At 40.9% G+C, this 271662-nt stretch overlaps 9 protein-coding genes and 1 non-coding gene across 23 annotated transcripts; 7 read left to right on the top strand and 3 right to left on the bottom strand.

Annotated features, from left to right (window-relative positions):
* Positions 1 to 3803: 3803 nt before the first annotated feature.
* Positions 3804 to 24296, bottom strand: LOC119731146 (protein lin-54 homolog). The gene is made up of 11 exons (XM_038204178.1): positions 24191 to 24296; positions 18675 to 19549; positions 17599 to 17848; positions 16372 to 16496; positions 14409 to 14621; positions 12856 to 12980; positions 11529 to 11606; positions 10584 to 10824; positions 8241 to 8434; positions 5494 to 5669; positions 3804 to 4453 (listed from the first exon to the last, which is right to left on the bottom strand). The coding sequence occupies exons 2-11, from the start codon at positions 19464 to 19466 to the stop codon at positions 4440 to 4442; spliced, it is 2208 nt and encodes a 735-aa protein (XP_038060106.1). The 5' UTR covers positions 19467 to 19549; positions 24191 to 24296; the 3' UTR covers positions 3804 to 4439.
* Positions 24297 to 24477: 181 nt separating this feature from the next.
* On the top strand, positions 24478 to 36186 carry LOC119731147 (COP9 signalosome complex subunit 4-like). Its single transcript, XM_038204180.1, has 10 exons — positions 24478 to 24584; positions 26231 to 26310; positions 27699 to 27850; positions 28596 to 28699; positions 29386 to 29539; positions 30626 to 30776; positions 32604 to 32774; positions 33358 to 33473; positions 34359 to 34443; positions 35079 to 36186. Exons 1-10 carry the CDS (start codon positions 24511 to 24513, stop codon positions 35207 to 35209), a joined length of 1218 nt encoding a protein of 405 aa, XP_038060108.1. The 5' UTR covers positions 24478 to 24510; the 3' UTR covers positions 35210 to 36186.
* On the bottom strand, positions 29139 to 29211 carry Trnaa-agc. The gene has a single exon. It is a non-coding gene; the product is annotated as a tRNA-Ala (tRNA).
* Positions 36187 to 39989: 3803 nt separating the features above from the next.
* Positions 39990 to 151819, top strand: LOC119731463. 9 transcript variants are annotated; one of them, XM_038204631.1, is made up of 65 exons: positions 39990 to 40201; positions 41619 to 41758; positions 41945 to 42019; positions 43303 to 43422; positions 50033 to 50110; positions 52173 to 52259; positions 53695 to 53814; positions 54815 to 54883; positions 55492 to 55581; positions 57003 to 57122; positions 58873 to 58968; positions 60156 to 60242; positions 61497 to 61613; positions 63502 to 63591; positions 65368 to 65448; positions 66792 to 66911; positions 69018 to 69062; positions 70321 to 70404; positions 73264 to 73383; positions 76216 to 76311; positions 79018 to 79104; positions 82173 to 82292; positions 83660 to 83746; positions 84914 to 85000; positions 86265 to 86384; positions 87861 to 87944; positions 89339 to 89425; positions 90122 to 90241; positions 94551 to 94637; positions 96161 to 96250; positions 98656 to 98775; positions 99557 to 99628; positions 100391 to 100430; positions 101567 to 101655; positions 102530 to 102698; positions 106290 to 106393; positions 107587 to 107755; positions 109748 to 109845; positions 110526 to 110688; positions 112136 to 112245; positions 113796 to 113964; positions 114865 to 114974; positions 115636 to 115804; positions 117831 to 117940; positions 119677 to 119845; positions 120596 to 120705; positions 120998 to 121166; positions 121983 to 122092; positions 122399 to 122573; positions 123796 to 123905; positions 124213 to 124381; positions 125678 to 125787; positions 128260 to 128428; positions 130159 to 130250; positions 130570 to 130738; positions 131462 to 131565; positions 132279 to 132444; positions 132606 to 132718; positions 133900 to 134077; positions 135321 to 135418; positions 136544 to 136727; positions 143270 to 143421; positions 145291 to 145374; positions 147793 to 147900; positions 149295 to 151819. In XM_038204631.1, the coding sequence occupies exons 1-65, from the start codon at positions 40165 to 40167 to the stop codon at positions 149328 to 149330; spliced, it is 7308 nt and encodes a 2435-aa protein (XP_038060559.1). In that variant the 5' UTR covers positions 39990 to 40164; the 3' UTR covers positions 149331 to 151819. The 9 variants fall into 9 exon arrangements, with proteins under 9 accessions (XP_038060559.1, XP_038060560.1, XP_038060565.1 ...); XM_038204632.1 differs by having other exon boundaries at positions 131465 to 131565; XM_038204634.1 differs by lacking the exon at positions 94551 to 94637 and having other exon boundaries at positions 39991 to 40201.
* Positions 151820 to 152668: 849 nt separating this feature from the next.
* Positions 152669 to 157176, top strand: LOC119731430 (prosaposin-like). Its single transcript, XM_038204600.1, has 6 exons — positions 152669 to 152754; positions 153318 to 153495; positions 154421 to 154584; positions 155430 to 155522; positions 156437 to 156544; positions 157141 to 157176. Exons 1-6 carry the CDS (start codon positions 152719 to 152721, stop codon positions 157174 to 157176), a joined length of 615 nt encoding a protein of 204 aa, XP_038060528.1. The 5' UTR covers positions 152669 to 152718.
* Positions 157177 to 166401: 9225 nt separating this feature from the next.
* Positions 166402 to 192077, top strand: LOC119731465 (sodium- and chloride-dependent glycine transporter 1-like). 4 transcript variants are annotated; one of them, XM_038204642.1, is made up of 16 exons: positions 166402 to 166798; positions 176874 to 176978; positions 177998 to 178072; positions 180086 to 180284; positions 182444 to 182575; positions 182691 to 182919; positions 183520 to 183652; positions 183789 to 183923; positions 184046 to 184149; positions 184304 to 184428; positions 185059 to 185171; positions 186097 to 186237; positions 186732 to 186831; positions 187484 to 187584; positions 187696 to 187869; positions 188619 to 192077. In XM_038204642.1, the coding sequence occupies exons 3-16, from the start codon at positions 178016 to 178018 to the stop codon at positions 188811 to 188813; spliced, it is 1938 nt and encodes a 645-aa protein (XP_038060570.1). In that variant the 5' UTR covers positions 166402 to 166798; positions 176874 to 176978; positions 177998 to 178015; the 3' UTR covers positions 188814 to 192077. The 4 variants fall into 4 exon arrangements, with proteins under 4 accessions (XP_038060570.1, XP_038060571.1, XP_038060572.1 ...); XM_038204643.1 differs by lacking the exon at positions 166402 to 166798 and adding an exon at positions 176015 to 176095; XM_038204644.1 differs by lacking the exons at positions 166402 to 166798; positions 176874 to 176978 and adding an exon at positions 177013 to 177050.
* A 2783-nt stretch (positions 192078 to 194860) lies between these two features.
* Positions 194861 to 207807, bottom strand: LOC119731467. Of its 2 annotated transcripts, none has more exons than XM_038204649.1 (15): positions 207642 to 207807; positions 206175 to 206245; positions 205586 to 205669; positions 204529 to 204651; positions 203618 to 203689; positions 203039 to 203122; positions 202009 to 202128; positions 201257 to 201355; positions 200700 to 200798; positions 199661 to 199780; positions 198458 to 198511; positions 197938 to 198036; positions 196753 to 196872; positions 195874 to 195975; positions 194861 to 195186 (listed from the first exon to the last, which is right to left on the bottom strand). In XM_038204649.1, the coding sequence occupies exons 1-15, from the start codon at positions 207676 to 207678 to the stop codon at positions 195139 to 195141; spliced, it is 1332 nt and encodes a 443-aa protein (XP_038060577.1). In that variant the 5' UTR covers positions 207679 to 207807; the 3' UTR covers positions 194861 to 195138. The 2 variants fall into 2 exon arrangements, with proteins under 2 accessions (XP_038060577.1, XP_038060574.1); XM_038204646.1 differs by having other exon boundaries at positions 203039 to 203128.
* Positions 207808 to 207895: 88 nt separating this feature from the next.
* On the top strand, positions 207896 to 215979 carry LOC119731468 (prosaposin-like). Of its 2 annotated transcripts, none has more exons than XM_038204650.1 (10): positions 207896 to 208054; positions 208473 to 208564; positions 210075 to 210109; positions 211323 to 211403; positions 211561 to 211674; positions 212231 to 212314; positions 212958 to 213047; positions 214068 to 214166; positions 215191 to 215277; positions 215767 to 215979. In XM_038204650.1, exons 2-10 carry the CDS (start codon positions 208528 to 208530, stop codon positions 215782 to 215784), a joined length of 645 nt encoding a protein of 214 aa, XP_038060578.1. In that variant the 5' UTR covers positions 207896 to 208054; positions 208473 to 208527; the 3' UTR covers positions 215785 to 215979. The 2 variants fall into 2 exon arrangements, with proteins under 2 accessions (XP_038060578.1, XP_038060579.1); XM_038204651.1 differs by lacking the exon at positions 207896 to 208054 and adding an exon at positions 208088 to 208307.
* A 522-nt stretch (positions 215980 to 216501) lies between these two features.
* On the top strand, positions 216502 to 220401 carry LOC119731469 (beta-1,3-galactosyltransferase 1-like). Its single transcript, XM_038204652.1, has one exon. The coding sequence runs from the start codon at positions 218032 to 218034 to the stop codon at positions 219526 to 219528; it is 1497 nt and encodes a 498-aa protein (XP_038060580.1). The 5' UTR covers positions 216502 to 218031; the 3' UTR covers positions 219529 to 220401.
* Positions 220402 to 232698: 12297 nt separating this feature from the next.
* LOC119731470 (lactadherin-like) lies at positions 232699 to 236634 on the top strand. Its single transcript, XM_038204653.1, has 4 exons — positions 232699 to 233041; positions 233551 to 233658; positions 235567 to 235793; positions 236264 to 236634. Exons 1-4 carry the CDS (start codon positions 232792 to 232794, stop codon positions 236405 to 236407), a joined length of 729 nt encoding a protein of 242 aa, XP_038060581.1. The 5' UTR covers positions 232699 to 232791; the 3' UTR covers positions 236408 to 236634.
* The last annotated feature ends 35028 nt before the right edge of the window (positions 236635 to 271662 follow it).

A 271662-nucleotide genomic window follows, 5' to 3' on the forward strand; every position in this document is an offset into this window, starting at 1 on the left:
TTTAAAGAACGGTTGTCGTCGAGTTACCGCACATAGTAGTCTAGTGGATAGCGAGATGAGATATGGATACTATTCCTAGTTCGAATCCTCGTCGTCGCTGTTCTTTTTCATCGACTATTTTTCTTCTCCAAACCTTATCGTAGAGATTATTTTAATTTAAGGGAAAAGAGAATGAGAACCTATGTCTTGCAATGATTCAAAGGAAAACTAATTACTCGTGACATTGCCCTTATTCATGACATTGACCTTGGTCAGAATCGAGGTCACGACGCAGTCTTGTTTTGCATAAATAATCGTCCAAGTCTGCTGGCATATCATAGACCCTTGCTGTGCATGGGGATATTTCATAGACTAGGGGTATTCAACCTTTAAAAGGAAAAGTATTGACCACCATGTTGTATTGTTGACAGCAAACTACTATTCCACACCTAGCTTAAAATCCAAGATGTCAGATATCCAGTATACTGCCAGGGTAGGGGGTGATGGTTCCAGCGATAGCGCACGCGTATATTTGCGCAACGACATGGGGACAAGGTTGATGGATTGGATCAGGGACAGAGATCAGTCACACAGTAAACAGTCGTCAAATGACGATGTATTATTTTATTTTTTTCAATCAGTTACTGTACCATCGCCTCCCACTTACAGTCTGGCAAACGTCTATTTCATGTACATACAACTAAAATGTTATTAACATACAATGCCCATTTACAGACAACAAAACACCATCATGGCTTAAATGTAAAACACGGATTTTCCCCAATTTGTTTGTCTAAATCCCAAAAGGGGTTAAGTTGCTTGGGTTGTTGATATTGGTTTTCGTCTTAAAGAAATGTGGTAACTTTATTTCTCCATGCTTTATGTATTTTGAATAGGGCTGGAATTTGTTTGTGGTTGAAAACAAACAATTAGTACAGAAAATCCTTCACCTATACTACGTGTCAAAACAAAATGTCCTACTTTTGATCTTAAATAACTCAGATGTTCACCAATGGAATTAAACCAACATTTCAGATCATGTAAACAAGGCATGACAAATGTTATGGAGCGACTTTCATCAGCTTTGTGCAAGAGGGCTAGATTTAAACGCCATACAAAAAAAAATACTTTCAGAATGTCGATACAGCGCTGGAGACGGTGGCGGAAGGCGCGTGCTGCGGACGAAAGCTTCTGAAGGAATGCAGTATCACCCCTGATGTCTTTGCACACCTCCTCGATCGTGTGTTGCGCCAAACGATCGAGGAGGTGTGCAATAACATCAGGGGTGATCCTGCATTCCTTTAGAAGCTTTCTGCCGCAGCACACGCCTTGCGCCATCGTCTCCAGCGCTGTATCGCCAAATACTAGTCGAAAGTGGCAGATTCTAAAAGTAGTACATGTACACAACCATGCACCAGTAACGATATTTTTGAACAATGGAACAAGTCCTAGGAAATCGGTCGATATAGGTATATGTTTTAGAGATATCTTTTTTTCAAATTGTAATATACCATCCTAAAGTCATATAGGATGATCAGGATCATTTGCTTTGCATGCATTTTGTTCGTTTGCAACAATAACACCACTCAAAATCCAAAGAAGAATGTTCAAAACCTAACCTGTTGAAGTTTCAGCTCAGTGGATATTACACTTTCCTTTTCGAGAAAACAGTGAAAAACCATGCACAACTTTTTGATCACGAAACACGATTTCGTCCATAGCACTCTTTCACTTCTAAATATCAGTTAATAAACTGAGCGTTGGAAATCACAGGCATTTCTTGATTTCTTCTAAATAACAGAAAGCTAGATGGAATAATTTCACAGGATGTTTAGTGCCAGTATGATTTTGAATAATCCAAGTAAGCTTTGTAATAGTATAGGTTTTCCCGGCCAATTTACTAACATGTTCATTCACTTCTGAAAATCGGTCATTCATTTGCGTCTGAATTTGGGATCGCTGTGAACACGCGTTTCATTTTCGCTACCAGAGCATTCAATTCCATTTCAGTTCAATCAATTAAGTGACTGAGCAGCACCTTTCGTCTCTATGTTCATTCAGATTCGTTTACACGACTTCTTTTTCGCTTTTAGAGGGCGATTTCAAACATTCACAATTCTATTTCACTTTTAGTTTAATGCCATCGGCACCAGATACAATTAGGGGTTTCTTTTTCATTAACCGTCAATCAAATTAGCTAAACCTGAAATCAATTTAGAAAAGGCACGCTTGCGTAAATGCATGCACAGGTAACGTAATTGGCCGTCTGTTTCTCAAAACCGAACGCACGGACAATAAAAACGATTGAACTTTCGTTGAATTGAAATGGGATTAAAGACGTGCATTCAAGTTAAGACGGAAACGAATGACCGATTTTCAGAGGTGAATGAACATTTTAGGAGATTTGCCGGGAAAACCTATATTAGGTAGGCTACTTTTGGAATAAATGCAAATAATCCTACATCATATATGCCTTTCATCATATTTTGAGGGTTGTTTCTTAACATGTTTTCTTAGGGCGAGGTGTTTACGATTTCAGGCCGATTACATTACTACAACATAAACAACATTACAAATGGTGTACCTAAACAAATTGTTCTCTTTAGTCACAATGCTAAACATGCGTCCTGATCTTATTTCATTGTCTATGACACCGTTCACATAACACTAACCAAATAACTTATTCTTTAACACTTCAGGGATTATGATTGAAAACAATTTGTAATGGAAAGAGGAAAAAAGATGAAGAAAAAACCTGAAACCACAGACAAACAAACAAACAAACAAAAACAACAACAAACAGAAAAGAAAACTGCCGAAACAATCAAGCAAAAGTAAGCATAAACAATTAACAACAGATGAATAAATGAAAAACAAGTGATAGTGACAGAAAAGAAACTAATCGTATATTAAAAATTTGAAATTAGATTTCAATAATGATCCCACAGTTAAACAAAGAAAAACAGTTAAATAAAGAAAAACCCTAACAACATTTTACATACATTCAATACATGCACAGTAGGTGCATACATCAAATGCCTTTACATTAAAGAAAAAGTCATTTTCTATTTACAAGTATCAAAAGAGTCTGGGAAAAAAGCCTCCTCTCAATTATTAAAAAAAAATTGACCATATCTTTGATAATACTTAATGATTAGTCAATGAATAATTTTACTAGGGAATATATTTCATGCTTTTAATGGGTCCGTATTTTTCTGATTTTGAATGTTGCGATAATGTTGCGATAAAAAGAAAAATACATTTCTACAGTGATGCAATTAGACTCTTTACTGTTTGCATGTAGCAGGCTTATATGTCGGCTCAAATGTTACTGGGCATTGCTCTAATGGACTTGATGAAGTAGTTAATCTTTGGCGTTCTATCGTGCGTTCTATTAGCTCACTTGGGTTGATTCGGGTTAGCCCCGTGTCGTTCGATTAGCTGACGTCATTCTCGGGGCTCACCCGGGTCAGCCACCACAGACCCTGCTCGTGGAGCAGAGTCAGGGGTGGACAGATGTTACACGCATGCATTGTTCATTCCAAGAAACTGACAAAATATTTTATTGAGCTCATTGCGACTTTAGCGAACTTTAATAAGGCAACTGGGCCCAATTTCATGGCGCTGCTCAGCACAAAAATTTGCTTAGCACCAAAAAAGTCTGGCTTATAAAAGCAGGTTATCAGCCAAAACTCCATGTGTTTTTTCATGCTAAGCAAACAAGAGCTGAATACTAATCACGAGCAATATACTTCACGTGGAGTTTTGGCTGGTAACCTGCTTTTATAAGCCAGACTTTTTTTGTGCAAAGCAAATTTTTGTGCTTAGCAGCGCCGTGAAATTGGCCCCAGTCACAACATTTACTAAAACTACATCGTCCTTTTTTTGTAAAAAAAAACCCAACACATTTCCCGTATCCTCCAAAATCCTCCTCTTTACTGTTCTGCAAACCCCCCCCCCTTTCACTGACATACTTCTGCAGTACGTCTACAGGCTGTTGCCCCCCTTAACAAATACCAGGCCCGCCCCTGGAGAGGTTAAAAATACAAAACAAGTGACAGCTCTATACATGTACTTTCATAACACTTACATAACTCTGTACAGATTATTCACAATGAATTCATGGTACATACATTGGTTAATATCGACTATTGCTTATGGGTAGTTAATTGTGTGTTTTTTTTGTTTTATTAAACATGTTATTTACAATGATTTGAAATTGAAAAGCATGATTATTACATTGAACAAAGTCAGTGTATACATGTTTTGTTTATGGAAGATTCTAATGCTAGACTGTCATTATAGGCTTCTGATGTTATTTGTCAATGTTACATAAAATACTCCGATACATACAAAGCTATGCTCCGTCCCTGCTGTAATCTTAAGTTTCCCTCGAAAACAACGATCACAAGGATGCGCAATGGGAAGAGAACAGCGCCCTCACAGGTCCATCACATCGCTCAGGAAGCAACGCCTGTAAAGGGGGGGGGGGGGCAAATCAAAAGTTAAATGGTGGTGTTTCTAGAAGGCAATAAACTTGCGATCGATTTCTCAAAACTTGGCGTAGCTGGCAACGTTTTAAATAATCTCAACATCTTGGACAAGGATAATAACAGCATTAACGACGGCTGTTTGTGTATGATTTTGTTCATTCATGAAACAGTCGTTGAGTCACCTCCGCCCGACATTTTGAAAATATTTTAGTCGGTTTTTCTTCGGAATCGTGCGGAAACTCTTAAAACTCTGTCACGAGAAAAAATAGCAATTCTTTTACTTCCAACACAAAGCTGTGAGTGTCTTGTATCAACTTTGATAAGTTGTTCAATAACAGGCTCCATGACAATCACGATTTGCTGTTAAAATTAGTCATTTTCAGTTGCTATGCCACAACTAAGGCTACCTCAAATGATTGCGCAAGTTACGCCATAATTTGTAACGCAAGTCGCAGACTTACGCACTATGAAACTTTTGTGAAATTGTCATAACTGATATGTTGAACAGCGTGAAATAGTGCGTAACTTGCGCAATAAATTGTGTCGCGAGTAGACCTATACCATTGCATAAAGTTTCGTGAAATCGGCTGCAGGGTCATAATGATCGGCCTTGAGTATCAATTTTGGTGGATATGTGCGCGTTATAAAAATGCATTAACCCTAACCACCCCAACTCCATCAAAATCCATCCCCCCATTTTGGTGGATTTTGGGGGACCTGGTCCAGAAGGCCTGGCATGACTAAATATTGATGGAGTATGATGGACTTGGGCCTAATGGCCTGAAGCAGTACTAGGGGTATCCAATTGATTTTGCCTAGCTTCCTGTACTGCTATTGCGATAAAAGCCATGTGTAGCAAGTCCATGAATGTCAACCAGTGTGTCAGTGGTGGATTCCATTATGTCATGTACAGTTTTGAATTGGACGCACAGTGACTGATGGATTTTGATGGACATGGTCCAGTTCCTAGTAAAAGACGCTAGGGAGCTAGGGTCAATATGATGTTATATTTTTACTCTACCTTTGGTTTTGCCAGCTGAATGGATGACCTGTCGCAGACACTGCCCAAACTCCTCAAGGATGAGTTTCTCTGCCTTGGCCTGACTCGTCCTCTTCTGCTCCGTCTGCTCGGCCTGCGCTAGAAGGCACTGGCAGGTTGCCTCGGCGACGTCGTTGGTGATGAAGGAAAATGGTAACCTGCAGAGTGGATACCAGCCAAACGTATAAAATCAAGATGTCAAAAACTGCACACAGTAAAAGTTTGCCATAACAAATACAATGGGCTCCACAAATGACCGTTTTGATCCATAAAATTCTTGAGCCAAAAGGGATGTTCATTTAATGGTCAAATATTTGGTATAGTGGTGTTCGTTACAGTAGTGTTCTATTCTACAGCTTTCAAGGCAATTTTTTTTTTATATACTTCTAAAACTGCAAACTCAGGCATTCGTACAATATACAAATGCAACCTAGTTGAACCTACATGTATACAATAAGCCAGCTTGGTATTTTGATGAAGTTGTTTAGGTCAAAGGTCATTTGGGATAAAATCAATGACGCGATGTTAAGCTCATCGTGGAACCGTCTCCTTGCGCGTTCATGTGGGGTTTGTTACAGTGGAGTTCGTTTTTACTACTTTTAAGGCAAATCTCTTTTTTTATATACTTCTAAAACTGTCAACTCAGGCAATCATACAATACACAAATGTAACATACATGTACACAATAAGCCACTTGATGAAGTCGTTCAGGTTAAAGGTCATTTGGGGTAAAATCAATGACACGATGTTATGCTCATCGTTGAACCATCTCCTTGCGCGTTCATGTGCCTTTGATGATTGTTAGATTATCCTGAATGACCCGTGTCCCATATCATTGTGCGCATGTGCAGTTGAAATACCCAACTGGCTTATTAGAAGCCATTACCACAGTGGCACCGCACTCATATGGTTGTCGCACAGACTAAAGAGCATTAGCTCTTTGCCTATCCGCTCCGTTCACAAGTACCCCCTCACCAGCAAAGAAGGAACAGATGGGGTGACCGACCGTCACCATCTTGCCTGACTGCAATTTTGCCGCGACGCGCGGCCGTACCACTGCGTGTTCATGTACATAGTACAAATCCCCTGGTGCACGTGAGTCACACACAAGGAATGGTGCGTGTCAACCAGCTAAATGTCCCGCCCATGGGACGTTGTTGCAAGGTAAAAGGGCGCCCTCTTTTGTTTGCGCACGGAGCCCATGGCAAGCCAACAGATTGCCTCAAAATGGTGTCTGCTAGATATCCGCTCCGGTCACAAGTACCCCCTCACCGGCAAAGAAAGTACAGTTGGAGGTGACCGAACGCCTGACTGCAATATTTTGCCGCGACGCGACGCGGCCACTGCGTGTACATAGCACAAATCCCCTGGTGTATGTGCGTCACACACACATGACACAAGGAGCGGTGCGCGCGTCAACCAGCGAAATGTATGTGTCCCGCCCATGGGACGCTGTTGCTAGGTAAAAGGGTGCCCTCCTTTGTTGGCGCACGGAGCCCATTATACAAATATTGAGTGGCTCAGAGTGAAATGGGAGGAATATTATCGCAAGGTAAAATCTGGACTTTTCCATTTCACGAGGTGAGGCCGAGTGAACTGGAAAAGTCCAGATTTTACCGAGCGATAATATTCCTCCCATTTCACAATTCAAAGCCACTCAATATTTGTTTTATATAACTGACATATAGATCCTTGTCATTTGATATATTTGAACTTTTATTTCAATACAAAAATTGGTGGAAAATGTACTTCTCTCTTCCAAACCACCCCTTCACGAAAACGTTTGAACCCAACTCTGTAGCGCTGGCTCTTTGGAACAATACGCGCTACGCGCAACGCTGAACGCGCACACCAGCATGCATTTGCACACAAATACCGCGTCATGGAACAAGAATGATCCTAACTGTTGAATAGTTATTCCCATTCCCCATGGGCGAATGGGACTATTTGCGCCCCGGCGTTAATGGGAGCAAAACGAATGTCACGTGATGTGAGTTCCACCAATCAAATGACAAGGATCTGTATGTCAGTTATATAATAAATTCTAGCTGACAAATTGAGGAATTTCAACTGTAAAAATCAATCCAGTGACTTTTTTTATACCTACATGAAGCAGGAATTGACTGGCTGTGACTGTTTACGTAACTGGAGACCGCTTTGCCTTGAATGTAGGAGATTGATAAGCCAGCTGTATTAACCAGCTGCCTGCTTTTGTCTGTTGATGGAAGTTGGCTAGGCACATTGCTTACACGAAATGTGATCTTACTTCAGTGAAAAGCCTGTTTGTATTGGCATAGCAGAGGAATGGGATTGGATTTTTAACTGTATGGGACTCTTCAGACAGAAGAAGGGTTGAGGAAACTTCTACTTATTCTAGACCTGGACAAGTTCTTTTAAAACTCAAAGCAGGACTGTTCTTATCAGAACAAAAACTACTTAGCGAAAGTTGATAATAAGCAGGACAAGTTCTTTTCAGAACTAAATATCTTCTAAGCAGTAGTTATTACCACATCGTGTTACAGCAAACCGAAACGATACCGATACTCCACCAAACAAAGCCTCAAATCTTATATTCTAGACCTAGTTTCTTGAAACTGAATTGTTCCAAGAATATGGGGTACTGCCAACACGCAGCAAGCACCAAATATTTTCATGTGTATATGTAGATGTGTTCATCAGCGAAACCCTGTCTGTATTGAACCACATCAACCAAAGTCAGGGAATCTGACCTTTTTCCGGAATCGTTGACTATCGCGGGCCGGGACGGGAAGTCTTGGAACTGTAGCTTGGTGTTGGCGTCAGTCTGTTGCTGAACGCGGACCTCCGCCGCGTCAGCAAGGTGCATCAGGGTCTTACGCTCTGGACTCTCCTCAAAGTTCTTGCAGCCCACACACTTGCAGTTGTTGGAGCACAGGATCTTAGCCTGAATGGGAAAGGTCAAGGTTGAAAGGTCAAATAGCCATTGTGCCAAAAAAAAAATGGCCACATTGTAAACAAAAAGCTCCTGTGCGATTCTTCTTAAAAGAACTCAGACTTGATGACAAGTCATTAGATAGTCGTATTTTGTCCATGAACTTCAGTTGAACTCCATCGGCGCGGCTGGTATAAGACTAGTACGTAATCGGCCGGGTTGCGACAAATCTAACGACTTGACGATTACATTCTCGCACCATTATTCATATATGCAAGCAGCGCAATACATCTGCAGTACACTTTTGCAGTGAGATCCAATCGCGCACCGCTATGCAAATGAGAACTCATTCATTCCGTTACATGGGGAGTTCTTCTCAATACATCAGGGACATGTTTGCAAATCTTGCGACGTTTTAACGACCAATACACTCAGCTTGGTCAATCGTGTATAGAATGTAAAGAAATAGAATGTATCATTGCGATATTCTTGATTTATTTGAGTCGTGTATGCCCTATAATGAATTTTGTAATGTTACACAACACAAACCCTCGAAGTAATGAGAACGATCTTCCGTGGCGGCCTAGAATACACTCTGGAATCTGAATCAGAGTGCTCGCATAGAATTCGCTAGCGATTCAAAATACTCCCATATGTTGTGTACAAAACTGAAAACGTATTCGCCAAGTTGGTAATGTTATCAGAAATAGTCAGCATCATTTGGTCTGGGAACCGGACTACACGCATTGCAACCACAGCGACATTTTGCGTGCGTGGAGCCAGTAACCGGTTACCATACGCAAAACAATTACCGACTTGGCACCAAGTCTACATAGGACTCAGACTTGATGGTTGTTTTGCTGATGTATTCTCTGTGAAAAACCGAACATACACTTTTCAGTTGATGTCCGACTGAAAAAGAAATATTTGAGTTTGCAAGACACATGGCAATTGAGTCCACCGCAAGTCATCCAGTCCTAAATCACAAGTTATTTCAAGGTAGAGTAGGTCATTTGCAGCTATCCAAAAGGTAAGTGACCAAATTATTTTTAAAAAGCTTACTTGGTTTAATGATAGTAATGACACTAAACTCCCTGTGAAACTATTCTTTCTGGCATGCTGTCATTTTGAAGAAAATAATATAAGGAGGACATTTCCAAAGATGAATCAAGTGACGCATTTTTGGAAATTTGCGTTGGTGTGAAATTTTGCGAATCTATGAATGGGAGTGTGACAGCGTTGACATGACGCACATACCCACGCTGTTGCTGTTATTTGTCGGTTCAGTGCGTGACATCACATAGCTGCAATTGGCCAAATGAGAACCGGTCCCTGATGCTGAGTTTGGCCGCAATTCAAAATATGACTCGGCAACTTTTGAATTGAAATTGAGAATCTAGAATATTACTTTCTCGGAATATACAGCATTCACTGAGCTGAACCGCCATCAGGTTAGTTGTTAAGCACCGGTCTTTAGATTTTGAGCACTTTTGTTGCTTCAAACGAAATAATTGCACAAATGACAAATGATTTACTCTAATTTTAACTTTGACAAATTTCTCTTGTTATTGCTCATCCCCTGTGACCGGACATGTGAATTGATCTTGTGACCCAATTTGTGGTGGACTTGTGACTGGACTTGTGAACTGATGTTTGACTTGACTTGTGATGGACTTATCAACTGACTTTTGACTGGACTGGCGATGAACTTGTGAATTGACTTGTGATTGGACTTTTCAAAAGACTTGTGACTGAACATGTAAATTGACTTGTGATGGAATTGTGATGGACTTGTGATGGACTTGACTTGTGACTGGGCTTGTAAATTGACTTGTGATTGACTTAATAATATTAATTTGGTGCTTATAATAGCACTTTATACCAAAGGTCTTTGGAGTTTTTGCACCAGCTCGGCATCAGTGCATTCTGGCCTCTATTGTAGTAAAGTGTCTTGCCTAAGAACACAAGCACCATGTTCCCCGTCAGGGTTCAAACCTATGTGCCACGGCACATGAGTCGAACAGCGTAACCACTGGACCACAGCGCTCAACTAATGACAAAGACTGGATTTGTGACTGGACTTATGATTGGACCAGTGATGGATTCATAAACTGACTTTCTTGGACTTGCAATGGATTCGACTACAACATTGCTACCTCACCTCGTAACACTCGCAGTAGTTCTTGAGACACCCCGAGCGCTTGCAGTTACACCCCTTGTTATGCCTACGGTCCAGTTCTCCGTTACGCCCTTTGCCAATCTTGGGCTTGAAGGCGTTAGGGTTACGATCAAGGCACGCCTTGATGGCTCGGGCCCGGTCGTCCTCGTGGTCGAGGTTGTTGTAGCAGTTGTTACAGTTGCAGCTGTTGCAGAACTCGCCGTTGGCAAAGCAGTCGCAGTACCTAGGAGCAAAGGGGAAGGAGGAAGGATTAGAGGGAGTGTACTTGCGCTCATACTCAAATATCAAAATACTCAGACTAAAACTCACAATACTCATAGTTGAGAAGCAAGTACAGGGTGAGTCGAAAAAAGCAGAACCCAAACCCCAAAAATATATTTCATATTTAAAAAAATATGTAGCACCAAAATAATGACTGGAAAGCCAATTTCATAAACTAGTTTTAGATGAAAAAATTACTGAAATTGCTCAATCCGTTCAAAGAATATCACCATTTAAACGCAATGACCCTAAAACCTGTTTCGTCCAAAAAATGCAATTTATTGTGTGTTTTGACTGCTTGGAACAACAATAATATCCTTATTTTAACAACCCTGCTAAGGCAAACAATATGATTTATAAAATCTACTTTTTTTTAAAGACAGGCCTTCAAAAGGACTTAGTTAAATCTTTTAAACCAAGGTTTTATCGCTGGTGATGTTTGAAGACATAAAATATTTTTAAGTAAGCCCACATCACATTTGGTTTTATGTTAACACTTCTTGATAAATTAGCCGATTTTTCGTTAATGTGTCTTTTATTTGTCCTAATTCATGGACAACAACATGTGTTGCTCAAAGATATGGATTTCTAGTTCCTGAAATCATCTGTCTGCAAAAGGATTCAAATTTCTGAGTGACTGAAATTTTTCAGTGGTTGCATACTTACAATTTCAGACATTGTGATTTTGTGCAGTTGCAGGGTTTGCGCGGTCGATGTTCAGAATCCACTGGAGCGGAGCGCCTCCTAGAAAGACAATGAGATAAGGTTGTTGGTAAAGTTTCATTCAGTTAAAAGGTAATACATCAAAAACAAAACTACCAAATTATTATGAAATACCTTACTGGACTGTCAGTGAATGACGATCTTAAAGCATCCTGTGAAATCACGGCACCTGGTGTGCTGTCACTTTCAACAAAAGTGGAATTTAATATCAATTTCAAACGATGGTAAGCCAACCATTGCTGGGAAAAAATCTGTCCTTTTCCAAATAGTGCCCCCAAATTACCAAATTTAGTTAGTCCACATTTTGTTTGCAATCAGTTACACATCCATGAACAGGTGCAAGCCAGCTAGTCTGGTTCCCTGACCTGACAATTCCCTGATGTCTATAAATTGCTCTGTTTCGTCTGAAGTACGGTCAAGGAACCAGACTACAAGAACAGCATATTTTTTTTTGTTTTTCCAGCATCTATGACCACAACACTTTAAAGGGAATGTACATCATTGGCTTCTGCTGTAATTTTCAGAAATGAACTATTTTGAGGGGTTAGTATAACAGATCAAATATTGTTACACTGATATGTTTGTAGTTTTGTGTTCGACAATGCTGGAAAACCAAGAAAAAACAAAAATGTTCAAGTAGTCTGGCTCCCTGACTCCACTAAAGATGATATGGCTCAATTTATAGATGCCGGAAAATTGCAAGGTAAGGAAACCAGTCTAGCTGGCCTGCACCCGTTCATGAGCATGTAACCAATAGCAAACAAAATTTGGACTGAAAAAAGGTAAATTTGGAGCAGTAGTTAAAAAATAGTTAGGTTTTTCCAACGGTGATCGGCCGACCACCATTGGAACTTGATACAAAAATACCACTTTTCTCGAAAATGACTTCACACCAGGTGCTATAATTTTGCATGATGCTTTAGACTGTTATTTACCAACATCCTAGTAAGGTATTCGAAAAAATTTGGTAGTTTTGTTTGTCAATGTTTGCAAATGTTGTATATTCCCTTTAAACAGGTCTGCGTAACAATATTTGCTATAAAATACTAACCCTCAAATCTGTCCATTTCTTAACATTACAGCAAAAGCAAATGTTCATTGCATGTAAAAGTGGCTTGATTCTGTTTTGCATATTATTCTACACTTAGTGTCTCTGAGATAAGCCGCGAAGTGATCTAATTTTGTCACAAATTGCTTTGACAGTCAACCAAGGAAACAGCACTCAAATGTTCACACTCTTTTTGGAATGACCTATTGGCAATTTTCTTACCCATTGACAACACGACTTGGAGGGGGCGGAGACCGTGGTCGTGGGGGTGCGGCTTGAGGAACCCCCCCTGATGGTGCCAAGGAGACGTAGTTAGGCGTTGAGGCAGGTTTGGCTTGGGACATCACCTGAGAAGAATGCAATACAATAATGAATATTCTTGTTATGGGAGGGGACTGTGGTTGTGGGGGTGTGGCCTGGGGGACCCCCCCCCCCCCCCCCCAGATGGTGCCAAGGAGATGTAGTTAGGCATTGAGGCAGGTTTGGCTTGGGACATCAACTGTGAAAAATACAATACAATAATGAATATTCATGTTATGGGAGGGGACTGTGGTTGTGGCTTGGGGGATCCCCCAGATGATGCCAGGGAGACGTAGTTAGGCGTTGAGGCAGGTTTGACTTGGGACATCACCTGTGAAAAATACAATACAATAATGAATATTCATGTTATGGGAGGGGACTGTGGTTGTGGCTTGGGGGATCCCCCAGATGACGCCTGGGAGACGTAGTTAGGCGTTGAGGCAGGTTTGGCTTGGGACATCTCACCTGTGAAGAATGCAATACAATAATGAATATTCATGTTATGGGAGGGGTTCTGTGGTTGTGGGGGCGTGGCTTGGGGATCCCCTAGATGATGCCAGGGAGACGTAGTTAGGCATTGAGGCAGGTTTGGCTTGGGACATCAACTGTGAAAAATACAATACAATAATGAATATTCATGTTATGGGAGGGGACTGTAGCCATGGGGGTGAGACTTGAGAGATCCTCCTGATTGTGCCAAGGAGACGTACATGTAGTTAGGCGTTGAGGCAGGTTTGGCCTAGGACATCACCTGTGAAGAATACAATACAATAATGAATATTCATGTTATGGGAGGGGACTGTAGTCATAGGGGTGAGACTTGAGGGATCCCCCAGATGGTACCAGTGAGATGTAGTTAGGCATTGAGGCAGGTTTGACTTGGGGTATCACGTGTGAAACAAGACACCGATGAATATTCATGTTATGGGAGGGGACTGTGGTCTTGGGGGTGTGGCTTGATCCCAAGAGGGACCCAATTACCACAGTTTTGGGCCTCATGAAGTAGGACCTTCTTACTGTCTCTAACAGTCCCTCAGGTGCAAAGACATGCTCTATTGACCTCATTGCCAGTCAATATGTGCATTTTTCATCCCCACCTAAATTATGGGCAAATTACATCTGTAACAATGGCAAATCTGGCACCATGGCGAATGTTTACACGAAGTTACCGCTGGGCACCAGGAACATAGTACCGGGCAGGAAGGACACAAACTTGGTCAGGCACAATAGTGCAATAGTGACCTCAATGCCAGTCAATATGTGTATATTGAATACCCATGTATGTTACATCAGTAACAAACCTGAGGCACCATGAATACTGTAGCAAAGTTCTGCATGATGTTTCTTCTGGGCACCAGGAGCATAGTACCGGGCAGGAAGGATGCAAACTTGGTCAGGCACTAGTACACTAGTGACCTCAATGCCAGTCAATATGTGTGTATTTTATACCCATTTATAGTAAACTGGTAACCAACCTGTGGCACCATGGGCACCATGGCAAAGTTCTGCAGGATGTTACCGCTGGGCGCCAGGAGCGTAGTACCGGGCGGAAACGAGGCGAACTTGGTCTCGCCCGTGAGAGGATTGATGATCTTGAGCTGGGTGTTGGCCGGCATGATCATGCGGTTCTGGGAAGTACCGGCCACTGAAACGGGCTGCACGGTGCTACTCCTATTCGCCTGGATTTTCTGCAAGAACCAATTTTTAAAACCGTCAAAGCAGGGACCAAGAACGAAGAAGGAAAAGATACATGCTACAAAAATAAGACACTTTTAACTGTAATTAGAAAACACCAAAAACAAGTAAATATTGTTGATTCTTGTGGAGGCTGGATACAGAGATAAAACTGGCCTATGGGGGAAATTCGGAAAATAGGCCAAACAAAAATCTGTGTCTGAAAATCCTCGCCTCCCTCAAGATCATCATCACAATTTTTAAAGCACTGCATTTTGTACAACTAAATCTGAAACGTCCGAAAATCGTGCAACATGTGGATTTTACTGTCAGATTGTTGGCATGGTAGATGATACCCACGTGCGACATTCAGGCTCGAAGGTCTAGCTAGTTGTACGTAGTTTCAATCGATGTCAAAGGGTAATGCTTAAACTCATTTCCCTCCGTGGCATGAAATACTCCAACCCAGGCTTTACGTATGTGCGTCTATCATACAATCTGTGCACTGACGACTGGTAGAACAGATTAAAATTGCGCTTGCAATACAGATGTCGCAGTGCCGTTTTCATCAAACTCATTTACGACTTAGCGGGGAAAAGATCGTCAGAAAAATCAGAGTTTGAGAAAGTCGGATTTCCGATTAAACTTGGAAAAGTTTCATCACTGTGGATAGCGCAACTGTTTTGTTTACAAAAAAAACGTCTTTCTGCCAATCATATTATCTACATTTTGAAACTGTAACAGTGAGACCACCTTATCGGTCTCGTTCAAATGACGTCATTTCCTACAGACCTGCCACGTGCATCGGCTTTTGAACGTCAACTTGCATATCGTGCATCGGCTGCGTCGTATTTCGAACAAATTTCAAAGCACCAAGCGTGCGTTTGGAACATTTTCAACACAGTGCAATGCGAGCTTGATTGCGTAAAATACGCAGTTGCAGTTCTCCTACAGATATGGCTGTCTTTGAGAGAGACCTATTGTTTGGTCAGTCACAGACAGTTCAAACTTTCTTCCACTTCCTCTGCTGTGCATTTGTTTACAGACTAGAAAACAACAGTCACATCACATACGTGTTAACACTGTGACTAGTCAAATTCCGTCAACAGACATGTAGGTACATGTAGGTACAGCTGGCATATCAATCACCTCCAGTCAACGCATGGCTATATCAAATTAACAAAAGGAACTCGTAACCATTAAAAACAGTCACCTGACTGACTTTGGATGCAGCAACGGAACACTTAACTATGGCATTTTACTGCGAACTTGCTTGACCCTAACCCTAACCCTTCAGGGTATTTTGGCTAAAAAACCTTCTACACGCAGCAACATGCAACACTTGACAAAATAATAACCCTACCTAATGTAACAAGACCCATCAACTTAAAATTTCCAGGGCAAAACAGCCTAAGAGTCTGTGGTATGCAGGCATGCAACCGGGAAGTCACCAAAAAAGAGGAAATTCAACTCTTTCTAAGACTTTGTACAGTGTTTTTCTATTTTTAATGGCACACATGCGAAGTAAAAAAAGAGGAAATCAGCTGATCCGAGGAAAAGTTGCATGCCTGGGTATGTAGTAAAAAACTGTGGCACTGTTCAATGGGACTAGGTGTCATTGTTTCAGAATTGCCCGGTTATGCACTGGTGTTGACGGCCCTATGCAGAAAAGTTCCACAGACGTTTAAACATGGTTCACTTTGTGTCGGGCAGGGTAAAGCTAGTGAGGAAATACATCTTCAATAAAAATCTCCCAAACTTTACCTGTGCTGGCGCGATGGGTACATTGACCTTGACAGGGTTTGGTGTGGGTATCGTCCGCACGACGCTGTGGACTGAGCTGGTCGTGGCTGGGGCGATAGGTTTAGCTGTCGTGACCACTGGCTTAGCTTCAAAATTACAAATAGATCAAGTTTTTAACCGCGTCAGGTTTTTTATTTTTACTTTATGTGATTTCACAAAATCAGGACATATGTGACCTGTTCTGTCAAAACCAGACTTTTCTGGGCATAAAGTCAAAAATGAGATTTTTGCATATTGTTAAAATATGTTCCGTTTCCTTTTAATAGGTGGTTTAATTTTTGAAACCGGTCATTCCTGGGCAGAGTTATGCTATTTTGAAGTTCATTGTGTCGAAAAGCAGAAAACAGAGAAATTGGCCACGAACGTCACAAACCAGTAATTTCTTTAACCGATATACCTTAACAAATCATCAAAAATACTATAATTAGAGATCAAATTAGGGTTTCAAACTTTTATAGTATATTTTAGACATGCTCAGGATTACAAATATGCAAACATTAGGAAATGGAAAAAAATCACCCCCACAGCGTTTTTTGGCCCTATCTCAATTTCAACCTCTGCCCAGAAGCGTCTGCTTTTGACAGAACAGGTCACATATACTGTGTCCTCAAACATGGAGATTGTAATGCTTGTGTCCCTGAGCAGCTTGCACAACCACAATTGTTTTTCTCAACAAATTATCACTGAGAAATTTGCAAGAGCTAAGTACAGGGTTCCTGAAATATGACAATTTCCATGACATTTAACCCTAACCCTCCTCAATCCTCCAAAATCCTCCTGCCGGTTTTGGATGATTTTAAAGGATTGAGGATTGGCAAAGATGTATCGCTTTTTTTTGTGGAGGATGCGTTACGTCAAGCCAGTAGGCCATATCCTGCATTGGTTATGTCCAGCCATGCATAAATCAGCCCTGTGTTTGTCTCGTATTTCATCCGCACTGCTTCTAAGCGCCATTCGCACTGCCTCAAACCATAGCAGTAACTGGCAGAGGATTTTGGAGGATTGGCGTAGTGGTCATCCTCAACAGACTAAATTCAAGAAATAACGGATGATTTTGGAGGATTGAGGCTGAATCCATTTTTTTCTTGGTGGCAACTGGAGGATTTTGCAGGATTGAGGTTGCATCCTAGCCAGAGGGCCTAGGGGGTTAGGGTTAAGACAACTTCCTAAACTCGTGAAACTACTTACCCTGAGTGTTGGACGCACTTGACGCCGTCACTGTCACAAGCCTCACGTAAGAGAACTTGGATCCCGGGACTTGCACGGACTGCACGGTGGTTGCCGCTGCACTTGCTGTGGTCACTGTGGCGGCTGCTGTTGCAGCCGGGGTCACAACTGCTGTGCTTGTGGTTACAATGCTGGACGTGCTGACCTTTGGCTGAGCCTGTACCGCTGGCTTGATCTGGATTGTCTTGGGCTGCTGAGGTGGGTTTGTTGACTTGGGTTGGAAAAAGAAAGATGTACACATTTTACAGAATTCTTCGGCGACCTCAATTAACCCCAATCCTCCAAAATCCTCCTGGTGGTTTTGGAGCATTTTGGAGGATTGAGGATGAATGGTGTTTGAGAAACATGAGGATTTTATAGGATTGAGGATGAATGGTGTTTAAAAAGGAGGAAGATTTTGGAGGACTGAGGATGAATGCATTTTGAGAGGCAGGACTGTCTGACGATTTTGAAGGGTTGAGGCACTGGGTATCCTTTATTTGAACATGCAAAATTTTGTAATAGATTTTGCAGGATTCAGGATGGTTCCTGGCAAAAATGGCCTAGGGAGTTGGGGTTAAGCGACATTACTGATAGGGTTGTACCGAATATTCGATCATCCACCAAATATTGGAATAGCTTTTCCGGTTTGAAAATTCGAAAAGAAAAAAACAAAACCAAAAAAAAAAAAAACTACGAACATGCACACACGACTGCGATGTTATTTTAATCCTAAAGTTACGGCACTTTATTGTCAGACGCCTCTTTTTTCGTCGAAGGTGGTTCATTGTTCCCATCCTTTTAGAACGTTAAAACCCTCAAGTGACACTAATAAAATACCTACTGTAAAGCACTCCAGCGGTTCACAATATCAAATCGCTGCACGCCAATTTTAACCGGCGCGCTTTGAATGCAACTTTTGAAAGAGTTTTATTGCCCTACGGTGGTCCAAAAGTCACGGTCTCACTGGTCAATGTGTACAGTTTGATTGACACGCACATGTACATGTAGGAAGGGTCCATTGTGATCCCAGATGCTCCAGGACTCGTTATACTTACAGGGTTAGCAACCATTGCCACAGTTTTGACTCCTGAGACGGACGTCAGAGAGACCTGTTGTGGTGTCGGTCCCGCAGACGATTTGACGATGATGGTTTGGGGAGCCGGGGCAATTTTCTTCGGCGTCGTACTCCCGCTAACCTTCGTCGGGCTCTTCAAAGCCGGGATCGCGACTTTCGCCGCGTTCTGTTTTGCGGGTGACGTGGTGGTGATCACCACCCCTTTTGGAATGACCACACCCTGTTGCGTCACGGGCTGGGTGATCGGGATGAATTTGATCGGGGACCCCGGCTGGATCAGCTGCCGCGCTCCGGACGTTTTGGCCGTTCCCGGGGACATCATGGTCACCGTCGCAGTGGTCAGCCCTGCTGTAGTGGACACGGGCTGTTTCGTGACAGGATTCCGCGTAATTATGACCTTCGTCACGACTTGACTGGTAGTCGTGGACGGCATGCTGCGCTTGACGATACTCTGTATTGTCTTGCCTACCGGGGACCCGGGAGGCAGCGTGATGACTTGTGTTGGGTTTCCTGCCGAGGAGACCCTGACTTCTGTTGGTGTCGTCGTGCTAGGTACCGTGCTCTCGCTGGTCGCAGTGATTACGGTGGTGCTGGCGCCGGATTTAGTGGCTTTGGAGGGGGACGTGGTGCTGGAGGACTCACTGCTGGACTTGGCCATGAGGTTGTCCAGCTCGGCTTGGATGACTGCGACCGGGTCGGTCTTGCCGCTTTTGGCGGCTTCAAGCCGGGCTTTGGCCGTGCTGCTTCTGGTTTGGGAGCCTGGGGATGACATGGCTTAAACTTGCTGTTGCAACTACCAGTACGGTGCAAGAGTTATGAAGTACAGTGGCACTGTTCAAAATGATCACAAAATGCCTACGGACAAAAAAAAAAAAAAAAAAAAATGAAATATAGGCATTTCGGCAAGTGACAAATGTACAAATTCGAGGACGTGATTCACTATGGCCAGTGACAAACAGTGAAGTCAAAATATTAATGCATTGGCAATTTTTTGCAACTTTTTTCCAGAAGCAGTAACAGGTTTTGGAATGAATGTTGCATCCTGAAACCCCTCTTTTTCATCATATATTATCTCAACGAAGGTCAGTCATTACAGAAACGTTGAAAAGACATGAATCTGGAAATGAAAAACATTTCCAATTTTCTTAGAAAATAATTTGAAAATGCACTTGACTCTCCATAGACTTTGTAGGCCTACATAGCCAAAGAAGAGCGGTCTTGATACATTCTTTCCCAGGTTTTTCAACGCCCTTTTTTTAGCGCCCTCATAGTCATACATGCGCATGCATGAGGGCGCTATAATATGATCTGCCGCCTTAACCATAAAAGAAGGACCCGATTCACAGCTAGGCAGGCCAAGTTTATATTTAAACACTTCTTTGGAAAGAATTCCATACTGGGCCACCACTCATATTCCTTAATATGACCTCCGACCTGAAAAGTACCAAAAGTGGTAAATCTGATGAAGAAACACTAGGCCGGCCTATTTATTAAAGGGAATGTACATCATTGGCTTTTGCTATAATTTTCAGAAATGAACTATTTGAGGGGTTAGCATAACAGATCAAACATTGTTACACTGACATGTTTGAAGTTTTGTGTTCGAAAATGCTGAAAAAAAACCCAAGAAAAACAAAACTGTTCAAGTAGTCTAGTTCCCTGACTCCACTAAAGATGAAATGGATCAAATTATAGATGCTGGAAAATTGTAAGGTACGGGAACCAGTCCAGCTGGCCTGCACCCGTTCATAAACAAGTAACCAATAGAAAACAAAATGTGGACTGAAAAAAATTGGTAAATTTGGAGCAATAGTTGAAAAAAAGTTAGGTTTTTCCAAAGGTGGTCGGCCGACCACTGTTGGAAATTATACAAAAATGCCACTTTGCTTGAAAATGACTTCACACTAAATGTAGGTGCCATAATTTTACAGGATGCTTTTGACTGTCATTTACCAACATCCAATGAGAAATTTCGTAAAAATTTGGTACTTTTGCTTTCGATTTTTGCAAATGTTGTATATTCCCTTTAAGGAGTGCAAACATTCTTTTAAATACTTAAAGTTTAACTTTTTCTGCCATGGCGCATAGACTTTGTGCAGGAGGTCTAAGTTGGTGGCCCAGTTCTTTTTTCTAAAGTCCGATTCAGTTGATAACTGACGCATAACAAAGTCATGCAATGTTTTGGTTGACTTCCGTCATGTGTCCGTAAAAACAAACGGCCACACTAGCAAAAGCGAAACATTAAAAAAAAGGCAGTGGATATTTAGCCGGAGACGGCAACCTTGGCTTTAGTAAACGTAGCTTGCAGGATATGCACTGAACATGCGCAGTTACTGGGTTTTTTTTTAATAGACATTTTCCGGTGACAAATCTTAGTCTGGCTCCATGCCAACATTATCGTTGTAACTTCGTATTCACAAGATGGGAATCAGGCCATTTTACAATTTTGGACTTTATTTCCCTTTAAAAAACAAAAATCCTCCAGAGCCACAGATCTGAAAAAGAAAATGTAATACTCTGCAATAAAATGTTTGAGACATGTTAAAATAGTAAAAGAAGAATGTTCTTATTTTTGGGGGATGGGGGAAAAAAACAAAATCGAAAATTTCGCCAGCGAGGATCGAACCCACAGCTTCCCGCTCATGAGATCCGTTGCTTATCCACTAGGCCACAGGTGCTACACAACCGTTGGTGGTAATTTAATATATCTTAAAATTCTTATAATTCAGCCCTATCTTAGAGAGTACAGCGCCCTCTGTTGATAAGGTTTATCGCAAATAGCTTGCTACCAACAGAGGGCGCCCTGTTGCAAAGCATCATGGGATGCAAAACGGAGCATAACTATTTTGCAGTCCCGGATGTTGAAGCGCGCATCGCGCAACCAACACAAAATGATGGCTGCGATCACGCACAAAAACTTTCAGCGATCGTGTAGTGTAGGGCCCGTTTGGTTTCGATAAAATTAGAGTCAAGAGTGTTTTTTACTACTCAAAATGACCTTGTCAACCTAGAGCAGACTTCTCTCAATATAATGACCTTTTTGTGTAATTTTTGATCAGTTTCTCGGAGTTGAAATGATGATTTTCCTGCGCGGTTTACAGTGGTGCAGTGCGATTCAGCGCGCCTTGCCATTCACGGTACATCCCGCAGTGATCGCCATCTTTATTTTCGTGTTGCCTTTTGTCGTTATCATCTTCATTTTCCCTCCCCCCAGAAAAAAAATTCCCTAAAACATTAAAAACCCTGCCCTTTATCTATGACATACCTATACCTGTATGTTCTTAATATCGCAAACTTGTTTGGTAGGTCAAATAATTTAAAAGTGGATTTTGTTCCCTTACAGGTCACGGGCCCGTAGATACACGATCGCCAAAATTTCTAAGCCAACATGCCTACCTAGTTACATGTGTACATGTATGTAAATAACTGTTGTGTATTTTATAAATTGTTTTTTTTTTATGTTAAACAGGTTTTCTTGTATTCGTCCGAGTAAATTTGTGCCAATATTGGGGCTACCGGTTATTTAAGAAACACAGGTCATATTTGCCAAGTTTTAAAACTTTATCCAACTCTTTTTACGAGAATCTGCTCAAATATTGCCAGCTTTTAATTAAGAAACACAGCTCATATTTGCCAATTACTTTCACCTATTTATTCCAACTGTTGTTTTGACACTCGAGTAGGCTTGCATTTGCCAGTTTTATTTTCAATTTTCCAGGTTATTTTTTAACAATAAATTCAACTCTCGTCAAGAGACGCAGGTCATAATTGCATTTGTAAACAATGTTCATGTACTTTTATAAAACATGACTTGATCATTTCAATTTGCATTTTCTACATCCTTATTGTGTGCAACTTTGTTCCAAATTTTATTTACATTATTTTTAATTAAACATGTCTCTTATTTTTATGAACCTGCAAAACCTTTTACAATTGATATAATTTCTATTATCATTATCATAAGTGAAGACCGTTCATGTACATGTAGGTTCATGCCATTTATAATTTGGTTTATTTTGCATACAAACCTTGAGTAAGAATGAACAAAATAAATAAAAACTTAAGAAAAGGTACAGCACAGTTTTGATTTTCTCAGATGGCCGGCAGTGGTGTAGTGAGATCCAATGCTCGCCTCTTCACCGGTGCTCTTTTCAGTGTCTCAGGAAGGTCGTATCCTCTCAAAAATAAAGATGGGTGAAGTTCATCAGGATATGGCTGGCCGTATTTGAAGTGGTTGCTTCAGACTGTAGTTGATGATTTTACTTTGAAATCCTGCCGTTGGGTCAGTTGGGTCCAGAGAGGGAAGTGTTTCTTATCCCTGTATGAGTGGAATCCGAGTGTGTTTACATGCTCTTTCATGACATCTATCAAGAGAAGGGGAAACGTAAGATAGAGATATTTATTGTTTGATGACGGAGAAAAAATAAACCACATAAGACTTCACAATTATTTTTATGAGTAAAAAAATGGAGTAGGCTAGCTAGCTAGGCCTACTACAGTACTGCTTTTTTTTTACATTTTCGTGAACAGAATATTATAAATAAAAAATCATGAAATTGTCTGTAAAAGTCACACATCGTTCGCTGACAGAAGTAACAATTAAACCATTATAAAAGCCACATATTTTTCCGATAAGAAAAGAGTCATAAAAGGGAGCTTTTGAGGGGCACAGAAACTCTAAATGCATTTGCCGACACAGTCATTACAGTGCAGAGTGTCCCGTGTTTCCCCGGTCGCGTGCCGGTCGTCGGCACATCGCTATCGCATCGGGTCAGAACTGCACGCTATACTACTATTTGTCGTGAGAACATTTTTTTTCCTGTACACCAAACAACTTTAATTTATGTATAACAAAGATCATACCTTTGTTGTGGATAACAACAGTCATTATTGCAACCCAGAACAGCACAATAATCACCTCCCATCATGTCCATCGAACACAAAACGTCTGAAAAATGGACAGCCAAGAAATATCCACACACCGCACCGTGCATGCCGTGTGTACGTTTTCCCACCGCCGTGTGATGGCGCTGTTGCTCCGATTGCAGCCCCATGATCCTTTGCGGTTTGTATTTGCGATAAACCTTATAGGGATTGCCGCTGGCACTATCTTAAGAAAAAGTGGCAAAAATAGGAACCTAATTAACGTAAAACAGTTTACCAATAGGGCCTACCATATCTTCATTTGAGAATTTATTATAACACAAAAGAATGATTCTGTACACAAATTCAAAGCGGAGTTAAAGCAATCCTTCCCTGTCCGTAAACTGGGCAGCCCTTTTCCTTTAGTTTAGCTAGCCACGCATTTCGAACCGAGGCCCCAGCGTGACAGCATGCGCAGTGCGGCGCCGGATGCGGGGAAAATCGAGGTCGAAATATTCAACTCAATATCAACCAATTCACACGATTTTCCGTAAATAACATAGTCACAACATCAAGAATACAGATCCTTTCTCTGATCGTTAAAATAAACACTGAATATAAAGAAATTCTCACCGAAACTGATGTTTGCCATCACGTTATTTGTTCAAAATCACGCGCCCGACCATTACACGTAAATTTGGCATCCCATAATAATCACTCATTACAGAAATCAATGTCAAGGGTCAACCTCTTTCCAGAATCTTGTAAATTAAATTAACAAAAATAACAAAATTAACCAATATTAACATGTTTCCAACTAATAAGGAAAAAAAATAAAGAAGAAGATACATGGCAATTTCAGTTTTTGCGGAATATGAATATTTGGCAATAATTCGTTTTTCGGTAATTAACTTCTTCAAAGTTCGCGGATGCAAAATAAAACGTAAACCAAAATGGCGGCGTCCATCAAAAGGCAACTTTCCGCTCTTGTCAACACGGGAAGTGCACCAAAAGACCTCACGGAGAAGTAACTTTCTGTTGGAAATTTTAATATACAGATTTTTACTATTTGTCATTTGTATTAGCACATTTTTACCAAAAGGACAATTGTGCAAGATACACTGGACGATTTCTTTCTAGTATGATTTGGTGCGTTTTTTTTGCGCAATGCAGTTATGCACAAATCCATGGCATGTGCCCGGCTTGGGGGAGGGGGGCGGGGGGGGGGGGTGTCAGGGAGCCAGTCAAACTTAAGTTAGTTTTTGTTTATTAAGTATTTTTCCAAAATTAATTATTTACCATATTAATGCATATAGCATAGGTAGCGGCTAGGTATGATTACTAATTTTATTATACTCAGAATTCAGTTTTTAAAATGTTACAACTTTTTGTAAAACTGATAATCCTTACTTTTAGGACACCTCTATTTTTTACGAGTTCTGTTCAAAACTGACTTTTGCAGATGACTGTCCCGTACCAAAGTGACTTTTGCAGGCTAAAGCAGTCTGTTTTCTTCAGATAAACTCATGTTACATTGTTAGTTGTAATTTTGAAAGCACTTTCAAAGAAAATATGACTTTCCTACCCTTTTTTGGCAGTTCGCCATCTTGCTTTTTTAATATATTTTCTGTTTGTCATCGTCGTCATTAGCCCCTCATAAATCAATGCCCTGCCCTCTTTCTACAAAATAAAACCTGCTGATATTCAAGAAGGTGTCATTGCCAAATGTTCAAATGTGCCAAGAAATATCAGAATGTCACTTTTGATTGTTACTTAGTCAGCTGTTTTGGTGAGTCTTTTAACCTTATATAGGAAAGGGGTCCTAAAGGCATGAAAGGTAAGGACTACCGTAAAACTTATCCTCGAGTCACCATAATTGACGCAGGTAACACTTGCAACGTGCGTGCGTTGTCCAACGCAAATTGAATGCGAGTGCGTCAAAACATATCCTCGTCATAGGGGGTCTGACGATACATCATTAAGCTTTTGATGTAATTTCAGATATAATAATGGATGTTATGTCTAGGTTTTATTTGTAGATATCCATGTCGTCACAAGACCCGACATAGAAAGTGCCCGCTGAATTGTCAGAATGTCAAGGTCAAGACGCAGTCTTTTTTGCATAATTAAGCCAAAAAAATAGTTCTGGTAGGGAATTCTTTTTTTTGGCCAATTTTTTGTGTGTACGATCATGGAGGTGTCTGCTTATGTGTAGTCAATGGTAAAAGGTGGAATTTGATGGGTTTGGGTGTTTTTTTCTCATTTTTCCAATAAACAAAAATAGGATAGGGGCTGTCAGAATAGGGTAGGTAGTAGAACTAGGTAGGGAAACCGGAAGCAGAACTATTTTTTGTTGGGCCTAATCAGAAAATTGGCTCACATATAATCCCATGCTTTGCAAGGGTCAATAACACAGACTATAGCAGCCCCATACAATGCGCCTGAAATACTGGACGTCCTCACTATTGTGAGCCACACATCAATGCATGCTAAAGTTCCTGCCAAGTTGTGTTTGCTGAATCTGAAATTTAGGCTGTTATGAGAGCTAAATGCTAGAATAATAAATTGGGGCCAGGTACTCAACTGTCTCTGGGTATGACCAGGTGGTTGCTTATTTATTATGGGAAAAGGCAATTTGAATTAATTTTGTTTTCATTTAATTTTTATCGCAAGGTATCGGAAAATTCTGACAGATATTATGAAGCTGAAAGACACTGCTCTTGTTGAAGGACTGCAGGCATTAATTGAAGCTTGTAAGTAGAAAGTCTGTGAGAAAAAAATTATTATTAATGGTAAAAGGGGGGAATGCGACCATATAAGGAAACCAGCAATGCCTAGTGTAAATGAGAGAGTGGGGATCTTGACCATAGTCACGTATAACATGACCATGTACTTGCTTTGTAGCGTAGAATTGACCCAAGTTGGACTCCAGGTTTGTGCTTGGTAACAAGTGGTTGAATTCTCCCTCCAGTCGAATATACCGTCTTTTACCCCTACCCCAGTCCGAAAATTTGGGACTCTCAATACTGTGTAAGAGAGTCCCAAAACCTGAGGTATTGAAAACATGCAGTACAAGAAAATAGACTGGCACCTGAAACAAGCAGTCCAACACTGCTTCAGTACTGAATCAATCAGCTGTGCCAAAAGAAACATGTGGCATGTCATAAACTAGTCTCTATTTACTACACATTTCTCCGTAGTCAGCCACCAGACTAATGACAATGAACGAAGAGGTCAGTCTTCTCAAATAGTTGGACCATGGTTGGACATGTACTACCAGTCTAGTCTTTAGCCTCATTTTGAAAATCACTCGACTTCCCTCTCATGTGCAAAATATTGAATAAAAGTCTCCTTTAAAAATTGAAATGAGTCTGCAAAGTTGGTTGGTGAAACACTGAGGACCTTTTCTTTGCCCAATGAAAGTTTTTGGAGAATTTTGCTGGCTAAAGGGTGAGTAGAGTTGGCCTGATTTCGCTTTGCATGTTTCTGAGCACTTAACCCCAACCCCCTAGGCCCTCTGGCTAGGATGCAACCTCAATCCTGCAAAATCCTCCAGTTGCCACCGAGAAAAAAAATGGATTCAGCCTCAATCCTCCAAAATCATCCGTTATTTCTTGAATGTAGTCTGTGGACGGTGACCACTGCCTCAATCCTCCAAAATCCTCTGTCAATTACTGCTATGGTTTGAGGCAGTTCGAATGGAGCTTAGAAGCAGTGCGGATGAAATACGAGAAAAACGCAGGGCTGATTTATGCATGGCTGAACGTAACCAATGCTGGATATGGCCTACTGGCTTGGCGTAATGCATCCTCCACAAAAAAGTGATACATCTTTGCCATTCATCCTCAATCCTCTAAAATCATCCAAAACCGGCAGCAGGATTTTGGAGGATTGAGGAGGGTTAGTGTATCAGGCCCCTGTCTGCCCTTACACCTACCGATACTCATTGGGCCAATAAAACATTCCTTTTACCATGGCATCTCCCTGGGGAGTATACAGCTTAATGTCGCCTTTTGTTTCAGGCACTAACAGCTAATTCAAACACAGTTACGATGTCTGCCGTCACAGGTACCCAATTCACTCCTGGATGGGATCAAAGTTTGATGTGAATGTTGAAATGGCCTGACCATTTCTTTTCCAGTGGTATATGAGAGCGTTAGCCTGGTCATCTCCAGACAGCTCCTGACGGAAGTCTCCAACCAGCTCGGGACTCTGTCCGATGTCCTCTCCAAGAAAGTCTCGCATTTCATGATCGAGAAGGTGCAGCCGAGGGTGGTTTCCTTTGAGGAACAGGTGAGAGAGAAAGTCGAACAGAAAAGTGTTGCGAAAAATACTGGTTACGACTATCTGGCTGATCCTTTTATTAGTTGAAATAAGGCTGATTGACATACTAAAGTGACATATTGAGTCGTACATGTAGTCAAATGTTCATCAAGCATGATTTTTAGCCGAGATTTCTAAAGCATGATTTCTAGGGTATTTGTTACCAACCTTTTCTTAACTTTGAGCAAAGTTTTCTCAGTAATTTGGTTGATATGTTTTTGGGTAGTTACCAACATTCCTGTGTGCCTTTAAACTTTGAGAAATTCCTTGGTACAAGACTCAAGATTCAAGATTTGTTTTATTAGTCAAGTAAAAAATTACATGAGATATGATCTCCTAATCCTATGTGCAATCAGTAAAAAGTTACATATAGTATCCATAAAAATATATATTCAAACAGTAAAACATGAGAGACCTAAACTCTTGAAATTAAATAAAACATACAATATATAAAAAGCAACAAACAAAAACGAACATACACAGAAATACATGACAGTCACCACTTGATTATGGACATGATATGCTCTCCTATACATGCAATTAAAAAAAAAAAATTACACAGTGTCCATAAAGATTTGATGTGATATTCAGATCAATAAAACATGAGCCCTAAAATCAAAAACACACAATTAAATTAAAACAAACAAACAAGCAAAAGACAAAGAAGAAAAAACACACCTGAAATAGTTGCGTGACTTTAACCGCTCATGTACAGGTAGCCACTGTCAGACAGCATCTGGCCGGCATCTTTGAGAGGGAGCAGAGCTGGAGGGATGCGGCCAATATACTCGTTGGTATACCACTGGAATCTGGACAAAAGTGAGTAGAAATCGGTTGTAGATATCACTAGATAAGGCTGTTGCTTAGGCTACATCATTATTACCCTGCTCATTGGGCCCATGAAACATTCAAAAGGCAATCTCAGCTCCCTGGGGAGTGTACAGCTCGATGCTGCCATTTCAGCACAAAGCAGATACAATCAATCACATTAACCATCGCTGCCCTCACAGGTACTCATTTACTCCTGGGTGGTGAGAAGCAATGAGTGACAAAGTGTCTTGGCCAACGACACACGCGCCACAACTCCAGGCTGGACTCTGAATTACCCGCAGATCTTGAATTTGATGCTCTAGACTATGAAACCACGGCACTCCACACAATTTTTGTGGAATTTTGATTGGCTTTGAAAGAACTTTGTCAAAAAAGCTGAAGGGTTAACATTTTCAGATAAAATAATTGTTACAGTTTAAAAAGAAATTGACTGGAGCAGGGTTTGAACCTGCGACCTCCGGATTGCTGTACCGGTGATCTACCAACTAAGCTATCCAGCCCTATGTTCAAGGGGCATAGTCAGAAGCCATTAACCCATACATGCCATGCAGCCAGGGATCACGCCCAAAGTCACGATACTAACAACACTAGCAAGGTTGCAAACCCGGAAAAAAAGCAAACGGGGATCACTCAGAGAGGATTATAGTTATAGTCTTTTCTCACTTCTGTCTCAGGCAGTACTCGGTTGACTATAAATTAGAGACGTACCTGAAGATTGCTCGTCTGTATCTTGAAGACGACGACCCTGTCAATGCTGAGGCTTACATCAAGCGAGCATCGCTGCTTCAAGCTGAGTCCACCAATGAACAGCTACACATACATTACAAGGTGAGACTATTGAGTCATTATGAAACCAGCACCCGATTTCGTGAAACTCATCGTAACTTGCGATGCATCACCGCGCTGCGACGCGTCGTATCCCTACGATGCATGCGTCGCAGCTGCGACGCTTCCTGCAATCCATTTCACAAAACACGTCGTGAGCGCTGCGTCGTAGGAGTATTTATAGCACAACTTGGTGACTATTTTATGTATTTATTCAGCGTACAGTAAATAGTCGTCTGATATTCAACAAAGAGTCGTCGGATCTCCTCTCGAAAAGCTTTAAAACGTAAAACAAAATAGTGGACGTGTGATGCAAAACCCTGTAGGAAAACAGCTCTCAGTGAACTGTATAGCTTCTTTGAAATTTCAACTGCAATATTCCACGCTTAATCATAATTATTCAATGCATTTTCTATTTACAACCTAACACACATTGTCTCGGAGATATAGGTTTATGTATTTTTATGGTATAAAAGTGGCTAAGAAAAGAACGCTTCTTATTTTGCGATGACCACTAGATACATCGTAACTTGCAACGTGTTTTAAGCCGTTGTCAAGGAACTTACGACGCGTTCAACACGTCGCAAGTTTCGTGAAATGGATCATACGACGCGTCCCGAGTTGCGCCATGTTACACGTCGTAACTCAGGTTGCGATGCATCGCAGCGCTTTGTTAAATTGGGTGCTACTCCACAAAACGCGGACAAAGTTGAGAAATATTGTGTTTTAGGTTTTGACATTTTCAAATTCCTGAGGTCTTCAGCTTCAAAATGATAAATGATTTCATAGGTACTGATACCCTATCACATCTAGGAGAAAGAAGTAAGTGATAAAACCTTGGCAACTCAATTAGGAGATGAACAGATGTATTAAAATGCTTTTTGTATAAATTTCTATGCAAATCTTGCGTTCCCCCCATGGCTACGAAGGCCTCATCAACTTCGACCACGACTCCGTCAACTGACTTGAGACAACTGAGGTAGCTTCTGAGGGTGGACGCAAATGAACAAACGAAATGGAAAGTTTTACGAAATTGCCGAGCAGGGGTTCAATCAAAAGATGTGAATTGTTCTTAATCCCTGATCAAAGGTTTGCTATGCCAGAGTGTTGGACTACCGGCGGAAGTTCATTGAGGCAGCTCAGCGATACAATGAGCTTTCCTTCAAGACCATCATAGCCGAGGAGGAGAGAATGCAGGCCCTGAAGCATGCACTGCACTGCACGATACTAGCGTCAGCAGGTAAGGGCCAGGCTAAGAGCTACAGTGAAATTGCGATAAGTCAAATTCGAGAACTCAACTCCATATATCTCGAAGTGATACTTCATTCCCGTCAAGAGAATACGATGTTATGTAACGTTGTGCACTTCGACGTTTACCTCGACTTTCCTCATGCAGCGCTGCCAAACTTCTTTGTTGACAAACTTCAAAATCATTTAGTAAAATACTGGTACTTGTATCTTATTAATGCTTGCTATTTAACCTCTGTGAACAAATTCGGTGACATGAAATTCAATCTGAATTAAAAAATGGTGGCGTCCAGAAAATAAGCACAAAATCGGCTGAGTGTTCCCCAACCTGGCGCACTTGAACAAATCTCGGAAAACTCCAAATTAACATTGAAGAATTTCTGTAAAGTTGATAAATTCTGATAAACCATTATTATCTCTACTTTACATGCCCAACTAGAAGTTTGTCAGAAAATTGTTTTCTTATTTTTGGAGGACATTTTCAAAGGGTTCACTATGCTGTGCACTTTATAACAAAATCGGAAAATCACGCCAAAATGTTTAGAACTTGATGTAATTTCGTTTTCTGTGAAATTTCAGTTAAAACTTTTGCTCTAGCTAGGCGCTACAGGCGAAAAATCAAAGTGCGCCACTTAGGGGCTGTGCCATGTTAGGGTACATCAACATTACATGAATACCCCTGTAACTCGAAATGCCCGCACCGGTACCTCTGTTTAACTCAAATTTTTGTTTGGCCAGTCCAAAAGAAACCGCCGCCTAAACAGTCACAAAGAAGCATGAAAAGATCGCAAAACTTTTTTTCATGAGGCCTTATTGCAGAACGCACTTTGTCTTTTTACGCGGGGATGCAGCGTACACGATGCCATTGTGATTGTACTGCAGCCTGTAGCCGCAACAAATCCTGGTTTTCCAGTTAGCCTGATTGCTACCACTGGCCCAGTTGCAGCCTGCATGTTGTTTGACCAATTGCTGGCTCTTTGCTGTGGCCACGTGACGGCATTGAAATGCGCGCCTGGCTTTCGAGTTAGCCGATTGCTACCGCTGGCCCAACTAGCTACAGCTTGCATGATAGCGCGCCCTCTATCAATCAAATAGGACCGGTCATGTGACCGCGCATATTGGCTTGATGATCGAATATTTGGATATTTTCGGTATTTTAGACACACCCCCAATATTGCTTGATGCAAACGATGCACACGAATCTTCTGATGATTTTTTTCCACACGGAAACAGATGGAAACTGAAAACCAAATCCACATGTCGGCCAGGGCGCGCATTTTTTTCTCCCAAACGACATTTGCATATGGATGTACGCTATGGCATTTTGGACTTAATTTTTCTAAAAACATGAGAAGAAATATAAAAACAAATACAAATAAAATATATATACAAAAATAAATAATTGGAACTCATTGAAATTCCGACTTTATTTCCCTTTGAAAAAAAATCCTCCGAAGCCTCGGGTTGAAAAAAAAAAAAAATTCGGGTGCAAAATCGTGTTTCGAACCCGCAACCTTGTGGTGCAAAATCACGACCCTGTATCTACTGAGCTAAAACGTGGGGGAAAAATAATTGTAAACATTGTACCTGCATACGTATCATAAAAGTATCGTAGAGGGTGCTAAATAACCATGTATGCGGATGTCGTTTTGGAAAAGAAAATTCGCGGCCAGGGCGGGTCACAGAGGTTTAAGGAGAGAAAAGAACTGCTACACCAACCTGACTCCTAAGATTACTCATAACTCCAATCTGTCATCCTATAGCCGTAATTCATCATGTCTGAAAAATTATTTTCTTTGCATTCCACCACCCCTCCCAGGCCAGCAGAGGTCCCGTATGCTGGCCACTCTCTTCAAGGACGAACGATGCCAACAGTTGCCGTCCTACGGCATCTTAGAGAAGATGTACTTGGACCGTATCATCCGAGGCAACCAGCTCCAAGAGTTCGCTGCCCTCCTTCAACCCCATCAGAAAGCCACAACCGCGGACGGTAATTTTTGTGATCAGAAAAAACATGTCTCTGTATGTAATTTATTGTCAAAAAAAAGATTCTTCTGGGTAGCTGAGAAATTGCAAATGTAGTAAAGTATCTTGCAAAAGAACACAAACACTCTGATCCCCATCACAGGCTCAAACCCATAAACCACCGAGCATCAGACGAGTACGCAAGCCTATTAATTGGGCTTTTACATCCTATCCTAGATCCGATAAGTGCTACATGCAACACTTCTTCATAAAATAGGGGGTGCCATTTGGGTTTCCTTTATTTTCTCACCCAGTGTATTAACCCTAACTCCCTGGGGTGATTTTATACTAGGAACCTTTCTCGTCCTTGCAAATCCCAACACCGTATGGTAAACTGTGCACAAAAACATTTGGACTCTGTTCATTTGTGGTATGCTTAATCCCACCCAAAGCACAGTCAGTTTACTAGTGCAGTACTCATCCTAACAGATCCCAACAATTCCTGGTGTTAGAGTTTGGCTGGTTGGGGATCGTTAGGGTTAGTGAAATTATTCATGAGCTACTTTTTAGTATTGTAATTTGGGATTTTTTGGGGGTTAAATCTGCAGGTTCAAGTATTTTGGACAGGGCCGTCATTGAGCACAATCTTCTGTCTGCCAGTAAGCTGTACAACAACATCACATTTGAAGAACTCGGGTCGCTCCTAGAAATACCACCGGCAAAGGTTGGTGACAGTTATTGTCCACGTCATGAAAATTTGGTCTATTATATTGATGTTATGCGATGTTGCAGGACTTGAAACCAGGACTTGGACACCAGGACTTGGACTCAAGTCTGTCTCGAGTCTTATGAGTGCCATGATGAGAATATTTTCATGAGTTGAAAGATTGAATGTGCTTTCAATGATGGAAAATATTCTCACCATTGCACGAATGCAAAACATTCATTATTTGTTTTATATGACATCCAAGTAGATGTTTGTCATTCGATTGGAGGATAAAACTTTAAGAACAAACAAAACTCACAAAATTGTATCATATCCACTACTTTTTTTCCAGCTTGTTCAAGGCTAACAAAGGTTTAAAAGTCAAATCATTGACGGAAAAGAAATTTAATATCATAAGTTCTTAAAATAATGTTTAAACATCAACTAGGCAACTGCATTAACTTCAAAGGCAAGTTTTGCACTGCTATAACGCATGGTATTCTTTACGCGGAAACGTTGTATAGCTCCGGGCTGCTGCGCGTCTTAGCATGCACGCAGCGTGCAATAGATAAAAAGGGATGGGCCAAAAATGCATGGTGACTGACGATAACCAGAGCAGGTCTCAGAACAGTCTCTTGATGATGACTAGAGCAGGCTAGTCAAAACGTTGAGACCAAAGACAAGTTCTTTTAAAACTAAGCAGGACTGTTCTTACCAGAACTAAAAACTACTCAGCGAAAGTTGATAATAAGCCGGACAACTTCTTATCAAACTTAAACAGCTACTGAGCGACAGTAGTTATTACCACATGGTGTTGCCGCAAACTGAAATAATACTGATACTCCACCATGCAAAGCCTCAAATCTTATATGTAAATGTACTATAAAATCTTCTTTGTTATAGGCGGAGAAGATTGCATCTCAGATGATCTCGGAGGGTCGCATGAATGGCAGTATCGACCAGATTGACAGTATCGTACATTTTGAATGTAAGTGTTCCTTCATCATCCCTTAACCTCTTCTGAACTTCTCTGTATTGACTGGCCTTTTAAAAAAAGATTTTGCTGGAATTGAAAAATTACCCCCCAACACATTTACGAAATACAAATTACAGGGTGAGTAAAAACAAAAGGAAACCCGAATAGCAGGCACATTTTCTTAATTAAGTTCCTGCATGTAGCACTTTCAAAATCTAGGATATGAAAGCCCAATTCATAAGCTTTCTTTATATTACAAGAATCATTCAAATCACTCATGCACTTTTCAAGTTACGGAATTTTGAACACAAACACTGTTTCAAAGTTCTGTCCACGGACCACAAAAAAGGTATTGAAGTGTTCTTTCAGCAAAGCGAAAACAATTCATGTAAATGTGAAATGTTTTGGTTTTGCTGAAAGAACACGTTATATGCATGTCTATGCGCGAGGGGGCACATCTATGTCCCCTCGGGCTTGTGAGTAACCAAAAGAGGGTTCTATTTCCCTCGGCCTTCAGCCTCGGGTAGGACCCTCTTCTGGTCACTCACAGTTGCTCAGGGCGAATAGACATGCACTAGTGACCTCATTGCCAGTCCATATGTCTATAATTATGAGTATTGACGTCCATAATTTTTCTTTCTTTCCAGCTCGTGAAACTCTACCGCAGTGGGACAAACAGATCCAGAACCTCTGTCTCCAAGTCAATACGATCATCGAGAAGATTAACCAGCATGCACCGGACTGGATTGCCAGCGTCTCCGAAACACAGATGTCCTGATGACTCCAAATCGAGGAAATGTCACGTCATCCGTGACTGAATAAACTGTAGCATACATGGACTCTTACTCAATGCTCAAGTCCATCACAAGTCCTCACACTTACACCGGGGTGTACATAGGTTGCCTGTAGATTTTGTCCTCACACTTACACCGGGGTGTACACAGGTCGCCTGTAGATTTTGTCCTCACACTTACACCGGGGTGTACATAGGTTGCCTGTAGATTTTGTCCTCACACTTACACCGGGGTGTACATAGGTTGCCTGTAGATTTTGTCCTCACACTTACACCGGGGTGTACATAGGTTGCCTGTAGATTTTGTCCTCACACTTACACCGGGGTGTACATAGGTTGCCTGTAGATTTTGTCCTCACACTTACACCGGGGTGTACATAGGTTGCCTGTAGATTTTGTCCTCACACTTACACCGGGGTGTACATAGGTTGCCTGTAGATTTTGTCCTCACACTTACACCGGGGTGTACATAGGTCGCCTGTAGATTTTGTCCTCACACTTACACCAGGGCGTACATAGGTCGCCTGTAGATTTTGTCCTCACACTTACACCAGGGTGTACACAGGTCGGCTGTAGATTTTGGATTTTCTACCCGGGGTAGAGCCTTTTAATCCTGGTCCTGACCAGGGTAGGATTTTACCCAGGTAGAGCGCTGGACCCGTGTAGAAGCCGTGTTGGATTCTTGCTATTATAAGATGGAATTTTGCGTCGGGGTGATATAAATCAAATTAGGTTTTGCCCTTCACCGACGTTTGAACACTGTATACTCTTGCTAGTGTGTATATACACTGTATACTCTTGCTAGTGTGAAACAAGTTCCTGAAATCTCTGTGTTGGACTCAGGTCCAACGCAGAGATTTTTCGATAGTGTGAAAGGCCTTTTTGTAATACCACCATAGAGCTATATTAAATTACTAGAGCGCTAACTCCTCATTCTTGCGCGCGGAGACGCTCTGAAGCCGTCCTGGGCGCAGACTTTTTGAATTCATGTGCGTGTTTGTAGAACATAATGAAATTAGATGGATTGAATTTTGAAAGTGTACTCTAAATGCAATGCGCAAGTAGAACGTACGCAAACAACTTAAGCGCGTCATGATGGTAAACAGCTTAAGCGCGTCATGATGGTAAACAACTTAAGCGCGTCATGATGGTTTAAAAAAACATCGGTTAATCATCTGCTGCGGATATGCGCATGCATTGCACTGTTTGCGTAGAGCAAAATGAAATGCTCATTTGCTGATCGTGCGTTTTCGGTTTTGGGCCAATCCTCTTCGGTATTAAACGCTCCTGTATAGAATACAAACGCAGATATGCAAATAGCCGTACACAAGCCGTACAAAATTTCAAGTTTTTTATAGGTTTGTGCACAAACATGGATGCGCCCAGCAGGCATCACTTTGTACGTGAGTCAGCGCTCTAGTAATTTAATATAGCTCTATGGTCACCACCAATCTTTAACCCAAACTCCCTAGGCATTTTTGCTAGGATCTAACCTCATTCCTCCAAAATCCTCCAGCTGCCTCCATGTAAAAAATTGCATACAGCCTCAATCCTCCAAAATCCTCCGTTATTTCTTGAATGTGGTCCTTGGAAGGGTGACCACTGCCTCAATCCTGCAGAATCCTCCGGCAATCACTGTCAATATGTTGAGGCAGAGCCATTGACATCCTAGAGCAGTGGATTTCAAGTATAATCTAGGCCTATATTTATGTGCGGCTGAACATAAACAACACAAGGTCCGGCCTAAGACCTTGACACAGTGCATCCTCTTAAAAATCAGCCACACACTTTCGCCATGTAGCCTCGGTCCAGCAAAATCCTCAGTCCTGCAAAATCCTCAATTTTGCAAAGAGGATTTCGGAGGGTTTAGGAAGGTTAGGAATAGTGCAAACCTGAGGTCGCCCTCAGGTTGACTTTGCGACGACAAAGAACAGTTGGAAACATATCAGTCACATTTTTTTTGCGACCTGAGTGTAATATTAAGATGATAGCTTCAGTCGGTGCTCAAAAAAATGAAACAGTCACAAGATTAGGAAAATTCAACTTCTGCGCTGCAACAGACTGGAATGAATCGCAGTCAACCTTTGTGCACACATTCGGATCATCTTATTTCATTATGTAACCAATCAGCGTGTGGCCAAAATGGTCGAATGAACACACGTGGTCATGGAAGATCGTTTGATTATCAGCATGCGCACCACCATTTTGCAGACGGCACATGATCATGTCTGTGCTGAGGAATGGTCGTTGCGTAGTGGGTGACGTGAGTACATGTATGGCTGCGATTATTTTTGTGTCGAGATGCCATGTGACTTTTCTGCTTGATGCCGACGGTTCTGTCGTCGTGCAAGCAAATCACAGGTTGACCAGAGGCGGCCCAAAGGCTGCCCGAAGGCCGCCCGAAGGCTGCCCAAAGGCCGCCCGAAGGCTGCCCGAAGGCCGCCCGAAGGCCGCCCGAAGGCCGCCCGAAGGCCGCCCGAAGGCCGCCCGAAGGCCGCCCGAAGGCGCATAATTTCAACAGCATTTCCACATTTTCAAGTTGTAAAAATATAACTGGTTGTTAGAGAATTGCTTGGAAACAGTGCTTGACAATGAATATGACAAGGCAACCCTTGTTGGTTGGAGTTGAGTATTCATTGGATATGTTTACTTTATTAGTAGCTGAATAAAAGATGTTGTTTCAGAAACTCCTGTGTGTCTGTTATACCACTGTACAACAGTATCGCAAACAATTGCCTATATGTTTGTTTTGGAATGTGCATGCATGATTTGTTTATAAGTTAGCTGACGATTTCATGCACTTGTTCTGGCAAGCTAAAAAAAATAAAAAAATTTAAAAGTCAAGAGTTTGATAAAGTTGCGAGTGTAAAGAATCTGTCTTGTTTGTTTTCTAGTTTGCCGATAAAAGTGTAACATTCAGAAAAATAATTAAAACTGTTTAATATTTTTTTCTTCAATGAAATTATGTATTACATTAAAACCTGACCATTTCTCAATCCACTCCTTTTTACTCCATTCCATTTGGGTCCCTAGATCCAGAAATACAATCAATTAAGTGAAAGGGTGATTGTACTTGGGCCAGTCTCACCTGGACATGCTGAATCTGGGTTAAGCATTGAATGGGTATTGAATAGGCATTGAAGTTGGTGACATCACAGGTGAGAGTGGCCCAAGTAAAATGTACACCCTTTCACTTAATTGATTGCACTTCTGGATCTAGGGACCCAAATGGAATGGGGTAAAAAGGAGTGGAGGGAGAAATAGTCGGGCTTTAATGTAATTTATAATTTCATTGAAGAAAAAAACATTAAACAGTTTTAATTATTTGTTTTCTGAATGTTGCACTTTTTGGGGCGCACGATCTGTATAAACGTCTATTTTCAATGTGATACCGAATATTTAAGTTCCTGAATTGTTGAAAAGCAGATCATAAAATGTGGTACATTTTGAATTCCATCAAATTTGTTGTCTGTTTCTTTAAAGTGCTTCGAAAGTACTGGTTCTAAAAAAGCTTGGAGTACTCGAAGACCTACCATTTTCTTTGTGATGTTTGAAGTTTTAATTTTGAAAGTTTAATTTGGGGTTTAATTAGGGGAAGAATAAATGTTTGCACCAGAATTTTGTGTGTGTGAGCAAGGATAAAATATTGGTGCTAAATTTAGTTTCCTGTGCCTGCATTAAAGGGAATATACAACATTTGCAAACATCGAAAAATAAAACTACCAAGTTTTTGCGAAATACCTTAATAGGATGTTGGTAAATGACAGTCTAAAGCATCCTGTAAAATTATGGCACCTGGTATACTGTCATTTTCAAGAAAAGTGGTATTTTTGTATCAATTTCCAACGCTGATCGGCCGATCAGCGTTGGAAACAACTGGCTTTTTTTTCAAATACTGGCCCCAATTGACCATTGCACTTGTTTGCAATCGATTACAAACCTATGAACGGGTACGAGCCAGCTAGACTGGTTCCCTGACCTTACAATTCCCCAATGTATGTAAACTGCTCTGTTTCTTCTTATATGGAGTCAGGGGACCAGACTACAGGAAAATGATCGTTTTTCTTGGTTTTTATAGCACTTTCGAACCCAAAACCTCCAAAAAGTCAGTGTAACTATATTTGCTTTATATTTCCAACCCCCCAATTCCATCCATTTCTGAAAATTACAGCAAAAGCAAATGATGTATATTCCCTTTAACAAAGAAAAGTGAAGAGAAAAGGTATACAAATTCCACAATCACTTTCACGTGATCGGTAGAAATGATTAAAAAGTTGTTTGTCCAATTTAAACTCCGCCTATTTCGAAACGTTGGGGGCGTTGATTGGTCACAAGTACTGAGCTGATCGCGATAAAATATGAATATGTATACATGTAGGTGGGAGGTCATTGACTATACAATGAAGTTTATTTCTTCTTACAAGGAATTCTATTAATCTATTTACAAACAGGAGTTTTGTCGAACCAGGGGTTTAAAAAAAAACTAGATCATGTTTATTTGTATGGTTCAATGTAGTTTACGTTTATGTTACTAATAATAGTTCTACTGAACAATGCAGCAAAAAATGAACTCGTAATGATGAATTTAAGAAGTTATTTTCTGAAACAAAGCATCCAATCAGAAACGTCCTTACAAGCATACAGAATTGTGACCTCTGAACATCAAAACTGGGACGCACGTGATGCTGACTGGACTGTTTGTTTCGAAATCCACATACACTCCGGCCCGGTAATCCGCACTTAAAATCGTTTCCCACGAATGCACGTTACGTTGAGCCAAAGTTCATCATACCAGTGTAAACAATAAGTGGGACTTTGAGACAGGACGACCCTTTACATTTTGTTCCGCCAGCGACATTACAGGCCATGAACTGATGGTCGTATTATGATTCAAGAATAAATCCTTGGAGCTGGGTTTGCAGATTTACAACTCATCGGAAATGAAACTCGTACTACTTTTGTCGTTTTTGGCAGCAGGTAAGTTGAAACGTTTCTTGCGTACGTTAAACGCTATGGCCATGATGAAGTGGTCAGAATAAAGTATAGGCCTAGTAGTACGGCTAGGCATGACCACTGGCGTGTGCATGCATTGGGGGAGATGGGGGGGGGGGGGGGGGGGGGGGGGGGGGGGGGTGTGATATTACGGGGGAGGGAAATGAAACTTGAAAAGTTCATTATAAAACAGGACAAAGCAGTAAACATTCCCCATGGCCATAGTTTCTTTGTGGCCTTTTTTTTTTTATAGAATTGACATTGATGAGAGATCATGAGTGAGACACTGACAGTGACAGTGAGTGACACTGTTTATAGCTCCATGGTGACACAAAAAAAAAAAGGCATGGCGCGGTGGGACCGGTAGACTTGAAACAAAACCCGACAGATGAGAATTATTTAAAAGGAAGAAAGACATTTTCTTTTTGCCAAATTCTTGAATTATAACATTATTCTCTGTAGGCCAAGGGGCCAAATTGACCCTAAACATTATAGATATAAACCCAATCAGCACCGAAACTGATTTTAACTCCCTGAAACTGACCCAACCCTACAAAATTCAAGGAAAACTGACCGAACCGAAAAACCGACCCAAAAACCCCCAAGACCCCCGAATTATGGCTTGGTCAACTATATGTCGGCTTTTTGTGCCTGAACTTACCCGCGTCGCATGAAAATCGTCGTCTCTCAGTAACTGAATCATACTAGGTGTGACCTTCTGGTGGGCCTGTATGTTGTATTATAGACTGTGCGTGATAGACCACAATTCATTTGGTTGATGGGCACAGTGACTCTGCAATAAACATTGCACTGTGTGAATCTCCGCACTGTTTTGGTTTTTTTGGGTTTATTTCAGGCTTTTCCAAAATGGCCTAACCGACCCGACCCGAAAATCGCAAACGCTAAACCGAAACCGACCCGACCTGTCTGAAATGAAGGACAAACCAACCCAAAGTCTGTTTCGGGTCAGGTCGGTTTCGTGTCGGGTCGGGTCGGTTTCGGGTCGGGTTGGATTCGGGTCGGGTCGGTTTCGGGTCAGGTCGGTTTCGGGTCAGGTCGGTTTCGTGTCGGGTCGGTTTCGTGTCGGGTCGGTTTCGGGTCGGGTCGGTTTCGGGTCAGGTCGGTTTCGGGTCAGGTCGGTTTCGGGTCAGGTCGGTTTCGTGTCGGGTCGGTTTCGTGTCGGGTCGGTTTCGGGTCGGGTCGGTTTCGGGTCAGGTCGGTTTCGGGTCAGGTCGGTTTCGGGTCAGGTCGGTTTTGGGTTGGGTCGGGTTCGCACAACACTACCCCCAAGTTGTCCCAGTACTCTATGGTCTTGTGGATTCATCAGCAGATATACAATATAATAAATACAATGTTTGTTTCAGTGTATACAGCTGCTAATGACATAAAATGTTTCTTTTAGCCTCTGCTGCTTCCATCGGATCCGAGAAATGCACGTGGGGTCCTGCTTATTGGTGTGATCATCCCCTGAAGGCGAAGGAATGCGGTGAAGGGGCCACTAGCTACTGCATCGCCAACGACTGGGCACAGCTGAAGGTTGATGTAAGTAGCAGTTCTCTGGAGCTGCAGTAGTCTTGATCCAAGTCTGGATTTTGGATTTTCTTTCTTCTGATGCAGCTAATTCTGATCCCTGATAAGCAGGGTCAAGCCACTACGGCTGTAGAGGAGGCTATCAATAAGATGAGTCAAAATCAAGCAAGTTTTGTTTTTTAATTTCTTGTGATACAGGATGATTCCGCTTGTGATGACTGTAAGATGTTCATCGCAGCAGTCAAAGATGTTCTCAACAACAGTACAGTGCAGGTAAGTTTGGGTGGGGTTCACTTTTTTGAAGTCAAAACGTGACCCAAAGCTGCTGAAAGTATTCCAAAATCTGTTTTAGCTTTACAATGTCAACATGAAATATTGTCTTTTTTGTTTAATTTAACCGAATAGGAAATGTTTTAAAGTGGATGATACTTTATGTGTAACAAGTTGCATTGATAAAACCCACAAAGTTGTTATCTTGATCCCAAATTTAGTTCCTGTTCTGGTTAAAAATAAGTTGAAAATTCTCATGTCTTTGGCTAAAAAGTGGGACAAAAAAGCACAGTCTCCAAAATTAAATGGAACAAAAAATGGAGATAAAAATACAGGGTTCAATTGACTTTTCAATACAGTGGAAACGTTATAAGAGCAACAGTATTATTCGAAACAAAATAATGAAATAAATTGTCCTTCTAATCTCAAAAACCGTTTGCTTATAAAAAGTCATATGAAAGTGGCTAGGAATTGCCTCGGATTGCACCACAGAGCATCCAGAATCCAAAATCTTTAGGGGCCCATAAGCTACGCCGTAAGGGCTTTGCGCTCCACGTTCGTACTAATTTTGTCCGTCCTTTATAAATTCCAGCACCCCCTGGCAAAAGTTTGTTACAACGGGCTTGGTTTCTATGCTGCTTATTTGCAGCACATGTGACAGATGTGTGCATGGCATGGTTCATAAATTGCATTCAGCTAATGTGATAAAAGTACTGTTTCCAGAAAGATTTATATGACTAGAATCAAGAATAGCGCTTGAATGGCTCGACTTTTGAAAATCAAAATGCGGTATCCCAAAATTTCTTCCTAAAACAATTCAGGCGATTCACAATGCAGTGCGCCACCAAGATTTTGCCACAGAGAGTTCATTTTTTCTAATGCATTGTGGGAGATGGTCGACAAATTCGCAGCGCAGAACATTTGAAATTGTTAGTTTTTCCAGTCAGTAGTTTCGTAAACTATGATTTGAGTATCTGTTTGCCCTTTTGTCTTCTTTTTATCAATATGGTGTTTTTTTGTACTTGCAGAACGCTTTGCCCAAATCTATAACAAATTAGCTCAAGTTGTCTACTGACACTCATTCAAATTGTTCATGTTTTTTCGATTGTAAACTTGAAAAATAGACTCTCCATGGCAAACCCTTGGTGGCGCACTGCATTGTGAATTGCCCGAATTACATTAAAACCGCAGATTTTTTGAATATTATTATCTTTCCAACAATTATAATTTCAAAGGCTCCTTTAATTTTTTTTTTTTAAAGTGCCTTGATCTCTTTCTCCTTGCAGACAGAGATCCTCTCTGTCGTCAAAGAACTATGCAACAAGCTTGGGTCGGAGGCCACGACCTGTCAGCTGATAGTCGACCTTTACGGCATGAAATTCCTGGAGGCACTCATTACGGACTTGGTAAGTTCCTACTATCAATTTTACTCCCAAATTGTTCTCTTTTCAGGATTCGAACCAGTCACTTTTTGCTTGCAGTGTTTGCGGCCTAATAGTCATGCCACTGCATTGTTAACAGCAGTCGATCTATAGGGTGAAGATGAAATAGGCAAAACATTTTTACATTCGTAGGGCGTCCTTTTCATCTCCCTGGCTTATTCCCCTGGCTTCCTCCATGAGCCAAGAAAGGGGGATCTTGCGATAGTGTATTCCTTCTGTTTGCAAAAAAGTTAGGAGTAAAGACAAAGAAAAAAGGAAGAGGAACAAAAGAAAATCCTTTATTTACATCGTCAACAAACCTGCGTTTGTTTATGGTGTAAGTCGAGGACACACGTGCAACATCATCGGTGAATCGAGGACAGGAACCAAATCGAGGATGACCTCGATTAGAAAACGTGTACAAAACCAATGAGGTCTGTTGTGAAAAAGTTAGTACAAACAAAGGAAAAGGGAAGAGGAACAAAAGAAAATCCTTAATTTACACCATAAATATGTGTGCTAGCTTGTGTGTATGTGTGTTCAGGCCTGCACCGCGTTGTGGGGAAGTTTTTCATTGTTAAGCAACATTTAGACCAAGTTATGGGACTGTCTGCTGTGCTGGTGTATTGTGAATTTAGGACTATGAAATACTGACTCAATGGTATTATTGAGCATGCCTACATAAGGGTTCTGAATGTTCAATCAATAAAACGGTAAAAGGCATCGGATTTCATAGGAGTCCAAATTTCATGTGCCACTGGAAATGTGTTCAAGACCAGCCAGCCGGACTTTGTCAACTGTTTAAAACCGGCCACGTGAGGGGCTCTCGACCAATAGGAATGGGTATACTGTTTTTATGACATGTATGAGAATAACAGCACAGAGTTGACCCAAGACCCCTGTTAAATGTAACAAGAGTTACCATGGAATTGCCCTTTGCAGCACTTAAAAGATTTGTGATAAGGGGTTGATTAGTAAAACAAACTGTTGTGAAATCTTCCTCATTTGTAAGCTTTTGAAAAGAAACCATACAGACATTAGTTAAGGGAATTTATGTTGTCTAAATAAATCTCAATTAGCACGATTAAGGGTAGTTCTACTCTAAATTCATGAACATTTGCCCTTAAATTTCTGTTACAAGTTTGAAGCATGTATTTAATCATCCAACCAGCATGCAAGTGGGCAAATTTAAGCCACAATTTTTTAAGCTCTAGCAATAGAGCTACAAGTCACTCGGGTGTCAGTCGGTCGGGCGGTTGGTCGGTCGGTCCCCCCCCCAAAAAAAAATTGACCAAAAACGAACCCCTAACTCACCCATAAAACTGTAAGTACCACCAAAGTGTAACTGTCCAAAAAAAAAGAGCGAACAACGAAACTTGACAAAAGTTGTTTGTAACAATTCGTGACATTGTTTATGTAATTTTTTGAATAGAGGCAAGAAAATGGGTGGTAATTTTATAGTCACGTTGTATTTTTGTGTGCTACGAACTTAGGAAGCTACCGTAGGGTCTTCTATACGTGTACATCACCCCTGCCTCTGGCCCTGTGTCAGTTTTATGAGTCTCCAGGGTGTAAGAGGCAGGATACAGACTTTGCATTATGAAGGTCACTATTATTTAGCATTGTGACTTTCAACAAAATGGGAAATTCTTATTTCAATTGAGAATCGCCACCAAGTTAGTAATTGTATCATTTCATGCAAGACTTTCATGCAAGATGGCCAGAGGTTATTAAGTAGTCGCACTTGTTTGTGCTCAAATGGTACCGTATTTTGCACCTTCTCAAAACAGGATCTGCGTGCTTGCCAGAGAATAGTTTACCGTAGTTTCACTGCATTGACACCGTTTCCTCTTGACAAATTCTTGTTCATTTGTTTTTTTTTTGCTTTGTATTTGTTTGCCTGCATGACAATGACGAGTCACTGCGGCACATGACAGAAGGTGTATTTCATGGCAATGAAACCAACCATCCCTTTGACAAATAAACCTGAACGTTTTACTTCCTGAAATAAGTGACATCGATACTCAGGAAAACAGATTAATGTGTTTTCCATCCATTGTTACGTTGTCCATGATGCAGCTTTATTCCTGGTGATTGATTGTCCACAGTTGATGAAACACAACCACCGTTTTTTAATGCGATCACAAATTTTTAAGTTTTATAACAGCAAGGTTGATTTGATGTAGGTGATAAAAGAGTATGATGAATGATGATAATAAATATCCTAGGAAAGGGGCCGGGGGTGGGTGTTGTGAAGTGTTTTTTTTGGGGGGGGGGGTGACTGCAGATGCACATCTCCATAAATTTCAAACAGTTGTCCAACTCCCCGCCCCTCCCCCCCTCCCCCCCTCCCCCCCTCCCCCCCTCCCCCCCTCCCCCCCTCCCCCCCTCCCCCCCTCCCCCTCCCCCCCTCCCCGCCCTCCTCCCCCCTCCCCGCCCTCCTCCCCCCTCCCCGCCCTCCTCCCCCCTCCCCGCCCTCCTCCCAAAATATATAAAGTACAAGCATGGAGCTGTTTTATAGCTCCATGGTACTATGTACATTGTATGTCCTTGTATGCATACACTATGCATAACTGATGTACTTACATGTAGGCCCCTACCATATGTACCTGTACATATTGTTTTTATTAAAATAAAGGCTTTAAATTTACCGTACATCATGCAACATGTACCGGTACATCTCCATAACAGAAAATCTTGTTGGGATGATCAATTTACAGTTATGATTTATCACCAGAAACCTTATTGAAAGCCAATTTTGTAACACATCCAGCCCCATGGTTCATACAGGATTAATGAGATTATCAAATTATCTCTCATAATCTGTATTGTGGTTCTCGTATTGACTTTGTGTAGGCGCTATATGTACACATCCAATTGGTAGAATTGTCGTTAGAATGGCGTCAACACAGCTTGTGAAATTTTGTTCAAATGGACAAAATTTAGCATACAAAAACTCCATAGGGTTGTCTCCAAAGGGTGTGGCTAACTCGCAAACGGCGATAGGTCAACTGAATGCGGGTGCCATCAGAAAAGTGTTCCGCTTTCAAAAGACTACAGTAGTTTCCTCTGGATAAAAAAAGACTTGCTAAAAATGCTTGACCTTTAAATTGTATTCCGTGTGTGCATACTGTACATTGTACGTGTGCCAAGAATCTACCCTGAACACTTCCTCATCATGTGACGGGCATGAAAAGTTTGAACAGTTGCATGACACCAAGAAGTATCTCAGAGTTCATACATGTAGCAAATAGTCGGTGAAACTTCTACAAAAAATTACTTTTAACAAGATTGCGGTGTGTGTTCAAACTTTTTGCACCAATGTCTCCAACATTATCGTCTTCTGATGTACATATTGTAAATAATTATTGGCAAATTAAAAAAAAGAGCTACAGTGTATAAATATATAATTGTGATGGATATGTACAATGTACGATACATATACAGGTTGAGGTAGAATGATTTGGACCCCAGTTTACCATTTTGTTCGGTGCAAATAGAGTAAATTGAGGAAAAACTGAGTGTTTCATATGAGGTTATTACCTTGTCTTCCACAGGAATTTAGAATTTTTCAAATTAGTGGCTGTGGTGAGGAGTTTTGCCATTTTCATTGAAGTGGCTCAGTTATAGCCTGCACATAGAACTGGTTTTGCCTTTTTTAAATGTGTCAATAACTTCAAGTGAGTCAGTCACCATCACTAGGTTTCTATTTGTTATAACACTGCTTCACATCAGTACGCGATTTCAATAAATTTGTTTAACCATGGAACTGTGGTCAGAGTATTAGCGTATGTTCTTTGCTAGCGCTTTTCTTCAAAATGGTACAATGGATGAAACTTTTACCAAACTTGTACATGTACATGCACTGTACAATGTATGTCCATCATAGCCTATGGGCTCCGTGCGCCTACAAAAGAGGGCGCCCTTTTACCTAGCAACGACGTCCCTTGGGCGGGACATTTCGCTGGTTGACGCGCACCGTTCCTTGTGTGTGACGCACGTACACCAGGGGATTTGTACTATGTACAGTGTGCAGCTTGTGGCCGCGCGCTTAGTGCACGCGTGGCAAATGAATTGCAGTCAGGCAAGATGGCGTCGGTCGGTCACCCCCCAACCGATGATTAGCCTCCAAAAATATTATAAATTATTGATTTAGCAGAACTACACATAGCCCACTTATCGATATGATTATTTTTTATTATATTATTATTTATTTCTGGTAATGAAACCAAGGATTCCTCAAAAGCGCCCTATAGGCACCGTAGCTCAGATCACAAGCCTGAAGAAACCTTTAGAGAGGAGACAATGAAAAGCAATTATAGTTTTTTCGACATGGGAGGAAAACCCCAGAAGAATATTCTGGGGAGGGGGGGGGGGGGGGACCCCACAGAATCAGGCAGGGACTGAAAACCCAATCCGCATGTTGGCCCAGGTGGGATTCAAACCCGGGTGACAGCTGTGGAAGGCGAGGAAAGTATCGCTAGGCGAACCTGGGAAACAAGCTAGGGTGCCCTGTAACTAGTTCAAGGAGATCTGAGAGCACTGGGAAGTTTATAACACGCACACTAACATGTAGTTGACCTACTTTGTACATGTACATGGGTCTCGTGATTAGAAGCACGTGCTAGATACGGTAATAATACTGCAGTAAATATTTGTACACGTATACATGTAAACTGTACACGTACCGTATACACATACGATTGTAATACATTGCTATTCTAAACTTGTTATAAATTTGGCCTGTGAAATTCACAGGTTCAAAGGCTGTTGTCTGAAGTGCCTCTTGACAGATATTTTTGGTTTTTGAAGTTTGTACTTTCGGGTGTCTTATCATTTGGATAACTTAGTGAACCCTGGCTGTTTTGCTGGTTGGTGATAAAATGAAATATGACTATTTTTAAATTGACCCACCTACTGTTTGAAAAGTCATAGACACTCAACAATTCCATCCACTTCCTTGCCATGCCTTTTACACAGGCTATTTACCAACAGTCAGATCATATTTCAGGCAAGCACTCTGACTAGTCAAATTCAGACAAAAGAGACAAAAGCAGACAAGTGGTAGGCACAGGTGGGCCCAATTTCACGGCGCTGCCTAACAGTAACAGTTAGCAGAAAAGTTGTGCTTAGTAAAGCAGAAAAATGTGCTAACCTTAGGCACTATTTCACGACGTGGACGTGCTGACGGTCGCACGTGCATGGAGATTTCTATTGTTACATCACTAAGTTAAGCAAATTTTCCCTCCGAAGTAAGCGTGCCTTTTGCTGTGCTTATGCTTACGGTCTCCATGAAATAGACGGAGGCTCTTTTCACCAGAAAATTGTGTGCTTAGCAGCGCCGTGAAATTGGGCCCTGGCTTATCATTATCAATCACCTACAGTCAAAGCACAGCTGTATCAAGTTACATAAACAGTTACATCCAGTCAATCCTGCTTTATGTGGCGTACGTGGGCTGGGAGCTCTTAACTGTTAAGAGCTTTTTGACTGTGAAAGGACTACATTGCACAGAATGCATGTTTGCATAGGAGAGTTAATTAAAGTTAGCTATGGATGAGGTCCCTGGGTAGTCATATTAAAGTACAGTGTAAACATCATTGAAAACTAATTGTGATCCCCAGATATGATAAAAACCAAATGATGCAATTATATTCTGGACACTTGGGCAAAAGTTGAAATGTACATGCAACATATTTGAGATCCTTAATCTTATTCAATTAAAGGAGTCTTCACTCTTAAATGTGCCGATTATGGCAAATAAAATACTAAGAAATGATAATGCATAAATAGAACATTATCATTGAAATGTAGAATACATCAACCTACATCATTGTATGCCTTAAAAAATGTGCAGTTTCCCCTGTATTATATACCATACTTTTTAAAGACTGTCTTTTAGGGTTAAACTGGTTTTGAACTTTTAAAATATGTTTTCAGTGACTGTTTGCAGCATAGTGTAGGAACTAAAATTAGAGAAATACAAATCACATAAAATTTGCTGGCACTGAAGGAAAGGAATACACATTTCAAAAGACAGTTCGTTTTTTTGCTATCGGGAGGCCCTACCTTCGTCAGTAAACCCTAATCCTCCTAGATTCTTCAAAAATCAGTTTCGGGGAGATTAAAGCTAATCAAATATAGGCCTATAGGCCTATACATGTACAACATTGGCTTTTGCTGTAATTTTCAGGAATGAATGGATTTTGGTGTTACATGTAGGATTTTATAGCAAATACTGTTAAACTGACCTGTTGAAAGAAAAACCAAGAAAAAAATGTTGTTCTTGTAGTCTGGTTCCCTGACCCTACATGTACTTCAGACGAAACGAAGCAATTTACAAGATGTATAGACGTCAGGGAATTGTCAGGTCAGGAAACCAGACTAGCTGGCTTGCACCCGTTCACGGATGTGTAACCAATTGCAAACAAACTGTAGACTAACTAAATTTGGTAAATTGGGGGCAGTATTTTAAGAAAGTTATTGTTTTTTTAACGATGGTCAGCTGACCATCGTTGGAAATTGATACAAAAATACGACTTTTCTACATGCAGTTTTAATTGATGTATTTTTTTTGGCGCTCTCTATCTTTGACAGGATGCATCACAAGTCTGTATGCTGCTCGAGCTTTGCAAGAGTGCCACGCCCAATGATGTCATCCAGGGTCCACTACTGGTAGGTCAGAGTTCAAAGGGCAACTAGCCACACAACATGACCCCAAAGTATTTCCGTGGGTATCGCTGGGGGTGGGTGGGGGGAGGAGGGGGGGGGGGGGTTAGGGAATAGGAGATGGGGGGGAAGGATAAGAAAAGGAAGGGGGGGGGGATAGGGGATGGGGGGGTTTTAAAAAAAAACCTTCCCACCCCAACCCCCAATTAATCATATTTGTTGGCAAAATCGTTGTCCTTTTGGCAAAATTGTTTGTCCAAGATATCCCACCCCAACACCCAATTAATATATAGGCCTATTTGTTGGCAAAAGCGTCCTTTTGACAAAATCGTTTGTCTGTCGGAAAATTTGCCCGAATTAAGAGCGCCACCAATTGTTTGATAGTGTCCATGATACCCCAACCCCAATTAATCATATTTGTTGGCAAAATCGTTGTCCTTTTGGCAAAATTGTCTGTCGGCAAACTTGCCGGAATGAAGAGCGCCACCAATTGTTTGATAGTGTCCATGATTGTTACTTTGAACAGCGCCCCCTACAGGAAGATGTGTCCAGCCCCCCCCCCCCCCCCCCCCCCAACGTGGATTCAAATTGGTAGACCTGGCAACGTGCCTGAGTCTCCTTGACTGGCATAACATGCAATAATTTTATACCAGTTTCTTTTTTTAAGACAAGGCAGCAAGATGAACAATAATTTGTTGCCCCACTTTTCTCAAAAAAAAAGTAATTTCCAACTTGTCTGATCAAAGTTAAATTTCAACTCACATGCAGCCTCACACATCAAAGAAACCAAAAGTGTTTTGCATACCGATAACTTTGATGATTGGATTTGTTCCAACAAAGGTTTTGCTTGCTACTCAAACAGATATATTCTTCCATTCTACTATATTTTTTAGCCCCCTTTAGTGTTTACTATTTAAAGCCATTGTTTTAAATAAAACACATTGCAACTACTTTCACTTTGCATTTTTGAAACCAGATGTGACACTAAGTAAAACCGTAACAAAGATTTCAACACAAACAGTTTGACATTTGTTATTATTTTAAACTTTGTACACTTACATTTTATAAGGAAATGTTTTTCAAACACGTCAATACTGAAAGTGAATTGACATTCATGTTGGGTTTCTTTATTGTAGGTTGTGTTTAGAATCGGAATCAATATTAAAAGCTGCACTGTTGAGAGATGCATTCTCTTTGCTACATGAACAAATGATGAATATCGAGTTTCAACTCGAAAAATAGATTTGTTTGTTTTTTCAGTTGCTGTTTTCCTAGCAGTGTTTAAGTTATTTCCTTTTGGATGAGACATTGAACGAAAAAATTCAGTCATTGAATGATTTCTTTACAAAATTCCAGTTATTTGAATTACCGGTAGGACGGTCTCTTTTTCAGAGGGATGCAGACGTCCAAAATCGGGGGGAAAATGTGGAGTGTTTTTTGGGGGGTTAAAACAAAACATACAAATTGATAATTTGTGAGGAGAAAAAAGTCGAGGAGAAAAAAGTTTTTGCCTTTGCTTCCCATTAAAAAAAGGATTGAACTCTTCTCGCCCCTTTAGAAAATGTCATTTTGAAGTGTAAAGAGATGTATTAGCCCTCAACAATGAGATTTAGTCATGCATAAATTAAATTTTGCGATTTAAATATCTTTCATGCTCATAATGGGTGCGTTTGATTAGCTCACCCAGGTCTACTTGGGTTCAAATCCCCATGCCGTTCCATTAGCTCTGACCTCATTCTCGGGGCTCGCCTGGTTTCAGCCACGGCAGACCCTGCTGGTGGAGCAGAGTCAGTGGTGGAAATGCATCACACGCATGCATATTTCATTCTACGAAACGGACAAATACGGTGGCCCGTGGCCGGACAGGGTAAAAGATTGAATGGACTCAAAAATCGACTTACTTTGAAGTTGTAAACATAATTATTTATTGAGCTCATTGCGACTTTAGAGGCTATAGTCCAGCCCAACAATGTTACTTTTGCAATTGACAGAATTTTTTTTTAGGATAATGTACCCTATAGTTGCACTTGACATATTAACGGTGGCATTGTTTGTTTTTTTTATTTAGGTAACCGTACTTGACCCTGACGTATGCGCCGAATGCAAGCAGATTTTCTCGGACCTCGATGATCTTCTCAGTAACAAATCAGTGCAGGTACATGTCCATGAACAATATGACAAGATTAATGAATATTCATCACTTAATATTTCGTGATAATAAGATAAACGAATATTCATTAACCAGTTTGCGTCAGAGGATGCACTAGCTGTTTTTATACACAGGCACGGATATGGCCGACAGGTTAAAACATCAAGCGTGCCTCGCCTCGCCTCTGGGTGACGTCTAAGCACGCTAATCCCTCGTGCCTTTTGTACTCGCACACAAAGTCTGTGGAGGTGGGCCGTGTGTTGATCTTGAATTGCCCGTTGTGCACGGCCTATTGTTGTACAATTTACGCTCCAGTGCACACCCCGAAGTATTGAAACAAGAAATATCGTACAAATACTGTTGAAATGACTCTTGCGAATCAGCATTTGTGACGTTAGGCTGTATATCAGAAGTTGGCTGGAAAATTTTGCCTTATGCGAATATTGAAAGTTTCTGCAAAAATTATCCCGGCACAAAGTGGTTAAGAGGAAAAATGAATATTACATGAACTGATTGAAGCAGATTTCTCAGACCTGTGTGACCTCGTAACAGTTTTGTGCAGGAACAGATCCATGACCTATAGCTATGTGACTAAGGTAATGAATATTCATGACCTATTGGTCATTTATGATGGTTAATGAATATTCAGTAAGAGCAAAAATGAATAAACATGCCCTGATTGAAGCAGATTTTCTGAGATATTGATGACCTACAATATGTAAGTAACAGCTCTGTGCAGGTATATCCATGATTTATCTGTATTTGACCAGAGCAATGAATATTCATGTCTTAGTTGTCATTGATAGTGAGATTAAAGAATAATCATAAGGAGGAAAAGTGAATACAAACGTGTACATGCACAGATTGAAGCAGATTTCTCAGACCTTGATGACCTTTTTAACTGTTTTGTGCTGGTACAGATCCATGACCTATACCTACTTGACAAGAGTAATGAATATTCATGACTATTTGTCATTTTACAGTGTTACTGAATATTTCATTAAGAGATGTATGCACTGATTGAAGCAGATTTTGTCAGTTATTGATGAGCTTAGTATTAACAGTTCTCTGCAGGCACAGATCCATGACATAACTTGTTGACAAGAGTAATGAATATTCATGATCTATTTGTCATTTGCAATGTTAATACATATTCATTAAGAGATTAAAAAAAATGAATGACAGTCTGGATTTCTTACCACTACAATAATTCCATTCTTGCGGGATAGGCTGGTTCCAGCCTCACGATCAGTTTTGATAACATACAGACCAGGAGCCAGTCTGTTCGCAAGGCAGATCTGTCCATTTGGTCCTGAATAAAAAAACTTTTTTTTTCAGAGGGTTGCAAATTTTTGGGGGTTGAAATAAAAAATACAAGTTAAAAAAAAAACCCAAATTGAATTGATTAATTAATTATGATGGTTTTGTTTTTGTTTTGCAGCAATATGTCTTCAAGGAGGTGATTGAAGTTTGTGAGCAGGCTGGGGCGCCGGCGGACCTCTGTAAGATGTATGTGAATCAGTATGGCCCGGAGGTCTTCCAGTACATCATTGGACTCCTGGTGAGTTTATGCCTTTCTGTCTGCTCGGCCGGGCGTTACACAGTCGCTTCCAAGCCAATGATTCCCAAGATTAATTATCATTGATGTCCCCTAACAAGGTGCAGCCCCTAACATGGCGCAGTTTGATTTTTGGCCTCTTTTGAGTCTTGCCAGTGCAAAAGTTTTAGCTGAAATTGCATACAGGGTGAGTCAAAAAAAACGGAACCCAAAACCCCAAAAATGATATTGCATATATTTTTTAAAAATGTAGCACCAAAAATAAAAATGACTGGAAAGCCAATGTCATAAGCTACTTTTAGATGGAAACATTACTGAAATTGCTCAATCCGTTCAAAGAATCTATGGGGTCAAATTCGCCACGTCAGGGGGTAAGCAAGTTTTACTTTGTGTATTTTTGGGGGCATACTGTAGTGTTGCAATACTCGTACTCGAGTAGTTTCTAGAATACTCATACTCGCATTCTTACTGAAATATCAAAAAGAGCAGAAGAGGGTTAAGAACAAGGAGAAAAAAAACATTTATTTTGAGGCCCATGATTTTGGTTATGATACTTTTCAGAGATGAAACTTTTCAGATTTTAATCTGAAATCAGATTTTTTTTTTTACTTTTCCACTGAAATTTCAGATTTTTTAACAATCCCACAAAAATGATTATTTAACAATTTTTTCACAATTTTTTTTTCATTATAATTTTCCCCCAAAAGTCCATGGTAAGTCAATGAAAACAGTTCGTAACATTTTCACGAATGTAGCAGTTTTAATCTATTTTACCACCTGTGAAAAGAGTGATTCTGTGTCAGAAACACACCTGATCAGATCTTTTTCCAGCTGGAGAAAAGGTTAAATACTGACCTATGACATGGAAAAATTCACTGGGTCCCACGTTGATGTGCTGCACTGCTCTGCACTGCATGACGCTTTGGCAGCTCAGATCCAAGGTCCAATTTCAGATTTTTTTTGCCTTGGCCAGTTTAATCTCTGACTTTTCTTTCCTTTTCAGAATGGCGACATGCTCTGCAGTGAACTGGGTGTCTGCTCAAGCATCACCCGCTTCAATTTCCTGAAGAAAGTGAGTAAAAGTTTTGCGACTGATAAGCCAGTTGTGCCTACCAATCATTCGCTTTTGTCTGTTGATGGAATTTGATTGTCACAGTGCCTACAGGAAATGTATGATCTGACTGTAGGTGACTAGCCTGTGTACAAGACATGGCAGGGGAACAGGATTGACTTTTTGGTCAAAGGAGGGTTAATGAAAATGTCAAATGTAGAATTAAGCATTCTACCATGTGTTTTCCCTTCACAAATTAACCCTAACTCCCTAGGCATTTTTGCCAGGATGCAACCCAATCCTGCAAAATCCTCTAAATGCCCCATGTAAAAATTGCATACGGCCGCAATTGTGCAAAATGCTCCAGCAATCACTGTCAATATGTTGAGGCAGAGCCAGTGACATCCTGGTGCAGTGCGGAGGATTTCACCTAAATCTAGGCCTAAATTTCTGCACAGCTGAGCATAAAGAACACAAGATCTGGCCCAAGACCTTGACACAGTACATCCTCCAAAAACAACACAAGGTCCAGCCCCAAGATCTTGACACAGTGCATCCTCCAAAATCAGCCACAGAGGATTTGGGAAGGTTAGGGTTAAAGATTTGCATATTTTTTTATGTACATGTAGGTATCCAACCTCCAAGCTGCCCCGTGCACCGACTGCAAGCAGATATTCTCGGACATTGATGATCTTCTGAGTAACAGTGCGGAAGTGTCTGTACGTACACGTATCATATATACAGGGTGTCTAAAAAAACAACAACTGGAGCTTATGGAAACTTTCATACGCTTAAAAAAAAGCAAAGTTTTAGCTCAGTTTAACAAAATGTTTTATAACGTTTTTTATTTAACGTTTTTAATGTTTTTAATTATAAGAATAATTAATGTTCCACGATTCAATCTGAGAGGGAGTTCATTTTGTATTATATAACCCACATACAGATCCTTGTCATTTGTTTGGTGGAGCTCGCATCACGTGACATTCATTATTGCTCCCATTCACGCCGGGGCTCAAAAAGTCCCATTCACCCATGGGGAATGGGAAATACTATGCAACAGTTAGGATCATCCTTGTTCAATGACGCGGTATTTGTGTGCAAATGCATGCTGGTGTGCGCGTATCGTTCCAAAGAGCCAGCGCTACAGAGTTGGGTTCATAAAATTTCGTGAAGGGGTGGTTTGGAAGAGAGAAATACATTTTCCACCAATTTTGTATTGAAATAAAAGTTCAAATATATCAAATGACAAGGATCTCTATGTCAGCTATATAAAACAAATATTGAGTGGCTTTAAATTGTGAAATGAGAGGAATATTATCGCTCGGTAAAATCTGGACTTTTCCAATTCACTCAGCTTCGCCTCGTGAATTGGAAAAGTCCAGATTTTACCTTGCGATAATATTCCTCCCATTCCACTCTGAGCTACTCAATATATGTTTTACTGTACGCCATTTAGTTTTTTGCACCCCACATCAAAAGGTTCCATTTTGTGCAAATGCTACATCGGAGTTTTATGGAATGGGTGTGTCTGACAATCTACGAAGTCAAAATGTGTGGCGTGGAAATTAAAAAAAAAAGAAATACATGCTGCGGTGTTATTAAAAAAGGTATTAGGGGATTGAATATGCAGAGGAAAATGTGACCTACTGAGACAAAATGAGGAATATCCCCCAAAACCTTTTTTGAGTTATCAACGCCTGAAGTCAGATATACTAGAAAAAAATCAATGTCAAAATTGATATTGGTTGTTTTGTATTTTTGAGTAGTAAAGGTATCCAAGATTCACACTATGCATTTTTGTTGGGGGAAAAATACCCCAAAAAGTGGAAAAATTAATAACGTGTATCGCTTCCGTTGCCGGCACAATGTGTAGCGGTATCTTTTTTTTTCCATAGCCATTTTTCTTAAAATGAGGTTGGCAAAGATTGGCGGGACAATGTTGAAGTTCCTGAGGCATATCTTTGGAATAAATTCAGCTGCAGAAATAGATTTGGTACCATGATGTACGTGTATATAGCTTGAAAAGTCAAAGATGGGAATTATTCCTCATTATGCTATGGCAGGTCACAAATGTTTGTTGTTGAAATCCCATGTTTTTCTTCAAATTTTTTTTATAAATATATTTTTGTTCTTTTCACAGTCATTTATGCAACAGGAAGTCTTACAGTATTGTTTAAAGTTGGGACTGTTCCCTAATGATGTCTGCCAAGAACTGGACAAATACACACCAGTGTTCATGAAGTACATTGCGACCCTTCTCGTAAGTAGAGTCATCAGCATATATCCTGACTTGTTTGTCAATGAAATTAAACTTTTTAGTCTGAAACACATTAGACCAGTGTTGTAGTGTAATACATCACAAGTCCATCACAAGTCCACCACCAGTCCATCACAAGTTCACCACAAGTCCACCACAAGCCCACCACAAGTCCACCACAAGTCCAGCACAAGTCCACCACAAGTCCACCACAAATCCACCACAAGTCCACCACAAGTCCACCACAAATCCACCACAAGTCCACCACAAGTCCACCACAAATCCACCACAAATCCACCACAAGTCCACCACAAGTCCACCACAAGTCCACCACAAGTCTACCACAAGTCCACCACAAGTCAACCACAAGTCCATCACAAGTCCACCTCAAGTCCATCACAAGTCCACCACAAGTCCACCTCAAGTCTATCACAAGTCCACCACAAGTCCACCACAAGTCCACCACAAGTCCACCACAAGTACACCACAAGTCCACCACAAGTCCGCCACAAGTCCGCCACAAGTCCGCCACAAGTCCACCACCAGTCCACCACAAGTCCACCACAAGTCCATCACAAGTCCACCTCAAGTCCACCACAAGTCCACCACAATCCCATCACAAGTCCATCACAAGTCTACCACAAGTCCACCACAAGTCCACCACAAGTCCACCACAAGTCCACCACAAGTCCATCACAAGTCCACCACAAGTCCATCACAAGTCCACCTCAAGTCCACCACAAGTCCATCACAAGTCCACCTCAAGTCCATCACAAGTCCACCACAAGTCCACCTCAAGTCCATCACAAGTCCACAACATGTCCACCACAAGTCCACCACAAGTCCACCACAAGTCCACCACATGTCCACCACAAGTCCACCACAAGTCCATCACAAGTCCACCACAAGTCCACTACAAGTCCACCACAAGGACACCACAAGGACACCTCAAGTCCAACACAAGTCCACCACAAGTCCATCACAAGTCCACTACAAGTCCACTACAAGTCCACCACAAGGACACCACAAGGACACCTCAAGTCCAACACAAGTCCACCACAAGTCCATCACACGTCCACTACAAGTCCAACACAAGTCCACCACAAGTCCACCACAAGTCCACCACAAGTCCATCACAAGTCCACCACAAGTCCATCACAAGTCCACTACAAGTCCATCACAAGTCCACCACATGTCCACCACAAGTCCACCACAAGTCCATCACAAGTCCACCACAAGTCCACTACAAGTCCACCACAAGGACACCACAAGGACACCTCAAGTCCAACACAAGTCCACTACAAGTCCATCACAAGTCCACTACAAGTCCACCACAAGGACACCACAAGGACACCTCAAGTCCAACACAAGTCCACCACAAGTCCATCACAAGTCCACTACAAGTCTACCACAAGTCCAACACAAGTCCACCACAAGTCCACCACAAGTCCACCACAAGTCCATCACAAGTCCACCACAAGTCCATCACAAGTCCACTACAAGTCCATCACAAGTCCACCACAAGTCCACCACAAGTCCACCACAAGGACACCACAAGGACACCACAAGTCCAGTAAATGTAGAACGGTTAACAGAAAAATGAAGTTCATTTAGAATTATAGAAACTGGTTGCAACTGTCTTTTAACAATTTTGAGCCGGATTTTTGTTGGATGATGAATCCGTCTGATATTTTCAATGGTTTTAGAAACTCACGACACATTATTTTGAAAGAAAATGTTTGTGTTTTTACAGGATGGTGATATGCTTTGCAGTGAGCTGGGTGTCTGCTCTTCAACTGGACATGCTGGAACTTTCAATCCTAAGCAACTGTTTATGAAACTCATAAAGGTATTGCTTTGTAGAAATAAACCAACATTTTGATGAACAAAATTGAGACACACATACATGTATATGTTCATATGGGCAAATTCCAGCACTATGAAAGGAAGTGTACAGGGTGAGTTAAAAAAACCCAAATGTCAGGATTATTTTTTTTTAGTGAAGTTCTGCATGTAGCACTTTGAAAATCTAGGATATGAAAGCCCGATTCATAAGCTTTCTTTTAGTACAAGAATCATTCAAATCACTTGTGTACTTTTCAAGTTACGGAATTATAAACACAACCACCATTTTATACTTCTGTCCAAGGAGCACAACAAAAAAGTAAAAGGTCTTTCAGCAAAATGAGAACAATTCACAACCATCCCTATGTGGATTGTTTTCGTTTTGCTGAAAGAACACTTACCTTTTAACCTTACCTGGATTCAGGAGGGAATATTGACTCTACACATTTTTATGTTTTATATTGTCCTGGCCACGTGGTAAACACACCCGGGGCCATCTATCACCAGATCGTAGTATGGACCATACTACATCCTTCAGAGGGGGTGTCAGTCTTGTGATCATACTGGAGGGGTTGAAAATTGGCGGGAAAACCCTGTGTGCTTGTGCACATTTACATAGGCTTGTGTACAAATGCACTATATACATTGGGATTATTTCGATCACCCCTGTGACCAAAATGGAATGTCAAATGGGGTTATGTCTGTGGTTTTAACGGCTGTTTGGGGCCTGAGAGATACTCCAGACATGCCAGAGGTTAATCAGGGGTGAATGGGCTGGTTGTGAGGGTCGGGTGGCTCAAATTACATTTTGTAGAAACCACATTCCATACAGTCATTGGATAGTAAACATTAAAGGTGCTCGATCCAGCAAGTGTTAAACACAGACAGTGTTTTAAAATTTCGTAACTTGAAAAGTACATGAGTGAGTTGAATAATTCTTATACTTAAAGAAAGCTTATGAATTGAGCTTTCATATCCTAGATTTTGAAAGTACTACATGCAGAACGTCACTAAAAAAATGGTCCCGATATTTCATTGTTTTTTTTGCTCCCCCTGTATAGCCTGTGACAGATCCAATTGGATTATTGACGGTCTGTGACTGATCAAACAAAAAGAGGCTTAATGAAAATGACAAATATATATCCCACGTGTTTTCTCTTCACCAATTCAGGATTGTTTTTTTTTCTGTAGGTGTCCAAACTCACCGCTGACCCGTGTACCGACTGCAAACAGATATTCTCAGACCTTGACGCGCTTCTCAGTAACAGTTCAGTGCAGGTATGTATCATTCATGTATAGGACATAAGGCCAAAAAAAAGGTTCCAGTTTTTGGTATGCGCGCGCATCGCCGTAGCCATGTGCGTCGGCAAAATTAAAAAGTTTTTTTTTTAATGTAAGATGATGTCTCAAAACCGCCAAACTCACTGGTTCGACTGGAATCCTGCTGCTGCACAATTTTAACGGTTTTTAGATGGGTTATGACCGAGTATATGCTTTATGTGGCCTTTCTGGGCTCCCATATATTTTGCGCAGAATAGTCGGGTACCATTTGCAGACAGTGTTGTATTTTTGTGATTGTGTGTGTGGAAGCCAGACGTGTGTGTGGAAGCGATGGTTGTGTACCTGGAACCTGTAAACGCTTTTTAATTAGCGCAATATGTAAGGGAGCAGACTAATGACCAGCCTTGGCAGCACAGGCACGATGTTGATGTCGCTGTATGGTCTGACGTTATCGTTTTCTCTGATTTTTGTCTTGACTATCCAAATTTCTCGAAGAATGTTCGTGTCGGTCGAGATCGTAAGTGGGTGCAGAATTATCAAGCCTTAATGGCCTTACTAGCTGCGGTCACCTCAAGCTCCACCCTGAAGGATATTTTTGAGAGTTTTAAGGGGATCGAAGCGTCATCATCTGCAACATCAGCCGACATTTGAAGAAGGAAAAAAGTGGAGGGGGGGGGGGGGGGGGAAAGGCCGCGTCGCCGCACCACTTTTGGGGCAAGCTCCATACCAGAAACCGAAGGCTTTTTTTTGGGCCTAAACCAGAGGTCCGAAATTGACACCAAAAGAGCTGATTTTTGTTTGCATCTTAAACCAGCAAATTCCACCTCGCCCCAGCAGCACACCATATGCCATGAGTTTTCACAGGATGCTTGAGACTATTATTCACTTACAGTCAAGTGAGGTATTTCATACTAATTTGGTTGTTTTTTTTCTTATGTTTGCAAATGTTGTATATTACCTTTAAACAAAACATTTTATTAGAATAATCCATTTATATTCCACGATTTCATCTGAGAGTGAGTTTTTTTCCGAATGTTTTTATAAAACACCATCTATATTTTTGTACCCCACATCAAAAAGTTTCCATTTTGTGCATCGATTATTACGGAATGGATGTTATGAATGGAACATTATGAAAACACCCTACAAAGTCAAAATGCGTGGCACGGAAAAAATCTGTGAAGCCCCAGGCACATTTGTTTTCTTTTTCTTCAAATAATTTATTGAAACATATTTTTGTCCTTTTTACAGCAATATGTGCAAAAGGAAGTCTTGCAGGTCTGTAATGACGTTGGATTGCCTGGTGACATATGCCAAGACATTGCTCAATATGTACCACAGGTCCTGAATTATCTTGTTGGCTTTCTGGTGAGTAGTCAGGGTGTCATCTAGAGAGATGTTTAGAATTATTTATAAGAAAAAAAGTGCGCTTTTATAAAAGATGTCCTGTTTTTGATGTAAATGTTGAAATTGCTTTTGTTTTCGCTAGCAATCCAAAAGTTATTCATTTTAAAAGGAGTTATCAAATTAAAAGGCCTGTGTTATTATAATAGTAATAATGGGTATTAATAAAGCGCACATATCCAACATTATTATTTGTATCAGGCTTTCAGTGGTAAAAATAAATCAGCGTATTGTATGCTTTCGTTAAAAGTACTCTGCAATATTATGTCGGTAAAGTACCCGGATGACTGCAATCATATAGATATTGCAGTCATCCGGGCATTTTCACTGGTTCCCGCACAATCTAGAGTATAGAAAGTCACGGTCAACCAGTCAACAGAGCGTAGCACGCGGCACGCGGACGCAGCACGCATCTCTAGCAGGGTATACGCGCACTGTTGTCAACAGCCACAATGGCAGCTTCGAGCTGTGCGATAATTGGACAAAATTTGAGAAATAAAGGCTGTGCCCTGAAACTTATTTCTGGCAGATCAAGCTAGTCAGCCTAATATAAATAATAGTAATAATATTGCATGGCTTTTTTCAGGGATACTATACAAATAATGAATGTTTGTGAGTGCAATGGTAAGAATAATTTCATGAGGTGACATGAAATGAGTGGAATGGAACATTTCATCTGTCACCGAATGAAATTATTCTTTCAATTGCACGAACGTGAAACATTCATTATTTGTTTTATATAATACCTGAATAAAGCCTTGTCATCTGATTGGCTGACTTTTAATAGCCAATTTATTCAGGTTAAAAACTGTTTAAAAGTTCGACAAGTTCATCATATTTAATAATATTAATGCAAACTGTTCAACAGGTTGAGAACAATCATTATTCAATTTATCTCGATTTAAAACAGCGCCACCACCAGCAGCAGTGACACAGTGCAATGGAAGTACTATTCACAGTGCAATAGTACTTCCATTGCACTGTGCGCTGCGCGCCACGCGCGCGCCGTGCGTTGGTACGAATAATTCAATGACATGTGATCAACGATCCACCAATCAGATGACGGGGATTTATTCAGGTGTTGTATAAAAGAATATATTCCACTTGCTGTAACAATATTGCACTAGTCTTCGACTCGTGCATTATTGTTATAGCTCGTGCAATATATTCTTGTATCCCCCACAAAACCATCCAAAATATAATTACTGGTGCTCAAGGTGCTACATCATTATTACTTAATGCAATGGCGTAACCCCACTTGTGCAACAATTTATTGCGAAAGTTGCACAACATTTCACGCTGTGCAACATTTCAGTTATAAAAGATTTCATTTTAGTTTTAAATTGCAGAAGTTCGCGACTTGTGCAACAAATTATGGTGTAACTTGCGCGCAATAATTTTAGGTGGCTTAGGTTGTGGCGTAGCGCCGGAAAATGACCTATTTTACTAGCAAATCGTGATCGTCGTGGAGCCTGTTATTTCACAACTTATCAACTCGTGTTCAGTAACAACTTGTGATCAATGCGTTGTGTTTCAGGTAATTTGCATTTGCATTTTACTTGTGGCAGAAGTTTTAGAGTTGCCGCACGTTTCCGAAGAAAGTCTGACAAAATTGTTTTCAAATTCTCGGGTGGCGGTGATTCAACGACTATTTCAAGACTGACCAAAATGAAACACAAACAGCCATTGAAGATGCTGTTATTATCCTTGCTAATATGTTTAGATTATTTAAAATGTTGCTACTCTAAGTTTCGTGAAGTCGGTCGTAAGTTGCAGTACTTTCTTGCCACATTTCAGCCTGATGTTTGTCAGACGTGGAAGTTGTGACGATTAAACACATATTTATTTTCAGGATGGAGGTATGATTTGCAGTGAGCTGGGTGTCTGCACTTCTACTCCGACTCTCAATCTTCAGCAGAGTTTGTTTCTTAAACTCATAAAGGTAAGTTGCTTTGCAGAAATAGTAAAATTTTTAACCAGCTCTTGTCGGAGGACGTGGTCATGATAACACGCACTGGCTGTTTTTATACACAGGCACAGCTGACGGTACGGTTACGACCTCAAGATTGCCTCGACTCGCCTCCGGGTGACGTCTAAACACACTCATCCCTTGTGCCTTTTGTACACACACACAAAGTCCGTGGAGGCGGACCGTGTGTTGATCTGGAATTGGCCACTATGCACGGCCTATTGTTGTACAATTTACGCTCCAGTGCACACCCCGGAGTATTGAAACATGTGAGGTTTCGGCAAGAAATATGGTACAAATAATGTTGAAATGACTCTTGCGAATCAGTATTTGTTGGAGTTTGACTGTATATCAGAAGTTGGCTGGAAAATTTTGCCTATTGCGAAAATCAAAATTTTGCGGCAAAAATAATCCCAACGCGAAGTGGTTAAACTCAAGTTCAAAGTGCACAGTGAAGGCAGGCGTTATATGTAAGGTGTATGTGTCTGGTACACTTTTTATTTCTCTAATGCTTTGTACAGGGTGTGAAGATTATTTTGTAGAATATTGACATCACAGAAACAATCTTGATAATTGTTTTGATTTAAAATTGCTGGTTTATAAATTGAAATATTTGAAAGATTTGAGGGTAATCATCCGGCATTTTGGAGATGTGACATGCATACATTAAACTATCAAATTTTATCGTGCGCTTGCTCTATTTTTTACGTTTGACTCATAAAAAAAAAAAAATTATTTAAAGGTTTAACAAAGAAATTGACTGAAGCGGGTTTGAACCTGCGACCTCCGGATTGCCGTCCGGTGCTCTACCAACTATCCAGCCCTATGTTGGCGGTTCCCCATTTTGCAAATGTCTCTGTTCCAGGGCCGCTAGTCAGAAGCCATAAACCTGTATATGTGACCGGCTCCACAAAAAAGGGTATTATGTCGCAAAAAGGTGAGATGGAGTTATATCCGCTCTGCTCACAAGCACCCCCTCACCGGCAAAGGAAGTACAGTTGGGGGTGACCGACCGACGCCATCTTGCCTGACTGCAATTCATTTGCCGCGAAGCGCGGCCACTGCGTGTAAATAGTACAAATCCCCTGGTGTACGTGCGTCACACACAAGGAACGGTGTGCGTCAACCAGCGAAATGTCCTGCCCATGGAACGTCGTTGTTAGGTGAAAGGGCGCCCTCTTTTGGTTGCGCACGGAGCTCATAAATGGTTGGAAAGCCCACAACGTAAGCTTTCATTTGGTATATAATAGAACTCCATAGCCCCTCCCGTTCTGGAGATATGATGTATTTGCATATTAATTACTTCCTTGGAGTTCAAATTGCACAACTGAGAAAACAGGCTTTGAAAAAGCTGGCTTTAGAATGATGCACACGGTATGGTTGTTTTTTTCCCCACTTTGTTCATCAAAATCAACATTTCTGTGAAAGAAACCTGAAAATGTAGGTATTAAAGATGTCATTCATGACATAAAATGAAAATCACATTTTGACGAAATTTTCACCCTCTCAATGTTGAGCAGGCCATTCATGCCATTACACAATAATGCACAACGCGACTTAATACCCTTTTTTGTGGAGCCGCTCAAATATGCCATGTAGCCAGGGACCACGCCCAAAGTCACGATGTAGTCAACAATGACAAATGGGGAACCATCTGCTTCTTCATATACAATTTACATGCTTGTCTAGTTTTGTTTTTATTTTTTTGTGTCCCATTATCAAAAGAAAATCTTTGTCTTGCTTCCTTAGGACTCGGATGAAACCTTGTGCCAAGCCTGTGGAGATTTGCTTAATGGATTGACATCATTCTTTGGCAATGCAACCGTTCAGGTACTAAACTAGAATCCTGAGCTTATCTTAATCAACCGGTTTTGGTTTATTTTCATTGATCATACTAGTCGGGAGTCAATATTCAGAGCAGTATGTAAAACCCATTCATACAAAGACAGTTTACCCATTCCTATTGGTCGAGAGCCCGTCACGTGGCCAGTTTTCAATGGTTGATAAAGACCGGCCGGCTGGTCTTAAACACTTATCCAGTTTCACATGAAATTCGGACTCCTGTGAAATCTGGTGCCAGCACTGTTTTATTGGTTGACATATTTTGACTTGTTTGTCCTTTAAAAAAAAATTGGTAGAAAAACGAGCAATTTTCAAAATTTTCAAAATGGCTGCCGTTGCTTGTTATTCTACCAATATTTTTTCAAAGGACAAATCTGGAATGGCCCTGTAGCCCAATATCTTTCTCATGACATACTCTGACTGTGTGCCAAATTCCATGCTTTTATCGTCAAATGAACAATCCCACCACCTATCTGCCGTATTACAAGACATTTTTATAAGTGCTCTCGGGTGTTAAAAATTATTAAGGTGTTTTGTTTTGGGGTTTTTTGGCAAATTTATTTCTTGTAGGCTTTGAATACATGTAGTTAAATATTACAACATTATCGCTATCAAAACACTCCAAAACGTATCGCTATTAACCAAAACATAACGTTCATGATGAAAAAGGTGGCGAAATTGCTGCACCAATTTTTACAATGCCCACTTTGGGTCAAAATGCAAATTTAGCCAAAAGTACATGTAATACATTAGTATATGACTCCACCCAGCTAGTGGGTGCCATGTGAAGCGCGGCTTCCCGCTAGTTATTATAATTACCTCTGCAAAGGAGGTAATGTTTTCATCGGCGTTGGTTTGTTTGTTGGTTTGTCTGTTAACAAGATAACTCAAAAAGTTACGGACGGATTTTCATGACATTTTGTTTAGGGGTGGTCCTTGATACAAGTACGAATCGATTAAATTTTGGAAGTGATCGAGATCTGAGTCTGGATCCAGGAATTTTTCTTAAGGATTCTTCCAACATTTTGTACATGTATGTGCGAACATGCTATGTGTAGAGACCATGAAATTGGGACACGTGTCATCCAGCGTGCAGCCTGAGAGCATAGCGCACACACCATTGAAACCGACAGGTCAATGGACTGAACCATTTGATACTATGGGGGAGTTCGAAATGTGCAATAAAATATGCCAGTCCAGAGGATATGTGAATATTTCTATTGGGTGTACTGACGATATAGCGAAGAATTGTTCAGCCTTGGTGGAGGTTTGCGCTCTCTGAGTGCCTTCTAGTTTACCTATGTTTCGGTATGTTTCAATGCTTTTCCCAGAAATACGCGCTTATGTATGCGATCGAGTATTGCCAGGTGGAAGGCTACTCCAAAGATACTTGCACACAGGCTGTCAACCAGTTTGGCCCTACGGTCATCAGTTTCATCATCCAACACTCGGTAAGTCTGTACAAATAAAACACACCCCTCAGTTTTGTGTACTTTTTCTTCTTGCAGTATTATTCTGAGCACAGATCCTACACACAAGGAATAACGACTCGGCCAATCTCCTGGTTAAGCCCCTGTCACATAGTAGCGAATACAGCTAACTTATGCTTAGCGTACTTATTTTTTCTCTCAAAATTTGGTTAAGTCCAGATACGCTCAAATTCTTGGCCAAATTTTGTTTTTTTAGCGAATTCCTGACGTATGAGACAAATGCCCAACGAATGAGGAACGAATGCTGAGCGTATAACTAGTGCCCACAGTAACGAATGACAGCACAAAGCGTCCATCCAACGAACGCTGATCGTACGCAACGGATGGCCAACGTATGCCTGGGTCACGTGACGTGTCTCCGCTGACCCATAAATACGCTCTCCAAGTCCCCCTCGTCACATTCGTTAGCCATTCGTTAGACAAACTCTATGTATACATGTATGTTGGGCATTCGCAATATGACAAAGATCCTTGGGTTGGACCTATATGTCCGAACAGCTGACGAAGAAGCAACCTACACCCAAAACGTGCGAAACGTTCACACAGTGAATGCTCAACGTATACTTAGCGTATTGATCGCTACGTTGTCGCCCGCTCAAAATTTTGAACATGCTCAAAAATTTGCCTAGACCCCAGCGCACCTCTGCGAACCCCTACAACCCGCCAACGAATACAACTTATGCCAAACGTGTCACGAACGAACGACAACTTACACGAACGTACACCCAAATTTCCAAAAATGTCGGCACACGTTAGCTCTATTCGCAACAGTGTGACAGGGCCTTTAGACCCGTGATAACGGCCCGTACAGGTGGCAATTACCATGAATACTTGTCAACAAAGACCCCGGACAGCTTAACCGCTTCTCTGCGCGCGGCGGCTTTCAAATTTGCAGGGCTCTGCACTTGATCTGGTGTCTAATTCTGTCAAGCCAGCTAATTATATTTTTGAATATTCATGATTCTACGTTTTTGGCCTTTATTATTGAATTCTGATAAGTGATAACTACATAACCATGTTTAACGTCGTGCACAATATCTTTCGCTTTAAAATGAACTATGAAATGTCGCATTTGTTTTATCGGTTCGGGACTACATCTCTCTAAAACTTTTTAATGAAAGCCTAATTATAAACGAGATTTGGGTAAACAGTGTTCTCGGAAAAGGTGCAACATTTTGACGATTATTTCCCAGGAAAATACATATAATTCCTCTATGATGACAAAAACTCAACAATACCGTCTGTTATATCCTGAAGTATTTATTTTTTGACAATTTTGGTACAAGTACCGGTATATCTTACATTAAGAGTGATTTTGCTTACAGTTTTATGAATATTTCCGTTAGATGTCATGCAAAATAAACCCGACAAAATGGCACACCTGGAACGTTCGCGGGTATTAATGCCCGTTATTACGCGTCCAACCAATTAAGGCAAGTCCGCTCAGTGCATTTTGTACTAGAGCTCAGAACTGTCGTTCATCCTTGTGTGTAGGATCCGTGTTCTGATCTGTCTTATGAGTTTGACAGGGGTGCATAGAGAGCGAGTTGAGCGCATCGTAAGCGCGAGATGAGCACAGTATGAGCGTAGCTTGAGCTACTTTCTGGCCACTTGAGACAGAAAATTGTCATTTTCGTGCATCCTCGCTGCGATTGTTAAATTTATTTAATATTTTTGGTTGCCGTAAGGTCTCCTATGAGAGCGCATATAATGTGACAGGCCCTTTAGGGAGACATCGGACATTTTAATGTCTCCCAAATGTCACAACCCCTATTTAGAGGCAGAATTTTACCGTCTAAAATAGTCTAGATCGAATACTCGTGGTCCAATCAGTAAATAGGCCTGAGACCTAATGACGTCCCGCTTTGTTTACATGTGCACCTTCCTATGTGGTAGACGGTCCCTATTTCGTCTGGTGTCCCGACTTCGCTCCCATAGGAAAGCACATATGTAAACAAAGCCATTACGTTGTTACATTTAGGTCTCAGGTCTATTGGGAATGTCTCCCAAGTGACCCATTATTGATAATTTGTATTAATATTATTACACATATTTTTTTTTTTTCAGGATAAAGTTTGCAACATTTTCATGCAGTGCCCGTCGTACAACAAGGTATGAGGAATGACTAAACCCTTTAGTTGTACACCATGAAAGAAAATCATACTTCTTTATTTGGACAGTAATTTGTTATAAACAGATTTGTGTATGGGCAGTAATACAGATTTTAATTTAATTACAACTCCCGAAATACTTTACTGTTTTGCCCAGGGTAAATCGGTGCCTGGCGCGCCCAAAATAAAGGGGGAAAAAAGGTATTTTTTTGCCAAAACAATAAGTTGAAAATTCAAGAGGTAAAAGTTTATTTTGTTGAAGCGTGGAGTACATTTTTAAGACAGTAACAGTGAAATGGTTGTGTGAAGAAGGAGTAATGGCTGTTTAATAGTTTATAAATTTACTAAGAAATGGCCACAAATGTATTTTTTTTTGGAAGCAGCAAAAGTGCTCAAAATCTAAAAACAGGTGCTTAACAACTAACCTGATGAAGTTATAGCTCTGTGAATGCTGTATATTCCAAGAAAACAATATTCTGGATCTGGATTTCAATTAAAAAACCTCGAATTTTTTGAATTGCACCCTCGAATTTTTTGAATTGCACCCTCTTGTGACACAACCCCAAAATCAGCATTTGGGACATGATTCTCATTCAGCCGGATGTCACCCATTCACGGATTTGCCCAATTGCAAACAAACTACAAATTAGAATGCATGGGAGTGGATTCACCAAAATGTCCAAGAATGTGTCACTTGACACATCTTTGGGAGTGACCTTTTTATTTTTGATTTCTTCAAAATGACCGCTTGCCAGAAGGAATAATTTCACAGGGAGTAATATTGTCATTACTATCTTTAAACCAATTAAAGTAAGCTTTTTCACAACAATCTGGGCCAAGTTCGGGCAAGGACCATTAGTCGACTAGTGGTTGATTTGTGACGTACCTTACGCCTGCGCACTGGTAGCAACGTGCGAACGTCCCTAGTCAAACGCTGGTCAAAATGTCATCGCAAAACTTCTGGATCCTGGCTCTCTGATAGCGTTATGAATGCGCGTGGCTATTGGTACGGTTACCAGCGAAGCAACCAACCCCAGTAGGTTGGTTCCAAATAGTCGACTAGCGTCGTCAACCATCGTCGACTAGACAGAGTTCGGGCAAACGTTAGTTAACCATTGGTCAACTATAGTCCTTGCGCGAACTTGGCCCCGGTACGTTACTTTTGGGATAGCTGCAAATGGTCTATTCTACCTGAAATCGGCGAACTGTAAGCCTAATGGCTTGGTTTTGCTCTTACGGTTATCTTTTGTCTTTTCCAGCCCGTGCCTAATGGTGACCTGTGTTCCAGCTGCAAGCAAGTATTCAGTGGTCTGGCTACCATCACTGGCAACAGCACATTCCAGGTAAAATTAGTATCTGCAAAAAATTCTCAAGTTTGTATCATTTGGTGTCACACAAATTGACGTTTTAGAAATTTGGCTGGACAAAAAATAAGTTCCTAAGTTGGTGGTATATTAGTATCCAAATTTCTACCATCACCAAAAAGGAACTGAACGATCAAATTGTACTGTTCATAAATTCAAACAGAGCTGAAAGAATTACACCTTATTTATTTGTAGTAATATGTGCCTAGTTCTTAACCTCTGTGATTTCCTAAATTTTTTTATTTAAAGACAATTTGACGGCTATTAATGGTGTGCATTAGTGCTGTGCATGGGCTCCTGGCTGCGAATTTTTTTTCCCAAATGAGATCGGACAATATTAAAAGAGGGCGCTCTCACTTTGTTATGCATATTCATGATGTCCAGGGCTTTAGAGAACAAGTTATATATAACACGAAATAATGGTGTTTGAATCACCGACGATAGGCAGCTGATTCGTGGACTGGTTGGAAGTAGTCCTGACTTTTAATCAGGTGATCCCAGTTCGAATCTCAGTGACCGTTTTTCACTTCTTCTCATTTTACCTTTTGAATAACTAAAGTGAGGAAGGAACATTTCTCACAAGACGTAAAGCCTATCTTGGGTTTGTGTTGTGGAGAACAAGGCATTAGATATGCATGTAATGGACTAATCAGAAGATGGAAAACGGATGTCGTTTTGGGAAAAAAAGATTCGCTGGCCACCCCTAAAAGAACCCAACCCTTAAATTCAAACCCTGTAAGTTGTCTGAAGGTCTTTCTAGCTTAACGGTCTAAACTTGCAATCTTCGTGTGCCTTATCGGTCGCGTGTTCAAATGTACCAAAATGTGAAGTCGGTTTTGGTTTTCCATGTAGCCTGGTGTTCATTTTGAAAATTCCCCATAAATGGCATTCAAAACTTTTCCTTTTATCGTTGGAGAAGTTACTAAGTAAGTTCCCATAATCTGGAACCGGTTCCTGACATCAGCGTTCGGGTACTCGGGTACCCGGTTCTGATGCACACCCTTAACGTCTATAAACATTTCACATTTTTGTGGCTCAAGTTAAAAAGCTTCATATTTAGACTTCAAATACGAGCGACTATCATGTTTTTTTCCTCTTTAAAAACCCAATTAGAAAACATCGACTTGGGGTATGTTTTTGTCCTTAATAAAGTCCTTCACCTTTAACGTCTTTTGTATAGGATTCGTAGCTTTTTGGAGCTTTTGAAGTTTTCACTGTTGTGTTTAACCCCAGAACATGCAGAAAGTGTAAATTCTCTCGCTTTGGAATTCAGCCATTGGTTTACAAGCTTTTTGTGCCGAAAAACAAATCCTTTGTAACAAACAGGAGTATGTGCAGTATGAGGCGGCATTATTCTGCTTGTTTGAACACCACTCGCAGGCTGAGTGTGAAAAGTTTATCGGCAACTATGTGGGCAAATTTACCCAATTTGTCAATTCCCAACTGGTGAGCGTCTGTCAAGTCCAATTTACATGGCTTGCAGCAAAACCATCACCCTGCTCAAAAACAACAAACAAACAGACACCATCACATTGACCTAGCAGTGCTTACTACGGCCAAGTTCGGGCAAGGACCATTAGTCGACTAATGGTTGATTTGTGACGTACCTTACGCCTGCGCACTGATAGCAACGTGCGAACGTCTCTAGTCAAACGCTGGTCAAAATGTCATGGCAAAACTTCTGGATCCTGGCTCTCTGCTAGTGTTATGAATGCGCACGGCTATTGGTTACCAGCGAAGCAACCAACCCCAGTAGGCTGGTTCCAAATAGTCGACTAGCGTAGTCAACCACCGTCGACTAGACAGAGTTCGGGCAAACGTTAGTTAACCATTGGTCAACTATAGTCCTTGCGCGAACTTGGCCTAAAATGGCTGAATAAATCCCCGTCATCTGATTGGTGGGCCGATGATCACATGTACAGGGTGAGTCTAAAAAAAAAAAACCAACCAAATAGCAGAACCAATTTTTGTTAATGAAGTTCTGCATGTAGCACTATCAAAATCTAGGATTTGAAAGCCCATTTCACAAGTTTTCTTGCCGTTCAAGAATCATTTAAATCACTCTTGTACTTACGTAAGTTACAGGACGTTAAACACAAGCACTATTTTAAAGTTCTCTCCACGAATCACAAAAAAAGTTTAATTTTTTTTTCAGCAAAACGAAAACAATTCACGTAGGGATGTGTGTGAATTGTTTTTGTTTTTCGGAAAGAACACGCACCTTTTCTGTGATCCGTGGACAGAACTTCACAACGGTGGTTGTGTTTTACAATTCTGTAACTTGAAAAGTACATAAGTGATTTGATTGATTCTTGTACTCAAAAAAAGCTTATTAATTGGGCTTTCATATCCTAGATTTTGAAAGTGCTACATGCAGAACGTTACTAAAACAATGGTCCCGACTTTTTTTCTTTTTTTTTACTCACCCTGTATGCTGTGATTTCCTTGAACACCACTACAGTACATGTACATCTGAAGCAGGTTATTAAAAACCAACCTGTCTAAATTTCAGCTCAGTAGATATCATACTTTTTGAGAAAATTGCGAAAATGTGTCCTCATTTTCTTGACCCCAGAGCAAGGTTTTTGTTGAGAACCCTCTGTTCCAAAATGTTCAATACGTTTTGAATTGCGCCCTCTTGTGGTACATGATCCCCAGTTTGTCACTTGGGAAATTTTACTCTCATTCATAGATGTAACCAATTGCAAACTAAACTAAATTCAGTCAATTCGGGGCACTATTTGAAAAAAAAGTCTTTTTTCTCCTTATTTTGTCCGTTTTAGTTTTGAATGTTTGGAAATGGTGTCTGTTACTTTAAAAATTCCCTTGACATAACAGAAGACAGTGCAGACGGAAGCATCATTGTTCTGCAGATATGAAGGCCACTCAACGGCCGAGTGCGAACAGTTTGTCAACCAATATGTGGGCAAATTTGTCCAATTTGTAACTTCCCAGCTGGTGAGAGCCTGTCAAGTCATATTTACATGGCTTGCAGCAACAGCATCCCCCCCCCCACCAACTCCCCGCATCCCAATTTCACAATTCACATTAATCCTAGCAGTGTTATTTGCTTATACAGGGCGAGACAACAAAAAAAGAAACCCAAATGGCAGGACCGATTTTTGCATGAAGTTTTACCTGTTGGACTTTTAAAATCTAGGACATGGAAGCCTAGTCATTAAGCTTTCTTTTAGCACAAGAATCATTCAGATCACTCATGTAATTTTCAAGTTACGGAATTTTGAACACAAACTCTGTTTTAAAGTTCTGTCCACGGATCACAAAGTGTAAGTGTTCTTTCAGCAAAACGAAAACAATTCACACACATCCCTACATGTATGTGAACTGTTTTCATTTTGCTGAAAGAACTCTTACTTGTTTGTGATCCGTGGACAGAAGGCTTTCTTTTAGTTTAAGAATCATTTAAATCACTCATATAAGTTTCAACTTACGGAATTTTAAACACAACCACCATTTTAAAGTTCTGTCCATGGATCACAAATAGGTAAGTGTTCTTTCAGCAAAATGAAAAACAAGTCAAATGGGGATGTGTTGAATTATTTCTGTTTCGCTGAAAGAATGCACACTTTTATAGTGATCCGTGGACAGAAGTTTAAAACGGTGGTTGTGTTTAAAATTCCGTGTTTAAAATTGAAAGGTACATGAGTGATTTGAATAATTCTTGTACTGAGAGAAAGCTTAATGACTGGGCTTTCATATCCTAGATTTTGAAAGTGCTATAGGCAAAGCTTTATTCAAAATTGGTCCTGCCATTAGGGTTTTATCTGTTTTTACTCACCCTATATATTGTAAAAAAATGTTTGTTTGGAGCAGGTTGCAATTTTATCTGCTTTTCAAGAATTACTGCATCATAAATTGATCCCTTTAAAAGCAAAAAGCACACATCCTTTTGGCTTATTCAGTTATATATCAAATTGTCATAGTTTCAGCGTACAGCTTCAATTGACCAATTCATTTTATACAACGCCTGAATGAATCCCCATCATCTGATTGGTCAGTCATTGGTCACATGTCATCAATTTTTTTCGTCCCATGCACGGCGTGGCCACACCACAAAAATAGAAGTTTGGCAGACAATACGCGAGAATCTCCGTTTGTTCTCCGAAGAAAATTCCGGAACTCCAAATGCTGACACAGCTAACACAAAGAAGCAAAAAAATCTGAACTTATCGATAACAGTATTTAAAATACATATATAATGGATATGAAAGTTCTGAACTTAGTTGTGGAATAGTTTTAGACCGAGCTAAATTGAGTATGCTGGCTAGTTCTGAACTTGTCGAACAGTTTTGAATAAATCGGATATTGGAAGGGACCACCAGTTTGTCTGAAAAAGTAGAACATTAATGTAAGTACCAGTTCACAAGTCAACCAATCAGATGACAATTAAGGATGTATTCAGGCGTTATTTAAAACAAATAATGAATGTTTTGCATTCGTGCAATGGAAAGAATAATTTCATTCGGTGACAGACAAATGTCCCATTCCAGTCGTCTTCGCCTTTTGGAATGGAACAGTCATCGGTTATCTCATGAAATTATTTTAACCATTGCACTCACAAACATTGTATACCACTCAGTTTCACCTTATGGAATGGAACATTCCATCTGTCACTATATGAATATGAAAATATTCTTACCATTGCAAACACAAACGTGTAAAGCCATGCCACTTTGCGCCTTATGGAATGAAACATTCCATCTGTCACCATATGAATATGAAAATATTCTTACCATTGCATTCATAATAAAACGTGTAAAGCCATACCACTTTGCTTGTTGGCTTCATACATGCACCTCTTCAGTGCCACACTGCATGCTGCCGCAAACATCATACGCACCTGCACGCATGTCAGATTTTTGTGCACGCGTGCCAGACATTAAGCACGGCTTTGATTGGTCAAAGTGTTGTGGGTTGGGCTTAGTGGATTGGCGTATTGACCATGTGCCCTGTGACTTCATGCCGACAGGCAACAGCTGGGCAACCCAAACACTTTTTGCATGTTATTTGGCCCACATTAAAGAGTTTATGTGAACACTTTATTACGCACTGAACGATATACATGCATTGGAAAAGAGAACCATTTGCTGAAAGATGGCATACACGTGACCACAAGATTTTGCAAACGAATGTCACATGGTATACAGGGTGAGTTAAAAAAAAATGAAACCCAAATGTCGAGACTATTGAAGTTCTGCAGGTAGCACTATCAAAATCTAGGATATAAAAGCCCAATTCATCAGCTTTTTTTTTAGTACAAGAATCATTCAAATCACTCATGTACTTTTCAAGTTTAAACACGGAATTTTAAACACAACCACCGTTTTAAACTTTTGTCCACGGATCACTAAAAAAGTGTGCATTCTTTCAGCGAAACAGAAATAATTCAACACATCCCCATTTGGCCTGTTTTTCGTTTTGCTGAAAGAACACTTACCTATTTGTGATCCATGGACAGAACTTTAAAATGGTGGTTGTGTTTAAAATTCCGTAAGTTGAAACTTATATGAGTGATTTAAATGATTCTTGAACTAAAAGAAAGCTTATTAATTGGGCTTTCATATCCTAGATTTTGAAAGTGCCACATGCAGAACTTCACTCAAACAATAGTCCCAATATTTGGGTTTCGTTTTTTGTTTTTTTTATACTCACCCTTTATTGTCTTCATAGGATGGAACAGCTTGTTGATTCTTTTCGAGCAGATTTCTTTGGTGCTACCAGTAATTACTTCATGATTGTTCTTAATTTATTTCTTCTTGTGCTTTCTAGAAAGAACCTGTTTGGTGTGAGATCATCCAGGTGTGTACGCCCAGCCAAGACTTCAGCGCAGTCAGCAAGCCACAAGCCATGTCTCGACTCATGCAGGTAACATGAATGAATCGTCTACTTTGGACAATTTGAATTGAACATTGACACTAACCTTCACAAATCCTCCAAAAACCTTGTTTTCAAAATGGAGGATTTTGCAGGATTGAGGCTACATGGCAAAGGTGTGTTCGTTGATTTTGGAGAATGCACTGCGTCCAAGTCTTAGGCCTAGATTATGCTTGATATCCTCCGCACTGCTCCAGGATGTCACTGGCTCTGCCTCTAATCAAATAAGGTTTTGCCCTTCACCGACGTATAAACACTGTATACGCAGTGTGTTACCTCCCGAGTGAAAGTTGGGAAAAATCACTCAGGTGGGACTCGATTTTTTTCGCCAACTTTCACTTGGGAGGTAACACACTGAGTATACAGTGTTTATATGTCGGTGAACGGCAAAACCTAATTTGATTTACATCACCCCGAAGCAAAATTCCATCTTATGAATAGTTAATGTGGTACCCGCTGCTATGTACATCAGATTCGAACCAGCCAAACGATCCCGTTAGCTCGGTGGTCGAGTGGTAAGACATCTGCACTAGAAAGCAGGAGGTCGTGGGTTCAAGTTCCACCCGAGTGATTTTTTCCAACTTTCACTCGGGAGGTAACACACTGATTATACAGTGTTTATACGTCGGTAAAGGGCAAAACCTAATTTGATTTACATCACCCTGACGCAAAATTCCATCTTATGAATATTGACAGTGATTGCTGGAGGATTTTGCAGGATTGAGGCAGTGGTCACCCCTCCAAGGACCACATTCAAGAAATAACAGCATTTTCAAGGATTGAGGCTGTGTGCAATTTCTATCTGTAGGCATTTAGAGGATTTTACAGGATTGAAGCTACATCCTAGAAAAAATATCTAGGGAGTTACTAGTTGGGTTGACTACAGATCAGTATTACTGCTATTTCTGCTATACAATAAAGTGCAAAAGGTGTACAGGCATTACATTCACTGTGTGGACTTCCGAACAAAAGATGTCCACATAAACCAGTTTTCAGATACGATGTGTGGACTTGCCCACGTCCACACAAGATTTCCCCTCTCTGGAAAACAGGTTTAGAGGCATTTTTGGGTGAGATTTATCAGACGCAAAATGATGAGAAACACTCAAGGGAATCATAGTAAAAAAAAAAAGGGTTGAAAGAGTTTTCACAGTGTGAGTAAAATGGGTTTTTTTTCGCAGGTTTTTCTTAACTACACGAAAACAAAGGAATTTCCACACTAGGTACATGTACATGTATGTAATATAAACATGGGTGTGCTCATGGTTTGTTCATGTGTCAATTGTCCGTGATTTGATTGCCTGCGAAGTGGGCAATCGCCCACATAGCAGGCATTAGACTGCAAAGCAGGCAAGGCGGCAGGCCACATACCTCTGTGATGTGGGTGAGGCAAAGCGTCGTTTAAAGATATTTACAAGAGCAGGGTTTGAACCTGCGAATTTATGGTTTCTGACTAGCGCCCCTTGATCAAACGTGTTGACCAAATGGGGCGCTGTGGTCCAGTGGTTACGGTGTTCGACTTGTGTGCCGTGGTACATGGGTTCGAGTCCTGACGAGGAACATGGTGCTTGTGCTCTTGAGCAGAGCACTTTACCATTATTGCTTCGTCCTTCGGATGGGACGTAAAGCCGTAGGTCCCGTGTGTTGTGTAATGCACATTAAAGAACCCAGTAACACTTATCGCTAAGAGAAGGGGTTTAACCCGGTGTTTCTGGCAGCGGCTGCAATATGCGCCGCAGCACCTTGTAAACCCTTTAATTTATAAAGGGTCTCATATTTCTAATAAACTTCATTTACCTGTCTTTAAAAATAGACATATAATTACCAACGCCTTGAGTACCGAGGTAGATACGTGTGCTCCAGTCAATTTCTTTGTTCAACTTCTGGAAATTAGTAGAGTTTAGAAAGTGACACGAGGTTAAAAGTGCGATAAAGTTAGCAAAATCAGGGGAATTATGAGGAAAGTAAAAGCAACACGCTTTTTTTTTTCAGGAAGAAAATGGTGTTAATATAATAAACAGAAGTTTGTACATAGCTTCTATACGATGTGATATAGGTCAAAACAAAAAGTGTAACCCAAAAAAGAAAACACATCCAGATAAGTTGAAATAGTGAGATTTAAAGAGACTTTAGTCTAAAAGTTCTGTAAAGTTTTCAGATTTTAATTACATACTTGACATATCCTGAATAATCATAGAAGTTTTTCACATTTAAATGTTAAAGGATAATTTGTTTTTCATGCATTGTTTTGGTTCCCTATGATTCCCTCAAAATCCAAAGAAGAATGTTAAAAAAAACCTAACCTATTGCAGTTGAAGCTCAGTGGGTATTACACTTTCTGTGAAAACAGTGAAAAACCATGCTCGGCCTTTTGTCACGAAACACTATTTGGTCAATGGCTTTCTTCCTTTTTAAAAAAAATCTGTCCATTGACTGATCGTTGGAAGTTGCCTACATTTCTTGATTTCTTCTAAATAACAGCAAGCCAGACGGACTAATTTCACAGGGTGTTTAGAACCAGTACGATCTTTAATCCAAGTATCTTTTTGACAACAATTTGGGAGGTTACTTTTGGGATCAGTACAAATGATCCTACAAATTATGCCTTTAAATACTCAATGGAGATATGCCACTGTTTATTTTCCGCTGCAAAATTGGAAATTTATTGTCCAGTTTTATTTTCTTCCTGTCACAAAGGATCCTCCCTCTAACGGTGACACCTGCAAGGAATGCAAGGCAATATTCTCAGACTTGCAAGACATCCTGAACAACGAAACTGTGCAGGTGGGTGTTAACGATTGAACTGATCATCAACAATTAGGTTTTTGAGGTTTAATCTGTATGTTCCTTTTACCACCTCAAAATACCCTGCCTGTCCCTTCCTGTACTGCCCTAATCTGCCACTCCCTGTACCGCCACAAACCACCCTGCATGTTACTCCTTGTACTGCCCCAAACCACCCTGCCTGTTACTCCCGGTACATGCCCCAAACCACCCTGCCTGTTGCTCCCTGTACTGCCCAAAACTGCCCTGCCTGTTACTCCCTGTACTGCCCCAAACCACCCTGCCTGTTACTCCCTGTACTGCCCCAAACTACCCTGCCTGTTACTCCCTGTACTGCCCGAAACCACCCTGCCTGTTACTCCCTGTACTGACCCAAACCACCCTGCCTGTTACTCCCTGTACGGCCCGATCCACCCTGCCTGTTACTCCCTGTACTGCCCCAAACTGCCCTGCCTGTTACTCCCTGTACTGCCCTAAACCACCCTGCCTGTTACTCCCTGTACTGCCCGAAACCACCCTGCCTGTTACTCCCTGTACTGCCCCAAACCACCCTGCCTGTTACTCCCTGTACTGCCCCAAACTACCCTGCCTGTTACTCCCTGTACTGCCCCAAACCACCCTGCTTGTTACTCCCTGTACTGCCCCAAACCACCCTGCCTGTTACTCCCTGTACTGCCCCAAACCACCCTGCCTGTTACTCCCTGTACTGCCCCAAACTACCCTGCCTGTTACTCCCTGTACTGCCCCAAACCACCCTGCTTGTTACTCCCTGTACTGCTCCAAACCACCCTGCCTGTTACTCCCTGTACTGCCCCTAACCACCCTGGCAGTTACTCCCTGTACTGCCCCAAACCACCCTGCCTGTTACTCCGTGTACTGCCCGAAACCACCCTGCCTGTTACTCCCTGTACTGCCCCAAACCACCCTGCCTGTTACTACCTGTACTGCCCCAAACCACCCTGCCTGTTACTCCCTGTACTGCCCCAAACCACCCTGCCTGTTACTCCCTGTACTGCCCCAACCACCCTGCCTGTTACTCCCTGTACTGCCCCAAACCACCCTGCCTGTTACTCCCTGTACTGCCCCAAACCACCCTGCCTGTTACTCCCTGTGCTGCCCCAAACCACCCTGCCTGTTACTCCCTGTGCTGCCCCAAACCACCCTGCCTGTTACTCCCTGTACTGCCCAAACCACCCTGCCTGTTACTCCCTGTACTGCCCCTAACCACCCTGCCTGTTACTCCCTGTACTGCCCCTAACCACCTTGCCTGTTACTCCCTGTATTGCCCAAACCACCCAGCCTGTTATTCCCTGTATTGCCCAAACCACCCTGCCTGTTGCTCCCTGTACTGCCCTAAACCACCCTGCCTCTTACTCCCTGTACGGCCCGATCCACCCTGCCTGTTACTCCCTGTACTGCCCCTAACCACCCTGGCAGTTACTCCCTGTACTGCCCCAAACCACCCTGCCTCTTACTCCCTGTACAGCCCGACCCACCCTGCCTGTTACTCCCTGTACTGCCCCTAACCACCCTGGCAGTTACTCCCTGTACTGCCCCAAACCACCCTGCCTGTTACTCCCTGTACTGCCCCAAACCACCCTGCCTGTTACTCCCTGTACTGCCCCAAACCACCCTGCCTGTTACTACCTGTACTGCCCCAATCCACCCTGCCTGTTACTCCCTGTACTGCCCCAAACCACCCTGCCCGTTACTCCCTGTACTGCCCAAACCACCCTGCCTGTTACTCCCTGTACTGCCCCAAACCACCCTGGCAGTTACTCCCTGTACTGCCCCAAACCACCCTGCCTGTTACTCCCTGTACTGCCCCAAACCATCCTGCCTGTTACTCCCTGTGCTGCCCCAAACCACCCTGCCTGTTACTCCTTGTACTGCCCAAACCACCCTGCCTGTTACTCCCTGTACTGCCCCTAACCACCCTGCCTGTTACTCCCTGTACTGCCCAAACCACCCTGCATGTTACTCCCTGTACTGCCCCAAACCACCCTGGCAGTTACTCCCTGTACTGCCCCAAACCACCCTGCCTGTTACTCCCTGTACTGCCCCTAACCACCCTGCCTGTTACTCCCTGTACTGCCCCAAACCACCCTGCCTGTTACTCCCTGTACTGCCCAAACCACCCTGCCTGTTACTCCCTGTACTGCCCCAAACCACCCTGGCAGTTACTCCCTGTACTGCCCCAAACCACCCTGCCTGTTACTCCCTGTACTGCCCCAAACCACCCTGCCTGTTACTCCCTGTACTGCCCCAAACCACCCTGGCAGTTACTCCCTGTTCTGCCCCAAACCACCCTGCCTGTTACTCCCTGTGCTGCCCCAAACCACCCTGCCTGTTACTCCCTGTACTGCCCCAAACCACCCTGCCTGTTACTCCTTGTACTCCCCAAACCACCCTGCCTGTTACTCCCTGTACTGCCCCTAACCACCCTGCCTATTACTCCCTGTACTGCCCAAACCACCCTGCCTGTTACTCCCTGTACTGCCCCTAACCACCCTGCCTGTTACTCCCTGTACTGCCCCTAACCACCTTGCCTGTTACTCCCTGTATTGCCCAAACCACCCAGCCTGTTATTCCCTGTATTGCCCAAACCACCCAGCCTGTTATTCCCTGTATTGCCCAAACCACCCTGCCTGTTACTCCCTGGGGTTTGGGTTCTCCTTTTTTGACTCACCCTGTAAAGTCTGCAATTCTTTTTACAACAACAAAACGTTTCATGTACACCAGGGTTTGCGATTTTGTGATTTTTTATTTAAAAAAAAAGAAGATTTATTTGATTTAAATCAGATTTTTTTAAATTTAAATCAGATTGTTTGATTTTTTTTGACTTTCAAAACATTGATATGTCTAAAAATGTTTCTAAATCACTGTTACAAAAATCACTGATTTAAACCACTTTTTTGGTAAATCAGTGATTTAAATCAACGTGATTTAAATCAGCCAACCCTGATGTAAACGTTTCACTTTTACAATTTGAAATCTTGTTTGTAAACTTGTTTATGCTGTTGATTTCATTAACATTCTTTTATTGTTTTTGTCCTGTCTTTTTCCAGACACAATTGTTCTCCACCTTAACCAAGGTGTGTGTAGCCCTAGGCATAGCTCCGGATACATGTACTACAGACATCGGCGAGTTCGGACCGCTAGTTTTACAAGAGCTGATTCCATTGCTGGTGAGAAATTTTTACTTTACAGCATGCAACTTTTCTCAGATCAGGTGATTTTTTTTATCAAAATGACTTACTTATCAAAATGGGGCGCTGTGGTCCAATGGTTACGGTGTTCGACTTGTGTGCTGTGGTACATAGGTTCGAATCCTGACCGTGGGAACATGGTGTTTGTGCTCTTGAGCAAGGCACTTTACCGTTATTGCTTCGTCCTTCGGATGGGACGTAAAGCCGTAGGTCCCGTGTGTTGTGTAATGCACGTTGAAGAACACAGTAACACTTGTCGCTAAGGGAAGAGGTTTGCCCCGGTGTTTCTGGCAGTAGCAGCAATTATGTGCCGCAGCATCTAGCAAAAAAAGGTGCTACATAATGGGTCTCATATGTTCATACACTTCATTTACCTGTCTTTGGTTGCATTCTCCCCCAGCGCTTTTTATCCTGGCAAAAGGCGCTATATAAATACAATGTGTTTTTTTTTCACACATTTATCACACAAGTTTCCTTGGTTTTAAACATTTGGCATAATATTTATTAAGATTGAAATATTTTCACATCTTTCTTTTCAACACTGATTTTTTTTTGGTATACAAGAACTAATGGGCAATTCCATGGTTACTGGCATGACACTTTTTTGCGTCCTTTTACATTTTGCGCGCTGCAGTCTTCGTACTAGTCGGACTATCTATCTCCTTGTGCATTTAAGGTTTGGTAAAAGATAAGAAACTAATAAACAAAATCTCTTTTGACATAAAAAAATGAACTTTTCTCTCTGCCTTAAAAACAAAAACTCACAATCCCACTTGCATTTTGCATGTAAAAAGCAAGCTGCTAATTAAAGCCATAATTTTTGTCCCCCAAATATTTTTTTTTCCTGACAACAAAAATGCTCTCAACCATATTCCATCTTAGTGTACTCAAATGAAAGGTCTTGTTGTCCCCTTTCATTTGATACCACAATTGAGGTTGTGATGCTTGTAGTTCTGAAGATTTTGTAAGTTGTTCCAATTAGGTAAATGGGACAAACCTGTGTTCACGGGAACAGAGTGCCCATCTGCCCAAAGCGATTGGGCCAGACTTGAGTCCATGAAATGCTGCTGTGGGGGGATCGCCACACCTCCTCCACAGCGAGTCTGTTACCTTCTCAGCATGGAATAATGCCGGTACCCATTTAACACCTGGGTTGAGAGGAGTAATTGAGGTAAAGCGCCTCACTCAAGGGCACAACACGCATGGCCACGGCGGGGCTCGAACCCACAACCTCACGATCATGAATCCTGTGCTCCTCCGCTAGACCACACGTGCCCACATTTTGAATTGACGTACATGTAATTCTTCATTGAAATTGATCTTCTAATCAGTTTTCTCTCACACAGGACGGCAGCACTATCTGCCCTCAGCAGGGTTTATGTGCAGCAGGCTCTCTCTACAAACTCGGCCGTGTTGTCTCATCCGTTCAGCAGGTATCTAAATATACTCACAATAAAAGGACAAGACAAGACAAGCTTAGTAGAGCCGGTCCCAGTATGCACACAATTCTACTCAGTTGATTTGGAATGGCTATTCACTGGAAGGCTTCTCATGCATGTGGTCACTCAATGGGCCGGATTGACCCCATTCATGGGCATTACAGGGTAATCCTATATGATAGCACTGCCCGACTCTCTTCACCAGCCTACAACCAGTCAAAGTGACAATCAGTCAGTCAGTCAGTCAGTTAGTCAATTAAGTCAGAATGGCTATTCACTGGAAGTCGTCCCATGCATCTGGTCTACACAGTGGGCCGGATTTAGCTCATCCAAGGTGTTACAGGGTCATCCTATATGATAGCACTGCTTGGTTCTCTTTACCAGTCCATAACCAGTCTTAGTGCAAGTCAGTCAGTCAACCGGGAGTCAGTCAGTCAGTCCAGTCGGTCAATTAATTCAGAATGGCTATTAACTGGAAGTCTTTCTATGCATCTGGTCTGCCCAATGGGCCGGATTTAGCCCATCCAAGGTGTTACAGGGTCATCCTATATGATAGCACTGCTTGGTTCTCTTTACCAGTCCATAACCAGTCTTAGTGCAAGTCAGTCAGTCAACCGGGGAGTCAGTCAGCCCAGTCGGTCAATTAATTCAGAATGGCTTTTCACTGGAAGTCTTTCTATGCATCTGGTCTGCCCAATGGGCCGGATTTAGCCCATCCTAGGTGTTATAGGGTCATCATATATGATAGCACTGCCCGGCTGTCTTCACCACTCTACAACCAGTCTTAGTGAAAGTCAGTCAGTCAGCCGGGGAGTCAGTCAGTGAGTCAGTCCAGTCAGTCAATTAATTCAGAATTTCTATTCACTGGAAGTCTTTTCATGCATCTAGTCAACACAATGGGTCGGATTGAGCCCATTCATTGGTGTTACAGGGTCATCCTATATGATAGCACTGCCGGGCTCTCTTCGCCAGGTTACAACCAGTAAGTTAGTCAGTCATTAAGTCAAGAGAACTCTAGGCTGGCTTTCTGGGACAGCAAAACCTTGAAAAATAAAGTACCGGTACACAACATACATATGCAAAAAATTGCATTTGATTGGGCGTTTCAAAATAAACTTCATAAATTTTCCTTTGTTGATCTTTTTTGTCTGTTCCCCTTAGGTTACTAAGAGCAATGGAGATCCCTGTGCAGAGTGTAAGGAGATAGTTATGGACTTGTTAGATATTCTCAACAATCAAACAGTGCAAGTACGTCTGCTGGATATGTCTATTATATATGTAGCACTCTACTGTTAGCCTTGTACTGCTCAAAACCGCTCTGCCTTTCCCTGTACTGCCCCAGACCACCCTGCCTATTACTCCCAGTACTGCCCCAGACCACCCTGCCTGTTACTCCCTGCATGTACTGCCCCCAAGCTGCCCTGCCTGTTACTCCCTGTACTGCCCCAAACCACCTTGCCTGTTACTCCCTGTACTGCCCCAAACCACCTTGCCTGTTACTCCCTGTACTGCCCCAAACCACCTTGCCTGTTACTCCCTGTACTGCCCCAAACCACCTTGCCTGTTACTCCCTGTACTGCCGAAACCACCCTGCCTGTTACTCCCTGTACTGCCCCAAACCACTCTGCCTGTTACTCCCTGCACTGCCCCTAACCACCCTGCCTGTTACTCCCTGTACTTCCCAAACCACCCTGCCTGTTACTCCCTGTACTGCCCAAACCACCATGCCCGTTACTCCCTGTACCACCTCAAACCACCCTGCCTGTTACTCCCTGTACTGCCCCCAACCATCCTGCCTGTTACTCCCTGTGCTGCCCAAATCACCCTGCCTGTTACTCCCTGTACCACCTCAAACCACCCTGCCTGTTACTCCCTGTACCACCTCAAACCACCCTGCCTGTTACTCCCTGTACTGCCCCACACCACCCTGCCTGTTACTCCATGTACTGCCCCAAACCACCCTGCCTGTTACTCCCTGTACTTCCCAAACCACCCTGCCTGTTACTCCCTGTGCTGCCCAAACCACCCTGCCTGTTACTCCCTGTACCACCTCAAACCACCCTGCCTGTTACTCCCTGTACCACCTCAAACCACCCTGCCTGTTACTCCCTGTATTGCCCAAACCACCCTGCCTGTTACTCCCTGTGTTGCCCCAAACCACCCTGCCTGTTACTGCCTGTTACTCTCTGTGTTGCCCCAAACCACCATGCCTGTTATATCCTGTACTGCCCAGAACTGCCAAAGCACTATTCGGTGAATGAATACAGTGTCATACAATGTAATACAGTTGTTAATGGGTTAAACCCATATAGTCTTGATAGTACTTGTATAAGTAGATGTCCTGCATGTGCATTGCACTTACATTCACCTGGCATGACTGGGGCTGGAAATAGTACCTCAAGATTAGCTCCTGGGCTACAAACTATGCAACACAAGTGCTTGTAAGTGAGGCTGCTGGTGGTACCATACTAAACTGCTAAAACCGAAAATGACAATTTTTTCCCCACTACAGAAAGATATATTCAACAAGGCCATCGCTGTCTGTGTCGCTCTAGGCGGTTCCACAGCTACCTGTACTGGAGTGATTAACAACTATGGTCCCGTCGTTCTGAGCATCCTCACAAATGAACTGGTGAGTCACTGTTGAGTTTTGAGTTTCAGTAGAGTTTTTGAGTATTGAGTTGTAGAGTGCCTTGAATTTTGGGGGCTACTGTTATCAAAGATGTCAAAATCTATGATCCACTCACCCTGAGTATGATCGCTCAGTTGAGTGGCTGACAAATTTTGAGTTTCTGTTGAGTTTTTGAGTTCTGAGCTTTTGAGTATTGAGTTTTTTGTGTCTCTTGAGTTTTGATGGCTCCTTTGTTATTTGGCTACACGTACTGAAGGCATCTACAACTATGGTCAACTCATACCGAGCATGATCACAAGTGCCCTGGTGAGTGGCCATCGAGTTTCGAGTTTCTGTTGAGTTTTTGAGCATCTGTTGAGTGTTAGAGTTGACTTTTTAATGGCGTTGGTTATTAGGTAGCAAAAAAGATGTTGAGTGTTGGTTGAGTTTGTTTTAGAATCAATTGCACTTTTGAGTGTCGGTTGAGTTCTTGAATGTTTATTGGGCTCCTAAAGGGCCTGTCTCATTATATGTGCTCTCATAGGAGACCTTACGGTGACAAAAAAAATATTTAATAGATTTAACAATCGCAGCGAGGACACAAGACAATGACAATTTTCCGTCTGAAGTGGCCAGAAAAAGCTCAAGCTACACTCATACTGTGCTCATCAGGCGCTTACGATGCACTCAACTCGCTCTCTATGCACCCCTGTCAAGCCCAATTACTCCATCTAGTCGCTGCCGCTGCGCTGTCACTGCGCTCACACTATGCTCTGCTCGCTGTTGATATGTCCTAGTAGCTCACGTCACGCTCTCTCTATCTGACCAAAATATGCTCAGGTGATATCACTTGTGCTGTATAAATACCACGACAAAACAGTCAATCTGCAGTCCAGTTTAAAATTTATACTACAAGTACATCACAATCGAGTTACTTTCTCATGGAGACTATACATCGACTGCCTTGCGCCTAGGCTGCCTCAATGCCACTTCAATGTCACACGATTGACGCTGGCACAGCGCCTGAGTTGTATCATCACGGCGCCCTGGCCAGAGCGCAGAGGTGTTGCGATTGTTTTGAGCATGTTCAAAAACTTTAGCGCTCATCGGGGACCATTAAGACCCTCTGGCGCCCATCTGGCGACCTATGTAGTTGTCGCTGCGATCTAGTAGTTGTTGTTGCGCCCCAGCCATTTTTCAAGGACGCAGTGACAGCGCATATATGATCACAGACAGTGTGACAGGGCCTTCAGTGTCTCTTCATATTTGAGTGTCTTCAGTTTTTAAAATCGGTTTATAGTGCAGTTCAGAGTCTCTTTGGCAGTTGGAATGGCCCTTGAGTTTATGAGTATTTGTTAAGAGTGTCTATTTGTGTCTTGAATTGTGGAGTCTGTTGAGTTTGTTTCTTTTGAGTCCTTGGGTTTCTGTAGAGTTAATCAGTTTTTTGGGTGTTTAAGTTTTAGACAAAAGTGTTTCTTCTGATAACTGTCTTCACAGACACCGTCTCTGTGCACCATGATACAACTATGCACCTCAAGTGTGGAGCATGTCCAGCCCAAACCAGCCGCCAAGGCCGTTATGGTAAGATGAAAAAGTTGTAGTGTTTTTATCACAAAATGTTATTGTTTTTTTTCGGCAACTCGCCGAAACGGCCTTTGTTTTCGTTAAGTTTTTGTTTTTCTTCCTTGTCAGCCAAGTTCCCATAGCGTTTGTACACATTTTCATCGTGCCTGGCACTTTGGGGCACAAAAATAAATCTGATTACCTTGATACTTGGCATACACTTAGACCAACACCTGCAGTTGTGTGCTGAATATTGAGGACATCATGACATCGTCACGAGTAACGTGCATATTTTCAAGGCCTATATCTCCAGAACTACAGGTCCGATTGGGTTGAAACTTGATGTGTACATGTACATACACCAGGATGTGTTATAGATGAAAATTGAAGTGACGTCATGATGACAGCCACATGTTTGTCCACAAACACCTAGTTTGTGATTATTCCACTGTGGGAGTTCCCCAGTTAGACAGATTTATCATGTTGATTAGAAGTTACAGACTTGCACTCTTATTACTGAAGGGTGTAGTACAGATGATTTTGCTTTATATTGGTTTAAGTAATATTCATAAATACCTTAAACAGTTTACCGTGCATTCCCATTGGTTGAGAGCCCGGCACGTGGCTGGTCTTAAACGGTTGATAAAACACCAGCTGGCTGGTCTTAAACAGTTTTCCAGTGTCACGTGAAATTTGGACTCCTATGAAATCCAGTGCCTTTTACCGTCTTATTGATGGAACGTTCACAATCCAGCGTTTTATTGGTTGAACGTTCACAATCCTCACATAGGCATGTGCAATACTGCCAGTGAGTCAGTATTTCATAGTCCTAAATTCACAATGCACTCACCACAGCTGCATCTGCGTGTCATCGCGCAGTACGCAAACGTGAGCGCCAATCTCCAAAAAAGGAGATGTTTATGTCTTACTCGTGAGCAGGACACTCCATTATATAGCTACATGTAGAGGGTGTTTCGAGAAAAAAAAAGTGAAACTGTTTTACAAGATTGTTGGAAACTTTTAATTTTTAACTTGTTTTGATTTTAGATTTTGTTTTGATTTTGAAAAGGTGCCGGTATTTGTGAATGGGAATAAATATGTGCTTGGTTGGTATTAAACACTACGTTTAAGACTGGTGGGAGTCTGGGATGCGTATAATTACCTTCGACTTTGATTCGGGTATTAATCAGCATTCCAGACTCCAACCAGTCTTAAACATGATATAGTTAAAGTTAAGTTTTCGAGTTGGTTTTTCTGTCGAAGAAGCAACATTACAGAGTACAGAAAGCAGGGCTAAAGATGGCTCGACCTCTTTTAGCACCCATCATGCAAGGCTTCAATGAACTGATGGGCCATCAATCCCCTGCTGCCATTTTTATCGGCTTAGGTGCTATTTCTTCTTCCCGTGCTAGGTGCCCCCATCAGACGGTAACGTCTGCACGGAATGCAAGCAGATGATTGCGGACATAAAGGACATCCTGAGCAACACCACTGTACAGGTACATGCAAAACACTCATTATGACTGAGATAGACTGTCCGTCTTATCTTTGAGATTCACCGAGCGAAATAGAATTTTTTAAGCCGCCCTCAGGTTGATGACAAAGAACAGTTGGCTATAAAGCACAGGCGATATCAAAATTTTCGAGAATATTCGATATATATTGATTATCCCAGGTAAAGGTATGTAGCCCTATGAAAATCTAGGATATGAAAGCCTGATTCATAAGCTTTCTTTTAGTACAAGAATCATTCAAAGCACTCATGTAATTTCCAAGTTACCGAATTTTAAACACAAACACCGTTTTAAAGTTCTGTCCACGGACCACAAAAAGGTATGCGTAAAACGAAAACTATTCACACATCCCTATGTGTTTTGTTTTGGTTTTGTTGAAAGAACACTTACCTTCTTGTGATCCGTGGACAGAACTTTAAAACGGTGGTTGTGTTTAAAATTCCGTAACCTGAAAAGTACTTGAGTGATTTGAATGATTCTTGTACTAAAAGAAAGCCTATGAATTAGGCTTCTGTATCCTAGATTTTGAAAGTACTACATGCAGAACTTAACTAAAACAATGGTTCCAACATTTTGGTTTCGCTTTTTTGACTCACCCTGTACATGAAAAAAACCAGTACTTTTATGTTGGCAAAGCAACTTTCAGTTTTTGGTAAACTTCTACTTTTTTTTTTTTTTCAGAACAATCTATTCAGTACACTGACTAAAGTCTGCGTGGCCCTTGGCATTCCTTCTGATACCTGCAGTGAAGACATCATGCAGTATGGCCCTGTCGTAGTACAATTCATCACTGCAGAGCTGGTAATTTGTTGACAACATACCAATGGTCTTACAAATGTTGAGCTTTCCAGCCCTGCCTTTGCAGTAAAGTGGAACGTCGCTATACCGAACACCGCTATACCGAACATCCGGCTATACCGAACTTCAGCACAATTGCAGAATACCCTGCCACTCAATCTATCCACCTCGTAGCCGGCTACGGAGTCACGGTTGATTGCCCTCAATAAACCTTCTCAGCACTACTTGTATGTACTATGCGTCATGCTCCACTGCACTCCCACTCTGTATCCGCGTAGCCGGCAACAGGGTAGTTGGTTTGGACTTAAAAAAAATTCAGCAACTCTCATTCCTTTTGTGTTGCTTCGTTCTCAAATAATGGACCCCCACTCAGTATCCGCATGGCTGGCAATGGACTTGAATTGATTCTTTTCCAGTGATTCCAACCACGTAGCCAGTGATTTTAGGGGTGTATTCCGAGTGGCGGGGTATTCTGCAATTACTCCCCGAACGTCAGCCTTGGCTCAAAACGTACCAAATATTGTTGTTGGAAATGTCAACAGAAGAGCGACAAATGGCTATTATTTCCCCAACAAATAGTAGGAAAAAGTCACCCATGTAAGCTCAAAAACTGTGTAATTACATGATTCAATAGTCAGGCATTTATGAAGTCGTCTTGCACTAACTACCAGGGTGTACTTGGTAAAGTTCTGCTACGGAATTGAAAATAAAAATGGCCACGTTTGGCGATTCCGCACGTGGTTTGTAAATGCAACTACACAATAACAATGATCAAAAGAGGGCGCCACTAATGTGTGAAAATCGCTATACCGAACGATCGCTATTACGAACAATTTCTGTGGGTTCCACGATGTTCGTTATAGCGATGTTCGACTGTACTACTTTGTCAAGGTTAAGCCCCAGTTACACATTTACGGTTTGGAGCTACGGATCTCCCCGGTTTGAAATTCGTGGTAAACCGTGAGAGTACCGTATTGATCCTTGGTACATCCATGGTTATCTGTCATCTTCCTTGGGTATTCGTGAAGGTCGTTCGGAAGTTTTAAACTGTGGTGAAACGTCATGAAATCAATGCGTTGTGCAACCGTGGGACATCTGTAGGACAACCGCACTGATTTGTAGTGTTATGTGTGGCTATTCGTACATTTTCGTGGAGATTCCAAGCTAATTCGTGGTAGAAATCTCTACGAATTCGCTACGAATGTCCTGCGGATATGCCCGGATGTGCTAGGGTTCTGCTAAGGTCGTACTACGAATATCCACGCTTTATTTGTAGGAGAACCTTGGCCATCCGTGGCCCAATCGTAGACAACCGTGGCGTTAACATCATTATTCTTAGAAATATCATTGATATTCTCCACCAGTCCATCGATATTCTTGACAAACCAACGTGTACTCGTAAAAAAACAAACCGTAGGACAGTTGTGGCTATTGGTCCTGAAACCGTAGTTCATTCTTAGAAATTGATTTCTCCAAATCTTGGTAAACTGTATTTATGCGTAGCTCCAAACCGTAAATGTGTGACTGGGGCTTTATTTTCATCAACTCGTTGACATCGGTAGCAAAGATCAAACTACTAGCTGCGAGCATTTACGGTAAGATAAGAACCAGTTCCAATGCACAGTCCTAAAACTAACAGATTGACAAAGTGGTATTGCAAAGATATGGCTGTTCAGCTCAACACTTGTGAAAACATTGATCAGTTGGTAGATGTCTAGTATTGTCATTCCCGAGGTAATGGGTTCGATTCCTGCTCCCGGAATTTTTTTGTGTCGCCCAAAAAAAGTTTTGGGAGACATTAATAACCAGTCCTAAGAGCTACTGGTGGGGAACTGTATACAAAGGGAACAAAGGTGCCGACTTGTACTCCACAATTTTTCCTTTGAAAAATCGTACCCTAGAAGTGAATTCTAAAGAAAAGGGATAAAGGGACCGCGATACAAGGGGTCGTATCATAAGTCCGTCGCCTCATAAGTCCGACGCCTCGTAAGTCCGAAATTTCGGACTTATGAGGCATGAATTCCGCCTCATTGGTCCATCGCCTCTTAAGTCTGAGGCCTCATAAGTCCGACAATGAGGCGTCGGAGTTATGAGGCTTTCGACTTACATGTATGTGGCGTCGGACCTATGATGCTGAATTTATGCCTCATAAGTCTGACACCTCATAAGTCTGACGCCTCATATGACTGACGCCTCATAAATCTGACTCCTCATAAGTCCGACGCCTCATAAGTCCGACGCCTCATTAGTCCGACGCCTCATTAGTCCTGATGTATGTTAAAGTTTTTTGGAATTGCTCTTATTTCCTAAATATTCGCCAGAATTTTGTAAAACTTGGACACAAGGGTCATTGAGTAGCAAAGATAATGCGGGATATATTTCAGGTCAAAGGTCATAGGTCAAAAGTCAACTGATGTTAGTGATGCAATTCACATTGTGAATGCTTTCATGGATTTTGATGAAAACTTAAGATGCGGTGACCCTTGGGTGGGAAGATGCAATTTTGCATGGGATGACTGAGGTCAAAGGTCATGTTTGGGTCATTGTTCAAATACGCTTCAAATGTTTCTTTGTCTACGTGGCCACATCATCCATTAGTACAACATTCAGTATCATTGCTACGCTGATGACATTCAGTATTGTTCTGTTGATCCATCTCAAGTCAATGTGCAGTCTGCTGTTGCTAGGTAAGAAGCCTGCATTGATGAAATCAAAGCTTGGATGAAGGTTAATAGCCTCAAACTGAATGACAAGAAGTCTGAGTTCATGGTACATGTATGCGGCTCCAGATGGCAGCTCACCAAGTTTGACATCCCCAGCCTTCGCATTGGGTTACTCGCATCCAGCCTTCTACTAGTTGCCGTAACCTTGGCGTCATAATTGACTCACCCATGTCACACATCCACCAGGTCTCATCGGTATGCAAATTTGCCCATTTTCATCTCTGCAATCTTGGACTCATTTGTAACTATCTCACCCACACAGCTCCGGAGCGACTGGTTCATGCACTTATAACATCATGCTTAGACGTCTGTAACTCACTCCCATTTGGCCTACCTCTGCCCCTCGTCGACAGGTTCTGTCTTCAAAGTGCCACAGCTCGTCTTGTGTCACTGTCCAAATGCATATAACACCGGTATTGGAATCACTCCACTGGCTACATATCATGACCGCATCACTTTCAAGATTGTCCTTCTCGTCTTCAGCACAATCCATGGACCCTCACCAGATACATGGCAGATCTCATCCAGCAGTGCAGACCATCATGCAGCCTTCGTTTAGCCTCAACACTACAGCTGGTTGTCTCCCGGACACGCCGCTCGTGGGGGATCGTTCATTCTCACAAGCCACTTCCAATACTCTTGAACAATCTTCCACTTGAATTACGACAGTGTTCTTCATTGCAATCATTCATCATCATCATCATCGTCTAGCGATCGCAACCGAGATCTCGTTCACAACGCCACGCCATGTGTCTTTATCCCTCATTATGTACGGAAGGTCTTCAATTTCACATTGGGTGCCTCTGCCAATCACATCAATCTAGGCCAAGTTCGCGCAAGGACTATAGTTGACCAATGGTTAACTAACGTTTGCCTGAACTCTGTCTAGTCGACGGTGGTTGACTACGCTAGTCGACTATTTGGAACCAGCCTAATGGGGTTGGTTGCTTCGCTGGTAACCAATAGCCGAGCGCATTCATAACGCAAGCAGAGAGCCAGGATCCAGAAGTTTTGCGATGACAATTTGACCAGCTTTTGACAAGAGACGTTCGCACGTTGCTATCAGTGCGCAGGTGTAAGGTACGTCACAAATCAACCACTAGTTGACTGATGGTCCTTGCCCAAACTTGGCCCTAGTTAAAGGGTCTTCGTCCTCCATTAGGGCATGGAAGTCTCCAACATAATACATCAGATACATGTATGACCTGGTTTACAGCACGGTAGCAGTGGCCAGCAAAGCGAACTCGTCATTGAGCAACAATAGCAGAGATAGGTGGAATGTCTCTGCAATCATTCAAGTCATCCCTTAAGACATATTTTGTTCACCTCACTTTTATCAGTTTGATACATTTTTTGCTGTGTACAATGTAAATCATAACTGTTTATTGATGCATTAATGCGTCAGGAGCATCTCACCTGGTTGTTGAAAACTGCACACAATTTGACTTTTTTAATTACACAAAACATATGGGGATCAACCGCAGAAAATGGCGACACATGGGATTCGCGGATCACTTGTCTTTCTTCATTCTCTCATGTTTGGAAGCCCTGAAAGGATTGTGTAAACATTTATTTTGGTGACTCTTCAGGATGGCACTGTTCTGTGCCCAGAACTGCAACTCTGTGCACCGGGAGTCATGGCCAAGTTGATTGATGCTGTTTCGGCCTTCAGGAAGGTATGTATGTAAAAGTGGACGTTTGAGTCGGTTTCAATCCTAATGTAAATTTACAACATTTGAAGCTGGCACTTGGAGCAGTGGAACTCTAAAGAAATCGCAGCGGCAACAAAGATCCAACTGTATCAAACCCCGTTTCTCTCTCTATTGATGTACGGGTATGGAAATTGGACCCTAAATAAAAGTACCGTCGAGAAGAGATTCCTACGGTAGTCTTCAAAATGACATGCATAAGGAAAGTAATGGACGTCAGAAGACGGGACAAAATCAGAAACACCACCATCAGAAAATCTCTAGGACTACCCGTCAAACAAGACATTATAGAACGCATCACACAAAAACGTCTTTGTTATTATAGACACATGATAAAAATGAACCCTCAAAGACTTTCATATATAACATTTAATGGCATGGTGTACGGAGACCGGTAAATAGGAATGCCAGCAAAGAGGTGGTTAGATGGCTTAAAGACAGATATCAAGAACTTGAACTGAACATCACTGTTAGAAGCAAGCAGAACAGCACTTATGTAGAGGATGGCATTACTCAACTAGGTTGGAGTGGACACCATAAAGTATAGTAAAGAAGCTTGACGTGGCCTGAATTTAGCCCTTTATACTCATTCAACTTTGGTACATGTATAAGGAACATTAGAAGCTGAGTTTAGCCCAACTGCGGTTATTATTTTTTTTCATTCAACTTTTGAGACTAAGCTTTTTTTTAAGGTTCGCTAAACGGCAAAACAGATATTTTTTTTGGGTCTTGAGAAAGACCCTGCTTGTTTCAAAATGCCAGGCCCTCTATCTTTTTTGATTTGTATGTTTCAGGTCAATCCAGTCAGTACAGCAGTTTGCAGCAGTTTTATTCATTTTTCAATATTATGTTGCAGTTGAACTAGATTTTTTAAGCTTTGTCACGTGGTGGTCGGTCTGTCGTTCTGTCTGTCTGTCCCCGAAAATTGACCAAAATAAGCCCCCTAAGTTGACCAAAAATAATTGACCAAAAATTATTGACTAAATACCATGCCGTTGTCATAAAATACACTCTTGCTGACGGTTTTCGGAACACCGATTTTGTTTTAATCGATGTGCATGCACATTTATTTTGCGTATGTTTGTCCCCAAAATTGAATAAAATAAGCCCCCTAAGTTTTCAATAAAATATAAGTACATGTGTACCAACGTTTATTTTTCAAAAAAAGCAAACAAAATAAATCAAATACTCAACAAAAATTGTTTGTAACAATTTGGTAAGATGTTTATGAAAAGATTGTAAAACGAGGCAAAATATTTGCAGTAATGTTACAGTCACGTGGTATTTATCACAAATCGCTAAATCTAAAGTATGGTGTTCCATAATCACGACGCCATAGGCGTCGTGATTTTGGGCGTCGCATTTTTAAGCTCTGGCAGGGATCCTTTGGATAGATTTCATGCGAGACTTTCATGCAAGATGGCCAAAGCTTAATGTGCACTCACACTTGTTTTTTTGTCTGAATTTGTTGTTGGATGCCTTACTTTCAGATCGTTGTGTCTGCAAATGGCAATACCTGCACTGAGTGTAAAGACGTCATCATGGATCTATCAGACATCCTCGGCAATCAAACGGTGCAGGTAATGAACCATTGTCTGAAATATGTGACCTGTTCTGTCAAAATCAGACTTTTCTGGGCAAAAGGTCAAAAATGAGATTTTTGCATATTGTTAAAACATGTTCTTTTTCTTTTTAATAGGTGGTTTAATTTTTGAAATCGGTCGTTCCTGGGCAGAGTTATGCCATTTTGAAGTTCATTGTGTCGAAAAGTAGAAAACGGAGAAAATGGCCACGAACGTCACAAAACAGTAATTTCTTTAACTGGTATACCTTAACAAATCATCAAAAATACTATATTTAGAGTTCAAATTAGGGTTTCAAACTTTAATGGTATATTTTAGACATGTTCAGGATTACAAATATGCAAAAATTTGAAAATCGAAAAAAATCACTCCCTCAGCATTTTTTGGCTTTATCTTAATTTCAACCTCTGCCCAGAAGCGTCTGCTTTTGACAGAACAGGTCACATATGTAAATTAAAGACATGTAGGCACAATTGCAATTACTCAGAAACATAACTACCGATTTAAAGGGAATATACAACATTTGTAAACATCCAAAAACAAAACTACAAAAGAAGTATGAAATACCTTACTGGACTGTTAGTGAATGACGATCCAAAGCATCCTGTTGAAAATCATGGCACCTGGTGTGATATCATTTTCAAGTAAAGTGGTATCTTTGTATCAATTTCCAACGCTGGTTAGTCGACCAGCGTTGGAAAAAACTGGCTTTTTAAAAATACTACCCCCAATTTACCACATTTAGTTAGTCCACATTTTGTTTGCAATTGATTTCACACCTATGAATGGGTACAAGCCAGCTAGACTGCATGGTTCCCTGACCACACAATTCCCGAAGTCTGTAAAGTGCTCCGTTTCATCTTAAGTGGACTCAGGGAACCAGACTGTACAGGAACATGATTGTTTTTCTTGGTTTTTCCAGTATCTACGAACACAAAACTTTCAACAAGTCAGTGTAAGAATATTGCTGTAAAATACTAACCCCCAAATTCATCCATTTCTGAAAATTACAGCAAAAGCAAAATGTTGTATATTCCCTTTAAAGGGAATGTACATCATTGGCTTACGCTGTAATTTTCAGAAATGAACTATTTTGAGGGGTTAGTTTAATAGGTCAAATGTTGTTACACTGACATGTTTGAAGTTTTGTGTTAAAAAAACTGGAAAAACCAAGAAAAACTAAAATGTTCAAGTAGTCTGGCTCCCTGACTCCACTAAAGATGAAATGGACCAATTTATAGATGCCGGAAAATTGTAAGGTAATGGAACCAGTCTAACTGGCCTGCACCCATTCATGAACATGTAACCAATAGCAAACAAAATTTGGACTGAAAAAAAAAAATGGTAAATTTGGAGCAGTAGTTGAAAAATAGTTAGGTTTTTCCAACGGTGGTCGGCCGACCACCGTTGGAAATTTATATAAAATACCACTTTTCTTGAAAATGACTTCACACCAGGTGCCATTATTTTACAGGATGATTTAGACTGTCATTTACCAACATCCTAGTAAGGTATTTCGTAAAAAAATTGGTAGGTTTGTTTTCGATGTTTGCAAATGTTGTATATTCCCTTTAACGAGAAAATCCTTGCTCATATTAGGTCTGGTACCCAATACCCTGTGACATTATTCCAATGGAAATGGTATCGTTTGGCAGAAAAGAATCAATGAGGAAAGTCGATCAGCCTCTCAGCACAGTGTTTCTACGTGTATTAGCAATGGAATCCAGTTACAAAATCCCCCAAATGTGCATAGGTTTCCCTGTTTTCTCAAAATGTACAGTATCCACTGAGCTGAAACATATGCATCCTTTATAAAATTAAGAACAATTTTACTGCTTTAACCCTGCAAGGCAAGGCGCCATGATTGCATGTGATAGGCTTGTGATTACTTGCAGTGAGCTTGTGATTACTTGTGATGGGCTTGTAATATTACTTGCGATGGGCTATGGATTACTTGTGATGGGCTTGTGAATACTGTGATGGGCTTGTGATTACTTGCGATGGGCTATGGATTACTTGTGATAGGCTTGTGAATACTGCGATGGGCTTGTGATTACTTGTGATGGGCTTGTGATCACATGTGATCCACTGGCACACGTTTGTGTACAACCATGCGACATCAAAGTCGTTTGGCTACTTTCGTGAACATAGGCTATGGTGGGTTAAAACATCAGTGTGAAGTGAACTCCGTCACAAGTCTGCACAAGTCCTTACAAGTCAATCACAAGTCAATCACAAGTCAATCACAAGTCATTCACTTCCAAAATCAAATCACAAGCTGGTCAAATGGTTCTGTGAAAACCTATGATGGACCAGTGATTGACTTGCGACCGGACGTGATGGACTTAACTGCAATATTGCAACACTTCAAGTGTTTTTGAATTTCCATTTTCTTTCTCTAGGGCAATTTATTTAAGCAGCTCATCGCCGTCTGTGTGGCTTTAGGAATCCCCTCTGATACCTGCAGCAGCGACGTCAATGAGTTCGGACCGATTGTCCTGCAGGCACTTATTGGATACTTGGTTAGTATCAAAGGGAAGGTCTGTTTGGAAGGGGAAGGGGTGAGGGGTGGGGGAAGGAGGGGGGTGATGCAGCGATCACGGGCCGTGCCGCGCCGGCCAAACCACTATTCACTCGACACTTCTTACTAACTGCAGTGCAGGAAGTCGATGCCATTGCGTGATTTTTTGAATGCCGACTTACACAAAGGATTTTGTTACGCTTTTTGCGGAAAGGGGACTGCGAGTAACACGACGATTTGAGCGAAATGGTAACTTATAAAAGCCGACTTGGAAATAAAAAATTCAATGGAAATGCATTACGGACAATCGGGACTTTAGTCAGACAGCCTACTTGAGCGATTTGACGACTTGTACGATGTGAACTTAGTATCAAGGGGAAGGTCGGTGGGAAAGGGGAAGTGGGGAGGGGTGGGGGATAGAGAGGGCGCGTGATGCAGCGATCACGGGCCGTGCCGCGCCGGCCAAACCACTTTTCACTCAACACTTCTTACCAACTGCAGTGCAGGAAGTCGATACCAATGCACGATTTTTTCAATGCCGACTTAATACACAAAGGATTTTGTTACGCTTTTTGCGGAAAGGGGACCGCGAGAAACACGATGATTTGAGCGAAATGGCGACTTATAAAAGCCGACTTAAAAAAATTAAAAATTCAATGGAAATACATTACGGACAATCAGGACTTTATTCATACAGCCTACTCGAGCGATTTGACGACTTGTACAATGATTTGACGACTTGTACGACTTGTGTTGTTTTTTCAATTGTTTTTCGTCCACAGAGCCCTTCCCTCTGCCCAGGGCTGAGTCTGTGTTCATCAGCCATTCCAGAACCATTCCACTTGCCCAAACAGGTTCGTTACATCCGTTTCAGTTTTTTTATACGGGCGGAAATTTTCTCAAATGTTCATGCCTTTTTTTATGCATACAGTGGAACACTGCTGTAACAAACATCGCTGATCCACAGAAATTGTTCGTGATAGCGATTGTTCGGTATAGTGATTTTAAGCTGCCAGTGCTCTTGTACTCACTTTTCAATAAATGGCGCCCTTCATAACTTCACCCTGCACGCCCTGGTAGTTACTGAAAGACGACTTTGAACACGTGCCGACTATTGAATAATGTAATTACAGAGTTTTTGAGTTTACTACCTACGGCAGTGGGAGGCTTTTCCCTTGTATTCCTTGGGGAAATAATAGCCACTTGTCGCTGTTGAAAACATTCCAAAGACAATCTCAGCTTAAAAGCAGCTAAATTCAATCACCGTAACCATCTCTGCCCTCACAGGTACCCATTTTCTCCTGGGTGGAGAGAAGCAATGAGTGACAAAGTGCCTTGCCCAAGGGCACACACACCATAACCCCAGGCTGGACTCAAACCCACAACCTGCAGCTTTACCCTCAAACCACACAGTCAATGCTCCAGACCACGAGGTCATGACACTGCACAGGCACTGCACAATCTTTGTCATAACTAAGCCATGAGGACTGAGATCTTCAATGTATCAAATTTATAAATGATGTTTCTTGCACCATTTTTGAGTTGGATTACTTGTGGGGGTGGCATATTTACACAACAATTCCAAACAGTTTGTATTTTCTCTTTTTTTTCCTCAGATGCCAGCCCTTGAACTGGTGCCTGCACAACCGATATTCAGTTAGTTCTTTTCAAAAAAGGAAAAACAAAAATATCTGTAATTCTTAGATATGAAGAAAAAAGGAAGAAAGTGAGGATGCAGTCATTTTTTTCTTGTCCCACACTTACTAGTGTTACTATAAACTGCAACCAAAAAATATTAATAAATAAATAACAGTTACAAAAAATAACATACAATGTAAGATTCTCTGACTTTATTTTTCCAATATTCCTTGTTCTCAAATCTCTTGGAAAGTATTTTATAAGCTTCGATGAGGTCAAAACAAGATTGTCATTTTTTTTCTTTCTATAAATCGAAAGTGCGACATTTCTGAGATGTAACCTCAATCCTGTAAAATCCTCCAACTGCCTCCATGTAAAAAATGCATTCAGCCTCAATCCTGCACAATCCTCCGGCAATCGCTGTCAATATGTCGAGGCAGAGCCAGTGACATCCTGGAGCAGTGCGGAGGATTTCAAGTATAATCTAGGCCTAAATGTATGCGCGGCTGAGCATAAAAAATGCAAGGTTAGGCCCAAGACCTTGACACAGTGCATCCTCCAAAATCAGCAACACACTTTCGCTTTTGCCATGAAGCCTTAATCTTGCAAAATCCTCCATTTAGCAAAAATGATTTTTTGGAGGATTTTGGAAGGTTAGGGTTAAGGATGTTTAGGAGTGCATCAGAGTGCGTCAAGAGGTCATGATGTCACAAGGTCATGAGGTCACTATGTTGCAAGGTCATGATGTCACAGGGTCACAAGGTTTAAGATCACACAGTAACAATGTCATGGTCATGATGTCATGAGTCTCAAGGTCATGATGACAAGGGTCACAAGGTCACAATGTCAAAGCGCAAAAAGGTCACATATCTCAAGGTCACATGGTCATGAGGTCATTATTTCGTAAGGTCATGACAAGGTCATGAGGTTACATGATTATGAGGTCATTGAGTCATGAGGCCATAAGGTCATTGGTCACAAGTTTACAAGGTCATGATGTCATGAGGTCACATAGTCACGAGGTCACAAGATGTCAAGGTCATATGCTCATGAGGTCAGGTTTCATTTTGGGCCTGTCATAAAAATTACTAATATAAATCTAAATGTATGTCTTTTATTTTATATCTTGTCCATTTATCTTTTTCCGTTTACAGACCCCGTCGGTGATGACCCCACGAATTGTCTCATATGCGAGTTTTTAATGGATGTCCTGGGAGCCGTTTATCCCACAGGAGCAACCTCTGTAAGTGAATTCCTCGTGTTTATTCATGGGAAAACATTAGCCTGACATCTTACTTTGTTGTTTGTATTTTATTTCTGTCAATTTGTGAGTCAAGGAGTTGTGCTACGGTTCATGCACAGGGCTATTATTAGTTTCCAGAGGAAATTACTTGAAACTAATTTACGTGCTAAAGAAAAACAGAGGTCACAGGCACTCTGGGCTTTGTGCGCAAACAAGAGAGGGCACTTTTTTACCACCTTCGAGATCCCAGTGGAGGGGACATTCTGCATACGCATACCGGTTCAGGCGCGAATGGCGCGCTTGTGCTTTTGCGCATACATTCTTGTTTTACTATACTCTGGAGGACAATGCTTTGTGTTTCCCTTTGTCCCTGTAATATAACACTCTCCCATAGACTAAGCACACAAACTTATTACTACAGAGGACCGTTTTGAACAAAAACCCAACTCCTGAGGACTGAAAGGATCTGTTGTTCTCCCTTTGTGTGTTGGTCCTCGGGGGTCATGTAGAACACGTACACCAGTTCATGGATTCGCCGAATTAGAAAACAACTACTGACGGAAATTTCCAAAAATGTGTCGCTTGACGCATCTTTGGCAATGACCCTCTTTATATTGTTTTCTTCACAATGACAGCATGCCAGAGAGAATAATTTCACAGGGTGTTTAATGCCATTGCTATCTTGAGATATTAAAAAGTATCAGACAAAACTGACATCAAACCCATAATGTGACAATAAAAATATACAGATGCAATATACAAATTGCAAAACCAAATATGCTTTTGAGCAATAATATTGTCAGTTACTTTTTTGGATAGCTGCAAATGATGTACTCTATCTGTAAGAGATGCTCTTTTTTTCTTGACTCAATAGGCCCAGTTGGAGACACTCATGTATACGAGCTGCAAGTCCCTACCTACCGAAGAGTTAGTGAAGCAATGCAACGCGTTTGTGACTAACTGGGCCGATAGACTTATCGAAGAGTTGGTGGCACTGGACTTCGACTATGACAAAGCGTGTACCGGGCTCCAGATCTGCCCAGGTTGGATATGTTTTTTTTTTTAAAGCTCTGGCAGGATTTTCTACAAGTCACTTTGGTGTCGGTCGGTCGGTCGGTTGGTCGTCGAAAAATTTACAAAAAATACTTTACAAAAATTGAGCAAATGCCATGCCTATAGGTCAGTAAAATGCACTCTAAAATTTATTTGTAACAATTCGTAAAGTTGTTTATGAAAATTATATAACGGAGGCAAGATATATGCAGTAATGTTATAGTCACGTGGTCTTTTATGTCGTGGTTGGACGGCATCCAGAAGGAAGAAATGAAAATTGACGAAAAGTATGGTGTTCAGTATGTGCCACTGACGACGCATTTTTTGCCAGAGCTTATTGTGCCCCCGCATTTGTTAATAAGGGCGTTTCGCAAGCGAAGAGTTACAGTTGGGGCACCGGATAGGTCTTCAGTTTGTGTGGTCTTTTGACGTCACACACGACTCGCTATCCGCTAGGCGTGTACAAGGCACGGATGTATCACTCGCTGTGTGTCAGTGTGAAACGCCTAGTAATTTGTTGATTTTTACCTGTTTCTGTGTTTTGTGTAACTTGATTAAAAGAGGATGCAGTGCCTAGCATGTATGTACCATTTATCAGCGTTTCAAAGCAGGATTAGCTGCAGATACAAGGCTTTCATCGGAGGCTGCCATTTTGGATTAGTAGCGGATCCGATAACTCAGCCACGACTCCATGGGCGCGTGCGCATTCCTTCACTAACCCCTGGCCGTGATGTACATGTAAACGATGCTGACTGGCTATTCAGAGCGTACTGCGCGGGTATTTGGAAGATTGCACGCCGGGCGCGCCCATAATGCGCTCGCGTGCTTTGCACGTCATGTCATGTACGAATATTCAAAACTGCGCAATGCCTGTACGATATGGATTATGGCAGCCTCGTTTTTCGCTCAAGAAACCCCTGTATCTGCGGTTGTAAAAAGATTAAAGGGGTACGTACCTTTAATACAAATCTTTGCTAAATAACGCAGTGTCCAAACCTTTTTTTGTAAGCATTGATTCTTCAAAAACACAACTTTCAACATTTTAAAGATGGCGTCAGCGCGTAAAACGGATAAACTGCAGCCTAGTTGTAATGTGACATATTTTGACACATTTAAATTACACAATTCCAGGGGTTGAGATCACGCAAGGCATGATGGGAAACAACATGGCGCAGCAAGATCTCGTACCCATGAGAACGAGGTTGCCGATAACTTAACGTATGCGTACACATACACGATGTGAAACAATGGAATCGTCGATTACGGTTCAAATAGCTAAACATATGCGTACATGTATCCGTTCCAATTTCAAATCCATTTCAAAACCAATAAAATACAACGCATAGATTTGTTCGGATTTGGATAAATTTAGGAGTCTGGAACCATCATGTCTTTACTTCTCATGAGCTGAATGTCCGGAATTTAGTGCATAAATTGCTGGCCTCACAACAAAACCTGTTTAACCTATACAACCCATATTTCAACTTGGGAGCCTATATTTTTTTTGGAAGTCACCAATATAACCTATTCATAAATACCTCAGACAGTTTACCCATTCCTATTGGTCGAGAGCCCGTCACGTGGTTAGTTTGAAACGGTTGATGAAACACCGACTGGTTTCAAACACTTGATTCCTGCACCACTGCGTTCCGTGCCATGTCACGCAGTACGCGCGCCAATTTCCATATTAGCACTATGCACGCGAGACACCACAAATATGGCAAGGGGGGCGTTTTACAAAACATGAGGTAAAAATGTTGAACAAAATTGTTGGAAAATTGTGTAGCGAACCCAATACATGTAACTTTATGATCAAATAACATCGCAGTCGTGTGTGTATGTGGGTAGGGTTTTTGTTTTTGAATATTCAAACCAGCAAAAGCTATTCGTATAATCGCTTCATGATCACATATTTGAATATTTGGTATATTTCAGACAGCCCCAAGTCTGGGAGGCTATGTTTTCATCAGATTTTGTTGGTGGGTTGGTTGGTTGGTTTGTCTATTACCGTAATTTTCGGAATATAAGCCGCGGCTTATACGTTGAATTTGCCCATGAAAATGTTTACTGCGGCTTATACACAGGGCGGCTTATACGCTGAGCCGTGAAGAATAAAAATGATATTCAAATGGATATTTAATGTACTGGTATAAGGAAAGATCTGTTGCTGAAATGAATCATCAATTAAGAAAGTCATAAACAAACCGAAAGCACGTCCAACGAAAAGGTACCGAGCGGTAAAAAGTACGGTTAGCGAAAGCTGTCTCTTTGGCATCGACATCGACAACCGGCCGTACATGATTCTAGTGCAGTGTTGCATGCATGCTGCATGCCTTTCCCATGGACCACACCATTTGTTGTAATAAAGGGGTGTACTTTCTTGGGAACAATAATTACCAATATTTCTGCTGTTTAAAAACAGAAAAAAAGATAACTAATACTTTTTATGGAGTTCCAAATATTTCTCTATTCAATAATCAGCTGTTCAATGTCACAATATAATTTTTTTTCTTGAAATGTATTCAAGAAACGATGTAAAACTCAAAGCAGGGGCTAAAAATCACCCCTTACGAAATGAATGGATTCGTCCATAAAATTTTCAGCATCGTGTTGACTATTTTCAAAGAAAGTTACGATCGCAACTTGAATTTTGACGTTAGTAATCACAACAATTTGATACGTTTTGTTGTAAAAACGGACCTGTTTATTCTTAGGACAAAACAAATCAGCATCTGTTGCCACAAAGCAGCATTTGTAGCCTCCAGTCAGACGACACACGGTGGGTTACATATCTCAAGTGCTGGGGGAAAATGTTATCATTTGCCGGCGCTAGCTGCTGGGCCATGCACTAACGTTTAAGGCCGGGGAACGGACGGGCCAGCCGGCAGTAATTCCCGGTGTTTATTTCTCATCATCAATTTCCATATTTGTTTGTATTATTGTAAGAGTATCAACTGTGAATGATTTGATATAACTTTTGTGGCCCTTTTTATAGCTTTCGTAGTGTGAATGGAACTGGTTCAGAGCATTTTGACTAGAATTTGGAGGCCCTACAAAATTGAAACCACTGCGGTCGGTGCGGCTTATACGCCGGTGCGGCTTATACGCCGACTTCAAATCTTAATATGCAGATTTTTGCGTACTGCGGCTTATACGCCGCGCGGCTTATATTCCAAAAATTACGGTAACAAGATAACTCAAAAAAATTTATGGACGGATTTGCATGAAAATTGTTTTAGGGGTGGTCCTTGGTACAAGTACAAATCGATTCGATTTTGGAAGTGATCTGGATCTGGGTCTGGATCCAGGATTTTTTTTTTGAGGATTCTTCACCATTTATGCGAGTATTTCTTTTGGTTGTACTGACAATTCCCTGATGAGTACTTTCAAGTTTTGAAAGTGTTTTTGTATTTCTTCCAATGCCTTTGGTCAAATATTGTTTCACCCTTTAGGCGAGGATTTCTTTAGGGTGTACTGACATTCAAGGCGGGGAATTGTTTAGCCTTGGTGGAGGTTGGCGCTCACTGAGTACCTTCTAGTTTCGAAAGTTTTTTCTTATTTCTTCCAATGTCTTTGGTCAGGTATTGTTCCGGAACCGAAAGCCCAAATAAACGATACTACATGCATCATGTGTGAGTTTGTGATGGACTTCCTCACCTCATTTCACCCGCAAGACTTCACAAAGGTACGTGGGACATTCCACAAATTTTAGGTACGAGTGATATTTTTCCTGTCCCTGTTATACCTTGGTACTTTGTAATTTGCCATTCAAGTATCATCAAGAATGACTTCAATATTTTTTGGATAAGTAGTTTGCTTTTCATAATCACTCTTGGAGGGTGACTCAGTATATAAGAGTGCTTCAGAATTAGAAAATCATAGATGTCAGATGTAACGGGGACGGGAAAAAAGTGGACCCCAAGTTTATAGAATGACCCATATATAATATATTATAATTGTTTTTTCAATCCTTACTCGCAGCTGAGAAGCTTAATTGCGAAGGATGCCTATATCCTTCTAATCACATGCAGATTTTCAAAATTTAATAGCCAATGTAATACAGAGTGAGTCAAAAAGAAAGTGACTGAATTAGAAATAAAATATAAAAAAAAGTGGCTCGTTTCATTTCATACAAAAAAAACACAGGCATGATAAAGTACATATTGAGTAGTACATGTAACTGTGAAAATTTCACTGTGAACATATGAAGATCACAAAATTCAGCTGTCCACCACTGATCATTTACTGTCCTACGATCTGATGAATACCCACTAAATACAGTAAAACATGGACATTTTCCCACCTGAATGGAGGAGAACTTGCAAAGGAAAAAATACCAAAATCGCCATTAATATTTCAGAAAAAAATAGATGACTTGTTCCTCATATTCCAAACACAAAATCTGGCAGTAAAAATACTGTTTCAGTCTTGATTGAAATGATTCAAATCTCATTTGTATTTGAGTGCCTGTGTGTAATCTGTAATTCTCACTCAGCTCAATAGCTTCCAATGGCATTCCACGGACAGCTATAAAAATGGGTTCTTTTTAAAGTAAAACATGCATAACTTCTGATAGCATGGATCAATTTCCGTAATTCGATTTTTTTTCCTTTCAGATGAGTGGAAGAACATGCTCTTTTAAAACATACTTCATTGTTGTATCAAATTTGATTGTTTTTTAAGAAAAACAAAATCATTGACCCAGGACACTTTCTTTTTGATGCACCCTGTAGAACTATCCAGCAATGCAATCGAATTGGCATGAAAAAAACTTTTAATGAATAGCCATTTAAAGCAGAACATAATTTATATCATCTTGGACAAGCTTTACGAGGCTTACTTTGTCTTGTTTTCATTTTTTTCCCCATTTATATTCAGGTGGATATCCAATCTGCCATGAACAAAGCATGCTCCCTTCAGCCGCCCGGTTCCAAGACTGAATGCGACGGTTTTGTGAGCCAGTACGGTGCCCAGATCATCACTCTGCGGATGGACAAGACACCCTTTGAAGACGTCTGCATGAAGATGAATGTCTGCCCAGATTTGGGTGAGTCAACGAATGGTCACCTCCTGTATACTTGTTGCTGGTCCCAGAGGACTGACTGACTGACTGACAGACGGGGAGACAGACAGACTGACTAACTGACACACTGACTGACTGTGACTTGTGAATTAGACTGGTTACCCATCTCACAGACTGACTGTGACTTGTGAATTAGACTGGTTACCCATCTCACAGACTGACTGTGACTTGTGAATTAGACTGGTTACCCATCTCACTGACTGACTGTGACTTGTGAATTAGACTGGTTACCCATCTCACAGACTGACTGTGACTTGTGAATTAGACTGGTTACCCATCTCACAGACTGACTGTGACTTGTGAATTAGACTGGTTACCCATCTCACTGACTGACTGTGACTTGTGAATTAGACTGGTTACCTATCTCACAGACTTGTTAATTAGACTGGTTACCTATCACACTGACTTATTAATTAGACTGGTTACCTATCTCACAGACTGACTCACTTGTGAATTAGACTGGTTGAATATCTCACAGACTTGTTAATTAGACTGGTTACCTGTCTCACTGACTGACTGTCACTTGTGAATTAGACTGGTTACTAGCTATCTCACAGACTCGTTGATTAGACCGGTTACCTATCTCACAGATTGACTCACTTGTGAATTAGACTGGTTGCCTATCTCACTTGACTGTCACTTGCAACTTACACTGCTTACCTACAATTAGACTGGCTACCTATATCACTGACTAACTATCACTTGTGACTTTGACTGGTTACCTATGTTACTGACTGACCGTCACTTGTGAATTAGACTGGTTACCTATCTCACTGATTGACTGTCACTTGTGAATTAGACTGGTTACCTATCTCACTGACTGACTGTCACTTGTGAATTAGACTGGTTACCTATCTCACTGACTGACTGTCACTTGTGAATTAGACTGGTTACCTATCTCACTGACTGACTGTCACTTGTGACTTAGACTGGTTACCTATCTCACAGACTGACTCACTTGTGAATAAGACTGGTAACCTATCTCACTGACTCACGGTCACTTGTGACTTAGACTGGTTACCTATCTCACAGACTTGTTAATTAGACTGGTTACCTATCTCACTGATTGACTGTCACTTGTGACTTAAACTGGTTACCTATCGCACTGACTGACTATACTAGGTCCTCATCCAAATGACATATACCTCAAGTCAGAACATCTCTTTCTCCTGTCTGTCTCACGTATTGTTTTGTTAGTCCTTTGGTCGTATGTTTGTCCATAGGTAAGGGCACAAAAGCGTTCTGCTTAACCTTATACCTAAATGTTGTCATCTAATTTCACACTTTATAATTAATCACTGTGTACATATCTATCTAATATTATACTAGTGACTTTTTCTAATGTATACATGTTTGTACATACCGGTAATTGTAATGAATGACATCATTGAAATAAATGTTACTACTACTAACATACCATTTCTTTCTCTGGACCAAAAATTTGGAATGACCTTTCACTGTCCATAACTAATTGCCCTTCAAGTACAGTGAAATCTCGATAAGTAAACCTCAAGGGAACATGCTCAAAATTTGACTTAAGCAGAGTTTTGAGTTATGCAGGGTTGTATATCATCATTATGCTACTAAAGGGAATGGATTCTTTGTTTGAATTAACAGTTGTTTTGAGTTATCAGAGTTTGACTTATCGAGATTACATTCAAATATAAACTAAAACCATTCCTACTTAATTCTCAGAGAGCCTGATTCATTATTACGTTAAGTTGATTTAGCCGTTATTGAAATGTTGTTTATTGTCGTGTCTACTTTGTGTAGCTGTTACAAATTTAACTATTGTTATTATTTCTCAATTCTATAGTGAGTGTTGTTTGTCTTGTTTTGTCTGGTATTGTTGGGCACATCCACCACAAGCTTCGGCTTATTAGGATGCTGCCTCCACAGAGTGGAAATAAATGTTTATTGAATTGAAATTGAATTCTCTGTGTTGCCTGCATACAGTGTCGGCGCAGGACCGTTTTGATGACATCTTTGACTGTTTGGAGTGCCAACGCGTCAAGGCTTACCTCGTTCAAGTGATCAAACCGCACGTTACCCAGGTATATAATGTGACAATGAATACCCCATCATTACATGCCTTGGTAGTTTCAATATTTAAGGCTAGAATTACGCAATTGCGAACTCGATATCAAGAGGGCGCTCGCCAATTTGTATTATAGAAAATGATTACGTAATTCAAAAACAACATGGGGTTTGTATTGTATAACTGTCACATTAATGTTCCATTTACTAGACGCTAGGCTCCTTCAAAATGACTTTACCAGTTCCCATCGTTAAGATTGCCTCGACTCACCTCTGGGTGACGTCTAAACACGCTTATCCCTCGTGCCTTTTGTACACACACACAAAGTCTGTGAAGTTTGTGGAGGCAGACCGAAGAAATATCGTGCAAATACTGTTGAAATAACTCTTGCGAATCAGTATTTGTGGCATTTGGCTGTTCATCAGAAGTTGGCTGGAAATTTTAGCCTTTTGCGAAAGTCTAAATTGTTGGAAAAAATAATCCTGGCGCAAAGTTGTCAAACAGTAAATAAGTTGGATGTATTTACTCTTCATTGTTTCAAACATCAAACTTATCATGTCCTTAACTCAAGTCTTGGGAATGATTTAATTCAGTGTGAACATGGGATGCCAATCTCAAACGCCATGTTTAATTAAATAGCTGAAATGCTTATTGTTGTTTTGATTATCTTTCTTTTTTTCGATGATGAATATTTAGCAACAGGTTGGCTACGCGCTGGACGCAGTGTGTCTCTTGATAGGGGGCAACGTGAAGGGCTGCCTCGAATTCATGATACAGTATCGCAGCGACGTGGCAGGGTACTTGCTGTCAGGAAAACCAGTCGACATGCTCTGCAAAGGGATTGGAGTGTGCACAGCAGGTAGGTTACGTGCAGTGCCGTGGCCTCGTGGTCTAGCTGGGGCATTGAATTTGTGGTCTGCGGGTAATTCTGCAGGTTGTGGGTTCGAGTCCAGCCTGGGGTTATGGTGCCTGTGCCCTTGGGCAAGGCACTTTGTCACTCATTGCTTCTCTCCACCCAGGAGTAAATGGGTACCTGTGAGGGCAGAGATGGTTATGTGATTGAATTAGCTTTCTTGCGCCTAACAGGCAGCATCGAGCTGTATACTCCCCAGGGAGCTGAGATGGTATTTGGAATGTTCAATTGGCCCAATGATCGGGGGTAATAATATTGTAAAGTGCTTTGATCTTAGTTAAAAGCGCTATATAAGAACCCATTATTACTAGGTCAAAGGGAAATTTTGTACTATATTTAGATGCAGAATCAGGTTTTTTTGGTTTATTTTTAAAAAGTCATTGTAACTTACAAACATTTAAGTCAAGTGCATCACGAGACCGCAAAAGTCCCCACAAGTCTTAGCTCTCGGCCAATCAAGATACAGAATCTGTGGGTCGGGTGATTTAATACATTCTATATTTTGCATTGTTCAGCGAAGTTGTCAAATCGTCTGCGTTTTTACGAAGGGACAAATTGGGCCACTGGGTGTTGAACAGTGGTTTTGAGAAAAACGGGTGATAAGTTGGTCACTTTTTGAAATGATTTTGCCTTTTTTTGGAGCACATGCCGACTAATTTTTGATTCAGAAAGTAAGCTGAGATGTTAAACTTAAAAGATGTACCCATTATATTTACAGTTCAATAGACCAGTTGATGGCAGAGAATAATCTCCGGAGAGATTTGTCTGTTCGTAAAAACCCCAAACCCCCAACCGTTTGTTGTTTTGGCAAACTGCCAATACCCATTGCCCGAACCAGTTTGTGCGAATTCGTCTCTTTGTGAAAACCTAAAATTCCACGTGTGCGTTGTTTTACCCTGCACACAGGCTCGGTTCATCTCTTTGTGAAAACTTAAAGTCTACACACGCGTTGTTTTTGCCCCATATTGCAACATGATAGAGTTTGAATTTGTCTCTTCGTGAACACTGCAGGTGAAATTTTCCCTACATTGAGTGTCATGATTTTGTTGATTTAAACCAAATTTTACCCAAAAACATTCGCGAAAATGTTTGTTGCTGTTCACTTCAGTGATTTCGGCCGAAAAAAGAACTTAGATTTGTGGGGGGTTTTTTTTTGGGGGGGGGCCTAATTCATCCCTTCATGAAAACGCTATTAACGAAATAACATACATGTAGCATGTCCACTTTCGGTAGTCTGTACTTTAAAAAGCCTAACGTCGGATACTTCTCCAAGTGAAGGCTTCAATTCCCTAGTGCTTTCATACCAGTGTCATCAAGAGCGCACTCCAGCATCCAAACCCTTTTATACACCTCATCAATAGTTTTCTTTGTCTGTTTTTTTTTGTTCAATCAGCTGCCAAGCCAGTGCCAGAGAATACACAAGTTGGTAACGCACTTGAGTGCGAAGTTTGTAAACTTGTGATGGGAGAAATTGAAGTTCTGTTGAAGAAGAACGCTACGGAGGTACAGCGTTGTATTTATCAATTTCAAATATTTCAATTTATCAGATACTTTTCTTGAAAAAAAAATAAAAAGAGGCTAGAGTAGCATATCTTGAAAAATGCAGTTATCACTGTTTTTTTTTCATCTCAAGAGTGGTCAGTTTTGTTTTCTAAAAGTTCACAAAACAATTATTTGTTGCTGATGACAACAGTGAGGTTTTAAAAAATGTGAGAAATCAGCTTTAAAGTTGCGTTCTCTGTGCTTTTTTGGAGTTTCATCCTGACAGTGTTGTTGACTTGAGTCGCTGACTCGGACTCAAGTCGGACTCGAGTCGCTATTTTTTTGACTTGTGACTTGACTTGATTTGGGGAAAATGACTTGAGACTTGACTTGACTTGAACAAAAATATGACTTGTGACTTGACTTGACTCGAATAAATTTGACTTGCTGACATTTAAGTGTTTTTAAAGTTACGAAAAAATGCACTAGTATAATCGGTTGCAAAGAATGCAGATATACATACATGACATAGCGAATTAGCAACCAGCATGCGATAGCTGGGCATCCTGAGCCTGCCACACGTCATGTACACGACTAGCACTATGCGTGTGTTATGGCGAAGTTTGTGCCGTGCCTAGTCTTAGTACCATCCGTTGTTATAGAGCGGTCATATCCATAGAGCCCATAGGCTACAGGTACACATTGAGTGGTTTAACGTAAGCGTGCTAAATACAACTAGGGTTTAAACGATTGGAAAACGGCTGCTACCCCCAATCCACAATACAAAAAATTAAAAAATCACACCATGCATTAAACGGAAACGTTCGAAAGGACATTTTGTCAGACATCCTTCAAACATTCAACATGATGGAACAAGTTTGAAAATATTATATCAAAATGCGTTTTTAAACTCTTCAGATACAAGGTGTTTGAGAGAAGATGTTTGAAAAGTATGATTTTTTAAAATCTTCTTAGGCCTACATAATGCATGCTGTGATCAACTCTATTTCCATCTCTACCCCGGCTCCGTCGTCGAACACATAAACTGGTCCCCGTACGTTGTATGTGCATCTAATATTTTTTTCAAAATGACTCGAGACTTGAGTTGACTTGCTAAAATCTGACTTGGGACTTGACTTGAAAAAAAATTACTTGGTTACAACTCTGCATCCTGAGAAACAAATTTCTTTGCTGAGATTTTCTTTTTTTGGCAATAAAAAAGTTATAAACTTAAAATGAGACATGGACTGAAAAAAAATTGGGCCATGTTTAGTTTTTAAATTTAATTGTTCACTTTTGAATTATGATTCCATTATGGCGAGGTGAGCTGGTTCCCCACCCCACAATCAGTGTCGATATTGTATGGAGCGGAGCCAGTTTGCTCACAAAGCGGATGCGTTTGTGCCGAAAACAAAGATTTTTTGGTATCGGAGACATAAAAAAAGTGAGGTTTTTGGGTTGGAATAGTTAAAACATGCAATGTGAAAATTTGTTGAAGACCAGGGCGAACTGGGCTTTACATCCTCCTATAAACTCATCATTTTCCATTTGTTGTTGATCGTCATGTGCAGAAAGACATCGAGAAATTTCTGGACAACATCTGTAATGTCCTGCCCTCGAGTTTGAAGGATGCATGCGATGCTTTCGTCACAAAGTACACCACGGCGATTATTGATCTGCTGAAGTCGATTCCCGCAAATGGGATCTGCCAATACTTGGGGGTGTGCACCAGCTCAAGTGGTACGTACCAGTCGTTTTATGTTCTTTTCAACAAAGTTTGTCATCCAGTTAAGTACAGCTGGAAACACAGGTCAATTCATAAGTGAGTCGTGAGTCAAGTTATAAGTCAAATCACAAGTCAATTTCATATCAGTTCACATTTCAAATTACAAGTCAAAGCACTGCACAAGTCAAATCCCAGGTCAAATCACAAGTCACATCACAAGTCAAATCATAAGTCAAATCCCAGGTCAAATCACAAGTCAATTCATAAGTCAAATCCCAGGTTAAATCACAAGTCAAATCACAAGTTAAATTCGCAAGTCAAATCACAAGCCAAATCACTAGTCAAATCACAGGTCAAGTCACAAGTCAAATCTCCAGTCAAATCTCCAGTCAAATCACAAGTCAAATAACAAGTCAAATCACAAGTCAAATTCCAGGTCATATCACAAGTTCAAATCGCAAACTTGTCAAATCACACTTCAAATCACAAGTCAAATCACAAGTCAAATCACAAGTCAAATCAAAAGTCAAATCACAAGTCAAATCACAAGTCAAATAACAAGTCAGGTCACAAGTTAAATCACAAGTCAAATCACAAATCATGCCTCAAGTCAAATCACTAGTCAAATCACAAGCCATGACTTGCTTTACAAGCAGCATGATAAAGAAAACCCACAAAATGTTCCAAAGATAGATGACTTTATATTTTATTTTCATGTTCAAAAATAACTGCTTCAAAAAACACTGAATTCCAATATATACAAATACAGCATACATGTATATGCATATAATTATGCAAGTTTTGTTAGGTAATTTATTTTCAGAATTACAAACAGGGCGACAATTTCTGAACTCTCTACACACAGGCCAAAAAAATATCTAAAAGTAAAATATCGTTGTTTCTTTTGTTTTCAGCTCCTCTCGTTCAGACAAATCTTGTTCATGTTGGAAGTTCTGTCCAGTGCGATATTTGTGAATATGTCATGGACCTACTTGATGTCTTAATCAAGGAAAACGCAACCAAGGTATTTTTATGGATGCCCATCTTTAATGGTCTATGACTGATTAAGTTTACAAGTTACAGTGAGGCCGGTTCAAAAGTGAACGCGAAGTCAGTCCTCAAAAGAACAGTCCTTACACATCTGGTGAATATACTTTTATTTTCAAGCAAACTTGAATCCTCGATACTGATTGGTTGATCCATGGCAACTACAGTGTGATACACTCAACCAAAAAAGAAAGTCCCCCTATTTAACTCAAAAAGTACTGGGCATATCTTGCTCAAATTACGACTGATCAGAACAGAAATTTCTTAGCAGTCCAACCTTACTCATTGTTTGGCCCAAAACAGTGATAGTGTGTACAAAATTATGCAATTTAGGACAAGTGGTACCAACAAAAAGTCTTCGACCCTCACGGGTACCCATTGATACTCCTGGGTGGAGAGAGGCAATTGTAGCTATTCTAAGCGTCTTACCCAAGGGCACAAACACCATGTTCCTGGCAGGATTCGAACCCACGCACCATCATGCGTGAGTCAAACACCGTATCACTGGACCATGGCGTTCTTTACACTCAAGGTGATAAATAAAACATACAATTTTGTCAGAGTTTCATGAAATGTAATGTTTCTTTTTCAACAAAATTTCACAACCACCATTCCGGCTATTTTTTTCTATCTCTCAGACGGATATTGAACATTTCTTGGAGAATATCTGCGCTGTCTTACCGTCACAGTTGAAAACAGAGTGTGATATGTTTGTGAAAGAGTACGTTCCTGAGATCTTGCAACTTTTGGCAACATTCCCTCCCGATCAGATCTGTAAAGAGCTTGGACTTTGCACCAGTTCTAAAGGTAAGATCTACTCCACAAGAAAACCCTGATATTATGTCATTCATATATTCTTGATTTGGCAGCGATGTACGTGAGTCCATCACAAGTCCTCACAAGTTGGGGCGATCTGAACCGGGTACTTGAGTTCCCGACTGCTGATGTTGGACAATTAAAAAAGAGAAGTTTTGAATGCCATTTGTTGGGAATTCTTAAAATGAAAACCAGCAAGATGGAAACCTAAACAGATTTCATGTTTTTGTGCATTTTAACATGCGACAGATGACGCTCGTCAAAGTTGCAGCTTACACCATGAAGCTATATAAAGCCCTTCAGACAACTTCTGGGATTTTAGTATTGGGGTTTGGTTTCTTATATGGGTACCTGGGTACTCGTGTTTTACTTCAATAGGGTATCTGGTTCCCGTACTATGCGTAAATGCACACCACTACTCACAAGTCCTCATACAGGTCTTCACGAGACCTCACAAGTCCATCGTAAGTCTTTGCAAGTCCTAACAAGTCATCATACAAGTCCTCACAGTACAGGCCCTCACAAGTCATCACAAGACCATGAACAGTACAAAACCCTCACCAGTCTTCACAAGCCCTCACAAGTCTTTACAAGCCCTTACAGGTCCACACAAGTCTTCACAGACCCTCAAAAGCCCTCATATGGTACATGTCTTCACGAGACCACAGACGTCCGTCGTAAGTCTTTGCAATTCCTTACAAGTCCTCATACAAGGTCTTACAAACCCTCGCAAGTCATCACAATCCCATGAACAGTGCAACCCCTCACCAGTCTTCACAAACCCTCACAGTACAGGTCAACATGAGTCCTCATCCACACAAGTCCTCACAGACCCTAAAATGTCCTCATACAGGTCTTCACGAGACCACACAAAGTACAAAACCCTCACCAGTCTTCACGAGACCTCACAAGTCCATTGTAAGTCTTTGCAAGTCCTAACAAGTCATTATACAAGTCCACACAGTACAAGCCCTCACAATTCATCACAAGTCTATGAACAGTACAAAACCCTCACCAGTCTTCACAAGCCCTCACAAGTCCTTACAACCCCTTACAAATCCACACAAGTCCTCACAGACCCTAAAAAGTCCTCATACGGTACATGTCTTCACGAAACCACACAAGTCTGTCGTTAGTCTTTGCAAGTCCTTGCAATTCCTCATACAAGGTCCTACAACCCCTCACCAGTCTTCACAAGCCCTCACAGTACAGGTCCACATGAGTCCTCACAGGTCCACACAAGTCCTCACAGACCCAAAATGTCCTCATACAGGTCTTCACGAGACCACACAAAGTACAAAACCCTCACCAGTCATCACAAGCCCTCACAAGTCCATCACAAGTCCTTACAAGCCATCACAGGTCAACACAAGTCCCTACAGACCCTAAAAAGTCCTCAGATTTCCTCACAGGTCCTCATAAGTCAATCACAGTGTAGTTGCACAGTCCCAAGCCAAGTCACAGGGTGATCATATGAACTATTTTGAATAAGCATTTGTTTGTTATTTGTCATATTGTTTAAAGGGAATATACAACATTTGCAAACATCAAAAAACAAAACTACCAAATTATTATGAAATACCTTACATGACTGTAAGGGCACCTTTGTGTGCTGACATTTTCAAGAGCAGTGGTATCTCTGTGTAATTTTTTTTTTTTCAATGCTGGTTTGTCGACCAGCATTGACAAAAAATGGTTTAAAAAAAAAAAAAACTGATTTCACCATGAAAAGTTGCGCAAATCTCTAAATAGACCTTTCATAAAATTGGTCACTGCTCAGTCAACCCTGAATATAATGACATGACCAGGTCATTTTACAGAGGAGATTCAACCCTGACAGAGGATATCTCCATTTGATTCACATGTGCCCTACTTCTGTTCCAATTAGCCATAATATCTCTGTTTCGGGTGTTTTTTATCCACCCTGTATAGTTTGAAGGACCCGAACCCCCCCCCCCCCAAAAAAAAATTGGGATTTTTGCTGAATGCATTTGATTTTGACATTTTGTTTTTCTAGCTTCACTGGCTCAGTCAAATCATGTTCAGGTCGGAAGTTCTGTCGAGTGTGAGATTTGTGAAGAAACAATGGCTCTGCTGGAAGGCTTTCTCAAGCAAAACACAACCAAGGTAAAGTCCTCTTTTTCTGACGGCGGTGTGAAACATGCCGTGTGCTTGAGCTGCTTATGTTTGTTAGTTGGTGGGTGGGTGGGTTGGTTGGTTGGTGGACACCTTACTCGACCATACAACTCAAATATTACAGCTTTGCATTCGAAGACCGGTTTCGCAAACACTTTTGCGCATGCATCCTATCGGTGGTTTTGTTGTTATTTTAAAAATAGGTCGACGGACACTTTTTTGGGACATACTGTATAAAACCATACAGTGCTGTGCCAGTTTTGAATGCCAAAAAGGAATAGTATTATTTATATCAAGCTTCCAGTAATAAAAAATAAATCAGCGTATTGTCATGATTGTATGCTCTCGTAAAAAGTACCCGGATGACTGCAATATTATTTTTGATATTGCAGTCATTTTCGAAGATGCCCACACAGCCTAGAGCACAGAAATTCACAGTTGTCAACCAGTCAACAGAGCGAAATGCACGGTACCATCGCGCTTTCATGTGGACGCAGCGCACAGTACTTGTAGGGTATCTGCGCATGTTGTCAACAACCAAAATGGCAGCTTCGAGCGGCACAAAATGTTCTTCGGTAAAGCAGAGAATAATTCAATGAAATTTGAGAAATAAAGACAGCGTCCTGAAATCTATTTGTTGCGGATTCGCTGATTACTTAGGCGAGACAAACGCATCTTGACCTCTATGTTTTGACCAATTAGCGGCCCTTTCTATGTCGGGTCTTTCGTCATTCACCTTTGTCGCATCTAGACATGGATAGAAATAACCCTGTGTATACAGCAACAAAGGCCCTGGTCATGCGCTATTATGTTACGTGACACATGCGTGAGCGGCTGTTGTTGCATTACAATACACTGGTTTCGAATTGACCAATCACAGTTTTGGTCCTGATTTGGGAATGAAATGACATCACGATTTGGTAAAGTCGACTTCGATTGGCTGGAGCATGGCTTGCATATATCTGCATGTCTAGACATATCAGACATTATACAGGGGACTCTTGGCTCGGTGGATAACGGGAGAAACTCAGACTAGATCAAGTCAGCCTAATATTAAGTAATAATAATAAAATTGATCATCTTTTTTTCAGGGATACAAGAATATATTGCACTCGTCTTTGACTCATGCAATATTGTTACAGCTCGTGCAATACATTCTTGTATCCCCCTCAAAACCATCCCATATTATAATAATAATAATACCGAAGTCTTATATAGTGCATGTATCTACCAACAATTAGGTACTCAAGGCGCTGGAAATTATGTCTAAGTTAGAGACAGGTAAATGAAGTACATGAGAAATGTGAGACCCATTATGTAGCACCTTATAAGGGTTTACAAGGTGCTGCGGCGCATTAAGCAGCCACTGCCAGAAACACCGGGGCAAACCCCTTCTCTTAGCGATAAGTGTTACTGGGTTCTTTAACGTGCATTACACAACGCACACGACCTACGGCTTTACGTCCAATCCGAAGGACAAAGCAATAATGGTAAAGTGCCTTGCTCAAGAGCATAAGCACCATATGTTCCCACGGCCAGCATTCAAGTGCAGTTTTGGCCATTACAGTGACTGAAGGGTTAGCCTTTCCTTCTTTTCTTTAAAAGGTATATTGAGATCACTTTTTACAAGTAAAATCCCTCTCTAACAATATATTACATGCGAGGACTGACTTTTTGATGTTACCATTTAAAGCTGTTTCAACAAAACTGTTTGATTTCTCTTGCAGGCGGATATTGAGAACTTCTTAGTGCATATCTGCGATATCTTACCCTCACAGTACAAAACAGAGTGCGATATGTTTGTGAAACAGTACGTTCCTGAGATCTTGCAACTGTTGTCTACGTATCCTACCGATGAGATCTGTAAATTGCTTGGACTTTGCACAAGTTCCAAAGGTAAGAATTACTCCACAAAAAGCCCTGATATGTGTAATGACAAGTTCTCATTTAGGTTTTCACAAGTCCTACAGGTCCTCATATCCTAATATAAGTCCTCACAAGTCCGTAGGTTGTCAGAAGCCCTCACAAGTCACCAGAGAGGTCATAACAAGGCCTTATATAGGTCCTCACAATTCCTACAAGGTCTTCATACAGTTCGTTAAATGTCCACACAAGTCCTAAAACAGGCTCTTACAATTCCTCGCAAGGCCTAATTAGCCCTCGCAAGTCATAGAGGCTCATACATGTAAGTCCTCACAAGCCCTCACAATTGCACGTCCTTACAAGCTAGAAGTCAAACAGGCCCTCCCAAATCCTGACTGGTCCTCAAACAGGTCCTCACAAGTCCTCACAAGGCCACAAGTCCTCTTAAAGGCCCTCTCAAGTCCTCACAAGCCCTTACAAGTCCTTGTACAAGTCCATCACAAGTCCTCTCACAGTTCCTCAAACAGGCTCTCACAAGTCCTAACAAGTCCTCATACAAGTCCTCACACAAGTCCTCACAAGCCCTTATCTGCCAGTCATATGTGATTTTTGGCCAAATGCATTCAGAACCAATTGCGCGTGCTACAATGCATCTTTTTTAGTTCACCCATCTTTTATTCTACTTGTGAAAGAAAAGCATACAGTTTTCAAATAAAAAGCAGCTGCCCACATCAAAACTTTTAATAGGGTAATAAATGATTGCTTTTCGTATTTTATTTTTAGGTCCCGTGGCTCAGTCACATCCTGTTCTGGTTGGAAATGCCATCGAGTGTGAGATTTGTGAATATGTAACGGGCCTGCTTGATGCCTTTCTTAAGGAGAATAGAACCAAGGTACTTTGTTTTGGTGTCTCTTTCATGATCTTCATGTATAACTAAAGGGATAAATATGTGCTTGGCCGGTCCTCACAAGCCTTAAGTTGTCCTCACAAGCCCTCACAAATCTTTATACAAGTCCATCTCAAGTCCTCACACATGTTCTCACAGTTCCAAGGACATTATCAGCATCCAAGCCCCTAGCCAGTTATAAACCTAGTTGTTTAATACCAGCCAAGCACGTATTTATTCCCATTCATAAAGACCTTTTGAAAACTAAATGTTCTGGCTACCTTTTCATTCTTTGCAGGCGGATGTTGAACATTTCTTGGACAATATCTGCGATATCTTACCCTCACAGTACAAAACAGAGTGTGATATGTTTGTGAAAGAGTACGTTCCTGAGATCTTGCAACTTTTGGATACATACCCTCCTGACCAGATTTGTAAACTTATCAAACTTTGCAGCAGTGCAAAAGGTAAGTTTTACCCCTTCAAAAAACCCCTGATATTTTGTCAGTATTATATTCTTGGTTTGATGTCGTTGAGTCCATCACAAGTCCTCACACGTCCCCATTCAAGTCTGTGGAAGTCCATCGCAAGATTTCACAAGTCCTCCCAGGTCCTTGAGAGTCGTACATGTGTCCCCAAAAGTCCTCATACAAGTCTTTACACGTCCTTAAAAGTCTTCAAAAGTCCTCATACATGAACATATCCTCATACAATTACTCGCAAGTCCACCACGCGCCTTGACAAGTCCTCAAAAGTATTCACAAGTCATCATACCAATCCCCACAAGTCTTCACACAGGCTTAAAGAAGTCCACAGGCCTCATACTAGCCCTCACAAGTCCTCCAAAGCCCTAACACGTCCTCACTAGCCCTTACAAGTCTGGTTACAAGTTCTCATACATGTCCTCACAGTTCCTCATACAGGCCCTTATCAGTCCTCACAAGCCATAACTTGTCCTCACAAGCCAAATATGCAATTCCATCACAATTCCTTATACATGTTCTCACAGTTCCTCAAACAGGCCCTCACAAGTCCTAACAAGTCCTCATACAAGTCCTCACAAGCCCTTTTATGCCAGTCATATGCGATTTTGGCTGAATACATTCAGCACCATTTGCCACCCTTCAATTGTGCTACGATGCATCTTTTAAGTACTGTTCACCCATCTTTTATATTATTCTACTTTTGAAAGAAAAGCATTCAATTTTCAAATAAAAAGCAGCCGCCCACATCTAAACTTTTAATGGGGTAATAAACGATTGCTTTTCGTGTTTTGTTTTTAGCTCCCGTGGCTCAGTCACGGCCTGTTCTGGTTGAAAATGCCATCGAGTGTGAGATTTGTGAATATGTAACGGGCCTGCTTGATGCCTTCCTCAAGAAGAATAGAACTAAGGTACTTTGTTTTGGTGTCTATCTTTCATAATTTTCATGTATAACTAAAGGAATAAATATGTGCTTGGTCGGTCCTCACAAGCCCTAAGTTGTCATCACAAGCCCTCACAAATCTTTATACAAGTCCATCTCAAGTCCTCATACATGTTCTCACAGTTCCAAGGACATTATCAGTATCCAAGCTCCTAGCCAGTTATAAACCTAGTTGTTTAATACCAGCCAAGCACATATTTATTCCCATTCATAAAGACCTTTTGAAAACTAAATGTCACAACCCCTGTTCCGGCTACCTTTTCTTTCTTTGCAGGCTGATGTTGAACATTTCTTGGACAATATCTGCGATATCTTACCCTCACAGTACAAAACAGAGTGTGATATGTTTGTGAAAGAGTACGTTCCTGAGATCTTGCAACTTCTGGATACATACCCTCCTGACCAGATTTGTAAACTTATCAAACTTTGCAGCAGCAGCAGTGCAAAAGGTAAGTTTTAACCCTTCAAAAAAACCCTGATATTTTGTCAGAATTATATTCTTGGTTTGATGTAGTTGAGTCCATCACAAGTCCTCACAAGTCCCCATTCAAGTCTGTGGAAGTCCATCGCAAAATTTAACAAGTCCTCCCAGGTCCTTGAGAGTCGTACATGTGTCCCCAAAAGTCCTCATACAAGTCTTTACACGTCCTTAAAAGTCTTCAGAAGTCCTCATACAAGATCTCAAAAGTCCTCATACATGAACATATCCTCATACAATTACTCGCAAGTCCACCACGCGCCTTGACAAGTCCTCAAAAGTATTCACAAGTCATCATACCAATCCCCACAAGTATTCACACACTGGCTCAAAGAAGTCCACAGGCCTCATACAGTCCCTCACAAGTTCTCCAAAGCCCTAACACGTCCTCACAAGCCCTTACAAGTCTGGTTACAAGTCCTCATACATGTTCTCACAGTTCCTCATACAGGCCCTTATCAGTCCTCACAAGCCATAAGGCGAGCCCTCAAATTAGAATCCCTCCCCGGACCGTTCGGGGTTAAGCCCGCCCAGTATGTTGAAGGGATTGGGACCTTGCATGGAACCGATTGGCTTGAATTAACTCCACCAGGCTTCCACACCATGGCTCTGGCTCATCATGAAGGAACCAATTTGCGACGCGCTAATCCTCCAGTAGGCAACAATGACTGTGATGAGCTTCATAGAAGTTGCCACTGGAAATCCCAGCGGGCCAAAGAATCCTCCAACAATGGCCAGACTTCAATTTATGTTGCCTATTGTGAAACCCTGAGTCACCAATTTGGACCGATTGGGGCGTCACGCTTCAGTGACCGGGTGGCTTCTGGCTTCATACCGATTGGGGTGAAAGAAATTAGCATACCGGACCCGGTACCCGAAAGGTCTGTTATCTGATGGCTCGCCTAACTTGTCCTCACAAGCCAAATATGCAATTCCATCACAATTCCTCATACATGTTCTCACAGTTCCTCAAACAGGCCCTCATAAGTCCTAACAAGTCCTCATACAAGTCCTCACAAGCCCTTTTATGCCAGTCATATGCGATTTTGGCTGAATACATTCAGCACCATTTGCCACCCTTCAATTGTGCTACTTTTGAAAGAAAAGCATTCAATTTTCAAATAAAAAGCAGCCGCCCACATCTAAACTTTTAATGGGGTAATAAATGATTGCTTTTCTTGTTTTGTTTTTAGCTCCCGTGGCTCAGTCACGTCCTGTTCTGGTTGGAAATGCCATCGAGTGTGAGATTTGTGAATATGTAACAGGCCTGCTTGATGCCTTTCTCAAGAAGAATAGAACTAAGGTACTTTGTTTTGGTGTCTATCTTTCATAATCTTCATGTATAACTAAAGGAATAAATATGTGCTTGGCCGGTCCTCACAAGCACTAAGTTGTCCTCACAAGCCTCCAAGAGTCTTTATACAAGTCCATCTCAAGTCCTCATACATGTTCTCACAGATCCAAGGACATTATCAGCATCCAAGCACCTAGCCAGTTATAAACCTACTTGTTTTAATACAGGCCAAACACATATTTATTCCCATTTATAAAAACCTTTTAAAAACTAAATGTCACAACCCCTGTTCCGGCTACCTTTTCATTCTTTGCAGGCGGATGTTGAACATTTCTTGGACAATATCTGCGGTGTCTTACCCTCAAAGTACAAAACAGAGTGTGATATGTTTGTGAAAGAGTACGTTCCTGAGATCTTGCAACTTCTGGATACATACCCTCCTGACCAGATTTGTAAACTTATCCAACTTTGCACCAGTGCAAAAGGTAAGTTATACCCCTTCAAAAAACCCTGATATTTTGTCAGTATTATATTCTTGGTTTGATGTAGTTGAGTCCATCACAAGTCCTCACAAGTCCACACAAGTCCCCATTCAAGTCCATGGAAGTCCATCACAAGATTTCACAATTCTTCCCAGGTCCTTGAGAGTCGTACATGTGTCCCCAAAAGTCCTCATACAAGTCTTTACACGTCCTTAAAAGTCTTCAGAAATTCTCATACAAGATCTCAAAAGTCCTCATACATGAACATATCCTCATACAATTACTCTGAAGTCCACCACACGCCTTGACAAGTCCTCAAAAGTATTTACAAGTCATCATACCAATCCCCACAAGTCTTCACACAGGCTCAAAGAAGTCCACAGGCCCTCTTGAGTCTTGATACAAGGCCTCAAAAGTCCTCACTTCCTCACAAGTCCCCGTACATGTCCCCATACAGGTCAGGCTATATGTATATTCTTAGTTAGGTAGTGATGCAGTTGAGTCTATCACAAGTCCTTACACATGTCCTTTGAATTTCATCACAATATTTCACAACTCCTCTGAAGTCCTCTGAAGTCCTTATACGTCTCCAGAAGTCCAACACAAGTCCTCCCAGGTCCTTGAGAGTCGTACATGTGTCTCCAAAAGTCCTCATACAAATCTTTACACGTCGTTAAAAGTCTTCAGAAGTCCTCATACAAGATCTCAAAAGTCCTCATACATGAACATGTCCTCATCAGTCTTAATAGAAGGCCTCAAAAGTCCCCACTCTTCACAAGTCCTTGTACATGTCCTCATACAGGCGAGGTCATTTAGTATATTCTTGTTTTGGCAGCGATGTAGTTGAGTCCATCACAAGTCCTCATACGGGTCCTTGGAAGTCCTTCACAAAAATTCACAAGTCCTCTTAAGTCTTTGAAAGACCTTATATGTCCTCAAACATCCTCATACAAGTCTTTACAAGTCATAAGTCTTTGTAGGTCCTCAAAATTTCTCATACAAGATCTCAACAGTCCTCATAAGAATATGTCCTCTTACAAATTCTCCCAAGTCCATTACAAGCCTTTAAAGGTCCTCGCAAGTCCATCACAAGCCTTTGCAGGTCCTCGCAAGTCCTCACACAAGTCCTCACAAGCTCCCACAAGCCATTCCCAAGTGATTTTTTGCCAAATACATGTAGAACCGATTGCTATCCTGCAATTTTTAATATGTCTCTTTTTAGTACTGCCCCAACCATTTATTTTAGTTTTGCAAAAGACAGTGAGGTAATAGATAATTGATTTTCACATTTTGTTTTAGCTGCTGTGGCTCAGACAAATCATGTTCAGATCGGAAGTTCCGTCGAGTGCGAAATTTGTGATGAAGTCATGAAGCTGCTGGATGTCTTTCTCAAGGAAAACAGAACCACGGTATTTTTTGCTATGATTGTGGATGGTCTGTCTTGTGACATATTTGAGACTTTCTGGCAAACTAGGCAGAGGTTTTGGGGGTATTAGGAAAGAAAAGAAAATTCTCCTTACAATAAGGTTTTTTTGCACGTGATTCGGACATTCTGTTGACAAGTTGTGGCTGCTCAGGCCAAAAAAAAAAAGTCTCCGGTTTCTGGTATGCGCGCGCGTTGCCGTAGCCATGCGCGTCGGCAAAATGAAAAAGTTTTTTTTCAATGAAAGATGATGTCTCAAAACCGCCAAATTCACTGGTTTGACTGGAATCCTGCTGCTGCACAATTTTAACGTGTTTTTAGATGGGATTATGATCGAGAATAAGCTTTATGTGGCCTCTCTGGTCTCCCATAATATTTGCACTAAGTTTAGTCGGGCACCATTTGCAGTCATCAGCCGACATTTGAAGCCCAAAAAACAGGTAAAAAAAAAAAAAGCCGCGTCGCCGCACCACTTTTTGGGCAAGCTCCATACCAGAAACCGGGGGCTTTTTTTTTTGGCCTAAAGGTCGCATTTATCAACATGTTAAAAAAGAAAAATACTGACATAAAATAAAATATTTAAAGTTTTGAGTTTTGTAGTCTTCAAAATGAAAGATACCAATACCATTCCACAATTTAAAACTCTTTCTTTATTATGTGTAGTAGACATATCAAAGGTTACAAATATTAATAAATTTGAAAATAAAAAAAAACATGAACCCCATTCAATTTTTTCATTCTTTACCCACTATGGCCTGTGCCCAGATCCATCGCATTTTGCCAGAACGTCTCAAATATTTACTCATTGATAATGAAGTGAAAAGGAAATTTAAGTAGCGAAGCCTTCGCAGAAATTTGCTATGCAACAGTCAGATGAAAATGTGTGTGATTTTGTAGGAAATCCTTGTAAGATTATTCCTGATCTTGTGTGTACATTTTTAGGAAGAATGACAATTTTTTTTATAGTTTTGAACGTTTGTACAACTAATTTCATGTAACCCTCCTATGCAAACATACATTCTGTGCCTAGTAGTCCTTTCAGTAAAAATTAAACAAGTGACTGTTTTCAACGGTTAAGAATTCCCAGCCTACATAAAGCAGGATTGACTGGCTGGGACTGTTTAACTTGATACAGTAATGCTTTGACTCTGGGCGAGTGATAACACAGCTGTGACCACAACTTGCCTGCTTTGTCTGTTGACCCAGTTAGACTAGTCACACTGGTTACTTGACTTGTGATCTATCTGACTACTGGCATGACTGGTGATCATGACTAGCCTTTGTTAAAAAGTATAGCAGGGGAAGTGGAAGTGAATTTTGACTGTCTGTGACTGTTTAAAGGTAGAGTCCATCATTTGTAATTTGTGCATTTTGTTCGTTTGAAGCAACAAAAGAGTTCAAAATCTAATGAAGGATACTGAGCAACTAACCTGATGAAGTTTCAGCTAAGCTTCAGCTGTACATTCCGAGAAAAACAGCATTCTAAGATCTCAATTTCAAATCAAAAGTTGCTGAATCATTTTTTGAATTGTTTTAAACTGCAACTATACGCGACGTCGCGCACTGATCCGACGAATTATAACAACCGCGCGCGCGTGTGCGTCGTTCGAATACTTGTGCGCGCTTCGCTGAATAACAAAACGAACTACTAATTTAAATTTTCCTACGGTGCTTCTTAAGAATCACCGTTGGAAATGCCTTCTTTCGTTGATTACTTCAAAATGACAGCTTCCCAGAAAGAATAATTTCACAGGGAGTTTAGTCTCCTTACTATCTTTCAACCAAGTTAGTTTTTCAACAATAACTACGCCAGTTACTTTTCGGATGGCTGCAAATGATGGACTCTACCTTTAAGTAGCAGGAGGATTAATACTGACATTTTGATCATTATCATTTTAAGTGAAGATACAACATTTGCAAACATCACAAAACGAAATGATAAAATTATCACAAAATACCTTACTGGATTGTTAGGGAATGACAGTCTAAAGCATCCTATAAAATCGTGGCTCCTGATTTTCTGACATTTTCAAGAGAAACGATATTTTTCCAACGCTGATCGGCCAACGAGCATTGGAGAAAACTGACTTTATTCAAAAACTGCTCCTAAGTTTTCATAATTAGTTATTCCGTGTTTTCTTTGCAATTGATTACACACCTGTAAAGGGGTACAAGCCTGCTAGATTGATTCTCTAACCTTACAATTTCCCAAGGTCTATAAATTCTCTGTTTCATCTTAAGTGGGGTCAGGGAACCAGACTTCAAAAAACATGAATGGTTTTTTTTGGTTTCCCTCAGCATCTACAAGCTTAAAATGTGAAACAAGTCCGTTTTACAATATTTGATTTCACATACTAATCCTCCAAATCCATTTACTTTTAAAATTGCAGCAAAAGCAAATGTTGTACATTCCCTTTAAACATCTTTTCAACACGACTATTTGGTTCCTATCTCGCAGGCGGATATTGAGAAGTTCTTAGACAACATCTGCGCCGTCCTCCCCCCGGCATTCGCGAAGCAGTGCGATGCGTTTATGAATGAGTACGTTTCCCAGATGTTGAAACTGCTGGCTCAGTACCCTCCTGATCAGATCTGTAAACTGCTCGGACTTTGCACCAGTTCCAAAGGTATGGTATTACTCTTGATACGAATCCTATTATTCTGTTACTAGTGCTGTACACAAAAAGGTTTATTTTAGAAATGGACGCAACACAGAAATAAACAGAGCCTGTCTGTTTCAAATTTGTGAGCCCATCAGGTTTCACTCTTTGAATTTTTTCTTCAGATTTTTACAAAGGCATTTTAGAGTCACGCCAAACCAAAATAAAAGGCAAGATTTGATATAACTACACGAAAAGTTTGAGGTCTGAAACAGTGAGGAGCGCCACATGGCGGAAGATTGACTGTCGGAGTCATTCAGAACGATATGGGAGCTACTTGATTTCAGACGTCGCTCTAGTCATATGAAGAAGTCAATGTAAATGTATGTAAATAAGTAGTGACCTATATAAATAAGGACTGCAGTCGATGTGTTTAACGCGCGACGCAGTGCTTACAATTTAAAGTTTTCTTTTTGCAGAATCAATCCTTTCAAACACGAGATTTCGACGTTGTGTTTTAGAGCAAGAACTTAAATTAAATGAACATACCTCTGTGTTCCCTATACAACACTTACATACATAAGATACATTTTTTAGTGAAAAACAGAGATTTCCAGTATCCATATGGTACAGGCATCGTACAGTCTTGAAAAACAAATGTTTGCATGTGACGTGACGTGCAAGAAAAAATGCAAAGGAATACGCACGCAGCCGATATGCATCGACGACGCTGTGCAATGTTGGCTCGTCGCTAAGATCGTGTGTTCGTTTGTGCGTTTGTTTGTTTATGAAACCACAAATCTATTTGGGTCAACCTCGAGTCGCTCGTAATCTATTTTGTTCTCGAGAACGCCTGTCTGAACTGGGGGTAAGCTATTCTTTCTCAAGAATATGCCACTTTGTTATATAATGACTTGCTCACAGTTTGATAGTTTGTTGTTGATGAAAAATTATAATTAAATTTTAATTGTTTTGAAGTCATACCTGTTTTACAGGGTGTCTAAACAAAACCTGAAGCCCCAAAGCGCCCTTTTCATCACAGTTTTTAAAAAAAATACAGTAAACTCCGGCCAAACCGACATCCTACAACTCGTCAAATTGCTCAAGTCGGCCGTCTGAATAAAGTCCCGATTGTCCATAATGCATTTCCATTGAATTTTTTATTTCTAAGTCGGCTTTTAGAAGTTGCCATTTCGCTTAAGTTGTCGTGTTACTGTCGGTCCCCTTTCCATAAACTGCATTACAAAATCCTTTGCGTAAGTCGGCATTCAACAAATCATGCTTTGGCGTTTACTTTCTGTACTGCGGTTTCCAAGAAGAGTCGAGTGAAAAGTGGTTTGGCATGGCCCGTGATCGCTGCATGTATCGGTGTCGCAAAAGGGTGTCCTACTCGTGAGCATATCAATACCCTCTAGGCTGTACGCATGCGCTCTGTCCATTTAGGGGGTCGTCTTATTGAATGACTAGTGCTGCAGTTAATGCGTGTGTGGTATATACCTGACCACGCACGCATTTAATTTGTTAACTGTGCATGTACATCATGGTCTCCACCATCAGCATGGCTGAGCAAAAACAACACAGGGTCTGGCCCAGGACCTTGACAGATGTGCATTCTACGAAATCGGTAACGCACTTTTGCCGTGTAGCCTCAATCCTACAAATTCCTCCACTTTGGCAAAGAGGATTTTGAAGGATTCAGGGCGGTTAGGGTTAACTATTGAGGTTGATGAGCCAACATTATTCTGTTTTGATTCTAGATCTTGAGGACGTCAAGGAAAGCACCGAATGTATTCTGTGTCAGTTGGTCATGACGGAAGTGGACAAGTTGCTGGATGGCAAAACATCTCAAGTAAGAAAACCTCATACAAAATACAGTTGTTGTTGGAACAGTATCCTCTTGTTTCTTGGATCTATTTTCCAGAGTGCCACACCCAAAAAGCATGTATACACCAACTTGAAAAATTTTGAAATCAGGAATAATCCTAACAAATCTCGCCATTGAGGAATCTGGTTTGTTTTTATTGTGCTGTATTAACTTGTGTACTTTTATCTGTCTTTCTTGTGTGTATGTACTTTCATCTCTGAGGTCGAAATCAGAAAATCTCAATATTCCGATGCACAATTGGAAAACCCAAGTCGCGTATAATTTCCCTTGTTTACCTCTGCAGGCAGAGATTGAGAAGGTTCTGGAAGACGTCTGCTCTCTGATGCCCACGACCATCCGCACAGAGTGTGAAGAGTTCGTCAAGGAGTACGCCCCACAGATCATCCAGCTCCTGTTGCAGTTTGTCACCCCAACGAAGGTGTGCGATGAGCTCAAACTGTGCACACCATCTCGTAAGTATCCTTGCTTGCATTTTATTTGTTCTGTCAAAAACATACTCTCAGCATTTGGAAAAAAAGAACTTATTAGAATATAGATCTTACCCTTTGCAATGACGATTCATGTTGTGAGAACGGAATTGTTTTTGAACTTTGCTTGAAAAGAATTCCATACATGGACATCCTAAAAAGTTAAATTTAGCTTGGAAAATATTGAAACGTTTACTGAGGAAACACTTGGAATTTTTCGGACCAGTCTCATATGGTTTGTGCACAGGGTGTCAAGTGATGTCCAGGTATGGAACTCTTTCCCTTTCCTTGGTCAAATATTGTCCATTGGGAGTTTGTGATGTCACAAACTTGAAAACAGAGAAATTATCGTATAAAGCTTTTCGTCTTGCATTTCTTGAACGGATACGCCTCTGTAGTGCACCCTATAAACTTATAAGGGACAGTGTTTTATAAACACTGTTACTGTACTTAAGTATTTTTAATATGTAAAAACAAAATCTATTTTCTCATGCCTAGAAAATAAAATCAAATCCTATTTTTCCTCTCAAAGAAACAAGTTGACATTCTTCTTGTATTTTGAATATGAAAAAAAAAAAATCCTACCCAATGTCCTGCAGATAGTGTGTGAAAAAAGAGGGTCGTTAGCATCACCAGAATTTTGACTCCTCGTTTTTTTTAATGGTACATATTTTGTTTTTTATTAATTTTTTTCTTTTCATTCCCCAGAAGTTGAAGCCAAAGTACCTGAGACTGTGGGAGGAATTGCATGCGGTCCTTGCGAGATGGTTGCTGAACACGTAGAGATAATCCTCAAGGAAGGATCCACTCAGGTAAGTATCAGGTGATGGACTTGTCATTGACTTGTGAGGACTGGTGATTAACTTGTGAGGACTTGTGATTGACTTATTAGTACTGTGTCAACTTTGCTTATTTGTTAAGAATTTGTGAGGATTTGTTTAACTTGTGAAGACTTGTGAGGATGTGTTAGAACTTGTGAGGACTTGTGATGACTCGTGAGAACTTATGAAGTCTTGTGAAGGCTTGTGATTAACTTGTGAGGACTTGTGATGACTCGTGGGGACTTTTGATGACTCATGAGAACTTGTGAAGTCTTGTGAGGACTTGTGATTGACTGATGAGGACTTGTGAGGACCTGTGAGGGACTTGTGAGGGACTAATGGACTGTGAGAACTTTTGATGAGCTCCATTACGACACTGCCTTGATGGACTTGTGGATGAGATGAGGACTTGTGAGGACGTTTGAAGGACTTATAAACCTTCAAGGACTTGGAGGACTTGTGAAGCCTTGTGAGGACTTGTGAGGTCTCGTGAAGACTTGTGAGGACTTTTAAGGAATTGAGAGGACTAGTGATGACTTGTTATGACTTACGAGGACTTACAAGAACTTGTGACGGACTTGTCAGGACCTTTGATGGACTTGTGAAAGCTTATGTCTGACTGACTGATTACAACACTTCCTCAGTTTCATGAATTTGAAACATTACATTTTGAGATACATTCCTTTTTTTCTTGATATTTGCAGAAGGAGATTGAGGATTTCTTGAAGACCGAGGTGTGTCCCAAGCTGCCTGGTGATGCTCAGAAAGAATGCGTCAGCGTGGTAGACAAGTACCTGCCTGAGATCCTGAAACTAGTGACCAGCATGACACCAGAGGAGCTGTGTGGACTACTAGGGCTGTGTAGCTCAGGTGAGACACGTGAATTATCAAACGCGGAACTCACTTTTTCAGACTAGCATTTTAGAGTCGTGCCGATCCAAATATTACGAGGAACTATTCAGGTTGACCAAAGTAGATTTTTTTTTTTACATCAAGTTTGTCATGTGGCTGGGTTCTGTTTTCGTCCTCAGGTGATGCCATGGACAAAATGGTTGACGCTGCGATTCATTCCACTGCCGAGTGCATGATTTGTGACTTAATCGTCAAGGAGATGCGAACCGGGCTATCCCAGAATTCAACAGAGGTAAGGTTACAAGCAGACTGCTGTTGCATGTTGTTGCGTTGGGCAGGGTTAAGACTCAAAGACAAGGGGTAAGACTATTGTCCTTTGTTTGTCAGGACCCCCGATATTTACTAGTACGTATACGGGGCTCGCTGTGTATCGTGTTCAGATTAATTCCTGGCCTTTACATGTCTAACGAATGCCTAATATGAGTTGGTGGAACGATGTCTGCTATAAATTAATGGCCCTTAAATTGGTTCAGTTCATGAAATTATGACAAGTACAAATGATCATATCATGCTGTTAACACCCATTCATTGGCATGGATGGCTAGTGCGTAAAACGCTCGCCTCTCACCACTGCATGTGGCCCGGGTTTGAATCCTGGCTCGGACCATACTTGAGTCGAGTTATGCGTTGGTTTTCTCCTTTGCAATGAGGGTTTTTCTCCGGGCCGTCCAGTTTTCCTCCCTCTGCAAAAACTCCTTTGATCTTGCAAAAACACCTTTCGATCTTGGGCTGTGTGTGTCATGGTCAGACATGGGTCATATGGCTGCTGCCAAAGGTGCCTTTACGTGCCGTTGGCTCGACCACGTTGCAGCATGCTTTTCAGAGGGCTGGTATGGTCCTTGAAAATCCTTGAAAGTCATGGAATTTAAACTCTGTTTTTCAAGGCTTTGAAAGTCCTGGAATTTATCATAGGTCCTCGAAAGTCCCTGATTATTCACTTTTTATGATAAAAGTTTAAATTCATGCAGAGTAATGTGACGACAGGGATTTCAAAATAAGCTGTCAACTGGCAAAATTTACCGGCTACTTAGGTGGGTGCCTGGGTGGGGGAAAAGAAATCACCATTTGTCGCAATAAGCTACGCGTTTTACGTAAGCACTCTGGAACCATGATGCAAAATATGACAAGACGATCACTAAAGCTGACAAACATCATGCCAAATATTGACTTGACCAGTATGGGTGAATCGGTAGCCAACTTTTGATTAGTACAGATCAAATGATCCAGTCCCTATTTATTTATACAAGTCTCTGATAAACCATCAATGTTTGCTGAATTTTGGTCCGGGAAAATGGGATTTCAGTTGAGCTGTTCCAAGTGTACGAACCCTGTTTCAGCTTCTCAGCTGCAAGTAAGGACAATTAAAACCCCCAAATTATTGTAATTCTTCATGCCCACACTGTTTTCCACCAGGCTGGAATTCAGAAGTTCCTGGACACAGTGTGCAGTAAGGTCCCTCTATCGACCGTGGCTAAGGACTGCCAGGAGTTTGTCAATGATTACACCAAGCCTATCATCCAGTACCTGCTGGCAGAGATGGACCCCGACAACATCTGCGACTTCCTCAAAGTCTGCGACCAGAGCAAAATAAGTAAGTGTTCATCATAGAGTTATCTAACTATAATTCCTGGAATCTCTTTGTGTCTGACTGTACTTCAATTAACTCCAGAACCAGGCCCTATATGAAGTTGACAATCGGCGGGTGTATTGCTCAGCACCCAAGAATGTGCAGTGTAAAGTTTGAAGTTGTTGGGATCAGCTGTTCTCAAATAAGCTGCAAAAAAAGCTGCATTTTTGAAGGCCTAGACCATATAAAACGTGTATTATACAGAACGTGCCACGCACTGCTCCTCATTTTGAACAGGCGCTGCACCCTATTTCGCGCCCATAGAGCTATGTTAAATTACTAGAGTGCTAACTTCGTGTACAAAGTAATGCTAGCTGGGCGCATCCATGTTTGTGCACAAACCCATGGATCGGAGAAATTTTGTACGCTTTGGTACGGCTATTTGCATATCTGCGATTGTATTCCATACCGGTGCGTTATCTAAGCCAATACGCCCAAAACCGAAACGCATGATCATTAAATGGGCGTGTCATTTTGCTTTACGTAAACAGCGCAACGCGTGCGGGTATTCGCTGCAGATACTTTTTTGCCGTTACGGTTTCTTTTAACCGTCAATGACGCGCTTAAGTTGTTTGTGTATGTTCTACTTGCGCGTTGCATGAAGAGTACACTTTCCAACTTCAATCCATCTAATTTCATTATGTTCTACAAACACGCACACGAATTCAAAATGTCTGTGCCCAGGACGGCTTCAAAGCGTCTCCGCGCGCAGAATGAGGAGTTAGCGCTCTAGTAATTTAATATAGCTCTATGGTCGCGCCATGGCTATGGGTAGTCTATGTAATAGACTCTGGCAAAACCCGAGATGGGGCTCCGTGGAGAACAGGTAAAATACTCAGACTAGGGTACGATTAAACACACGTGGAAATGGTGGTTGGCTGTATGGGCTCGACCATTTCTTGAAGGGGGAGATATCGCACACCGGTCAGGTGGGCCTCGACCATTTTTTTGAAGGGGATGGTCACGACGGTGAGGTACAGTGCACTGTTATACAGGCGCTGCACTCTATACCGTTCCGCCACATTTGCGGGTCTACCGGAGGCCAAGCAATTTGCCCATTTACAGTTCTTAATAGTTTACAGTGCTGCTGACAGCACTGCTTACAGTTTATTGACCATGTCTAATTTATTTGGGTTTTTATTCCTCAGCTTTAGGGAGTAAATTAATCAAAATTGTGGGTGAATAATTTTGTTCCTGTCTTTTTCAGCTTCTCCCTTTGGAAAGGTTAACAGTGACACCTTTTGTTTAGTCTGCGATGTCCTTTTTGGCATCCTTGAGACCCAGCTGGCAACCAACAAAAGTTTTGTGAGTCAGTTTTTGGATTAAAATCGTAAAACTGTTTTAGTAATGTTTTTATTGCTACTATGTATTCAGCTTTTTTAGAATTGGCCTGATTTAGTTGTGGCATGAGCTGGCTGTAGACAATGCACATCCCTTATGGTAAGCGTAGTTATGGTAAGCATCCCTTATGGTAAGCGTAGTTTCATGGGTTAGCAAGGAATTCGGCTTCTGCGCATGCGTACATCCCGTAACCAATGATTCTGTGTTTACTGGGTTAGCACAGAATTATTCTGCTAGCAGGGTTAGCGCAGAACGGTGATCGTAAGTGCGGAATTCTGTTGTTAGCAGAGAAATGAAATTGGGCCCGGGTCATCATTGAGTTGGTAATCACCAAAATTATTTGTTAGCAAAAAAAACGAGCTTAACCGCCATATTAGTAGGTGTCTCAGCTCCTCAGCCGATTCATGCTTAAAGCAGAGATGCCACTTTTCCGGTTTTAGCCGGAATTCCTTTTTTCTTTCTTTTTTATCTCACGAAATTCCGGGGTTTTTTTCGGCTGTCAAAATAAAACTGGAAAAAGAGAAGAAAAACTGTGGAAATGCGTTGAATTTACCTTGTTAGCGCTCTCAAGTTAAGTACATGTAGGCCTACATGTTGTTAAAATTGCGCACCCCTGAAGTAGTCTTGAAAACAAGTCTTATTTGTTGTTGCCGAGCCTGTATGCTATTCATGCAGCCCGCATAATTGCACGCAGTATACAACGGCGACTCGCGTGCTGCACTGCGTGCGGGTGTGTTGTGCACACGTAGCATTCAGCCTGGAAGTCAAGTCTATCATTAAAGGCCATAAAAGCAAAAATAAAAAAATAAATGGAACTGGGCTTGGCTACAAAGTAAAGATAACAACAGGGACTTTGTGTCAGAGTGCCTTTTTTTCACAAAAATTTAAGTTCAGGTTTTTTCAAGTAGACCCTAGCCTGTGGCATCTCTGAACACATAAGTTTGTTAAGCAGTTTTGTTTTTCTGCACATTGCGTAAACTCCCACGAGGAGTATTTAGGAGAAGAACCAATCAAAGAACCAAGATTGCAACTCCAATAAGTTGATCAGAATTCTGATTGTGTCTCTCTCTGAATTGTAAAATCTCTCAGGAGGAGGTGACTGATTTGATTGAGAAGGTTTGCCCCCTCCTGCCAGAATCCTTGAACGAACAGTGCAAGGGCTTCCTTGACATGTACGGACCCGTGCTGCTCAAACTGATCGTAGACTCGGAGCTCAGCCCCAACGAAATCTGCAAAGACCTCGGACTCTGCACCTCCTTCAGTCTTCTGCAGCGTGAGTTACATCATTTCTACGATTGTTTTGGGGAGGGCTGGGAGGGGGATTTTATTCCTCTTCTTATGTAGGAAATGCAGTGACTGATTGCCATAAAATTTGGTAGGATAGTAGACGTGAGGTGAATTTCTCTTTTAAAATCATGGGCCCTTTTTATACCAGGCTTTCAATGTTTATCTTTGAACAGTGTAACATTATCTGGTTATCCCTTAAGGGCATCAGTTACACCACATGAGGCCAGTCCTAATGGTACTGTTTACTTCCTGCTGGATCTAACTTTAGGAAGCCCCATACAATCATGAACAGGCACATTCCGATAAATTCATGATTTCTTTTGTTTGTGCATCAATTTCAATGATCAAAGCAAGAAAACACGGTTTCATTAACCGACCAAAACGAATATTACGTTTAATATAATGAAAAATCTAGGTGCGTTTAGACCACTGAAGAATGATTCAGTCATGCCAGCAAGTCGTTGGTCAAGCGATACTAATCGTTCCCTGCTGGTGGTAGGCATTCATCAGGTGCTAAACTGCCCTGAAATAGGAGATCAATCTTGAGATAAGAGAGATCAGTTATAAAGCCTGGTTCAGTCTTGATCAAAAACCCAAATATAACCGGCCAGCTCGGGTTTTCTGTTAACCCTAACCGCCCTGAATCCTCCAAAATCCTTTTTGCAAATTGGAGAAATTTGCAGGATTGAGGTTATATGGCAAAAGTGCGTTGCTGATTTCGGAGGACGCACTATGTCAAGGTCTTGGGCCAGACCTTGTGTTGTTTATGCTCAGCCATGCATAAATTGAGTCCTAGATTATACTTGACATCCTCCGCACTGCTCCAGGATGTCACTGCCTCTGCCTCAGCCTATTGACAGTCGTAGCCGGAGGATTTTGCAGGATTCAGGCAGTGGTCACCTCTCCCGAACCATATTCAAGAAATAATGGAGAAATTTGCAGGATTGAGGTTATATGCAATTTTTCCATGAGGCCAATTGGAGGATTTTGCAGGATTGAGGCTACATCCTAGCAAAAAGGCCTAGGGAGTTAGGGTTAAAAGAGGATTCATGGCATGATATGAATATTTTTAGCAAAGCGGGAACACTACACTAGAGGGAGAGGCCTGAGATTTCCACTGCCTTTTCGCTATTGACATTTCAACAACTTTTATACCAGCTTTTTATCTTTGTACTCCAGACTTGTAATGAGTCACTGATTTTTGTGACTTTAGTCAAGTCTAGTCAAAGTCAAGAAAGTCGCGTCAAGTCGAGTCACAGTGTGTAGTCGAGTGGAGGCAAATTTTTTGCTCGAGTTAAAGCTGTAGTCCATCATTTGCAGCTATCCGAAAAGTAACTGACGTAATAATTGTTGAAAAACATACTTGGATGAAAGAAAGGGGACCAAACTCCCTGTAAAATAATTTTTTCTGGCAAGCTGTCATTTTGAAGTAATCAACAAAAGAAGGCCTTTCCAACGGTGCTTCTTAAGACGCACCGTTGGAAATTTCCATCAGTAGTTTGGGGGTTTTTTTTCGGCAAAGCGCGCGCAATCGTTAACATGACGCACACCACGCGCAGTTGCTAAAAGTTGTCGCATCGGTGCGCGACATCGCGTAGCTGCAATCGGCTCAGTGAGAACGTGTCTCGGACTTTGAATTCAGGCCCAATTCAAAACGTGATTCAGCAACTTTTGATTTGAAATCGAAATCATATAATGCTGTTTTTCTCAAAACATACAGCTGGAGCCGAGCTGAAACTTCATCAGGTTAGATGTTCAGCATCCTTCTTTAGATCGAGAGCATTTTTGTTGCTTCAAACGAACAAAATGCACAAATTACAAATGATGGACTTCACCTTTAATTCGAGTCACGAATATTTGAACAGTAACTCTATAATAACAAATAGAGACGAGAGAAAGTCATTTGTATCACTAACAGTTAACAAGAAGTGAAACTTCGGTCTTATAGGCTATCTGGTTTGGCCTTGACATGTTTTTAAATACTGTTGCCAACTTTTTATGTATTGGTGTCAAAACAACCATATGTTAAGACAAAGTAATTGCAATATGAATATTTCTATGAAAGTGACAAGACTTCCTTTAAATTTAACCAAGTTCAAGATACCCCCATTTAATTCTTTTGTGTTGACATGTTACGCAACATGTCAACTACTAAAAATGTTTCTACTACTAACATAGCTTTTGCGTAGCACCCTCGGCGGTTTGGCCTTGTTAAATTATTTTTCGCGGGCTTCGTCATCACCTTGTCATGCGAAGAACTGACAACATGTACATTTTTGTCTTCGTACCTACAGGTAATGTATTTGATTTATTTCCATTTCTTATTTTAGTGTACTTTAGTAACTTTTGTTTAGAGATATCATTATGAAGTGTAAGCTTATTATATTGATAAAGATTTCATTATGTAAAAGAATAACTCAGAAATATTTTGCTTGGAAGACAACAATCACTGATTGGTCAATTCCAAAATCTTAAGTGTGTCACCAATATATTTTGTAGTTCAAGATTATACTGTATTCCCACTTTCCTTTAGTGTCTAATTCAATTAACTGTTAGTTTGATGTTCCTTGATTCCTTAGAATTACATTTTCATTACTTTGTTTGGTTTACTCGGGGCACATGCAAGAAGTCTTGATTTATATTCATATTATTTCAGCCTGTTTGTAAACAAGCGACTAGTGTATTTAGCCTAAATTAACATAATTTACTTAATATTTAATGTTTACTTTTTGATTTAAAGTCTAAACATTTCTGATTTGAGATTACCTTGTCATGCAAGAATTGACAACATGTACTGTACATTTTTGTCTTTTTACCTACAGGAATTGAATTAATCACCCATAAGAAGTCAACTTGCCGTTCCCTCAATAGTGTCTCTATAAAACGACTCGTCACATTGGTGGAAGATCCGGGTATTGAGGGTCTCCAAACGGCAAATTTTGCCGGGGGCGATAGTGGTAGTGCACGCCAGGGTGACCGTACTCCCTGAGCTCAGCGGTCCTACAGCGGTCCTACAACGATCCAAGGTATCCGTCCCTCATCGTCGCATACCTAACCTGATCGGCCAATAACGAGCAACACGTCCTCTTGTGAGATTCTTCGCGCTGAGCTGATCCAACCAAGCCCGCTGTCTTGCATCTGATGAGCCATGCAGTTTAATCCAATTCTGTCAAGTTGTTTCTTTTTTATGCCAGTGCTTTTATGCCTATTATCTTCATATCCAAGTTCCTTTTTTTTTTCGTGCATAAAATGTTTTTCTTTTCGCTTACCCTGCACAGAATTGACCCAACTTATAACGCACTTTGGTCTAGTTACACAATACTAGTTTCAAAATCGATGTCTCCACGGAACGCACACCTGATTTTGAGAAGACCCAATTATCTCTTTTATTCAATGGTCTAGTAGGAAGAACCCCTATAGGTAATATGGTTATGGTTACAATGGTTATGGTAATTCACTGTCCCTCTTATTGTAATTCGTGTATGCAACCCTATTGGAAGTTGTAACCAAATTTTAGCATCCATGTGAAAAAGAGTTTTTTGGGGGACATATAAGTTTGACGTGTGGTGTAATGTGTGAGAACCATTTGTGCGTTTGAGAGAGAGAGAGACGTGTCCAAGAGTGTTGAATTTGTCAAGTGGTGTTGGGTTGCCACCAGCGTAACCAACAGGCGAGTGGATACAGCCACCGCAGGTACACGCCAGCCAACCAATATTGTTGAGGCCGAGAGCCACAGTTTAAAGTACAAGAGTACTTTAAGACACTCTCCTCATCGTTTGACCAGACGTCTCACGGCATTAGCCTGACACCAATGTTGTATTCTCCGGAATTGCCGTAACCATTTACCGCGGTGGGAACATCACCATCTCCATTCCTGTGAGCCCGAATCTATAGACGGCAGGGACCCACTTTAGCCAGGCGGTGACTGATCGGGTTTACCACTGACCTCATAGGTACTGCGGAAGGTTGAACAATAACATTTAACAATTGTTGACTGCTGTGACATTGGATGTGACGTTTTGAACACCAGAGGGGCGCATATTCGCCGAGGATGCTATGTGCCCCGAGGGTGTTCAAAACATCATATCCCACATCACAGCAGTCAACAATTGTCTTGTTATACCCTTTGTCTTGAATTCTTTGGATTTTGATGTAAAAATCACGAAAACAGACAGCAGTAAACACAACAATCATGACAATCGAACGTCAACTTACATGCATGTCGCGTGCTCGAAACAGCTGATCGTCTGCTAGTTCGCTGCTCCCACTCATGAGTGCAAACATGGTGGGTGCCGACGATACGAGCGTTTCACACCGTACGTACTGTACATGTGTACGTGATATCCCACAGGGAGTGTGCCATGACTTTTTATAAACTTAACACATGATCGTTCTAGGCCAATGAAAATACAGAGGTATAACAATATGATATATGGAACCATATAGTCGATATCTGTTAATTGGAATTGTATTGGAGTGAAACCCGAGTTGATATATATATATATATTTTCTTTGATTTCAATTAATTAGTGTGCTGAGGAGTGATCAGTTTTTTGGATTAGTTTGCTTTCTATAACCAGTTTGGCATTATTTAAAGACTTTGATTTGTATTTCTTTTCTTGATTTATTGGCTGGATTAGCAAATTTGTTGTTAACATTTGTTTTGAAACTCAGTTGAGAAATAACCAAATTTTGTCGTTAAATCCTAGTTTTCGTATATTTGCCTTTGCAAAGTTTGTTTTTGAATGCCTTGCTAATTAACTTGCTTGCTAATTAATTTGCTAGCTAACCTGCTATTTAATGTGCTATTAAATTGATGTTTTCATTGTTGAAGTTAAAACTGCTTCTCCTTTGCTTTATTTATTGAGTTCAGGACAGAACTGTCTCATCTATTTTAGGTTTGAGAAAATAGTTGACACCCTCCAGCGAAGACGACTTGACCTGTACACGACAAAAAAACGTTAATCAACTTATTAATGATCTATCCGATTACAAAATATATTTTGTTCAAGAGTTATAAGTGAAAGAAGTTGGTAACTTTTTAAAACTAAAATCGTTTGTAATTTGATACCCGATGACGTCATCGCGACGTCAGAGTTATATGCACCACTCGGGGTCAGGGATGACGTTGGTTCAAAGTTACACGTTTATGCCATTAAACTATTGAGAAAACTTACGGAGAATGAAAAATAGAAACAAAGAAGATTTATTCGAACAATCCTAAAACGTGATCCAGTTGTGCCCGATCACTCAATAAATAATCGAAATCATAAATTGCTCAACCCTGACTGAAGATGTTATCATGCAAATTCTTTAATAGTATGACATCCTTGGTTAGAATATACACAAAAACATTACATACCCACCAAATTAAACATGGCTCACCCCTCTGGCTGCCCGACTACCTATTTCATCACAGTGCATCCAGAATCCAAAGTTTTCCAGGGCCAAATAAGCGGGCCCCAGGCCCCACGCCGTAAGGGCTCGGAAAACAAAACATAAAACATACACGAAGGAATTTACTAAATGTAAGAAAGCAGCCTTGCAACAATAATATTTACATGCGATGTCATGCAAAATGATACAATTCTTTTTCCAGAATTAAATGGAACAAAAAATGGAGATTAAAATACAGGGTTCTTGACTTTTCAGTACAGTAGAAACGTTATAAGAGGAACAGTATATTCTAAACAAAATGATGAAATAAAGTGTCCTTATAATTTCAAAAAACTTTTGCTAAAAAAGTCATATGAAAGTGGCCAGGAATCGAGTCAGATTGCACCGCAGAGCATCCAGAATCCAAAATTTGTAGGGGCCTTTAACCACGCTGTAAGGGCTTCGCGCTCCGCATTCGCATTAGTTTTGTCCGTCCTTTAGAAATTCCAGCACCCCCTGGCAAAAGTTTGTTCCAGCGGACTTGCTGGCCTACCTGTTTGATCGGGGTCATTTTGTCGTTCCCTCAGTAGTGTCTTTATAAAACAACTCGTCACAAGTAGGCCTATAATAAAATGAAATAGTTTGTGTTTTTTTAGTATAATAAAATGACATAGTTTGTCCTCAACTTCAGTCAATTGATCATGTAAAAAATACCAAGACATTCGCCTAAAAAGTGAATGTGAAATGGCAAAGCTTTAATTCTCTGTTGTCAGATGAACCGTATTGTTTTTGTTTTAATGTTGTGGAAAACGGGTGGCATGGATGGCACAATGCGTAAAAGCGCTCGCCTCTCACAGCTGTGGCCTGGGATCGAATTCCCTGCTCAGGTCATTATGTGAGTAGGGTTGTGCATCGATTCTCTCCTGGGCCACAAGGGCTTTTCTCCGGGCTTTTTCGGTTTTCCTCCCGCAAAAATCTACACTTGCGATCTGGCTGCACGCCGTGGTCAGACAAGGGTCATATGGTAGCTCCTTAAAGGTGCCTTTACATCCCTTTGGCTTGACCATGTTGTCGCTACATCCTTCACAATTCAGCTTCTGCTGCAAGTAAGCACGATTAGCCCCCACATTTATTTATTTATTTGATTTCCAGCGAAACTGATGTTTACCAGCGGATCGGTCGAATGTGACGCCTGCAAGGAGCTAGTCACTGTGGCGGAAGACTTGGTGAAAGAGAATGAAGACAAGATACTGGAAACGATTGCCAAGATCTGTGATCTGTTCCCAAAGAATGATCAACAACAGGTATGTCAGCCCCCTCCCTGGTCTGAGGATCAGAGGTTCACGTGTGCAGAGCCACACTACAACAAACATATGATATATCGGTGCATGTCAATTTATGCGACCCTGCGCGGCAGCCAATCGGAGCCGCCTTTAGAAGTTGTGACATCCTTAAGAGCAGACATTCTGCCAAAGCTGTTGATTGGTCAATAGCTGCCATGTTGTTTTATGCGACCCTGCGCGCCAGCCAATCGGAGCCGCCTTTAGAAGTTTTGACTTCCTTTAGAGCAGACATTCAGCCCAATTTGATTGGTCAATAGCTGCCATTTTGTTTATGCGACCCTGCGCGCCAGCCAATCCGAGCCACCTTTAAAAGTTGTGACGTCCTTTAGAGCAGACATTCAGCCAAAGCTGTTGATTGGTCAATAGCTGCCATGTTGTTCTCATACAACATCAGGTTGTCGAGGACACAATAGAAGGCGTCCACTGAATGGTCAGAATCTGGAGGTCAAGACGCAGTATTTTGCATAAGCTGCGCGCATATCATAGATGGCAAGCATCTATTCCATAGACTACATCCTCCCTGCAATTGTCGAAAAATTAAGCCTTCCGATTAATTTATCATCAACTTATCCAACACTATTTTCAAGTTTCAGCCCCCCCCCCAAAAAAAATAGGTTTTAAATTGGCCTTCTTTGATGGAATTGTTACTTTTAAAATTTCAAAATATTTGCGATCTGACAGTAATTCTCGCAGGGTAGACTGGTTCCCAACCCCCTTTAGGATTCAGACCAGGAACCAGTCTATTTACAAGGCTCATGTGTTTGTATTCAAAGGCAGTCCTCATAAAAGCCTTGTAACGAGGGTTCCATTGGCAAAAATAGAACAAGCATTTTTCCCCGTTAAAATTAAAAACTCAAAAGGTAAAAAGTAGACAGGAAAAAAAAATCAAATTTATTTAAGAGCGAGGCCACGGTCAGTTAGTCTTTACAATACACCAACAATCCTTTGTTTTGTCATAATTCCAACGAATCTAAGAGTTCTCTGTTAGGCCCCCAAAAAAGTCTCCAGTTTCTGGTCTGCGCTCGCATTGCCGTACAACCCTGCCATGCACGTTGGCAAAATTAAAAAAAAATATCAATATAAGATGATGTCTCAAAACCTCTTTTCTCACTGGTTTGACTGGAATCCTGCTGCTGCACAAAAAGTGCTTTTTAATGGGATTATGATCGGGTATAAGCTTTATGTGGCCTCTCTGGGCTCCCATATATTTTGCACTAAATTTAGTCAGTACCATTTGCAGACGGTGTTGTAATTTTGTAATTGTGCGTCTGGAAGCCAGACTGAGGACGCGATGGTCGTGTATCTGGAACCTCAGTAAACGCTTATTAATTAGCCCAATATGCAAGGGAGCAGACTAATGACCAGCCTGGCAGCACATGCACAGTGTTGATGTTGCTGTATGGTCTGACGTTAAAGTTTTCTATGATTTTTGTCTTGACTATATAAATTTCCCGAAGAAAGTTCGTGTCGGTCGAGATCGTAAGTGGGTGCAGAATTTTCAGGCCTGATGGCTTTACTGAGGATGCCTCAAGCTCCACCCTGAGGGATATTTTTGGGAGATTTAAGAGATCGAAGCGTCATCTGCAACATGCATCAGCTGAAATTTCAAGAAGAAAATGGGGGGGGGGGGGGGAACCTGCTTCGCCGCACCACTTTTGGGGCAATCTCCATACCAGAAACCAGAGACTTTTTTTTGGCCTCAACCTTAACCTTGCCAGTCCTTCAGAATCAAAGGTTTATGAGGACAAAAATATGATATTTTTCCAGAAAGTAAAAAAAAAGGTTTAATGTGGTCATTAAAAGTTTGTGTTTGTTTTCTGTCCGCTGTAGTGTCAGAACTACATTGAGGTGTACGGCGACTACATTCTGGATCTGATTCTGGAGGGGTATTTGACACCGGATGCTGTCTGCAAGGTGAATCTCGAGAAAAATCTTGAGCTGTTAATCAAATTAGGGCTATTAGGATGAGTGTTGTAGTCGAGTAATTTGGTTCAAGTCTGAGTCTGAGTCTGATTCACGAGTCATTTGTGTGCATGTACATATGTATAGGTCTATGTATGGTATGGAATGGATGTGCATGGACATGGACATGCACACATGTAAGTGATACGTTAGGTATGCACTGTTGCTGGAAATTTAGGGATGAACACATTTAATAACAACAAACATTATAATTTGCATCATCATCTGGAGAGTGGTGAAGTATGTGCTAAATGTTGTTTAGTAACAGGCAGGGTGGTTTGATGCGGTACATGGAGTAAAAGGCAGGGTGGTTTGGGGCAGTACAGGGAGTAACAGGCAGGGTGGTTAGGGGCAGTACAGGAAGTAACAGGCAGGGTGGTTTGGGGTGGTACAGGGAGTAACAGGCAGGGTGGTTAGGGGCAGTACAGGGAGTAACAGGCAGGGTGGTTAGGGGCAGTACAGGGAGTAACAGGCAGGGTGGTTTGGGGCAGTACAGGGAGTAACAGGCAGGGTGGTTTGGGGCAGTACAGGGAGTAACAGGCAGGGTGGTTTGGGGCAGTACTGGGAGTAACAGGCAGGGTGGTTTGGGGCAGTACAGGGAGTAACAGGCAGGGTGGTTTGGGGCAGTACAGGGAGTAACAGGCAGGGTGGTTTGGGGCAGTACTGGGAGTAACAGGCAGGGCGGTTTGGGGCAGTACAGGGAGTAACAGGCAGGGTGGCTTGGGACAGTACAGGGAGTAACAGGCAGGGTGGTTAGGGGCAGTACAGGGAGTAACAGGCAGGGTGGTTTGGGGCAGTACAGGGAGTTACAGGCAGGATGGTTTAAATTTGAGGTGGTACAGGGAGTAACAGGCAGGGTGGTTTGGAGCAGTACAGGGAGTAACAGGCAGGGTGGTTTGGAACAGTACAGGGAGTTACAGGCAGGGTGGTTTAAATTTGGGGTGGTACAGGGAGTAACAAGCAGGGTGGTTTTGGGGCAGTACAGGGAGTAACAGGCAGGGTGGTTTGGAGCAGTACAGGGAGTAACAAGCAGGGTGGCTTGGGGCAGTACAGGGATACAGGCAGGGTGGTTTTGGGTGGTACAGGGAGTAACAGGCAGGGTGGTTTGGGGCAGTACAGGGAGTAACAGGCAGGGCGGTTCAATTGGGTAGTACAGGGATCAACAGGCAGGGCGGTTTTTGGCAGTACTGGGAGTAACAGGCAGGGTGGTTTGGGGCAGTACAGGGAGTAACAGGCAGGGTGGTTTGGGGCAGTACAGGGAGTAACAGGCAGGGTGGTTTGGGGCAGTACTGGGAGTAACAGGCAGGGCGGTTTGGGGCAGTACAGGGAGTAACAGGCAGGGTGGCTTGGGACAGTACAGGGAGTAACAGGCAGGGTGGTTAGGGGCAGTACAGGGAGTAACAGGCAGGGTGGTTTGGGGCAGTACAGGGAGTTACAGGCAGGATGGTTTAAATTTGAGGTGGTACAGGGAGTAACAGGCAGGGTGGTTTGGAGCAGTACAGGGAGTAACAGGCAGGGTGGTTTGGGGCAGTACAGGGAGTTACAGGCAGGGTGGTTTAAATTTGGGGTGGTACAGGGAGTAACAAGCAGGGTGGTTTTGGGGCAGTACAGGGAGTAACAGGCAGGGTGGTTTGGAGCAGTACAGGGAGTAACAAGCAGGGTGGCTTGGGGCAGTACAGGGATACAGGCAGGGTGGTTTGGGGTGGTACAGGGAGTAACAGGCAGGGTGGTTTGGGGCAGTACAGGGAGTAACAGGCAGGGCGGTTCAATTGGGTAGTACAGGGATCAACAGGCAGGGCGGTTTTTGGCAGTACAGGGAGTAACAGGCAGGGCAGTTTTGGAGCAGGACAGGGAGTAACAGGCAGGGTGGTTCGGGCAGTGTAGGAGTAACAGGCAGGATGGTTTGGGGCAGTACAGGGAGTAACAGGCAGGGTGGTTTGGGGCAGTACAGGGAGTAACAGGCAGGGCGGTTTTGGCAGTACAGGAACAGCCAGGGCGGTTTTGGCAATACAGGGAGTAACAGGCAGGGCGGTTTTGGCAGAACAGGGAGTAACAGGCAGGCTGGTTTGGCCAGTAAAAGAGGTAACGGGCAGGTTTGGGGAAGTACATGAAGTAACGGGCAGGGTGTCTTGGGGGCAGTAAGATAGGCAGGGTGGTTTGGGGCAGTACAGGGATAACAGGCAGGGTGGTTTGGGGCAGTACAGGGAGTAACAGGCAGGGCGGTTTTGGGCAGGACAGGGAGTAACATGCAGGATGGTTCGGGGCAGTACAGGGAGTAACAGGCAGGGACTGGTTTCAGGCAGTTCAGGTAGTACAAGGACTAATGGGTTCTAGGCATGCATTTTCAGAGATTGTTTCTGATTTTCTCAGGATCTGAAGTTATGCAGCCAGTCCATCAAGAGCCTCCCTCCAGCCAACAAGTGCATGCAGGGCCCAGTGTTCTGGTGTGCAAGCATGGACAACGCCAAACTATGCAACGTAAGTCATACTTCCCTTCATTGCTGTCATAGGAAGGCTTGGTGCAAGACCGGATTTGAATTTGTTCCCCTTGAGCAGCCAGTCCCTGGCAAGCTCGGTCAAGCTGCTGTGACGATAGAGGGCACTGTCAACAAAATGAATCAAATCCAAAGCTTGGGAATTTAGGCACTTGAACCCGAGAAATTCTGGGCATACCTCTGCATGATATTTTCAAGCTGACGCGAACACTTGAGGTATGCCTGAAATTTCTTGGGTCCGAGTGCCAACATTCCCAAGACTTGAATTGATTCCTCTGGTTGATAACGCCCTCTACCGCTGCGATGCGCGTCTTGACCGCGCTTATAAGGGACTGGCTTATCATGCACATCAAAGAAGGTTGCTGTGAGGGTTTCTGGCAAAATGAGACTGAACTGGGCAGAGATCGAAATGAGGGTTCATTGATATTAGGAAAGAGAATATAATGCACCGTACTATACTGTTTGTACCACTTCAATCAGACATTCCGTTGACGAAATGGACGTCAAAAAGTAAAATACTGGGGGAAAAGGCGTTTAAAGTTTCGAGTTTTGTATTTGTTAAAATGAAAGACGCCAATTGTTTTTTCTTAAAAAGCACCCGTATTCTACTATTTTATACTATTTCTTTAAAATATCAGTAGTAGACATATCAAAGGTAACAAATATCAATAAATCGGAAAATGGCAAAAAAATTACCCCCGTTCACATTTTTGCATTTTTCTCCACTACGCCTGTGCCCAGGTCTGTCTCATTTAGACAGAAACGCCTCACATATGACAATCATAGTTCAGTTAATAGTTTAAAGGGAATGTACATCATTGGCTTTTGCTGTAATTTTCAGAAATGAACTATTTAAGGGGTTAGTATAATAGATCAAATATTGTTTCACTGAAATGTGTGAAGTTTTGTGTTCAAAAATGCTGGAAAAACCAAGCAAAACAAAAATGTTCAAGTAGTCTGGTTCCCTGACTCCACTAAAGATGAAATGGATCAATTTATATAGATGCCGGAAACTGTAAGGTAAGGGAACTAGTCTAGCTGGTCTGCACCCGTTCATGACGTGTAACCAATAGCAAACAAAATTTGGACTGAAAAAAACCCGGTAAATTTGGAGCAGTAGTTGAAAAATAGTTAGGTTTTTCCAACGGTGGTCGGCCGACCATTGTTGGAATTTATACAAAATACCACTTTTCTTGAAAATGACTTCACACCGGGTGCCATAATTTTACAGGATGCTTTAGACTGTCATTTACCAACATCCTAGTAAGGTATTTCGTAAATATTTGATAGTTTTGTTCTTCGATGTTTGCAAATGTTGTATATTCCCTTTAAGTGGAGTGACCCTATAAACCATCTTTTTTTCACTTTGTATTATAGACTGTTGAGCACTGTCGTCGCCACGCCTGGAACTGAGCCTAACACCGACCAACGAATAGCGGTTTACTTTAATAAACATCCTGAAAAATCTCTATTTGCGGGCCTTGAATTTGTTTACATTTCAAATTTACAGAAAATAGTCTCAATAATAACAATCACAAAAAGATTTTGTAATCATGTATTTGAGTCTGATTGTGTAACATGTGATTCTTGAAACCGTACGATTGTTGAAATGGAACGGAAACATTTGTACCTATAAAAGCAGAAAAGCAGTAATATTGCTCAAAAACCTAAATGGAAGAAAATAATTGGATGCATTGTTATTACCCCCGCTCATCGGGCCATTAAATTGTTCCTTGAGATCTTCTCAACTTCCACAGACTGATGATTGTTGTAATTAAGCAGCGCAGACATTTCGGTAAGCAAAGCAAATACTAGCTAAGTAAACATTGGTTGCCAGCTAAAATTGCCATGCAGTGTCTATTGTTCGTGACTGGTACCCGGCTATTTGTTTTTGCTTAACACATTTCCTTCTCTGCAACTCTGTAAAGTGGTGTCTATATAGATCAAAACACGTAAATGTAAAACCTCATTTATCTTAAAGGCTTCCAATGTAATTGTTTTCCATAGGCCTAGATCTTTTGGTATTTCTTTGAAAGTTAGAAAACAATTTCACTACTTTCCGTTGTACCAACATAACATTTCAAAGGGATTTGTATCCAATTCTCATGATGCTGAGCACGATCCATGTGAATTTGTTTATTTTTAATTTGGATACAAAAATAGTAATGTTTAGACTGTAGGTGATATTTTTAGCGATAGCTTATAGAGTAGAATAGATACAATATCAGTAAGTAATTGCCAGTGTTTTAAATTAGAGTGTATTTTGTATTGTACGCTTTGTTAAATCAACAATTTGTATTTGGAGACTGTATTCTTGGTTGATTAGTGTGTTTTTTTCCAAAACGGAGTAAAATTTGTATGTAAAAGGTTAATGCAGCTCGTAATGTCGCCAAATACGGTTGGCTGAAATGATTGGTTGATGCAATAGTACCAGTCTGTAATTTTGTATCCTTGCAGTTGATTTGGAAGTTGTTTGTTTGATGAAATGAAATTAAATGAAATTAAATATGTATTTTCTTATCAATTCTAAGAAAAATTAGATTTAACAAAAAAATTTGCGTTTTTATTGAAATCTTTATATTTAATTGTACGATTTGTATAATGAGCATTATTTCTTGATATATACTTATCGAAAAAAAAATTATTCCGTCGTGATTAACTTTACAAAATAATAAGCAAACACAACCATAGAGCAAAATACGCAGTAGAAGTAGTTGAAAACAGTTGGCGCTTATTGAAGTATATATGTTACCATGGTTACGCTGAATACATTTTCCTTATTTCAGCTACTGTCCTGACATCGATTTTGGGTCCTTAATCTCGGCCAAGCCTCTGAGGCGAAATCAACCACTTGTCACGACAGCTTTGTCTTTCAATCAGCATGCGTTGCATTAACAAAATCGTATCAACTTTGAAAAAAAATATTCATAGCATAGAAAATTGCTGTTCCGAATACAATTCCAGATTCCGATGTTTTGTTTTTAATGATATGAAGTTTATTTGCGTCCAATAGTTCCTTAATGTACTACTTAATATGTATTTTATTATCAGTGAGAATGTCATTACGGGAAAAGGTTCCCTGGGGAGACATTTGCAGACTTTTGTGCAACAAATCCTTACTTTATGACCGCTAACCCTCACCTAACCTTAACCTACCACAGCCAAGTGTGTATTTGCCTGCAACCGGGGACCCCCTATTGTCCGTCTTTTGTTTGGACTTGAACTTTTTAGGAAGGCCTCCCATATGTTTTGTACACGAAACCAAACTGGGGGCCTCTCGAGAATGGGGGACCCTATTGTCCTCTTTTGTTCAACGTCCCCTGTTGAATGCAGAAACAAACTCAGTGATGTAGTCGAGTCTATCACGGAGTCCTCGCAAGGCCATCACAAGTCCTCCAGTCCCAATTCAAATCACAAGCTATTCAGATGAGCTTTGACATGCTTTCCTTTGTCAATGTTCATCCACTGTTTCATGTGACCGCTGGACTTGTGATTTACTTGTGACTGGACTTGTGATGAACTTGCCTCCAGGCCTGTCCTACCTTCACCAAGCTTTGTAAATTTGGGTTTTGCATCACGAGGAAACGATTTAGCCTGCATTGCGAGACTAACATTTTGTCTCGAAATAGGACTGAAATGTCTCCTCATTCTATCTAGTCCACATAAAGTATAGCTTTTGTTGATAACTTGTCTCCCTAAAGGGTACATTTGCAGAAATTGGAAGTGCTACCTTATAAACCTTTCATTTTCTTTGTATTGTATCAATTGGTATTGGACAATTTTGTGGTACTCCGATTTTATATTTAACTTTTTTTTTTTAATAAATAAATTGTGATACTCGCAAGTTATATTCTGCTTACTCGGATAAATGACAATGAATGAAAATAAATGAAAGAAAATTGTGTTCGCCTCATTTGTAAGCTCTGGCAGGAGCTTCTACATGTCGCTTGGTGGTCGGTAGGTCTTTCGCAAAGAAGTTACTCGCGAGCAGTCGAGTACTGGCGAGTAGTCGAGTACTGGCGAGTAGTCAAGTACTGGCGAGTGGTCGAGTACTTGCGAGTGGTCGAGTACTCGCGAGTATTTTACTAAAATGCCCATGAAACGGGAAAAAATGGCATAAACATTACTAAAGAAGGAAGTTATGAATAAACAGTGTGGAAGACACACCACATTTTGCAGGACTGAAATATCCTTACTGTTCAAATTTTTGGCTCATTTTACTTAAACAAAAATTGATGTATTCAGAATGCTCGTTGAAGCCTAAGGAAACAGATGGAGATAGCAATTCCTCTTTTTTTTGCGGGGGGCGAAGAATGACAAAAGACACGTTTGGCACACATTCAGCAAAGTGGTTACTTTTTCTGAAGTCGGCACTTTTAAAATAAAATTGCTACTCCTGAATACCTAGTGTACTTCTACTCGCACCGTACCAGGACGAGTACTCGAGTAGCTGAAAAACCATGAATAGAACAACGAGTGCCAAACACGACTCGTGAGTACCGCGTTCCTTGCCCAGCGCTAGTTCTTACAATTTCTTTTTACCGTGATTTTTTTCTCCAATAGCTCTGACTTTTCAGTGCCAATGAAATAATATCTGTAACGGGCACAGCCTAGTTTTGAACTGACAAGCTGCTTAGACTTAATGACGTCTGATTTATTCTGGTTTGATTGCTCAAATTTAGCATGAGGGAGTAAATAAACAAATTGTGGACGAATAATTTATTTCTTCTGTTTTTCAGTTTCTTCCGTTGGAAAGGTGGACAGTGACGCCTTTTGTTTAGTCTGCGATGTCCTTTTTGGCATGAATGAGACCCAGCTGGCAACCAACAAAAGATTTGTAAGTAGGCTTTTGGATTAAACGGCAAATTCGTAAAACTGTTTTATTAATAAATGCATATTTTGGGGGGTATTCACCTCTTTTTTTTTAAATGGCTTGATTTAGTAGTGGCATGGGCTGACTTTAATGTGCATGCTTTACGGTAAGCGTATTTCATTGTAAGCGAGGAATTTTGATTCCTTGCGTGCGTTCATCCCGTAACCAACGATGCTGTGCTTACAGAAAAAAGTTTTTCTGCTAGCGCTGTTACTTTGGCGCAGAATGGTGATCGTACGTGCAGCATGCTGTGGTTGACAGAGCCTGAGAGCCATGGAATTGGGCCCAGGCCATCATTAAGTCGGTAATCACGAACATTATTTGTGAGCAGAAACAGGTTTACTTGCCAATTAGTCGCTCTTCTGTGACTGCTTCTCAGTTCTCAGTTGACCACGCTAAAAGGTAATGGACAACATTTTGCAAACTTAAAAAAAAACACATGAAACTACCCAATTTTATGAAATACCTTACTTAATAATTACTTATAATTCTGATTTTGTCTCCCTCTTAATTACAAAATCTCTCAGGAGGAGGTGACTGATTTGATTGAGAAGGTTTGCCCCCTCCTGCCAGGGTCCTTGAACCAACAGTGCAAGGGCTTCCTTGACATTTACGGACCCGTGCTGCTCAAACTGATCGTGGACTCCGAGCTCAGTCCAATCTGCAAAGACCTCGGACTTTGCACTCCCTCCAGCCTTCTGCAGCGTGAGTTACTTGTAGAACATCTCCATGGTCTTTGTTTTTGTTTTTGTTTTAAGAGGGTGCGGGGGGATCAGTAAATGGTTAGTAAATGTGAGTAATTTCATTCTGACAAGACTAGTCAGTGTTGAATGCCAAAATAGCCAAAACATTCACATAAACATTTGGCGTTAGTTGCCAAAGCTATTATTCTCTGTCATGCTGTCAGATGACAAATTATTGTTGTTTTAACGTTGAGAAATGGGTGGCATTGGTGGTGCAGTGCGTAAAAGCGCTCGCCTCTCATTAGTGCTGTGGCCCGGGATTGATTCCCAGCTCGGGTCATGTGAGTAGATGTCACGTTGGTTCTCATGTGCCACGAGGGTTTTACTCTGGGTTGTCTGGTTTTCCGATTACGTCTCGATAATACGAAGTACCATTGGTCCGATTGGTCCGAAGTCCGATTGGTCCGAAGTCCCATTGGTCCGACGTCCCATTGGTCCGACGTGAAGTCCCATTTGAAGTCCCACGAAACATAACTTTGCCTGTGACAATGATAAAAAAAACTCCAGAAAACAAGAACACGCGTGATCGAAAGAAACTAGACAATAATGATAATACACACTACTGAGTAGTTCCACTGGTTCAGGTTGACTGACCCTAACCCTAACCCCAACCTTAACCCTATGGGGCGTCGGACCAATGGGACTTCGGACCAATAGTACTTCGGACTACAGAGACGCCTCTGATTTTTCCTCCCTCTGCAAAAATCAACACTTTCAACCTGGCTGATGTGCTCCGTGGTCATACATGGGTCGTACGGCGGCTGCCTAAGGCGCCTTTACGTGGCTGCGGCTAGGCTCGACCACGTTGTAGCTGCGTCCTTCGCAATTCAGATTCTGCTGGGAGTAAGGACGATAGCCCCCTGAATTTATATTTATTTGATTTCCAGCGAGACTTAGGTTGACCGTTGGATCGGTCCAATGTGATGCCTGCAGGACGGTAGTCACTGTGATTGAAGACTCGGTGAAATTCTTGGTGAAAGAGATCGCAGACATAATACTGGAATTGCTTGCCAAGCTCTGTGATCTGCTCCCACAGACTTATCAACAAGAGGTAAGCCAGCCCCGTCCCTAGTCTGAGAACCTGACGTTCACGTGTGTAGAGTCAAACTGCAACAAACATCTGATAAATACGTGCATGCCAATTTTATGCAACCCTGCGCACCAGCCAATCGGAGCCGCCCTATTAGAAGTTGTGATAACGTCCATTAGAGCAGACATTCAGCCAAAGCTGTTGATTGGTTATAGCTGCCATGTTGTTCTCTTACAACATTGGTTAACGAAGACACGATACACGGTGAGTAAAAAAAAAAGCATCCCAAATGGCAGGGCCACTTTTTATTGAAGAAAACAAAATCGAGAGACAACAATAAAAAAAAATCGAGAAAAATAAGAACACGCGTGATCGAAAAAAAATGGACAATAACGAGCAACACTAGAAAACATTAAAAGGACCTTTAGATACTTGTTGGCCATTGACTTAAAAGTATGCACACTGCCTGCTGCACATATGTCACCATCTAAGGAATTGCATATTTGTACAGCACTAGGCAAGAAACTGGTCCGTTCATAAGTCCGACACCTCATAGGTCCGACGCCTCATAAGTCCGAAACATCGTTTGTCCGTTGTCGGACTTATGAGACGTCGGACTTATGAGGCGTCGGACCTATGAGGCGGAATAATGCTTCGTAAATCCGACGCCTCATAAGTCCGAAATTTCGGACTTGGGAGGCGTCGGACCTATGAGGCGTCGGACTTATGATACGGCCCCCAAGAAACAACGCTGGAACTGGCAGGTGTGACATCTGTGATGCAAGCCGAGTATTTCTTAAGTTTTAATTTTTAATTATTTAAAATGTGGTCGTTAAAAACTCGTGTTTGTTGTCTGTCCACTGTAGTGTAAGAACTTGGTTGAGTCGTTCGGCTCCTACATTGTGGATCTGGTTGTGGATCTGATTGTGGAGTTTTTGTCACCAGATACTATCTGCGAGGTAAAACTCAAGAAAAATATCGAGTCGTTTGTCAAAATAGGACTATTGGGATCGGTGTTGTAGTCGAGCCATTTGGTTCGAGTCCTAGTCACTAGTCATTTATGCCGTTGTCTACATGTTAGCCTATAATGCATAGGCGAAATGGATGTGCATGGACATGGACACACATAGATGAACAATGTACGAATTGGATGTACGTGGACATGGACACACATATAGATGAACTTGCAAATCATATTTTAGGGATGCTCTTTCGCTGGAAATTTAGGGAGGAGAAAATTGTAATTACAACAAAAATTCTTATTTGCAACGTCACCTGGAGAGTGGTGAAGTATGTTCATGTGCTAAACGTTCCTAAGTAATAGGCAGATTAGTTGTTAGTTGTGATACAGGGGGTAATAGGCAGGCTGGTACGCCCAGTAAAAGAGGTAACGGGCAGGTTTGGGGCAGAAGATGGAGTAACAGTCGGGGTGGTTTGGGGCAGTACAGGGAGTAACAGTCAGGATGGTTTGGGGCGATACAGGGAGTAACAGGCTAGGGTGGCTAGGGGCAGTACAGGGAGTAACAGGCAGGGTGGCTTGGGGCAGTACAGGGAGTAACAGGCAGGGTGGTTTGGGGCAGCACAGGGAGTAACAGGCAGGGTGGTTTTGCAGTACAAGGAGTAACTAGCATGGTGGTTTGGGGCAGTACAGGGAGTAACAGTCAGGGCGGTTGGGGCAGTACAGTGAGTATAACAGGCAGGGTGGTTTGGGGCAGTACAGGGATTGGTGGGGCGGTTTGGGGCAGTACAGGGAGTTACAGGCAGGTAGGTTTGGGTCAGTACGGTAACAGGCAGGTTGGCTTGGGGCAGAACAGGGAGTAAATTCTTGGGCAATAGAGAGACTGGTATGTTAAAATGTCTCTGATTTTCTCAGGCTCTGATGTTATGCAGCGAGTCCAGGAAGAGCCTCCCTCCAGCCAACAACTGCATGCTGGGCCCAGTGTTCTGGTGTGCTAGTATGGACAACGCCAAACTTTGCAACGTAAGTCAGAGTTTCCATCATTGCTGTCATTTGTAGTCTTGTTTCATGTCTGGATTTTGGACTTTGAGAATTTAGGCACTTGGGAATTTTGGCAATTGGACCCAAAGAATTTCAAGCAGCGTCGCATGGGCACTATACATTCAAGGTAATGTGTGTGCCTGAGTTAAGTTGGAATTACTTGGGTCCAAGTGCCATCATTCCCAAGACTTGATTTGATTAATCTTGTCGATAGTGCCCTCTATTGTACGGCGTTTTGACCTCCCTTATGAATTTGGTTGCAATGGAAATGACCTATGGGTCATTCTGGAAAATTAGAATCCATTTTTTTTCCTGTCCCTGTAACATTCGACATCTGTGATATCGAAATTCTGATTCACTCCTTAATGCAGTCATACAAGAGTGATTATGAATAGCAAACTATACCTACCCAACAAATTCTTAATGATACTTGAATGGCAAATTACAAAGTACCAAGGTAACAGGGACAGGAGTTATGTGTCACACTTTGGACCCTTACTTTATAGAATGCCCCATATGTACAGTTAATAGTAAAAGGTCAATGACCCTAAATTGCATGTTTTTTTTCTTTGTACTAGACTGTTGAGCATTGTCGTCGCCACGCCTGGAACTGAGCCTAACAAAGACCAACGAATAGCGGGCTGCTTAAACATCCTGAAAGATGTCCAATTACAGGGCCCTGAATTTGTTTACATATCCAATTTACAGAAAATAATCTGAATAATTACAATATTAAAAAAGGTTTTATAATCATGTATTTGAGTCAGTCTTATTGTTTGACATATAATTCTTTACACCATTCAGTACTTGAAATGGCACCAAAGCATGCGTACATTGAAAAGCAGAAAAGCATTCATATTGCTGAAGGGCCTAAATTGAAGATTTTTTTGATGCATTAGTGTTGTATTGCCCCTGCTCATTGGGCCTTTAAATTGTTCCTTAGACCTTCTGAAGTTCCAAAGACTGACGACTGCTGTTATTAAGCAGCACCGATATTTGGTTAGCAACGTAAGTACTAGCTATAAGTAAACATGGGTTACCGGCCATATATGCAGTGTTTATTGATCATGACTGGTACCCGGCTGAGTTGCTGAAAACATTTGCTTAAAAGTATTTTCTTCACTGCAGCTCTGCAAACTGGTGTCTAGATCAAAACGCGTAAATGTCAAACCAGCTCATTTATCTCAAAGGCTTCAATTTTAATTGTTCTCCATAGATGTAGCCTGCTCATTTTGGTGTTTCTTTGAAAGTTAGAAAAAAGTTAAAGATCCTCTGTTGTACCAACATAACATTTCTAATTAAGGTAATTGTATCTAAATCTCATGATACTCGGCACAATCCATGTGATTCTTTTTTATATAAAAATAGTACTTTATGGATTGTAGATGATATTTTTGGAATAGTCTTTTTAAAGTAGAATAGATATAACTATATCAGTCAGTAATCGTCAGTGTTTTAATTAGTAAGTGGATTTTATAGTGTGCGCTTTGTGTGCTTTGCTAAGCGACATGAAATTTGTTGGTTTATTTTTTGTGGTGCTCGTTACTTGACCTAATTCGGTTGACTAAAATGATTGATTGATGCAATAGCCTTCGTAAATGTTTGGTCTTCAAGCCCGCGGTAACGTGGGGGGGGGGGTACTGTGGGTGCTACAGCACCCCCATCTTTTTTAAATGGGGGTGCTGGAATATGCTTCAGTACCCCCTACTCCCGGGTAAAATGTGTTCCAGGCAGCAGTGTTCAACCGCGATGAAATTGCGCCGCTACGCTATACATTATGCTTGCTCTACAAATATCTTCTTTGTTTTGTTCGTTTCTAGTTTTGCCGCGGCTAAGCGCGGCGCTTCGAACGTCTCGCACAAAGTAAAATAATCAGGAGAGCCTCTGGCGTAGCCAGGAATTTTTCAGTGGGGGGGGGGGGGGGGGGGGGGCTGGAACATTTCATGGGGGGGGGGGGGCGTCATGTAGATCAATGATAATTTTTTTAGAAACTCAAAATCTCGGTGGGGGGGGGGGCGACTAGGGGGCGACAAGGTTTCATCATGGCTGTCGTCCCCCCCCCCCCCACGGCCCCCCCCCCCCCCCATGGCTACGCCATCAGAGGTATTTTCTAACTCTTCCGGCAGTGCAGAATGTAATGTATCTAAAATCATGAAATGTCTATGACATTTCTGCCTTGATGGAAGCTTTGACCCGAAAGCAATAACCTCGGCTATGACAATGGTGGCAAAGTTGATTATGCTTGCCAAGATTTTTTTCATTCGATCTTTCAATAGGGGCAAATGTTCATACCTTTCCCCTCAAGGTTTTTCTTTTCATTTAAAACTTTCATTGACGTTGCTAGCATTTTCTGTACTCAGCATTAACAAATAACAAGGTTCACATTTATCCCCAACCCAATAGGAGTGGGAGTGGCTTTTATTGAAACTAGTCATGCTTTACGCCAATTCCAGTGAAGTTTCGTTTAAAAAAAAAGTTATTCAAGTTTTACCCTCTGCAAGTTTTTTTCTCATAAAAACTCAGTAGACCGATAAATCCTTGCCTAGCCCTTAACTTGCCATCAACCGATCATAAACACAAAGATGCATTTGGTGTGTTAGTCTTTTATATTTGCCATTCCCTGTAACAAACAAAATAACACTGCAAATATATCGAGAGCTACATCGTCTAGGCCTATGTGAATATTTTTATGAACAGACATCATCCGCTTCCAGTGGAACCATCTTGTTTTAACTTGAACCAAAAAACATCCTTTCGGGTTTTATAAGTTTAAGTACATACTTCATTATATTTCATCACAGTGCATCCAGAATCCAACACTTTCCGGGGCCTTAAAGCAGGCCCCTCGCCCTGTGGCCCCACGCCGTAAGGGCTCGGAAAATAAAACAAAACATTCACGACGGAATTTACTAAGTGTAAGAAAGCACCCTTGCAACAATAATATTTACATGCGATGTCATGCATAATGATACAATTCTTTTTAACAGAATTAAATGGAACAAAAAATGGAGATAAAAGTACAGGGTTCTCGACTTTTCAGTACAGTAGAAACATTATAAGAGCAACAGTATATTCTAAACAAAAAAGTGAAATAAACTGTCTTTATAATCTCCAAAAAGAAATTTTTTGCTAAAAAAGTCATATAAAAGAGGCCAGGAATCGCCTCAGATTGCACCACATAGCATCCATTTTCCAGAATCCCCGAGGCCCTTTATAAGCCACGCCATAAGGGCTTTGCGCTCCGCGTTCGCATTAATTTTGTACGTCCTTAAGAAATTCCAGCGCCCCCTGGCAAAAGTTTGTTCCAGCGGGCTTGTTGGTCTTGTTGATTTTCGATTTTTTTAATTTCATTAAATGAAATTAAGGATGTATTTTCTTATCAGTTCTAAGGAAACGTAGTTATAAAATAATGAGTTTTTAATTGATATTTTTATATTTAATCGTATGATTTATAGAATGAGCACTTTTTCTAGATATCTACTTATCTCGAAAAAAATAAGTCGTGATTTACCTTAAAATTTAACAAGCAATCAGTAAGAGTTACACATACAATAGGTGAAAAAGCTGACGTTTATGCGCATTTACATGTTACCGTGGTTACGTGTACTATAACTTTACGGACGTCGCTCGTGAAATTTCTGAAATGACACAGCTATTGTCCCGGCATTGATTCTCTGTCTTTAATTTCGGCCAAGTTATCAGAGGCGAAATCGACTGACTACTTGTAATGACAGCAGTACTCAGTTTGAAATCAGCGTGCGTTGCATGGACTCAATTAGGTTACCCACTAATGTTCCAACACACCTATGTTCCAACACACCTATGTTCCAACACAACTATGTTCCAACACAACTATGTTCCCACACACTTACGTTCCCACAGGTCTTCGTAAACACCGACACACCTATGTTCCAACACACCTATGTTCCCACACACACTTACGTTCCCACAGGTCTTCGTAAATACCGACACACCTATGTTCCAACACACCTATGTTCCCACACACACTTACGTTCCCACAGGTCTTCGTAAATACCGACACACCTATGTTCCAACACACCTATGTTCCAACACACCTATGTTCCAACACACCTATGTTCCAATACACCTATGTTCCAACACACTTACGTTCCCACAGGTCTTCGTAAACACCGACACACCTATGTTCTGACACACACCTGTGGTCCGACACACCTATCCGACACACACCCATACCCATGGGCGTCGCCAGGATTTTTTCTAGAGGGGGGCAAAAAAATGTTTGCCAAAAAATGTTTGTATTTCTCAACACATTCTCGATTTATCAGTTTTAGAGGGGGGCAGGGACATTTTGCCCCCCCCCAACTCATTAAATTTACACCACTTTGTCTTCGCGCCTCTTTTTTTTTTTTTTTTTTTTCTTTTTTTCCCTTCCTTTTTTTTTTTTTTTTTTTTTGCTTTTCCAGGGGGGGGGGGGGGGGGGGGGGGGGGGGGCAAGTGACCCCCCTTGCCCCCCCCCCCCTCGCGACGCCCATGCCCATACCCTAACCCTAACCGGAGCAAAGGGGTGTCGGAAGTCGGAACGTTATAGAACAGCTAGTCACCACAAAATCTTATCAACTGTGAAAAAAATCATATTAATAAAAAATGGTTATTCCATATACAAATCAAGAATCTAGGAATTCTTAAGGATTGAAAACAGTCACTTGATTGATTTTGACTGCAAGGACAACTTGGCACAGAATGTATGTTTGCATTGAAGGGTTAAAGTTGTACACTATAGCTTCTCATTTGTTTTGTTTTGTATGCAATTTGTATTTGATATTTTGTAATACTCCGGTTTGATGTTCTCCTATTATTTTTGTCGGATAAATAATTGTGATAGCCTGCTTGCAACTTATATTATGCAAAATTACTCGGATAAATAATAATGAACGAAAACAAAAGAAAATTGTGTTCGCCCCACATTTGTAATTCTTGTATTAATTTCTTAGGTTTTGTCCAACCTCGTTTCCATCAACCTCGTCCCCAGGGTGTCGAGCAGTACGCGCCCACCACTACCTGCTCTCTCATACTACTGAAAACGAGGTTGGAAATAAAGTCGGCACTGAGGACGTGGTTGCGTTTCCATGGGTACGATCTTGCTGGGCCATGTTGTTTCCCATCATGCCTTGCGCGACAGGAGCGCGCACGCGCCTATGGAGTCGAGGCTGGTTTTTTTCACCTTCATGTCATGTATGTTGGTTTATTTTACTTGTTGGCCTAACTTTTTGATCGCATTAAATTTCAAAGTAAATCGAGAAAACGGAGGGTGAGTTTCAATTTTGAAAGGACAAATTCCAAAAATTGAATTGCCGTTATTGTACCAAGTTTATGTGAATAACCTGTTTTTGTGTTACAGGAAATTATATAATCGATGTGGTTATATTTTTCAAAGAACAAGAACTACGAAGGAAATCCGGCAAGTTTCTGCCTATATCCATTCACTGATCTGTTGAATGAGTTCCTTCAAATTAAACGGCCGCAATTCCTTCTACTAAAGGAGTTATTTTTACCTACGGAATGAAATGTTATAGTTAAACGTGTTAAACTTGTACAGGATTATCCTGACGACCAAAGAATTGGGTATATAATCACTTCAGAGTATTTGAAGAGTATTTGAAAAGTTTAGTACCCGCTAAACCTTATTCATGATTTAGCTAGCTTGAAAGCTAAATAACACCATTAATACCGGTACCATTTTCCCATAGATCAGAGTTACACACGTTTGTAAGGTGCAATTTCCATTATTCAAACGGTCTTGTTGTTGAATTTTCCCGAAAATTACAGTACCGTGAATTGTTCATTTGGTGCTCAAAACGTCCTGTCCTTGGTTACCATTCTGTTAATCTTGTCTATCTCTGTGTTGTTATTTCAGCGAGCTAAGTACCCAGCCCATCTCCACTTTGATTGATCTTTATGTTGACATCCTTAACTCCAGTTTGTTGTCGAATGACAGCACATGTCACTCTGTCTCTAAGTGAGATGTGTATGCACTTGTTCTTCCATTGCTCCTTGGACTAACTGAAGTTTACTTTCCAGTTATTTGGTTGCTGACCACGTTTCTGACCCATATGTCATTGTTGGTAGAACACACTGGTTATAAATTCTCTTTCGCAAAGATAATGGGTATGATCTTGTTGCACATGATTTCCTTGTGTCTTCCAAAGCAGCTCCATCCTGATTTGACCCTTCTCGGCACTTCTTCCTTTTAACTTACGTGTTTGGCCCAGGTACCTGTACTCCTCAACTCTCTATTTCTGGGTCCTCTACTTTCATGGTCTCATCTGCATGTTTCAAACTTTGTCACGTATTTTGTTTTCGCTTTGTGTATCTGTAGGCCCACCTCTTTGCACTCGCTGCTCAAATCATGCAGTTTGAATTTCCATGTCCTTAATTACTTATGAGGTAATTAGGGTCACCAACGGCGGCGGAACGGGTTTGAAACTGGGGGGCATCACAAGAAAGGGGCAGTCTTGCTCAGATTTTTTTTTTTGCACATCCGTGCTGAAAGGTCTGCACGTATTTTTTCACCAGACACTTGGTCTCCGTAAAATCAAAGAATGGGAGGGGGGGGGGGGATGGTACCATCTTCCAACATAGGGGCGCTCTTCAAAACCGAGCATTTTTTGGTAACTACGCATTGTGTACCCATTTTCAGGGCGCATTTTATGCATTTTGGGCCTTGGTTTTCGTATTTCCTCGTATATATCTAAACTATCTATCAAACTATCTATACCATTTTGCGAAATGGTTGCTTAAAATTAATAGTCAGGTACTTTTAGGGACATGTTTTTTTTTATCTGGGGGGGGGCACTTTTATGCTCGAGGGGCACATTTATGGCCGCAAAAGGGGCACTTGGGAAAATGGGGTGGGGGGGGGAACTGCCCCAGCCCCCCCCCCCCGGTTCCACCGCCCCTTAGGGTCACATAATCTACATGTCGGAGGTCGGTTATACTTTTCGCCATCTACGTTGACTCGTCTTTCCTCTAGGGGTAGCTTCTTGAAGATATAGCCTCCCATTGCTGTGAACACCTTTGGTGACAGAGTATCCCCTGCCTCACAAATTATTGTAAAATTGTCAGGCTGCTACCAAATGAACAATTCACGGTACTGTATAAGGAACAATTGAACAACAACAAAATATTTGTATAATGAAAATTGCACCTCTACACACGTGTGTATAACGCTATGGGAAAATGGCTAGACAACAAAGTGAATGCCTAATTACGTTACACACGAGGTTGTCAGATAATGTAACATAAGAAGAGTGTGATCCTTAATCAGCTTGAATATTATTTGCTTAAGTGTTTGGCCTTGACCGACGTATTTATGTCGGTGAAGTGCAAATATTGAATTAACATCACCCCTACGCAAATTTGCACCCTGGTGAAAAGTCCAATTTATTTATTACATGTACACATCATAAACGTTACATTGTATTAGTATATTATATTGCCGCCGTGTGTTAAGTATTTTGATTGCTTTACATGAGTGGTCACAGAGACCAAGGGATAATTTTAGCTTGCAAAAAAAAAAAATTAAAAAGAAATGATCTACTATTTTGGATTGACATGAGTATTGCACCATGCATGTCCGCAATATTTAGATGCAATGCGATTGCGACATATAATATTTAGATAATCATCCAATAATGATTTTGACTGAGAATTAAACGGGGAAAAACTTGTTTTCGTTCACAATATTTGAAGAGTGTATTTGACTGTTGTACATTATTATATCCGATAGTTAAATTAAGGGTTGCACTATTTACCTGTTGTAACGTAATGGCATTCACCTTGTCTTAGAAAAAACAGATGTTCAATCCACAATTTGCATACGCAAAAAAAAAAACTGCCATACTGTTGTTATCCCCAAACAATAAGATAAATCTCCAGGTTTTTCCTCCAGATTCCGGGTTTAATGGCAACACTGGACAAACTTTTGAAATCGACAGATTTATCATAGATGTACCTGCCAAAATATAATCAAATGGTCTGTGTCAATTTCGTGACTATACGAATTTCAGTATCAAACTAAAATCACGTACAATACTGTTTTGGCAATTGCTTTGGTGATATCTGGCATGTAGATTTCAAAGTAAAATTTCCATTTAGCCGTAACTGTTCATGTCGTTGAAGCAAGGCGGCTTTGAGTCATAATAGGCCTACATGTACTTTATTGTCGGTGTACATGTACTTTGCCACAAAAATCTGTCGTTTCAGTGAGTGAGTGGAGTTAAACCCATGATGCAAACCCACACGTGCATGACCATTTTCAAAAACATAATCACACAACACATGCCGTGAGAAGGCTAATCTTTTTATTGAAGCGATATGGCATTGAGTCAGTTACAGGTGCTTCATTGTCAGTGTACTTTGTCACAAAAACCTACTGTTCCAGTGTGAGAAATTTGAGCTTTTTGGCGACCTCGGTAAAGAATCCAAGATTTCGGAGTTACTAATAGAGCTAACAGGTGTTATTTGCATAAAACTCTTTGACGTCATCAAATTGACATCATAAATATCGCCCGATCACCTTGTGTTTGTGAGCCTATCCACGAAGCTCTGGTATAAATTCTTACGTACATGAGTTAGTTTTACCGGAAAATATTATGATATAATTCTTCGTTTTTATCGTAACAAAATTACTCAGTTCAGCTTTTCTTTCCTGTGTCACCACTTTGCAAACTTTTAATCATGAAAAAGGATCATCGCAAAGCTGAGAATGATAATTACAGGGGTATAACTTACTGTGCACATGTGACTCGTGCATGTACATGTACGTGTACCGTTGAATACGCGCATGGATACATGTATTTTGCTATACTGTTTTTCTGCAAGTGATCACAGTGGCACCAAAGTTTCAAACTTTAATGTTGAAGTCATAATTATTTTCTGTTCAGTTGAAACCGTGCTTCACGTTTCATGCAGAATTTTGTAACGCAGACCAAGGGCGGATCCAGAACACAATTTGGGGGGGGGGGGGCGATACACTTGCTCTATTTTCTGCGAATGTACATTTTCAAATTCATGCGTACGTGGCACAACCGCCTGTTTTGTCATGCTGCTACCCACTTTGTATTTTAGTGTACAATAAAGAAAATACGAGCCATTTTGTGAAAAAAAATATTTCTTTTCCATTCGTAAACTTGCCGCGACTCACTACTGTCGAGAGTGCTTTGCGTACATCTCATGCACAGCCGACCCTGTAGTCACTACGTACTATCACGTCTTGCGCGTGCGGCCGGGGCCAACGGCACAAACCGAGCGGCCGTTCGTTGGTTGCACATTGAAAAAAGCCATTGATGAGCTTTTACAAGGAAATGTGTAAACAATACTTTGAAATCCCTCATTTTTTCAAACAAGGTGAAAATAAAACTTGGCATCTTATAGAGATGAAAATGACCCATTAAAAACAAATCGGAAAACAGATATTCCGTGTTCCGAAAACGTGTACAAATGCAATGGGCAGGAGTCTAAAAAAAAATACAAGGCAAGTTGCCCATACAGCCAACATCTTAACGAAAAAAAGGCTGTTTCGGCAACTTGCCGAAACAGCCAATAAAAAGTTGATGGAAAGTTTCAGCTGGTTAATCGACATTGTGCGCATTCAAATGAGCCAGTGATCACGTGAATGTCGCGTGATATATAGATGCCCTGCTGGCGGTGTTTTTATTTGCAGCACACGTCGTCAATGGATCATGATTATTCAGCTAGTTCGATGTATATTCATGAGAAAATAACAATGAAGTCACACCATTGCTATCACTCAGTCATGCATGTACATAACATTTCCAGCAACGGCTTTTGTCGAGCTGCCACAGTGGCCTAGTGGATAGTGAAATGAACTATGGATCCCAAGATCTGTGGTTGGAACCCGGTACACGTGTCCATTTTCATTAAATAATTGTGTTGATTTGGGATAAGTTTAATTAAAGGGAAAACACTACGAGAACCTAAGTGTCTTCCATCCAGACAGCGTGATGAATATTCATGTTGGGTGCGTGATGTGATTGGTTAAAATACAATGTGTGCTGCAGAAAAAAATACGCCCTGCACTTCTAGTTGGAATGGAATTTTCCAGCTCCAGCTCTGCTGGTGGTTCAGCACCTGGGGACCGGAATTTAACATTGGGCCTATCATCAGTCGGCACTCGGAACAAGAGGAAGCGGTATAGGAAAGGCTAGTCTCTCGATAAGTGTCATCAAACTGCGGGTAAGTTAAGAACAATAATCCATTGGTGTAATAATAACAGGAAATGTTAGGGGCCATCAGAATAGTCAATGTAAAAAAATAGATCTTTTTTTTTTTCGAAATTGTTGGTGGGTGGTTCTAAGAAAAAATAGAAAACGAAATTCGGTTTTCAATTAAAGTAATAGAAAAATATAATGCAAGAAGGGGGATTTTTCTTTAATTACCGGTATACCCAGCGGCCTCTTCGAGATCGTCTGTCATGTCTGTCATTGGACACAGCAAAAGCTAATCATAACGAAGCCGAAATAACCCTTTTTATTATTTAAATATAGTGTCTTAGAAAACCGAAAACATTGTACTAAGTTTTGTGTGCTTGCCAATTTCCGTCTGTTTCAACTACAAAGTTGCATGCTGGAAGCCTGGAAAGGCCATTGAAAACTCGCTGGAGCTGGGAGAAATATCAGCTTTACTTGAAGCATTACTTTGTTCTTCAGTGTATATGATGTATTTAATAGGCATTCAGCATTTAAAAATCAAAATTTGGGGTATTTGGGTGGGTCAAAACAATTTCGAAAAAACAATTTTAATTGACTATTATGAATTGCCCCTTATGTAAAATTAAATGAAGTGGTTGTATCAGTGTTTTGTTTAGGGAAGTTTAGTGTCAAATAATTTTTACACTGTAATACCTATTACAAGTGTAGGTATTACGGTGTACAATTATCGACACTCGTGATTAATATTATGGCATAGCAACTTGATGGAACGCAGTGAATAATTTTATTGTGACGCATTTCTCGTAGGTCTATGTGTATGTTCTTTTAAGCAAGCATATTTGTAAAATGGTACGTTTTCTTAATTTCTTGAGTTTTGTTTCAACATTCGGTTGACATTTTCAGTCTGCACGGTGAAAATGGTGCTTGGGTTTTAAACACTTTTTGTACCCACTTCTTTCACATGTTTAGTTTAGGCCCCCCAAAAAATAGTCTCCGGTTTCTGGTATGGAGCCTGCCCCAAAAGTGGTGCAGCGACGCGTTTTTGTTTTGTTTTTTTTTACTTGTTTTTTTCTTCAAGTGTGTGCTGATGACTGCAAATGGTGCCCAACTAAATTAAATGCAAAATGTATATAAGAGCCCAGAAAGCCTGAGAGAGGCCACATAAAGCTTATACTCGATCGTAACCCATCTAAAAACACGTCGAAATTGTGCAGCAGCAGGATTCCAGTCAAACCAGTGAGTTTAGCGGTTTTGAGACATCATTTCAAATTGAATGTTTTTTTCAATTTTTGCCGACGCGCATGGCTACGGCGACGCGCGCGCAGACCAGAAACCGGAACCTTAATATTTTTGGCCTTAAGATATAGGCCCTATGATTGTTTTTAGTACCCGCAAAAATAACTAAGGCTAATTTAAATATCGTTATTTTTTCTGAGACGGTTGATAAAAAAGAGTGATAAAAGTGTGTATTTAGCCTGTTATTCAACTTCTACCCGTGAGTCATTTTTATTTACTTTTATTTGTGGTAACAGGCTTCCATTGTGTACTTCAAGATGTCACAAATATTCATCAATCTAAACACGTCGCATATTCAAACATGTGAAGATAGTGTGAACAATTAAGTGTTTAGAAATAGGTTTAAACTATGAAAGCCTTTGTACAGTGTATTTTTAATCACTTAGGTTTAAGGTGATTATCTATACTAGTTGCGTATAGTGGGCTCGCGTTCTCCTCCCCGCACCTTCATATCCCCGAGCCGCGCCCGCGGGAACAGGGGTGCTGTAAGCGCTGCAGCACCCCGACTTTTTTGGATTGGGGTGCTGGAATATGCTTCAGCACTCCCTACTCCCCGGCAAAAATGTGTTTCAGCCAGCAGTGTTCTACGACAATGAAATTACGCCGCTACGCTATACATTATGCTTGCTCTACAACTATCTCCTTCGTTTTGTTCGTTTCTAGTTTTGCCGCGGCTAAGCGCGGCGCTTCGAAAATCTAGCACAAACACTGTAAAATATCAAGAGGAGGTATTTTCTAAATCTTCAGGCAGTGCAGAATCGATGTTTCTCTCAATGTATCTAAAATCATGACATGTCTATGAAATTTCCGCCATGAAAGCCCATGATAGAAGCTTTGACCCGAAAGCAATAACCTCGGCCATGACGATGGTGGCAAAGTTGTTTAGGTTTGCCAGGATTTTTTTTCCATTCGATCTTTCAAGAGGGGCAAATTTTCATACCTTTCCCCTGAAAGTTTTTCTTTTCATTTAAAAGTTTCATTGAACGTTGCTAGCATTCTGTATACTCAAGATAAACAAATAGCAAGGTGAACACACATCCCCAACCTAATAGGAGTGGGACGGGCTTTTATTGAAACTAGTCATGCATTACGCCAATTCCAGGGTAGTTTCGTTTTAATAAAAAAGCTATTCATGTTTTAGGCCCCCCCTCGGTCTCTGGTTCATGGTCAGACCAAAGTTCCGGAATTGACGCGGGCCATGCGGCTTTTTTTTTGGGGGGGGGGGCTTCTTTTTTTTTCTTCTTCAAGCTTGGATTGAACAGACAAGGTGGGGTACTATTTTGCTTTCTTGGTGTCATGTACATTGGTGTCCTCCATGATTTGCCTTGGTGCTTTCGATCATTTGCCTTGTGCAATTTCCCATTCCTTGGTGCTCTTTGGAAAAAAAAATTGAGTAGGTGCGGAAATAGAGGGCGCTGTTGGAGCTACCGCGGAACATTTTGGGGAAAAAAAAGATAGACGCGCATGATTAAAATCGACGCGCGCGCTGACCAGAGACCGACTTTTTTTTTTTTGGCCTTACCCTCTGCAAGTTTTTCCTCATAAAAACGCCTCAGATTGCACCACAGAGCATCCATATTCCAAATTAAGCCACGACGTAGGCCTAAGGGCTTTGCGCTCCGCTTTGGCATTAATTTTGTCCGTCCTTTAGAAATTCCAGCACCCCTGGCAAAAGTTTGTTCCAGCGGCAGTGCATATCCCTAACTAATCCGGAAATGTGGGACTCTCGGCACTGTGTATATAAATATATGCACGAGAGTCCCAAAACTGAAGGTATTGCATGCAATACAAGACAATAGACTGGTACTGAAACAACCAGTCAAACAAACCTTTAGTACTGCATCAGCTGTGCCAAAAGAAACATCTGGCATGCCTGGTACTAGTATCTACTTTCTACTCATTTCTCCATAGTCAGCCACCAGCCTTATGACACTGAATAAAGAGGGTTTTTTCAAACAGTTGGACCATGGTTGGACAATGTACCAGTCTAGACTTTAGCCTCCTTTTCAAAATCACTCGACTTCCCTCCCAAGTGCAAAATATTGTAGAAAAGTCTCCTTCACAAATACTGAATAGAGACTTTGAACAAGTAGCGCAACCAGGATTTAGTTGTGGGGGGGGGGGGGGCTCATTTGGGTTTTTTCACAGTATTTTTTGGGGGGGGGGGGGGAGCGGGAATATTTTGACGTTGGTGGCACCACTTACCCCTATTATACTACTCGAAAATAGGCCACATATATATCACTAAGGTCAATTCGTGGGACTCAAATGAAAAACATACAAAAAAAGACAAGAAAAGTGACAACCTCTTGGGGGGGGGGGGGGGGGGCTCAAGCCCCCCCCCCCCCCCCCCCCCCCCCCCCCCCCCCCCCCCCCCCCCCCCCCCCCCCCCCCCCCCCCCCCTTGGTTGCGCCACTGCTTTGAACTTGGCCGGTGAAATACTGAGGACCTATTATTTTTTGCCCAATACAATTTCGGAGAATTTTGCTGGCTAAAAGGGGAGTAAAGTTGACCTGATTTTGTTTGCATGTTTTCAGCACTCAATTACTTGGGTCCTAGTCTTGTTGAAATGAAGTGTATTTGGGGTGCACTGTAAAAACGTTGGGTAAAATACTGATGAATGAATGTAATTTACCCGACATTGGTATGAAATTACCTCATATTGTGTTGAATTGGGTAAAAACTGTCAAACTATTGGGAAGAATTTGCCCAAGACTGTAGGCAGTTGATAATTCAACGAGCACTGGTCGAATTATCAACCCATTTTGCCCAACTTTTTTACAGTGTTGTTTGTTTGTTGTTTCTTGTTTTTGTATTATAAACGTGTTTGCCGGGGGTGTTTTTTTTTTTTTCATTCAACTGATTCTAGCATCAAAAGGAGCCCTCGAAGGAAAGTCAAACACTGTAGATTCGTTTGCGCCGAATTATTCATGAGGCCCAAACAAATCTGGTCATTTGAAACGCTATCCTTGAGGTGGGGTCAGCGTAATGCATCAACACAATGCAGATGTTATATATTGACATAGCTTACTCAATACTGTTGAAGGTTAACGCTGAAGTATTGAAGAGACAAGAAGCAAGATAATATGCAACGGGCGGAGGCGACGGCCAACCCTTTTATGTTAGTCATGGAGTTTGTTTGATGTACGTGCTGAATATAGCAGTAGAATATAGAGCGTGTACATGGACACGGGGGGGGGGGGGGTATGGTTTAAAGGCCAGGGTTAGCAAGGGTTTTGTATAGGTGAAGTCAGAAACTACATTCCCAAACATGCATTTCAAAGTGGATCGAGGGGGGGAGGGGGGGGGGAGTGGAGTACCTTGGCTAATACTCAGCGTGTTCGATTACTTCCCTCGCGCTAACCCTTCCTCTCGTATAAGAGATGCACATGCGCAATTATCCGTAATAAACGAAAGTGCTACATGCAGAACTCCACTAAAACAATAGTTCCGACATTTGGGTTTCGTGGGTTTTTTTTTACTCACCATGTATTGGATAGTTCTGAGAGCAATGGAAGGAATTGGGGAATTGAAGACATGTGGGACTGCGACTCTAGCCTGGACTTGGGCTTCCAATTCTGAGCATTTTGGACGCAATTGGGTCCGAAAGTGACGCTATTTAGCCATGTTACGTTGTGAAGGCAATACTTTTCCAGTTTGGGAAACATTTGTTTCATGGGTGGTTTTTTTGGGGTGAGAAAATGAAAGATGACATGTTGATCATCATTTTTCTGTGTAGCCTGAACACCTGTGAGAGTTCTATATGAGTATTTGCTTTTTGAAGTGGGAACTAACATGTTCATGTGACCTTTATGTGCTTGGTTGCAACCATAGCAACCGGACCGGGTCAAGTGCCGATTTAATCCCTCTGCAATTATTCAAGCCGTCGAAGGTGGGTCGCAAAAGTGCAACCCGAAACTCGTTCTCACACGAATATACAAGAATAACACAAAACGTCCAGTTTATTCAGATCTGGTACACGGTACCCTGTGGAGACATGGGTATATTAAGGAACAGAATAATACGACTCCATTGGGCAATTCTATAAGCGAATACGTCTCCACGAGGGTACGTATCACGAAATATAATTGTTTTTTACTCAAACACTATGAATTTGCAAGGTGTGTTGATCCACCGCAAATTGAGGAATTTTGTGTAAGGGGTATTAAGTTAGGCCTAGAAGTCCGAATTTCAGACCAGGAAATTCATTCTGGTGAAAATAGGAGCATTTTTAAATTAGATTTTCCATCTCAATAGTTTAGTACACGAGAGCAATGGCTCCACTAGGATACAAATTTGAATATCTTAGTTGTGAATTTATAACTTTGCTGAAACTAAAGACAGTGAAGAATTTTGAAGTGGGGTGGCTTCGAAAGAAAGCTCTTTTGTAAACACGAGATAGCTGCCAATTCTCTGTACACAGGGATGAGTAAAAAAAGTTTCTTTTGGCAAAACGAAAACAATTCTCATAGGGATCAAGGGCGGATCCAGAACACAATTACTTTTGGTCGCCCAAAAAGTGGGTCCAAAAATTACGGCAAATTGTTGGATTCTAGATGCTCTGTGGTGCGATCTGAGGCAATTTCTGACCTCTTTAGCCAATGTTTTTGAGGAAAAGATGGTGGTGTACTCATTGTCTGCCTTTATTGCGACGTCACTTAAAAAAAAAAAAAGTCTCCGGTTTCTGGTATGGAGCTTGCCCAAAAAGTGGTGCGGCGACGCGGCTTTTTTTTTTTTTTACCTGATTTTTTTTGCTTCAAATGTCGGCTGATGACTGCAAATGGTGCCCGTCTAAAACTTAGTGCAAATATATGGGAGTCCAGAGAGGCCACATAAAGCGTATTCTCGACCATAACCCAATCTAAAAACACGTTAAAATTGTGCAGCAGCAGGATTCCAGTCAAACCAGTGAGTTTGGCGTTTTTGAGACATCATCTTTCATTGAAAAAAAACATTTTTCATTTTGCCGACGCGCATGGCTACGGCGATGCGCGCGCATACCAGAAACCGCAGACTTTTTTTTTTTTGGCCTTGGGTTAGTTTTTTTTGGGGGGGGGGGGGGGCATGGCCCCTTTGCCCCCCCCCCCCCGGATCCGCACTTGATAGGGATGTGTGTGAATTGTTTTCTTTTTACTGAAAGAACGCAAACCTTTTTTTGTGATCCGTGGACAGATCTTTAAAACGGTGGTTGTGTTTAAAATTCCTTAACTTGAAAAGATTTGAATGCTTCTTGTACTAAAAGAAAGCTTATGAATTGGGCTTTCATATCCTAGATTTTGAAAGTGCTACATGTAGAACTTCACTTCAACAATAGTCCCGACATTTGGGTTTCGTTTTTTTTTTGCTAGCCCCGTATTTGCCTGCCTCTCTGTGATTGAGTTAAGCGTAAAGTTGGATTTTACGCGCACTTACGTTGTCTTTGAATTATTGTTTAAATCGAAACGTCACACGCGAATCTTCCAGCTTCACGATATTTCTTTACCATGGTTACCATAATCAGATTAATTATAAACCTGTTCTGTTGACAACCCAAGCTTGTTCTCACAAACTTTGAACTTGTCAACAAGCCACCAACCACAGAACGATCAAGATCAGATTACCGCAAAACCAAAGGGGATTACCCTGTAAACGACCAATTTCCTCCCTGTCTGTCTACGTGCGTGACGCTGTTGAGATTTATAAGACGCCAAGCTAGGACACGTAATTATTACAGACTGGAGGTTAGGTTCACTGGACGGCTATTATAGCAACCAGATAGGGGGGAGGGGCGGAGGTGAGGGGTAAACCGCAATGTGTGTCACATAACGGATCTCATATCTCATAAATAATTGTCAGTGACAATATATCAACGATGTTTTCACGAAGTGACAAAAACCTCCAAAATCGATTGCACTTGACAAAAAGAAGAATTTGGCCGTGTTTCAAAGCGAAATATTGTTTACTTTTGTAACTATCGTAAACAAACATTTGACGAAATGCCTGAAATCCGTGTTTTTCTGTTTTCACGAAGTGAAGGAAACTTACCTTGTTAGCAGGGCCAGAGGAATAATGCATTTCTCTACACACACGTTAGGATGGGATTGGACGCGCACGCAGTGAACGATGTCGATAGGCCTAAAAAACAGACGCGCACGCGCTACAGTGACGTCAGACGCGCAAATGTAACAATTTCCTAGAACGTTTTATGTTTTCACGAAGTGACGAAGAGTGTGTACAACTTAATGGGACAAAATTGTGAGGCCTCTGTGTTTTGCTGTTTTCACGAAGTGAACAATATCTTTATTGATCTTTATTAATGAATTACAGTTTAATTAAGAGAGAATTCTAATAAACAACTTTGAATTAGCAAAGAACAAAGCATACGTTACTTGACAATGTAAGAATTTCCTAAATCCATAACTAAAAACTAGTCGAAAAGGTGTTTTGAAAAAATGATTTACTTCAAAGGCGATTATCTCGGAGTGACCTTTTTGCATGATATTGAGGTTTTTGTCACTTCGTGAAAACACTGTCGAACGTGTAGGCCCACCGCTCAGTATCTGTGACCTGACCCCTACTGGGGAAGTGGGTGTTATTCCAAGTACTACAACGGACACGGACAACCGGGATTCCAAGAAATCACCATAAACAAGTTCCTGTTTATGATTTGATGAAAAATATAGATATCCCACGGTTTATTTTTCAACAGAGTTCAATGCCTGATATACGGTTGGACGGGACGGTCCCTTACTAATGCATATTTCTCAAAGATTAAAGAGCTTCTGTTCTTGTCATGAAGAAATTGTTGATGAAAATTGATGCAATCGTCCTTCACTATATTTCATCCAGCATTTTCTTATTTGAGTAGTATTTCAAGCCGTCGTTAAAACAAAGCCCTCCATTAATTAATTGCTAAGATACGGAGTAGTACATGTGCAAACAAATAGACACAAATGTGCAGTCTGAAACACCTTTAAAATGAATTGTATGAAATACAAAACGAAATTTCTGTATTGTCAAACTATGGGAAAAAATAATTTTACAGGGCCTTCATTGACACAGTCCCTATGTCGTTTGTAAATAAAAGAAAAGAAAAAAATCCTCGGTTGAGGATCGTATTTCTCACTGAATTTCCCCGTCTACTACTACTAGTCTAGGCTAAGGGTCTTGAGCTCTATTAATATTCCACATGTTGATTCTCCATATGGTCATTTACTAAATGAACTCGCACGTGTTCCGCGCATTAAAGGGACAATACAACATTTGCAAATACAACATTTGCAACATCACTAAAATAAAACTACCAAATCATTTTGAAATACCTTGCTGGACTGTTAGTGAATGACAGTGTAAAGCATCCTGTAAAATCATGGCACCTGGTATACTGTCATTTTCAAGAAAAGTGGTATTTTTGTATCAATTTCCAACGCTGATCGGCCGATCAGCGTTGGAAAAAACTGGCTTTTTTTCAAATACTGGCCCCAGTTGACCATCGCACTTGTTTGCAATCGATTACACACCTATGAACGGGTACAAGCCAGCTAGACTGGTTCCCTGACCTTACAATTCCCCAATATATGTAAACTGCTCTGTTTCTTCTTAAATGGAGTCAGGGAACCAGACTACAGGAAAATGATTGTTTATTCTTGGTTTTTATAGCATTTTCGAACCCAAAACCTCAAAAAAGTCAGCATAACTATATTTGCTATATATATTTCCAACCCCCCAATTCCATCCATTTCTGAAAGTTACAGCAAAAGCAAATGATGTATATTCCCTTTAAGCGCCAGTCTGTTTTTTTCTATGAAACCCCCCGCATGCGAATAGTACACTGATGAACCTTCATAACAATGCAGCTTGTACTTGAGACTGTGACGTCAGGCCTTTGACCTTCGTCTTAGCTTAAGTGTGACGCACGGTGCGTGGTTCATTCATGCAAGGCAAGCTATATAAAAGACACATTTTTGACAACTTGCCATTTTATAACCGGACTGCCGCATGATATAGCTGGACTTGAAGAATTAGTGTACTCCTTGAACAAAGAAAGGTATTTGTTATTGTGTTGTTTTACATTTTTGGTCTATACACTTGAGATCCACCCATTATATTCTTGCTTATAATTGAGTTCAGTGACTTTATTTTTTGCATGAATGGAAAAGAATGTCTATGTTCAAGTTCTGAATTATTGAAATATTTGGCACGGGATGGTTCAGCCAGTTGCAGCATTCAGACCAGGCTGATCATCAGGAGATGGATCTTTTTTTTTTTTTTTACCAAGCTGGACCTTTGAAATGTGTTGGTGCTTATTGGCGGGTGCGGCCATTCTGTATTTTGTTTTTAACAATGGCTTATCTAGCTCCCAGATGTATATTTACTTAAAACTCAATGGTTGTTGAGTATGGAGCGCTGAATAGTAAACACATAACAACATATGAAACGCACGCCCTGCTATAATATATGAGCACATTTTTCATCAACTCGGCTAACCGTGATGTATGCCGCCAAAGCCTATACATTCCTTGTGTTTTTTTTTCATGCGAGTGAGAAAAACTAAAGAAGCTTTTATCTTCAGTGCTGGCTTGTTTCGCGCCCTTTACGTAACTCCTTCTTGTTGTTTATCAAAGGGTTTATGGCTTTTCATATGCATAATATCCTCCTGGGCGCGCCAGCACTGCCAAGGAATTTGGCAAGTATTTTGTCCACTACCTTGATTATATTTGCACTGCGCAGGTCTCAACCCTAACCCCTTCCATTGTCCAACAAAATTGACGAAGCAACGCTTGATTTCCATTGGCTAAGATACCTGGATATTGTTTGTTCCACAGCTACTTGTGTGCGTGAAATATTTCACCGTAGTTACATCGTTGTCTTCGTTGCTGAGCGCGTCGTCACATCGTTGTCGTCTTTGTTGCTGAGTTTGCTGCTTATAGGTAAGTTCATATGAACTGTTCGCAAGTGAAAGGACGGAACGAAACAGGGCAGTTCTTCAGAGAGAAGTTGGGGTAGTAACTGTCTGTAGCTTTCCGTATCCAAAGAAAAAAAAACGTGTTTTGGGGAAAGAATGTTACAACCTGACGCCACTTCAGCGGTTGTGTACAAAGTCGAAGTATTTCGACAACAGAATTGGAAATGTTTCTCAGTCCCAGATACGTGTCTTATCATCATTTTTGCAATTAATGACCTTCATTGAGATGATATATTTAGAAAAAAAGGTGGCATCAGGTTGCAACATTCTTTCCTGTTTTTGTGCAGTGACAAATCGTCACCGACACTACGAGGTATTGCCCAAGTCCATTCCACTGTTACGTCGTGAAAACCGCTACATGACAAACTTTGGTTTCACGAAGTAAAAACCCAAGTGCGCGCGCGCACTTCAGACTCTGCCGCGAACGATTTTCGTTCTCACAAAGTTTTAAGTTATAACATTGTTACGGAAATACAATTCGGTTGAAAACGTTTTAAAACGATTGACAGGAATGTAACTAATTCGTATTCATGTGGGATTACGAAAAAAATAAAATAAAAACCTTATAAACTGGTGAGATAAAGATAGGTGTTACTTCGTGAAAAACGAAAATTTACCGAGTGAAGCCCGGTTCATACTCCACGCGAATGCGAAGCGAATTTGACGTCAGGGGAGCATGCGCTGCGAAATTCGCCGGAGTTGAAATGTGTTCAACTTGTGCGAATTCGCATCGCGAAAAACACGCCCTGACGACACACATTCGCGTTCGCTTTCGCGCTGAGTATGAACCTGGCTTGAGCGCACAGTGCACTTGGGTGTTACTTCGTGAAAACGAAAATTACTCGATTCTGTCAAATACGCACGCGTATGGCGCACTCAAGTCCAATCGGGTGTTACTTCGTGGTGTCGCGTTGAAGAAATGACCGACAAGTTTTGGATTTCATAACCAAATTCTTGCAATATTTCGCTACTTTTTAATTGCAGATAGGATCGGACTTTATCATGCCTGCTGGAGACAAGGATTTGGAGGCTGCTGCCTCCACTAACAAGGCTTTCACGGTAAGATATTTAACCAATGGTGGCGGGGGGGGGGGGGTTGGAACCAAATCTCTGCAAATTTCTCTTAGAAATTACAGGATAACTAGACATCATGGCTAGAGCTGACTTTCCTGGTTTCCTGGTTATTATAACCAGGTATCATTAAAGTGAATATAAAGTGAAAAAAAATAGTCCCCCGATTTCGATTTTCTCAAAACAACTTTTCCTCACACCGCGATACGTGGTGTGGCTCACAATTCGCAGGTATACCAGTATTAATGAGCCATACTTATAGAGCTATGTTCATAACAACTTCGGAGACAATTGCTACCCCAACATAACATGGTCATGTTGAACGTGAATCGTACGGGCGGAAACCGTCAATTACATTTACACCAACGTCACAGTTGCTGTTGGTGTCAATCCGCTATATCCAAAAATATCGGGTGTGTGGGGTGTGTGGTTTGCGTCAGATTGGGACCTTGACTGTAGAAAAAAAAATGCAAAACAAAAGTCGGCAAATTTTACCCGCCCCTAAGCTAAAAAAATTCTCCAAACTTTTCAAGAGGGAAAGACAAGGTCCTCAGTTTTTTTTGCACCAGCCAAGTCTCAATTCAATATTAAGGCAAAAAAAAAAGTCTCCGGTTTCTGGTATGCGCGCGCGTCGCCGTAGCCATGCGCGTCGGCAAAATGAAAAAGGTTTTTTTTCAGTGAAGGATGATGTCTCAAAACCGCCAAACTCACTGATTTGACTGGAATCTTGCTGCTGCACAATTTTAACGTGTTTATAGATTGGGCTATGGTCGAGAATAAGCTTTATGTGGCCTCTATGGACTCCCATTTATGTGCACTAAGTTTAGTCGGGATCCATTTGCAGTCATCAGCCGACATTTGAAGCCAAAAAATCAGGTAAAAAAAGAAAGAAAAAAAGCCGCGTTTTGGGCAAGCTCCATACCAGAAACCGGAGACCTTTTTTTGCCTAAAGGAGACCTTTCTTCAATAATTTTCACCAGTGATGCTAAGGGATTTCAGTTTGAATCCTAAGACTAGACCGGCTTTACATGTACGACTTTTGGAAAAGACTGACCATTCAGTAGTATGGTGGCATGATTAGGGAAAGAATGTGTAGCAATCGAGACAGGGCACCAGATGTTTCTTGATTGATGCAGTACTAAAAGGGTGTTTAGCTGGTTGTTTCAGGTGCCAGTCTATTTGCTTGTATTGCATGTTTTCACTACGGCCCGGGCTCTCATACATATATGAGAGTCCATGGGCGTCGCCAGGATTTTTTTCCGGGGTGGGGGGGAAAGCACACTTTCCCCCAAATTCCTTAACTTCAAGTTTCAACATATTCTCAATTTATCATTTTTTCCGAGCGTGGACAGGAGAACATTTGCTCTCTTCCCCCTCCCCCTCCTCCTCCATCAAGTTAAAAGCAATATGGCTTCGCATCTCTTCTTCCTTTTTTCTGGGGGGGGGGGGGGGGGGGAGCGCCACCCTTGAACAACAACCCCCCCCCCTCGCGACGCCCATGTGGCTTGTGTCAATAATCCACCAGATTAATGTTGACTTAATTCCGCTGACTCATTCCATATTGTCAGACCGTATCACCATCAAGGGGAAACAACAATTCTTTCCTGTTAAAACCAGTTCTCTCTAACTGACTGTGAAATGGTCGTCAATGGTTAAGGCGCATGAAAAGCGAAAAACTGAAGAACATGGGTATTGAGTCTAGCCCCATCTCATCTGACTCGAATTTCCTAATTCTGTTTGTTTTTAATCCAAATTTCTTTGCTTAATAATTGGCTTGATCGATGGTTGTGCTGTAGACCTTTATTCTACGAAAACGTAGAAACGTTTATTCAGCTTTTGTTTTGCTGGGATATACATAAGTGAACCTTTTATGCATTCATTGTAACTGAATTAAAATATCAAAAGATGCCATCTAACAGCCGCTATACGCATAAGGTCAATAATTATGATTTTGTTTTACATTTTTCCTCATTTCATTTCCAAATATGATTTTGCCCCCAGCTTGACGGTGGTGCCATTGTCAAGGCTGAGGACATTCCAATCCAGTCGTCAACTAAGGATGGAAAGCCATCAGAAGTCGACGAGACGGAAAGAGGCAACTGGGGTAACAAGGTGGACTTCATGCTGTCTTGCATCGGCTTCGCTGTGGGGCTGGGCAACGTGTGGAGATTCCCCTATCTCTGCTATATCAATGGAGGAGGTAAATATATACATAGAACATATTTATTTCATTTTGATTAAACCATAAAAAAAGTGAGAGTGAATTGTCAGAATTCGATGATGTTCGGCATAACTGTGCATTAATTTTGCGATGTTTGTAATAGCCGAATGTTCATTATAGCCGAATGTTCATTATAACGTAAATTACTTCAAACTATCTAGCGGAGGTAGGTCAAACATAACAGAAGTGACGCAATTTGACGAATTTCTGAAGGTTGGGAGTTGAAAACGCTTTAAATTAAAATCCTGCATGTCTAGTAAAAATCCAGACTGGGACCTTGAGTGCAGAAAAAAAAAGCAAAACATAATCAGGCCAACTTTAATCATCCCTTGACTGACAAGAGCACCGCAAATTTCATGAGGCAAAGACAAGGTCCTCAGTATTTCACCAGCCAAGTTTGAGGTCCCAATTCAATTTTTAAAGGAGACTTTTCGTCGACACTTGTGGAAAAGATCGACTATTCAGTGGTTTCTTTTGAAACAGTTGGCTGATGCGGTACTAAAGTGGTGTTGGCATGGTTGTCATTTTCTAGTAGTTACCTGATTACTCTAGGTTTTAGCGTATTTAAACTGGATTTTAAATAACTTACTTGAAGTTTTATTCTTCATATTGTAAGGCGCATTTGATCAATTTTACTTTAAAAATGCGCGGTATAGGCCTACACATGTAAATATTGTTATTAGTAGTAGTGGGCCTACTGCATGTTTTCATCTGAAGTTTTGGACTTTCATACACAGTATTGAGAGTCCCAATTTTTCGGACTATAGGAAAAACCACAACACTTGATAGACACCTGTTTTGGAGTCCTTGAATCAAGTGCAAATCTAGACAGGGGAGTGTTAATTGTCTGTAACATGCATCAAAAGTGTCACTTCGAATCAGGGCTGGATGTTTGTAACTTTTCATGTGTCAGATCTCCCGGATATGACCAGTACGATTTTAATTATCAAAGATCACATCAAAGTAGGGCTGGTCTTGGTATGGGGTGGATCCGGGAGCCTGGATTTGTAGAAAACACGAAAACAGGATTTGGAGAAGTTTTGGCACTCGTCCCAAAAAATGATCAGAAAGGGAATGTCCCTGATAATACAGTTGACATTAGATCGAGGTAAAAAGTAATTTAAAACGGCAATGAAACAATGGATGAATAGTTTGAGGCTTCCTTCACCTTGTTCCGTGAAAAACATCAAAGAAAACAAAACAGTTGTCTTGCTAATTTATGGGCCGATATTCCATGGACACTGCAGTATGAGCGGGGTCCACCCAATGTTCCCCAGTCCCTATAATTATGTTCCCCAGTCCGTATATGTTCCCCAGTCCCGTATATTCCCCAGTCCCTATATGTTACCCAGTCAATTTGTTCCCCAGTGTTCTACTAGGGTTAGGGTTAGTGGATATGTGAATAGGGTTAGTGGATATGTGAATGGGGTCACTGTGGGGAACATAGGGAATGGGGAACATAGGACATGGGATGGGGTAACATAGTGATTGGGAACATAGCTATGCATCCGTATAAGAATGATTTGCCGATTTAATTATAAGTCGCGAGTTTAGAAGTCGCGAGTCTATAAGTTAATTCTAAAGAACAGATAAACACACATTTCGAATTCGCCTTTGTTTCCTCGATTTCGTGACTCGTGATCAGAGTGTCAGGGGTTCGAATCCAGCTGCTGGCCATTTTGGCATGTCCTTTGGGCAAGCTGGGGAGTAACCAGCGATGGACTTGCATCCCATCCAGGGGGAATAGAAATAGTCTCTTTTGTTTAATGCCAAGGAAACCGGAGATAATGATGCCGGCCTGATGGGCCATATGGCTCGTGACAGACTCCCTACGTACAATCATGTATATAATTTAATCCGTCCTTTTGTTAGTCCTTCCACTTCGTCCTCTGTGATCTTCACCTACACTGGCGTACCCCCCACCCAATTAATCCCTTTTGTGTTTCTCTTTCCAACCCTGCATGCCTGTGAGTCCCTACATGTTTGTTCCGTCTTTTTGCCTCTGAAGAAGAACTTATTAAGTTTCAACGTCACTCCGCATTAATTTTTTATTAGATTTACTTATATAATTATGTAACTTGTTGATATGCGATGTAACCGGTTGATATTAACCATCTTAATCTTTGCATCTTGTTTAGGTGCGTTCCTGGTGCCATATGTGATCATGTTGATGATAGCTGGCCTACCAATGTTCGTCATGGAGTTAGGCTTTGGTCAGTTCGCTAGCAAAGGATGTATCACAATCTGGACAATCTCGCCAGTCTTCAAAGGTAACAAAAAAAAATTAAAATGTTCCATTTATCCATCTCAACTACATCTCTTGGATTGTGTGCAAGTTTCTTTACTCTATCAGAAATAAACATTTTTGTTTCATTCTCTGCCTAGGTTTGGGGTATGCTATGTGCATCATCACAGCCCTTGTGGCCATCTACTACAATGTCGTCATCTGCTACACTCTGTTCTTCTTGTTTGCATCGTTCACCTCAGTCCTACCCTGGAGTGATTGCAACAGAGAATGGAATACGGCAAACTGTGTGGTCAGCAAAGTCAATGGAACCAACGGAACAACGGTGTACCTCAATACATCCACCCGACCGTCCCTGGAATTCTGGGAGTAAGATAATTATCTTCAAAGATTTTTAATTTGTGATTTGTTTTACAGACTGAAGCGATTTTGAAAATCAAATATGGAGAATATTTTCATGTCAACTACTAGCCCCTTTTATGTAACTTTGAATTTCAGACCTTGATATTGTTGGGTAGTCTATGTGATAGACCATGGCGAAATATAACATTTGAGCAGATTCGCTGATTAATTATGCAAGACAGCCGCATCTTGACCTCTACATTTTTGACCAATCAGCGGGTGCTTTCTATATCGGGTCTTCGGTCATTCACCGTTGTCGCGTCATAGACGTTGATTAAAGAATACCCTAGACACAGCAACAAAGTCTTTCGCGTGCTCTGTATTATGTTACGCGATACGCGCCCGGCTGTTGTTGTATTACAAAACACTGCATTCGAATTGACCAATCACAGGGGCGTGGCTAAATCTCAAAGTATGAGGGCGTGGCGACTACTTATCATAACTCACAATTTCTAATTGTTAAGAATGTAATATCTATAAGGACCAGTGTTAAATAATGGAGACGTTTGTGCTTTATTTATATAATTCATAATGCAAGAATTCTTTTGATCATTGTCTCTTTAATAGCCGCTATGTCTTGGATCGTAGTGACGGTATGGAGGATATGGGGCCCATCAGATGGCAGATAGCATTGTGTTTACTACTGGCTTGGACCGTCGTGTTCCTGTGTATTGTGCGTGGAGTAAAGTCATCAGGAAAGGTCAGTTGTTTCATCGTGAATTTGTCTGAATGTCTAAGATTTACCACATATCATTCAACAGTAGTGCTTGCTTGGTAGTTACGCAAAGTCCTCTCGAATTATTGATTTTATTCCTTTTTTAAACTTTTTCTTGCAGGTTGTGTATTTCACGGCCACCTTTCCTTACGTCGTTCTTCTGATTTTACTGATCCGTGGAGCAACTCTGCCGGGATCTCTCGATGGAGTCATCTTCTACATCAAGCCGGAGTTTCACAAACTCCTGAACGCTAAAGTATGCTCCGAAATCATATAAATTGATAGATTCCTCAGCCAATTACATAATTGATTGTCCACCTGTTTGTGAATCCACCTGCCTCTGACTGGCTTGTGTCGGTTGTTTTTGTGTCTTGACAGGTCTGGAAGGATGCTGCTGTACAGATCTTCTACTCCCTTGGCCCAGCCTGGGGAGGTCTTCACACACTTGCTAGCTACAACAAATTTGACAACAACTTCGTACGGTTCGTGCTTTCAAATAACACCTCCCAGCCATTAGTATTTCCGAATTCACTTTGGGGTCGTTCTTGTCGGAATCTGATTAAATCGTGGAGTTTTCAGTTCCGTTTTGTAAAAATGACATTCATGAGCTTCTTTCTGATTCTTCTTATTTTTCAGCGATGGCATCATAATCGCATTCACTAACTGTGGCACCAGTATCTTCGCTGGTTTTGCTATCTTCTCTGTGATTGGTTTCATGGCTCATGATTCTGGTTTGCCCATTGATACGGTCGCTGACACCGGTAAGTAATGTTTCTTTCTTTTGATCATATCACCTCCTTTCCAAGCAACTCACCGAATACTCAGTCCACACAAAGCAACCGTTTAGTTGAATTTGAAATGCAGACATTAATTTTGAAACTCCACAAACGTCGAATATCACTAACCAAATCGGGTATTTTTCAGGTACCCTGCTAAATGCAACAATATCCAACTCAACTCAAATGAGAACCATGCTAAATGCAACAAACTGCAACAGTCGTGGATTCTGTTGCGTTGTGCAGTGAATCCAGTGCACACCAACCTTGGCACCAAGCAGTCACCTTAAAAAAGGCGCTTAATGCTATAAACTGCAAAAGTGGATACTCTTGTATCGCCTTGGCACTATGACTTTTATGAGCAGTTACCTAGCTGCTAAATACAACAAGATGCAACAAAGCACGGGGACTTGAGTTGGCTGCTAAATGCAACAGTATTCAACAACGTTTTACCTTTGTTGCTTTCTGTTGCATTAAGCAGGGTTAGGAATATCACATAGCACATCACAAATAAAATAACAGAATGGTATCTTGAATTTTAGCATTTATAGTGCGGACTACAGTCAGTTCAGAAATGTTTCAGTTTTCGTCATGTTTATTGATAATCTCCCACAGGTCCCGGCCTTGCTTTCGTCGCTTACCCAGAAGCCCTGGCTAGGATGCCCATCGCTCCTCTTTGGTCCATTCTCTTCTTCTTCATGCTCTTCACTCTGGGCTTGGATAGCCAGGTGAGTGAAATACAAACATTATCTTCTATATACAGCCTCTTGGGATAAGAACGGTAAGTGCTGTGTCTAGAATAGGGAGAGGGTTAATTCACGGATCCTACCCACAAGGATTAACGACTCTGCAAAACTTCTGGTTAGACACCTGATAACGGCCCGTACGGGTGGGAATACCACGAATACTTGTCAACAAAGACCCCTGCGCGCGGCGGCTTTCAGATTTGCAGGGCTCTGCGCCTGATCTTGCGTAGAAGTCTGTCAAGCCAGCTAATTATATTTTTGAATATTCATGATCCTATGTTTTCGTCCTTTATTATTGAATTCTGATAAGTGATAACTACATAACCAAGTTAACGCCGAGCACAATATCTCTAGCTTTAAAATTAACTCTGAAATGTTGCTTTTGTTTCATCGGTTAGGGACCACATCTCTCAAAAACTTTTTAATGAAAGACTAATTAAAAACGAAATTTGGGTAAACTGTGTTCTCCTCGAAATTTGACGTTTATTATTTTCTTCATCTTTGACGATATATATCCTGAAGTATTTATTTTTACAATTTTTGGAACAATTACATATCACAAGATTATACATATAATATCATACATAAGGAGCAGTTTTGCCTACAGTTTTATGAAGATTTCCGTTTTAGATGTCATGCAAAAAAATGACATAATGGCACACCTGGAAAATTCGCGATTACAAGCTAACGGGTATTAATGCCCGTTATCACGCGTCTAACCAATTAAGGCAGGTCCGCTCAGTGCATTTTGTGCTAGAGCTCAGAACAGTCGTTTGTCCTTGTGTGTATAGGATCCATGGTTAATTCACATTCGAAGTTTCACAGCCAGATTTAGGCTGGGGGATATGCCCGTCAGTGTTTCAAATAGTAGTTGCTTGATAAGCTGTCTGTGTGGTTTCTGTTCCAGTTTGTGATGACGGAGACGTTGATTACCGCAGTGACTGATGAGCTGAAGTATTATTTCAAGAACATCAACAAATGGAAGACATTGATCACATTCATAGTCTGCTGCACGTTCTTCTTGCTTGGGTTGCCCATGACAACCAGGGTAAATATGACCTCATACATTCAATCTATTTTATTTATCTGGTACCTGCCACATGCTGTTTTTAAGATGTGTGTAGCGCCCACAATGACGAGTTAAAAAGAAAGTGACTCACTCGGCTGAATGGCTAGCTTCGAAGCACTTAGCATTCCATGGACAGGTGTAAAATGGTTTCTTTTTGTAAAATAATGCATAACTTTTGATGGCATGGATCAATTTCAGTGATTGTTTTTTCACACGAGTGGAAGAACATGCTCGCAAAAATGCCTTGCTCTCTTGAAGGTCATTGACTTTACAAGCAAAATGTGCAAATATTGAATAGTTTTGGAGAGTGTAGCAAAGCACGAAGTAATGCTTTATCGGTGTATCAAATTTAATTGACTTTTAAGGGGAAAATTATTAATCCAGGTCACTTTCTTTTTGACTCACCCCGTATGTGCATAGAGCTGATAGAGTTGATCTGCTTTTGATCGCATGCTGTGTTTGTTTTGATCCAGGGAGGTATCTACCTGTTGACTTTGATGGATAATTACTCGGCAGGGTTCTCACTTCTGCTGATCGCTCTGCTCGAGTGTGTGGTCATCTCCCTTGTTTATGGTAAGATTTTCTGTGATTGGTGTAAGAATATAACCAAGACTTTGTTGATTCTTTACCCCTTAATTCCTCCGCGCAGGCAGGGTACGTACCATAAATAGTGTAGTCTCACGCTTTTGATTAATTTCATAATTAGTCCATTTTGGGGTCATTTTTGTTTTTATATTTTACAAGTCCCTCATTCAGACATAGCCAAATAAAGTGGTAGTAGCACCTTTAACCAGAGTTGAACTATTGAGGCTGAAAATCCTAGCCAAACCCCAGCCTCTCTGTCAAGAACCACGTGCTTGAGTAATAAAATCCTTGTAGTGAGTCTAGCCAGCCGCACCGCAGGGCATGGATATTCAATCATCCTGTCCACAAGACTAGTCAGCATGCTCAAGAGACGGCTGTTTGCAGTCTTCTGACTACTGTTGAACCTAAATTTGATAGAGAGCAAATAGTCGAGTTTAATTTGGACCCCTATTTTTACGTGTACTACAAACTGTAGTATACGGTCACGGAACCGTGCGTGGAAAATGCCACACTAACGCCGATGGTTAAGAGCGCTTTATCTTTGAAATGTTCATCCATCAGTCACAAGTATTATTATTGATCAATCTATACGGTATCTTTATTAATATTGTTTTGTTGTTGTTGGTACTTTGTATTGTAGGAATCAACAGGTTTAGCAAGGATATGGCAGTGATGGTCCCAGGCGGACTGGGTCTGTACTGGAAAGTTTGCCTTGTGGCGTTGGCTCCACTTGTACTGGCTGTAAGTAAATCAATCAAGTAAACAATTAATTAATCAACCTGTCGTGGAAAAATGTTGCAGGTGTATAACTTCACATCTGAACATGTCACGTTTGTTTCTTCTTTCCTGTAGGCCATCTTTGTCTTCTTTGCTGTGACTTACAGCAATCTAACCTACAGTAGCTACACCTATCCTCCATTTGCCGAAGCCTTGGGTTGGTTGATGGTGCTTGCTGCAGTGGTGGCTATCCCAATCTATGCATCCTTCTTCCTGATAGTGCGAGCTAAGGGGGACACCCTGATGGAGGTAGGTCTATAGTCTGTCACAAATACGTCAGAAAAGGTTAAACTTGTACTCCTCTCAGTTGGAACATGTTTGAAAGAATTAAGTCAGTTCATTGAAGAATATAGCAGCCCAGTTCCTTCCTTCCAGCACAGTCACTTTGTTCCCGGAGTAGTTTTGCAGGACAAATTTTGTTGTTGTGCCGTTGCGCTAGAATCACATTGATTAAACTCATTATTAAAGCAACAACAAAGTCTCGATGCTCACTTTCTGAACTCTTTCGTTTGTCTCCTGGCCAGACTATTTACAACAGTCAACAATTTGTATACATTGTATAACATTTTACCCGCCCTGGCGTGTGGCAAAACCCTTTCCGCTTAACTGAACAAAAGAAACCGACTTATGTATAGAGTGGGGCTTCCTTTATTGATTTCTTAAAATTAAATGACAGCATGCCAGAAGGAATAATTTCATTGGGAGTTTAGTATCGTTACTGTCTTTAAACCAAGATTAGTAAGCTTTTAACAATAATTTGGTCGGTTACTTTTTGGATAGCTGCCAATGGTCTTCTTTACTTAAAGCAGTCTATTTATAGCCTATTTCCGGAGCGCCCACAAAAAGAACAAGGTCTGTGAACAAACTATGTCGGCGGCTCATAGACGAAAGAAAAGAAAAAGGCTTCCTAAAGTGTCCCTTTTAAATACTATACTCTAACAAGTTTCAGTGATTCTACAAATTAATGCAATATCTACTTCTTTCTCTTTTTTTTGTAGCGTTTGCGTTTCTCCTTCAAACCAAGTCCCGAGTGGGGTCCGGCTTCCAACTCTGATCGTCTGAAGGCGGGTTACCCGCTACTGCCGGGTACCAGTGAGGACATGAGTGTCAAATTTGAGAGTTCTCCGCCCACCTACACCAGTATCTATCCGGGACCATTGGAGGCTGGAGGGGTTGTGCTCCAAGCTAAGTAATTCCGAGAAGAGAACAAATATCGAATGGAAGCTCAGTTTCCGTTAACAATTATGCGTTAAAGATAAAATAGGGAGGACTAAACATTTTATAAATGTTTGCGATTCTCTTCTTTCCAATTCACTGGGTTTTAAATGGTGTAAATATTAACAGCCCTTTCTGAAATTCTTCATCTGCAACTCTCCTGGAATGGTGTCGGAACATGACTGAATTATTTTGTTGAGAATCCGCCAATATTAGTACGGCAGATACGTGATGGGATTTGCCCTTGATGATGCAAGTATGGAATTTGGCACATAGTCAGAGTATGTCATGAGAAAGATATTTGGCTATAGGCAGTACTGGCTATAGGGCCATCGCCGATTTGTCCTTTGAAAAAAATATAGATAGAATAACGAGCAATGGCAGTCAATTTAAAAATTGCTTGTTATTCTACTTATATTTTTTTAAAGGACAAATCTGTAGTAGATCTGTAGCCAAATATCTTTCGTAAGACATACTCTGACTGTGCGCCAAATGCCATGCTTGTATCAACAAAGGCCCACAATTCCCACAAATATTTTCCCTATCTGCCCCACTTTAGAAACCACGTGGCACCCCCTCCCTGAGCTTAGGAGCTTGTTCAAGTATAAATCTTCCTAACTCAAGTACACCAGGGAGTGTGACTGCGTTTGAATAGCATATTATGATATTTTTATTTATCGCTGAGTGAGACCATTTTATTCAAGATCTAACTATATTTATACAGATTTTTTAGTGACATCTTCAATTTTATGCTGCGGTTTAAATCTATACTGTTTCTTTCAACTTTATTCTTAGTGTGTATTTTTTTATTTCTTCTGTTTTTATTTGAGAGTTTATGACTAAAGAGTGATGGTTTATAAATATCTTGACTACATTATTCCTGATTTTTAATTGGTGTGATTCGTGTATATAAGCATTGTGTTTTGATTTATTGTAGATGTTAGAAAATGTTGGTGTGTTTTTAATCAATAAATTCTTGGCGGCCATCTTGACCTATATATTCTGTACCGTAGTTTAACAAAAGGAATTATTTTGGGTGGGTTGACATTAGATACATGCATACAGCATTGTATTTTGAGATGACGAGATAATTACGTCCATCGTGCGAAATTCATTTTATTTCAAAATCATCTGCGAAGTTATGGTTTGTTCTATAAGCAATCGTAAATTTTAGATACAATTGTTTTCGCAGATAATATTTGTTAAAAATTGCAAACACAACATTAATGGAAAATTATGTTATAGCATGACCTTCATTTGTTTACATTACCAACATTTCAATAATTGTGTTTGTTCATTCACTTGTGAACCTGTTCCCACTCGATATTTTGCGTGACAAGTTTGACAATTTTCTTGTGATGTTACTGTTGTTTGGTTAACTGTTTATAGAATTACTCTTTTACTTGCTAGTTTTGTAATAAATCGGATTTTAAATTCCATGCTGAACTGTTGCGTTCACCTTCCTTAAAGTTGCGTTCCTCATGCTCTACAACAAAATACATTTCAACTGGCATGCTTTATTTCAGTCAAGAAAATTTCCCTCCCCCCATTTTTTTGACGTCGGCAATACTCTGAAAAGGGTTTGTTTTGCATGGGCATAAATAAATCCACTTTGGGAGCAGACTGGCTCCCAGTCCGTACTTTATCGATGTCAATGATGGGCGGGAATCAGTCCATTTCGCGAGAACGGATTTAATGTGTGTCGGCCAATAATTAATTGGCTAAAAAAAAAAAAAAAATTGAACGTTAAACATTGGATATTCAGTGCACCGCCGGGCTTACTTAAAACATATTGTGCTTTTCGTCAACGGCCGCCTTATAGTAGCTACGATCACGACCATGGAACGTCTATTTTGGGAGCTGTTTAAGGGAAGAAATTAGGTATGAATGGAACAGAACATTAAAATACATATTTGGGCGCTGGTTTAAGTTGAATAGTTGCTGTAAGAGTCTGTGTGCGAGCGTATTATTATTATACTGACTGCCATTCATTTTGAAAATTGCTCATTTTTTTTTCAAAGGACAAATCTGTGGTGGCCTCATAGCCAAATATCTTCCGTAAGACATACTCTGTATGCCAAATGCCATGCTTGTATCATCAAAGGCACAATATTCCCCCACATATTTTCCCTATCTGCCCCACTTGATAAACCACGTGACACTCCCTCCCTGAGCCCAGGAGCTTGTTCTAGTATAAATCTTCCTAACTCAAGTAGGGCCTACACAAGGGAGATGTGACTGCGTTTGAATGGCATATTATAATAAGGCAAGATTACCATATGCGAAGTTCACTAATTTTGCTCTGTATTGAGTAACAAGGCCCCAGATAGCAATTTCATGTCATCAAAGTCAATTTGAGCAGTGAGAAAATACAAGCATTTTCTTAGAAAACACAGAATTTTTCAGTCCAATCTCATAGGCTTTGTACACAGGGTATTGAGTGAACTTCGTATATGGAAATCTTTCCTATAATATTTGTATTTATCGCGGAGTGAGACCATTTTATTCAAGATCAAACTATATTTATACAGATTGTTAAGTGACATCTCAATTTTATGCTGCGGTTTAAATCTATACTGTTTCCGTCCACTTTATTCTTAGTGTGTATCTTTTGATTTCTTCTGTTTTTATTTGAGAGTTTATGACTAAAGAGTGACGGTTTATAAATATCTTTGACAACATTATTCCTGATTTTTAATTGGTGTGATTCGTGTATATAAGCATTGTGTTGTGATTTATTGTAGATGTTAGAAAATGTTGGTGCGTTTTAAATCAATAACTTTTTGGTGGCCATCTTGACCTATATATTCTGTACCATAGCTAAATAACGTATTATTTTGGGTGGGTCGACATTATATACAAGCATTGTATTTTGAGATGACGAGATAATTATGTCCATCGTGTGAAATTCATTTGATTTTAAAATCATCTGCGAAGCTATGGTTTGTTATTCAATAAGCAATAATAACTTTTGGACACAATTTTTTTCGCAGATGATATTAGTTGAAAATTGCAAACACAACATTAATGGAACATATGTTATAGCATGACCTTCATTTGTTTACATTACCAACATTTCAATAATTGTGTTTGTTCATCATTCACTTCTGAACCTGTTCCCACTCGATAATTTGCGTGACATGTTTGACAATTTTCTGGTGATGTTATTTTTGTTTGGTTAACTGTTTATAGAATTACTCTTTTACTAGCTAGTTTTGTAATAAATCTGATTTTAAATTCCATGCTGAACTGTTGCGTTCACCTTCCTTAAAGTTGCGTTCCTCATGCTCTACAACAAAATTTTTGTTTCTTCTCTACTCATACATTTCAACTTTCATGCTTTATTTCAGCCACGAAAAAAATGTCCCCCCCCCCCCTTTTCTGACGTCAGCAACCCTCTGAAAAGGGTTTGTTTTGCATTGGCATAAAAAGATACGCTTTGGGAGCAGACTGGCTCCCAGTCCGTACTTTATCGATACCGATGATGGGCGGGGACCAGCCTATTCCGCAAGAACGGAATTATTGAGTGACAACCAGTAATTAATTGGCTCAAAAACAAATTTGAACGTTAAACATTTGATATTCAGTCCACCACCGAGTTTACTTAAAATGTCTTGTGCTATTCGTCAACGGCCGGCTTACGGTAGCTACGATCACGACCATGGAACGGCCATTTTTGGGAGCTGTTTTAGGGAAAGAAATTAGGTAAGAATGGAAAATTGTAAAAACGGATCAACAGAACACTAAAATACAATTTAGGCGCTGGATTAAATTAAATAGTTGTTGTAAGAGTCTGCGTGTGATCATATCATTATTAAACTGACTGCCATGTTTATTGGATATCTAAATTTCCTCAAAGATGCCACGGTGCATCATGCAGTTTTACGATTGGCAGGTCTCAAATGCCAAGAAAGCACCCCCCCCCCCCCTTAAAAAACCCAAAACATCCTGGAAGCCATCTTGGATATCTCAATTTCACCTTAGGATTCCGAGATGGCATCATCCAGATCGGGCAAAAGCATATCTCGCAGGCCAAGAAAACATCAAGAAACCGGGCGTGAACGGTTAAACGGGGTTAATGTTAAAATCGGTATTTGGCAAATAGACTAATCAGGATTCGATTTGCTATCAATTTTTAATATGAAGTATATTTGCGTCCAATAGGTTGTCATTTTATGTTCTATTATTTATAATCATATTCATATACAGTGTAAGCCTATGTATAATTTGATCAGTGGAGTAACTGCAATTACCGTGTAGAGTCACCCACACACTTGGAACCATAGAAAACATGCTTATTTTCTTTGTGTTGTTTGATATTGGTATCGGGCAAGCTCGTGATACTCCTATTTTATATTCTGCTAATTGAATAGGTATATATTCCCAATTTATATTCTTCAAAATTATTTGGATAAAATGATACGGAATTAAAAAAATAAAAACAAAGATAACGTTGTTGGTCCCACGTTTTATTCGTTGTGCGATTTTACTAGTGCTTTTTTTTTTTTAATTGTCTTTATAATTAATAGAAATCACTGCTGTTCAGCTCAAACCTGATGTTTCTTTATTTAACAGAAATAACTAGAGTAGTATTACACTCTAACATAGGCGGATGGGGGGGGGGGGGCGACAGAGGCCATGTCCCCTCCCCTACAAAACGATTTCATTTTAATCGGAGAAGTGAAGACGCCTTTTCGTCTTTAGTTTTACGGAAATACATTAAAACATTGCGTATTTCCCTCGCATTAAGCCATCATCTACGAATACATTTTAATTTTAATATCACAATGTGGAAACAGCGCACGATACTATATACTTAATGCCCTTCCTTTTTTGAAACAAAAAATACTCGAGCCCTCGTCCCCCCCCCTAAAAAAAGTTGGTTCTGGATCCGCCCTTGAGGCTAGAATATCTCGCTGAAAACTCCTGCTACTACCATGCATTGAACACTGTTACTGATAGCGTCCCTTAAGGCACAAAGTGGCTCTTCTGTGCTGTGATACCAGGTTTAAGCACATGTACCATGTATATAATAGTTAATCATTAAACATCGAATTCCTAGTTACATATCGTCACCGACACCACGAAGTAACACTCTACCGTGTTAAAGCATATTTTTTTTCGATTTTCAGTTTTTTGAATTTTTAAACATTATTCATCAAGGCCTACCATTGCACGAAGTTTCAAAGCTTCAAGAGCTTTACTTTAATAATTACGCTAAGTATCCATGGCAACTTTTGCGCAAAAGTGACAATTTTCGTTTTCACGAAGTAACACTCAAGTTCCATTTTCCATTGCAATGCATGGCGCGCACTCTGCTCATAAGTGAGCAAAAACGTTTTCACGAAGTAACACTCTTCTTGTAACAAGTTGTATGAGCGCGCGCGCGCTGACCTGAAGTTGCACTTTCCTCGTGTTTTTTAAATACATTGAAGAGTGTTACTTCGTAAAAACAAAAATTTACAGTTTCGCAGCTTTTTCGGTTTCACGAACTAACACTCATCTTTTTTCTCTTATTTCTTGTTTATTTAATACACAAACGAGTGAAAAACAGCAGATTTAATAAATTCAATTCATCAAGTGTCCACAACGAGAAACCCAACTGAAAATACTCTGTCGTTTTGACGCAAAGTGTTGTTTTAGAAGGCGTTCAACTTTAGTTACCGTTTTCTCCGATTGCTAGTTTTTACTGGTATGTAGATGGGTGTTACTTCGTGGTGTCGGTGACGATTTAGTTAAATCAATAGCATAATCTTTGGATAGCACTGTGGTATGGACAAGAAGAATGTAAAAGTATATATGCTTACTTTTTTTCTAACTATAGGTAGGCCTAGCTATCAAAAACGACTTTGCTCTTGGAAAATATTAAACCCGTTACCTCAGGCTTAAAGGTTCTAAATCAAAACCTTTAAACCATGTTAATCAAAGATTGCGTGGAGCGGGACTTGAACCTGCCATCCCCCAAAACACCGTACTAGCGCTCTACGAGACGGTGTCAGGTCAACTCGCTAAGGGTCATGTGGGGCCAGACCCTTTGCCGGGTCAAAAAAGTGTCATTTTTGACTCAGAAAAGGTTCAGGCCCCACATGACCCTTTTCCGGGTCAAGTCTGACCCGGGACTTTTTAGAGTGCACCGACTCGCCCTTACTGATTGCTCTCTCAATAGAGGCGGTCTCACATTTCCATTTCATAACACTTAAAATACAATGCAAATACATTCGTCCGCGGTAGCTCCCTGATTACCTTAACACACTATAGTAAATATAACTTCACACTTGACATGTGCAACCCGTGCTGCCATTTTCATGCCTTGCGTCGGTTTAATTTCTGGGACATGGCGAGATCCTCTTGCTGCACAGAAACAATGCAAAAGGGAGAGGAAATAATAAATTAAACAATGGATGTACATTAAACCAAACATTGATGCTGCGTGCAGTACATTACCGAAGCATTTAAAACCCTCGATTAAAAATAAAGTGAAGCTGAAAATGGAACAGCCGTCACCATAATTCGACATCAAACATCGAATCAAAACCATAACGTCGAATCAAACCACTGATCAGGTTTTTGGTAGTTATAAGCTATTATACAACCCCTGAATAAATCCCCGTCATCTATAATTGGTTGGTCGTTGATCACATGTCATTGAATTATTCGTCCCAACCCACGACCCGGCCGCACCGCAAAAAATAGACGTTCTATTCCACGGTAATTAGATGTTCTATTGCACGGTTAATAGATGTTCTATTGCACGGTCGTGCGACCGTTAAAATGTCTCGCTGATGATCCATGTCTCACTAACATAACTAATTTACTGCAAAATGTCTCCCTAAGGTACCATTTTAATGTAATTGTACTTCATTCATTACATACTTTATGTATTACGGCAGAATGTCAAGGAAACTTGATTGATAAATGACAGAGTTAGGGTACATTATTTTTAGTTGCAACACAAAACCTATTATTTATGCCTTTACTCCGGAATATATCAAGGAGTCGAGGTTGATATTAAAGATAAATTTAAAAAATGACAACTACCTTTTCCATGCTAGCGGCCATGTTGCTGACAAGATTCGGCATATCAGCTGTTCTCTCTGCTGAGCAATATTTCAGCTGTGCACAGATTTCATTCGGATTAGCCTGCGAAGAAAGATTACAAAATCATGGTTACATTATTACTGTCTTCGCCTCAATGGTCCTAATGCAGCCATATATGGTTGCGAAGGGCGATTTCTAAAAGGTTACGTATTTTTTGAATGAAACTACAGTACACAGACATGGTCACGTTGGCGGGTGAAATCTTTGAGAATTAATATCTCCAGTTTGGAGGACCGTATCTTCATGCAACTTTCGGGATTTATTTCCCCTATAATGATCCAAGTATGGGCTAAAAGTTGTTGTGATATGTTCATTACTTTTCGTTGAAATCGGAAAAATAGGCCTCGCTACCTGCAATTTTGAAAATTGTAACACTGGCGTGCGCAATATCTATCAATCTTGTCAAGCCTCACTAATATTAATGAGGTTCCTACCATTACGGTGTCCAGTAAACAATGGGATAAGCCACTGAAAGTTCACTGAAAATATGTATCGATAGATTAACTGATACGAACTACTAACCAGGTTTAATAATGCACGGTTTAATGGAGTTTCCCAATAAGGTTTACAAACAGTTTTACTACTAAGGAATAAGGTTTACTTATTAATAAAATGTTTACTGTAATAAGCAGTGGTGTAGCCATGGGGGGGGGGGGGGCGTGGGGGGCCGTCCCCCATGAAACCTTGTCGCCCCCAGTCGCCCCCCCCCCCCCCACTGAGATTTTGAGTTTCTAAAAAAATTATCATTGAGCTACGCCACTGGTAATAAGGTTTACTAGTACGGTTTACTAATAATGTTGTTACTCGCTGTTCGTTTACCAGTGTAGACGGGAAGGTTTGTATCATAGTCGGAGTGTAGCTCTCCACTGCCTTCTTGCACCAGGAGGCAAGGGAACAAAAACCGTCGCAGGTTTTCTCCAGCTGCTTTGATATAGCCACCTGAATAAGAAATATCACAGTGATGAAAAATTGCAAGTGAAAGTGAGTAGCTGGGGGGGGGGGGGGGGGTTCGTTTTCCGAACCTTGCGTCAGGTGTCAGGATTTTTTTCCCCCTCCGACTTTGGACTCTTGGCACAATAAAGGTCCATGGACTTCGAAAGCATTCGATCCTGTAGGCTTACACTGATACCACAATTTAGGGTATTTTAATAAAGGTTTCACTTGACATTAAAGCTTCAAAACATGTCTTGAGCCAGAGATGGCGTCGAAGCTTCGTACGGGGCCGGGTTATAAAAAAAACACCGATTTGAAGAATCGTCGTGGCAATTGTCTTCAAACATCACCAGCGATAAAACCTCAGTTTAAAAGTTACAAATATTCGACAATGCCCTTTTGATGAGCCCCTTCTTTCTTTTCTTTTTTATATATAAAAAAGTGGATTTTATAAATCATATTGTTTGCCTTAAACCAGGGTTGTTAATAAAGATATTGTGTTCTACAGTTGTTGACAGTTGTTGAAACAAGTATTCTGTGTCATTTTCTTTCTTGTTCCAAACAGTCAGAATACATAATAAATTTGTTTTTTTTTTAACGAAACAGGTTTCAGGTCATTGCGTTTAAATGGTGATATTCTTTGAACGGATAAGGCAATTTCAGTATTTTTTTTCATCTAAAAAAGGTAGCTTTTGAAATTGGCTTTCTAGTCATTATTATTGCTGGTGCTACATATTTGTTTAAATATCAAATATATTTTAGGGGGTTTGGGTTCCGGTTTTTTTACTCACCCAGTATAACTGTCAGCTGTGCATTAGACTTGCACAATTCTCAACCTAGCCCATACATTTGACTTTGCTGGCCCCAGAGGGCCAGCCTATATATTTCTAACTGACGACTGACTGACCGACTGTCACTTGTAAATTAGACTTGGCCTAAAAACATGTCTCAGATGTCGACTTATAATAGATGGTTTGGGTTAAGATTTACCAGGCTTGCTTAGCGTTCGTTTTAAAAAAATTTTCAGCAAAAATAAACAACAGAAGACAAACAGAGAATAAACAAACTTACATCGATTTGGATGTCTCTTCCGATTCGCTGGCTGACATCCGTGAAGAAGGCTTTGCAACGCTCGCAGGGTGGCTGTTGATCTTGCAACTGAAGGCTTGTCTGCATTGAGAATTGGAAAATCAAATAAGATCTGTTGCATGAGACATGCTCGGAATTTTTGTGGTCTGAGTGTCAATATTCGCCTTACCGTATTTAAGAGACTATGTGCTGCATTTAAGAGACTATGTGCTGTACGTAAGCGTACCCTACTCAAAATTGTGACTTTTCTAACCATCTTTCTATCGCAACGAGCTCGAGGACTGTCGCGAGATCTGACGGGTTTTAACGAGATTTGATGTAGGGTGCCAGGTGTTGGCGATTAACATGCTAACGGTATAAGGTCCGTTATCATGCATTCAACCCATGAAGGTAAATCCGTTCAGCGCATTTTGTACTAGAGTTCAGAACTGTCGTTCATCCTTCTGTGTGGGATCCGTGTTTAAAACCAACCAATCATATTGATTCCCTTAACACACATTACCTCATAACCCGAAGTGGGGCAGTACTTGGCCTCTGGGCAAAAGAAGTACGGGTTCTGTTGAAGATTAAAAGCAAAAAAAGTAGCCACTCATAATTTACAATTCATAAATACCAAGGACAGCTTACAGTTCCTATTGGTCGAGAGTCCGACACGTGGCGGGTTTTAAACGGTTGATAAAGACCGACACAAATTTCCACAAGGTGGCGCTATTTATAAAATAATAATGTGAACGCCAAGTGTCCATTTATGGCATTTTGTCATGTTTATTCATGCAATGTTTTGATGTGAATTAATTCACTTTATTCACAGTTCTTTTTACAACTGCAACAATTATATCATTCTGAGGGGAGGAGCTGATCGAATGGCCCATACGCCATGGTTACAAGTTGTCTGAGTATCACCCGTTATCCACGGAGCCAGTCTCCTGTATAACGTCTGATATATTAAAGCATACAGATTTATGCGATCTCGCGCCTCAGCCAATCGGAGTCGACCTTACTAAATCGTGACGTCATTTCATTCCCAAATTAGGACAAAATGTTTGATTGGTCAATTTGAATGCAGTGTTTTGTAATACAACAACGGCCGGGCGCGTATCGTGTAAAATAAAACAGAGCGCGTGACCACATCCTTTGTTGCTGTGTCTAGGTTTTTTTAATCCGTGTCTATGACGCGTCAACGGGTGAATGACCGAAGACCCGACATGGAAAGCGCCCGCTGATTGGTCAAAATCTAGAGGTTAAGATGCGGTTGTCTTGCATAATTAATCAGCGAATCTGCTCATGGTCTATTACATAGACTAGGTTAGAAGTGTGTGGGAATATAGACATACTCCCTTCCCCTCACTTTGGGATTTAAGCCATGAAAAAAATAAACGAATTTCCCGTGCTCGCTTGCTTCGTATTTCGTCCGCCTCCTTTTTTTAATCATACGTTTGCAAAATATTTTGTCTTTTCATTTGTTTCCCTGCAAAACTGTATCTATGTATGTTGAGTAAAAATCCTGTAGAAAGAGTAACGGCTACTTGGACACAAAGGTATCAGCAAAAGAGTCAATAACACGGAAGAATCCATCCGCCATTTTTGAAAATCCGCCATCTTGGGGGAAAGGGGGCTTTCGGGATATCCTCCTTTTTTTCTCCAAAAAGCCAGGACGAGAAACTGTTCTATTTTACTTGGCCTTATAGCCCATGCAAAGCCTCACCAGTAGTGTTATGAGATCCGGCACCCACACTTTAGGAAAATCCTTCAGACCGTCTCGGCACATGTCGGCATCAGGGCCCGCCAAACTACAGACTTCAGACACCTTTGCTGCGATAAGAGGCTTGAAGAGTATATGGGGAAAACATAACATATTTTTTGGGGGTAATAATCTAATCTTATCATTAATGACAATGAAATTTTGCTGGTCCCTGAGAGCCAGCCTAGTTTTCTCTTTGTACCTATCTCACTTGACTTACTGACGCTGACTGGTGACTTTCACTGGTTGTAGGCTGGCGAGGAGAGCCAGTATACAAACAATGAATATTTATGAGTGCAATGGTAAGAATAATTTCATGAGGTGACAGATGAATGTTCCATTCCACGGGGCGATGCCGAGTGGAATGGAACATTCGTCTGTCACCGAATGAAATTATTCTTTACATTGCACGAATGTGAAACGTTCATTATTTGTTTTATAAAACCTGAATAAATCCTCGTCATCTGATTTGTTGATTTTGTGAACTCTGTATTACATCAATGTTCTACTTTTTACCGGTCCGATTTATTCGAAACTGTTCGACAAGTTCAGAACTAGCCAGCATATTCAATGTATTTCGGTCTAAACTATTCCACAACTAAGTTAATATCCAATTTATGTATTATAAAAACTGTTCTCGACAAGTTCAGAACATGTGATCAACGATCCACCAATCAGATGACGGGGATTTCCTCCGGTGTTTTATAAAAAAGTGCTATTGTATAGGACTATCCAGTTACGTAAATGAATGGGCTAAATCCGACCCATTGTGTATACCAGATTCCTGAAAAGACTTGCAGTGAATACAGCCATTCTGATTCAGCTGAATAGAAATTCGTGCTCTCTGACGTAGATTGGTCTGTTGACCAGCTTTCTAGACTTTCCTTGTCTTTTTTCCTTATTCAACCGCATATCAAATCCCCATTTTGGACACTTTCTACATTGCTGAAACTGCAATCATGCTACTTTACATAAATCAAAATGAATTTAAAAAAAGAGATACCATGAACGCAGTTACTCCTTTTTCCAACGCTTCGTAGACTTTCCCCATAAATTCCCGGCAGTCGGCGCAGGTTGGTGCAGTGTCTTCACTCATTGGACTCTAATATCAAAAAGACATTACTATTAAATAGAAATGGAAAACAGCTCATGCAATATGCATGCAAATTGCTCATGCAAATTGCCACTGGACAATGTTACTGTAGATGCGCGCGATATCAGGCCGTCGGTGCATGATGGTATGGAGTCTTTCACTCATCGAACTCTGGTGTGCGGATATTCGAAGACATTACCAATAGATATTGACCATCGTCTCATGCATTATGCATGAAGTGGCATGTGCTTTGCCATTGGTCAAAATAGATGCGCGTGTATACCAGCATACTTGCCTGCTTCCAGTAAAAACTCTTCGACAGGTACTGTTCAAAGGGGGGTTCAAAACTCGTCAGTTCTTGTTCACTTTTTTATGTCAAAGTCTTGGTACCAAACACTGACTAATCTAGTCACAGACTCACATGTGTGACTTTAACATATAGTATCGAGCATTTTATCAGATTTTACCTGGAATAATTTGACGACAAGCCCCTCATTTTCAATATCTCTCTTTTTCTCTGATGCGCTGCAGTATCCAAGCGCCTTGCATCCTGTGAGGTCATCAGGCTGAATAACCAATACAAACTCCACGGTTACTTTACAGAACGTCTTTTTAACAAATAGATGATTGATTGATTTCTTCATATGACACTTGCTTTACACAGTATCAAACAGTTGTGGCAGAATAGGCCCAACTATGTCAACATTTGTCGAGTTAAAAAGCTGCGTCTGTGTGTTAATTTGAAGCTTTGAAATACTGCCGACGGCGCTCAGAAATTATGATATAATCACTTGGACTAAACCAAATTCTTATTTTTCATTTTTTTCTAGGAATTAAGTGCCGACTCTTGTGAGCAAAATTGCTTCCTGGTGTCATTTTACTGTTGTCCGATATTTGAAAGAACTGTCCCACGACAAGCAAAACTAGAACCTGTACTATTACAAATACGCTCAATCTTTTATTCACCTGATTGATTATGATATATATATATATATTTATATTTCAAATTTATATTTAAAAAAAATGATTTTTTTTAAAACAACAATTCCCCACTTCCCCATCAATCGTGTACCTACCTGAGCTACATCATTGCAGTCATATACTACAACAATTAATGTATGCAAATATTTTAGACATAAAAGTCCACTAAGTTACGAAATGAGGAAGGAAAAAAATTAGAATGACATCATCCCCTTAAACTAAATAATTTTATGTTTACCGCTAAAACCGCCAATTTCCGCAGCATGACCGGGAAGAAATCTTTCACCATTTCGTAGCAGAAGAACCCGAGCGCGCAGAAGGAATCGCAAGCCTTGTGAAACTCATCGGCAACGGCTACCTGAAGAGAGTAAAGGTTATATACATGTATCTCATCTCTTTGCCAATCTTTCTTGCTATCTCGTCAGCTGGTGCTAATACAGTTCGGCCATAGTTTCTGTTACTTCTATAATATGGTGATTGACCTACTTATCATTCAATTCTTAATAATGTTGTTTATATTGCAACCAATAATTATTAACATATAGAGTTAGCATTCAATGAAAGATATTTTGGCAGAATTTCATAGGCGTAGCCAGCGGGGTCAGGGGGGTATTTATCCCCCCCCTCCCCCATATTTTGTAAAGACTGCCCTTTTTCATTGAAATGCCCTTTTTTTCATCCGCGCTTATCCCCCCAATATTTCAAAAAGTGCCCTTCTTTTGTTAACAAGTGCCTTTTTCTGAACAAGTGCCCTTTACAAAAAAAAGTCGTGCCCTTTTTTGGTGGCATCGCCGTTACGGGTACCTTTTGTTTGAATTCCGCACATGTATCGCCCTGAACAGCCCCATAGATTGTCCGTTAGTGTGCAATTTGAACAGTGCCCCCATCGACAACTGGTACTAGCCCCCCCCCCCCCAACTCACTACATGTATTTGATTTCATGAAGGCCAAGTGTCCGGAGAAAACCACGTGTCTACATTTCAGCACGGATGTGCAAGTGCCCTTTTCAATAAATGTTTACCCCCCACCCCAATCAAATTTGATCGACCTTGCTACGCCCCTGAATGTTGTATACTTACGTAATGTGGTAAACATTACCTTATCTACAAAGAACTAGTTGCCATTACTAAAGGCAAAGATGATCAAATAAAAAGTCTATCTTATATTTTATAAACATTGTATCATATAATATAAACCTTATAACCTATCAAATTATTCGTCATTTATAAAGATATGATTGCGAGATATTTTTTTTTAAAATAACGTACGTCTACTTCGCCATTTTTGATGACTTTCTGCCGGGCATCTCCGAAGAAATCCTGGCATTGAGTACACTCGTCATTCCCAGCAACCTGTTGCTAAATGTAGTAAACAATAAACACATCAGTTTAAAGTTGTTGTATACGTGCATTTTGGGTGTGGCACCTTGAAAAATATATTTTCAAATTGAAATGGTAATTTTCTAGCTTTACATTATGGACTTTCCAATGAGACATCGCACGAAAAAAATCAGCCCATGACAAGTAATCAATTAATTAATTTCAACTTTTGAATTGAGAGCGGGACGCTCCTAATTCATTCTGAATAGAGTGCGCAATTTTTGAACTTGGGCGCGCCATTGAAAACCAATTTTTAAAACTGTATAAAGGCCTGCAAAAAAAAAAACTCGAGCAATTTTTGTTTGTTACAAGAGCATATTCTTTTCAATTTCGTACGGAAAAGAAAATCGAAATTTTTGAAAAAGCACGTGTATACCAACTTCAACAAAATAGCAAAAAAATATTAATAATAATAATTAAAGTTCACTTTCAATTTATCTGATGATACATGCTATCAGTGTATCTTACCCCATCTGTCTCCAAGTTTTCGTGTGCTCCCTTGGGGCAGTACTCAGCCGCAGGGCAGAAGCCATAGGGATTCTGAGAATATTAAAACAATTGTCACGATGATGGTTATTGCCAGTACAATCTCACTCATCTATCTTCAAACATTATTTGAAAAACCTAGAAATTGAAAACAAATCATGCCAACATCAAAAAAGAAAAACCTTCTTTTATGTTAACGATTGATATGATGCAGGACACTCAAGCAGTTGAAACATGTGCTGCATTTTTTCGCTCGTACCCCCGCCCTGCAAACAGGGCGCTGGGAAGGGCTGATGAGCTTCACAGAATCTTGTGAAGGAAGTGGCGAGGGCATTCTGAGTAACTCATCAGGAGTTACCCAGGACATCTGATCAGCCAGAGTTAAAAACCAATTCCCTACTTCACAACTTCTCAAGGATTGTTTTTTTTCTGCACACATAAATTACAAATTACAGACTGGTGAGGTAGCTCATAAAATGGTGGACGAAGTTGTTAGAAAAAGTCAAACTAACCGGCTAAGGGACACCCAACTGCCAAATATTTAAGATGGGTACACATGTATTTTGAAGCGCTTTTAACTAACATAGAACACAGTTTACATATATATCATTACACCTGATCATTTGGCCCACAAACATTTCTTTAATATGTCATCTAGGCACTGTAGGAAGTATACAGGTCAATGCGATCAAACATATTACAAGCGCCAAGTTACTCCTGGGTGGGGAGAAGCAATTAATGGCAAAAGGTCTTGCCCAGTGACACACATACACAAGCGTAACAAAGAGTTATACGGTTATTAGTTTCTAAGAAAGATATCCTTCTCTTCAACAAAACATGACATTTCGAAATCCATATATGATCACCCAATTTATGAAACCGATTCTACTTACCAGTATTTCCCGCAATTTCTTGATGATAAAGTCGGGGAAATCGTCGATAGCGTCCTTACACATGCTGCTGTCCTTGCCCGCACTCGTCTTGCAGATATCTTCGATGATTTTGATAATGTCAGGCTTGAAGATAAATTTTTAGAAAAAAAGATACTTTACATTTTGCAAATATCGACACTGTAGACTGTATGTCAAAGTCCTCATTAGCCGGTAACAGAGAAAGTGTCAAATGTGTGATTGGACTAGCCTAAACATAGAGGTATGTCCTGTAGATGATTTACAAGAAGTGTCATGAATTTTATAATTGATTTCGTATATATTCGTCATAATTGTTATGATGTAATGCTGGTTATCGTACAACATGCTTACTGGTTCCCGATATGTAGTCGGATACTGATATTGACATTGTACAAGCAATAGTTTTTAACTACTTAATTAGTTGCAAGGACTATATCTTACTTGCGTAGTAATGTGAACCCATTAGCGTGCAGTGATCAATTACAATTGAGTATAATTAATTAAGAATGGACGTGTAATGTAATAATATTTGCTCAATATATTGCTAAAACAGGGTTATTTTACATTGCTGTTTTAATAGGGTTTAGATAATGTTACAGTCAGTATCCGAATACACTAAAGCAGAGGTGGCAATTTGTTGTCAACATTGGAGGGACGAGAGAGCAGCTTGGAAGTTCGAAAAGCGAGACTGGACACCACCTAACTATAGAGGGCGCTGTTCATATATGTACACGTGCAATTTCCGTTAAAATGCATGCTGGTGCACAAGCAATATCTTACAGTTATCAAATGAAAAAAAAGCGTGCACATTTAAATTGGGTCAAAATATATACGCACTTGTGAAACATTATTGGGGGAGGGGGTGGAGACCACGCCATTAACGTCCCCCTCATAAAAATGATTGGGGGAAATCCCCCGGCATCCCTGGGGATGCCGCCCATGTATATTTCGAGATCGCTTGACCAGTTCAATTTATTCATCAATAATGATGATACACAAAAATGGTATTTTTTTTTCGAGATAACTGTGGCTTGCATACCTTTAGAGTTTTCAGATGTAATTCGATTGCCTCGTAGAACTTTCCCATGTATTTTTTGCACGTAGTGCAATTGATTGCAGTGGCCTGTATGCATAACGAAGCGAAACAAAAACTGTTATTTAAAAGCTGAAAAATAATGACAAAGCTCACAATAATTTAAGACGTGTGTGGAGTCGATGTAACAATCTGTAGTTGAATTGAACATAAGGACAATTTGAAAACAAAAACATATCTGAAATATAATTTTCTTGCATTCTGTTTTCATATGTGCAAAGCTTGTGCATGCATTTTGCGAATCTCCTTCGTTCAAAAATGACATACAAAGAACACATTTTAAATGTTGGTTAAATCAGGGAACGAATTTAACATAACGTTAGTGTGAATTTCATGAAGCACATAAGTTAAATAGAAAACTTCGATTTTTCAATCTTTTGTTAAATATCTAATAAGTATAATTATGATACACTGTAGTGATGTTTTTGAATATTAATTTGCAGAGGAACTTTATACAGCAGTCATTAAATTGAAATTTGGAAAAAAAAATAGAAATGACTTGTCAAGTTGGAAGATAAATAACTACATTTGTTACCTCCATGTCGCTTCTGCCTTTATGGACGGGTCCATTTTGCACGAGGTGAAGCGACAGCGCGACTTGGATAACTGCAAATGAACGTCATGTGAAAGTAAATGATTTTGATGACGGAAAAAGAATAGAACAGTCTAACCTTTGACCTTTTTTTACCCTATATGCCTGATTGCTTTTCTCAACGATCTCTGGCAAGTGCGTTATAAATAAGGGAAAGGAAGGAGTTCCATTCCTGGACATCACTTGACACCATGTGCACAAACCCAATGTGACTGGTCTGAAAAATTCCAAGTGTTTTCTCAGTGCTTCAATATTTTCCCTGCTAAATTTGACTTTTTAGGACAAGTTATGGCTTTCTGATGGCTGATAGGTCAATGCAGGGAAACATCTAGTGATGGTCATGTATGGAATTCTTTCCAGGAAAAAAAATGTAATTTCAGTTCGTTCAGTGGATCATTCAGGATTTTTTTTTTATGGGGGGGGGGGGTAATGAGGTCATGAAGTCAGTAGGCCTACACACGGAAACGCGAACTAAATAATTGAGATTTTGCAATGACGTTAAAGGTTGAGGAATCGTCAGGAAAGTGTGGTTTTTGCGAGGTCCCAAAGGGCCAGCCCCAGACAGGGCTCTGGAGTGCTCTGAAACATGCAGAACTAAATCAGGCTCACCTAACTCACACTTAAGCCAGCAAATTTCTCCCAAAATTCCACTGGGGCAAAGAAAAGGTACTCAGTATTTCACCAACCAAGATTGCAGACTCAATTCAATTTCTAAAGGAGACTTTACTTCAATATTTTGCACATGAGAGGAAGTCAAGTGATTTCAAAATGGGGCTAAATACTAAACTGGCACATGTCCAACCATGGTCCAACTATTTGAAAAGACCGACCTCTTCATTCAGTGTCAATAGTCAGGTGGCTTGACTATGGAGAAATGTGTAGTAAATTGAGACTACATGTAGTTCCCGGTTCATGTGCCACATGTTGGCATGGTTGATTGATGCAGTACTATAGCTGTGTTGGACTGGTTTTTTCAGGTGCCAGTCTGATTTCTTGTTTTTGCATGTTTTCAATACCTTAGGTTTTGGGACTCTCATACACAGTATTGAGAGTCCCAAATTTTCGGACTAGGCCAGCCCGCACTCTTCGTTGTACCTATCTCACTGACTGACTGACTGACTGACTGACTCCCCGACTGACTGACTCCCCTTTGCTTGTGATTTAGATTTGCTTATAATTAAGTCTCACCTCGGCCTAAAAATTTGACTTAATACTATAGCTAGACCCCTGTAGACTAAAATGTGCTGAGACCATGCAGTTTGACTAGCCTAGCCTGCCTATTCTTATTTTACCAGTATTAGGCCTAATACGTAAAAAAAAAAAAAAACCACGTAAAAAAATAACCACCCAAACTACCCCTTTCAATCGGCCCTTGTTGTTTATTGAAGGAGTTTGAATTATTGTACTTACTGGCCAGCAGAATGAAAACAGATGTTAGCAACTTCATTGTGATATGTTGTAACGTTTGTAGCTATGCCAGCGGATACGCCATAGGCAAAACGCTTGAAACCTCCTTTGCACAAAATGGCATGCGATTTGTATTGCCGGGCTATCATCATGTAGCATTTTTGAATATAAAAAAGAAGCTCGATTGTTGGGAATTTAACAGATCGATGAACAACAATGAACACGTCTGGTGGTTGTCCTAGCCTGGTATTTCCTTTGGTTGTGTTATAGGAATGTGTGCAGTTTGATCAAGGTTATGTCTCTGTAGCCGGGAACCTAAAGTGGGCCTAAAAGTATTGCATCAAAGCCCAGAATGACGGTCGTATGCGGTCGTATGCAGTTGTTGTCCTTGAGAAAACAAATATCCCAGTTTTATGGTGAGAACTTTGAGTGTTGCACCAAATTAATGTATCAAATTGTAAACTGAGGGGAAATCCAGTTGTATGTTCTTTGTTTTGTGGTCGCAACGCAGGTTACGAAAGTGATAAAACTGAGTTGTACAGTCACGCTGTGTGAACTCTAATAGTTCGAAAGAAACAATAGTAGCCTAGCCTGTGCACATGGAACCAATGATTTTGCGGGTCGGAAACAGAAGTGAAACTGAATGTGTATTGGACATAGTGTCAAAGGGTATACATTGTACATGTATATACATGCTGTTGTTTATGGAAAATCCTGTATATTTCCGTCTTGCATAAGTACAACCGTACATGCACAGTTCAAGTACATCTACATTAATGCTTTACTTTGGATCGGAACAAGTTTCGTTATATCTGAATTTCTCTCTTGCTGCAGTTTAAGTAACTTCAAGCAGTGTGGGACGGCGTGAGGCTGAGAAGTGCTATTCAACATGCAGTCATCGCTTCTCACGGTTATTCTTCTAACAGGTATTTGTGTGATATCCTGTAGTCCGACCATATGGGACTCTCAAAAGTGTGTGTGAAAGTCCCAAAACTTATAGTACTGAAACATGCAATACAAGATAATAGACTGACATCTGAAACAACTAGTCCAACAAACCTTCGGTACTGCATCAATCAACTGTCACTGACTGTGCTTAAAGAAATATCTAGGATGTCGGGTACAAGGTCACTATTTCTACACATTTCTCCATTGTCGGGCATATCAGACTAATGACAATGAATGAAGAAGTCAGTCTTGTCAAACAGTTGGACCATGGATGGACATGTACAAGTCTAGTCTTTAGCCTCATTTTGAAGTCACTTGACTTTCCTCTCGTGTGCAAGTCACTGCCAAATATTGAAGAAAAGTCTCCTTTAAAAATTGAATTGAGTTTCAAACTTGGTTGGTGAAATACTGAGGACCTTTCCTTTGCCCTTTGAAAGTTTTGGAGAAATTTGCTGGCTAAATAGTGAGTAAAGTTGGCTTGATCTTCTTTTGCATCGTTTTGAGCACTTAAGATACCAGTCTGGATATGTGGGCCTAGATATTTACTTACTGTGTGTATATAGGGGACTTGTCTGGGAGAAAGACTAGCAACTGAACCGTTTTAGAAATCATTGAAAACAGTAACACAACGATATACGTTCTAGTTCACCGGGTACAAGTTATATTCAGAACTTTGTAGACACTTTTGACCACAGAATATTACAAAATATGTTTTAATCATAAGAGCTGTTTGGTTGCACCTCTGTGGCAATTGTCGTCATGAATGTTAAGAATTTCATTTGTTATAAATTCATGTCTTTGTGTTGTTCACTTTCTGTTAGTGGGCAGCATGTAGGTAATTACAGGCCTATACTTAGGTCTAACTGGTCTTCCGTAATAATGAAACGTACCCTTTGATAAAATGCATTGTTCAGCATCCCCTCATATTATGCTTCAGTTTCGCTTTTCCAAAAGGTCATCAGGGCAATTTCAGAGTAAATACACGTGAAAAAGTGTTTTTGAAATTGTATACTTGTACATTCATCGTCTAGTACTGATCGAGGAGATTACAGACTAGGAGGTTTGCATCATTTCTTAGAATCATTAATTAGATTTCATGGTTTTAATCGGCTAAATAGGTCATACACGGACATCACTGTTTGTTCCATATTGCTAGAATTGCCAATAAGGCCATTTTACCTTGTAATGTTGATGTAATTGCCGAATCCCCTACATGTATGTTAGCAAATTGTGAAGTTTGTACAGCCTGTTGGATTAGTTGGGAATGTTTAAATGCTGTTCATCAATCCTTCATTAAGATGTAGAATGGGAATCAGTGTCGGAAATGTTTGATATTTTGCATTGTAACGACAAAAGAAACTCTTGGCAAGAAATTTCTTTTGTGAGTTTGTGTGGTTATGAAAAATTGTTGGAAATTCTAAAAGGTCCCTCCTCATCAGAAGACCTTTCATCATTTTTATCAAACGAGGTGTTCTTTTCTGGTTTCAGGAGTTTTGATCGCCCTTCCTCACATTGCTCTATCGGTGAGTTGACCAATTCATTGTCTTAAGGTTTAAGAGGTTTAATTAGAAAATCAGATACAATGTTCAGAGGGATTACAAAATGCTTTAGCTTGAATTTTAACTGTAATTTTAACATCTAGGAAAAATAGGCATAATCCACTTCAACGCTGCATCCCGAGCTTCAACTTTTTTTGGCCCACAGTCGCTCGTCTAAACTTTTCCGTGCATTATGCGCATGACACGTGCACACATGACGTGTTTTTTTGTTCATTAATTAAAAAAAAAAAATTGGGGGGGGGGGGGGTTAACCCATGACTTTTGGGAGTAAATTCCATCCAAAGATGATCGCCCCTAAAAGTTGTCTGAATCCCATTGCCACTTTGGGGGAAAAAATATGCCGGCGCGTCATTGGATGATTTTTGTTTACCCGATGGATAGGGGTCAACGCGTTCCCAGCTGCATTGGACAACTGTTACCTTTTCACACAAGATGTATGTGCATTGTTAATAGCTTCCCTGGTACCCATCCTCTCTCCTATAGTAAGCTACCCAGAATGCATTGCGTTTCCATTCTGATTTTTGCATTGCGTTTCCATACTGGTTTTTTGTACGAGCGATCAGCCCTCAGGATGCAGGACAATAAAAAGGCCCAAAAATGCCTTCGAGAGCCAAATCAAGATTATTTTGACGCCCTCATTTGTTTCAAGCATTTTGTCTGCCATGAATTCGAATGTTTGTAAAATAAGGATTGCAGCCGTGATAAGGACTGCGACATTGTATTTCTGTGAAATTTGGATGAAAATAGGTCGTACAGTTGCTCTATTTTGCAATGGAGCGAAGGCTTCATTTTTCAAAATAGCGATTGGCTTCAGGACTACTTTTACAGAAAATGAAAGATGGTGAAATAGGCTTTTATTTAATGGGTGTCTCAAACACCTTGGAGAGTTGCGAGTATTTTTCCGTATCTTGAGAAGTGGCGCGGTATTTACCATTGAGGTCTAGGGAAGGATATTTAATGGTCTGCAACCCTCATGAGAAAAGTACACTGGTTTACAGCAAGTGACCTACCCACGATTTTTTCACAATATTTATGTGAGAGAGCGACCTTGGATGGGGTCGTGGAACGAGCCAAGTCTGGTTAGATGCTCATCTGATTGAGGTCACGTACAAGATGAAGTCAGGTTTGAATAGATTCATCCCAGTATAAATTCTTCATTGTTTTGTCATTCCCTTAGAAATCTGATCAGGAGATATGCGAAGACTGTAAGGCTTTCATGACGGATGTTTCCAAGATGCTTCGAAACGAAACAGACCAGGTATTGAAAATTTAATAGGGAGTAAGATGATATACTTTTATGAAAATGCCTATATAAAAAAATACCTTAATCTTGTGGAACTCACATCCTAATGGAAAATCGGTGCTTACTCATGCCTCAACATGTATTAGTTTTGAACTAATTGATTTTTTTTCAGGAAATAATAGTGAAAAAAGTTGAAGGGATGTGTCATATCTTTGGATCTGAATACTGCGCAGAACTTGTAGATGAATACGGGCCAATTGCCTTGTCTTATTTGTCGGACTACTTTGTAAGTAGACTCTAAATATTCACTACCTAGCCCAACCCAACCCAGCTCCACCCAGCCCAGCCCAGCCCAACCTAACCCAATCCAACCCAACCTAACCCAATCCAACCCAACCCAATCCAATCCAACCCACCCCAAGTGTGTAAACACCTTCAATCGTGGACCCTCTATCTTTGGTTTTTAGTAAGACCTCTCATATGTTTTGTACAGGATCGTCGATTGTGGACCTTCGGGAATTGTGGACCATATTGTCTTCTATTGTTTAACGGTCCCGTATTGAATGCCTATGTTAACCCAATCCAACCCAACCCAACCCAACCCAACCCAACCCAACCCACGGCCACGGCCACGCAAACCAACGCAACCCAACGCAACCCAACGCAACCCAACCCAACCCAACGCAACCCAACCCAATCCAACCCAACCCAACCCAACCCAACCCAACCAAACCCAACCAAACCCAACCCATCCCAACCTAACCCAACCCAACCTAACTAAACCAAGCTCAACCCAAACCAATTAACCGCTTGAACTTCAAAAGCTAATATTCTTCCCTCAGGTGCCGGGAAGTGTCTGCTCTGGTTTGGACTTATGTCCAAGGAAAAAACGTATGTCCGGAGCGGAACACCATCAGTTGAACAAAGTAGGATATCTTTCATTTCTTAGAAAAGCAATTTCACGGAATTATAAACCTCGTTGATAAAAAAAAAAAACAACCTCAAAATGAAACAGGTTTATCATGCCGTAGCTTATTATCTGTATTTTGTTGAAACAAAGTTTATTTATTTCTAACAATGTTTACCAGATCAGCTGCTTACTTTTCACTGAAATATTACTTTATGAGTACCCTCCCCCCCCCAAAAAAAAAATCCAAATTGTCTGAGTAGGTCGTCGCCGTGGTGTTTGAAGCCGATTTCGACTACAGCAAAAATTAAGTTGGATGAAGATATTCTTTTCTAATTCATTGTACATGTAGTACATGTAACTATAAACTGATATGTGTTATCCAAATTAAAAGCCACTGTATGATTATAACCATTATGCACGTTGTGAATTGTCCAAAATATACGCCAGACGCCGTGGAACTGTCGAGAAATCAGATATTTAAATCATACCAAGTTACTTTGTCGAATCGAATATAATAGATACAGTGGCTCGTGAGATAAACGAGTGGTTTACTTAGATGTTTCTCAAAGCAAGCGGAGACATAAAGCAATGTTAGTTTATTTCGTCCTGCACTTCAAGCACGTTACTATTATTAACAATTCATTTATACTCATTTTCAGCCGCCAGTGAGGGACAATGGTAACTCCTGTGCCGACTGTATAACTTTCCTGGGCGATTTGTCCGACATGTTGCACAACAAAACCAATCAGGTATACTATGCATTGTTTACTTTTCCAAACATCTCAGGGTGAGTCAAAAAGAGAATGACCGAATTAAAGTAAAAAATACATGCTATTGACTAGCAACTGTGAACAATCATGTTATTTGCATACTTCGTTCCCAAGTTACCTCTATTTTAATATGAAGATCACACAGTTCAGCTGTCCACCACTGCTCATCTCTCTGCAAAGTGATGAATGCCAATTAAATGCAATGAAACATTGACGTTTTCCCACCTCGATGAATGGAGAGCTTGCAAAGAAAAACATACCAAAATCGCCATTATTATTTCAGGAAAGAATAGATGTCTAATGTTTTTCCTCATTTTCAAAACATAAAATCTGACGTTGGAAAAAACTGTTTCAGTCTAATGATTAAAATTGTATTGTATCTGAATGCTTGTGTGTAATCTATAATTCTCACTCGGTTTAATAGCTTCCAATGGCATTCCTTGGACCGCTGTAAAAATGGGTTCTTTTGGTAAAATGTGTACAATTAACATCTGAAAGCATGGATCAATTTCAGTAATTCTTTTTTGAGATGAGTAGTAGAACATGCTCGTTTAAAATATACTTTATTGGTGTTTCAAATTTGATTACTTTTAAAGAAAAAAATCATTAAGTCGGGTCACTTTCTTTTTGATTCACCCTGTATATATACCGTGCTTGCTTTCATTTCTAGAGATCAATGGATTAAAAAAAAAATGAATTGTAGACGTGCCGATACAAAGCGTCGATCTCCGTATACGTATATCAGATTTATTGGACTGATAAAATGTGTTAATAACATAAATTTATGAAAACAAAACATATTAGCACTTAATTAATTATGTCCAAGTTATTAAACACGAATTATGAATTCAGATCCCCATTGCATCTTTGAAATACCGTTTGATTGAACAGTATACGATTGCCACACTTATAACTCATGCGCCAAGTATATATTTGAATATGTCTTTCATCCAACTCCTTTTCTAAAATCGAAGTTTATTTGTATCCCTCCAAATGTAGAACATAATCCGTGGCAAGCTACATCAGATTTGTAATCTCCTCGGCATCGATTGTAGCGACTTCAAGATTGATATTGCCCTGATCTGGTTGCAGAACCTTGTGAGTACAGTCGAGCACGTTTATAAGGAGCACAGTTGCAAAGAGAACACGGTTACCATGAGCATTATTTCGTCAGTCCCGACCAAAATGTACACATTTCTATTGTATGTATTTGAATCAAACGTCATTTGAAACAAAGCGTGGCCTACTGATTAGGGGTTGTGACTCATGCAACTAGACTGCGTCTTGAACGAGATTCTGACCATTCAGCGGGCGTCTTCATTCTTTGGCAACCCGTTGTGGAATTCCAAAAACATGGCAGCAAAATTGACCAATCAACAGCAGTGACTGCTTAGTCGTAAAGTTAGTCCACCTTTTTGATCGGAATGACGTCACAATTTATAGAGGCGACTCCGATTGGCTGGCGCGCGGGGTCGCATGTAGCAGACGTAGCAGACAACGGGTGATACTCAGACTACATGTAGCTAGGGAGTAACCTCTGATTGACTGGCATCCCATCCAGGGGGAATAGAAATGTTCTCGATATAAACACCTGCCAAATAAACCATCGCAATAGGGACAAACATTATTGCAACTACTTTGTAATTTTACACGTCTGATGAAGTACGTCACTCAAGGGTGACAATTTTATGAGTCCTTTTTGTAAATTTAAATTAGCATGTTGTGAAGGTTAACTTCTTAACGAAATGAGGAATTGGTGTTGTTTACCGATTTTAAAATGGTTTTAATAGCAGAGAAGGTTTCCTATAGCTTTTCCAACACATCCCATGGGATCTCTAAGATACAGTTATATGGGCAAATATGTATTTTGGGATCCTATAGGAACCTGTTGGAGATGACGAAAACCCGTAGGATCCTAAAGGTTTCCCATAACAAATCTTGGACAATTCTCCCTTCATTTGAAAAGAGTTGTGCGATATTCTGATGTACGAACATAATGGAGAATTTTAACAAGAAGCATGTGTTTAAATTGCAATTTGATGAACCTCATAAGCAATATGAAACGTTCAACTCTCAATATCGTCCAACGAATAAAGCAACATTTTCGATCTTTCTCTCCTAGTTGCCGAGGTCGATCTGCAAAAAGATGTCCTTTTGTCCTAAACAATCAGAATTTTCTGAGAAAGAGCATCTTTCATCCAAAAATCAAGTAAGTTATCATCTACACGCTGCTTACAAAGTCGATTCTCTGGTCTATGGGGGGGGGGGGGCGCTGTCCACTGAATTTTTAGACTGGTATCCGGTCGCGTTATCATTCTGTCTTAAATCTGTGGGCGTAGGCACAAGTCCAAATGAACGTTTTTGAAATATGAAGAAGATATCATTTTTTATGTGCAGCCTGAACACCTGTGAGAGTTCTGAGTATTTTTAACAGAATTTTGAAATGGTGTGCACCCGGATACACGACATGTATGGGGGGGGGGGGGGGGAGTGTGTCACACTCCCTTCAATCTTCGTATATTATAGCTTATAATGCAGATTTCAACACTATCAGTAGTAGGTATAATTAATGCAAGGTGAATTTTGTTTAAACAAGGCAGATTCGCTAATAACACCTGCCTCCAATTGATTGAGGGGCATTCACACTTGCAATTGATAAAAAAATAGTCCATGTTTTTGTTTTGTTTGTTTCTTACAGAATCCCAGCTTGTTATAGGTTGCCACCAAGAAGGCCTACATTCCGTTCTTCGTCCATTCTTATTGACATCAAAACATATACAAACGAGAAAAAAAAGCTGTCAAATACTTTGGTTTTACCTGTATTTTCATTGTCCTAAAAGCAGTGCTCTTCAAATACTAATAAGAAACTCGTAAGTCTGAACAAAGAAGATGAATTCAAACAAAGATAAAATGTAATGGCTGTTTCTTTGCCAGTCAACTTATAATAGAATGGATGAAACAGGTTTAAAGAGTTTGACAGAACAAAACAATCTGAGAAAGGTACAACAGGACTTGCAGATTAAAGGGAATATGCAACATTTGCAAACATCCAAAAACAAAACTATCAAATTATTATGAAATACCTTACTGAATTGTTAGTGAATGACAGTCGAAAATATCCTGTAAAATCATGGCACCTGGTGTGCTGTTTTTTTCGAGAAAAGTGTTTTTTTCCCCCATCAATTTCCAACACTGGTCGGCCGACTGGCTTTTTTTCAAATACTGCCCCCAATTTACCATATTTAGTTAATCCGCATTTTGTTTGCAATCGATCAAACACCTATGAACAGGTGTAAGCCAGCTAGACTGTTTCCCTGACCTTACAATTCCCCGAAGTCTATAAATTGCTCCATTTCATCATAATAGTGGGTCAGGGAACCAGACTACAGGAACATGATTGTTTTCTCTGTTTTCCCCCCAGCATCTACGAACCCAAAACTTTAAACAAGTCAGTGTAGCAATATTTGCCATAAAATACTCACCCCCAATTCAATCCATTTCTGAAAATTACGGCAAAAGCAAATGTTTTTTTCATTAAACTGAAAACAAATAAATCGACCACCCCTTCAATATTTTGGCTTTACTTCATCACTAGCACTATGCTGCAAAATTAAATGTTTTTTTTTTTTTAATGTCAATGGCTTTTTCTTCACCAGTGTGCTCCAAGCCAGATTTGACTCATTAGCCATGACGATTCTATTGTTTTACACTGTAAAAAATAATGGGCAAAACACTGTTGGGTAATATAATTTTACCCAACATTGGTTTGAAATTACCTAATTTGGGTAAAAACTATTGGGAAGAACTTTGCCCAAGAGTTTAACCTGTTGATATGTTGACCCACATTGGTCTACATATCAACCCATTTTGCCCAACGTTTTTACAGTGTATGCATGTGCTAGTGCAAGTCTGACACAAGTTTAAAGTAGAATTAGGATCATCTTTCTCCGGTACAATGTACTGCATTGATTATGTAAGACGTTGGAACTTGGATTGAACTTTTTAATTGTATAATTCTTTTACATGCTCATAATGCATGCCTTATTAATACCATGCCTATGCAGAATATTGGTTAATTCTCACTTTGTGATATCACATTGCTCGACCCCGGTTTCATAGGGTCTTTCAAAATACCCAGTTGACGTCATTCCGACCGGACTCTATCATAAAGTTTACACCTTGAAGATAGTGTAATATTTATGGAAAATTTCTTTCACAAAAGAAACCATTGTCAATTTCTTTATATTCTTGGCCTCTTTTGCCCTCGTTTAATATTCGCTGAGTGTAATCTTTAAAATTTTCTCCTTTTGTCATTTAACCTTCACTAAACCGATTTCCCCCGAATATAATGTGGTAACGACTGAAATCAAGGCTAGGAACCCTCGTCAGCAGAAATGAAACCCCCATAACGGTGGAAAAATCAAAAGGTTAGCCCTTGCCTTTTCATGAATACCACAATTCTATGCATATTCACCAACGCGGATATTCTTTAGTGATTCAAATTATCCGTGGGCCGACATAATAATACATGTTCAGGGTCAATGCGCGGATAATGCAGTGTGAGACTGCAGTGACGAATGGTGCATGCAGTATAATGCGAGATGGAGCTTTCTATACTTACTTTTGCACTGGTATAAGGTATAGCATAACATCATTCCAACTTTTGTTTTCGGTGCTTGAATATTCGTCGTATTCGGGTGAATGTACCATGTGCCTCCAGAACTGACTGCAAGGATGTCTTTGTCAAGCTGATGTTCTGACAGGGTGATTTCAGTTGTGATACGATCGGTATATACCCTTGCACAAGCGAGACAACGTGGTGCTCTGTTCGTTGACTTTGTGCCAATCTATACATGGTGCATGCGTTCACATAAGTGTAAACTTGAACAACTTCACAAAGTATCGACAGTTCATTCGAACAAGCCGATTGCTGAGTCTACACCGCACTGCTGGAATCTGGTTGATGTTTTTTGAACAACAACTGAACCAAGCGTCTGTGATGAAACTCCAAAAACTGTTCCTGATTTTAACTTTCGCGGTAGCACTTTCGTGCTTTGCGTTTGTAGCATATGTCTCATCAAGAGGTCATGGCTCCGGGGCGAGTAGGCACAGAACTAACGCGAAGCCCATGCGCTATAAGCTCGGTGCTATAGCCAGTGCGAAGAACATCAGTATCAAGAAGCAGGTACACAAACTGATAGGCAAACTGAAAGACATTCGGGAACGGATTCCAAGCAAATTCATTAAGTCCAAGAAAGCTAATAGGAAAGATGCTGTCCCTCGACCTCCAGAGATTGTGAATGTACTCCAGACCCACAAGAAAACCCAGGCTAGTTCTTTAACTCGTACAAATCCGCGTGGTCGGTCTAATGATGTACGCAATGCGAAGAACACCATCCTTAACTTGAAGTCAGCAAGAAATTCTCCAAATATCTATTCTCCATATGCAAATGAACTCAGTAGATTTGATCCAGTCAAAGAAGCCAGCAAAGTTTCTATTCCCTCAAAACTGACTGCGTTGAATATTCCCAACAGGCTTGAGGAAACGAAAGGATTTTCTACGGTTCATATCGGGGAGATGCATAACACAAACTTGGAAACATCGGTGATACTGAGTTCACCTGACCGAGATGATACCAGGCGCGTCATCAATCCTCATGGGTACAAACTCCTCATGGACGAACCCCAGGCCTGTTACGATGCCACTGGAACCCCAAAGGAAGTGTTCTTGTTGGTGTTCATCGCAACAATCCACGCGCACACCGAGCAGCGACAGGCGATTCGCGAGACCTGGGGAAGCCCACGAGAGGTCATGGGAAAGAAGATCGTCACCCTGTTCCTGTTGGCTCAAAACCAGTACGTTAATCTTCAGCAGCAGGTGGAGGAGGAGTCCAACAAACACCACGATATCCTCCAGGAAGATTTCCAAGACACCTACAAGAACCTGACGCTCAAGACCATCATGGCTATGAAGTGGGCCAGCACCCACTGCCCCCACGCCTCCTACGTCATGAAGACGGATGACGACTCTTACGTCAGCTACGACAACCTTGTCAAGCACCTGACTAGATCACCGTCAATAAACTACGCTGTGGGGCGTCTGTTCCCCAGTGCTGCACCCTTTCGTAACCCTTCCAATAAATGGTACGTATCCAAGGAGACGTACCCCAGAGACATATACCCACCGTTTCTTGCCGGAACGGGCTACGTGTTGTCGACGGACGTAGCAGGAAAGGTCTTCCAGATGTCCTTGCGCACGAAATACATTCATCTCGAAGACATATTTGTTGCCCTATGCTTAGAGTCATTGCATATCATACCTGTAAAGGGGGAGGAATTTCACAATTTCTACATTGAATACTCCAGGTCTCGTTATTGCAATCTGATAACTTCTCATCAAATATCTCCGCTGCAAATGCGACGCATATGGAGCAGCCATCCAGATCAGGGGCCGTGTTAGTAGTTTGGCTCGCAATGGCGCCCGCTAGAGACGACGAATTGTAACGTCATAACGAATGCACACCTAGACTGTTTCCCGGCTTCCCTAAAGATATGGGGACCGGTAACTAGTTCCCATTTAAAAGCATTTGATTGGTTGGCCTCTGCGCTCGCGCATCACGATTGTTTATATTTGAATCGCTGTTTCAACTTTTGTGCATGGACGCCGGTGATTGAACTCACGATTATCAAGAAATTCACGCTTGTCTTACCACAGAAGTACACAAAATCGTCAGTGTCTCCATGAAATCAATTTTCAAACATTTCAACTGCATAGGTTGTAAATATTGAACAGCAGTATTTCTCGGGTCAGTACCACGCACGCGAAACTGGTCACATAGGGTGAAAGTTTTCTATAATGATGGGTGAAAAAAATCCTTTAAAAAACCTGCATCCAGACGCAGATCCGGATGACTTCTAAAATCTCATAGATTTGTACTTTTACCAAGGACCACCTTAAAAAAAAAATCATGAAAATCCATCGATAAGTTTTTGAGTTGTCCTGTTCATAGACAAGCAACGCCGATGAAAACATAACCTCCTTGGCGGAGGTAATAAGTGTGGAGCAGGTTACTAAAAAAATAACCTGTGGAAGTTGATTCAGCACAGTAAATATCTTTTTTGAGAAAAATGTGAAAAATGAATCTTCGCTTTTCTCGACGTAAGTTACGGTTTCCCTTAAAGGGTGCATGCCAAATATGCCAAAAATCTGTCCGCCGAGCTCATGAATAAAAGTTATACCCTCAAAATATTCTCCTTTAGAGAGTTCTGAGAGCCATAAAATTGGGGAATTGAAGAGATATGGTTTCGAACCTCTTGCCCGGACTTGGGGCTTTCAATTCTGAGCATTTTGGATGCTATTTGGCGCGAAAGTGGCAATATTTTGCCATGTTGTGGAGGGATCCTTTTCAAGATGGCTACTTTTCCGCTTTGGGGAAAATAGGGGTCGTGATATTGGATGGGATTTACACAGTTAACTTCATTCACATGACAGTGGAAAGGCCCATGACAATCTGATGCACTGATAATATGTGAATCCCATTGGAATGGGATTTACCCATAGCCCATAGCCCTTTACAATCTGTTAGATCTCTGGTTTGCATGCACGGATTTCCATGGCATTTTCACTGATTATACACAAGAGTATAATTAATACGCTCCATCAAGATGAGATGCTCATGTTAAGTCATATTTGAGAAATTAAAGAATATCTGCTGGCACAAGTTTTTTTTTGGAGACCCTGTACATGTTTTCACTAGTATAAAATTTTGTTTTTACAAGAATAAAATATTGTTTAAAGGTAACATCTTAGAGTTGGACTTGTATTATGCTTTTTACAATAATATAAACTGGGAATTGGCAAACTTCGTTTTAGTGACTACCAAAGTTCCTTCGTTGTGTGTGATGTTTGTATGAACAATAAAACTATTGGCACAATTTGCTATCTTGAAAAGATATGGTATGAAAAATAAAACTATTGGCACAATAAAACTATTGGCACAATTTGCTATCTTCATGTAGTATCATGTTACATTATCCGGTTCCAAGCGCAGATCCGGGGGGGGGGGTCGAACCCCCCAGCTCTGACTCAATTTTTTTCCTTATATACATGTGTATATATTAAAAAACGAATGTGAAAACCACCCTGCTCTGATACCTCCCCAAAGAAAAAAAAATAAATAAATAACGATTATACTAAGTAAGATTTGGGGCTTTGCATGGTGGAGATACTAATGAATGAAAGGTTTGCGGAAAAACTATGTGCGAATAATTTCTCAACGGAGAGAATGCTTCTGAAAAGAACCAGAGGTATAAACTCGACGTTCCGGTCAGTATGCTCTGATCGTCTGTTTGCAAATTTTGTATATCGCCTTTTAAAGAGGTTGTGGAATGCTGAAAGTCGTTTGGTTTTTTATATATTTTTTTTTATTGTAGAGTAGACCCATATATATCATAATGACAAAGTCCCATTCTTTTGTAATGTGCGTTTATGTGTTTATAAAACTGAAATTCATCGAGTAATTTGTTGGTCGGCAAGCGCATAATTAAAATCAACAGTCGTCGGGTTCTTCGTAAAATGAGAAAAATCGTGATGTAATAAACAGGACTCGTTTATATTCGCTGCATCGGGAGTCCTGTTTATTACGTCACGATTTACTATGTTTTGTTTGCTGCCCCCAACGACGACTTTTACACAGATTGCACATTCGGGTCGAAACAGGACATGAAAAACAGCTCTCAAAAGTACCTTTTGTACTCATTTCTTGACAGACACAATAGTCGTTTGTATTTCATCACACCCTAGGCTACATATACCCCAAAAATGACGGAAATGTCTTCGAGCATTCCACAACCTCTTTAATTCATCCACGTATTTTTTGTTCTTTCGAACCCTTTGTATGATTTACGCCTGAACATGTACGTGCGGATGTGGAACCACTTTAGATTGTTTTTGAATAATGAGCTTTATTTCCAGTGAATAATTGAGGAGTGTCGTTTTTTGTGCGAGAAACAACTCACACATGATTGCTTCCTGTCTCATAATTACTGCCTGGCTCATTTGTTGAAAAAAAAACCCCGCCAAGTATTCAATTATTCAAACAGCTGGTTAACAGGCAGGCCTGGTCTGAGAAGCAATATTTGTGCGTTTCCATGGTCAGTACCTATGGAAACCAAAATGTACAAAGGCACCCACAGAACCCTTATTATCTAATTACTTTGACAACGAGCAATGTGACAGGTGTCTGGCGGGAAAGTATCAATATCGTTTTGGATCGTGTGCGGCAGTACCACGCAGCTCATCTAGGCCCGGATAGTTCATTTTGTGCTCTTCTTGACAACTTTGGATACTGGTCAAGATTTTGGGAGCAAACAGCATGTCAGCTTACCAATGACGGCCATGTTGTCTACGTATTTGGCCCTTGCAACCCTTCTGGCTGCAGCTTACGGTGAGTCCATACATTGACTTCTTTATTTTCTACACGATTCTAAAGTATTTTTAAAAAGTTTCAAAAAGCGACAGTGTGCACTTGTTTCATAGTTAAATAAACATTTGTAGTTCGGTGATGTTTTGACGGTCGCCATTAATTCTCAGTTTAAATTCTCAAGAAAATTGTCTGGGCACAAGATTGGGGAAGGTTGCATCACAGTTCAACGTACATGACAATGAGCCAAATTGTAGACAGATGAAACAGAAATGATATCAATACTCCAAGATGTACTCTGCAAAAAATAGCATTTATGGGTGTGCAACGTCCAAGGCACACATAAAATTTCAAATGCTGTATCACCAGTGGCGTATTTAGCGCAGTGGGGGGGGGGGGGGGGGGGGGGGGGGGGGGGGGGGGGGGGGGGTGTTACTTACCCACCCCTTCCCCCGCGGTATTTTTTTTTAAAAAGACGGTTCAGATGTCGATGCAGTAATGCTTCATCACCGACCCACAACATGACGATGCGGATACGCCACCCTAGATCCAAAACCAGTACAATTTACTGTGAATGGACCCCACGAAATAAGTCTAAAATGTTTCTTTCATGTAAAGACGATACCGTGTTCTTTTTCTCCTCACGAATTTTAAATTTGTGTGAGTTGTTTGAACAAAATAGATACTTTATTTCGATTTGGGCGTCTGCAACCCTCTGAAGAAAAAAATGACCGTCATTTTTCGCAAAATGAACTGATATTTCGAATTCAGTGAAGAATTGTTCGTTCTATGTCTCATTTAAAAGTGAATACCTTTTATATTGCCAGGAAAAACGCAATACAAACAAACATTTTTTTTTAGTGGAACTAAAAAAAAAAACCACGGAGGACACACCTTTAGTGGTTTTTCATGCGCAATGGAAATAGCTTCAGTCCAAGTGACTTTTTTATGTAATGAAGATATTATGAAGTGGTTGGATTAAAGAGTGTTTCCAGCGATTTCCATTTTCTTTAGGATTTGTTTAAAAAGAACAATGATAACAAACCTTTGGTTGGATTAAATTGCCTTAGCAAACCCAGACATAACGGGCCTTCCCCACAGATACGCAGCCGGACAGGATCCTGGTTGTTTATTGGTTGGCATGTTCCGTGGCAATCTTTCGTGTTAGCGTCTGATTGGTCGAGCCACGCGCAAGCAGAGGGGCAGTAAAGCATGCATGAACAATGAATAAAATTGCTGCAAACTGCTTGCTGACTGGATTGATCTGAAGCATAATACAAACAAAGACACATGGGCGGCGGAACGCTTTTCAAACCTGGCGGGGGGGGGGACACCAAAACGGGGTTCTTGCTCAGAAAAAGGGGCACCTTCCGTTGTTGTGAAAGTGGAGGGAACAATGGGGTCGCGAGGGGGGGGGGCAAGGGGGGGCGCTCCCCCCCCATGGAAAAGCAAAAAAACACCAAAAACAAAAAAAAGGAAGGGAAAAAAAAGGGAAAAAAAGAAAAGAAAATGAGGCGCGAAGTCAAATTGGGTAAAAATATGTTTTGCCCCCTCTAGAAAAAATCCTGGCGACGCCCATGGGAGGGAAAGAATAAGTTCACGTTCATTTCGCCATAATCCTATATGACGAGAAACATAAATATGTTGTCCATCTTGCTCTTTGTGTTCCTTTTACCTAGTGTTACCTAGAGAAACCATTTTGTTTTTGTTATCGCGAGAGGGGCACTGTTGCTTTTCAGGGCCAGTTCCGTGACCATTTTATTCGCGTGGAGACCGCTGTTATTTTTAGGGGCCAGTTTTCCATCTTGGTAGGGCCAGAGGCACCAATTTTAATGTTGCCTTCGAGGGACAATTTTCCATCTCGAGAAGTGATCGCGAGAGGAGCACTATTGTTTTTGATTGCCTATTTTCCATCCTGAGAGGGGCAAAACATTTTTTTATCGCGAGAGGGGTGTTTGTAATTTCGAGGGGTATTTTTCCATCTCGAGAAGGTGCACAATCTTATTAATGCGAGAGGTGTACTTGTGTTTTTGAGGGGCAGTTTTGCATTACAAGAGAGGAGACAATTTCATTTGTAACGCGATCGTTTGCTATCATACGTGTGCGTTACTTTGAGGATCATTTTGTTTTCATCTCGAGGGGGCACATTTATAACCGTCTGAGGGGCACTTTGGTTGACCTGGGAAAATGGGGGGGGGGGGGGGAGGAGGGGGGAGTGCCCTGCCCCCTGCCCACCGGTTCCAACGCCCCTGCAAATGCAAGAGGCTCGGACTTTTCGGCCTTGGCGGCATGTGGTTGAAATTATCTAACTTTGTTTTGGAAATATGGTTTGGTTAAAAACAAGTGCGAGCTAGTGAACAATAAGCTCCGGCCGTCTTGCATGGAAGTCTTGCATGAAATCTATTAAAACGATACAGTCAGTGGTCGTGTCACGCACACAGCCCTGTTTGACCACAGTGGCCCAAAAGCAAACGCGAGGTTTTACGAGATTTAGGCGAGACTACAGAAAAAACACGAAAAGTGCCTGGATACATGCACTGTTTGGCCAAGATGGCTAAATATGTGAAAAGTTGAAATTGTGTGCTTTATTTTGATACCAAAAATAACTGCTTTTGACAAATATAAAGTGTTGTTACAGCCTGTCAAACAAAATCATATTTTTTTATCAACAAAAGCGAGGGCCGATAGTTTTTAGGTGTACATTCGATTCTTACAAAAGGCCGAGAGACACGGCAAGATTCATTAGATAGAGGAAAGAATACGCTTCATTTTCATGTGAAACACGTGCAATAGACTTCTAATGAGTTTGGTCCAAATCGCCAGTTGAAAAATGAAGACTTTCTGCGTAAGGTGGCCCTGGAATGACATTTTAATATTGACCTTTTTAATATGAACCTTGTAACTTCTTAATATTGACGTTGTACCTTCGCAATATGCACGTTGCACGTAGCTTAATATCGCATTTTGGAAGTTGTTCCTTTTTAATGTGAATGTTCCAACTTGTTAATATTCACGTTCGATCTTGTCAATGTACACCATTGATCATGCTTGATGTCAATGTTGAACCTTGCTTCTTCGCAATATGAACCATGTACCTTCGCATTGTGAACGTTTGACCTTGCATCTTGTTAATATCATTGTTGAACCGTCCTCCTTCGCAATGTGAATCATGCATTCTAAAAAGTACGAAGTCCTTGTCAAGCCCTATAGTTAAACAACCAGTTATGATGGAGTTTCAATCTGACGGCTGTTTAATGTCACTTAACCTGGGTCTACCTTGAAGTGATTTTTATCATGAATCAAGGCTCTCTGATTTATTTCACATATCTTTTATAATTCATGTTCAGGCTAATGAGCGCTGTTTCACTAGAAAAGATGTGTTCAATTCATGAGACTAATTAATTTCTTGACGGTATACTCTCCGTCAATTACAATAATGCAAAACAGTGTTCTGTGAAGGCTTTTATCATAATACTTTACATCCTTCAAGCCCTATTCAGATTTTTTGTGTGTTTTTAATCATAGTTACGAGGGATTTCCGTCGAAATCCATGTATTTAATTAGTATAAGAGTATGATCTAAAGATGTAATTGAAGGGAACATCATTTATATGCGGTGGTACCGTTACGAAATAATATCCACGTCTTATAAAGCATGACAACAATAGTAAGTGCATACATTGATATTTATTACTTCGAGGAAATATCGGGGATTTCACCAACGGTCCCATTCCCGTCAATCATTGTAAAAGCGATAGCGCGCGGGGCACCTGTGGCTTCGGTCAATTATTTAATTGTTTATTCAGTGCATACACCCGCAACATACTCGAGCTTGTCTAGGGGCTAGACCTTTTTATGGTTGAATGCGCGATTACCCGCTGCAGCGATAACCCGCCACCGCGAGAGAGCGCCGCATCATCACGACCGCACCGTTGCGTTGAGCGCGAATCACGTGTTGCCGGGGCACCCTATACGAAGTTGTTTGCTTGGAGTTCATGCATACATGACTGGTCGTCAGCCAATTGCGAATATTCTTCATGTTGCGGTCAGGCGTGGATATCCGGGGGGGGGGGGGGGGGGTATTTGTAGGGTTCGACTATTTAGCAGTAGCCCGAAAACCAAATGCTCGTCAAAACAGCGGGGATCCTCATACTATTTGGTAAGGAGCCCTGTTGGCGAGTCAAAAATTATTGGGATATGGCAAAGATGAAAGTACAGGAAGAAAGAAATCATTACATTAAGAAAGCAAACCGGTATAAATTTGTGTATAGTAAACGGTTGAAATGATTAGATCGGGTTATTTGAAACAATGACAAATTTGCTTCAGGATGCATTTTTTTACATGTATGCCCAACCTTGGGTTATTGTTAGCCTGAACATGAATTATAAAAGATAAGTGAAATAAAACAGAGAGCCTTGAGTCATGATAAAAATCACTACAAGGTAGACGCCCAGGTTAAGTGACATTAAACAGCCGTCAGATTGAAACTCCATCATAACAGGTTGTCTAACTATAGGGCTTGGCAGGGACTTCGTACTTTTTAGAATGCATGATTCACATTGCGAATAAGGAGGACGGTTCAAAAATGATATTAACAAGATGCAAGGTCAAACGTTCACAATGCGAAGGTACATGGTTAATATTGCGAAGAAGCAAGGTGCCACGTTGACATCAAGCATGATCAATGGTGTACATTGACAAGATCGAACGTGAACATTAACAAGTTGGAACATTCACATTAAGAAGGAACAACTTCCCCAGTGCGATATTAAGCTGCGTGCAACGTGCATATTGCGAAGGTACAACGTCAATATTAAGAGGTTACAAGGTTCACATTAAAAAGGTCAATATTAAAATGTCGTTTCAGGGCCACCGTATTCTGCGAGATTTCAGGTTTTGCAATCACATGTGCGCGTGTAAACGAACGTAAGTACCCCGACGTACGTAGGCCTGAAAACATTGTGAATAGAACGTGCGAACGTGCAAAGAAAGACTTATGAATATTAAGCAGGCCATACTCGAGCTCGACCAATCAGTGGGCGTGTGGGAGTCACAAGGTCACACTGTGTTTGGGTTCCTCGCTCTATGCTTTACAATAGCGACGATCTTTTCGCGTTGTAAAAAAATGGAAGTTGTTGGAAACATTAGGTGTACATCGAATTCTTAAAATATTAACGACATCACGTTCACGAGATTTTTTGTCGATGAAGGTTCATTCTTTCCTATGATTACCTCAACATTTGGGAGACTTTCGTCGTTGTCGAAAAAACCAGGAAATTTCATGACCTTATTTTTAGTCGATTTGTCCATAAAATAGTATCGTCAAAATGCATCGAAATCCTTTTTTTATAGAAAAAAAATACCTTGATGGATGTAGAAGTGTTGTCGTTTTTATGAATGAGAAATGTATCAAACCGCAGAATGGTGTATAACAAATACAAAGACGTTGGCTGCACACTATCTAAGGCTGCATACATTCTCTCTCCCCCTTCTTACTCCTCCTCCCCTCCTCCTTCTCCTCCACCTTCCCTCCTTCTCACAGTTTATTTTCTGTACCAATGATAAACCGTATAGATGAATGAAGCGAAGTTTAGGAATCTGTGTTCAACAATTTGGACATTAAATATACCTATGACAGGATACCAAGTCCGGTGTGACATGAAATTGGAAGGCCTATGAAATCTGGTCCCTTTACCCTTTTATTGGTTAAACGTTCACAATCTTCACTGAGGCATGCGCAATACCACCAATGATCCCGTGTTTCACAGAGTGCTAAATTCAGAGTACACCGGCATCGCAGCGTTCTGCGCCAGTCGCTGCATCGACCTTAGGACTACGAATTTTGGCCAGGTTTATTGGGGGGGGGGGGGGGGAGACCAGTCTAACTTGCGAAAGGCACATACCATAACATAGATAGAGGGGTGTTTCAGAAAACATGAAGTAAAAGTGTTGTACAAAATCTTTGGAAATATATAATTTTTGACTTGTTTTTACTTTTTGACTCAAAGGTATTTATGAATAGGAACAAAGATGTGCTTGGCCAGTATTAAACAAGTATGTTTAAAACTGGCTTGGGGCCTGGACGCTGATAATGTTCAGCTTGGGCCATTATCAGCGTCCAGGCCCCAAGCTGGTTTTAAACGCACATGTTTAAAACCTGCCAAAATACATATTTATTCCCTTAATAAAGACGAGTGAAATTGTTCGAAATATCTTTTGAAAATGCCCAACGCATTGCCAGTCATTCAAGTGAAACGATAATCATTAATAATCGGCTGTTAAGCCGACGAAGCCTTCACAGACAATACCAGCCTCATCCTTCGCCTAACGAGCCGCGTTTAATTGATTCGCCAATCAATTAAGCTTGACAGTCATTGTTCGGTTCAGTGACAAATGAGCGTTGCGCTACGGCGCACGCCCGCCCTGAAGTCATTTGTAAAGGTTAATGATGACGATGGCATTGTACTTTTTGGCACTACATGTATATAGCCACACTTTTTTCAGATACAGAAAAAAGAAATTTGATTGCAATGCTTAGCAAAGACTGCGGTGGGGCAATGCTCCCCCGAATATATATTTTTTTATGCTTATCCCCTTTGTATTTGTGAGATATGAATATGGGCTAAACTATGTAGGTAAAGGTGGAGAAAAAAATGCGCCAACAGTGTCAAATTAGCCGCTCTGATAGCAGCCTGTACGCTTATGGTAGTGAAATGTTTGATGTGCACAAGTCATGCATTGTTCAATGAGCTTGCACTTTTTGTAAATCATAATAGACCTGCAAGTTACAGGTGTTTTAGTCAATCAGCCTGTGTGAGATATTAGTTGGGTCCTCATGTTGACTGGTAACTGCTAAGACCTAAGGGTGATCATATAAAGCAATTTTGGAATGCCTAGCATTTTACAGATTATATTTTTCAACGATTTCCTTTTTGGTTTTGGTCGTTGGCGGCCATTAAAAAAGTGTGCGGGGGATAAAAAAGTGGAAAACGCCACGTTTTTACATTGAAATGACCTGCACTTACTCTTTTGGAATTCCTAACAAAGATTTCATTTTGAAATATTTATCCAAAAGGTAATGAAATTAAGAAAATTTTAATTTATTTTTTAACGTATTTTTAAAGCTGCGAGGCGCCATCGTTTTATTTCAGATGTAATCCACCACAGTACGGAACTTTTCAGTATGATGGTGCATGGGTGTTACGTTTAAACACAATCCCTTTAGTAGGTGTTTGTTGAACATAACCCCTTCTCAAAGTTTACAAATAGAGTGCGAGTCGAAAAACTATACACTTTTAACATTGGCCATAGTTTTCATCTGAAGCAATAAATATAAGATATTTTCATATGCACTTTTAGAGTAACTCTTCCTGCTTCCTTTGGTGACGTTTTCACTGGATTAGTTTTCATGCGTGACTGCACAGGAGACAATTAAAGAGGTCAGGTGAAATCTGACTTGCGCCATTTGGTCAGGGCTGGATAACTAAGAAACAATTTAAAAAAAAACACAACCACTGTCTAACAAAGAGACAAAACAATATTTCATTAGCTTTTAAACTTCGTGTTTATTTAAAACATTTAAATTAAATTAAAAAGGCAATTAAATTCCACGGTGTCTTAGTCCTCAACATGGCCACCATCTCGTTCAATGCACATAGGTGGGCTCGGCACATCATTCCTGCAACAGCATGGCGAATCACCTCCCTGTCTTGTCTGAGAATGTCAATTTCACGAGTTATCCTTTCCTGGAGGTCATCCAGATTTGCTTACTGAAACTCTTGTGAGCAAGATCCACAAATCTGAACTGATAATGCATTCCATGACCAGAACCAAGGCAATGGTTGTGTCTCATTCTTATCCAGTCCTGCAGTTGTCGCAAGTCAGATTTCACCCGATTTCAACTAATCCAGTGAAAATGTCACCAAAAGAACCAGGAAGAGTTACTCTAAAAGTACATATGAAAATATCTTATCTATATTATACAGAAAAAAACTATGGCCAATTTTAAAAGTGTATAGGTTTTTTTACTCACATTGTAGATTGGTAGAGGCCCTCTTCGCCCAAGAAAACTATTCTAAGCCAAGCACATGTATACATGCCCAGATTACTCTGTATTTGATCAGTACCCGTGCGAAAAAAGCGCGATTTTTATCTCCCTGGTATTTGTCTGGACATCTCCCCCACCATTTCAGCCTTAGGCGACATGTATATAGCAAAAAAGAATGAGGACCGCATGTTTCCAGGCTTCAAGGCAGGATGATTGAGATTCTTGTGATAACAGCAGCTATACTTAAAGGGAATATACAACATTTGCAGACATTGAAAAATACAACTACCAAGTTTTAACAAAATACCTCACTAGGATGTTGCTAAATGACAGTCTTAAGCACCCTGGAAAATTATGGCACCTGGTGTGGAGTCGTTTTCAAGAAAATGGTATTTTTGTATAAATTTCCAACGGTGGTCGGCCGACCACCGTTGGAAAAACCTAACTATTTTTCAACTACTGCTCCAAATTCACCATTTTTTCATTAGCTTTTAAACTTCGTGTTTATTTAAAACATTTAAATTAAATTAAAAAGGCAATTAAATTCCACGGTGTTTTAGTCCTCAACATGGCCACCATCTCGTTCAATGCACATAGGTGGGCTCGGCACATCATTCCTGCAGCAGCATGGCGAATCACCTCCCTGTCTTGTCTGAGAATGTCAATTTCACGAGTTATCCTTTCCTGGAGGTCATCCAGATTTGCTTACTGAAACTCTGGTAAGCAAGATCCACAAATCTGAACTGATTTTGCACTCCATGGCCAGAACCAAGACAATGGTTGTGTCTCATTCTTATCCAGTCCTGCAGTTGTTGCAAGTCAGATTTCACCCGACCCCTTTAATTGTATCCTGTGCAGTCATGCATGAAAACTAATCCAGTGAAAATGTCACCAAAAGTACCAGGAAGAGTTACTCTAAAAGTACATATGAAAATATCTTATCTATATTACTATAGAAAAAACTATGGCTAATTTTACAAGTATATATATATTTTTTACTCACACTGTAGATTGATAGAGGCCCTCTTCGCCCAAGAAAACTATTCTAAGCCAAGCACGTGTATACATGCCCAGATTACTCTGTATTTGATCAGTACCCGTGCGAAAAAAGCGCGATTTTTATCTCCCTGGTTTTTGTCTGGACATCTCCCCCACCATTTCAGCCTTAGGCGACATGTATATAGCAAAAAAGAATGAGGACCGCATGTTTCCAGGCTTCAAGGCAGGATGATTGAGATTCTTGTGATAACAGCAGCTATACTTAAAGGGAATATACAACATTTGCAGACATCGAAAAATACAACTACCAAGTTTTAACAAAATACCTCACTAGGATGTTGCTAAATGACAGTCTTAAGCACCCTGGAAAATTATGGCACCTGGTGTGGAGTCGTTTTCAAGAAAATGGTATTTTTGTATAAATTTCCAACGGTGGTCGGCCGACCACCGTTGGAAAAACCTAACTATTTTTCAACTACTGCTCCAAATTCACCATTTTTTTCAGTCCAAATTTTGTTTGCTATTGGTTAAATGTTCATGAACGGGTGCAGGCCAGCTAGACTGGTTCCCTTACCTTACAATTTTCCGGCATCTATACATTGATCGATTTTATCAGGGAGCCAGACTACTCCACCATTTGTGTGTTTCTTGTTTTTTCCCCCAGCATTTTCGAACACAAAACTTCAAGCATGTCAGTGTAACAATGTTTGATCTATTATAGTAACCCCTCAAATAGTTCATTTCTGAAAATTACAGCAAAAGTCAATGATGTACATTCCCTTTAACAAGCCTTTCGGTTGGAGCTGGACAATACAAATCATATTTAATTTGGCCTAGGTCCGATCTTTGACTCAGAAATTCTGGGTCAAAAGTTCAACTAGGGAACGGTCTCAATAGCGGTATTTCAACAAGTTAATTGGACTTCTGTCAACTTCCTACTGGTTGCAAGGCTATTAGACAGTCTCCACAATCTCTACTAGGCATCCTTCCGCTGCCCAAAGGATATCCTCTGTGTTATCCTCAGTCAGTCTCGAGTCTGCCATTTTCCTCCAACAGCCCACGGTGCAGAGGACGCTATAAACAGTAAGGCGCTTAGTTTGAGTCAAATCAAAGAGCGCCCTCACACTTTCTCCACAATATAATAACAAGTCTAATTGTGAATAGAGGGTGTATAAAAGTCGAGGCACCAACTTCCTAGCCTGACAACCCTCCTCAATCCTCAATTCCAGTGTACGAATCAGAGTTGAAAATTTGTATGGAAATATTAAACCCCCAGACTTTGCAGCTTTTGCGTATAAGTCGTCTAGTAGTAGTATGTTATACAACGGAAATATTTCGTATTCTTGACCCATTCTCAGTTTACCATGGTAACGCGGACGGCGAGGTTAGGTCGTGTAATTTCTACGGCCGTCCACCTAAGCCTGTGCCAGGTGAGAGCTGGATGAAGACGGCACTGCGAGAGGCGTACCAACGATGCAATCAGCAGACTTACACTGGCCCTACAGGTATGTCATATTATCTTCAAGTAAACTTGAATCCTCGATCCTGATTGGTCGATCCATGGCAACAAGCCGTGCTACATATAACCATACCGCACGGCCACGGTATGTGCATGAACAGAAGATGGAGCGCTTCATCAACACTCGAAATAACTGAATGACTGAGTGAGGGACAGACTAACTGACTGACTGACTGACTCCCCTACTGGGTGACAGACTGCGTGACAGACTGGTTGACTGACTGGGTTACTGACTGGTTGACAGGCTGGGTGACGGACAGACATACTGGTTGACTGACTGGGTGACAGACTTGGTGAAAGAGTGGGTGACAGACTGACTGACTGAGTGAGTGACTGACAGACTCCCCGACTGATTGGCTGACTGACTCCCCGAATGGATGAATAAAATTAATGAATGAGTTAATGAATGAAGGAACGATTGGGTGACGGACCAACTGACTGATGGACTGACTGACTGGTGATTTTCTTTTTTTAACCTCCATGACTTTGTGACAGGTTGCTGCAATGGGAAGCCACTCGGTATGAAGGATGGCTCCATCCCAAGCAGTAGCATCACGGATTTGAGGCATTTGGTATCATGGCAGACAACCAAGGCGCGACTAGGTATGGTATTTTCTGAACGAGTTCAACATTGGTAAACAATTGACAATCTGCACAGGGCCCCTTCACTAAGAGAGGTTTAATATGCACATTTAATGCAATAGAAATGTACAAGCTCTCATCTCTCGCTTTCCACACCCATTCCCATTTTCATTTCTTCTATTAGTTTTATCATATAATAGCACACTCGGAAGGGCTATCATCATCACCCTACAACTTGAAATAACTTATTTGTTATTTTTTTTAACCAAAAAGTAAAATTCTCATTAGCAGGGGCTGCCCAGGGAAAGGCTCAAGTTAAAACAAACGGTAATCAAGAGATGTATCCTTCCAAACCCCTGCCAATAAAATATACATTATACATACATTAATATACATCTCTCTTTTTGATTCTCACTAATGATGTGCAAACCCGACCCGAAACCGAAATCGACCCGATCCGAAACCGACTTCGGGTCGGGTCGGGTCGATTTGCCCATCGTTTCAGTCGGGTCGGGTGGGCTTCGGTTTTGCATTTACATCTTCGAGTCGGTTTAGCCATCTTTTGAAAAACCGAAATAAACCGAAATAAACCGAGACAGTTGACAAATTCAGGTGATGCTATATTATTGACAATCACTGTGACTGCAGCCCATTGTGTGGTGTTGCCACCGAGCGCACTATCAAGTTCCCACGGTATTAATTTCTCCAGTGGGATCGGGACTGACAGTGAAATAGATAGATTGTAACAGTTTTCATGATACCGCGTGGTGACCGTGCGTTTGTTTAATAAGTGGAGTTACTCTCGATCAACCTACTGAGTATGACAGAGAGAGATAGAGGGACGATGGTTTTGCAAAAAAAATCATGCCACATGGGTAAGACTTTGTCAAAGTTAAAAGCAAGTTTGCAGTATTGTATAGGAAGCCGATTTTCTCATACCCCCAAAAAACGACATGCACATGATGCAGTAATACCAACGCCAGAGAGCTAGTGCTCTATAAGAGCGGTGAACAGATCAAACTATCAGTTGCAATAATCGGTGGATTCCAATCCAATAGGCCTACAAACAATTATAATGATCATTAAAGTTCCTGATATACGATCATGCTTTTTATTTGCAAAATATCAGTCTTGTTTCTTTCTTTTTTTAAGTACATGTATATTATTCGGTAACAGCCCGATAGTCCGAAGGTTCGTTACTCCGAATGCACAAAATTTCCATAGGAGGGGGTTCCTTATTCCGAAAATGAAATAAGGCTCAATATTCAATTAATAACATTTGATGCAATAGTCTGAGGGTTCAATAATCCGAATGTTCATTAGTCCGAAGGGTCATTTATCCAAAGGTTCTATAGTGCAAATTAACAATAAGGTCCGATAGTCCGAATCAACAGGTCCGATATTCTGAATTGTCATACTGACGAACCGTGTCGCACATTCGGACTATCGAACCTTATTCTCAATTCGGACTATCGAACCCTATTGTATTATTCGGACTATCGAACCTTATTCTCAATTCGGACCATCGAACCTTATTGACGATTCGGACTATCGAACCCTATCGTCTATTCGGACTATCAAACCTTTAAATTAATTAACCTTATTCTATTTTCGGACTAATGGGCCCTTCAGATTATCGAACCTTCGGACTATTGAACCTTCGGACATCCCAGCTGGATGGACTTGACTTCCATTGTTGTCTCATTTGTCCCTATTTCTAACGATTTCGTTGCGGGATACCCCTTTTTCTAAAGATTTTATTTGTGGGGTACCTCGAACAAAGGACAGGTGCCCCCACAAGTGGTCCATGGCAAGGGCGGACTATCGAACCTTCGGACTAAAGAACCTTCGGACTAAAGAGCCTTCGGACTACCAAAGGAAATTGTATAAAACAAATTTGTGACCAATATAAATTGATCCTTTATTCAGATGGAAGGAGATGCTGGGGTTTTTATCTGCACAATGGGTACAGCTGGATACAGGTCGACCTCGGTGCCATGTACAGTGTCTCCGGTCTGATCACTAAAGGTCATGGGGTTCACTGGGTGACTGAATATCAAGTCTCCTACAGCTTCGATGGGGATAATTGGAGTAATGTTACTGAGGCAGGCGGGACAACCAACACATCGGCTGAACAGGTGGAAGCCCCTAAGAAGGTATTTCAGGCTAGTCTTTGTTTTACCATTTCACAGCTGAGACCCATTGCGGTGGGGTAGTCCTCAATGTTTGCATGTATGTTCTTTACAAGGATCAGATTCGAACCAGCCAACCGATCTCGTTTGGTCGAGTGGTAAGACTTCTGCACTAGAAAGCAGGAGGTCGTGGGTTCGAGTCTAAGCTGAGTAATTTTTTTTCTCAAATATTCACTCAGGAGGTATCACACTGAGTATACAGTGTTTATACGTCGGTGGAGGGCAAACCTAATTTGCTTTACAAAGTTGTTCTGTCAATCTTGAAAAGAGCATTCCTATCGATTCACAAAAAAAGTTGAACGTTTATTCGAGACCTTAAATATTCAGTGGGAGAGACACAACCCCTTCCTAAAAACATATGTCTTTGAAATTATAAGTCCTTGTTATCGTCGACAGGCTACATTTACAAATGTCCATTTAATGTTTGTTTGAAGTTCACAGGCAACATCGACGGGAGCTCCCATGTAACCACTCAGTTCCCGATGGCCGTGCGCACCCGATTCCTGCGAATAGAACCCAGACGGTGCACTCATTTCTGCTGCCTTCAGTTTGAGCTGTTGGGTTGCTCTGAGATATAAAAAAAAGGAAACAAAGAATGAACAGTTTTGCGCCCCTTTCACTTTCTCAAACTCATGGGGACACAGCTCGTCAAGCAAAAATTAGGTATCGTCGCCATCATGCAAAACTATTACGGCAGGCTTAACGAGAGTGTAATTCATAGAACATTCGAAAGATTAATAGTCGTGTATTATTTGTTGCCCGATTATCTGTTTGTTCAGCAGCAGCGTAGTCAGGGTTCTCATCCTGGGAGTGTTGGGGGGGGGGGGGTTACAATTTTTTTTTCACCGGACACCCAAATTCCGTATATCATCTACAAGCTGATTTACCCGATCATAGATGATTTAGTTGAGAAGACATGTAGCTATAGAAAAGCAATTTACGGTGACGCGATCTGAGGCAATTTCTGACCACGTACGATAGTAAAACAAAAGATCATCTTTTAAACATCATTTTCGAGTTTGGAGTCATTGAATCAGCTGTTCTGAGCAAAAGAATATTATAGTAGGCTACAATTTTTATTCGGGGAAGAAAAAGTGGGGGTAGGGAATCAAACGATATTGCCCGCTTTAAAATGTTGGGGTGGGGGTCCCCCGTCCCCCACCGATTGACGCCGCGCCCATGATAATTATGTACCATGGCATGTATAACTGTCTGTAAATTTTCCCGTTGGTCTGTTAAATTGCATTTTGTGAGGCAGTCGCGTTTGTTAATGTGGGAAAACTGAGTTGAAAGACTTACCGTATAGTACACAGGCGAAGGCTGATTGTACTGTTTTGACAGTAAATCATAATGGAATAAATCGTGAAGGTGGCATTTGCAGTAAAAATGTTGAGTGTGTTACCATAAAATTACATAGTCTGAATCATGGAGGAAGGTCATTATGAAATTGGACTCTTCAACAAACGTAAACTTGAACTTCTTACAATTTGCGAGACCCGCGAGGAAAAAGGCGATTTAACTATTTTATTCAAGTTGGCATGGTTCAACCATAATATAAGCAAGGCCAAACAGCCAACAACCGCCAATATTATTATTTATGCACTCTTCGTTATTCCAACCCAACATAGTTCAAAGATCACAATATTTGAAGCAATGCATCGATCCCTTGTTGATTTACCCGATCATAGATCGGGTAGGGCGTAGAGTTGGGGATGAAAATGTGGGGAGATGAATGTAACTGGGGGATTTAGTTGAGAAGACATGCAGTTATAGAAAAGCAATTTCTGTGGTGCGATCTGAGGCAATTTCTGACCACTAACAATTATGTACCATGGCAACAGTCTGTAAATGTTCCCGTTCTGTTAAATTGGCATTTTCATTTGTGGGAAAACGTACTTGAAAGGCTTGCCGTAGTACACAGGCGAAGGCTGATTAAGAAGGTCATAATTAAGTTTCAGTATATTGGACTCTTCAACAAACGTAAACTTGAACGTCTTACAATTTGCGAGACTGTCTGCGAGGAACTTGTCGAGTCAACTGTTATTCAACTTGGGGCAACCATCTATATAAGAGCAAATTTACTCGGCCTCCTGAAACGATCTGAGACCGCGGTCTTTCGCCACGCCAAAATCGCTCCACGTCCGTGGAAAAATGTGGAGGGTGTCTTACGCCGGATCGGACACATTTTCGTTGATTTTTTGTGTGACTGCGTTTAAGATCTCGATGTTTGAAGCAATGCATCGATCCTTCGTTGATCCCAGACAGGCCCCCGAAATTATAACGCAACACTGTGGCGGGCAGCGAACTCACAACGCTCAGCCTTGGTGGAAGCATGGAGCTGTATTAACACACGATGGAAGCAACAGAGCACTATCACGTCACTCACATGCTTGTGCTTCAAATCATGCAAATAGCGAGAACCGTAGACCCAACCTCGTTTCCAGGGTGTGGAGCAGGCTGCAGTACGCCTTGCCATTGACAGTTTTGCATAGCCCGGAAATACTACGCAGTGTAGACTACGCAGTGGTCAGACCGTGGTCAGACCGCGCAAGGCATACTTAATGTGTAGTCCTTCTGAGTATTCGTTGCACACGGCGCAGGGGCGGCAAGCGAAGCATATGAAAGAATAGGGGCACTTGGTGGCCACGCACCATGGAGAAAACATATTTTACCAAGGTCACCCCATAACACAATTTGGTGAACGCTTTTGCAGAACGGCTGAGTAGAACACGTAAACGAAACCCCTACGTTGACCTCGCTGACCTCGCACAGTCTAGACACGCAGAGAAGCCAGCACAGGGGGCGGCCAGGCAGTCAACGTGAAAGCGCACACGACGGCAAATTCCTGCGAAAAGGCAGTCACGAAAAATCGACGAAAAGGATCGCCGGTCCGTACGGGAAAATCAGGACGACCCGAAGTGTCCGACCCGGCGGAAGACACCCTCCGTATTTTTCCACGGACGTGGAGCGATTTTCGCGCAGCGGGAGCCCGTGGTCTCGGATCCTTTCAGGAGCAAACATCGTCTCGGGGGCGAGTAAACTTCTCTCTTATATATATAGATATATACTCTATATCACTTCCCATGGGGGCGCTGTTCAAAACCTATATCATGGTTGATGTGAGGCAATAACTACCGCTATTCGCTTTCCGAGGACAGTACAATTAACATCCACTCGCGAAAATGAGGATTTTGGTGAATATGCACAAAATCGCGGGAAAAAAGGTTATGTTCCTCCAGCAAAATCATGGTAACTCAAACGGCCGTGCTTTTCTCCTGATGCTAAATTTCCAGTGGGGGGAGGGGGGAGGGGGCGACTGGCAGCGCGAACTATTTCCGGGGGGGGGGGGGCGTGCGCCCCCTGCCCCCTAGCTACACCGCTGATGTGCCGGCTTCAAATTGTAGCAAAATGTAAACCAACAGCAGTCTTAAACCTCATCTTTGATTAAACTATATGATTGTGTATATAATTCAATAACTTAACGTTGGTGTTTCATTCGGTTCCATGTCTTATTCAGAAGTAAATAATTTGTATGTTTCTAGGGAAACAGACATTGCACAAACAAATCTGTTTACGACATAGCACGAGGAACACATCTTTAATTTTACAGAGTTGCACATTGGTATTTAAATAGTTAATTAAATGCACCAGCGTTGGAAATTTTTCCTGATACATGTAGTGATTCCTTATTTACAGAAATAAATATATGAATAAATAAATATTTATTAGCAATTTAGGACAGTGTGGACAAGTTCACTGAAAAATTGCCTGGGTTAATTTTACCAAAGAAAGGGTGAAAAATGGAACTACCCAAACTTGGGTTGTTCTATAACCAATTGTTTGGGTTAGAATTTCTGCTAAATTCAACCAAAACTTGTAGTCATACAAGACAGAATTTGGTCTTGAATGACCACAAGTTTTGGTTGAATTTAGCAGAAATTCAAACCCAAATAATTGGTTATAGAACAACCCATGTTTGGGTAGTTCCAGTTTTCACCCTTTCTTGGGTAAAATTAACCCAGGCAATTTCTCAGTGTTTATTCTAACAGACTTGCACGTGGCTACTTTTGTATTTAATTAAATACACCATAATGGGTAGGTTGCGTTTGACCTAACATTCCTTCTTTACATATTAAGTAACAGGATATATCTAAATTTTATCAGCAATTAACAGTATGGGCAAAGAATATAAAAAAAGAAGCACGTAGAGATATCTGATTACAGACGATAGTTTTCAAGTAAACATTGAATATCATGCACGCCTTTCTCTTGTTTAATGACCTTTTGCCGGAAATTGCTATCTTGGACAAATTTTAGCCTTGGACAAACAATGGCCATTGTAGCCATCCTTGCCCCAGGGTGTCGAGCAGTACGCGCCCACCACTACCTGCTCTCTGCTCACTCTGGTATTGGGTCATTTGCATGTCAAAAAGTTTTGGACACGTATGCACATTAGGAAAAGTCTGGTGCCTGTCTGTGCTTTGCAATAACGTTTGTTTGAGAAAGGATTATTTTGCGAAAGGTACTAGGTGTAGACGTAATAATTAAAATAAACGTGAAAACCCGTAATGCACGTTGGAAATAACAACACCAAGTACACGATATAAATCCATTACTTAATTGCCAATTGGCAATTGCCAATCACATCAGGATACAGACAGAAAGTTTTGTATCCAGGGCTGGCTATTGGCAACGAGGTTGAAAATAAAGTAAGCCCTGGGGACGAGGCTGCATTGTCACCTGTTGGCAAGCCTTAGATCGCTAAAACCATCCGGCTATTGGGGGCGCTGTTCGAAGTGGATGATATCAGACACTTAGTAGACATAATATGGGGACCGATAGCTAGTTCCTTATTTAAAGTAATTGATGTAAAGATGACTATAGGGCCAGCCTGTAGTCCTCCTTGTACAGTGCGCGTGCGCAGCATGATTGATTATTTTTGAAAATAATATGCACAGCTTTGCGCATGGATGACAGTTTTAATTACTCAAAAACTTACTCTTATACCATAACCAGTAGGCAAAATCGCCAGTGTCTACACGAAGACAACTTTTAAGCATTTCAACTGCATACATGTATCGTTTTCAAATACTGAAATGTAGTGCCCCTCTCTTTATTGATAGTTGCTAGAGCCACTTTCGAATTCAGCGAAAATCGGAGCATATCACCGCACAAATTGCACGTTTATGGTGGCTATGTTGCCATTTTTCAATATGCCGGTTCCGCGCTAACATTATCGTTGTTATTTTATATTTAGGGGGCGGGAATCAGACCTAGGCTAGTCCTGCATATAATTGGCATAATGTATTCCTTTTCTATTGCCCAGTACCTGTCCCTACTTTCAAAGTCCGAAGGACAATGGAGGGACCGCGAACCAGTCTAATCGGACACTTTCGGACAACAAGTTGCGCTTTTCGTCAAAATTAATATCTGAATTTACCTCTCCGGTGACATACAGCGCGTCCCAAAAATACCTTCAAATTGTTTTGCGAGGCTCTAGCGTAGGCGCGGAAACACGTACCGCCATTATTGTTAAACCATTGTAAAGCTTGTAATCTTAACTTTAGCCCTGGCGAGTATTGATTTGATACTTAAAAGGGTTTCAAAATTATTTGTGTTCAAATAAAGGCATGTCGAAAACAAACTCAACCGATTTCAAGGAAATTCGATGATGCGGTACATCAGATGCAAACTAGAGTAAACAAGCTGTTGAAATAACAAAAAAAACAAGTTGATTTACATGAAAAGCACATTGAACTTGAAACGAAGAACAACATATATTTTCCATGGTTCCATTTATTAAAATGGGGTACTGATGTGACCGAACTTTGAAATGCAGTCACATCAGAACGCGATTTCAATAAATTTGTTGAACCATGGAACCGTCAGAGTGTTTTTAGCGTGTGTTCTTTGCTAGCGCTTTTCTTCAAAATGGTACTATGGAATTACATGAAACTTTCACCAAGTATGTCCAAAATACCAGCCTATTACATATCTCATTTGCACTTGTGTTGATAATTGCTACATATTTTTAATGTTTTCTTTAACTCTTTCAGTGCCCGCGACATTTCAAAAGTTTAACCCTAAAGCGCCCAACTTCGAGCTTTTGTGTTAATTATTCAAAATTCTATAAAAAAAAAAGTAAATAAGTTGTAATCACCAAACTTGTTGTATCTTGCTCTCTGGTATATTCTTGTTACCTTCAAAAGTCAATATTAGTCATGCACCTAGTAATAAACCCTGAAACACTCTCCTGAACACAGGGGAATTCCGCACTTTTGCAGAATATACGTGTGTCGCGTCTGATACCCCTCCTCGTACAAACTCTGTTCATTATCATAAATATTGCCATGATTGTCACTTTTAGCACCATCATTATCTTTGTATCGGTATCCCAAAGTTCGTCTTCTGACTCACCATCCAGTTCTGAAATATCCATGGATTATTCTGAATCAGAAAAGTAATCCCTTACCCTGTCCAAATCGGCAAAAAAATACACGGATTTTCTCTGGAGATAACACGCGAGCTCGGTTTATGGGCGCCGCCATTTTGTCAACAAATCGAAACTCAGTGTGACGCCCTCTCACAAGAACTCGAATATAAAAATAAATACAGGTCGTACATGCATATAATTGGTACCATTAGAAAGAGCGAGAGCGCCCCCTTTTGATAACTTGTTACTCTACCTCGTACATGTACGAGGTTTGGCGATTTTAAGCACGAACATTTACCTCGTACATGTACGAGGTTGGCCCTTTTGGACTAACAAAAATACCTCGTACATGTTCGAGTTTGGCACTGAAAGAGTTAATTTGGGTCCAGATCATTCTGACTCACCCCCTGTACATGAGATTTATTATTGACAAACCCATTTTAGTGCCTCATTAACGTGACCCATTAACGCACCTTACGACATCACTGCATATTATAGGTTGTAAACGAGCAACATTTTCCCAACCAGTCTAAAAGGTTATCACCTTTTCAGAAGCTTTCCCTGATATCACTGTTTCTCTCAATTTTTGAACCTGTGTACTTCACGGATGTGAGATGATATAAGAATGTCACATGTTATGATTATAAATAAAATATGCACTCTAAAACTACACTCTATAACCTGTGATTCACAAGCACTGAGGATTGTAAGTTGTTAAACTCTGATACAAAAATAAATAAGCAAATGAACCTTTATTTTTTGAAGTGAATGTGAGAGATGGTATTATGTATTATTGGTAGCCTAAACTTCATATAACAGTGTAGGAGAACCGCAAGGCACATTGTTTTCTATACGAAAGTTGTGGCAAATACATGCATATTATCATTAGGCCAAAACAAATGGTTGGTCGCTGGTCAGACCAAAATTCCGGAATTGATGCGGCGATGCGTCCCCCTTTTTTTCTCAAGCTTGGATAGTACAGACAAAGTGGGTACTATATTGACACTTTTTGGTGTCCTCATATACCTTAGTGTCCTCCAACACTTGCCTTGGACAGGTGCCCTCCATCATTTGTTTTTGTGCCCTTCCCCATTCCTTGGTACGAAAATGTGAGGCGCACGGAAGGCGCTGTTGAAGCTAACGCGGACAATTTTGAAAAAAAAAAGTATTGACGCGCATGATCACAATCGACGCACGCGCTGACCAGAGACCGACTATTATATAATGTTTTGGCCTTACGTACTTTTCTTATATCTATGATGTCTCAATACATCATAACGGATTTGTATAATATGGAGAATGTTGAATGTGTACATATAAGAGAGACTTATATTGTTTTGCACATCGACTCCACATAATGGAGTTCATGGGTAAATCTACGGTAGTTTCTTTTACAATGAAATGCCAAAATGTACCACCTGGAAAATCACAAGTCTGTCATTATTCAGGGTGAGTCCACAAAAGCGGAACTGAAATCCCCCCCAAAATATATTTTATATTTAAACAAATATGTAGCACCAAATATCATAATTACTGGAAAGCCAATTTCATAAGCTACTTTTAGATGACAAAATTACTGAAATTGGTCAATCCGTTCAAAGAATATCACCATTTAAATGGAATGACCCTAAAACCTGTCTCGTCAAAAAAAGCAATTCATTGTGTGTTTTGACTGTTTGGAACAACAAAGACAATGACACAGAATACTTGTTTCATCAACTGTCAACAACTGTAGTACACAATTTATTAACAACCCTGGTAAGGCAAAAAATATGATATATAAAATCCACTTTTTTTTTAAAGACGGGCCTTCAAAAGGACTTTGTTGATTTTTTTTTCACTTTTAAACTGAGGTTTTATCGCTGGTGATGTTTGAAGACAATTGTGACGACGATTTTTGAAATTGCATTTTTGGACGAAACCAGTTTTAGGTTATTGTGTTTAAATGGTGATATTCTTTGAACAGATTGAGCAATTTCAGTATTTTCTTTCCATTTAAAAGGAGCTTATTAAATAGGCTTTCCAGACATTATTATTTTTGGTGCTACATTTTGTTTTAAATATGAAATATAATTTTTTGGTTATGGGTTCCGTTTTTTTTTACTCACCCTATATTAGGCCAGGTAAAAAAAAGGCAGTTTCTCATCACCACCCGCTACCTGTTGTTTCCCGCCCGCCTTTTTTTCTTTTTTTAATTCATACACCTGAATAAACTTTGCACAGAATTGTCGATATATCTTGTAATATGAAGGATTATTTCTCTGCTGGGCACAGTTTTGTATCAACAAAATAGTTGAGAAAATTGAAGAATCCATCCACCATCTTGGAAAATCCGCCATCTTAGGGGAAAAAAGCGCCCACCGTCTTTTTTTCTCCAAAAAAAGCAAGACGAGAGACTACTTATTCTTTTTTTTTACTCGGCTTTGTTGTTCATTGTAAATATATTTGCACAAGACACTTTATTGTGCATGCACCAGAGAATAGAAAAGATATATAAACCAATAAAAAAATGGTAACGGTATTATTTCACAGCACCATGTGTTACATGTCTCTTGAAAATAATTAAATTAATAAGTTTATAAAATGCAATTATTTATATAAGAAAACATACATTTCCAATGGCGAGTTTAGACATACAATTGATGAAATTAGCAGCCTTGCTTACTTCATGCGCGTATTTTTGTTCATTCAAACCCTTCGTAGGATTCATACCTGTACTCGCGAAACCTTTTTAAATAGCTTTTGAATAATGGTTCCCGCAACTTTACTTTGAATAGTGGCGCATTCTCGTTTTTCAAACCCATAAAATTAATGGTTACCTAGTGCCCCATTAGGTGAAAACACCGCCGTATTCAATTTGTCAAATAGCCGGTTAACAGGCAGGCCTGGTCTGAAAAGCAATATTTGTGCGTTTCACAAAGACACCGACAGAACCTTTACTACCTGATGACTTCAATAACGAGCAACGTGATAGTTGTCTTGGACTTGGAGGACAGTATCATTTGGTTTTGGTTCGTGAGCGGCCGGCAGTACCACGCAGTTGAACTTTTCCCGTGGTAGTTCATTTTGCGCTGGTTATTCAGTGCAACTTTGGGTTTTGATCAAGCTGTTGGGAGCAAAAACCATGTCAGCTTACCAATGACAGCCATGATGTCTACGTATTTGGCCCTTGCAACCTTTCTGGTTTCCGTTTACGGTAAGTTTCTACATTTATTCCAGTATTTTATACATGATAGCTTGGATTACGAAAGCGAATGAAAAAGAGGGATTTTGATTGGAAAATTTGAAAAACAAAACAAAAATGTACGCTTGTTTCGTGGTACATTAAACTTTTAATGATTGGTGACATATGGTCGACATTCATGTTCGGTATAAATTGTCAGGAAAATGGTCTGGTAGACAGTATGTGATTGATACAAGTTTGGGGGTAGGGGAGATTCCATCAAAGTTCAAAATGCTGATGACTAATTTCATGCAACTTTCTTGAAGTTATTTTACGGTCTGCATGGAATTGGTAGACAGTTATTCCGAAGCCAGTAGGTTTTTGGGTGTATGGATCCTACCAAATAAGTGCAGTGGAAACAGCATACTATGTGTTGAAATATGGCTCTGTTTGACATCGTTTGATGAAAGCAGATAATTATTAAGAATTGATTTTTTTTAGTGTTCTTTTCCATTGTGAAGGACAACAACAACGCCAACAACAAACCAATAACACAGACAACATATCCGCGTTTGTTTTTGTTACAAACGCAGGGGGATCGGGCAAGCAATTGTACATCGCCCAGTTAATTGTTAATATTTACATGACAGAACAGAAAAAGAGTCACGATATTCAACATTTTTTTAAAACAAACCATGAATGCTTTTTGTCACAGTCAGGGATTTAAATTCCACAGTTCTAGGTCGGGCCAGCCGGTGAAGGATTATCAGCTTAATCCTCAGGGCCCAATCCCCAAAATATTTCATTTGTATTCAACTTTCCATAATGAGTGAACAAGTGGAATGTGCCAGCCCACATAAATTGGGTAGCCACTCCCATTCCGAGTCCTCTGTTAGCCCACGGATCCTACACATGGATTAACGACTCGGCCAAACTCCTGGTCAGACGCGTGATAACGGCCCGTACAGTTGGGGATACCACGAATACTTGTCAACAAATATCCCTGTTACAACTAACCAACGGATAATGTATCACCAACCGATCATGTCACACAGATTGACCGATACTGGATCACTAACCGATAATGTAACAGAAATTGACCGATGGTGTAGTAAAAATGCACTACACTATCAGTCGATTGTTGTTGCATTATCGGTCTTGCCCGATAATGTAACCGATAATTATCGCCCGATAATTATCGGTCTTGCCCGATAATGTTACAAAAATTGACCGATAGTGTAGTAACATTAACTACACTATCAGTCACTTTCTGTTACATTATCGGTTAGTGATACAGTATCGGTCAATTTGTGTGACATTATCGGTTGGTGATACATTATCCGTCGGTTACTACATTATCAGTTGTAACAACCCCTGCGCGCGGCGGCTTTCAGATTTGTAGGGTTGTGCGCCCGATCTGGTTTCGAGGACTGTCAAGCCAGCTAATAATGTTTTTAAATATTCATGATCCTACATTTTGGGGAATTTATTATGGAATTCTGCTCAGTGTAACTACATAACCATGTTAGCACCGAGCACAACATCCTTAGCTTTTACATGAACTATGTTAGCTTTTACTATGAACTATGCATTTGTTTCATCGGTTCGGGACCACATCTCTCTAAAACTTTGTAATGCAAGCCCAATAAAAAACAAGATTTGTGTAAATGGTGTTCTCCTCGGAAAGGTGTCACATTTGACGTTTATTTATACTTCGTCTATGACGACAAAACTGCTCCATAATAAATATGGAAATGAACACTGTTTTATTACTCGATATTTCTTCAAATTTAAAATGTCTTATTGAAAGATGTGTAAATAAAACTTAAAACACATGTTGCAATTCAAAGACCCTTTCTTTGTACTTTTTATCGACTTATCTTTCGGTGTTACGATGTAAATTACGTATTTGCTGTACACATTATAAACCAAACACGTTTTTATCAAAAATTCATCAAAGTTAGACGAAAATCGGTTGAAACTGTCACCATGCTCGCACGAGCCTGATATCACCGCAGATATTGCCGCCGGATTTGTCTATACCTTAAAATTCACAAAACTCTTAAAAATAACAATAAAAAACGCAAATTGTTGGTAATATCTTTTTAAAAAATACCCAATGCTTTGCCATTCATTCAAGTGAATCGGTAATCATTGACAATAGGCTATTCAGCCGACGAAGCTTTTATCATATTTTGCCTAACGAGCATGGCTATGGCGCTAAATTGATTCGCCAATCAATTAAGCTTGACCGTCATTGTTTGGTTCAATGACAAATGAGCGCTGAGCTACGGCGTACGCCCGCCCTGACGCCATTTGTAAAGGTTAATGACGACGATGGCATTGTACTTTTAGCAGGTGAACAGTGACCACCCGCTTACATTTATTTTCAAAATGATAATTAAGAAATATTGATGGAATGTTTTATGCAATACAGACAAATATAAACACACACGATATTACGACATACGACAAGTTTTAACAAGCGTCCCTCTTTCTTTTGGCTCTTGACAATGATTTATGCCTTGTCCGTCTGTTCAAAAAGATTCTTGCTGTACTTCTTACATTATTAACGGGGGCGGGGGAACATGGGGGATGAGGGTCATTACGTGCCCTCATCCTACAGCAAATGAGTGTCTAGTTTTTCCCCCCCCCGCCCCCTCCCGGCTGTGAGATGGTCAAAATAACCCGGCCCCTTTCGGGTTAAGGGCTCCTATTGTTGGGGGGGGGATCTAGATGCTCTGTGGTGCGATCTAAGGCATTTTCTGACCACTTTAACCAAACCACCTTTTTTGGGGAGAAGATGGTGGTGTTCGCGGTGCCTGCCTTTATTGCGACGACACTTAAAACAAAGAAAACCTTTGGGGGGGGGGGCAGTGCCCCGTTGCCCTTCCCTGGATCCACCCTTGGACAGAGGTTTCCGCTCGATTTTTTATCCATGTCTTGACGCGACATAGGTGAATAGTTTAGAGGTCAAAGTGCGGTTTTTCTGACTAATTAATGAGTGAATCTGTTCATATGTAATAGACCATATAGACTACCCCTCCGTTGTACAGTTTTTTATTCATGGTCCATTCTCAGTTTACCAAGGTAACGCAGACGGAGAGGTTAGGTCGTGTAATTACTACGGCCGTCCACCCAAGCCTGTACCAGGGGAGCGCTGGATGAAGACGGCACTACGAGAGGCGTACCATCGATGCAATCAGCAGAATTACATTGGCCCTACAGGTATATTATGATTGACTCCGTGCATGAACAGTAGGTGGCGTTTCGTCACCACACACACCACAAGGTGACTGACTGATTGACAAACTGACTGACTGACTTAGTAACTGACTGGGTGACTGACTGACAGATTGGGTGACTGACTGAGTGAAGGAGTGACTGACAGACTGGATGACTCCCCGAGTGAGTGACTGACAGACTCGGTGACTGACTGAATGACTGAGTGGCTGACAGGGCGGTGACTGACGGACTGAGTGAGGGAGTGGCTGACAGACTGGGTGACTGACTGAGTGAGTGAGTGGCTGACAGACGCGGCGACTGAGTGAGTGAGTGGCTGACTGACTAACTGACTGACTCCCCTACTCCCCGACTGACTGTATGACTGACTAGGTGACAGACTGGGTGACTGTCTGGGTGACAGACTGGGTGACTGACTGGGTGACAGACTGGGTGGCTGACTGAGAGACTGTCTGACTGAGTGAGTGGCTAACAGACTAGGTGACTGACTGAGTGAGTGGCTGACTGACTCCCCGACTGACTGGGTGACAGACTGGGTGACTGACTGAGTGAGTGGCTGACTGACTCCCCGACTGACTGGGTGAAAGACTGGGTGGCTGACTGAGTGGGTAAGTGAGTGGCTAACAGACTAGTTGACTGACTCCCCGAGAGAGTGGCTGACTGACTGACTCCCCGACTGACCTACTCGTTTAACTTCCCTGACTTTGTGACAGGTTGCTGCAATGGGAAACCACTCGGTATGAAGGATGGCTCTATCCCAGACAGTAGCATCACTGATTTGAGACATTTGGACGCTTCATGGCAGACAACCGATGCGCGACTAGGTATGGTATTTTCTGAACGAGTTCATCATTGGTAAACACCTGACAATCTGCACAGGGCCCCTTCACTAAGAGAGGTTTAATATGCACATTTAATGCAATAGAAAAGTACAAGCTCTCATATTTCGCTTTCCGCACCCATTCCCATTTTCATTTCTTCTATTTTTTTTTATCGTTTAATAGCACATTCGGAAGGGCTATCATCATCGCCCTACAACTTGAAATAACTTTTTAAAAATTATTTTACATCTTTGGACAACCAAAAAGTAAAACTCTCATTAGCAGGGGCTGCCCAGGGAAAGGCTCAAGTTAAAATTAAAAACAAACTGTCATCCAGAGATGTACCCTTCCAAACCCCTGCCAATAAAATATACATTATACATACAGTAATATACATCTCTCTTTTTGGTTCTCACTAATGATGTGCAAACCCGACCCGAAAACGAAACAGACCCGACCCGAAACCGACTTCGGGTTGGGTCGGGTCGGGTCGGGTCGGTTGGTCCATATTTTCAGTCGGGTCGGGTCGGCTTCGGTTTTGCATTTACAACTTCGGGTCGGGTCGGGTCGGTTTAGCCATCTTTTGAAAAAAACCGAAATAAACCGAAATAAACCGAAATAAACGAAACAGTTGATCAATCACTGTGACTGCAGCCCATTGTGTGGTGTGGCCACCGAGCGCACTATCAAGTTCCCACCGTATTAATTTCTCCAGTGGGATCGTGTCAACCATGATTTTCTCTTGTATAAACTCTCATCCTACAATGTTCATCCAGGTATTCTTCTATTGCTACGTAGCTACCTTTCTGGAAGAAAACATAGAGTTATTGTTGACGGGCATTGTTCTAAGTGGAATACCGTGCCCTCTGGTGTTCCCCAAGGCTCTATTTTAGGGCCTATTCTATTCACGTTATTCGTTTATGATATCACTCAGCGCTTAAGCAATAAGTGTTTACTTTTTGCTGATGACTTGAAGGTTTTCCGCAGGATTGGTTGTCCTGAGGATGCATTCTCATTACAGGGTGACTTAGACAGAATCATGTCTTGGTCTTCAACTTGGAAGCTATCCCTCAACATCAATAAATGTTGTGTTTTATCCCTGTCACTTAAGAAGAAACCCATCATTGTCACTTACACTCTAGGGGATAACATGCTTAATAGAGTCCCTGTGCAGAAGGATCTTGGAATTGTTATCGACAACAGGCTGAACTTTGTTCCCCACATTGATTCAGTTATTAAAAAGGCTAATCGCATGTGTGGTTTAGTTTGGCGTAACTTCCGCTCACTGAAGAATGAGCATGTTTTGCGTACCATGTATTGTTCACTTATCAGGCCCCATCTAGAGTATTGTAAAGTAGTGTTTAACTCCATATCTGCTTATCAGACTCACAGGATTGAAAGAGTCCAACAACGCTTTCTTAAGTTCATGTACAAGAATCTCAACAATAACAATGATGTTAATAACCTGGATTATCCTGATTTATGCGACCTGTATAGACTCCCTACCCTGAAGCACAGAAGAGATGTCAATGATTGTATGTTTCTATATAAACATTTCCATAACTGTTATAATATTACAGATGCCAACCCATACAAGTTACATGCTCCAGCACGACAGACAAGGCATGCACACGAACACATCTTCCATGTCCCATGGAGTCGCGTTGAAGTGACAAAGCGTGGATTTGTTTCTAGGATCTCTACCACCTACAATGGGCTCCATGGGAAATGTGATGTATTCGGTGCACCGTCTCTTCAATCTTTCCGTAGACAGGTGTCCCGTGCTCTTTCAAATACAAGTGGTTAATGTATGAATGTTTTACTTTTTTAATGCATTGTTGCTTTCATTTTTAACTCACTTGAATGAATTTGTCATCGATTACTTCAAATATATGTATTACCATCCGTTTTTTGCAACTCCTTGTAATATTTTTATACCGTCATCACTTCTCTCCAAATTTATTTTCTTTCATGTGATTTGTTTTTATTATTTTTTATTTCTGTAACAAAACACTTGCTATCTTGTTTTTTCTTAGATAGTGTATTTTTTTCTTACTTTTTTGTTCTGTTTTCTTTTGTTCAGTTTTGTTCTGTTCTGCTTGGTTTGGATTTTTGTTTTTTGTTTTGTTTTGTTCTGTCTTGCTCTGTTTTACTTTGTTTTCCTTGTCTTGTCTTGTTTTTGTTTTGTTTAGTTACGTTTGTTGTTTTGTTTTACTCTCCTTTTTTTCTCTTCTTTTTGTTATTTTGTTTTGTTTGTTTTGTTGTTGTCTTTGTGTTTGTCTAAAGTATATGTGCGTTGTGTCTTCTGTTTTTTTTTTTTATCCATTACTTTTTAGCATTTTATATATCTATATATGCATATCCAATGAAATCGTCTCCCATCACATAATTCACAGTGCTCGTCTCATCCCTATATACATATATTTTGTTTTTAGTTTGTGTTTATAACATCAATATATATTTTTTATAATGATTCTTTTTGATCATATTTGTGTATATATATATATATATATATATATTTAAATAATAATATATAATTTTTAACCAGTCCTGTAATTGGCGGTTTGTTCTGCTGTTGGATGTGGATAATAAATAAATAAATAAATAAATAAATAAATAAATATTTGACTGACAGTGAAATAGATAGATTGTAAATGATACCGCGTGGTGACCATGCGTTTGTTTAATAAGCGGAGTTACTCTCGATCAACCTACTGAGTATGACAGAGAGAGAGAGGGACGATGGTTTTGCAAAAAAAAATCATGCCACGTGGGTAAGGGCATGCAGGCACAAAAAAAGTAATCTCTTTGTCCCAAGCCAGGTATTCGTTTTTTTCCCCCTTTTTTTCGGGTCGGGTCGGTCTTACCTTATTTTTTGTTGGGTCGGGTCGGTTTGAGGGAGTAAAAATCGGTTTCAGTTCGGATTCGGTTTATATCTCTAATGTTTCGGGTCGGTTTGGCCTGGTCGACCCGACCCGATGCACATCATTAGTTCTCACGCAACGAGGCATAGCTTCAGTCTGAACCGTAGACATGGGTCGAATCGTAAGTCCGAAGCCTCATAAGTCCGACGCCTCGTAAGCAAGGGCGGATCCAGAACACAATTTTGGGGGGGGGGCCAAAAAAAAATGTGGTCCCCCAAAAAAGTGGGTCAAAAAAATTACGGCGTGGGGTTTGGGGCCCGCTTAAGGTCCTCGACATTTTTTTTGGATTCTAGATGCTCTGTGGTGCGATCTGAGGCAATTTCTGACCACTTTAACCAATGTTTTTTGAGGAAAAGATGGTGGTGTACTCATTGCCTGACTTTATTGCGATGTCACATAAAAAGAAAAAAACAATGGGTTTTTTTTTGGGGGGGGGGCATGGCCCCCTTTGGCCCCCCCCCCCTGGATCCGCCGTTGCTCTAAGTTCGAAATTTCGGACCTATGAGGCGTCGGACTTTAATATGCGCGGACCCCGTAAACACTAGGTCACAGTTAAAAGCAAGTTTGCAGTATTGTATAGGAAGCCGATTTTCTCACACCAACAAAAGGACATGCAAATGATGCAGTTATACCAACGCCACAGAGCTAATGCTCTATAAGAGCAGTGAACAGATCAAACTATCAATTGCAATAATCGGTGGATTCCAATTCAATAGGCCTACAAACAATATAACGATCATTGAAGCTCCTGATATACGATCATGCTTTTTATGTGCGAAATATCAGTCTTGTTTCTTTTTTTAAGTACATGTTTATTATTCGGTTACAGTCCGATAGTCCGAAGGTCCTTTAGTCCGAAGGTTCGTTAGTCCGAATGCACACAATTTCCATAAGAGGGGGTTCATTAGTCCGAAAATGAAATAAGGCTCGATAATCCGAACATTTGATGCAATAGTCCAAAGGTTCATTAATCCGAAGGTTCATTAGTCCGAAGGTTCATTTATCCGAAGGTTCGATAGTCCGAATTTAGAATAAGGTTAATCAGTCCCAAGGTTCAATAGTCCGAAACGAAAATAAGGTCCAATTGTTGGAAGGTTCATATTCCGAATTGACAAAACAGGTTCGATTATCCGAAAAGACTATAAGGTCCGATAGTCCGAATCGACAATAAGGTCCGATAGGCCGAATCCACAGTAAGGTCCGATAGTCTGAAGTGTCATACTGACGAACCGTATAGCACATTTGGACTATCGAACCTTATTCTCAATTCGGACTATCGAACCCTACTGTATTATTCGGACAATCGAACCTTATTCTCAATTCGGACCATCGAACCTCATTGTCGATTCGGACTATCGAACCCTATCGTCTATTCGGACTATCAAACCTTCGAATTAATTAACCTTATTCTATTTTCGGACTAATGGGCCCTTCCGACACTTCAGCCAGACAGAATTGTGGGGTGATAGCATTGTGTTCCCATTATCCCTTTTTCTAAAGATTCTCTTCTGGGGTGATGTTTTTCTATTGTGAAAATAGTGGGGTGATGTGTCCTGAAAGGAACATCACCCCACAAGTCGGGTATGGTCAGAACGGACTATCGAACCTTCGGACTAAAGAACCTTCGGACTAAAGAACCTTCGGACTATCGGGCGGCCCCCATATTATTCAAAGGTATATGTATAAAACAATTTTATGACCAAGATAAATTGATCCTTTATTCAGATGGAGGCAGATGCTGGGGTTTTTATCTGTACAATGGGTACAGCTGGATACAGGTCGACCTTGGTGCCATGTACAGTGTTTCCGGTCTGATCACTAGAGGTCATCCGGGGCACTACTGGGTGCTTGAATATCAAGTCTCATACAGCTTCGATGGGGATAATTGGCGTAATGTGACCGAGGCAAGCGGGACAACCAAGACATCGCCTGAACAGGTGGAAGCCCCTAAAAAGGTATTACAGAGCTAGTTTTTGTTTTACCATTTCACAGCTGAGACCCGTTGCGGTGGGGTGGTCCTCAATGTTTGCATGTATGTTCTTTACAAGGATCAGATTCGAACCAGCCGACCGATCTCGTTTGGTCGAGTGGTAAGACATCTGCACTAGAAAGCAGGAGGTCGCGGGTTCGAGTCCAGCTGAGTGATATTTTTTCAAACATTCACTCGTGAGGTAACACACTGAGTATACAGTGTTTATACGTCGGTGAAGGGCAGAACCTAATTGGCTTTAAAAAGTTGTTCTGTCAATCTTGAACAGTGCATTCCTATCGGTTCACAAAAAAGTTGAACATTTATTCGAGATCTTAAATATTTAGTGGGAGAGACAACCCCCACCCTTCCTAAAAACATATGTCTTTGAAATTATAATTCTTTGTTATCGTCGACAGGCTACATTTACAAATTTGCATTTAATGTTTGTTTGAAGTTCGCAGGAAACATCGACGGGAGCTCCCATGTAACCACTCAGTTCCCGATAGCCGTGCGCACCCGATTCCTGCGGATTGAACCCACACGATGCAACAGTTTCTGCTGCCTTCAGTTTGAGGTGTTAGGTTGCTCTGATATCTAAAAAAAAGAAGAACAGTTTTGCGCCACTTTCTTTTTCTCAAACCCATGGGGACACAGCTCGTCAAGCAAAAAAATAAATAAATAGGTATCGTCGCCATCATTCAAAACTATTACGGCAGGCTTGACGAGAGTGTAATTCATTGAACATTCGAAAGATATATAGTCGTGTTACTATCTGTGCTGGAGTGTAGACAGGTTTTTTTCACCGGAAACCCGAATTCCGTAAAATCAAATAGTTAAGGAGAGGGGAAGGGAGGGGGGGGGGGGGGGGGGCGCTAGACACAATCTTCCCATGGGGGCGCTGCTCAAAACCTATATCTTGGTTGACGTGAGGCAATAACTACCGCTATTCGCTTTCCACGGACAGTAAAATAAACATCCACTTGCGAAAAGAAAGGGTTTTGGTGAAAACTACGCACACATAATGGACTTTATGTTCCTGCAGCTAATCATGGTAACTCATGCGGCCGTGCTTTCTCCGGATGCTAAATTTCCAGTGTGTGTGGGGGGGGGGGGGGGGGGGGGGGGGAGGGGGCGACTGAAAGCGCCTACTTTTTCCGGGGGCCCGCTGATGTGCCGGCTTCAAATTGTAGCAAAATGTAAACCAGCAGCAGTCTTAAACTTCATCTTTTATTAAACTATATAACTGTATATAATTCAATAACTTAACGTTGATGGTTTCATTCTGTTGCACGTCTTATTCAGAAGTGAATAATTTGTATGTTTCTAGGAAAACAGACATTGCACAAACAAATCTGTTTACGAGATTGCTCGACATAGCACGAGGAACACATCTTTAATTTTACAGAGTTGCACATTGCTATTTAAATAGATAATTAAATGCACCAGCGTCGGTAGTTTTTCCTGATAGTGATTGCTTATTTACAGAATGAAATATATGAATACATAGATATATTTATTAGCAATTTAGGACAGTGTGGACAAGTTTGTTCTAACAGAGTTGCACGTGGCTACTTTTGTATTTAGTTAAATGCACCATAATGAGTAGGTTTCGTTTCACCTAACATTCTTTCTTTACATATTAAGTAACATGATATATTTAAAATTTACCAGCAATTTAAGACAGTATTGGCAAAGAATATAAAAAAGAAGCACGTAGAGATATCTGATTACAGACGATAGTTTTCAAGTAAACATTGCATATCATGCACGCCTTTCTCTTGTTTAATGACCTTTTCCCGGGAATCGCCATCTTGGATACATTTTTGAAATCACGTGATGTCTTCTGATGGCCATTGTACCGACCTCGTCCCCAGGGTGTCGAGCAGTACGTGCCCACCACTACCTGCTCTCTGCTCACCCTGGTATTGGATCATTTGCATATCCAAAATTTTAGGACACCAATGCAAATTAGGAATGCCTGCCTGTGCTTTACGTTAGCGTTTGTTTTTGTATGCGGTTTCTGGGGTAAACACAATTTTTTTTTCAAAGTATTTTACAATATGCAGTATCACATTTCACATTAATATGAGCAAATTGGAAAGGAAAGGATTATTTTTGGGAAGGTGTGGACCTAATAATTAAAATGAACGTGAAACCACGTAATGCACGTTGGAAATAACAACACCAAGTACACGATATAGATCCATTACTTGCCAATTGCGGTATCGAATCCGGAAACAGGAAGAACGTTTCCTATCGAGGGCATTGGAAACGAGGTTGAAATTAAAGTAAGCCCTGGGGATGACGTTGCATTGTCACGCGTTGGCAAGCCTTAGATCGCTGAAACCATCCGGCTAATGGGGGCGCTGTTCGAAGTGGATGATATAAGACACTTAGCAGACTGATTCTCGCTCCCATAATATGGGGACCGGTAGCTAGTTCCAATTTAAAGTCATTGACGTTGTACCTTGCGCGTGCGCAACATGATTGATTATTATTGAAAATATTATGTACAGCTTTGCACATGGATGACAGTTAACCACACGGCTATCAAAATACTAACTCTTATACCATAACCAGTGGGCAAAATCGCTAGTGTCTCCACGAAGGCAACGTTCAAGCATTTCAACTGCGTAGGTTTCAAATACTGAAAAGTAGTGACTAGTGCCCCTCTCTTTATTGATAGCTGCCAGAGACACTTTTAAATTCAAGCAAAAATCGAAGCTCATCACCACACAAACTGCACATTAATGGTGGCCATGTTGCCATTTTGCAGTAGGCCTGTTCCGCGCTAACATTATCGTTGTGATTTTGTATTTAGGGGGCGGGAATCAGACCTAGGCTAGTTCTGCATATAATTGGCATAAAGTATTCCTTATTATTGCCCACTACCTGTCCCTACTTTCGAAGTCCGAATGACAATGGAGGGACCTCGAACCAGACTAATCAGACACTTTCGGGCAATAGGTTGCGCTTTTCGTCAAAATTAATATCTGAATTTATCTCTCCGGTGACTTACAGCGCGTCCCAGAAATACCTGCAACTTGTTTTGCGAGGCTCTATCGTCGGCGCGGAAACACGTACCGCCATTATTGTTATGCCATTGTAAAACTTGGAATCTTAACTTTATCCCTGGCGAGTATTGGATTGATATTTAAGAGGGTTTTAAAATTATTTGTGTTCAAATAAAGGCACGTCGAAAACAAACTCAACCGATTTCAAGGAAAATCGATGATGCGGTGCATCAGATGCAAACTCGAGTAAACAAGCTGTTGAAATAATAATAATAAAAAAACAAGTTGATTTATATTAAACACACATTGAACTTGAAACGAAGAACAACATATATAGTCCATGGTTCCATTTATTTAAACTTTGCATAGATATTGTCGATACATATTGTCTTTTTCCCAATAAAATTGTATTTATAAAGGATTATGACTCTGCTGGGCACAATATTGTATTGTGAGTAGCTGGGTTTTGCGACTGGAAGAAAGTCTATTTATTTAGTACGCGGGGGCACGCACTTTTACTGAAGTCACCCGATCCTACTGATCTAGGCTAATAGCCCGTGATAGTGATCCCTCTGCTGCTCTTCCCTACTTACGGTACTGGGGTACCCCGTGGAATGAAACAGACACCGTGACCATCTGGATTTATTATATGGGTTAGTTTCTTCTTCGAATTCATATGATTTGCCGTCAACATTATTTAGAAAACCTACTTAATGTAAGCTGACTTTGTAGTAATCCAGAGGGGGGGGGGGGTATAACCGGAATGACGGAACAGCCCATGTGGTTTGATACGCGCGCTGGCGCAGCAATGCGTTTGTGCGGCCTTTTTGCCGTTATCGCCTTGGCTTGAAACACAGATCTTACATTTATCGCTCGAGAAAGTTTCGTGAGATTGACAAGCAGCCTGCTGTTCGTGTTATATTTTACTTGCACAGGACTCTTTCAGCCAGCCTGCCATTGCAGGGGCGCTGAGTGACTGCTGTTGCAGAGCATTTACAGGCGTTCGAGTAAATAACTATTTATATAAGAAAACAGAATTTCAATGGCGAGTTTAGACCTACATTTGTTGTAATTACCAGTCTTGATTACTTTATGCACGTATTTTTGTTCACTCATACCCTATATGGGATTCATACCTGTACTCGCCAAACCTTTTGAGATAGCTTTTGAATAATGATTCGAGCAGCCTTCATGTACATAATGGCGCAGTCTGGTTTTTCATGCGAAACAAACTCATAACATTAATGGTTACTTCTGTGCCCCATTAGGTGAAAAGCACCCCCATTCAATTAGTCAAACAGGCAGTTATAGGCTGGCCTGGTCTAAAAAGCAATTTTTGTGCGTTCCACAAAGACACCGACAGAACCTTTACTACCTGATGACTTCGATAACGAGCAACGTGATAGTTGTCTTGGACTTGGAGGACAATATCATTTAGTTTTGGTTCGTGAGCGGCCGGCAGTACCACGCACCTCAACTAGCTCTGTCGTTATTCATTTTGCGCTGGTTATTCTTTGCAACTTTGGATATTGATCAAGCCTTTGGGGCAAAAAGCATGTCAGCTTACCAATGACAACCATGTTGTATCCGTATCTGGCCTTTGCAACCTTTCTGGCTTCAGTTTACGGTAAGTTCCTATATTTATTACTTTATTTTATACGTGATAGATTAATACTAAAGCGAACAAAACAGAGGGATTTTGAATGGAAAATTTGAAAAGTCAAAAAAATGTACACTTGTTTCGCGGTTAATTAAACTTTGGTTGATTGGTAACGTGGTCGATATTAATGTTTGGTATAAAATGCCAAGAAAATGGTCTGGTAGACGGTATGTGATTGATACAAAGTTGGGGTGGGGGGATTCCATCCCAATTAAACGTGCTGATGACAGATCTCATACAGCTAAAACAGAAATGACTGTTTATTCCAAGATGCCGAAAAAAGCATTTGGTCCTTAAACGTCATTGGCACACATATAGTTCCCATTCCGGTCACTATTTTTTTAAACACATACTTGAGGCTATTTTACGGTCTTCATTGAAGGCAGTAAGTTTAGGGGTGAATGGATTGTACAAAATAAGTCTGACAGGTTCTTGCAGGTTTTTTTATGTGCAGTGGAAACAGCATCCTGTGCTGTTTATTTTGAAATGTCGCTCTGTTTGACATCGTTGTATGCAGATAATTACCAGGAATTGTTTTTTCGAGTATTCTTTTTCATTGTGAAGGATTATTTAAAAAAAAAAAACACACATAACCAATAACAATAACAACAGATTCGCGTTTGTTTTTGTTACAAACGCAGTGTGATCGGGCAAGGAAATATTTCATTGTACATCGCCCAGTTAATTGTAAATATTTACATGACAGAAGAGAAAAAGAGTCACGATGTTAAAAACTTTCTAGCGGCACCATTTGTTTTAATTGAAAATAAACCATGCATCCTTTTTGTCACAGTCAGGGATTTAAATTCCACAGTTCTAGGTCGGGCCAGCCAGTGAAGGATTATCAGCTTAATCCTCAGGGCCCAACTTCCCAAAATATTTCATTAGTATTACAACTTTGCATAAGTGGAACAAGTGGAATGTGCTGGCCCACCTAAATTGGGTAGCCGCTCCCATTCCGAGTCCTCTGTTAGCCCAATCATTGACAATAGGCTATTCAGCCGACGAAGCTTTTATCATATTTTGCCTAACGAGCATGGCTATGGCGCTAAATTGATTCGCCAATCAATTAAGCTTGAACGCCATTGTTTGGTTCAATGACAAATGAGCGCTGCGCTACGGCGTACGCTCGCCCTGACGCCATTTGTAAAGGTTAATGATGACGATGGCATTGTACTTTTAGCAGGTGAATAGTCACCACCCGTTTGCATTTATTTTCAAGATGATAATTAAGAAATATTGATGGAATGTTTTATGCAATACAGAAAAATATAAACACACACAATATTACGACATACGACAAGTTTTAACAAGCGGCCCTCTTTCTTTCAGCTCTTGACAATGATTTATGCCTTGTCCGTCTGTTCAAAAATATTCTTGCTGAACGTATTATTAACGGGGCGGGGGGGGGGGGGACATGGGGATGAGGGTACGTACCTCCATCCCACAGCAAATGAGTGTCTGGATTTTCTGTTTCTTTCCGCTGCCCCCCTGCTGTGAGATGGTCAAAATAACCCAGCCCATTTCGGGTTAAGGGCCCCGATTTGGGGGGATTCTACATGATCTGTGGTGCGATCTCAGACCTTTTCTGACCACCTTAACTACCTTTTTCTGAGAAGAAGATGGTGGTGTACGCGGTGCCTGCCTTTATTGCGACGTCACTTAAAACAAACAAAAATGGGGGGGGAGTGCCCCTTTTTGCCCCCCCCCCCATCACCCTTGGACAGAGGTCTCCGCTCGTTTTTTTTATCCATCCACAAAGGTGAACGACAAAAGACCCGACACAGAAGGCACCCGCTGATTGGTCAAAGTCTAGAGGTCAAGGTGCGGTTGTCTTGACTAATTAATCAGCGAATCTGTTCATATGTAATAGACCGTATGGACTACCCTTCCACTGTACAGTTTTGTATTCATCCCCCATTCTCAGTTTACCAAGGTAACGCAAACGGCGAGGTTAGGTCGTGTAATTACTACGGCCGTCCACCCAAGCCTGTGCCCGGCGAGCGTTGGATGAAGACGGCACTGCGAGAGGCGTACCAGCGATGCAATCAGCAGACTTACACTGGCCCTACAGGTATATTATGATTGACTCCGTGCATGAACGTAGGTGGCGTTTCGTCACCACACACACCACAAGGTGACTGACTGATTGACAAACTGACTGACTGACTTAGTAACTGACTGGGTGACTGACAGATTGGGTGACTGACTGAGTGAAGGAGTGACTGACAGACTGGATGACTCCCCGAGTAAGTGACTGACAGACTCGGTAACTGACTGAATGACTGAGTGGCTGACAGGGCGGTGACTGACTGACTGAGTGAAGGAGAGACTGACAGACTGGGTGACTGAGTAAGTGAGTGAGGACTGACAGACTGGGTGACTGACTGAGTGAGTGGCTGACAGACGCGGCGACTGAGTGAGTGAGTGGCTGACTGACTAACTGACTGACTCCCCTACTGGGTGACTGATTGTGTGACTGACTAGGTGACAGACTGGGTAACTGTCTGGGTGACAGACTGGGTGACTGACTTGGTGACAGACTGGGTGGCTGACTGAGAGACTGTCTAACTGAGTGAGTGGCTAACAGACTAGGTGACTGACTGAGTGAGTGGCTGACTGACTCCCCGACTGACTGGGTGACAAACTGGGTGGCTGACTGAGTGGGTAAGTGAGTGGCAATCGGACTAGTTGACTGACTCCCCGAGTGAGTGGCTGACTGACTGACTGACTGACATATCTGGTGACTTGGTGACTGACATACTGGGTGACTCCCCAAATGAATGAATGAATGAAAGAATGAATGAACGATTGAGTGACGGACCGACCGACTGATGGACTGACTGACTGACTTGTGATTTTCTTCTTTTAACCTCCATGACTTTGTAACAGGTTGCTGCAATGGGAAGCCACTCGGTATGAAGGATGGCTCTATCCCAGATAGTAGCATCACGGAATTGAGGCATCGCAACAATAATTGGAAGGCAGCCTACGCGCGACTAGGTATGGCATTTTCTTAAGGAGTTGAACATTGGTTTAATGGACCAGCTGCATAGAGCCCCTTATTGAGGCTTAATATGCAAATCTATACAATGGAATGGAAGTACAAGCTCTCATCTCTCGCTTACCACACACATCCCAAAATTATTCTTATCGGGTAATAGCACATCATAGTTTCATCATTGCCCTACAACTTTTTTAGTTCTCACGCAACGGGGAATAGCTTCAGTCTGAACTGCACAGTTAAATGCAAGTCTGCTTACTGCACATGAAGCCGATTTTCTCACACCTTAAATGGACATGCAAAATGCTACAAGACCTGTGTGAACATATCGAACTCTCAATTTCAAAATGAAGACCTTTTCCATATATATGTTTGTGTGATTGATGTTGTTTATAGCTGCATCACTTCAAATCTGAGGTACTAGGTAAACCATTGGTGGATTCCGATTCAATAAGCCTACAAACAATATAACGACCATTGAAACTCCTTGATACGATCATGCTTTTATATGTTTTGAAATATCAGTCTTGTTTTTAAAGTACAAGTATATTATTCAAAGGTATTTGTATAAAAATATAACCAAAATAATTGATCCTTTATTCAGATGAAAGCAGATGCTGGGGGTTTAATCTGTCCAAGGGGTACAGCTGGATACAGGTCGACCTCGGTGCCATGTACAGTATTTCCGGTCTGATCACTAGATCCGGTCATCCGGGGCGCAGCTTCTGGGTGCTTGAATATCAAGTCTCATACAGCTTCGATGGGGATAATTGGCGTAATGTGACCGAGGCAAGCGGGACAACCAAGACATCGCCTGAACAGGTGGAAGCCCCTAAGAAGGTATTTCAGAGCTAGTTTTTGTTTTACCATTTCATAGCTGAGACCTGTTGCGGTGGGTGGTCCTCGATGTTTGCATGTATGTTCTTTACAAGGATCAAATTCGAACCAGCCAACCAATACTGTTTGGTCGAGTGATAAGACATCTGCACTAGAAAGCAGGAGGTCGTGGGTTCGAGTCCAACCTGAGTGATTTTTTAAAAAACATTCACTCGGGAGGTAACACACTGAGTATACAGTGTTTATACGTCGGTGGAGGGGAAAACCTGATTTGCTTTACAAAGTTGTTCTGTCAATCTTCAAAAGCGCATTCCTATCGGTTCACAAAAAAGTTGAAAATTTATTCGAGACCTTAAATATTCAGTGGGAGAGACACCCCTTCCTAAAAACATTTTGTCTTTGAAATTATAATTCCTTGTTATCGTCGACAGGCTACATTTACAAATTTCCATTTAATGTTTGTTTGCAGTTCGCAGGAAACACTGACAGGAGCTCCTATGTAACCACTCAGTTCCCGATGGCCGTGCGCACCCGATTCCTGCGAATTGAACCCACACGGTGCAACAGTTTATGCTGCCTTCAGTTTGAGGTGTTAGGTTGCTCTGATATATAAAAAAGAAAAGAAAAAAAGAATGAACAGTTTGGCGCCACTTTCATTTTCTCAAACCCATGGGGACACAGCTCGTCAAACAAAAATTAGGTATCGTCGCCATCATGCAAAACTATTACGGCAGGCTTGATGAGAGTGTAATTCATAGAACGTTCGAAAGATGAATAGTCGTGTACTATTTGTTGCCCGATTATCTGTTTGTTCAGCAGGTGAGCTAGCGGCGTAGCCAGGGTTTTCATCCTGGGGGCCAAGGGTGTTGGGGGAGGGGGTGGTGGGGCTTGCAGTTACAATAAAGGGGCGCTAGACACAATCTTCCCATGGGGGCGCTGTTCAAAACCTATATCATGGTTGACGTGAGGCAATAACTACCGCTTTTCGCTTTCCACGGACAGTAAAATAAACAGCCACTTGCGAAAAGAAAGGGTTTTGGTGAAAAATACGCACAAAATCGCGAAAAAATGTACTCCAGCTAATCATGGTAACTCATGCAGCCGTGCTTTTCTCCGGATGCTAAATTTCCGAGGGCAGGGGGAGGGGCGACTGGGAGCGCGAACTGGGAGCGCCCCTAGCTACACCGCTGATGTGCAGGCTTCAAATTGTAGCAAAACGTAAACAGTCTTAAACTTAAATCTTTTATTAAACTATGAGTGTAGGCCTAGACATAGTTATAGGTCAATGTCAAGGACAAATTTTGGTGTTCATGTTTAAAGAGGATGCTCTTAAGAAAACTGTTGTATTTTTTTCTCCACGAATTTTCAATTTTTATGTTTAGTTTTCACGAAAACAAATCCTACTTTAATCTGATTTTTAAGAGCTACAACCCTCCGAAAAACGGGCTTTCATTTTGCGCACAAATGAACCGCGCTGCAAAGCATAATTACTGCCTAGCAGCCAATCATTCGAATTTTGTGAAAAAATAATTCAATAACTTAACGTTGGTGGTTTCATTCTGTTCCATGTCTTATTCAGAAGTGAATAATTGTTATATTTCTAGGAAAACAGACATTGCAAAAACAAATCTGTTTTCGAGATGTAACTCGAAATAGCACGAGGAACACATCTTTAATGTTACAGAGTTGCACATTGGTATTGAAATAGTTAATTATCAGCGTTGGTAGTTTTTCCTGATAGTGATTGCTTATTTACAGAATGAAATATATGAATACATATATATATATATATATATATTAGCAATTTAGGACAGTGTGGACAAGTTTATTCTAACAGAGTTGCACGTGGCTACTTTTGTATTTATTTAAAGGCACTATAATGAGTAGGTTTCATTTGACCTAACATTCCTTCTTTACATATTAAGTAACAGGATATATTTAAAATTCACCAGCAATTTAAGACAGTATGGGCAAAGAATATAAAAAAGAAGCACGTAGAGACATCTGATTACAGACGATAGTTTTCAAGTAAACATTGCATATCATGCACGCCTTTCTCTTGATCAATGACCTTTTCCCGGAAATCGCCATCTTTGATACATTTTTGAAGTCACGTGATGTCTTCTGATGGCCATTGTACCAACCTCGTCCCCAGGGTGTCGAGCAGTACGCGCCGACCACTACCTGCTCTCTGCTCACCCTGGTATGGGATCATTTGCATATCCAAAATTTTAGGACACGTATGCAAATTAGGAATGCCTGCCTGTGCTTTATGTTAGCGTTTGTTTTTGTATGGGGTTTCTGGGGTAAACACGATTATTTTTTCAAAGTGTAAATGTTACAATTGCGGTATCACATTTCACATTAATATGAGCAAATTGGAAAGGAAAGGACTATTTTTGGGAAGGTGTGGACCTAATAATTAAAATGAACGTGAAATCACGTAATGCACGTTGGAAATAACAACACCAAGTACACGATATATATCCATTACTTGCCAATTGCGGTATCGAATTAGGAAACAGGAAGAACGTTTCCTATCCAGGGCATTGGAAACGAGGATGAAATTAAAAAAAGCCCTGGGGACGAGGTTGCATTGTCACGCGTTGGCAAGCCTTAGATCGCTGAAACCATCCGGCTAATGGGGGCGCTGTTCAAAGTGGATGATATCAGACACTTAGCAGTCTGGTTCTCGCTCCCATAATATGGGGACCGGCAGCTAGTTCCAATTTAAAGTCATTGACGTTGTACCGTGCGCGTGCGCAGCATGATTGATTTTAAAAAAAAATAATATTATTTACAGCTTTGCATATGGATGACAGTTTACCACACGGCTATCAAAATACTAACTCTTATACCATAACCAGTGGGCAAAATCGCTAGTGTCTCCACGAAGGCAACGTTCAAGCATTTCAACTGCGTAGGTTTCAAATACTGAAAAGTAGTGACTAGTGCCCCTCTCTTTATTGATAGCTGCCAGAGACACTTTTAAATTCAGCAAAAATCGAAGCTCATCATCACACAAACTACACGTTAATGGTGGCCATTTTGCAGTCGGCTGGTTCCGCGCTAACATTATCGTTGTGATTTTGTATTTAGGGGGCGGGAATCAGACTCTAGGTTAGTCCTGCATATAAGTGGTGTAATGTATTCCTTATCTATATTGCCCACTACCTGTCCCTACTTTTTAAGTCCGAATGACAATGGAGGGACCTCGAACCAGACTAATCAGACACTTTCGGACAATAGGTTGCGCTTTTCGTCAAAATTAATATCTGAATTTATTTCTCCGGTGACATACAGCGCGTCCCAAAAATACCTGCAACTTGTTTTGCGAGGCTCTAGCGTCCGCGCGGAAACACGTACCGCCATTATAGTTATACCATTGTAAAGCTTGGAATCTTAACTTTATCACTGGCGAGTATTGATTTGATATTTAAAAGAGTTTCATAATTATTTGTGTTCAAATAAAGGCACATCGAAAACAAACTCAACCGATTTCAAGGAAAATCGATGATGCGGTACATCAGATGCAAACTCGAGTAAACAAGCTGTTGAAATAATAAAAAAAAACAAGCTGATTTATATTAAAACCACATTGGACTTGAAACGAAGAACAAATGATTCCATTTATTTAAACTTTGCGCAGATATTGTCGATATATATTGTCTTTTTCCCAATAAAATTGTATTTATAAAGGATTATGGCTCTGCTGGGCACAATTTTGTATCAGCAAAATAGTTGAGAAAATTGAAGAATTCATCCACCATCTTGGAAAATCCGCCATCTTAGGGGAAAAAAAAAACCCGCCTCCTTTTTTTGACTTATTTTTTACTCGGCTTTATTGTTCATTGAAAACGTATTTGCACACGACACTTTATTGTAAATGCACCAGAGAATAGAAAAGATATATAAACAAATAACAAAAAAATGTAACGATTTTATTACACAGCACCATATGTGTTACGTACATGTCTCTTGAAAAAATGTAAACAATAAATTCATAAAATGCAACTATTTATATAAGAAAACAGAATTTCAATGGCGAGTTTAGACCTACATTTGTTGCAATTACCAGTCTTGATTACTTCATGCGCGTATTTTTGTTCACTTATACCCTATATGGGATTCATACCTGTACTCGCCAAACCTTTTGAGATAGCTTTTGAATAATGATTCGAGCAGCCTTCATGTACATAATGGCGCAGTCTGGTTTTTCATGCGAAACAAACTCATTACATTAATGGTTACTTCTGTGCCCCATTAGGTGAAAAGCACCCCCATTCAATTAGTCAACCAGGCGTTTATAGGCAGGCCTGGTCTAAAAAGCAATTTGTGTGCGTTCCACAAAGACACCGACAGAACCTTTACTACCTGATGACTTCGATAACGAGCAACGTGATAGTTGTCTTGGACTTGGAGGACAGAATCATTTAGTTTTGGTTCGTGAGCGGCCGGCAGTACCACGCACCTCAACTAGCTCTGTCGTTATTCATTTTGCGCTGGTTATTCTGTGCAACTTTGGATATTGATCAAGCCTTTGGGGCAAAAAGCATGTCAGCTTACCAATGACAGCCATGTTGTCTACGTATTTGGCCTTTGCAACCTTTCTGGCTTCAGTTTACGGTAAGTTCCTACATTTATTACCTTATTTTATACGTGATAGTTTTAATTCTAAAGCGAATGAAACAGAGGGATTTTGAATGGAAAATTTGAAAAGTCAAAAAACGTACACTTGTTTCGCGGTTAATTAAATTTTGGTTGATTGGCAACGTGGTCGACATTAATGTTTGGTATAAAATGCCAAGAAAATGGTCTGGTAGACGGTATGTGATTGATACAAGGTTGGGGTGGGGGGATTCCATCCCAGTTAATCGTGCTAATGACAAATCTCCTACAGCTAAAACAGAAATGACTGTTTATTCAAAGATGCCGAAAAAAGCATTTGGTCCTTAAACGTCATTGGCACACAATGTAGTGCCCATTCCGGTCACTATTTGTTTTAAACACATACTTGAAGTTATTTTACGGTCTTCATTGTATAGTTCCGAAGGCAGTAAGTTTAGGGGAGAATGGATTCTACAAAATAAGTCTGACGGGTTCTCGCAGGTTTTTTTTCATGTGCAGTGAAAACGGCATCCTGTGCTGTTTATTTTGAAATGTCGCTCTGTTTGACATCGTTGTATGCAGATAATTACCAGGAATGGATTTGTCGAGTATTTTTTTTCATTGTGAATAATAATAATAATAATAAAATAACCAATAACGATAACAATAACAACAGATTCGCGTTTGTTTTTGTTACAAACGCAGGGTGATCGGGCAAAGACATATTTCATTGTACATCGCTTAGTTAATTGTTAATATTTACATGACAGAAGAGAAAAAGAGTCACGATGTTCAACATTTGAAAATAAACCATGCATCCTTTTTTTGTCACAGTCAGGGATTTAAATTCAACATTTCTCGGTCGGGCCAGCCGGTGAAGGATTATCAGCATAATCCGCGGGGCCCAACTCCCCAAAATATTTCATTTGTATTACAACTTTGCATAATGAGTGAACAAGTGGAATGTGCTGGCCCACATAAATTGGGTAGCTACTCCCATTCCGAGTCCTCTATTAGCCCACGGATCCTACACATAGATGTACGACTTTGCCAATCTCCTGGTAAGACCCGTGATACCACGAATACTTGTCAACGAAGACCCGTGCGCGCGGCGGCTTTCAACTTTGCAGGTGCCCTGCGCCCGATCTGGTATCGAAGTCTGTCAAGCCAGCTAAATATAATTTGAATATTCATGATCCTACGTTTTTGGCCTTTATTATTGAACTCTGCTAAGTGATAACTACATAACCATGTTAGCACCGAGCACAACATCCTTAGCGTTTACATGAACTTTGAAATGTCGCATTAGTTTTATCGGTCGGGACCACATCTCTCTAAAACTTTTTAATGCAAGCCTACTTAAAAACAAGATTTGGGTAAACGGTGTTTTCCTCGGAAAAGGTGTCACATTTGACATTGATTTCAAGGGTAAATACTTCATCTATGACGACGAAAAACTGCTCCATAATAAATATGGAGACGAACACTGTTTACTCGATATTTCTTCAAATGTGGCAATACACATGTGGCATTTCAAAAACCCTTTATTTGTACTTTTTATCGACTTATCTTTTGTTGATACGATGTAAATTACATTCGCTGTACACTTAAACCAAACTCGTTTTCATCAAAAATCTGTCAAAGTTAGCCGAAAATCGGCTGAGACGGTCACCATGCTCGTACCGCAGAAAATGATATCACCGCAGAAAATGGCTGCCGCCGGATTTGTCTGTACCTTAAAATTAAAAAATAAACCCATAACATGAAAATAGGCCTACGCAAATTGTTGGTAATATCTTTTGAAAAAAAATCCCAATGCATTGCCAGTCAGTCAAGTGAATCGGTAATCATTGACAATGGGCTAATCAGCCGACGAAGCTTTTATCATCTTTTGCCTAACGAGCATGGCTATGCCGCTTAATTGAGTCGCCAATCAATTAAGCACGACAGTCATTGTTTGGTTCAATTAGATTGAGAGCTGGATAATGTTTAAGCAAAATTTCGGAAACAAATCCCCTGATTGTCTTAAAGTATAGTATTATCGACCCTGGTCACAGAATGGCCATTCTTAAGTTTCGCTAGATCAGACTAAGGCCCATTGGCGCCATGCTAAATGGGGCCAATTTTACATTTAATCAAAATCTTGAGAACAAGAACGAAACCAGACTTATTGCCTTAAGAGCGGCGGGAAAAGCGAAGAGGGGGCGGGGCCTAACCCCCCCCACCATGTACATTTTGGCTCCTATTGTCGCAAGGCATTTGTTAAATCCTGCCAAGTTTCTTTGATAGTTGTTCTGATGTCTTGCGGTTATTTTGACAACATGTTTATAAAAAAAGGCATAACTTTGTCACGAAATGTCCATTTACCAACACAGGTAGGCTTAAATGTTAACTTTTCCCATTGAAAAGTGCATGCGCATGAAAGCGTGCATGACAGAGCCGACTAACAGATTGAATTGAAACTGTGCAAATGTACTACAAAATTTAAATTGGGAAAATGAAACCATTTTGATTGATGCCTTGGCACTAGTGGAACATGAAACTATGACTTAAGAGTTCTTTTTGGTCAGACTAATTAACTTGAGAGCGGCGTAAACAGTGCGGAGGGGGCGGGGCCGCAACCCCCCTTCGTATACATTTTGGCTCCTGTCTTGGCAATGCATTCATTAAATTCTCATTCATTAAGTTTCTCTGACAGTTGTTCCGATGTCTTGCAATTATTTTGACACCCAGTTTATGAAAATAGGGCATACCTTCGTCACAAAATTTTCAAATACCAAAACAGGTATAGGCGTAAATGTTAACTTTTCCATTACATGGAACATGTATGACGTACATCGGAGGGCGCATGAGAGTGCCGACTCTAGATAACTATGACAACAAAACATTTTAAGAAGTTGCAATTTGAATTGAAACTTCACAGACGTTGATAGATGTTCCGGAGTCGTTTCATTAGAGATATCAACTTCTGCTTAAAATAATGGGTAATTATGCGAAAGCACAGGTAGTAGGAGCTGGCGAATTAACAAAAATTATAAAGAAGATATCAGTTTTTCGGTTTGAAACTAAACATTTAATTGAATCTGATGGGGCAGTGGCAGAGCTGTTAAGGTCAAACATCATAAAAAGTTGTGCACTTTGAGCCTAAAGCATAAAACTTCGTACGTGGGTTTTTCATACAATGAATGTAATGATCGGATGTGAGAAAATGTTTCATATTTGCCCTCTGGTGACTTACGAGATGTCAATTAACATTGCACACCCTGTTTATTGATATTTAAAGATGTATTATTCAAACCCTACTTTTCCAGAACCCATATCTAATCTTACGATGTGAATTCTTACCAGGGAAAGTTCATAGCTGGTGAAGTTATGGGCGTCGCCAGGATTTCTTTCTAGAGGGTGCAAAGCACATTCCCCTCCCCCTACCCCCCCCCTTCAAAAAAATCCCTGTACTATATAGTATTTTCCATTTATCGTTTTGAAGGTGGACAGGGACATTTGACCCCCCCCCACCAAGCTATTAAATTACCAGTAATGACTTCGCGCCTCTTTTTCTTTTCCTTTTCCCTTTTTTCTCTCCTTTTTTGGGGGCTGCTTTTCCAGAGGGGGGGGGGGGGAGCAAGCGCCCCTAGCCCCTCCTCGCGACGCCCATGTGAGAGGTCAGCGGTATATGTATACCCGTTTTCCACTATTACTTCAAAATGCCAACTTTTCATGCCCCGAGTCTAAATAATGAAACAAATTAATTTTGACTTTTGTTCTACAGGATCTCATGAATTCAAAACCCAAAGGCGATTTTTGTTATTGAGAGCATCTGACCCCCATGTCCCCTGCATTCATGCCTGACGACGCAGGCGCAACAGAACATACATGTAATACTTATATGGTAATAGGGTTTAAACAAAATGTTGCTGGTTATCGTGAAATGGAAATAATGTTTCATGGTTGGGTAAAGCGCTTTGGCTACTTTGATTCCGTGCAAAGATCATAAATCAGAAGTTTTGAAGGATCAAAATGACAAGGTAAACAAAGTTAATTGACCTGTCCCAGGGCAACGGAGGTCTGATATGATCTTCCCACTCGGAAATTATTTGAATGGACACCTGAATAACAGTAGCACAACTGTGAAGTTTCAATTCAACCTGTTGAAC

Source organism: Patiria miniata, unplaced genomic scaffold (assembly GCF_015706575.1).
Source record: "Patiria miniata isolate m_02_andy unplaced genomic scaffold, ASM1570657v1 HiC_scaffold_23, whole genome shotgun sequence".
Classification (NCBI taxonomy): Eukaryota; Metazoa; Echinodermata; class Asteroidea; order Valvatida; family Asterinidae; genus Patiria; species Patiria miniata.

Excerpts from the sequence above, each read along its gene's own strand:
- LOC119731146 (XM_038204178.1), bottom strand. The coding sequence starts at position 19,466 with ATGTCATCCCCAGGCTCCCAAACCAGAAGCAGCACGGCCAAAGCCCGG. Across the intron at positions 11,607-12,855 it reads CCAAGTCGTGTTGTCAATGG|GAGGCGCTCCGCTCCAGTGG; the intron begins GTAAGAAAATTG and ends TTGTCTTTCTAG. Across the intron at positions 8,435-10,583 it reads ACTACTGCGAGTGTTACGAG|GCTAAGATCCTGTGCTCCAA; the intron begins GTGAGGTAGCAA and ends TTTCCCATTCAG.
- LOC119731147 (XM_038204180.1), top strand. The coding sequence starts at position 24,511 with ATGGCGGCGTCCATCAAAAGGCAACTTTCCGCTCTTGTCAACACGGGA. Across the intron at positions 28,700-29,385 it reads CCACTGGAATCTGGACAAAA|GCAGTACTCGGTTGACTATA; the intron begins GTGAGTAGAAAT and ends CTTCTGTCTCAG. Across the intron at positions 33,474-34,358 it reads TAGAAATACCACCGGCAAAG|GCGGAGAAGATTGCATCTCA; the intron begins GTTGGTGACAGT and ends TCTTTGTTATAG.
- LOC119731463 (XM_038204631.1), top strand. The coding sequence starts at position 40,165 with ATGAAACTCGTACTACTTTTGTCGTTTTTGGCAGCAG. Across the intron at positions 55,582-57,002 it reads GTAACAGTGCGGAAGTGTCT|TCATTTATGCAACAGGAAGT; the intron begins GTACGTACACGT and ends TTCTTTTCACAG. Across the intron at positions 122,574-123,795 it reads CAGCAGCAGCAGTGCAAAAG|CTCCCGTGGCTCAGTCACGT; the intron begins GTAAGTTTTAAC and ends TTTTGTTTTTAG.
- LOC119731430 (XM_038204600.1), top strand. The coding sequence starts at position 152,719 with ATGAATGAGACCCAGCTGGCAACCAACAAAAGATTT. Across the intron at positions 154,585-155,429 it reads CACAGACTTATCAACAAGAG|TGTAAGAACTTGGTTGAGTC; the intron begins GTAAGCCAGCCC and ends TGTCCACTGTAG. Across the intron at positions 156,545-157,140 it reads ACAACGCCAAACTTTGCAAC|ACTGTTGAGCATTGTCGTCG; the intron begins GTAAGTCAGAGT and ends TCTTTGTACTAG.
- LOC119731465 (XM_038204642.1), top strand. The coding sequence starts at position 178,016 with ATGCCTGCTGGAGACAAGGATTTGGAGGCTGCTGCCTCCACTAACAAG. Across the intron at positions 183,653-183,788 it reads GAGTAAAGTCATCAGGAAAG|GTTGTGTATTTCACGGCCAC; the intron begins GTCAGTTGTTTC and ends TTTTTCTTGCAG. Across the intron at positions 184,429-185,058 it reads TGATACGGTCGCTGACACCG|GTCCCGGCCTTGCTTTCGTC; the intron begins GTAAGTAATGTT and ends AATCTCCCACAG.
- LOC119731467 (XM_038204646.1), bottom strand. The coding sequence starts at position 207,678 with ATGAAGTTGCTAACATCTGTTTTCATTCTGCTGGCCA. Across the intron at positions 200,799-201,256 it reads TTGTCGTCAAATTATTCCAG|AGTCCAATGAGTGAAGACAC; the intron begins GTAAAATCTGAT and ends TTTTGATATTAG. Across the intron at positions 195,187-195,873 it reads TGGCCGCTAGCATGGAAAAG|CAAGAGGATCTCGCCATGTC; the intron begins GTAGTTGTCATT and ends GTTTCTGTGCAG.
- LOC119731468 (XM_038204650.1), top strand. The coding sequence starts at position 208,528 with ATGCAGTCATCGCTTCTCACGGTTATTCTTCTAACAG. Across the intron at positions 210,110-211,322 it reads TTCCTCACATTGCTCTATCG|AAATCTGATCAGGAGATATG; the intron begins GTGAGTTGACCA and ends TCATTCCCTTAG. Across the intron at positions 214,167-215,190 it reads TGATCTGGTTGCAGAACCTT|TTGCCGAGGTCGATCTGCAA; the intron begins GTGAGTACAGTC and ends TTTCTCTCCTAG.
- LOC119731469 (XM_038204652.1), top strand. The coding sequence starts at position 218,032 with ATGTTTTTTGAACAACAACTGAACCAAGCGTCTGTGATGAAACTCCAA.
- LOC119731470 (XM_038204653.1), top strand. The coding sequence starts at position 232,792 with ATGGAAATATTAAACCCCCAGACTTTGCAGCTTTTGCGTATAAGTCGT. Across the intron at positions 233,042-233,550 it reads GACTTACACTGGCCCTACAG|GTTGCTGCAATGGGAAGCCA; the intron begins GTATGTCATATT and ends ACTTTGTGACAG. Across the intron at positions 235,794-236,263 it reads AGGTGGAAGCCCCTAAGAAG|TTCACAGGCAACATCGACGG; the intron begins GTATTTCAGGCT and ends GTTTGTTTGAAG.